Genomic DNA, 246061 nt, shown 5'->3' with positions numbered 1-246061 from the left:
TAAAAAAAAGCAGAAGTTGTGCAGGCTACTCCCCAGTGGGTCATGCATTCTCCAGACCCTGCAAGGCTACACTCAAGAGAGGGTAAGTTGCTGGGTTTAGGGATACATGTTTTCAAACACCTCAGCAAGGTTGCAAAGACTGAGGGTTACTGTAATCTCTTGTTACAAAAAGACATGGTCTTTATATTGCCACTTAATTGTTGAAGCTAACTTTGCTATGAGGAACTAACTTTTAAATGGCATTTTTTAAAGCTTATCTAAATTCAGAGTTTATTGTATTTCAATTGAAGATAAGTACACTTACCATTCCAATTTTATTGTTTTATATGCATAATCTGGGTATTTATTAGACTAGGGTTCTCACATAAGATGTGAGGTATGTAGCCAAATGTAAGTAGCAAGTTATCAGTTGTTCCAGAAGCGAGGCACTCAAAGGTCACAACATACAAAATACCTGAATACTGTACTTGAACTCAAACACATAATACCTGGCCTTAAATTCTTTATTCTCAACAGATCAGAGATACTAAGCAGCTCATGCATGATTTTAAGAGCAAAAATCTGCCTCAAATGTCACTCTTATATCTGGCTTTCCAATCTTCTGTGGAACTTTAGTATTCTTTGGTTTTTTCTAACATTCAGAGACTTAAAGCTGTAGCCAAGAGTTGCAACTTTTTTTCCCACAGGCAATGTGACAGTGCAGCACTGCCACCACCCAAACAGGAGATGCATGTAAATATTGATACTGCTCTAGTGAAATCCTGACTTCACTTCCATTGGAAATTTTTATAGTGATAGTTCATAACATGGTTGTAGATCTCAAGTTTGACACTCAGATTGTGCTGAACCCATGTTTTTCAAGGTTGTAATACAACTGTGCCAAATCAGTGCCACTGGAGCATCATGGTCACCTCAGCAGAAAGGCTCCTTGTTTGGTACAGCTCTCCTACAAATTATCTGCCACATCCTTTTCCTTGTCCTTCACTTGATATTTCATGAATAAAAAGCTTTCCATAAAAACAGAGAGGAAGAAATACCAGAGAATCGAGTTCTTTGGCCACATCCTACCCAGGTTGGGGTTTTGACTGTTCCAGCTGCATCCCAGTCTTTGTGACCTCTTCGGTACAAAGTGGATTGTCCCCACAGACTCTTGTATGCTGCTTAGGAAGCAATAAAGCCAACCTGGCCTAGACTGTATGTTAACTATTTGTACAAAATACTGGAAAACACAAACCCTTAATTTTCAGAATATCACACAGCCCTAAATGCCAGCATTCAATAATGAACCTATTAATAGATTAACCTGATTTCAGAAGCTTGCCTTTCTCATGAAACATTAACCCTCTGCACATTCAGCATATATGACTTGGAAAGGCTAAAGCCTATGGATACAAATTGTATTTTAAGTTACTGTACGGATTGTAAGCTGTCACTTATCAGGAGGAAGCTATTTAATAATACCTAATAAAATAATAGCTTAACAACTACCTTTTACAGGTGATTGGGTTTTTTAGGTGAAAGGTTGTACTTGGCAGATGAGAAAGAAATTAGGAGCTTCTGCTTACCATGTTTCTACGTCTTTATTTTTGACAGCAGGAACTATATGTACTTTTTTCCTGGTGTTACTGTAACAAAGAAGTACTCTGTTAAATAAACATGTACATGAATTAAGCACTCACATGCTTTGCTGCAGTTGTCTGTGCAAATCAGATTATTAGAATGATAAATCTCTTGGTTTATGCATTAAAGAATGCAAAGTAATAATCCTGAACTCCAGGCACACATCAAGTTGTCTGTTACCTTACACGTTATACCAAATCCTAGTCACATAAAGAGGTTAACTGCATGGACACAGGGGACTATCTGAATCCAAGACCTAGATCAGAAACCACTCATGTTCAAACCTTTCTTTATTTTCTTTATTTTACTCTCTCTTTAAAATACCTAACTAAATGTTTTAGATCCAGCTGACACCTCTAAATAGTAGTCTCCAGCACATCTTATAGCCTGCCTGTTCATATACTGTCCTTATTCAAATTATTCACCTATATAATACCGGATTCTGTCCTGGGTAGATACTCAAGTGTTTTGTCCCAACATGAAGCATTTCTCCTGCAGACAGTCTGTGTCATTTCAATTCTCATTTTCTCTCCTCTAAAATGCACAGGATAAGATATACACAGAGTTAAAATTAGTAAGAATAGAACAGTCAGTCCTCACTTTAAAAAACAAGGACTGCCAAACATGGAAGCTATCTCCTGATCCTCTGGAAGAAGTTTAAGTCAGCATGGAGATGTGCAGCCTCTAAGCAAAATTCAGCTTGAAAGCTGTTAAACTCTCTGGTGAGACTGTTCTCCTAGGAGGATCAACGCAGCTGAGCACACCTAAGGCTCCAATTGCCCACAAAACACACAATCCTTGTAGTTTGTCTGTGTTCACTTCATGGGAACAGGGAGCACAACAAACACTTGCCACTACAGCAATCAGCAGACTAGACTCTGTATTCAGCATTTTAGTACAGCAGCACAAGAATAACATGGGACTGTGTTGTTGAAATTGTCTGGTCTGCAGTGACATTTCTTCCCTGTGGAGGCTCTGGGACCTGTGAAACTGATTGCTGCACTTGGAAAATTCTATAGATAAAACTGGGATTTTTGTGTACAAAGTACAGAACTGTTCAGCCTAAGTGCCTTTGGTGAACTGAATTTTGCTGCCATCCTACTTCTGAAACTTGTTGCCAGCATGAAAGGGGCCTACCCCAAGTCCCTATCAGAGTTTGAAACAATCCTTCCAACTGTTCTAAACTCCATAGGAACACTCTGTGTGTGCTTCTGCCACTAAAATGGTCAAATCTGAAGATGACACTACTTCTCTTGAGACCAAGAAAAATATTTGAAGTCAGTGGAATAATAATGACACAACAGTTTGGCCAATAATCACATCGAATTTTATTGACTTTGAGAATATACAGTTTTGAGAAAAGCTTTAAATTATAACAGTCTCCAAGGCAGGATATCAAGAAGTAAATAAAAACAATAAAAACGCTCTTTGGCACATAAGTATTTAAGGTACAGTCACTGAAGTGTCCTGTCACCCAAAGCCTTGAACTCTAGCTGGCATTTGTCAACACAGGGATGGTCTGAGAGAATCACCATCGCCTGATTTCCCATTTCATTTTAACAAGGTGATCTGCAGGAACAGATGTATTCTTTGCCTAATGCCCTCAGTGAGCTGCTTTTACCACTGAGGTAAAAGTTATGCAGGAAGGAAAACACTGAGCAGATGGGTGTGTTTACAAGGGAGTTAAACTGTGTGCAGAAGCACCACTGCTTCTGGGAATCAGTGTAGTCAGGAAAGGATAAAAGCATCTCATAATTAATAAAGGCATCAGTCAGTTCAATCATACAGGAGTTTTTCAGGCTGTGATTGGGAAAAAAGTTTTTTTCCAATTTTTCCATAGTTAATGCTAATAAGCTGTATAGAAATACATTTTTTCACTTAAAAATATTTTGTATAACACTAGCTTTTACTGAGTATGTAAGAAGCACTAAGAATATGTAAGTGTAGAATTCAGACTGGGATTTGAATAGTAAAACCTCCAAGATACAATCCATTTACATACTATAAAGACAAGACATGGCAACTTAGATATATTTACAGCAGTTTAGATTTGTACTTTTGTAATGAAAGAAAATGTGTTCAGATTACACAGAAACTCCAAAATTTCAGTGGACACTGAAGAATAATCTTGAAAAATACAATTGGCATACAATAAGTACAATAAATTATTACGTGTTCTCAGATGAACTAAAAATAAAAAAGAAGAATTTTTCCAGTTACCTAACCTAAAACAGATAGTTGGATTCTTTCTGAGGTTTTCTTTTGTAGCATGGAGGGATGAACGCCAGCTCTGAAGAGAACATAAGTTTAAAGATTTCCCACTTGGAGATGACTGGGTTCAACAGATTGTGTCCAAAGTGCACAATTAACTTGATTGTCAGCCAGTGCAGAAAATGACACAATACTGGTTTGTAGAGACAGTCCATAATTAGCTGAAAAGCAAACCTCAGATCATAATTCTGTTGATTAAATTAGATCAAAACAGAGGGATTTGAAGTTGGCCATATTGATCAACCATTGTTAGTCCTGAGGCTGGTCCAGAGATGAGCCTTTATGCAAAATCCCTGGCAAGCTTTGTGCTCATATAGGTAAAGGCAACAAATAATGAAAGAGGGAAAACAATAGCTCTGCAACTGCAATGAGATTTTCAGGAGAAGGTGCTGGAGCAGAAAAGGGCCTGCTTAGATCTCTGTAGTTCCTTAACCCTGGCTAAAGAGGCTGCAATCAGTACCCTTCATTCAGCAAATCCTGGCCCTGGCTATCCCAGGTTGCTGAAGTCCTCTGTTACAGACAGGCCTTTACCAAAGGGAAACAACTCCTGTTTCAAACACCTGATGCAAAACTAACAAATAGAAATTCTTCTCCTTGGTGGGCACACACTTTGATTACCTACTGTACTAGATTTATGACTTCATAAAGTTGTGAACACACGATCTAATCTGAACTGTCCTTTTGCTTGGATTATAATATTGTTCATTTTAGTTTATAGTAGTTGAGTCTGTATGATGTCCTGTGATGCTAATATTTACTCATATCATTTAAAGTAATAAAATACAAAAATCACACAGAACTAGATTATGTCTTCATATTTAACAGCCCTCTGGAAGTTTGTCATGAAACACAAGTTAGGATTTCTAAAAACAAAGGCCTTCATTAGAGTAGGCCACCCCTTGTGAAAGAAGATGGATTCAAATGTATCCATTAGCATGACTGGAGGCCAGGTGAGCATATTGTACAGGAGAATAATAGAAGAGCTTGGCTAGCAAACTGAAGAGTGATTAGGATACAGCTTAGTTCTTATGGCTTCCTTTTTTGGGGGAAGTTAATTCTAAAACCAGAGCTTATGCTCTTCTCAATTTTTATGATTTGTATCCAATTTTTTCTTTTTTTGGAGGACGTTTCTTTACTTTAATAATGCTCCCATTCCTGTTTAGCCACACCACTTTCTTTGTGATTTAGTCTTTTGAAAACACAGATAGGGGTGCATACATCCAAGTCTTTGATAAGAGTTCTTTAAATCCTCTCTGCACAGCTTATATTAAATTTCCTTTTAGAAGCATCTTCATTTGTCTTCTTTTATGTATTACTTCTTTTATGTATTATTGTAGTAAATCATGTTTTTCCTCCTCCAGGGTTGGTATTTGGGTACATGATGGTCTCTACTGCAAATCACAACTCTTCATCCACTATTATGTATCTTGCATACTGGTTCAGGAGTATGTCAGGATTGATTTCTCATGCTGTGGGTCTCTGGCTACTTGATGAACCAAGCAATTACCCTGCCTTGTGTCCCAGCACAGCATTTACTCAATATGCCCAGGCAGCTTGAGTTTCTCAGTCTCACATCTGTTATAATTTCATGGTCACCATTTCAGTTTTATGACAGATGATTTTACTTCAACTGCTCTCACTTCAAGCACAGCATTTCAACTCATAGAATTTCAGTGCTGTCATATATTTAGCAAAGAAAATAAAAATTAAAAATAAATTACACACAGAAAAACAAACAAAAAAGCCCCAAAAAACAAACCACAAGAGTTGTCAATTTTTATAACATAAGACTAGAGTTTGAAATATTTGGCATAGACTTCTTGCATGCTCATCAATCCTTAGCAAGCTTGTAACATCCTTTGGTTGCCTTTTCTTCACTGTTAGCTCAAATTTGTCCCTAAACTGCAGTGCTTATCCATGAAAATTTTCTGTTCTCTCCTCCATCAGGAATGCTGGATGAGCACTTTCCTGGAAGATACTTATGAATAACTCTTTTCCTAAGGCAAAGAGGAACTGCGTGGTGCCAGGGTGGGTCTTTTAGATCCTGATAAATAGGGCTGTCTCAGTATTGTACAATTGAGAGAATTAACTCTTTTCTTCACTAATGATGCTCCAAAATGGTTTCCATGCAGTTTTACCTAGTCCAAGCTATGGGCTCTTAGCTGTGTGCCAGCACGGAGTGGGGGGTGTGTGTGCCAGATTTCCCAGACCAAGCAGCCTGCTCAGCACACAGTCACAGGTAGCAGAGTCCATGGCAGCATCTTCTGTTACCCTCCTCCTTTTGTTTCAGTCTGTAACCTGAGGCTCTGTTTTCAAGTCCAGAAGCATAATCCTCACTCAGACTTCCAAGAAAACCACCAAATTGTGAGCAAGAGCTGTGAGACCATGTGTCAGCTGGGGCTGGACAAAATGAGAAAGAACTTTACAAACAGAGGCAAGCTTGTTGAGATGGAGAATGTCACTTCCTGGAAAGGCATAAAGGCCTAAATCAAAAACAGGGATTCAAGGATGGCAACTCAGCAGCTCTGAGGGTGAGCCAGTACCAGGGAACAAGACAACACTGTTTTCCTCTGCTGCTGTCAGGTCCCTGCCAGCTCTCCTTGGCCTGAGGACCTGTCAGTCTCAGCTATGTGCATAAGGCAACAAATAATTGCTTTGTAGCTTAAAGGCGTGTGTATCCTGCTTGCACCACATCTTTCTACACACTCAGTTGCCAAAGGCAAATGACAGAAAAGAAAGGAGGACACCTCCACTATGGCACAGCTGCCAGCAGGGCCAGGATGCCTCACAAGATGTCTCCCTGAATGATGGTTCATATTCTGCACACAAGCAAGGAAAAAACCTATTGGTGCTTTGATACATGCAGGCTGCCACTAGATGGGAAAAGCAAAATCTGTTCACTTGTAGCAAATACTGGAGGGAAGAACAAAACCACAAAATTAATACAAACCACTAAAGAAACATCTGATCACCATTCACACCTACTTCTATCTGAGTATGAAGCTTTATGGCCTACCAGTTTATCAGGGCCACTGCCAAGGACACCTCCATGCCTCACAGCTGGCAGCACAGAACAGGGAAGCCCAGAGCAGGAATCCTGCTGATGCTCAGCAAATACAAGGGTACAATGAGAGCTGCTGTTTTGAAGTATGACACAGCTTTTCAAAGAGGATTACACTAATTTTCCTGCTTTATCTGTAAAGATCCTTATTTACTCATGTGACTGTGGAAAGTTTGTTGCATTTATCTACAAGCCAAAGGGAAGTAGAGATTAGTCTCTAATGTGGGACAGAATCAGTCTGTCTGCCTAAACCAACACAAACTAACCACTCTATAATCTCTCAGTAAATTAGTTTTTCTGGGATTGGAGGAAATGCCAATAAGCTTAAAAACAGGAAGCTGAAAATAAGGCACCAGCAAAATGATATCATTTAACAAATATAGGGAGAAAAATTCAAGAAATGTGGTGGCCATAAAGTGGCCATTTTTCCTTCTGTTTGTTCCATAATTTGGATTTGAGAAATTCTTCAATGAATGCATGTAACCTGCAGGCATTCATTGCTAACCAGCAGCATTCATCAGATTTCCTCTGACTCAAAGTGACTACCTGGGCTGCCTTCCCCCATCATCCCCTGCCCTTTGACCAACAATTTCCCACTCCCAATATCCTTAAGAAATAACTTGGGAAGCTTCTGCTGCAGCAAAGATCTGGATGCTTCCTGTGATAGTAGCAATCGTGTTAATGTTACGCCTTTCAAATAGGTTGTTTTAAAACAACTTTCAGAAAACACACACTAAAAAATAAGTTCTATTGACCTGGGATATTTTATCCTCAAGCCCAAAAAACTGGTTCTGCTGCTTGAGAAACTGCTGCTGTTGTTGATTTTCTTACCTTGACCAGTGCAGCTACAGTCCCTCCCAAATCTCCATTGCTTTACCTCTTCTGCTAGTTTGACTCTCTTCCCTCTTTTGTCTTCTCAGAGCCCCAGTTCTTTGAGCTGTTTTCCTGCTGAGTCCTTGGCCAGCTGGGCTGGTTCCCCCAGCCCCACTGTCTTCCCAGAGTCATTACCCACTCCTGCAGAGAGCTGCCATGTCCTGCCAGCTCCCTGAGGTGACCCCTCCCTCCTCTTGGTCTTCACTCCTCCTTCTTATCATGTATCCATTATGTTCTAGCACAGGATCAATGTAAGCACAGAAAATACAAGCTCTGTGCTGGGCCTAGAGCAGCTTTGATGGGCAAAGTCTGACTCTGTTTGCACGCATAGGCCAAACAGGCTTAATTGCTCTTTAGAGTTCATGTACACACAGCTTGATCAGGAACAAGAAATATTAAATAATTTTCTCACTAAAATACAGTCTGAGGTTGATATCCAAGCTAGAAAGCATGAGACCAAAAACTTGTGATTTGACAAAGTTACCAATGACTGAAATCCAGCTCCAATGACAAGAAATATCAAGCAACCTAAATAACCAGCTTTATGAGCTACAATTGTAATCAGCTTCCTAATGTTCCTGGTACCTGTTCATTACCTGTGCTTCTCTGGAGCCATTTTTCAAGAAAAGTTATAAAAATAATCTGGTTTCATAGGTTATTTTTACACAGCTGTTTGGAGCATGATATATTCACATGGTGAAAGGATGTTAAATCAGCTTCACAAATATTTAATCAAGCTACAGCACAACTTTGCTCCTCTGTTTTATAAAGGCAAAGAGCTGTGCCTCATGGTTGCTGTAGTTACATCTTACTGGAGGAGCATCCAGGTTCTTCTCCCTTTGGGTTTGAGACTTCCTTCCTAGAACTGTGGGTCAGCTAAAACACTAACTATTGCTTTTTAGAGAGAAAAATCTACCATTGCCAGGATATTTCACTGGATTTGTCAGACAGTGTGCATGGGTTTTCAGGGGTTTAAGGTGAAGTGTTGTTTGGGTTAGATTTTTGGGGAATTTGGGGGATTTTGGAGTTGTTTTTTTGGGGCGAGGGGGTTGGTTGTGGTGTGGGGTTTTGAGGGGTTTGTTTGGTTTTTACAGAATATTATCCAAGAGTGCTGAAATACTAACTCTGTAAAGTTCATTACTATTATAATATATTCACTGAAATGAAAGGTCAGAAACTTCTGTAATGAGATATATAGTTGTTCCTCTTCTTCATGAGGCGTAACTTTTATTAAAGCTAATAAAAAAAAAACAAATCAGAAGAGATTTAAGCCCTGCATGTTGTTCCTCAGAGAGCTTTCATGTTGTTCCTCAGAGTCTTTCCCAGAAATTCCGTGAGTTTTTTAATTCCAGCAATGAATTCCACTCAAAGAATGGTAATTATTTGTGGTTTAGGTTGCATGTATCAGTGCTCAGACTTAATTAGATTTTGAGTATGGCTGCCTGGGTATTTGCATGAGTGTGACTGCAAATGAGCTCTGCTCCAACAGATGGTGGAGTTCCAGCATGGGGCAGTTTCACTGCTGGGCAGTGCCAGCCCTGCAACACTGAACATGTGCCAGGCTTGGAAATAGAAGGGACCTTGTTCTGCTTCAACCTCAGCCTTGTCCAGCATCATGCAGTGACACTTGGAGGCCTTTCAAGAATGTGTGTCACAGGCCCTGCTAAAGCAGATAGGAAAAATAGCATAACTGCTGTACAGCTCTTTGCTGTGTGAAAGCTGCTCCCATGCATGTTTACAAAGCTGCTACTGAATAATGAAAGGACATTTCAAAACATCTCTTTCTAAAGACATGTACAAAAGGTGTGTTTTCTCACTACTAAATGAAAGTGAACAATATAGTAGAAGTAGTAAAGATGGAATTTGCTTTAGGAGAGTTCCAAGGAAGCAGGGAAAGGTAAGCAGTATCTAATAGACATTACATGCTTGTTTAAAATATTCCTGTTACTCTAATTCACTAAACCTAGCTGCTTCTGTGTCACTTCAGAAGCCACAGTCAACAACTCCTAAATGGATCACCAGGGGCTGGATACCCTCTTTGCTGAATTGCAGCCATACAAATCCAGCTTCAGGGCCAACACATTACCTGCTGGAGACAGGTGTTTGGAAATGACTGAGATAGGTGAGTAAATTACTGATGACTTAATATAGGAAAAAGTGATAAAAATAGCATAGAATGCCTCAGGCTGCAAAACTCAGCAGAGGATAGAATAGACTTGTAAAATCATTGGTGACAAGAGACAGTGAATAGGGAATAATTGTTCGGTGTTTCTTCCAGTGCAGATTGTCAAATGAAGATAATAGCTAGTTCAAAAGAAGGGGAGACACTTTTTCACATAGTGCACAGCTAAAGTATGAAGCACTTTGCTGCAGGAATGAATGTTTATGTAGATTCTAAAGACTGCAAAAAATTCTTACAGGAGAAACCTGTCTGGCACTTTTAAACACAGTGAAATGGGCTGCATATCAGAAAGCCCCAAAGCAGTCCCAGCTCTAGTCTGGGCTGTGTCACCTGGGCTTGCTCTCACACTCCTCTGCCTGTCACTATTGCAATATCCTGCCTCAACACAGCACTGCACTACAAGAGCTTTGGGTTTCACCAGGCATGTGGCCATTCCTATCTTCTTCATTTGCCTGCAGGACCATGAACCCAACAGCAGCATTTGTGGGCAGTGCAGTGGGCAGAGCACAGCACCACTATGGACTTGGGTTCCTTGTATGGGGAGTTCATTTGCCTGTGGTTTGAGCTCACCACATCTGTAGAGACAGAGAGACAAGTTTCTTCCTGCTGCTGTGTTTATTTCTAGCATATTTGCTCAAACATGGACTTTCACCATTGAAATGTAGCAGCATGAATATGCAAATAATAAATCCCCGTCAAAAAGTAATTTAGGAAGACGCCAGGTACCTTATCTGTCCTCTTCAGTTGCATCGTGACTTATCACAGTTGACATTTCAGTGAGGCTGTAGTAGCAGATCCAAAATTGAACATTCATAGGGAGAAGATGCAATACAGCAGCTCTTTGATGTCAATAGAATGTCAGTCTCTGTCGACTTCGTTCAGATTGAACTTAATTGCAGGAACTGCATTAATAGTCAACATAAGCCATCTGTTTAAACGTGTGTTTTGAAAAGAACTGCCATGTACAATAAACATGCTCGACTGTAATGACTCACATATCTGTTCATGTGAAATGAGGATTCGGCAATTTCCGTGACAAAAACATTCAATTACAGGTTAGAAGTATTTTTAAATCAAGTTAATTTGTTTTCATGGCAGGTCCAGTGATCTGACAGTTTTGAGGCAGTCTAGGAAGTATGTTCTTTGCAGAGCTGATGAACCAAACTGTTTGGCCAACCTTGCCTTAAGAACCTGTTTGCTAAGTCAAAGCTGCACCGAGAAACATCAGCAGCTCATGGCACTAATTGGCTGACAGGCACATAGTTACAGTTGCAAAAAGTTCTTCAAAACATTTGTCCAGGTGTACTTGGAGGCTGGTGCTGTGTCCCAGGTGTGAAGTAACTGCTAATTCCAAAACAAACCCAGTAAGCCTGGTGATACTTGCAGTCTGGCTGAGTACTGTGTGTACCCACCGTGGGCTCATGAAAGGGATAAGCACTCACCTTGATGATACATTATTCTGAGCCCTGATCATGCACAGGGGGGAACTGTTACCCTCTCCTTTGCATCTGACACACAACTGAGCAATTATATGGGAAAAGTCAGAAATGTCAACCTCCCATTTTGTCTGTCAGACAGACTAGAAAAAACAGACTTTCACTCCTTTGTTCTTTCTTAAAAGTAACAGCTAATATGCACTTACAAGAGTGAAACAACCTGTCATTAGCTATTGTGGTGTCATTTCTAAATGAGCTTTATTGCAATGCACTGGTACCTAGACTTATTCAGCAGCAGCATAAATTATGAATCTGCTTTCATACACACTGAGCAGGGATATAGATCTGGCTGTGTGCTTCTCTCTCACCTGCACAGAGTAGAATCCTGTTACATTTTTGGCAACACTTGGTGCCTGTATAGAGAGACTCAGAAACTGGAAGAAGTGGAGGAATAGGAGGGAGAAAAAAAACCATATGGTCAAGGCAAATCCAAAATCTTTATCCACCTGGACAGTTAGCTTGGCATCACCATGGCCTTGCTTTTTCGTTTTATTTTCACCCCTAGAACCATTTTAAACTATTGGGAGATATAAATAGGTCTCTTTTTTCCTAAACTATTCTGTTGCACAAACTGCTGGTTCCAATGAGGCACAATGCTTCATTAAATTAGGAGGTCAATAATTGTGTTTTATGATGTACTTTTATATCACCAGTTTCCTCATTAAATGTTTTCTGCTTCATATACCTGAGCAAGTCCTGCCCTGCCAATGGATTTTGTTAATGTTTATATTTCAGTGCTGTTGAAATGGACGTGGTGTAGAAGAAACCTGTAGAACTAGAGTTCTGTGAGGTGTACTGGACTGCTCCTTTCCCCTTACATGCTGTCTCCTTTTGTAGTTTCCAGAAAATCTGGTAGCACAGGCCTATGTTAGTTAAACCACTTGTCTGGCTAACAAGTCTCCTCTCACCTACCTACACAATTCAATGTGTAAGAGCACTACTAACAAGCCCAACTGCTTGTTTGTGTGCTGCCAGCTCTTTGCAAATCAGAGAACTGCATCCACATTTTCAAAATCAGCCACTGGGGCAGTGTGAGACAGGTAGGTGACAATTCAGTAGCTTTGTGAACCCAAAATGCTCATGTCATTAAATGTGAATTAAAGTGGGGGTGATCCCCAGCTTTTCTTATGATGTATCCAGTAGATAATGACATTTTTCTGATTATCTGATCTATAAAATTGTTGGCACTGTTTTACTTGGGGATATTTCATGTTTCGTTTCAGGATCCAGGCCTCCCTTCAATACAGCCACATTTCTGTTGTTGCTGTTATTATATGTGCATTTTTTTAGGGAGACCTATAGCACCTAAGTGCTACTTTCACTTTTTCTTATTCCTCATAATCTGTACAACATAGTAGATGAAAATAGCATAATTTCCAGGTTACTTAGCTGGATTTATCCTCTGAAGTCTAGATGCACAAATGGCAGTTTGAGACCACTCTGGTTTTCTCCAGAGAGCCCACCAGATCTGAGGTGTTCACCCGCTCACACAATCATCACACAGCAATGTAAGGATAAAGAGGAGGGCACAGTGAGGCAGATGGAGAAGGCTGCACAGTGTCAGAGGGACCAATGGAAAGCAGAAAGGGGTGAAGTTCCCCTTGCATTACACACAGAAATGCAGTTCTTACTGCCACTGCTGCTACCACTAACTCAGTCCTGTTTTTTTGGTTGTTTTTTTTTTGTTTGTTTGGGGTTTTTTTGTTGTTTGTTTTTTTGTTGTTGTTGTTGTTTTTTTTTTTTTTTTTGTTTGTTTGTTTGTTTGTTTTTTTTTTTAACTTGTTTTTTAATGTTGCATAGGTGGTAGCTATAGGCCTGGTATATTCAAGACCATGGTAAAAAGAATTTACTCTTCTGATGTATTCTGGGCGAAACTTCTCTTCACATTGCTGTATCTCATGTATGATAATACATGTTCATCTAGCATATCGTTTTGCAATCAGGGTTCAGGGTCACTCTTCAGAAAAGCATTAACTCCTGTCTTCACTTTTAAACTGCTGTCAGTCTGCTTGATGCATTTGGAATTACATACTGCAAACCTTTTCACCCTTTGATTTGACATGCTTTAGTCCTGCAGCCTGTGCAGTCAAAAATCTTGTTAATTTAGGTGTAATGAGCAGAGAAATGGTTCATGACTGAGTCCCAGTGTTGTGCACTGGTAATCTACTGAAGAAGCAAGACTTCAACCTTGCCAAATTATTTTTGTCAACATACTTTTCAGGTTTTATGTCTTGCTTAGTTTTGTAACACTTGTATTTTATACTGATGACAGTGCATCTCACATTGGTATTCAAAGTTTTTAACTTGGCACTTATGACATTCTGAGATTCCCTGTGCATGTAATATAAGCAGGGTCAGACCACAGATATTTGTAGGACTTTCTAAAAAAGCCAAGATGGGTGAGACCTCTTTTATTATTACATTTCTGCTATTAGCAAAACATATAAGCAATGCACAGAAAAATCCTCTCCTGTGTTTAGAAAGCAAAACTGAGTAAAAGGAACAATGGTAGTGTGATTTAAGGAAGCAAAGATGGAGCCAAATTCTTCTCAGTGCAACCAGAATGAACGAAAGGAAACAGGTGCAGACTGAAACATGGGAAATTCCATTTACACAAAAGATGACACAGGAGAAGGAAGAGGAGAAAAATCCCACTTTTTTTACTCTGGGGGTGGGGAAGCAGTAGGACAGGTTGCCCAGAGAGTAAGTCTCCATCCTTTGAAGATATTCACAATCCAATTGAACACGGTCCTGGGCAGAGTGCTGTAGCTGACCCTGCTGTCAGCAGGGGCATGGGCTCGGGGATCTCTGGGTCTCTGCCAGCATCAAACACACCAGGGTTCTGGAGCTGACAAAAAGTCATGGGCCAAAGCCATAACAAGGACTAGTTGTCTTTAGAAAAATGTTCTTATCAAGCAAAAGTGAAATGTGAGTGGTACTCAGTCCTCAAATAGTATTTCTTTACAACACAAACACTGAGTGGAAATATAAATAAATGGAGCAGATTAGTTCCATACTGGCAGATCTATCCTGCACTTTGGCTTTTGACTTTATCAGGGTTTTTTTCCAGTAACTTTCCTGAGATCATGCTGCATTTTGACCTTTTTAAAAGTCCCACAGATTAGATCTCCCTTTGTTTTTGTTCATATTTGTGCAATTCTCAAGTGTTCTGCTCATCTCCTGTGCCCATGTAGTAACTCCCAGGGGTGACAAAAAATTCCTGTCAGCTGGACATGTCTGTTGTCCCATAACTTCCACCCAGTCCCATTCCTGAAGCAACCTTAACTTGTTCATTCCTAGTAAGATATCTTCAAAACATATGGCTAAAAAAACAGTCACATGCTTTTTTAGAACAATAGAGAAGTATTCCAGCTGGTTCCCATACCTCTTTGTCTACATTTACTAGATGTGTCTGTTCTTTTCCAATAGATCTAGTTAAGACAAGTCTTAGGAAACACACTACTGTATTAGATTTGTGCTTAGGATTTATGCACACTTGGAAAACGTTCAATGTTCCCAGTGGGTTAAGAATAGCTCTGTTTCACCAGCGTTTTCATACTAACGGCCTTGTTTCAGATTCCTCTGGATTATACCAGAGGAAATAGCCCAGCAAAACATTCTGCTAAAAAAAACAGCTGGGTTAATAAGCAACAAAGCTGTGGGATAGGTTTTGTAATTTTTCCGAATGGAAATCAGAAGTTTTATCCTAAAAATGCAAAATTATTTCTCTGGTGCACTGCAGCCTCTGTCAGGGCACAGGGTTAATCACCCATCTGAGGAGAAGGGTGGATATTTTCATTTACAGAATCCCACTTGACAATGCCCTCTCTCCCAGCCCAGCCATCCTCCATCACTGGTGGGGCACACCTGGCAGACAACAATACTTAGGGCTCTGCACAACTTTTCCTATCCATTAGAAATCATCTGTGAAGCTTTGACTCTCCTTATTCCCCCACAGACCAGCTAATCCAGCACTGCACAGCTGAATTACTGCCTTGAATCAGCTTTGACAGCAGCTAATTAGGGGTGTGAAAGTCAGCGTTTACCACTACAGTCACTTTTTCACCATTTGTGACATTGCTTTTGCCAACACTCAGCATGAGCTATTTGCCTTTAACAAGCTTTACTGGGTGATCCTTCTTCTCCTCGACTTCAACCCCATCTTTATTGTCAGGTTCAGCACAGCAATCCCTGCAGGCTGGGCAGCAGGTCATGCTGAGCCTGTCTAACACCAGAGCTTTGTCATGCTGTTAAAGTGCATGCAGGAGCAGTGCTGGGGCCTCCAGCTCAGCTGAGCTGCTGGCATGCAGCACTGCAGAAGCCAGCTGTGCCCCATGCCCAATGCCTGCTGCAAAATGTGAGAGCTGGGATTTCAACAGAAAGCAATTCTGGCAGGTACAGCTCTGCTACGGGCACTGGGCTGTCAGAAAGGATCAAGAAACACATGCTTACAACTAGGGTATCTTCTAAAATCAAAATTTCACAAATAAAATAATCTGGTGAAGTCACACAAACCTCAGAGGTAAACTGAAGTTGGCTCTGGGATTTCAAGACAATATCTGTTACTGCTTTTTTATTTACTGGTATGGTAAATTCAGGCTTATTGCTCACTGGAAACAGTCAGTGGTTAGCATAGGAAGATCTGACAAAAAAAAAAAAACAAACCCACCCCACCACCAAAACCAGAACAAGGATTTGAGTTAAGGGGTTTCACCTTCTGAAACTGTTCACTTTCATTAGGAGCTTATAGAAACGATCCTGAATATTCATACAATGCCATTCTAAGCTACTTCACCTCTGCACATGAGCGAATGAGCACCTTTAGTATAATCCTCTTACCTGAGTGACATTTCTCAATGTCTTTCTCAGCTCATAAGAGAGGGAAGAGCTCTTCCTTAGAGGCAACTGAGGAACATGGTGAGACAGCCATGAAAACCACCGCACACAGGGCTGCAAGCCTCGGGAAACTAAACCTGTGTGACCTCCTCTAATGCACAGCAACAGTTTAAACAGGTTGTGACTTGCTTCCCTGCAAGTGCTTCTCCATCACAGCAATGTAATGAAGACACAGAACTTTCTCTGGTCCTCCTACTAAAAAGAAGCAACTATAAGGTTTTTCAGATCACCTTCTTTCACCTTGTGCTCCTTCAGATGTTTCCTGATTTTGCACTGAAGAGGCTGGGAAAGGTAAGTAGAAAAATCATTTAGATTTAACAGAACAGAGGCAAAGTGGAAAATCTTGCTCACTTCTTTCCTGTCTAGAACATGCAGTGCTTGACAAGGTCAGGTTCTCACTGTACCACTCAGGATAGCTAATTTTGCAGCATTAGAATATTTATAGCCAGAAAGAGAAAAGTAACAGAAGAAGGAATAACAAAACCAGAAGACAGAGAGAGCTGCCTGGTCACCTGTGGTGGTTATCTAAGCAAAAAGGGCTGTGAATTCTTTTCACTCCTGTTTGTTGGACCCTTCCTCTCATCCAATTGACTGTGGTCAATTCCCAGTACCTCACCTCCATTGCCACCTTTTACCAGGAACCTGGGCTACTTCTGTTCCTGACAGGAATAAAGAATTACTGGAAGCTCTTTTCCTCTCAAAAGGATACCCTAAATGCAAAGATGCAGCAGCACAAAACATAACATGCTTATCAATCCTAATGGAGGCACAAAATACTCAAAGAATGTAGAGACCCTTTCCCCACTCTGCAGGCAGCATAACACTGAGTACAGCCCAGGCTGAGATGTGCTTTGGGGCATCACTCCTGTGTTTTACACCAATCACCTCAGTGCAGAGTAGGTTAGTTCACAGACCCTCCATAACATTAAACTTCATTTTACCTCTGCTCCAATTACAGATTGTTCAGCATCAGCCTTTGCTTCTAAGGCACTATTAATAATATTAGAGTACATTTCAGTGACAGTCACCAGCATTAAGTCTGTACTGAAATGCCATTCATTTAAATATACAGATTAATCTTACATGCATTTTTTTGTTCAGGGCACACAATATATCAAAACAAATAGCATCTAATTATGCTATTCGTTTTGGGAATGTAAGGCTACTGTTTGTTTTGATCCTGGTGCAAAAAGCTATCAATAGATGGGGGTCGTGACCTTTCCTACCCTGGCCAAATATCATGGCCCACAATTCAGGCACCCATGCAAGATGGAACTCCAACCTAGACACAGGACAAGACATAGACCAGGGATGGGCCACTGAGCATGGGATGGGCTGGTGACCATGGGATGGCCTGGAGAGCATGGGATGGGCTGGAGAGCATGGGATGGCTCCATGAGCATGAGATGGCCCTGGTGACCATGGGATGGTCCTGGAGAGCACACAGCTTGTGGTATGACTTCCCTAGCATTCCTGCAAGAGAGATCCTCACGCTGAGCAATCCCATTGACACAGATTTCTCCAGGACAACTTCTCGAGCTTGTCAACTCACAGACAGGCTTTTCACGGATTTATACTTTTATTTAATTGTTCTTTCATCAGTTCTTCAAGGAAACTGAGAGTTATCCACAGCAACTACTACCTAGACTTAAAAAATAGAAGAATTTTTGCCTATTAGGCCCCATCATATGTTCAGTTTTCCACCACAGTCACTGTGGCTGACTGAAAAGCCAAACTCCAGGAGCAGAAGTACCACCCTCCCCAAAAAGCCCTCTCAGATGAAGCACTCAGAAGCAGTGTAGGTGCTGTGTTCAGCAGTCTGAGAAATGGGAGCAGCTTAGAAAAAGTGATGCAATAAGCAGAATTTGATACTGCAGATACTATGCTGCCTAATCCCCAGTCTACAGATCTGTCCTGTTAGGCTTTTTAGGTCACATGTATTTTCTTCCCTTGGTTTTATTTTTGAATTTTACCTGAAAAGGAGCTCAGTTACTGGAATTGCACTTTACTGTACCATATGTCAGTATATTGCAACTCAAATTGTATTTGAGATAACCTGAGTGGATTTCTGGAAAGAAAAACATAAGCCTTTGCAGTAACATTTCTCCTGAACTGAAGAGGCATGCTCGGAATACCTGCATTTGAAAAGGCCAGCAAAAGTATTACTTCCAGTGCAGCTGAAACAAATAATATTTGCTTAGTAGAACATGAGTCCAGGATCTTGGCACAAAGACCAAAAGACTTCTTTTCCTCAAACAATTCTCTGGGGTTTTTTTTAATTTAAATTGATGTGTGATCTTCCAACCAGTGAGCACCAGTGATCACAGCTGATCAGATGACCCAAATGATGAGTTTTGCTTGAAAGAGTCATTTATGCTCCCATATTTTCATGATATTTTAGAAGTTCCGAAAACATCTGAAGATAATATTTCTTAACTCTGAGTAGCTGTTTGCTAATGCAGGAGGTTGATTTTCTTCTTGCTGCTGACTCTAATACAAGCGTTGAGGCATCATGAGTTTTTCCAGGCTGAAGTATCCAGTTGCCTTTTTGTTTGCTTATGCAGGTGTTTTACGTAATTGCCCCAATAAGGCTGACGCTTACGGAAAGCAGCTGCAGCACAGGCAGCCCTGGAGGTGTTCACCACTTACAGCTTAGCTCGCCTCTAAGAGCACAGGAAAACAAGTCCTGTGCCCACTAACAGGCAAATTGAAGTGTGCAAATTGTATTATGGCTTTACATTGTTAACACTTGATAAGCAGCACCCCAAAACTTAAAATTAATCAAATACTCTAAAATATAAAGAGACACACTGAAATGGCAGGGACCCCACCAACACTGTTTTCCACCTAGTGTTACAGTCATGGCTAGTCTAGTCTAATGTATCTGAATAGGTTCTTAATTCAAAGTTCTTATATTAAAGAAGAAAATTATCAAGAAAAACCTGAAACTAAATTATTTACCAGAGAAACGTAGGCAAAGTCTCTCTGTCCTTCCCAGGCTTAAACTCTGCCCTTGAATTGGGTCTGCAGGTCTTCTACTGCTTTGCTTTGTTCCCCTGTAACTTGCAGGCCTATCATCCAACTTCCATGAGGAGGCTTTCTCAGAAATATATAATTTTTTAAAAAGTCTTAAAAACAGCTGAGTTTCCTTTCAACCAACCAAAGAGGTGGCCATCACCTCTTTAAACACTTGACCAGATGAGCCCAGCAGGAAACCTATCTTCCTCTGACAGGAAGGGAGAACTTTCTTAAGGACTTAACTCCTTCCCTGACTGATACAAGATGAGACTTCAGAAGCACATTTCTTTTTGTGGCAGTAACTGCAGTATGTCCTTTGGGCTGTAGAAGAGAAGGCTCAGGGAAGATCTCATTGCTATGTATGAATACAATGTATTCTATGTATGAATATCTGCTGGGAGACAGTGGAGAGGATGGTGCCAGGCTTTACTCAGCAGTATCCAGTGACAGGACAAGAGGCCATGAGAATAGATGGAAATACAGGAAATTTCACTTTTGCACAAAAAACTCCCAACCTTTTCTGCTGGTAAGATGGTAAAACACTGGACTGTGTTTCCCAAGATTTTGGAGTCTCCATCCCTGGAGACACTATAAACCCAATACAGGACATGGTCCTGGGCAACCTGCCAGAGCTGACTGTGCTTCCAGCAGGGATCAGGTGAAATAATCCCCAAAGGCCCCTTCCCCACCCCGACCCATCCCATCACTGTGTCCCTGCAGGAAGCACTGGCATGGCACAGGTCCCAGGGCAGAGGGATACCCAGCACAGTGTGACTGTACATGACCCTCTGAGGCCTGTAGCTGCTCTGTATTATCTCACACAATCTCTCCATGTGAGTATATCTGTGAGGAGACCCTAAAACCCTAAAAATGTCATGGTGGATGAGTGACAAGCCTGAAGAGGGAGCCTCTGCCTCCCTTCGGAAGGCCCCATGCAATTACTAATTAAATTGGCTCTTTTTTTTTTTTTTTTTTTTTTTTTTTTTTTTTTTTTTTTCTACATTAATGTGTCTTCCTTGAAGTCACATGTTTTAATTTCACTACTCCCCACTTCCTTTAAGTGGTCATTTTGCCCAGATTCAAGGATAAAAGTGATGGTGTATCACCTCCATCTGAGCACTGTGTCAGTACATTTAATTCCTTCCCTTAGCACAAAGGGAATATTATTCTATTTCATTTCAATTGGCTTCTGGGAAAACACCCAGCCATTCACCTGTGTGAGTTGTCCTTCCTACAAGGGTTCTGTTTTTAGAAACATCTCATGTGAGTTGGATTCAAGGATTAGCAGTAGGAATTTCTGAGCACTTTTGGTCACAGTTAACATCCTTTGGGCTTCTTCTGCTATCACAAGGAATTTTCTGCTATCTTTCCTGGAGTATTTCAGTCTGAAACTGAATCAAATTATTCATTGGCCAAGGAATGCCACAGTCTCCCTGTGAGCAGTCCCAGGATTTGCAGACAACTAGACTCTTGCCAGAATAGGCCAGAGAGAGATTCTGCTTAAATCTTTGTGAAATAGCTTTTAAGATGTGTATTTGGACACAAGCAAGGCCCTATTTCTACAATCTCAAAGGGAACACAGCAGCAAACCTTTGTTTTCTCTGCCCCTTGCCTGCATGGATTGCTCCTCCATTAAGGCTTATCTACCTTCACATAATGAAGCCTGCAACATAATCAGGGGAGGCAGCAACAGGCCTGGACTTTCAAGACACTTTTGCCTTCTCCCACTAATTTATCCATTTTACCCATCCCCCAGTAAGCCTCATTAAAAAGAGATGGTCTCAAGCGTGCAGGAGTTCCGCACCTTTGTGTTTTCCCTGGCACCGAAGCGAAGCGAGTGCTTCAGCCACTCACCGCGTGGTGACAGGACGGATTGATTACACTAATTGTATGACAATGGCTTGAGCAAGGCATGCATCAAGTCATTAGCTGAAGCAGGAATTCAATGCCGAGATCCCAAACTGTCCTTTGCCCTTGCTGCACTGATATCTTATCTGCTTCAGCTTCAGACAGGATTCAATAGCTGAACTGCTGAGGGCTGTAGCTCTCCGGTGCATTCCTGATCAAAACGCAATTACCTGGCAACTTGGTTCTGTGGGCTGTGAAACCGACCGTGGAAAGGGAAGGGAAAAGAGGATGCTGATCGTGCTGCAACCTCACCCAGGCTGGTTGGGTGTTTATACTGCAGGGCTGTGTAAAGACAGCCCTGCCTCCAGTGGCTTTTAGCTGCTGCTCAGAAGCTGATCTTGTTATCCTCAACACGAACTTACACCGGCTTGGGGAATCCAAAACCACCTGTTGTAAAAGGCCTCATTCTCCCTCTGAATACAGGGCTCATTAAAACATTAGTTTATGCAAATGTGAGTGCACAAAATGGTCCATTGAACAGATGTTGTACCAAGGAGCTGCAATAGAGTTCAGGGTGTACTGTGTGCACAGACTGTTACCCACTTAGGGACCAGGAAGAGTGAAAAACACTTCCACCTGAATCCACCTGAAGTTTATGACCTGAGCACCATAAACAACAGCCTTGACTTGGTAACAGCCTAATCCTTTATCCTAAAGGCAAACTAGCCCTGCTGTCCTACTCTGCAGGCAGAGGTCTGCTCCACAGCCACCTTTTGACACCTAATATCTCAATTTGAAGTGTTAAACAGCAAAACAAGGCACAAGATCATGACAGTAACACCAAGCAAGGCAGTGCTTTTAAGTATTCTTTAAAAAAAAAAAAAAAAAAAAAAAAAAAAAAAAAAAAAAAACCAACGTAAAAGTCAGCCCAAAACTTTATTTAGTAGAAAACTTCCAGAAGACAATTTGTTTGAATATTTGAAGCACTACACTGACAGCATACTCATTAAAGACAATTCCCGTTCTCCTAAGGTATAATCCCGTTTCATACTGCACCCTTTATTTGTTGCTTTCATCCTGACAGAGAGGCTGCACAGCTCCTCTTCTGCAATGCCATCGAAAAAGAAGTCCTCATTGAAGATGGGATTTCTGCTTCTCTTTATAACTGTGCTTCTCTGCTTCTGTGTTTTCCCGGGCACCAGGGAGAAGGAGATACAGCAGTTTATGTTTTTGGGCTCTACAGAATCATCATATAACCCCTCGGCACTGATGAGGCGGATCCGCAGCCGCTCGTTCTCGGAGCAGTACTCGGCTGACAGCCTGAGCACGCCTCCCTTGTCCATGAGCACGGTGCTCTCCCCCAGCAGCCTCTCCCGACTGCAGCTCAGGTCCACCGGGAACATGGGAGAGCAGGAGGCGCTAAAGCTCCGCATGCCGAGCAGCCCCTCGGAGGCTCTCCTGATGGCACAGGGGCTGTTATCGGTGGAGCTGCTCTCCTCTGTGGAGAGAGAATTGTTCCTGGGCATATTGTGTTTGCTCTTGTCTTTCAGTGCTCTGCAGGGCAACCCCTCCTGACTCTGTGCTTTGATCAGGGAGCAGGGTCTGGGAGGTGACCTGCTGAGAAGGGGGGAACTGAAAGGAGAGGAGTCGCTGGAAGAGGCCGTGTCACTGTCACAGGCACCCTGCCTTTGCAGAGAGAGATGCTTGGGCGGCAGTCTCACAGAGGCAAAGCTGATGGCAATGGGGTTGGACATACTCCCTTTGCCACTGAAGGTGTTAGCTCTGGATCGAGGCAGCTTCAGGCTGGGCAGAGCAGCACGGGGATCACCATGGAAGATGGACTCCTTTCTCCTGGTGTGGGGACTCTCCAGCAAAGTGCAGAAGCCATAGGAAGTGGGGGCTCTGGGAAAGTGGGGCAGGGAGAGTGCTGCTTGGGACTGGGGGTCTGCATTAGTGCTCTCTTCCTCCAGGGCTGCCATCTCCTCTTCAACACTTTCCACCTGAATGAGATGTGGGAAAGAGCTGGGGCTGTAATCAGAAGTAAGAGCTCCATCCACTGAACTGTGATCCTGCTGGAAGCCATTGCCCTTAATGGAGCCAGAGCTGGTCAGCCTGGGGGGAATGCAGAATTCAGGGATTCTGTCAGGAGTGATCACATTTGGAAAAGCAGCAGCCCTCAGTCGGGCTTTTTCTGGCAGATTTGGGCCTTGTGGCAGTCCCAGGAAGAAAGAGCTGGGGAGGTTTCCATTTTCATGTGATGCTCTGATCTTTTCCAAGAACCACATCACCGTAGCTGGGCAGGAGGTTCTCAAAGGGGAAAAGCCTGAAGGAGAAATCCACCTGCAGACACACAGAGAGGAAAAAGTACATGAACATCCTTCTTGGACACACTACAGCCAAGCAAGGCACCGAGGGTACCATTCAAGGCAGGACTAGCACAAGCCCATTCAATCCCCGTGTTCAAAACAGCCCCTGCCCAGCACACAACCTTTAAAGTCAAATGGTGCAAGAACGGAACTAAAATACTAAAGAAAGAAAACAGCATCGAGTTTCCTCACTAGAGGAAAACATCCCTCTCGCATAACCCCTACCGTGATTTTCCCTTAGTAGAGGACGTACCTTGCCAAGTGTAAGCCTTGCTCTTTCCCGCAGCCCCGGCTCGGTGTCGGCGGCTCCAGGCAGGATGGCACAGCCCGCCCCGGGCCGGCCCTTTTGTAGCCGTGCCCGGCGCCTCCCAGCGCGGGGAGGGGCGGGCAGGACAGGACAGGAGCTGCCCTGCAGGAGCTCTGCCGGGCACCGGGGAGGGACTTGCAGGAGGGGCCTCTCACGGGAAAGCGCTTTCCGGCCGTCTCCTCTCGCCCCCACAGAGCGGCAGATGCTCCCGGCGCTTGGCACTCGCCTGCGAGAGCGGGGGGAACGGGGCTGCCCGCGCCCGGCCTCTTGTCCTGCCCCTGCCTCCAGTTTCTTTTTGATTAATATCTACTTACAGGGGCGTCCCGAGGTGTTTTGAGATAACTAACAAACCCCGGACAAAAGCAACATTGTCTTGGGGATTATTCTGGAGATCCTGGCAGCTTTCCAGCGTTAGAGCAGTAGGAAGTGGGGATTGCGGTTTTCAAGCTCATTTGTAAAGAACTTTGCAGCCCTTCTACATTTGAATGTGTGTCCACCCCCTCGCTACTCACAAAGACCAGGAGACGACGGAACCCTGGCACGGTGTTCTATCACTGATACCGAGCAACAACAGAAGCGGGAACGCAGCTGGAGTGAGGAGAAAGACAAGGCACAAAATGCTTTAAAGGCGAGTCACCTTGAAAAGCAGCACGTCAAAAACCCAGGCACGGGTGACGCTCAACAGACCCTGCACAAAGCCAGGTGGGATCCATGAACTTCCTCACCAATGAGCGGACCTCTGCAAACTCTGTCATTATTCCGCAAGCTGCAAATAGGAATCTTTAACGCAAAGCCAGGAAGGGCTGCCAAACCTGTTGGCTGAATATTCATTTGAACCCTATAACACAGCGATAGTATACAAATGACAATCTTCTCGTTTCCGCTGAAAGCTAAAGTGCATGTTTACTGTGTGCTCGAAATAGGCGAGATGTGCTCAGAGAAAACAAATCCCGTGGGCAGCAGGGGCAGGGAACATTTTGAACCTGCTGAAAGATTTCATTGGGTACACACGTGTCCTGGGTGTAAGCCCTACCGCTCTCCCGTTTGTGTTATACCAGTTAAGCTTCATTTGCAGAACAATCTTCTAGTGATTAAAATCTGAGAAAATTCTTTCTGTCGTGCTTTGTAAAAAGGTTCGGGACACCCCAAATAGCCCAGTGACATTTCAATTGTGTGAGCTCGTGTAGTTCACTTAGATGAACTTACATGATGTGGGTGTGCTTCAAATAATCCCCAATCTAATTAAGAGGTTTCTGGAGAGGGTTTGTGCTTCCTCCAGCCAATGAGACTTTACAGCAGCATGGTAAGAGGAGTTACTGAGAGGCTGGGATTTTCTTTTGGGAAGCAATAGCTGTTATAGCTGAACCTTAGAGCTGTTATCCATTCAGACCAGACAACGCCACACCATGTATCATGCATTACATACCATGTAGTTTCCAAAGAGTAACAGAGCTTGTTCCAATATATGCACCTCTGCCTTTAATACCGAAGTAAAAATTAACTCTAAACATGGATAAAAATTAAGGAAATTGTGCTTTTTAGTGGAAACCTTATTGCCTTCAGAAACAGATCACAGAAATTGTTCATACACAGCAGTCATGGCTACCAGCCTCAGGTGTACTAAGTTCACAGCTAGCACCAGGCAGTGATGAAATAAAATAACGACCCTGATATAGGCACATGATTTCTCTTCAGTCTCTTTATCTTCCTCTACCATCAGGGAAAAGTGTTAGGGCTTTTCCAGAGGTGATCAGAGTCTCCTGATCACAGTTGCCTGTCTCCCTCCAGTGACTGTAAAGAGGAAGCAGGTGCTTTACATGGGTGGTGGATCCTCCCCTTCCTATGAAAGCCTGCACGTTATAGACATTTAACAGATTGTTCGTGTGCTGGGAGTTCAGTAACACTTAAGCACATGTACCTGCCCCGTGGAAATAGGCACTCAAATGTGTATATGTAGCTTCCTGTGTTCAGAACAGATTCTCCTTCCTTGATTAGCTTCAGAGCATAATTAAAATATGCTGCCAACAAGGCTTCCTGTTGCTATAAAAGATGTGCCTACAATAACCCACTTTTAAACCGGATATAATTCACGGCAAGTCTTTATTACAACCCCTGTACCAACAACAGGTGAAACGCTGGGATCTGGGCAGAGGCTGTAAAAAAATGCAATCTCCTAGCAACACAGGAGTCACCCGAGAGTTTTCCTTCGTGTGTTACTGATATTATTTATCTCCTGCCGTTCGGACTTCACCGGCACAGCAGCTCAGGAAAGGTCGGTCCGTACCTCGTCCCCCTCCCTGCGGGTCCCGGACAGCCCCTGCCAAGCCCCGCCTCTGCGGGAGGGAAGATACATCAGGGATACATCAGAATCCAAACCATGGTCCAAAGGCCTGGAACTGCCAGGAGAACCCTTTGGGTGGTTTACAGGGGACAGAGAGGTGGCAGGAACTGACAGCCCGTGGAGGATGTGCACCAGGGGAGGGGAAAACACTCCCTGTCCAGCCAAAATGACTGGAAAGATAAAAACAAAACAACTTCTGGTTCTGCTGTGAAAGGGGCAGATGTGAATGACAGTCCTGGATGAGGCAGCACAAACAGCGCACCATTCTTAAGGCAACAGCAATAGCTGCTCCTCAGCTGCATTCAAATCAGATTTCCTGCTTAGACACACACAAACACACACACACACACACAAAAAAACAAACAAACAAAAAAAAAAAAACCAAAACAAACAAAAAAACCCCACACCACTTCATGTTCATGCAACCATCTCTATTCTAGTGGACTCAGTAGAAGAATATTTTCTGCAGTTTGGTCCCATGCCTAATGTAGTCTAATTTGATGGACATTCTCATTCATTCCATATAAAGTAACATTGACACCTGCAAGGTGAATCTCACACAGAGAAAAACTGTTCTCTCCATCTTCTTTGTGCTCAAAGTAAATTTAAATATGAAAGAGAGAAGCTAAAAATAATTTTTGTTTTCAAATAAAAGTGAGCCTCTGTAAAAAGCAACAAACCAAAAAAGTCTCCACAAACCTTAGAATCATAAGGATCACTTCTATCAAGGTTAAAGAGAAAAAGAAGAAAACAGTGCCAGGACTGTGTATTAGGAAACTAAATCTATGTCTGTCCATGCAAAGAATGTATTTTTTACATCCATTTCAAAAACTCAAATTAGAGAAAAGCTATGGACCTATGTGCTGATTTTTTATCATTTTAGACATAATTTCATGCCTCAAAGAAAGACTATATGAGTCAGCAAATGTATAATTATCTACTACTAGCACCTTAACCAGGTATTACAATACCAGAAGTTACTCTTTGGAAGAATAACTCTGAGGATTTCCCGCTTGCCTCTTCCTTCAACACAAAAGGCTAAAACTGTCAAGTTAGACACCACATGCTGTGCTCTGTGATTTACACAAATAATAATGAGAGTTTCCTCTACAACTGTGCCATATAATACTCCTGTAGTCATGCAGAAACTTGCAAAAGGTGATAGTGATTTCCAAAAATATAGCAGGGTTGATGTATGCACTGCAAAACCCTGGCAGGTTTTATTAAACAAGCAGTTCTTAACCTTCCTCCCACAGCTCCAGTCACACCCACAGGTGTCCTTCTCCAAAGAGCACAGCTCCAAAGCAACCTTAAACTGAAGAACAGAGGAAGGATCTCTCTGTGATGCCCCTGAAATCCACATTCTCCCTGGCTGGCTGCAGTGTGTCCTGCACAGACAGTTTGTATGAAGCTTAAAAGCACCAATGACGTGTCTGTGTTGAAGCAGCAGCAACCTGCTGGTACACACAAGGCTCAGGAGAAGGAACACGGCAACAAGCCAAGGACATTTCAAAAAGGATAATTCACCTCCTCAAAACATGCTGGATCTTGACTGGGAGTGTTTAACACTTCAAAAACAGGTGAGTTGGCAAACATCACTTCCCACCATTTTCCATGCCCTGAGCTACAGAGACTGAGATGTCACTGCAGGAGGAGTTTCTAAGCTCTGCACTAACAAGTGCAGCTGCCTGCAGGCCCTGCAGTCACACTGTGAGGGGCTGGGAGAGCCCACAAGCACAGCCCAGCTCTAAGGAATTGTGTGGAGACTCCTGTTCCTCCCTTGGCCACTGCTCCATTCCCAGAGGGAGGCAGATGGAGAACTGGGTTGGGGAATTCTGCTGCAGGAGCTGCCTCATAGAGGGATCCTAATGCTGCTTGTGGAAGGGTGTGTAAAGTACATAAAGAACAGCAGCCTCCAGATGACTTCCTCCTCTCCACACAACACACAGTGAATCTCTAGTTGTTTACAACAGCTTTCATCTACACTTTGACTGGGAAATGTTCCTGCTTAGCAGCAAGACAAGACCACAAGCTACTCCAGGCAGCTTTACCTAGTCATTGCAAATTAAATATTAAAAAAGAAAACTCACCAGTAATTGAAGAGTCATATTTTCCTATGGAGAGTAAAATTTAGTTGAACATTTCTTCTACCTGAAGGTGGCACAGCACACTGGTGGAATTGGCCACAATGTCTCGATGGACAGGACATGTAATCATGAGAGTTATACCTTTAAATGGAATATATTTCAGAGTAGTTTCACTAACCAGCAGCATCTCATGAAGAAACAGATGTTGCTTTTGGTACACTGAAGTTCCACCTTCAAAGCAGAGCTCAAAGCTAGACTTTTCACCCTTAGATTGCCCTCAGCATTTCTGTGTACAAAAGGACAGTACTTTTTCTAAAATTTCCACATTTCTAGATTGTAGCTTTCTGTCCCCTAGGTTGTGTTTCTGCAGGAGTGTTTTCAGAAATGAGACAGCATTCTACTTTTACTTTCCATTTACAAAACAGGGCCTGCTATGGCCCTGACCCTGCAAAGCTTCGTACAGATAATTTATGATTTTCTCCCTTATCTCAGACCTCCTAATGCCCTAAAAAGTATTTGGAGAACAGCAATGCCTTGGACTGGCAGTGGTGGGAGGAAAAAAATCTGTTAATTAACCTGATACTGGTAAGAGGAATCTAATTCCAGGAATCAGTGTAAAGAGCCCTGCAGACTTCAGGCAGCTCTGGGAAAAGGCTCAGGATTTTGTGGAGGTACTGGGTTTGGTCTTTGGGAGCAGAAAGGGTGAAAACAGACAGTGACAGTTTTGTTACCATGAGGAAATGGACTGAAATTTCATTTAAAGGAAAATCAGAAGAAAAGTCACAGGATACTATAATTATTTCCTGGGATAAAGCAGCAGCTCTGGGGCATGTTGTGGAGCACACCCCAGAACTCCCACGTTAAACATCTGCTATTAATGGTTTACAACCAGAGATGTGTAGCAAATTAGGTTAAAAGTGCTTGGAGAACAACACTAGTTCACAGCAGCAAGCAAGAAGAGTGGTAGAAATCCAAGGATTTTCCAACTCAGAAATCCATAAGCACGAGAAAAACTGTTTAACTGCTGCTACCAAACACAGAGTTTAAACATATGGCCAGATATTACTGCATAAAGAAAAATAATTAGCAGTTATTGCTGTCACACATATTCCCACTGGAAAAGCAGAAATAGGCTCATGTGGCTATAACAGATTCTCTAGCACTTGGTAAAAATTGTTTCATGGTGAGGAGCTTTGCTTAAGTGGGGAGGACAAAATTAAACCCTTTATTGTTTGGCTTCCTCATCCTTTCATTCCCTCAGGCCAGCCTGAAGTCTGAATCCTGCCTCAGCCTCTCCCTCTCATCCCCCAGGGCCAGCAAACTCCTGCTGAAACAGGAAATGTGGACACATGGCACTTGTGTTCTGGGAACCTCCTCCACCCCAAATGCTTCAAACAGGCTGCAACTTACCTGTAGTGCATGTTTCACTTGAGGCTTCACACGCCCCAAAGCAGAACCCAACACTTCAGCTGTTAAGACACTTGTGGGGTTTTCTGCTTCCTAAGTGTGTTAGGTAGAAGATGCTTTGCTCTGTTTCCGGGCACTTACAAGTATCTTTGTCTTTACTTTGTTTCAATTAAAACAACAAATACAATGAAAACTTTGGGAAATGCTTCTTGTAGCACCAGTCTCACAAGGAGCTGCACAGGCAGGTCATTGAGAAGAAAGGAGGGACATGAGGGGACCTTTTCCAGCTGTACCTGTGGGAATCAAAGCTCTTCCTTCATGATGGGCAGCACCATCCTCAGAGCTGAGTGTGAAACCAGCCAGGTGATCCAGCAGCTCCTGTATTTTCCTCCTACATTAAAATAAATGACAAACTTCCTGGGCAGCAGGAAGGCATTCCTGCTATCCCTGACATTAATTTATTATGCAGATGATCAGCTGAGGGCAGGGACCAGCCCCTCTCATGTGTCTCTGGGCCAAAACTCACCTGAAAGCTGCTGTTTCACAGAGAAAATCCCATCTCTGGCCTCCAGGCAGAGACTGCTCTTCCACTCTGTGCCACAGCAGTGTCTGCCTCATCAGCACTCTCAGACAGTAGGGCCAGGATCACAAAGTCATCAACTTGTCCCTGCTGCTTTTCATTAAGCAGAACTCTTCAGCAAACTGCAGGCCAGCAAATGGCCCAGGCACTAATAAGCCCAGAACTCTGGCTTTGATTATTCCTAATACTGAGCTCCAGGGCAGCAGCACCCTCACTCTGTGCTGTTTGCTCTTAATTGCTATTTACTGTGATCAGTGGAAATTGGGAAGAACAACCAATCTTAGCTAATTAAAATATTATACTTGGCAATTTACTGCTGAGCAACTTTCCAAAAGCAATGAAGATTGGGATTCATTCAATGACAAACGATTTTGATGGAAAAGACCTTTAAGATCATTAAGTCCAAAATCAGTTCAAGTGGAAATAAGGCCAGAGGAGCTTCAGGCCCCCAGATATTTAGTCCACATTGTCCATGAAAAGATCAGCTCTTTCAGGCAGACTAAAAGTCATCAACAACAGCCCAACTTCACCTGTCAACAATTTGCTTTCCTCTAAGAATATAATTCAAATCCCTTCTGCTTGTGGTTAGATCTAAGTCAAAACCCCTTAGAAGTTGTGAGGAACCTTAGTAACCCTGGGCTTAATTAAGTTTTCTAAAGGAAACTTGCAAAATAAGCTACAGGTTTGTAGATCTTTCTTTTCATTTTTGAAGTATTGCCCTGGCAACAGGGAGCTGCTATGGCACATTGACAGAAGCCCTCCAAGGATGGTTTCAGAGATACATGATCTTAGTGGTACTATGCAGGAGTACATTTCACCCACTGAATGGAGTGCCAGACAAGGGAAAAAAGCACTCTTGGGCTTGTGTTGTTAGACAATGCTTTAATTTTAAATATTTTTTCAAACTGCTTTCAGTGTGCTGCCCAGTGAAATTCTGGAAAAGCATTTCCTAAATCAGTTTAAGTCAGTAGCACATGTCCTCCAGGCAAAGAAATCCTTTATGGTTTATCTGTACAGTGAGATAGCATTAAAAGAAATAATTAACTGGGGATTACTATCAGTGGATGGCTGACAATAAGATGGAAGATTGATCTGATCACAGAAAATGCAACCAAATTGTACCTTTGGGGGGCGTCAGTGAAAAACAGCATTAAAATAAATCACCATCAGACCTCTGGACAGAAAGCAGCTGGGAATGGGCTCATGCTCCCTCCTCTCAGCCAGGCTGGCTTCACCTCTGTGTAATCCTGCTGACTTCAGACTTTCACTGCACAGCTGAGAAGAGAATCATGGGCCAAACACATGCCACGTTCCCTTTGACCCAGCTTAGCAATTGTGACTGCAGAGTTACCCACATCAGAACATGATTTTCGCTGAGGCACTTGAGATCCACACCATAAAACCCCAGTGCTGCAGGAAAGCTTTTTTATGAGGAAATAACTGAAAAGGGCTGTTCACATATCTGATCCTTCAAGGCACAGGTGTGGGCAGACACACATAGAGGATGTGAGGGGAGGCCCAGAGGCTCCACGTGAGCCTCAGAACCGTGAGCTGCATCTCACCTGACAAAGTCCGTCAGGGTCACTCACACTGACCACGAACCAGACATGCCATCACCTCCCCACGATTTCTGGCACCTACAGCCAGTTTCTCTAGACAGCAATGAGTCAAGAGGACAACATTCCAAAAACAAAAGGATATCACAACTCACTGCTCTTAGTTACACTTATTTCTCTCCTCTATAAAGATATTAATTTCCTGAGCCAAAACTTTTCTCTCACTTTCCTATTGTCTTCGCTCCCCTTCTCTGCCCAAATTATGATCTCACCCCTCCCTATTTGGTAGCTGGCTTGCAGACTGTTAGATTGCAATTAGATGTACATGCATGGCACCACCTGCTACATGCTTTTTATTTCTTTTTGGCTCTGAAACAGCTGTTGGTTTCCATTTTTGCAAATTCAGAGTAAAAGATAAGAGGGATTTTTTTTTTCTCCAGATGTTTTAATTTTCTGCAGGATATCAGGACATGTAACAAACTCAGAAGAAAATTTAAGATCATAGGCAATCAATGTTTTACATAAGTTTTGTCAGTTAAACAGTAGACATGTAATGAGTTTACTTAGAGTCCCCAAAAAAATTCAGACCCACGACCATATCTGTTTCCAGGTGGTTTTTTGAACCTTCTTCTGATTTTAACAATATTCACAAAGCAAACTGAGGGACTGGAAATTTTATAAACCAATAAATAGAATAAGAAATTATTAAGCGATCAATACATCAAAAATCTGCCAAAAGGCAAGATGGTATGATCTCACTGCTCTGTCTGGAATTTAAAAGTGAGGAAAATAAAGATATACACTGCATCATCTGCATGATTTTTCAACTCACTGACTCAGTCAATCCTTGACTTCATCAATAATGGCGCATAATTTTCTCAAAAGCATTGATGTGTGTGAGCTTAATTGTAACATCTTTTGACAAGTCAGCTTTAGAAATACAGATAAAAATTGCAGCTTTCTACTACCTGATGATGTGAAAAGCCCAGTTCTGAGTTATCACAGGGGAAATGAACCTGCTATTGCAGAAGCACAGAGCTGGCCATGCTCCCTGAAATAATGGCTCCTTCCTCTTGGGGAAACACTCCCCAGTACACAGGTTTGCTTGAGGTGTTGAACAGGGCTCTAGGAGCACAACATAGTTTGTGTCCCGGCATTAAAGTCCCCACAAAAACTTCAGAGCCATTGACCACTGACATGATTCCAACTAGTGAGTATAAACAAAAAGCATCTTACCTAACAGGTTTTTTTTGGGATTATTTTCCCAAAAAAATTCTACATGAAAACCCCCAGAACTGATGATTAGCACAGCTCCCCTCTTGGAAGGGCTGCACATCAATATTGGACAGGAGGATCCTATTCCCTCATTGAATTACTTAGCAGAAACAATGTCTAAGCACACAAGAAACATCTGCAAAACCTGTCCAAGAGCCAAAAAGGGATTTTGAGTCGTGAGATTGGTAGATCCCATTGCCCTGTGGCCAAGTTTTCTGAAGCAGCATAAATTCCCTTGCAAAACTATAAAGTTGTAAATGACTCCTTGCACAGTCAAAAATGCAAAGAAAATCTAATGTTATGCTCTCCTTTTTCGTCCCCCACTGCTTGTCTGTTTGCTGTTTCAAACTGTAACCAGTTTATAGCTGTTTTCCCAGCACTCACAGCTGTTGTACACCTCCAGGCTCATGCAACTGGGAAGCATCTTGTGATGGGCTGGACTGTCCCTGTGCTAAAATTCTGGAGCTCTCCCTGCAGTGGGACAGGCTGGCTGCCACAGGGGAGAAGTTTGGACACCTGGTGGGCTCTCAGCTGACTGGGATTTCTGCTGTCCTTCAATAAGACCTAAGCAAAGCAGCCCAATGAAACAAAGTGCTTGTGGTTGTTTACAGGAAGGCAAAGCACAAAGGACCTAAGTGTGCAGTGAGAGAACTGAAAGTGTACTTTCACACTCAGTGATGGGAATAAACACTCAGTAGGGTCTCTTAAAAAAGATTTTAAATAGCATCTGAATTATGTGACTTGCACTTACAGCTGAGGTGCTTTCACAGTCTGCACTGCTGAAGTCTATCTACACAGGCAATTCCTGAATTCAGCCCCTAGGCTGTTCAGCTCTCACTAAAATACATAGCAAAACATGTACTGATTTCAGGCACACAGCATTTCCCCAGCTACATCAGTCAATCAGCCAATTCTCTCCAACCCCTTCCCCAACTTTTAGTCAGGACACACCTCACCCAACCTCCCCCCTCTGAGTGCTGCAATGTGAACATCAGCACTTAATGAAAAGACACCAAAACATCCCTCACAAGGTACTGTCAATTCCAACCACTGATCAGGGTGTGCAGGAAGCCACCAAACCTGCAGCCCCTAAGCTTGCCCTCCCTGCTTTCTGAGCAGCAAAGCCTGTGAGACCTAAGGAGTCAGCTGAAGGTCTGCATGGATGGGGCTCTGGTAACTGGAGATTCTAAGGGACCAGCCCTGTCAAAGCCTTTTCTTTACTCCTAAAATGACAAGTGTTATAGGGTTAGTCCTTTCCTTAAATTCAAAGCCAGTTACTAACATGGAATATCATAAACCTGAGCTGAAATTAAACTCTGGGGTGAAATTAAAGATTATTTTATTGATTATGACTAAACAATTTATGTTCATCACTTCATTTTCCTTTAATTTTGGTGCAATACAACAGGATGCTATCTTGAAATTCAATTTCCCCACTAACATTAGTCCTTCATGTACTCAGAAGTACCTTCATTTTGTTCAAGCACTTAGTCACTACAACATTTTCATTTTGCCCTCATTTCCCCTTTTCCACTGGAAGAACCATTTTTCCCCATTGGGATTTAGCTTGAAATCTGACTTACGGCTTTCTCAGAGAAGTGAAAAGTGAGTCCCAGTGGAGGTCTGATAGATCCTGGGTGTGTAGGATGGGGAATGAAGCAATCAGCATTGAAGATGGCTGCACTGAGGACACACTACCTATCTTACCAACAGGAAAGCAATAGTGAGCCCAGCCAGCAGCAGGCTGCATCCTGGATTGACCCCTTGTTACATGTCACCGTTAATTTTCTGACACCCCTTGAAACACTCACTTAAGACCTGTGCATATGCCCCCCTGTCTGAGGGTGGCATTATCTCAGTACCTGGTAATCATTTTCCCTGTACCCTGCAGTGCCTCAACACAAAAGCACTATGGTAATGCAAGACCCTGGTTGCTCTTATTAGCTCACAACAGATTGCAAAAGCCCAGCTTTGGAGACCTTTCAGCTGAGCAAATGGAAATCTGCCTTACCAAAGTGCAAAGCATAAAAAGAAAGGAATGAAAGGGTGAACATCAAGTCTCAGATTATTTTATACTGTAAATCTTAACACAAAAAGGCTGCTCCTACTTACAGCTAACAGGCTGTATTACTTGAGGAGACTGAGTTCTCAAAGACAGCTGTATCAGCTTTCTTCTGTAGTTACAAAGTGATGAAGCAAGTACCAACCTCTATTTTCTGGGGAGTTTTCTTGGCCAATCCTACATGAGGCCAGTATCTGCCCCACAGAAAGGAGATATAACCATTGCAAGCATATTCAAGAGATGCTGCCCAACCACATCCAATTCCCAGGGTGTGAGTGACATCCCTTTTCCTCTCTCCAAGGCAAAGGAGCAGCTGTCCCTTGCTGTGTGTTTGGGGCATGCACATCTCTTGTTACCACTGTGGCACAGATGATTCCACATTGCAGCTGCAGCACTGCACAGCCTTCCCCCTCTCTTCCTGTGTTCAAGTAGAAATGCACAAACCTGCATTAACTTCACAGACCTTGGAAGATAAGAGTACCATAACATTTACAAAATGGATTCCAGGTTCCTAAACCTGTACATGAAGTGCAGTTATAAATCCTTTTCTCAACTGTTACTCCTGAGCTGCAATCAACAATGAAAAAGTTCTCTTTAGGCAGGCAAGAAGCAGAAAAATCTCTCACATTTTTCCTGAGTCATTACCTAAGTCTCTCATCAAAAAGAGACTTAGGAAAAAAAAAATAAAAATCCTTTCTACTTCCTTCCTACCCCTAAACATGCATGATACTCAAAAAGTTCTTTGCAAAGGAAAGCTTGAGATATCTGCAAGGCTTGCATGCCAGCTCCTGAGGGCAAGGGCTGGCACTGACAGGGGAAAGCACAGCTAGGAGAGCCTGTTCTGTTGCTGCAGGAGAGATATTCTTCCTCTCTAGGTGGCTAAGAAATATTTAAATAATTTAAATTCCAATTCTGTAAGCATAAAGTAATACTTTAAGTAAAATTCAACTAGAACTGCTAGAGTAGATTTGTATTAGGATACAATTGAATTAAACACTTGAGGGATAAAAAACATTTCTGTGCGAGCTGTGTTTCTAATTTGTGTGGTATCTCTAATTGGCACTGTTACATATTATTGAAGGAATGCCAAAATCATTCCTAAGGCAGGATGCTTACACTCAGCAGCAGTGTCTAGTACTGCTTGCTGCAGTAATGCACCTGCCCAACTATAAGGTTATCCTGGCAAGCTCAGGAGCAGTGAAAGGAAAAAGCCCAGCTCACTGTGTCATGAGGGTTACAGCTCCCAGGTCTCTAAAAATCACCTGATAAAACAGGACAATTCATCCTGTGATGTAGCTGTTGCTTCAGCACCATGCCAGCCATTTTTAGGATTCCCTAAATACTTGCACAGAGATAGACCTGATGCCTGGCAGGCCAAGGTTCAGATACTACCTCATCCTATGGCCTGAACTCAGCACCACCATAAGTGCCTGTTGGCCCCAAAATAGGGCTCGGCCTCATCACTTCATTGTGTACTTTCTCCCTGTCAGCAATAGTGCCAGTGCTCACTAGCAGGCCGTGGGAATGCCTAATCCTGCCTCACAGATTCCAGCAGGATTTGTGCCATCAGCTTCAAGAGGTGCAGGATCAACCAGTTAAAAATTAGCTTTTTCACAGATAGGACACAGGCTAACAGGACTTGAGCTATTTCAAAATTGCAGCAGGGTCCTGCTGGCCTTTTTAGGTGATGGGCTCCTTTAGAAAACTAATCCTTGCCCACTGAACTGTTTTTCCTCCAAGAAAATGGATGCCACTATAAACCTAACCAGTTTTTCATTTTCACTGCTGCCACAGTCCCAACTCCGACTGTGCTGCTATTGCTGAGACATTCAATCCTGATGCTGGCTGCTGAATCAGGGCCTAGAAAAACAATCTGACACACAGAGCTTTGTTAGAGTGGTAGAAAGAGGCAATGCAAAGAAATCCTGACAAATACTAAGGGGATCTAAAGGTGCCAATAGTTACTGAAGCTCTGTGAAAAATACATTTTACAGAGTAGGGGGTTCTGAGTATTGTAATGTGCAGATCAATTGAAATTTAATTGCATGGATTAGTTACCCCCAGATATTGAGTGCTGTGCATTGTGACACTTCAGCATCATTCCTCAAAGCACAATAGTGAGAAGAAACTCATTTTTGCCCCTGGTGTGGCAGCATTCCTGCTAAATCCAATAGTATTTGTCTCACAGAGACATTATTAAATTAGCTGCACCTAATACAGTGTAAGTAAGCCTCTACTGTATTTATTTACATATTTGGGAGAATCTGCAGTCGAGACTCCTACATGGAAATCCAGTTTAGTGGCCACAAAAGAGATGACACTTCTGGGCAAGGGAAGAATATTCCATCTCAGAAAGCTCAGTAGACAAAAACAGTTGGAAGTGTGCCACTGGAGAAAGTTACTCATTGGACTCAGCAACAATTGGAGACATTATTACAATTTCTTCTGGATAGAATTGTGGAAAAGTAAAAGTAACACTTATTAATGACTGATTATTCACAGGTAGATTCTCTATCCCATAGACTTATTCTCTATGCCTCAATTCCTCCACCAATTCAGAACAGGCTGCTTCCAGGTCCCTTCACAAAGGCTCACAGCCCAAGAGCAGTCCCTGCAACTCTGACACCTGGAGCACTCTCCTGCATTTCTCCATCTTGCCACTTCTGTTTGCACACCACGTAGGAGCCCACAACTTGCTGCTCTGCTGGAACAGATGAGTTTCTCCTCAGTCGTTCTGCTAATCTTTCACACTTCATTTCACGTGGGTCTAAGTGTTTCATCTGTCTGTAAATATCCAGGGGTGTCTGCCACTATTCATCAATAATTTTCCCTGGCAGCTGTTTTTAAAGCAGGATCTGATTTGTGAAGTGGCTAATGAGTAGTTGAATGCATTCTGTTTGGAAGACACAGAGAATGCAAGCCAACCACCAGAGCTGGCTCAAAGCTTCTTACCAGCATAAGCAAACTACACTGTGCTGCCCTGAGGATGGAGTACACATATTCCATGCAGAGCTGGCATTTTCTGCCACAGAGAAGTGAACAGGATCCAGCAAAGGCTCACACGACCCAATTTTCCTGAAGTAGCTGCTGTTTCATATATTCTCATCCCCTTTTCTGGCAGCAGCAGGTGCCAGGCTGGTTTTCAGGGCTCTGCCAGAGCCCACTTTGCCTCCTTTGCCTGTGCCTGGATCAGGCCCTGCCAAGCACCAAGAGATGAGCCTCATTCAAAAGTAAAGAAAAAAATCCCCAAATCAACTCTGTCTGAGTTCTACCTATGCATTATTTTCACCTCACTAGAAATGATTTAACTATCAACCTTGTATGCAAAGTTGAAACAAAATTATGTGCAGTATGCATCAGTTCCTACCTTGTCTTGAATTTAATTCTTACTGAAATCTGCTGCATTCTGTTAAAAGGAAAAAAAAAAATCACCTCTGCCCAAATTGCCAAGGTCACTACTAATTGCAACTCTTTGGTAAATGAGGTAGGCATGTACATGCACACACATGTTCACAGACACCTACTGCATTCAAAAGACAAAGAACTTGTTTTGTGCTTTATTTGAACGATCAAATTTTTGCAAGGGTACTTAAAAAACCACAAACTCTAAAGCCAGCTCTGCCCAATGCATGGTGCAGAATGACACACAAATCCCAAGAACAGCATCAAGTTTCCATTAGGATACACCCCCCCAGTGAAGTCTCAGCTCATGCTTCATAATTAAAAAAGATGGACTACACTTGAGAAATCCCTCAATACACTTCATGAGCACAAGGCTAGAGTGATATAAGAGAACTTGTACTGCTCCCTTGCTTTGGGATACATTTTTTCTTAGCAATTGACCACAAAATGTGTAATAATTGCATGTTCGTATGCAATACATTCCAGCAAGTAAAGCATCAGGGACTTATCCACACAAAAGTTGCAGATCTCATTCCCCCTTCCTGCAAGATAAGGAGGAGGAGCATACAGCACAATGCAGACTAACCCATTCTGGAAGGAATGTAGGTCTGCACTGAAATAGTGAATTTTGCTCTTGAGGTCATAAGTACAACCCAAAAACAGCAAATAATTTTCTAGAATCCATTACTTCAGTGGGAAGAAATCCATGGGTCCATTTTCCAGAGCTGGGACAAGCTCAGGTCAAGCCTTGCAAAACATTCAGCTGTGGGAAGGAAGGGGTGGCTTGGCAGAAAGAGTAAAGCTGGTCAGGGAGTAAGGGAAAACTGCCAAATACACAAGCCCTGATTACAATTAGTAGATTTAAAGACTCTTCTGTTATGAGATGTCTGAAATGAAAAAGAAAAGGCTGGGGAATGTTTAGCCCTGTTCTAGTGGTCTAGCTGGGTACAGGAGCTGCTCCAGGGCACCCCGGTTCATTTGCATTACAAGCAGCAGGAAAGCAATGGCCGTGGCCCCTCTCAGGGAACAATGTCTGAGAAGGGGCTGATGGCAGCACAGGGCTGGCAGTGTGGCTGCCCAGAGAAATACCAGGGACCTGTGCTTGAAGCAGAGTGGGAGAAGGAGCAGTGCCAGCCATCCTTGACTTCCCACCACCCAGCAGGAGACAGGGCAACTGAACATAAACCAGGCCAACCCTGAAAGCTAAAATGTCCCCAAAACCAGAACTCCAAAGCTCCACAGCTGAGCATAAATTCCAGAGTTGTGGCTGTTGCATTTATGTTCCCTCAGACTTCAGGCATGCCAGAAGTAGTACAGTTCTCATTAGTAACTGCTGTTATAATTTTTAAAAGGCTGTTCAATCATTATTGACTTAATACATCAACAAAAGACCATAACAACCAAAAGATTTATCAATGAAGTCACAGAAAAGGCAGCTTACTTTCATAACAGTCCAAGGATTCATAGAACAAAGGATGCACTGATCTATTTTTATAGAAATATAAATTACATGGAATATTATATTAATTATGTGCTGTCCATTATTTCATAGGAAGATTATGAATTTTTCATTTTACTGAGGGAAAATCTAATTTGCTATTCCCATGGCTAAAAAGCTGATTATATATGAATTTGACAATCATAATCAGAAATGATTAATTACTTGGTTGAGACTGTTGTTCTTATAAACCTGGTTTCATATGCATGAACAAAATGATGTGCTCTGATTAGAGCAGGAAGCAGAAATAACACAGCAGTAGCACAAATGTCTATAAAATGCCTCTGCAAACAAGAATACCAGAAGATCCAGACATCACTTCAGTTAAATACAGGCCATCCTGATGAGCACAAAGAACATGCACACAGGTAGAAGCTGCTTGCTCAGCACTGCCAGACAAGGACTCCACTTGCACACTTACCCTTTAGACACATTATGCAGAATTATGAATTATGTATAATTACAGTCTCCCACTTAATGGCAGAAGTGGCTCTTTGCTTCCCACACAGACCTTGTAAAAGCTGATCTACTTCACCAGGTTTTTATAGTGTGGCATTCTTCACCCATTTAGAGAGCATTGGATAGGCTGACCTAAGACTCTACTGTAGAAGACAGATTCTCAAAAACCTACTGCCCTCTTTATGGTAACTCCTTTTATCCTCCAAGTTATTGACTGTCTAGTTCTATGTAATCACTTTGTTTACGAAGCAAAATCCTACCCACATACTGCAATCCCTTTTAGAGCTTAAGACTATTCAAAGCATTGCTACCAGCTGTGAGGAAGTTTCCTTATATTTTGCCCCCTGTCCTTTTTTTCCCCCCCCCTCAGATTTTAGTATTTGTCAGCAACACAGTAAAATACCATTGAGCAAAAGCACTGGTATATTTCTACCACACAAAACTTATGTTTTTATGTACATATACTGCTTAACAAAAAGGAAAAATATATTTTTCTACTACTGTTGGAGCACATTTGAGGATGTGGTTTACTAAAAAAAAAAAAAACAAAAAAAACCCCAAAAAAACCAAAAAACCAAAACCAACAAGACACCCAAGAGGAATACAAATATCTAGAGAGACACCCAACCAGAATTTCAGGTGTGTGAAAAGTTAAACTAAGGCCAGTAAGTGCTCCAGCAAAAGCCCTTGGCAGGCTTCCCTCTTGCTGTGGAAAAGGCCAGAATCATGAGCCTGTGCAGTACATATGAGCCCACCTGCCCCTGCTGACAGCTCAATGCTCACCTTACACCTGACTGCAGTACCCACTCCAGTTAAGCATCAAGGCACAAGGACAAGGGAAAGCACCAGAAACAGTCAGGAAGAAACAGACTGAGGAATCAACATAAGCAGCTTCCTGACAGCACAGATGACAAATGTCTTCCTGTACTCTGGCCTACCACGTGCCTTATCTTAGAAGTAACCATCCCAAAACACAGCTCCATTTTCCTGTGACTTCATTCCTTGGCTCTCCAGAGGAGATCAATGATCACAGCAGTGCTGGCTGCCTGCAGAAGCCTGGGGCCATGCCATGGAAATCCCAGTGAGGCCATAAAGAGAACACAGCAACTAAATGGGAAGCAGAGGAAGGAACAAAGCTTATCTAATACTTCAGCTCCTCAAAGCCCAAGTGTTACCAATAACCAAAACTTTACAAAAGGAAAAAATTAGGGCTCAGGCCTGTTATTTCAGCTAAGTAGAAAAGGACTGTGGGCAAGAGACTCAGCTGAATTACGGGTAGAAAAACAAGTCACAGAACCATTGCATGTTCACACTGTGGTGTATGGTGGCTGGTTGAATTATGTTTGTTCTGCTTTAAAACTGTGTAACTGATAATGGGCTAACTGCTCAAAAAGGCCTGGTTTATGCAGTAAGGCAGCTCTCCTTTGCACCTGCCTGGGGACTCTGCATCACTACAGACCCTCACCCACACCCAAGTAGTGCTAAAGTAGCCCTAAAGTAGCACCTGGCCCCAAAGCAGATACTTCAGGATGGCTTTGCTTGAGTGGAAAGTTTGCAAATAAAAATTGATTTGGAAGAGTTACACTGCTGGTACAGAAGGAGTTTATCCAATGGGTGCAGATGTTCACATTTTATTAAACACACACATTACAGGAGACTTGCAATAAAGAACAGTGCAAATGATGCCAATTTTTCTTTGGCAAAACTCCAGCAGGAAATAATTCTGTGTCAACTACAGTTCTGTCCTCTGGTACCACACGGACTCAGACAATGCACATGTTGGATTCCTTTAAATATGTCCAAGTCTGTGTTTCATTGTTTTTAAAGACTTTTTTGTTAAAAATCATAGATAATAATTCTGAACAATAGAACTTGATAAAAATGAGGCACAGCTCTTACCAGCCATTGAAGGAGATTATAGAAGGAAAAGGAAACAGAGTTAATATGTCTTCAAACAAATAATTTAGATAACATGCAGTATTAGGTAAGGTGCTAACAACATTTCTCATTTTAAAGATAAAGATTGTTGTCTAACACTGAATCACTCTAGTTAAGAAAATACAATAAAATGATTCTTTATTCCAGAAAAAGAGTTAATGTACTGTAACATCTGGTGACCCAGGGAAACAGCAATGCATTTCCTAAAATACCTGGCATTGTTCCAGTGCTTTATCAGCATCCTGAAAATACAGGCAATTGAAAAAATACCCATTATTGCTGCATGATATGAATTTCAGACAAAGCAAAAAGTTCAGCATAATTCCATACAAGTCACAGCCAATTTGGATAACACCACATAATAGTCAAGCAGTTTAGAAGGTTGAATTCTATTTTCAAAACAATAGTATTTTCACGTATAATTTGTACAGCAAACTATGTTCTAGATATGGACAAGAAAACAAGAGAGGGTCAGACTTCCAAAAATCAACACTAATTTAGTAGGTGTTTTTGAAAACAAACCTGACAAAGCATGTATATTGCTACTCAGGAATACCTGGAACCCAATAATAAAGATTCTGTGTTACTTACTGTCCATACCGAGAATTATCACCTAGATGGATGCGGGTTTGTGGACAACAGTCCTCATGTTCATTTTCTGATCCTTCTTGCAGCACTCTAGAAAACCTGGAAGTGTTCCTCAGACCAGAATGTAACTGAGCTGCAAACAGAAGTGTTAATATGTTTATCAAAAGCCACAGAGAACTTGGGTTGCCTTCTGAGGGACAACACTACAGAAAACACTGCTGTTGGGGAGTCAGAATGATACAAACCATCAGAAAATCTGGCTGCCCTTGAGCAGCCAGACACATGGACTACAGGATCAATTTCTGACCCTGCCACTGTGGGCGCTGTGTCAGACACAACTGTGAGGGGAGATGCTACTTAGGGATGTTCTTAGTCTCCTGACCTCCCACACCACCAAACCTGTGTCCATTAACTTTGATAGGACTGACATTTTCTGTGGTAACTACATATGAATCAAAATCCTATCCTTCCTGTTCCCTTGAAGTTTAGGTACCAAAATATCCTCTTTGTTTTCTGCAGTCTTGCTCTTGAGTGTTCCTTACCAATAATGTCAACCCTGTAAATTTATTTTCTCATTTAGAAATAGCTGATTGATTTTTTTGCAGATATAACTCTCATAAAAGAGAAATACAATTTCTTTTCCATATTGTATTTCATAAACACAAAGCTAAAAAATGAATTTTGTAAGACCAGCTGATCCTGCTTTGACAGACAGTGCATTGTCCTTTCAGCATAACTACAATTAGTAGAGCTAGGAAAATTCGTTAGATCGTGACAAGACTTCTACACTGCTGTGCATTCCCTAGAATATTGCAACCCTCTACCATAGGATGAAAGGAACATGATCCCTTCAGTCCTTTAACATCTGTTTTAAGGACTGACATTATAAGAACTGTCTTCTAATAAAATAATTCCTGAAAGGAATCTGAAGAGTAAGACTCAGCCATGCTGTAATCCCTCTTACTAATGACCTACTTCCTTACAGAACTGGATCTTTAGCAGGGCCAGTGAAAAGTTTACAGAAAGGTCCAATTATTACAAGAATAAAGAAGCCCATGTAAATGAAGAAGCTGGTTGCTGTAGCACAGTAATGCTGTGATTTTTGTATAGTGCAATAGTATGGAATAAAGTGGATGCTGCCAAAAATGAAGACACTATTTATACCAAGTGAGCAGCAAAATTGTCACCCACAAATTCACTTCCTTCACACACATGCAAGACCTTCACTGAGTGTCTTGGACACAAAATGTGGTACATGCTTTTTTACACCCACTGGTGGATACCTGGCAGCTACCAGTGGGGGTGAGCAATGAGGAAGAAAATCAGCACCATCCTTCTTCCCTATGCCCTGTCCACCTGTAGCACAGGGGGGTTTTGCTGCCACTGCCCCTCAGCTCAGGAAGGTCTTGGGATGCTGCCCAAGGAGGGTAGGGAGGAGACTGTTGTGACTCTGATGGAGTCAGAGGACAGCAATAAGACTCAAGAGAGCAGAGATAATTTAGTCTTCATAAAGCCCATGAAGTGCTCACAATACCAGGCACCATAGTATGAAAAAGACACCAAATCAGCAGAAGCAAGCACTGCAGTTTAAAATACCTGTGAGGACTGAGGAAGAGTCTAAAGAATCCAGAATGATGGGAATAATCTGAAGATACGCTCCATTGTTAATAAAATCAGCTAGCAAAGAGGGGCTCAAAGAGAAAATTAAAAGCCTAAGTACAAATGCCAATTAGAAATTAATCAGCCCAGTATCAGAATAGCAGGAATCAGCTAGAGAGCTAATTGGATTCACAAATTAAAGCTAAAAAGACACTGGAGAGGGCTGCACTGGATTTTGAAAAGCATAAAGTTATAATGATCCAGAGGGGAGTACAAAAACCCCAAAGAAACTAGTAATCTTTCTATGAACACCCAAATAGGTGTCAAGCAGAACAATGAAAAAAAATTCAAAATATGAAGTTACAACTTTGATAATATAAAGTCTAGATTACAATCCACTTGTTTATTGTAACTAAAGAGAGCAGAACAAAAAGAACCCATCTGAATTAACACCACAAACCTGGACTGGGTCCCCATAGAAACTTTCTAGTAAGCCTGGTAGAATACCAGAACCAAGATACTGAAATATTCCCCTAGTCCAGGGACTTTAACATAGGAAAAACAAAAACCACTCCCAACAACAACAAACAAACAAAAAACCCAAACCAAACAAACACAAAACCAAAAGCCATACCACAGCATGCAAACAAAAGTAACAGAGGCAGGTAATAAGGTAGCAGACAAGCTCAACAACAAACCCAAATCTCTAGAGAAATTTGCATCCATAATGCAGAGCCATAAAAAGCCCAGCCCAGGACTAATCTTATATTGAGCTCCTGGGCCACACGGGCAGGGGGGTGTGGGTAAAGGCCCCAGATGAGGTTGGTCAGGGACATTAAGGGCTGTGAGAGCACTCAGAACCTTTCCAACCTGCAATGCTGAAGTCATACTGGCAGTGCTGGGCTTTGTTTACTATTGCTTACCAAGGATAAGTTTGACTCATTATAAAGGTCACTTTTATAAATGTCTTCAGTATATCTTCCTAAGCTATCCAATGTAATTATTAAAATAGTCTTGTCACACACACAGAATCTGGTTTACAGGCTTGGGTATTATTTAGGCTGCATTTTAATGGACTTGTTCTGAGACAGTGATTTGAAATGATAGATGGGAAAATTGTTTATAATGTACTTCATTGAAGGTCCCTGCACACAGACTGGTTCACCCAAAACATCAGTAAATATGCCAGTGCTGCTCTCATCCACAGGATATTTTGAGGGCCAGAATGCTAAAGTGGTTGCAATACAAGGATTAACAGAGGGCTCTGAACAAGTATGACAAGTATGACAGCATTTAGGGATAGTTTATGAGAGTGTTTCATGACTATTTTGGGAGATCATTTAATGTCTGTCTCCTGACCTGTGGGACAGGCAAACCACCAGAGAACATCCCTGATGTTCACACACCAGACCCACTTCACTTTGAAGAAGGACATTAGATTGTTGTGATGCTTTCTCTGATAAAACACGCCCTTAAAGTTCTGGGGTTTGGTAATGGGAGGATGGAAAGATAAAGTGTCAGAACAGCTGAGATGGCAGGGAAAGACAACCTTAGAAGTGAAGTCAGGTGTCTAACAGAATGCCTTAATTTCAAAATGTTCTCTGAATACAAATAAAGCCTAGAATTATTACTAAAATAGCAAAAGCTGAATTCTCACATGACAGATTGACAGAATATGTCATTTATTATTCATTTTATCAAGGATTCTGACTGTAGAAGGCAGGTATGTGCTCAGGCCACCTTGTATTTGATCTGATGCAAACATAGGGAGAAAAAAAACAAAACAAAACAAAACAAAACTGGTTTGTCACTAGCTGGGCACAAAGGGAGACAGTGAATGTGTCCAGACACACAGAGGAATTGGGAGGAGCAAGAGACAGAAATGGCACAGGGGAATCTGGTGTTGACACTGCACTCACATTGTAGTGAAATCTTGTTCTTTGGGAATGGGGGACACTTTTATTGACACTTTGCTGAAATCTCTTTGCAGATATTTCAGAGGAGCTATTTGGAGGTCAATGCAGCACAGAGATTTAAACAGCCTCCCTGTGAGCTGAGAGGAAACAGAAGAACACAAAAATGACAAGGGAACAGAGACTGGAATTGTGGCCTTGCATGTTACTATGTGAGAGAACACACAGGTTCTTAGGAAAGGTTTAAAAGTGAAGGCAGAAAAGGATAATGCAATCAAGTACAGTCATGGAATACAGGAAGTTTCTCTTGAGGCAGTATTACAGCCAGGAAATGGGATAACACTGCATGAAGGGAAGAATGAAATGTATCATTACGTATTCTTTAGAGGGAAGTTTAAGTTGGATATCACACAGGGAAATCCACATTGTTGGAAGCTTATCATCATGGTAGTAAAAGGCCAGCAAAAAACCCAAGCTAAACAAAAAAGCCAAAAAAACAATGCAAACTGTTATTAATGTCAATGTTATGGCTGTTCTCAGGTAACTTACGTGTACCTCTGAACTACAAAAAAATACTTGAGTTATCACTTCTTTTAATAATAGATTGGATAGTATCTCTTTAGTAACAGATGATAACAATAATTCATTTGTAAAACTCATATATTGGCAAGTATTGGCAAGTTACAGGGCAAATCCTGTGTAGCCTCTGTTCTAGTTAACAGAGCAGACACTTCTTGTTTGATAAAGCTGGCACAGCTCAGGCTAACTCTCAGGGATGTTAAAATTGTGATGCTTTTAATTCTGTATGGTGGTTATATAAAATAATCTGGTTGGGTTTTATATCTACAGCCAGCCTCAAACATGCCCACCAAGTGTATGGATACAAGCTGTGTAATTGTGTTGGACTGTGTCACCATGCATTGTGGGTTTAGTTAAGGGTAATTTGTTGGAGCAAGATTACTCTAAAAGGCAAAACCAGTTGTATACTGATATAGCTCTTTTAGGCTGGTTACAAGTAAAAATATTTACTAATTACTGTACTTCAGCTGAATCAGGTGAAATTATTGTAACTGCATGATATTCAACTGTTGCAGTTTTACAGAGGCCCCAGTTTATATGGCACTAATTCATGTAAGGGACCTAAGCTGGAGTAGGTATTTATTTTCTCATATTTGTACTAATATATTGGTGTGAAAAGCATTTACACAACTCTAACAGTGTTAGAACTGTTCAAATGATACAAACTGTGTAAGGGAAGCCCTGAGCCTCCTTTGCTGCTCCAGCAGTTCATTTGTGGCTGGTGTTGGACCCTGGTCTGAGCCAGGAATGGTGTGGAAGGACAAGGGGTGTGATTCTCCCCCTGTGCTCTGCACTGGTGGGGCACACATGGAGATTGAGGGTCTGGGCCCCTCAGTTCAGAGAGGACACTGAGGACTGGGCCGAGAGAAGGGTCACGCTGGGGAAAGGTCTGGGGCTGTGAGGTGCTGTGGGGAACAGTCGAGGGAGGAGGCTCAGTTCTGACTTTATCACTCTGCCCAATTCCCTGAGAGGAGGCTGTAGCCAGATGGGGGTCGGGTTCTTGTCCCGGGTAATCAATAACAGGACAAGAGGACAGTCTTAAACTATGCCAGGGGAGGTTTTGGTTGGACATCAGGAGGAATCTCCCCACAGAGACGGTGGTTAAAGACGGGCTCGCCCAGGGAGGCGGTGGAGTCACCGTCTCTAGAGACGCTCAAGAAACGTCCGGCACCACTCAGTGCCACGGTCTGTGTGTCAAGGCGGTGTTGGGTCCTCAGCTGGAACTCGGTTACCTCAGTGGCCTTTTCCAGCCCAATGGATCCCGGGACTGTGAGCGCTCGGCAGGACGGGCCGGGCGGGCGGAGCGGGTCTCTCCTCACCCGCTGACCGTGCCCGCCTGGCCCGTCCCGTCCCTGCCCCTCAGGGCCCCGCCGGTGCTGCTGCTGCTGCTGCCCCGCGGGGTCTTTTCCCCTCCCCGTGGGGCCGCTCTGGCTTTCCTCCTCCTCCTCCTCCTTCCCCCGCGGAGCTGCGGTGCCGGGTGGGCAGAGCGAGGACGGCGCTCCCTCCCGCCTGTGTGAGGGCTGCGGGCGGCGGCGGCGCCCGTCCCTCGGGCCGGGTAAGGGGCTCTGAGCCTTCAGCCGGGGTGGGCCCTGCAGCCCCCGGTGCCGGGTAAGGGGCTCCGAGCCCTCAGCCGGGGCGGGCCCTGCAGCCCCCGGTGCCGGGCGCGGGGCGGGAGCCGCGGGTCCCTCAGCGCGGGCCGGGCCGGGCCGGGCCGGGCCGGGCCGGGCCGGGCCGGGCCGGGCCGGGCGGGCGGGCGGAGGGCGGCGGAGCGGCCCGGAGTGATGACGCGCTTCCTGCCCTCCCCGGCGGGGGTCTGCGCCTGGAGTCCGCTGCGGCGGCGGCTGCGGGCGGCGGGGCCGGCGGGAGCGGGCGGGAGCGAGCGGGGCGGAGGAAGGAGGCGAGAGAGCGGCGGGGCTCGGGCGCTCCGCAATGCCGCAGTAACAGCGTTCCCGGTAGGAGCCCGCGAGGACCCCCGAGCGCCCCGCCGGCTGCACGTTGCAGGGAGCGGGCGGCGTGTGCGGAGCCGCCGGGAGGGGGAAGGCTCTGCGCGGGCGAGCGGCGGCGGCGGGAGCCGTGGGGTGCCCGGGCTCCGGGCGGGCTGGCTCCGAGTGAGGGCAGCGCCGGTCCCCGGTGCCGCTTCGCCCGGCAGGTCCGCCCGGGGCAGCGCTGTCCGCCCAACAAGTTGCCGGTTCCAGGGGGGACAGCACCAGCCCGGCCCGGTGCCGTGCGGGCTGAGCCCGGCCAGGGGAGAGCGGCCTCGGCTCACCCATCGCTGGCCAGAGCCGGGCCGGGGTGAGAGGGGAACAGCGCTGTTTGGGGTTCCCCGGGCCGGATGGGGCTGGAATAGCAGGCAGGTGCTGGGGCAGCGCGGCGGGGCCGGCCGGGGTGGCTCTGCCCGGGGAGCGGAGCTGTTCGCTGCCGGGCGCTGTGGGCGAGCGGGAGGGAGAAAAAACCTTTTCGCGATACGTGGTGAAGTGACGACCTCCCAAGGACGCTCCTGCCGCGTCTGCATACGCGTGAATCTGTATCTATCTGTATCTGTCTCCGTGTCCGCATCTCCCCACGGCAGCGGTGGGACGGCAGCGGCGGCGGGGGGAAGGACCGGGGTGGGTGGGCGGCTGCTCCTCCCGAAAACATCCTTCCTTTACAGCCTGGCTGTGCTCCGGGGCGTGCAGGGACCCCGCGGCTCCGGGATCCTGCCCCGGTGATCCTGCGTGTCCGGGGCTGAGCGAAGAGCGGAGCTCCCGTAGTGCGGGCGGTGTGTGCCCGCGGCGGGGCTGTCCCTGTCCCGGGCTGTGTGTCCCCATGGCTCTGTCTGTCCCCATGGCTCTGTCTGTCCCCATGGCTCTGTCTGTCCCGTGTCCCCCCAGCAGAGCTGTCTCCGCAGGCAGACCTGCCCTCTGGAGAGCCCCGGTGCGGTGTCACCGCGTGGGAACACCTTACTGAGAGCTGACTGCGGCCTCTGCCGCCTTTATGCTCACCTTCTATAGCGCTTTTGTTCTGCTGGCCAGTCATTTCAGGGTTTTTAGGCTTTACTTTTGGTGTGTTGAAATGCTGCTATGACATCTAGTTAGAAAGATTGTGGGAATGTTCATTGATTGAAAAAAAAACCCTGTTGTCAAGGAATTGTCCACTTCCCTCCAAATATTTTTAAAGTTTGTTTTGTAGACCTATATTTTGGAGCAAAGCTTGAGCCATATTAGATTTCAGGGCAGTTCTGGGTTTGGAAGTATGTTACTTAGAGGCGTTGAGGAGTTCTGCATTCTCAAAAGAGCCCCATGGCTGTGGAACAATGTCCCTATGATTTAAAAACAAAGAAGCAACACATTTCTGAGATTGCTCTTGCTTATGTAAAACATGACTTATTTGTATGTTTATGGCAGTGTGTTTTAAGTAGGAATGCAAGCTGCCAGTGTTGATTTAAAATACCTTACAGATTGTAGTGTATGAAAGGCTTTTGTATCTATACGGTGTAATGGTCAGCCATTCTTCCAACAGAACAGCTGTTAGACAAGTAAACTGTGAGATAAGTTGGCTGAACTACCATTCCTGCTTTAATTTTCATAATGTGACGTTTTCAGGGGAGATTCAAGGTTACCACACAGCTGAGGAGGGAGGGGGAGTGTCTCTTGCCTATTGGAAGTGCATTTCATCTGAGTTTCCTAATGCCTCATTTAACTCACTGGTCACTGCACAGCTAAAGGGTTAAGTGGAATTCTGGCTTATCTATTCATGACAAAATTATTGAGCTTATGTAAGATAAGAATACTTCTTGTTTCTGGTTGCCAATCTAAGTAGCTTAACTACGGCAGACTTGGATAATATTCAAGATCTGAATCTCAGTATCGAGCTAGATAAAGTCTCCAGCCATTTCATGTGGGATACCCATTCATTTTACCATTCAGATTGCAGGAGTTTATCCTGAATAATTGTCCTCTGTGTTTTTAGAGTAACATCTGTTGCATGATATCATGTACTGGAATGTAGTGCAGCCTAATTTAAGTTGATTTGAAACATTGCCATTGCACTGTAGTAGTGCCTGGGAGGGCGAGAGGTTTTGTGGTGTGTGTGATGGATAGATTGGTTACTACTAGACAATATTGAGAAAGATGAACTTGCATTTGAAGTGCAAAGGATTAAGTAATTTTACTCTGAATTTGGTTTGTTTCACAGTTTTACTTAGACTTCTTTCATCATTTGCCAGCTAATGCAATGACCGAATTCTACTTATATTAGGAAATCCATCTACAGTTATAAATATAACTGCATGAAAGTTAAAAGATACAGCAGCATGAAACACCACTACAGTAGAATCAAGTCTTATTTTGGAGTGGGAGGAGTGGGCTTGAAAGAACTGTCTAGCTGTGGCATAGCTTCAACTGCATGATGACTTAGAGGTTTTCCTGTGAAAACTTTCTCTTTTTTGGCATTGTTTCTACAAAGATTTGGCTCCACATAGCAAGGATATTCTGAGGCGTTAATATTTGGATTGTCACTTTATATGCTTACCTATATGATCTGTATCTATTAAACCTGTGCAAATGCAGCCTAGATGGCTTGCAAAAATGGCAGTGCCTAATTAGTCACCACATCTAGACATCAGTTCAAACATCTCACCTCCATTCCTTGTTGTGGCATTCTGGTGTCAAATAACTGTTGGCATATCAGTAATGCATGTTCATGAAATATGAGCAATACCATTTGTTGAAGTATCCTTCCAATCCACAATTTTAGCGTTATGGTATTGAAAACACCATTTGAATTGATTCTCAGCTGCCAGTCCTATCTGACCTTTGGAGATTTTGGTAAGCTGCCAAATATGTAGACATCTTGATATTATTTATTTTAATATGCAGAGTTTCTTGCTAAGCAGTGTTTTCCAGATGCTGCCTTTGCACCAGGCCCTAATTAGGTAAGAAGTGTGAATGTCTTTACAGACCACTGTACCAGCATTTAGAAATCCTTTTCTCCTCCCTGCTTTTGAATCTTTAAAATTTTTGGCAAGTCTGCCTATGCGTGTTTCTACAGACAATAGAATGCTGATGCAAATTGAGAACAGCAAGCAAAATGTTGGGTGTTGTTGCAAATGGGGGGAGGCTGTCTTAATAAAGCAGTGTTATGTTTCTTTTGTTTACTTTTGGAGTTTAGTGTTTTAGTTGGGACAAATGGAGGTGGAAATTGCAGTTTCAGGTAGTCCTGAAGGAGAACGCAGGTTTTTGCTTCCAGGGTTCTGCTTTTGACCACATATGGTTATAAAAATACACAGTAAATTGAACTGCAAGAGTTTTGGGGCAAAGGAGATGCAAATGATAAAGCAGAGGGTTTTTTCATAGTAGGTTATCTTACAATTTCCAGGGGTTATGTTAAGCAAAATAATCTAGGGTTTTGCAACTCTGTGGATGAGATTATGATTATGGACATCACGCTGTGTCTTAAGCTCTTTTATACTTTATTTTTATTGTTGTGATTAAACAGTCTATTCCTTTTACACAAAGAATGTCTTGAAGGTAGCCTGAGCTCCTTAGATGTGTAAGTGCTGATCCACAGCATGTGGTGCAGACCTGGGTCTGATCAGTGTTTAGAGAATTGTGCTTTTTGTCTCTGGGGGCAGGGAAGTTCCACCTTTGGAGTGAGGCTGGTATGCTTGAGGATGAGAAAGTGGTAAGGAGCCCTGTGCTTAGTTTTAACACCAGACTTTTAACTGTGTACAATGAATTTTGTAGCTTTCTGTCCCTGCTAATGCTGCTGAAAATCCATTTCACAGTAGTCAGAGAACCATTTCCCTGGGTGTGCTATGTGCACACATGCTTATCTTGGAATTGAGTTTGAATTAGCCTGCATACTTGAAGCAATTGTGATAACATTTTGATATTTTCCACTTCCAGTTGCAAGCTGGAATTTCATCCCCAGAGATCCACCCCCTCAATTCTCAAAGCTCCAGCACCTTTTTACTCAAGCATCTCCATAAAGCTAGAAAATGCACTGACTTCACAAGGTGAGGGTGACTATACAACAGTAAGTCTTGTCTTAAAATATCTTTACAGTATTACAGTGCTGACTTACTTGTAGTCCCTTTACTTGGCAGCTACTGGTTGATTTCCTGCCAAGATGGGCCAGGCTGGCACTTGAAACTGCCTTCCTTTCATTCTCAGTAGGTAGCTCATCTTTCTGTGTTTGGGCAGCAGGAAGAAAGTATGGGCTGAAGTGAATTGTAAATGAACCTTGTGCCTTTTTCTATGGCAACTTTTGTAAGGCTGAGATTTCTTATTTTCATGGAAGAGTGACATATAACCCAGGAACAAGCAGGAGATTCAGTCTTCTAAATCACAGCAAATAACAATTGAGGTGATAAAGAATCAATGGTACTACATGGACTGATTACTTTCTTGAGTTGAATAACAATTTACGTTTGCCAGCTGTGGTAGATTTGTTGCTGTGATATATTGAAGAGTTTAGTGTTTTGCTGAAGTATTTGGTGTAGTGGTGTGAGAACCTCTTAGACAATGGCATTGTCTTCCACTTAAAGTCTTTGTTGTGTAATCCTTTTCTTATTACATATTGTTTATTTTCATACAATCTCTCTTTACCTTTCTTGAGAGTTGATATCTGTAATGTGGTGAGTAACCCTTTGTCTCAATGACCTCAAGTCCAGCTTGTCCTGTGGTTTGGTTTCAGTCGTGTTCTGTCCTAGCAGGAAAGTTCTGATTTTTCTGGAATGTGAGATTTAAACTTTGTGTATAGTTGACATAAATATAAGCATAAAACAGTTCCAAAAAATGCAGGCTTGAATTTGTACAGCTGGAGACGTTAATTAGGCTTAAAGTAATTTACAGTGAGTACCATTTACCTTTGTTCAATTTACATGTGCCAAGTGCTGTGTAGCAGGAAATGGTAAAGTGGCACTTGGCAGACAGAACAGCAGCAGGAAAAACAGATTATCAATGTCTGACAGAAGTGATGGTGCCTCTTTAAGAAAAGACGTATAGGAGGATGATGTCAGGAATGTGATGGTGGTGTAGGACTGATGGGCATAATCCTTAGGCACAATAAATGTGTTTAGATACCATGACAGAATCAAATTTTAGCAATAGGCCAATAAATGAATATCTGAATAAATGAAATCAGGAAGCCCAGCTTGAATGTTTCACTTCACTGCAGCTTGCAATTCATGTAAACCTTGTAATTCTTTATCATTTGTGACTGAAGGATTTTCTTAGATGATTTTTTGTTGTGGTATAAGGACACATCTGTTGACAAGGGCGTGTCTAAGCTCCCCGGGGAAGGTTGAGTGGGAATCATTGCTGCACAGCCAGCACACAGGGTCAGGCAAAAGAAACAGTGGTGTCTCCTGGGTCAGGGTATCACTAAAGGCACTGGTGCAGGGAGGAAGAGATAAATGCCCAGTTTCAGCTGAAAAAAGCAAAGGCTGTGGGAAATGAGATCACTCTCTTGTGATGTTTAAAGTACTCTTTGGAGATGTTGTGTGCAACAGCTCAGGATGTACAGACCCCAGGCAAGAACCCAAGATGTTGTAGTATGCACCAACTCTGAGGAATATTTGAGGTTTTTTTAATAAAAAAAAAAAAAATACATAAAATCAGTGTCTATGTTTGCAGATATGAGGAAGGTCCAGATGAGCCTGGTTGTTTGCTGCATTGTCTGTACAGCTGCACTGTGGTACTAATGAGACTTTAAACCAGCTGATTAGTGTAGGTGTGTGTACAGAAGACTAAAACCTGTGAAGAAATGGTAGTTAACTTTGCCTGAGCTTGGGCAGGGCAGACTACAGATTAAGTACAGAACAAATCTAGACTTTGAAGAGGGGTTGCAGAGGATCTAATGAGTTTTTTCTGAGGCCTTTGTATGTGGTGGACCAGGATATGTAAGGGGTCAGTTCAAATGGATCACAAGTGGTGTATGTGTGCATGAAAATCTGTTGTCTCTGTCCTAGGCAGGGAATGTATTTTTAGAGTTTTCATGTCAGGGCTTTAGCTGACTCTGTAATACCACTCCCAAGGGAGTGTCAGGGCTTCAGTGCTGAAGAGATGAGGCAGAAAACCACCTTGATTGTAGTACAAGTGTGTGGCTAAGGTGGGCTACTTCTGCAACTCACTGCAGTTGTGAAGTTGGAGGATATTGAACACACACAAAGGTTGCAAGCAGGAGGGAAGGTTGATGTGCCTGAGGAACCAAACAGACCAGCACAGGAGCAACTGTAAGGCCAGACTATGAAAGTGGCTCAGTAATGAGTGTGAATATCTGTGTGGGAACTATGTGTTCCTGCCTCAATGCAATTATCATTCCTTTTCAGGGATAAATTGCAGTTTGAAGCATTACAAATGCCATCTGCATATGAGGGTAAAAGTCCTCTAGGACTTTATATTGAAAACTAAAACCAAAGCACTGTTTTCCATGTGGATCTCAGTATAATCAGCCATTGCCTTGACTTCCCTGGGCTAATATTGTCAGCCTACCAGGGTCATTTGAGGCAATGGATTTGAAAGATTGTTATCTCACACCCTTATCAGTAAAAGATTTGTGAACACACACACCAAAAATATATGTATTATTTGTAGATTCGCACACATACTGCTCTACTATTATTAAACACATTACAGAACATAGACAAAAATTAGAAATTAATAAAGAAGACAAATAGTTAGAAAATTTGTTTTATTTTTTAACAAAACCCTTTTTTGCTTTCATTAAGGAATAATTTAGTGAAAATACAGCCATTTTAAGGGCTGTATACAAGTGATAAACCAACATTTTAAAAAAATTTAATGAGGCACGTTCAATCACCTAGCTCTCACTAAATTATTCCTTAATGAAAGGTTCTAGGTTCAGTTTATTTAAATACTTGGTTTTAATGACTTTCTTAGCCAAATCAGACACCTCACAAAGACAGGTCCAAGTGGAAGAAGTGCTTTGTTGATTGTGCTTACTAAATAATGATACTAATTTTCCACTCCCATGCACTAACTATGCAGAGATTCTTCTTGGGATTCATCTGTTAGTTTTCCACCTTCCCTGATGTCAATCAGTTTTCTTTTTGCAGACTAATGGGAGGGAAGATGTTGCATTTTTCTCTTTTCCTAAAGCACTTCTTTTGGAAGACTTTTAAACAGTGTTGGGGTTTTTAAAAAGATTTTAAAGTTTAGGAAATTATGTAGAGCTTTTGGAGGTTTTTGTAGGAGTTTTTTTCAGTGGAACATTTCTAAACATCTATTTTCAAAACAGTCTCTGTATAGTGAGTTTCTTCTGGAAAACAGTTACTCTCTTGCTCCCTGTTAAAATGTCAGCTTCACCTTGAAGGGACACCTTAGGCGTGTATTTATTTGAAAATATCTGGTATGTAGGATATTGCTGACAGCCCCTTGTCATCACAGAAAAGATCAGCCAGTTTTGAACAGTTGCCTTTGTAGGAAAAAACACACGGTGTGTCATTAAGTTTGACAACCCTTTTAAGTCCTTTGCCACAAAGTAACTATAGGAAAACTTACTGTGGGAATTTCACGGTCACTCACCATCTTGTTACAAAGTATTCTACTGCTTGAAGATCTTCTTTTTATAAAATTACATAATCAATCACGTCCTGTAGCACTTGGTGCACTTCTGCCTCCAGCGTTGCTGTGTTAGTTTATTTATCTATGAATGATGCAGTGCAAGAATTTCACGTGTGGTTATGGAGTGACTGCTTTAAATGGAATAAAAATTAGAAGGATTCCAGTGTAAAGGTTACAGATAAAATCATGTAAGTGTGAACACGTGCACAGTTTTCTCATAAAACATTGTTGCTATTAAAGGAATAATTGACTGTTGAGTCTACTCAACATTGTTCTTGGAGTGACTGGCAAAAGAGAAGTTCCCAGTGTGTTTTGCTGTTGAAACAATCCAGTATATACCCTAAGATGAGGCATGTCAGAAACATCTCTAAGGTCAGCCAACAGTGTTCCACACCTCCCACACTGCATAATTTGTTCTAATACTTATTTCCTCAGATCTTCAGCTGTTTTCTGTGAGTCTTCAAGCAGCATTTGCTGACAAAGGAATGCCATATTGTCTTCCATGTATTATTTCAGCCTTTTTTTTACTGCAGTAGGAAGACCAAATGCTTCCCCAGTTCTATATGCCTTTGTGTTTTCTGCAGTAAAGCAAGACACCTTAAAAAAGGCTTTTGAAGATTTGCCATTGAGTTCAGGTAGTTGGGGGTTTTTTTCAGTGAAGTACTATATAAAGTATTACATGACTTGAAGAAATTGTAAAGATTTGTCCTCACCTCACTAGGTACTTAATATTTAAATATCTTGTTAATCATGATGGCTTCATATTATCATTATCTAGTGTCTTGAGGTAAAATGTGTGTTTAGAGTGAGGTCCATCGTTATTGATGGTAGATGTGAATCCATATCTCAAATAGTTATCATCATAATTCCAGCTTTTTTGGCCCACTTTTTGCCAGATCTGATTAGATGGTTGATTTTACATCATAATGTGTGTGGCAAGTAGCTTTCACTGAGAATAGGAAGTCAGTTGTTGTATATGGATTTTGAAGCAAAAAGAAGATCTGTCTTGGCATCTGTATATCTGACATAATAACACTTCAGAGTCTTCAGGATCAGAGGTGATTTTAGCAAGATTTGCAGCTGTAGAAGGCCCTAAAGGCACTAAAACATTTGTACATTTCCCTGGTTACAATTCCTTGCCTTCATTTATCTCATGTTACCATACATGAAAATAGAGTATTTAGTTATGTGGTCCACATATGTTTTGACAGCATGCAAATTTCTATAAGCACATCTTTGTGAATTGTGATCTTAGGCTGTGCCACTTAAACGTCTAGAAATAAGCATTCCTATATAATGGAAGTTGTGTTTTGGTGAGTTTTGTTGGGATGGTTTTCTTTGCATCTGGGACTTGTAAGAAGGGACAGCAATTCTTATAACAGCCAACATAGTGTAGTTCCCATCCTGCCTGAGGCTACAGCAGATAAATTCCAAGTACCTGCAAAACATCTGCTATCAAGCACCAGTACTGGCTTGGTACTCACCCAAAAAGTGTATCTTTTCATGTACAGCTCATCTTTCTGTAGCTGCCAAGGAATGAAATGAAATTTTAGCCCCTGAAGAAGATGCAAAAGCAAGGTGGGATTGCAGATAATTTTGTTTTGGGTGAAAAAAGAAGATAAAGCAGGGAGTTGCTTTTTAAAAGTTGTTTACAAGACACTTAAAACCAAAGGAAGAAATGTAGAACGAAGACAGAAAATAATAGAATAGAAAGAAAAATGAGAAAAGTATTTAAAAAACCCTGCAAACTATAATTACAGTTTTGTAAAGACTTAAAATTTCTAGTAGTATGTATTGACTAATTGTTTTGGGGTGGTTTTTTTGGACTATATACTCATGCCAAATTTCTTACTTCATGTTTATCTCTCATTATTTTAACCAGAATTATATTACTGCTTGTCAAATACTCTTTGTGTTATTATGACCAGATACAGAAAGCAACCATGTCATCACAGAAACAGACCATATAGAACAGCTGTATTTTGTGTCAATGCTTCTTCTGATGTCTTCAACAGTTTTGCTGTTTCCTTCTAAATTTGAGTTGTTCTGCAAGAACTCCCTAATATTTTTTCTTTACATATATTCTGAGATCTAACTCTCCCATGATGTGATGAGTGAATCAGGGTGCTGGAGACTTGTGCAAATGAAATTTGTCTTCCTTCTGGGCCTCTAAACCGTGTTTAGTAAGAGTTTTATTTCTTCCTGGTCAGTCTACAGATGCTTGAAATACTTGTTCTTGCTAGGAGTTGCCGTTTGAATCTAAGCAATTCATAATTTAGATATCTCCAAGTAGCTTAGAATTAGAAAAGCTTTTTCCTGGCAATGTTTGTGGGATATTCAACTAAGCAATAGGAAAATGCTTCTTTATAAGTAATAAGCTAATGAAAGCCTAGTATTTGTATAATCAGGCCTGCCTGAGGAGTGTGAGTGTCTTGTTGGTAGCTGTTGGGATGCTTTTGCCAGCATTGGAGACAATCTTATGTATTGGTTGGTGTAAATGACCATTGGGTAGTGAAACAGCTCCACGTGGGGTGGAGGAGTTGGGACAAGTTGGGCAAGCCAGTCTGGGTCCTCTCTTAGACTTCTTGTTAGGGAGTGCTGTAGTGAAACCAGCTCTTCCTCTGCAGTGCATCTGATGCAGACTAGGGTTAAACTGAGCTATTTCCATGGAAAAAAAAAGTTATAAGTCTTGTAAAGAATGTAAACGGGTGGATCTGGGTCATTGTTAGGCATGCTCTGGTTCCATAGTGGATGTCTTGGGAACAATGAAATTAAACTCAAGTGGGGTGCAGATCTTGGTGCAAGTCCCCCAGTCCAGAAGTGCAAGGGGTTGTTAACATGGAACCTGTGTTCAGCAAAAACACTCAATTAATATGTGGAAGGCAGAAATCCTGATGAATAGTTAACTGATGAGGGGATTTAGAGAAGACCTTGTGCAGTTCCAGCATCCTTTTGTTACCTGCCTTGTCAAAATAATACTTCTCTATCATAAAAAGCTTTCAATGACCTGTTCAGAGTAGCCACTGGCTGATATCTCACTGAAGGGAAATGAAGACTGAGTGTGCTTAAGGTTCTCTAACATAGGTGTTATACTGCAAATGAATAATACAGTGCTGTATCTTCCTAGGAGAATGGGTAAGGAACTAAAGCCCTCAAAGCAAGTATTTCTTTTAGAAGAATTTGATTCTTTGAGCTGGAAGAAATAAGTCAGTATGTTTAACTGTTCTGAGATTCTATGGCAAAGTCTGCAGGATGCTGCAACCTAATTTGTTTGTTTATACTGGTGGTTTTAAAATGTCTGTTCTTGGCTCGTTTGGTGTGCAAGTCTTGCAGTTTCTTGTTTCCTGAAACTGAACAAAGGAGCTGTGTTGAGTATTTGTGAGAAAATAACGTAGGCAAAAGACAGTGCTTAGCAGGTAGTTGAGAAAAGGTACTTCCAATAAATCAGCTTTGAAATCCTTGAACTGAAAAAAAAGCACTTGTTTTCTCACATATGTTCTCCTTTTCCCATGCATGCTCCGTTTGTTGTCCTGCATTGGCGTCTGCTGTTTAATGTTTCCAAATAAATAGGAGCTTAGGTTTAGTCCTACATAAAGCAATGTGTAGGCAGGAAGAGGTTTGTCCTCCTCTAGATCTCTGTGCGGTGTGTGTTAATGTTGAATACTTCTCACATTGAACCAGCTGATGGCATTTTCTGAGCTGTTGTTTCAAATTTCGTGTCCTGCTGAGATACCTATGTGACTGCTTTGTTTTTTTAGGGTGCTCCTAGCAGACATACAAGCTGGAAATGCAAAATTGAGCTAGTAAGAGTTTAGGTCTCCATGGTGACCATGGGATCTTGGAAACTAAGGAGATCATATTTGACTTCCTAGGGCTCTAGGTTACTCCTAGGCCCTATGGGTTTAGGCTTACAGTGGCAAAAAGACTTTCTTCAGATAGTTTATAAAACTATATACAATATAGAACATAAACACCAGGTTTGTAATTACAAGAGAGACACTGTGGTAGTATTCAAGTAAAAAAACCAATAGGAAAGCTTTGAGGAGGACTGCAGAGATGAATTATTACACTTTACAAATTACTTCAGAAGAATCTTATAAATAGCACTCTGGGCTGCCTCCATAGAGTGTCAAAAGAATAAGCTTGCTGTATGACAGTTACTACACTTGAAGACAATGTAAGTTATTAATGAGATAGTGAAATTGTGCTTTCTGTTGCATATATTTGATGTCTTCTAATCTACTGAACCCAGATTTTCGGTTATTTCTACACAGAGGCATGAGTCAAAGTCATTGAAGCCCTATTGAAATCTGAGGATGAGGAGGAACAGCTCTGAGGGAATGTGTCTGTAAAATAAGCACACATATGATGTGTCACATCTGTGTAAATGAGTACAAATACAGCCTGTGGCAGTTGATTACTTTCTGTAATTCAACCCTCACATCAAAATAAATTCACTTATTTAGTGCTGATGCTCAGAAAGAATAAATATACATTTATTTTGAAAAGTGGAGATAATATAACTTCAAGATGGTTTGTTTGACTTTGCAAGGATAAATAGATCCAGGAGTACATGGAGTTGATTTTGAGTGGTTTAGCATAGTTATTGTGAGTCAGAGACAAGGACCAGCCTTTATACTTCAGTGACAAAGTGTCCAGACATTGAATTGAAATCTGAAATATTGTTGTAGAGTTCTCTTACGTAGGACAATGGAGTAACATACCCAGTATCAATAAATGACTGGTATCCATTTGTTGTTTCTGCATTTTCTTTTGGAGAAGAATGGGTTTGATAGTTGAAGGCCAAGTTCTCCTGTCATCTGATACTTTCCCACAGCACGGAGCCCCTCTGTGGAGTCTGTGGCTTTTGGCTGTCAGAGCTGGGCAGCCACATGGGCTCTGGGTTTACATATTACAGCACAAGGCAATTCACAGACAGAGCCTGGGGGAATGGTTTTTTCCTTACATTGCATATGCAGGCAAGGCTGAATAATCAGGATTTTATCCTTCTCAGAAGCATTACAGGCATTTAATTGCTCTGTCAAAGGTAAAGGCAGAAACCTTGATGGGCAAGGGGAAAGTAACTTTGTGTGTCACAGCAAATTGAGTTCCTGAAATGTCAAGTTTGGATTTGAAAATTTAATTTGAAATACTGACTTTGAAAGCACATTCTGACCTACAGCTTGAGCTTAAAGCTTTATTAAACTTGCATCCCTCTACCCTTTCTTTCTCATGCCATTCTCCAACAATGTTTCATATACTCACTGAGCATGATATAACAAATATAACAATAACAAATCTAAATTGCTATATTCTGATGATACTTGAGAAACTCAGGGAATGGATGTTGCACACCAGTATTAGTAGTGTGAAAAGTATTTTCTCAATTTGCAAAACTATAAAATTTTTCAGGGACAAAAAGACTAATATATTTCAATTATTGCACTATTAAAAAATAAAAGCCAAAAAATTGGCAGCAATTCAGGAAAAGTTAAAAATGCTCCAGTTCCCCAGGGATATATTTCTCTTTTTGTACTCAGTGTTGTAACTGACCCTAACTTGCAGTGACATCTAACTTAAGTTTATTCCAGCATTAATGACATTTCAGCTTGAAGAACTTGTAAATAGGTTTTTAGATTGTGCCTTGCTCTCTGCTTGTACCTTGTTTAGGATTTGATAAGCTATAAGTTTCATTAAAATTAAAACCAAGATGAACTGTTAAGTGCATGAATTTAAGTTACTTGTTTGTTTCTAATGGCCAAATAGAGAAAGTGGAAAGGTCTTGCTCAGCAGCTTGCACCTGGAATGTGAGCAGCCCATTTGAGTGTGCTGTAAATATTATACATTCTTAAAGTTAAAATGGATCCAATCTCAGTTTTGTTCTGTTACACTTTATCCTAAAACTCAAAACTAAGCTTCTTCAAACCTGGTTATTTGACTTGGTTCTTGAATTTGTGCTGTCTCACTCCCCTCCATACTCTAGCTTTTTGGGCACTTTTCCCCCCAAACTGCTGCTGTGGGAAGCATTACTGAAATACTTACCAGCTGCATGTTGGTGTACAGCCTGTGGCAATAAAGGTCATTCCTTGGAAGGTGTCTGCCTGCATAGGAAACCCTCAGTGTTCTACACATTGCTAGAATTAGTATCCTATCTTTCTGGGTTTTAAAGAGATAATCCTATTTTATTAAAATTAAGACTTTGGAAAAAATGTGTCCCTCTAGCAAGGTTTGGGTTTCAACACTTGGGATGAATACCATAAAAATAATTTCCTGTGTCCGGCTACCACTTGCCCTCTGTAAGAAGCAGTTCTTTGTTTGGAGCTTGTCAGGCTACAGGACAGACACTTGCTTTTCTTTGGCTCCTCCTCAGCTGCTCTTAATAGGGAACATCTTTTCCAGTTGCCTGCTGCTAACACTAAAGAGAACCCTTGTTTTTAAGCGTGGGATATGTTTGGCAACAAATACTCAATTCCAAATCTTGCAAGAAATGTTCGTTACCAAGTAACTTTATTTTATTCCAGCCTCACAAAGTGCATCATCCATATTGAGCAGTTGTCATTAATGCTGTTTTCTTCTCAGATTATTTATTCTGTGTAAAAATAGAGATCTTATTCATTCACTGGTGTTTATTGAATCTTGCATAAATACTGCAGTCACAGCACATTAAGGGGTGGGATTTAGACACACAGCAGTTGTTTGCAAACCAGTGAGGAATCTGCCCTTGCTGTGGGTGTGACACACTGTGTGTGCTGGGACACACAGAAAATACTGTGAGGCTGGAGATGCTGATGTTGGGTGACTTGTCATCTTTTTCTTAAATACAGTTTTTGAAAGGATTAGGGCAGGTTAACTCCACACAAGAGGATGTTAATTTGACTAGTGTCAAACTTCCTGGCCCCTAATCTGGGTTCCACTTTTGAGCTATGTTTGAAAGAGGATCTCATCAACAGTTAGTATAATTTCCTGTGTATTTTGCTCTGGAAACCCTTTTGTTTCATTTCAAGGAAAGTTGTATTGAAATGCTGTTAGTTTATGACAGCCTTTCATCAGGAGTGAAACTTTTGGTGCCAAACAGAGTTCTCATCAGTTTTCTGTATTGAGTACTCTGGTAAACATGGTTTCAAGCATGTTTCCTGCTTCAGGTGATCAAAGAGAATGCAGAGCTCTCCACTGATTGTTGTGGTTGTGATGAATTCCTGGCCCATCCACCAGTGCAATAGACTGTTCTGCAGTCTCTTGTGTGCAGAAACATCTACAAATGAGCTTCCTGATGAGATTAACTACACTGCTGACCACTCTTCAGTTTTTCCTGAAATCAGGAGCTGAAGTGGATTGTAGTACAGTATCTATCTGCTTGATGGAGATGGGTCAGAAAACTATTTGGGCAGTTTATTAGTGGAAGACTTAGTTGATTTCCAGTGTTCTCCTCAACCTTCAAAATTTGAAAGCATTCTTATGTCCATTATTTTAAATTTAAATGAGTTAGAGAGTGTTAGGAGAGATTCTGCCTAACACTAGGACAGAAGTTTTAATCAACTGTGTTTTGATACTTTTGTTGTGTGAAAGCAAATAATGAAGTATATCAGTTTGCACACTTTTTCTGGCTTGAGCTAGAAACTGGAAATTCCTTTTGAAAGAAATTCTTTCTGAGGAGTGAAGTCTGCTTGATGGAGCAGACTTGCAGCCAAACTAAATTGTCAAATGAGCCCAACCAATGCAAAATCTAGTCTTTGTTACAGCTGAAAAGCTGTGAGAAAGCTGGTATTAGTTTTCCTTGTTTATCCCTTATTTCAGTGCCAGGTACTTCCAAGTTCACTGCATTTGGCATTAAAATAAATGTTCTACACAGAAGACTAAATGTTGACTTTTATTAATTTGTGTTGTAGAAATGGTCAGTGTGTCTTGCTGGCAGATGAAGCCTAAGAATGTTGTACTTGGAATACTTGAACCTTTCATTTTATTCCCTTCCCTGCAGAAAAAGTTGCTTTAAGAACTGCCTGTTAAATTGGAAATGACCTTACTTGCTTTCAGCTATAAATAGCAGTAAAAGGGAAGGGGATTCCCCTGCTGACAAGCCCCATTCATGGCTTTCTATTTTGGTTAAAGCCATGTCTTACACTGAGTGCACTGTGACTTCCACCCCTCAGCATGCTGCAACAAATGTAGTTGCATTCCAAAAACTGTATACTCGAGGTCATAGGGAGGTAATGTTGCTCTGGTAGAACTCCTTTTGCTTTGGGTTTGTTTGTTTGTTTGTTTTTGAGTTAATGGAGTTAGAGATGCCACAGTATGTACTGAAACAGTGCCCGTGTGGTAATGTGTGTGCCTCATGTGTTCCTTTGGGCTCTGTTGAATCATGAGAAGCTTTTAATGGTGAAACACTACTGTGCCTGAAATTTGAAGAAGAGAAATCTTGTGTATATGACAGCTTGAGAGGGCAAGCCTTTTTTTTTTGTTCGTATTGCTTTCTCTTAGAAGGCTGTGGTTCTGCTACTGTTGTGGAAGCAAAGCACTTGAAATAAGAGACAAAACACCTTAGTCATGTTTTGATGTGTGCTCTTTCTTTAAGACCACATTTAAACATAGTTTTAAAGAGCTGTTATATAAAGCTGTTAGTTTAGCTGTTTTATCTGATAGTAAAAATATACCCCAATTTAATACTAGAAGTACTAACTTCTAATGTTCTCAGCCATTTAATTACATATATTGTGTATCTCACTAGCTAATCAGTTATCTTATTAAAATACATATTTGTCCATATGCAGGTTGGTACTAGTGTCCAGTTTACACCTCACCTTCAAGTCATACTGTTTATATCTTCAACCCTGCAATTCAGTAAGTGGGAATGTATTGGGAGGAAGCATTTGATCTCTTAAAATGTGATGGTATGATTGATACTTGATCTTGCAAGTAGTGCCAAAGGACAATAGGATTCCTAATGAATGGTGGATTGTATGAGAAACCTGTAATGCAATGTGAAAAGCTCTGTGTCTGTTAGGTGCATGGCAGGGCATAATTAGTGATATTCCATTTTTTTGTACATCACTATAACCTAGTTTTGAAGGGAGAATGAAGGCAGGCTTGGCTCTGATTTCAAGTGCTAGTTAAATTGATTTGACATAAGTAGTAGTTTTATGTCATTTCCCAAAACAAGACAACAAGACTGTGGGCAAAGGTAGAATTAGTTTGAAAAACATCATCTGTCATAGGCTCCTGTCAATCCTTTTCCATCCTTTTGCTCATGTCAGACAAAATAAAACCAGATTTGTCTGGTTCAGCTTCTCTGTGATTGACACAAGTAGGTTATGAGTGGTGATTGTACTTTCAGTTGTTGAGATTAAGAAACAGCTACAGTTGTGGGGTTTTCATTGTTCCCCTTCAGTACATGAAGGAAGCTGCTCATCTTCATCTGCTTCTCTTAGCAAAGCTATTCTGTTGCAGCCAGGCCATTGTTTACGTGTGCCATGCATGAATTGAGTGTTTTGTCCTGTATGAAATTAAAGAAGATTGTGGAATATGGACTCGTTAGTAAGGTGTAATTGTTGTGACAGAACATTAACTATCTCCTGAGACAGGGATAATTTTGAGGTGATACAGATCATCAGATTTAGAAGTATTAACCACCATCAGCTATTTCTTACATTTTTGTTTTTGAAAGAAGCAGCAAAAGACCAGAATATTTGTACGAGTGTCAGTCTGGGAAGATATATGAAATGTAATTACATAAACTGAGCTGCATGGAAATGAAATCAGTTTTGTGTGCTCCATCTGGGATGGCTCTAATGATTTTAGAGTGACCAGCTTATCAGTATTCAGTACCTTGGCAATATATTCTTTCTCTGACTATGTAACCATTTGATAGCTGGGTTTGAGCAGTAGTTTTTACTCAACACTGCAAGGACTTTGACATGCACAAACTGAAGCATCTTTTAATTCAACCCAGATACCATAGAAAGGAATCTGAATTCTGCACCGCTTACAGTGTGCTGCTAGTAGTTAAGTGCAGATTGACTACAAGTCCTTACTGATCCCTGATCTGCAATGGGCACTGCATACACAGGAGAAGGCATCTCTGAGTATTCATTGTGGAATTTTGTAGCATAATACTACATTCTGTATCTTGAAAATACAGGGATTGTAATTTCCCATTTTGGGAATGGCTGGTCTTGTAAAAATTCCCCAAGAGTGCAGCAAGTTCATACAATGCTATAACAGTGCTGGCTGTGCTGTGTTCTCCAAAGTTCCCATCCAGTGGATTGCTGAACTCTTACAGTTCCAGTGCTGAGAGCTCAGAATTAAACCTGGCATTTGATGTTTGAGGTACTATTTCAGTAATATCTCTGACAGGTCAGCAATACTTAAATAAAATGAGGTTGCTGGTGGCAGCAGGCGCAGGATCATTCCACTAAGGATTTTGGGTAAGATAGATATCTAACAATAGATTACAGTGTAGGTTTGTTTTGAATCCCCAGTTATTTCTGGCATGGCTTCAGTTTTCTTGAATAAGATTAGCATTGCCCTTATCTGTAAACTCTGGAGATGAAATTACTTAAAATAACTTGTGCATGGTTGTGAAGCACTTTTTTCTACTGAGCCTTAAAACTGAAGGAAAGCTATTGATGCACTTTATTTTCTTTTAATCAAAGGGGAAAAAACCTGCTATTTTACATTAAATTTTGTACATTACCCTCAGTAGGTGTAGAATAGTGAATTGAAGGGCAGGTGCTCATGCTGGGAATATCTGATGTCTTTTGAAACATCCAGCTGAACTGCCTCGAAGAGCAGCAGCACTGAAGTGAATGGCAATGACGGCTGCTGTACTTTGAAGACCAACAAATGACTTCATTTCCTAGATTTTTTTTTTTTAATGAAAATTTAAGCACTTGCAAATTAATGTTTGCAATCTCTAACAACATGTTGTACTGGCGTGTTCATTGCTGAGGTTGGGAGTAATGAAACCAGTCAGGAGTAAAGGGAACGCTGTGTATCTTGTGTGTCTGCGTGCATATGTAGGGTTGCTTTTGTATTTGGATCGCTGGATAACACCATCAGCAGCTTCTAAAGCTGCTAAGTCCTGTTTAAACATTGTAATTCTCTTTACTTTGTAGGCATGTTGAAAGTTTCAAGGGTGAGTATTAAAGTAAGAAACATTTGTTAGACTTGCCTAATGTGAATTTTAGTGATTTGAAAGGGAGATGAGGTCTACGAAGAGGCACTTGAGTTGTAGATACATTTCTTCTCAAATTAACATTTTAGCATCAATGTTTTAACACTCATGAAGACTGAAAATCTTTTTTGGATTGCAATATTTATTCCTTTACTGGCTCTAGTGTCATTTCTTTGCTTAGTTTGCTGTGTGAAGTTTAGCCTAAATATGTCAGTGCTGAATTGATGAGTCGCATGAGAATAAAATACGGGATTTTTAGAAATATGTAAAACTTGGCATTTCTTAAAGGTACTCTGTTACAATTTGGCAAAAATACTGTAGTTGTTGACAGCCTCAGCCTGTGGCCTTCAGGTTCATAGATGTCAGTGAGGACAAATGACTTTGGCATTTAGGAGAAACTGGATTCAGAAACAATTAGAGTCACTGCTTGAAGCGTCACTGATTCACTGTAGTGTTTAATCACAGATATCTTGAAAATTAAGACACCTTGTCTACAAGCAACTATTGGGTGATATAAATAGTGACACTGCAAATCTTAAAATTGTCTATCAAGAGTTTCTTGTCCACCTATCTCTAATATGAACATTCTTGGAAGCATTGATCAAACAGTGTAGGTTTGCTATAGCTCATGTGTATTTGGACAGCAGTTGCTGCTGTCAGGTCATTCCAGCTCAGTTCTGCAATTTGAGCTGCCCTAGTTTGTTATTAACTTTACTCTGAAGGACTGAAACGTGGTTGCTTTGCTGCCACGAGTCAAGTTGTTCAGGTTTTTTCCTTATTTGCCTTGGTGTGTCTGTCATTTTGGAAAGCAGTGTCATAACATGCTGTTTCTTCCATGAACCTCTTAGCTTAGGTAAAGTATTTGAAGTGTTTTTCTCCTCACATGTCTCCCCACAGCAGTACTCTGATGTGAGTTAACATCTAAGTCTTGCTTGCTGCTAGGCTGTCCTGTAGACCTGTTACACTATTAGAGATCCCAGATTGGCAGGAAGGAACCAGCAAGCACAGTGGTATGGGGGAATATTTTACTGGCATTTAATGCCCAAAGCCAGGTAGCACCAGTCAGAGCGATATTGTGTGTGCTTTAAGAAACCTGGCAAAAAAAGTGGCCAGTGCCAGCATTTATTTTATACTTAGCCTTTAGTGGTTAGTATATGTAGCTGATCAGTAATCAGAGTTTAGGCACTCTACCTTAGAACTGAATTTTACATCGGGATCCCTTAAAGTATTAAATATAAAAAAGAACAGAAAATTCTCTTAATGTATCTATCTTCTTTAGAGTCTTACCATCTTAGGGAAAATATTTGACTACATAACCTAAAAACTCGTATCAACAGGAGGAAGAGCACTATAAAGTATCCAAAATAACAATATGATCAAATTTAATTTGACAACCTGGAGTTTGCTAGGAAGGAACTTTTCTCTTTGACAGGACATTGGGCGTATGTGTTGTTTCACCTCATCTCAGTGTTCCTGGCATGTGAATTATTCACAGGAGTTATTTGTATGTTGGTACATGGTAAATACATAGGAAGATTTGTGTTTGTAGTACATTTTGTTACAGTCACTTAATTTGGAAACAAGTCTTGTCATCTGAGCACCATTCTTTCTAAATGCCCAGGGAGTGTCTTAGGTGGCATTTCTGACCAGGGACTGGTATTCCTGCCCAGATGTCTGAGCTGGCTTCAGGAACTGAGGCTCTGTAGCTGTAGCAGCTGACTTGATTTCCCCACTGATCTCATACTTAGAGCCTTCTTTTGCCTTTTTCTTTTCTTTCCCCTCTTGGCCACCTTTGTAGCTGGAGCTTTAGCAGCTGTGCTAAAAGGCCTTTCTGGTTTAGGCACATGCAAACTGTGTCATCACCAAAGTGTATTTTCTGTGATGAACAGCTCAATGTATCAGTCCATCTCTTATTTCAGATCACTGAGGCTGGGTCCCTGATCAACAGCCTCAAGGATTGGGAGCCTTTGCTGCTTTGTGCTTTGGTTTTTTGTTGCAAAGTTGTGGATAAGACCAGGAATATCATATTTGAACAACTGCTCTGGAGGAAATGGTATTATCTGTAAAGGAATGGAAAATGAATAGTTACTGAAATAATTGTTACAGCAAAAACAATGAAAAGGAAAAAAGTTTGGGGTTTTTTTGGGCAATTAAATTCTCCTTACTGGGAGTGCCATCATAAACACTGCACAGTATTCCAGACATCTGTCATGCTGCAATAATTGGGTTCTAGAGAAACACCTGAACTGATAAAAACCTCTGAGTTTTGTTGCCAGGATTTCCTACTGGCATATTTCAGAAATGGGAAATGCTAGATTTTTTTTTTTTTTTTATCATTGCCTCAATTTACTGTGAGAGGAGGCAGAAACATGAAAACACTTCAGTTCAAATGTGATGAGAAACCGCATATATCCCTTTGAGAGAATCTATTGATGTCTTCATCAGTCGTCTTGCTCTGAAAATTAAGGTTTTTTCATCATGTGACAAATGTTTTGACTTTTTAATTTTTGTTCTTTTTTCCCCTCTTTTAATGAAGATTGCCATGGTAACTTAGCTTCCCCAATATTTTGTTTGAGGCCATTTTTGGGCACAAGAACATTCAAGTGTAAATAATATTCAATTTCTTCTCCCACTGCCATTCCTGTCTCCACTGGCATGGTTTCTTCTGTCAATACAGTTGATTCTTAGTATTAGTTATATTTAACTGTCTGAATACTAACTTGAGTTTCATACTGAGTTGATTTTGAAGTGCAAACACTCAGACTTATCTGGAATTTTCTAAAGATTGCTTCAGCTGCTTACTGCCCTGCTGATATTTATCTCTGGTATTTGGGGCTGTTACTATGTATACATCAATGGCCACAGCTACTGCCATCAAGTTTTGCTGCTACTGTTCCAGATTTGAAAACAACAAAGAAAAAAAAGTATCATTTACACTCCTTCCTTATCTGACTATGTATATATGTAGAGTAACTCTTAAAAGCTCTGAGATTATTTAAATAGGCTTAATTATATACTAGCTTTTAAGGAGGAGGACAGAGTATAATAAATTGGCCTCTCCTACAGGGGGGGAATATTGAACCTGACAGACCCAAACATGGCCAATCTCCACTTTGTTGTCAGCCCAACAATAAAGTTACTGTTCAGGCAGAGCTTCCCAACTCAGTTGGCTTTTTGGCTTGTGAGGGCTGATCTTAGGCAACATTGAGGCAGCAACCAAAACATTCTTTGTTATAGCTGGGGCTGGTGCTGTGTCACCCCACAGTGTTGCCCAAGTGTCCTTGACTTCTGTTCAGATGGAGTTCCAGGACATTTGCCAGGATGTTGTTGTTCAGCTTCTTTGAAAACCTCCTACAGCCTCAGGAGATGTGTTTGTGTCCTGCTGCCAAGCAGAGTTTGTTGCAGGTGGGGTTGGTGACTGGATGTTAACAACTACAAAAGGTGCAACTTTTTGGTTAATATTTTTGTGCTGATGGGGCCCGTAGTTCAAAGATGATTCTAAAGGTTCTTTCTGTAAGAAAGAACTTTTCACAAAATAATGTAATCTAAGATGCAGAGCTTGCTTAAGCAGCCTAATAAAGAAAATTTCAATACTGTGAGTTTTAGAAAGTTATGTGAGTTCATATTTGAAGAAATGTAAAGCTTGTAAGAAATTGGTGCTGACTGTAAAGGTAAAAGGGTGTTTGTTCCAAGGGAACTTTCCCTATTGCCATTTCTAACAGTAGGAAAGACCCTTTGGAATAGGCCTTGAAATATTTGTCCTGAAGTTAAAGCTAAGGCATTATTCTTGTTTAACTACTGAAAAAGTTACAGTTAAATCAGGTATAAAATGGTGTGCATTTTAGCCAAACTCTGTGCACACTTGTTCATGCTCTCTGAACCTTCTATATAGTAGGAGGGCCTTTTGCAGCTGTCCACGTTTTAGCAGAATTCTTCTTCCTGTTCCTGTTTCTCTGTTATTCCAGAGTTGTCCACCTCTCCTTTTTCTCCCTTATTTGTGTATTATTCTCAAACTAAAACAGTCCAATTTATGACTTTGAATATGATATTGAACTTAAGTGATACTTGGTGTTCAGGGCATATCTTATCAGTCAGCTATATATATCTGGAGAGTTTTCTGATGTTTTCTGAGATCTGGCTTAGAGAGAAAGCCTGTTTCCTGAGAGCTGGATAAGAGTGAGAGAGAATTTCAGTTTAAATATTCTACCAAATATTTTTTTCCTTGTATATGCTTTCCATACTTCAAATAAACAGATAAGCAGTTCTAGCCAGTTAATTTCAGGATGTGTCAGAAGCTGTTATCTTCATACATAAATGGATGAGAAGTTAAATATCTTTTGAAAATGTAAAAAGAAATATTGAGCAAAAAATATCTGCTTTGACCAAATTAAATAAATGGACAAGATACATTTAATAACTACAGGGAGACAGAAGGAGAGCTTGAACATTTTAGGGGCTATAAAATAAAAGAACCCAAAAGTCTGAGGAGCTGCCAAGTATGCTGAGAGTTTAATACCAAATCATGATATATAGTGTAGAGTGAAGAGTTTAGTTTTATATTATCAGTGCTTATACTATCATTACAACATAGTTCTTTTCCTGGAATTTGAGGTATATAGGAATTAGAAATGCAGCTAACAGAAGGAAAGTTAGAACAGCTTCCAGTACTCATATGGTCATTGACTGATATTTGAAATAGTTGAAAGGAATAACTCCCACACATCTATGATTTTCATCAAGGGTCCTTTAAAGAAAAATCTTATTTAGATAAGAGATGGGAACAGAGTTAAAGTTGTTCTTTCTTGAGTTGAAGTGCTCAACATCATAGAAAAAAGCTTCTGTGTGAAATTATGTAAGATAAAGAACATATTAGTGGAGTTTAATACTTGAGACTTCAAAGATTTTCAAGAAATGGGAGTGCCTCATGCATATTCCCCTTTAGCTTACAGAACAAACTTTGCCATGTGTAAAAGAGCTCTGGAGTAGGAGCTGTTTGCCCTCTTTGTCAGCAGCTTTGATTGCTGCCCCAGAACTGGGTTCTCAGCCTTCTGCAAGGTCAGGGACGTGCTGCTTTCTGTGTGAGGCAGCAGCTCAAGAGGGCAAAAGCTGTGGAAACTTGCTCTGCAGCTGAGGATTTTTTCCATATTTCTACAACTCTTCTTTGATGGGTGGGGACTTAATAAACAGCTGCCATGATCAGATCCTTAAAAAGTCTTTGGAAACTTTTAGAAAACTCTAAACCTAGGACAGACTCTGTATCATAACCATGGGTTTGTTGGTCATCAAAAAATGCTTTCCCTGCCTGGGTAAACAAGATAATATATACTTCTGTAAGGTTCTTGCAAGAAAGCTCAGTGTAAATTGAGGAATAGATTGCTTTTCTTTACTTGGAATCTTAATTTTATTTTGGAATTGGGATTTAAAAATGTCACCACCTCAAAAATCCAGTAGGCAGCTTATTAAAGTATTATGCAAAACAAAGCAAGCTTCCTGTTTAGCAATTATATGTGCAGGTGTTGTGTGATGAGTTTATTTGAATTATTTTGCTTTCACTAAAGGATTAGATATCTCTAATTTTGAAGTGGATTATAAAATACCAGACTGAATTTTACATGCATATCTAGACTTAAGAGGGGCTACTTTCAGAAGGTTCTTTCATCACTGGGATGTACATTGGTGTCCTATTTGTCTTTCTTCTGTAATACTCTTGCCAGAAAATCTGAAACAAAATTCCTTCTGCCCTACTTTTGCTTGAGATCTGAGGAGATCTATTCTAGGTGACAAGAACAGAAAAAGAAGTGTTTGTTTACTAGGGAAAGTTAAATAGGTGACACAGTAATGATGTTATGATTCACTCAGAGTGCGAGACCAAAAAATCTGTGGAGAAATAGGTCACAAAGCCTGTTGTTGAATTACAGGTTGAAGGGAAGTAAATAGTTACTACTGTAAACTCAGTTCCTCTGGAAAATATCCTTCAGTAGAGAACACAGTGAGGAGTTTGCTGTAACTTCCATGTGGCCACACATTTCCTTGCTCCATGTGCCACACAGCCTGTCTTCAGTGTTTCTATTGCATGGCTGTTAGCACACATCTCCATCCATGGGGCAGCATAAAGGCATCTTAGAACTTCAGCAGAGTGAGTTCAATTGTCTATGGATTCCATGGGAAATGGCAGCGCAGGCCAGGGTACTCTCTTGGGCATTGAGGTGTTTTTTCTGTGAAGTAAAAGTGCTTCAAATTATACCACTGTTGTCTTCAAGTGGGTCAAATGATTTGAAGTTCCTGTGAGTGGTGTCAGCAGGGTAACACATGCTCATTTAGAAGGTGGTCAGGGGAGTAAATTTAAAAAAAAAAAAATCAAAGATGCATTAGTGCCATGGAAAACCAATATATGCAATTTCTGACAAGTTAATTTTACATTGATCATAAAATTAATTAATTGTAAGTTAATTAAAATTAATTGATTGTAAAAATTCTTTAATCAAATTTCACTGACTGTAGCACTGCTCCCAGTGTTTCTGTGACTTGAGCTTTGGTGATATACTTGAGTTACTTTCAGAATAACTAATGTAGTGATGTCAGTCTATGAAGTTAAAACTGTAAAGGTCTGTTGATCTAAAAGTTAACACTGGTGTTTGACTGTCAGTGGTTGAGCTGAACGAGGAAAAGGAGGAAGAAATAAGTGGCTGCTGCTTTTCTTCCTTATTATAAGCACTAAGGGATCAGATTCAGGCTTCACCAGACAGAAAACTCAGTAGGATTTACATTCACTCAGTTTACATTCAGTGAGAGGTGGCCCCTTGGTTTTTAGCTGTTCACTTTGACTCTTTCAAACCACCTGGGGATTTTACTCAGACTCTCTCTTCCTCCAGGGAATGTGGTTAAAAGAAAGGTGTCTGCAAACTTGTCAGTGCAGATTTGTCACTGTCAGGTTACATCTGAATCTTGATCTCATTATTGTGGGCTTCTGTTTAGTTTAACAAGAGTTCAGCCATCCTTCCTTTACACAGGGGAAAAAAAGCCAAACAAAGCCTGTATTTTCATTGTAATTGTTGCTCTAATGTAAATTTTTTAATTGCTGAAGTCCATACTTGGATCATCTTTAAACAAAAATTTTGTTTGCAGTAAATTGAGTTAAATGAAAGGAGAGATGTTGGGGTGTTTCAGTCTTTATTTGATGCATTAATTCTTCTAATGCTGCAGCTGCCTCGGCAACCTCTTTTTCTACAAACCACTCCAACTGTTGTGGTCCTGGCTGTTGTCTTCATTGTGCACTATTGCTTCCATGTTTAGCACACTTAACTTGTTCATCACCTGCATGCTGTCAGCTTTCTCTTTTTTGCAGCCTGAATTTCCTGACTTGGCTTTTTGCCTGTTTGCTGCAGAAGGCTCCTCCTAAGGGAAGGATGTCAGAAAGGTCAAGCTTCTTTAATATGACAACTCTGTCATTTTTTGTTACTCTAAGTAATTCTTTTCTCTTTCCCATTTTCAAATATTGTAAATTATTTACAATACAATGCAGTGTAAGTTTTTTGGTTGTTTACTTAGAGTTGGTAGTAATTAAGGGTTCCATGCATGTGGTTAAAGTCAGACTTTGGTTAGGAATTAAACACAGTTAGGATCTGCTTAATACTGCTAATATTCCTTCAGGTACAAGTGAGGGGCTGTATTTCTTCCCATTGCATCCAAGTGGAGTTGGTTCAACTGAACATCTGAGCCCTGAGCATGGGTCAGAAAAGGGGTGACTTTTCCCTAATACTAAAGGACAGGGACTCTGGTGATGAGACAGCAAAAGCAGCAGTTCTGCAGGGACTGACTTCCATAAGGCAGTTGTTTGGGAGAGCCACAAGTGGTGGTTTCCCAGGTGTTCAGCCTCCCCTGGTTGTGTGTCTGGAGCTTCTTATCATCAAATGTGAATGCCACAGACAGTTTCTTCATAAGCACTCCATGGAAAGAGGAATTGCTGCCAAACCCTTCTCTTTATCTTCCTCTCCAGCCTGCTGTTTCCTACCCTCTGGTCTTCAGGTTGCACAGTCATTACTGGTCTTTTGAAAGCTGTATTTGTATTTGTATTTGTATTTGTATTTGTATTTGTATTTGTATTTGTATTTGCTTTGGAAAGGGCACTCTAACTCCTCTCCATATCCAGAGAAGGGAGGCAGCTGAAGCAATCTCAAGCCATCAGGTGCCTGTGCAAGGCTGTGAAAGATTTCCTAGCATGGGGATACAAAAGAAAGACTCAGTTCTTTCCACTTCCTTTTTGTGGTTTGTGTGGTTGGTTACCCTTTCAAGGGTAAAGGGCTTGGAGCCACAAGACTTAGCTTTTTTCTGGGCCTCATTGAGAGTGTGGTGGCCCTATTTTATGTCTCAGCCTGGTGGGGAAAGGGTCTGCTCCACTAATAGGGAAAGCAATTAATCTCTTCCCATCTTGAACTCGGGAATTAGTACAGGCACCTTTGAAGGATAAAAAGTGTGACAAACAAAAGGTGTCCAAGTTCTCCCTTGTAATGCCTGATTTTATATCTCTAAAAGGCTTAACCCAGTCCCCAGGAACTTTCCATCAGGACTTTCATGTTTACTCTTAACAGTTCTCTTGAACACGTGCATTGCCTTTTAGATTTAAATAGTGTAATCTGAGATGAGAGTAGTATATCAGCACTAAATATATCCTTACAGCAGAGCCCAGAAGTCCAGCATTTGGAATCTAGATTTTGAAAATGTGAAGGACTTTGATATTTTTTATAACAATACCATGTAAGCAGTTATTTTTCATGTGGTAATGTAATTTAATTTTAATTTATTTCTACATTCTCCTGAGCTACTATAAGGGATGTAGGAGCTGGTGTGATGAAGTTAATGCAAAGCAAATCAATTTAGGCTAATTAGTAGTGCTTAGTTTGTGGGGACTATGGGTTTGCTTAAGTAACAAGGTGTCAGAGTGTAAGTTGTAGGCTGTCATAATTGTTGTGTAATGCATATTCTATTCCATTTGATGGCAGAAATGGTTGAAATTACACTGAAGCATCCATAGTGGAATCTGTTAATTGAATGCTAATGGAAAAACACATGGTTGGTGAAGATTCCTATATAATTGTTGCATGGAATTTTGCATACTAATTAAGCAGTTAAATTTTGTCTTGTCATAAGAAATGTAGCATAGAGTAGAAATAATGACATAGGAAAGCCTGAGTGGCTGCAATTGAATTATATTGCATTTTGTAGCATGTAAGTGCTGAAATGAAAGACACTGGTGTTTGGCCTCTGTTCTTTGTTCAAGTTTTAACTATTAACTTTCTATAGTTGAACCAGTGTTGCATTCCAGGGATAAGAAAATTACCTAATGTAGCTGGATTTTGCTTGGTTTTTAAACCACAGCAGTTTTCATGGAGGATTCTCCTGACTGAGCACAGAGTGAGCAGAGACACAGCCAGAAAAGCCAGAAAGAGGCAGCTTTGCAAACTGCATTTTCCAGATGAAACCTGTGGGAGCACGTCAGGAGCATAAATGACCTTCAGTGGTGGGACAGCAAGTTCTGCACTTGATTGGATTTTTCTGCATTGCAGATGCTCTCAGATACATTGGTTGCAGACTAATGTTCCAAAAATGGACTTGGCTGTCAGGCCTTTTTCTGGATAGTTCTAATGAAGTTATGGATGTTTATGAGGAATTGTGGGCAGACATGAGAAATGATGTCAGCTCTGTGAGGCAGCAAACAGGAAGGGAATGGGATGGCAGCTTCCTCTTACAACACCTGTAAGTTGGTTTTGATCTTCCACTTAATAAATAAATATTTTTGACTAAAGCTATTTGTAGTCAAGGTTGTTTATCAGGTAGGCTAGAAATGATGAAGATACACAGCTGAATATTGCTAAGAGCATTTAAAGCTTAGATTTCCTTGACTGAGGACAATTACGAGCAGTAACAGGTTTCAGATTTGGAAATCTCCCCATATGGAGAGCCTGATGTAAATTGGTTGCCTTTTTTGCTTACTGATTGTTAATATTGTTTGAAAGGATAGTGTTTTTTCTTTGAGAATGCTAGGAAATATTCAGTGAGCTTTGCTTCACTGACTGTAAGCTCCTCCACTTTTGTCTTTACAGAAACTATGCATATAACTAAGGTGGTATTTCATGGCTTAGATTCCAGTGTTGCATTTTTGTCACAATTGTATGTGAAACTCCAGGATCTGAATCTGTTTTACTTTTCCTTCCACTTGTCTAGGCTGTCATTTAGCATACCCAAAGTGCTCTCTAGGGTAGTCGTGCTAAAAATGTACATATTCACCTTTGTCTGGGGCATTTTGTAAATTCCTTTTCTTTGGCTCATCTTAGACTGGTTCAAACAAGACAGTGGAAAGCCTTGTATGAAACAAACCATGCCAGAGTCAGAAGTGATTAAACTGTGGCTTTAAACAGCATAGCTGTCAAAGTACCTGAAATTATCTAAAAATGCTCTGACAAAGCATGCATAGCATATTAAAAGGTACAAAAGGTATTCATCTTGGCTAGAGCATGCCAGTGATTTTTTCCCCCCATCTCTAAATGAAAACATTACCAGAAACATTTGCAGTTAAGTAGAAAATTGAGCCAACAGTGCAGGGCTGTGTTGCACAGTTGGGGTGGAGTGCTGATGCCCCTTTCGTGCACAATGTGGGCCAGGCTAAATCAGCTGATTGACCAGTTAACTCTGAGCATGCACATGGTCTGCCACACCTTGCACTGTGCAGAATTAAGCTGCTAAGTGAAGAACACTGTACAAACTGGTCCAAAATACCCAATTTTATCAGAAGTATTTTTGTAGGAAAGGATTCACTTTCACCACAGTTTGATTTAAGAAAAAGAAATGCCCCACCCCGACTTTGAACTAACAGCAAAACAACCCTTGCAAACAGTTTTCCAACAGAGAACTCCTTAAGGCAGTCTTTATTCTAATCTAACACTAGACATTCCTTAGAAATAAATTTAAGAGCAATACCAGGATGGCTGGTTGCCTAGAAAAAGAATTCAGATTTCCAGGTATCAAATAGCAGAGTAACTAACTGTCTTGGAATCACTGCTTCTGTTTTTAAAGTTTTGTTTTGTTTGGAAATTTGGCCACTTGTTGATGAACATTCTGACATTAGTGTCTACAAATCTTAGTTGCAGAAAAGATAGAAAAACAACTATTCTGAGTATCATTCAAATTTACAGCTTGTGTGGGAAGGCAAATTCCTTGGGAGAATGAATCATATAGTCCCCTGAACTTTTCTGGAAACTGTCTCATTATTGGAAGTTCCTTTTTGTGTGAATATTTAATTTGGAGCCGGGACCTTTGAAAATTTAGATTTTATAGTTCATAACTACAGAAACATGGATTCTTTTCCTCTGGGGTAAATTCAAGTCTTGTTAGCTCATATCACCCCACTGCAGTGTGTTGGAATCGGCTCACAACTGGAATTTGACCATGTGGCTGAAACGTGCTTTGCTTGTTGACAACGTCTTCTCATTCTCCAGCTCATATTGCTGTGCACAATGCCTTCTGTGAAATAAAGCCCTGGAATGACAGTGGAAGTTTGTTCTGGACCACTGGATTAAAGCAGGGCTTTTGCAGCCACAAAGGAAGAGATGGAAGTACAATGTCACTTCAGTAAGTTTTTACTGGTGTATCTTTTAGCATTCAGCTGTATTGTAGGGAGAATTGTGTGGTTGCACATACAGTGTCTTCTTCTGAGGGTAGTTTGGGGCCTTGGCATCTCTGCTGTAATTGTCACTGAAAGGCTGACAGTTTACTCCAGTCCTCAGAGGGGTGACTGCATTGATGAACATAGTGAAAATGGACCACGTGGCAAAACAACTGCGTGTTTTCTGGACCACTGGGAAAGCTGGGAGTGCTTCTAAATCCCTGTGGAGAATGAGAGATGCCTTGGAACGTGTCCTAAAACTTGGTTGTTTCAAAGGAGTGCCTGGTAGGGGGAACTGGAAAGCTTCTGTGGAGCAATTGCTGCCGGAAATCAAAGTTAAAGGGGAAAAAAAACTCCTTTGCAACTTGAAGATGAAAACTTCAGAGAAACTGGGCTTCAAGTAGAGAGCACAGAGGTTTCTGGGAGAATTATAAACTACCCCATCACCTTGAAGAAAGCTATTGTGGTTTTGTGAGGGTACATTTGGCTCCCTTGTGGTGAAAACCCCCGAGGTTGCCAAGGTCCTGGTTGTTTTTATGCTGGCCGTCTTTGCAGCCACTTCCATCTCTGAAATTCTTAAGAATATCTTCCATTGTCTTAGAATTGCAACCATTGGGCAGGTGAGCATGGCTAGGTGTCCCTTTCTTCCCTGAAGCCTGATTTCTGTGAAGGTTTTTTGCAGCAATGACCTGTCAGTTCAACTGAAGCACAGATGTCAAGGCAGAAGGTTCTGCAGATACAGCTATTAATTTTTACAGCTTTTTCTGTTACTTCCATTTTGTTGTATAATTTGATTTTAGTGTTTTAAAGTCTACTCTGTGGTAGTTGTGTAGCACCCTTATACACACTTCCTTTGTACAGAGACATTTCATCTCAACTCTTTTGTTTCATGTGTCAGTATTACTTATCAGATGACTTTTTTGTCTTACCATTTTTTGAATGTTCTCTCTGCTGCCTGTGTTACAAACAGGTTAGGATTGTTAACATTTTACATACCCATATGTCTAGGGAAAATAAGGGAAGAAAGAAATTAAAAACCCTTCACCTCTGTTTTTTCCACATTTTTTTTTTCTCTACCTGCTTCCTCTGTGACTAGAATTTCAGTATCCTATTCTAACTGAAGTAACTCAGTCACTCCAGGCATGTGTGTCCTTTGGACAGAAGCTCAGAGACATAGACTGTCTGTCAAGGGTTTTTTTACTTCAGCCATCTGGTTGTTGTGAAAAAGTCTTTTCTGTCACCTGATTTTTTTTTTAAGCTTTGATTTCTGGGTCCATGCCCCTGTGGACTTTTGCAATCAGAGGCTAATACTCTCCACCTTCATAAATTTTTGTGCAGTTGCAAAGATACAAGGAGGTAGAAGAAGTGCCAGAATAGCACTTTCTCAAAAACACTGGCTGAGTTCTAGGCAATCAGATTTTAGATACTGATCTTTGGTCTTTTCCCTGAGAGGGAACCTCTCCCCTCCGGCAATTCAGAAATATTTCAGAAGAGTTGCATATTGTGGAATTGATTATTTTACATTGTTAGAACTTTGCTCCTGTGTCTATTGTGTGTGTTTCTTGAAGCTCCACTAATGCCATGTGACATTTAGTCTTTGTTTGATCCTACAGTGGTGTTGATCTGTCATCTTCCGTGCCCTCAGACTGATGTGTCCCCTGTCACTTTCTAACTAAGAAAAAAGTTTCCTCTGTAAATATTTGCCAATTCAGGGAAACATTCCAAGTGGCCAACATGTCAACCAGAAGTGTGGTACTTCCCACATGCTGGTCCTCAAGCCAGTCCAAAAAGAGCATTTGGCTCAGACATTCTTGGCAGAATTACTTCCAAAAGCTTGTTGTCCATCTGCTCGTAGAGCTAAGTGCAGTCCAAGGAGCCAGGAACACAGTTGTAGAAGACCTGAGTGTTAATCATTCATGAGAACAGCTGGAGTGGAAATAAATCAACACAGCTCTGAATTGGATTGCTCTGAATTTTCGGACAAGTTAGGAGCTTTGCTTCCAGAGTGCACTGTGACAGAAGTGGAATCTATCACTTAAAGCATAATGAGGAGCATTTAAAAGTTGCTATGATAAAACCCATTTAATATCTAAACCACAGATTTAGAAACAGGGCAATAAAGATGCAAGTTGAATTCAGATATTGCCACTTGGCCTGTTGACCTGTTAAATGTTACCTACCAAAGTACAGTTGCATTGTTTCACCAGGTTTCATGGACGTGCCCATTTGCTCTGTTCATCTAAAATGACTTACGTATAATGTTGTGCTAATCATTTACCTAATGTTGGTTCATGCATTCCTGTAATCTGTGACCAGAATGAGAGTTACTGAGCAGGTGTTTTAGTTGTTACATTCAACAGTCAGTTGCATTCTTGGTAGACTCTTTTATTTTAATTTTAAGATCTGTACCCTTTCACAAGTATACCCAGCTCTCTGGGCAGAAGTTTCAGACTTTTTTGCATCTCTGATTAGTTCCTGTTCTCTGGTTGCTGGGTTCAATCTGTAGCTGAGCTGTTGCATTACTGGACCTCCAGGTGTGAATGTTACACATCAGCTTCATTTCTCATTAACTGGAGTCTGCCTGGATTGGCTGTTGCTCTTCTCATGTGACATAATTCGTGTGTCTGTAACACTGAGGTCAGTTGTCACCTATGTGCTAACTTGATCCAATAAAGCCATTAAATGCAGAATTGGACACAGGTTATGGTTATCAAATTTTGCTTTTAGTGCAAATTCTGAATGTAGTGTTTTGGCTTTATGGCAGAGAATGGGAAGAAGGTTGGGGAGTGTTGTGTGCAGTAACTCAAGGTCCCAAAACTTTGCTACATTTCAAGTTGCCTGCACTTTAAGTGTTGGGTTGCATTCATCTTCCTTGTTAAATGTCGTTTTCTGCCTAAATGTTGGTTATGGGCTTTGTATGCTTGGAGAATTAATAGACAGGAAACATGTCTTTTCTGAAGTGAGACTTTGGGATGAAAACCAGTGAGATTTTAGCAGAGCTGTTAAGACGACTCAGCTGAGTTATAACAGTAATTTCTCCTTTCAAAATCTGGAAGCAATAAACACTTCAGGATGTGCTTTTCGAATGCAGTGGAATCAGTCCCTTGGGCAGACATTGTACGAAAAACCTTTTGGAATTAACTTTGGATATCAGCTGTATGTTACTGTGAAAATACTGAAATACTACAATATACCTACTGGAGCTAAGAGTGCTATGTTTTACCTCTTCCTTTCTAAAGCCTTCATTCTGTGCACACTGATGTTACAGGGTTTCAGAAAGACCAGATAGGAAAATTGCTTGATGTAGTTGGGTTTTTTTGGCTTCAACTCCAGGACAATGAATGGAAAATCAGTGAAAATATATCTTTCTGGGACCTCTATTATTCAAAGTGTTAGAAGTCTGTTCATTCTTCCATATAAACAGTTGGATGTGTTGCTGACATGCTGACAATGCAGAGTAGTTCTGTTTTAATTTATTTTGCATTTGGTGGTTTTGTTTGGGGTGGGGGTGTTTTGGTTGAGGTTTCTTTTGGGTTTTTTTAGGCTAGAAATCCTGCAGCTGTACAGGGCAATGATGTAGGTAAAGGGATTGTCTCCATCTGCAGCTGCAGTGTTGCAGTTGTCTTAAACAACTGAAACCAGCTCTGAGTGACTGAGATTGTTGAGTACTTGGAAGTTTTTTGCAGCGCTTAGGTAGCTTAGTTGACATGAAGGCAAACAATGCTTTCTCTTTAGCAAATTGCCTCGGGGTGACCTGATTTAAATTTTTTCTCAGCAAGATTATGGGAGTCTGTGCTGGTGTGTGGAGGAAGTTTACAGGGGGTAACTTCAAGGTGAGCCATAGTGAGGCAGGAGATTTGCAATGGAAGCAGCTCCAGTATGGGGGTGACTGGAAAGGACATTACTTGGGATTTGACAATCTGTGTACAGAACTGGGGATCTGACTTGGTTCAAGACCATATCAGTGCAAAAGTGTGATGGAGATTTGCTTGCTCCTTACCCTTATGAATAAATATAAGATATTTATATAAACCCCCCTTGATCTAAGACCACCACAATCTAAAAGTAGGGGAAGCAACTTGAAAAGGGTTATTTTGTGTTCTCCAACCTAACTCAGGTGCTGTCTCATTCCAGAAACATGTGCTTGAAAAGCTCAGTCTGTCAAGAGAAGGCATCTCTCCTCTATTCACTGGGAGGGGGGAGTGAGGAGGAGATTGAGCTTCTCATGTTTTCAATTTGAATTGAGTATTAGCAGTATGTATTTCTTAGGTATGTGTTTTCCAGCATTGCATCTCCTTCTTCCCCCACTTAAATAGCCCTTCCTGACAGTGTTCTCCCCTAGGACACAGTAAGTGCTGTTCATCCTGTCTGTGAACACTGCAAAGCATCATTTTTGTTCTTTAGGGGACTTGAAGGGAAGTAATTAAAATGACAGGAAGTGCTTGGGACTGAAAGATTTATTGCTGTGGAAAGATCTTATGAAATTCAAAGCATATTTGAATCAGAAAGAATTGATTTGGCAGCTGCATAGTTAAAGAAGTGCTGTTTCTTTCTGAAATGTTAACTTAATGTCCTCTAAGGCAAATCAGGCAGAAAGGGAACTGCTTTATGCATTTCTGGTGTAGTGCACAGCAGTAATGTGTACAGTCTGTAAACATACTAAATTCTCAGTCACTGAGGAACGCTAATAAGGAGTAGTGATTAAAGCTGCCTTTTAAATTCCCCTTCCCCCAGTCACATCAAAAGACATGTACCTCCTTCAAGAAGTAAGTGCAGGAGGCAGACACTCAGCTTCTTCATCTGTTTGATGTGTCTTCACTCACTTGCATAAATGGCTGATATTTGGAGAGGGAAATGTACTGAAAGTAGTTTAGAAATCATGGTTAATGTTGAAATTTTGTATAGGAGGCTTGATACCAACTCATGGTACTGGGAGATTGTGAGCTTCAAGTATACAAGAAAATCAACAAGTTGTGCCTTGGCCTTTACTTCCTCCAGAAATGGTTTGATGGATGTTCTCCACATTTTCTTATGTTCTGAAGTTGTGTCTTTTCCCAAGTGCTGATGGAATTTTCAGTTTGGAGTGTATCTATGCAATAGACTTCCTCCTGTTGGAAACTTCTCACCGTGACTGTGTTGAAGATGCAGAGTGTGCTGGTATGGTGGAGTGTGGAGGACACCTAGCTCAGGTCATGTGTGCTTTCCTGTCTAAAGTAACAACATATATGTACATACATGTATGTGTATAGAGTTGGCCCAGAATCACTTCCCCCCACATCTCAGTGCAGTTGCATTTTGTTTGGTAACCAGGTTTCATTCCCAGGAGGTCTGGGGCTGGTGCTGTTTGTTTGTTTGGAGATTCCCTGTAATGCAGACTGGCCTGGTTCATCAAAGGGTTGTTGGTATGCTAATAAAGAATTTAAATTTGTTTTGTATCATTCTGCTTTGAATTCAAAACACTTTCTCACTCCATACATCATAAATTTATATGCTAACATGAACTTTGAATATTTAGTGTATTTGTGATTCAGTGTGTTTCCTTGTGGGACTGTTAATGTGTTGCCTAAATTAAGTGTTCAAAAACTTGGTGTCAAGATACAGAAATTTTACAAACCACTGTTCTTTAAAAGAAAGATCTCTTCAGTCTACTAAACTCATGAGGACAGTATAAAAATGGAATATCCCAGTTTTATGTCTGTTGAAGCTGGATTTCCAACACTTTGAACTCTCTGAACTATTACTATACTAACCCTTTGGATGCAAACATGAGAGCAGCCCGGCTTTCGAGGAGTATGTTTGGAAACTTGGCAAACTTCCTATTAGTCATGCCAAAGAAGTAAATTGTATCTTTTGTCTGCTACAGTGTGAGTAGGCCATAGTACTGCTGTGAACAGATTGAGCTGGCAAACTTTAACTGCAGACAGCTTGAGCATTACACCATTGGAAGGGCAGGTGCCCTGTCTTGGTAACAGCTCTGAAGAAATTGTACCAACAGCAAAAACCTGCTGCTGTTTTCTTGTGGGGTTGGTTTCTTTTCTTCTCTCTCTCTTTTACCTGCCCACTGAAAAATCCCTTTTGTTATTTTATTGCCTCTTCAGCTCATGCCCCAACCCTGGACATGAAATCTCGAACAGCCATATCACCAATGATGTTATTTGTGGGTATTTAGGCAGAAGCGGATGATGAATTGCACGTCATCATTGAAGGTGGAAGTGTTCACATTACAATCTCATTGGGGATTGGGAAGAAAGCCTGTTATATCTTAGATTAATGTGGCTTTTGGAATAAGTAGTTTGAAGGGAAGTGTGAACCCACTGTAGAATATTGAGGAGAAAGGTTTGAGGCCTGAGTAATTCATGACTTTAAAACAAAGGAAAAGTGCAAGTTCCCATATTGTTTTTATGGTAGTTGCTTATGACAGCTGAATTCCCACTTTTTCATAAAGGTCATGCAAAATGTACTATTTTTTATTTATATTGCCATAGGAGGGCAGAGACTTAACAGGTGCCACTGAACCAGTGAATCTTTGCCTTAGACTGCTGAGTAACTGATTCTGTAATGTTTAGCACCATAAATGGATGAGAAATCTGATTCATTTTGACTTGAGTGCAAGTACATATTTGGATATTCAGAGTGTACAGCATCACAGCACAGGAAGAAAATAGTCCCTGTGCTGAGAAATTTCTGATCTGTGGGGTTGTGTTCACTGCTCAGGTGTTGGTATCCAGCAGGGCACTGCAATTGTTCTCAGGCAAGCTGCACTTGCTGTTCTTAGGAGAGCTAGGCGTAGTACCTTGTTTATATTTGTTAAACTGCTTGCAGACTGGCTGTTATGAAATAAAGGACAGCATTAACATAGATTCCAAATTGTAAAAAGTCAGAAACTACAGTTAGTATGAATGGTGCATTGATGAGGAAAGTGCCATATACTAATTTTTGAGGACATTTTTACCTGTCATTTAAAATTACTATACATTGTATTATACAACTGTAAATAGTGTATTTTGCTCTGCTTTTAAAAGACTATATTCTAAGCTCAAACCTACAGCCAGAGATTTTAGAATAAATGAAGAACGATTGCTGATGGCTGTAGTAAACTCCTGGCATATATTGCAAGTCTGGCATATGTAATAGTGGTTGATACTTGTCATTGTGTGGCCACCTCTGCACTGCTGTTGGGAGGGTGAGGGTCACTCCCGTGGTGACAGGACAGGGGTGAGTTTGACATGTGGCATCTCCCAATGAGTGACTCTGAGAAGGGCTGCAAGGCCTGGCTGCAGTCAAGTCAAACTTGCTGCCTCTATCACAGGAGAGCCTTTGCCATCTGATGCCAACAAGACAAATCTTCTGTTCTGGGGAAACAGTTTTAAAGAGCTTACCGGGGTGACTGTGAATATTTGCTGTAGGTTTTTTCTGTAGTTGTAGCCGTAATAAAAATCACAGTAATGAAAACATTGAAAGTTACCATTTAACTTTGACCATAATAGGAGTACAACTTACTTTAATCAGGATTGTCTTTCTTCTAGACAACAAAATTGGAACATGTTTTTTTTAATTAGATAGGAAGCTGGAGTTCAATCAAGAATAAACTTTGAATAATAACTGCTCCTTTATGAAAAACTATTGATTGCTCTTGAAGAGCCTGGAACAGAAGGCAAGTAATATTTGCCTGACAAAAAGTCCATCTTCTTGAAAACTGATGAACATTAATCACAGAAAGTTGAGTCACAGCATAATGTAAGAGAAGAAATCTACATGATTTTGAAAATTAGTCAGTGTATAGTTGACTTTAAATGATCACAACAGATACTTTTTTCCAGCTATACACAGACATGAAGCCTTGAGAAGAAAATAATGCCATACTTTGCTCTTGTGTTGCAGAATTTACTTGTTCTACCTTGTCAGATTTCCTCAAAACTATTATCCCAGATGAGCAGGTTGTTGTAAGGATTGATATCTGAAAAACAGTAGTTAAGATCTGATAAGAGTGTAGCAATAATAGGTCCTGAGGAGCTGAAAGCTGAGTTTTGGCAGACCAGTGCAGGGATGAGCTGCCACCATCTGTGAGGCTTCCAGAAAGTCTGGCTTAAACTATCACTCTAAAAAGCTTCACAGTTTTTAAGGAATAACATTTTATTCCAAGTAGGGAAGAATTGCATTTGAAAGTATAGTTTCATAAGGGGGGTAGTGAAATTTTCTAAGTGCTGAAAACCTTCTAATAGGTGAATTGTGATCATTTGTGAAATAGCCTTAAAGCAAGTAACAGAGACAGGTAAGAAGGAACAAGGATTTAAAGAAGTCACACACTACAGAGCATCTGAATTAGTATCAGCCTGAAACAGCCATTCAATATCTTTATTATGTGCAAGGAACATAGTTTGGAGCTTGATCATAGAACTAAGCTTCACAATGTTCCAGATGTCCTAAACTAAACTTCCCAATATCCCAAAGTAACTATTCCCCTGTCTGTAGCTTTAACATATTAAGCTATTAGCAGATGCATTTAGCAGAGATGATACAGTAAAGGGGTGGTGAATGCCAACAGGATTAAAACATACCCTGTGTAATGGACCATAGATTTGGATTTGGTTATGGTGAAAAAAACCCCAAACCCACACAATCAAAGAAGCACGAACAAAAAGAGCAGCCCACAAAACACAGCATAGGAAACACACATCATAAACCCAAAGGAAATACATGGGCAGAAATGTCTTCCACATTCAGAAAATGTAGCATGAGATGATGCTGGAATTTATGTTTAATCTCAGTGAGCCTGAAATCCAAATGCTACTGAATTCAACTGTTACCACCAGGAATGTAAAGAATAACTTGGAAATATCTATAAAGGCAAAACTGTAATTTACTTCTAATTCACAGTGTAGGAATCTGCAGTTGAGTTGAGCAAGTACATTCTACTTCAGTGCTTTTCTTTATTCAGTTTTCTTGTTCGGTAAATAACATCACTAGCATTTGAACCAAAAGCATTTCATAGAAATGTAGCTGCAGCTAAGGACAAAGAAGGGGAGGAGGGAGCCAGGGGGCTCAGAAATACTCCAAATACTCAGAAATATTCCAAATACTCAGAAAGCCCTGAGTAAACTTCTGAATTAGGTGCTTTATACACACATTGCTCCCATCCTCCAACAGATTGTAAACAAATCCTGGGTTCAGGGCAGCTGCTTTGCTGACTGGACTTCTGGGCAGTCTAGTTCCATCTCTGACTACATTCCAGGAAGTGAGGACAATAGAGTGAAAAAACAGTGATTGATAGGTTTTTTTTAGGGTCTCTTTATCTCCCTGTTGATAAGTAAAAAAATATATGGCTGCTTCAGCAGTAATTAATGCATTTGAAAAATTAATGTTGTTTCCACAGTCACATTTGTTCCAGCTAGTCCTAAATATGTCATAGTACAAGCAACTTTTGTTTTCCTCAGACTCCACAAGATATATTCATATTTCTACTCTTAAGTATTCTGATGACTTAAAATCTACTATTTAAAATTAAGTTGTCATTTTGAAACATGGGATTCTATTCATTGAATTACTCTGATAATGTGTGCAAATGAATTGTATTGTTTCATCCCTTGATGTAAAATGTTAAGACAGCAGTTGCCTTACTTCCTTCCTTCCTAGTCTCATTAACACTTAAGTAAGTAGATAGACCCTCCTGATGAACTACAGAAAAATAAATTCCTACTTAGCCATGTTTGGTGTACAGCTTGGAAAAAAAACAAGTATTGAGGGGGGAGTGTTTGCTTGATTTTATTTTTTTCTTTTTTAGCAATGATTCTGTTTTGGAATTGCATTTGGAAAGGGCAGATTTCAAAGCAGTTTCACACCTATTTAAATCATCACGGTGGTAGCAACATGTATTGAATTGGGACATTTACCTGGGGACTTTTGTGCAGTGCAACTAGAAAGAAGCAATATTAGGAAGGTCACTTCATTCTCTGCTACATCTGGTTTCGTTCTTTCCTAGATGTGGTAGGTTCCACAGGCATTCAGTTTCTGATACAGGTCCAGAAAGTTTCAGCCTTCACTGATGGTGGCTCTGGGCAGAGGTGGAGCTGCTGCTTTGTGCTTACAGAACAGGGGGACTTGAAAGGGTTTCTGGTGTCTTTGTTAACAAAGGACTGAGAACAAGGACAGGTAGCATTTGCAAGTGACTGAACTACTTCACAACTGCACTGAATACATATTTTAGAACTTTAAATATATGCAAGTATGGAGAAGGACATAGTGATATCCAGGAAATGGGGTGGCTGGTGAGTTTATGGGCTGTACTGAACAGGAATTTGGCGTGTTACTGGAATGCAGATATTACCTTGCAGATCAATCCCTCATGCACTGATACAGGCACCTAAAGGAATGCATCAGATACAGATGTTCCGTGTGCTGAACTTGCATTTATCCTGACCTTGTATTTTAGTGGGAGCCCACAAGGTGCAGGCTGCTGGCATACCGTTAATTGTATGTAATTGTACATTATTTGAGCATTACTGGAGACTTGGCAGGCATTGAAAAGTTGGGTGAGTGTGATCAGGGATCTAAATTTCAAAGTAGCAAACTACTGCATTGCCAATTTTAATGCAGGTGCAGGTGATCAGTTGGGTGCTGAAAGAATTGTCTTAAGTATATTGCTTTTACTCTGGCCTGCATTAAATCTGTTAACCTGTAGTTAATAGGTGTGTGGCATAGAGCTGATGTTGCCTAAAAGTCCACTGAAAGCAAAAAATCACTTTTCTAACCAGCCAAGACAAGAAAAACATTCAGTGATGAATTTGTTTTATCAGAAATGTTTTTGCCAGCTTTGGTTGGTTAAAATTTGCAAGAATTCTTTTGTTGCTGTGGGCTTTTTTCAGCTAAAAGGCATTCCCTGCTGTGTGGCTGTATGAAAGTATAACTTTATTCTTTAACATCCTGGCCTTTCTAAATTGGTGCATAAACTGGTTTCAAATTTGGAGAGCTGCTGTGGATCAGAATTTCATTTGAATTTTTAGGTTGTCCAGGAGATATAAAAATGGGGTGAAAGCCTTTCATGACTGAACACATGGAACACAAACCTTTGCTAGCAGCAAACCTAGGCCAGGATCATACTGTGCCTGGAGGTGTTTGGAGATCCTGGGAGAGAAGCTGGTGTTTATTTCAGAGCACTGTGGGGGGCCAGAATTGCTAAATGCCTTGTGTACAAGCTGATTTGCCCATCCTCGTCATTATTAAACCACTATGATGTATTAGCTTTTGTTTGGAGTAAAAACTGACAAGTGATCCTAAGAAACCTGGGGTGGGAAAAAAAAAGAAAACAAAATCTAATAAACAAAGGCTGAAAATATCCAAACAAGAAAACCCACCTCCTCAAAACAGCCAAAGCCTTGAAACAGAGTTTGTCATCTTTTAAAAACAAAACAAAACTCCATTTTTACCTTTTCTTTGCAATCATACTTTCAGAAGGGAGATTGCCCAGAGAGGGCTGAGCTGTGGTGCTTTAGACTGTTATTCCACACAAGGACAGTTAACCATGGAAAAGCACAGTTAATGCAAAATAAATGGTTTTGAGAGGTCAGTGTGATAGTTTAATTTATATTATCACTCAGACTTTTGCTACAAGTGTTTTCATAATTGACTCGGCAGTTTCAAAGTGTTTACCTGTAAAAACTCATGAATTCATTTATTATGAGCTCTTATGTGTGAGTAATTTAGAAGCCTGGACTGAAATTTATTTTCTTGAGCACGAAGACATTTTGGCAATGCAAATTCTGACTCCTGAAGGGAAAAGGAAACTTACAACTTCCTGAGTTGTTTTCTTTCCAGTGTGTTGACAGAGAAGGTACTTAAAAAACAGAAATTATTGAACTGGGGATAAGAAAGTAACTTGTTTGTATTTTGTGTTACAGGCTTGGTGGCTGGAAGCCTTTCATGTGATCAAACAGTACTTTCAGACAAAGTTATTGTCTATTAAATGAAGTTAAATTTTGAGGTAAGGTCCTGTTTAATTTTCTTTGTTATGCATTTAATGACATAAACCCTACAGTGATTTCAAAGCTTGTAGATATTAGTATAAAATTTTCTTTAGAGAGTATGTGAAATATATACTTCTGTGGCTGTGTTTATGAAGAGAGAAATTGAGCTGAAAAATAAATGTGATGTATGATTGTTGAAGTGCCAAGTAAATATTGTAATTAACAGCCTGGAGATTAACCTATGACAGACATTGACTGTTTTGAAACAGTTGCCAGGGAGACTGGAGAATATGATCGTGTAATAAGTGATTTCTCTAAGCCTTAGGAAAAAGGGCCATGCCTTTCATTGGTATGAAACAAACAGCTCAGAAGATGACTTAAGTATTTCATCTGAATATGTGTGAGAGGTGGCAGAAAGGACAAGGAGAAACCATTGCTAGATGAACTTCACAGATACATTACCATTTCTGTACTGTAATGCTCTCAGAAGAGAATGTCACTAAGTGGGAAAATTGGCTTTGAGCAAAATGTTGATAAATCTCACCCCATGTTCTTAATCTGTTGGATTTACTTTGACCTTGTCCACATTACTGTTCTAAATGTGTCTCTGGCTTCGACTGCTCATCTGGAAATGGTGCTTGAAATACTGAAAGGTCGCTAATGGAATTTTGTGCTGCAATTCTCCATGTTTGAAAAATGTCTTCAGTGAACTTTCAAAGCAGCCTATAATTAAAGCAACGTGTCATTTTGTGTCAAATATTTCTAAGGACAGGATTAAATGAAGGTGTTTTAGGTACATCTTGAAATAGGCTTTGCTAAGAACAATAAAAAAATATATGAATTCAGTTCAAGCATTTCAGGTCTGCCAAGCTGACATTGAGCTCATTGGTAGGATGTGCTCTTTCTGAGCACATTTGGTGGAGGAGGAGGTTTGACCTCAGGTTTTAGCACAGTTTGCAGTGTACTAGACTAAGTATAACCTAATGGTCATATAATGTTTGCACACACTGTTATACCCTGATGGAAGTTCAGCCATGTTTCATGATTTCTTTGTTCCTTTGTCTCTGTTGTAGAAGCAGTGGATGTTTTGGGATTCAATCCTGGTCCCTTCTGAAATCTGAGTTTTTCTCTGAACCCTGTTCATAAATTTTTATAAGGGTTACACTGGCTTCTGATTTCTATCCTTCCTTATCCAGTAGTTGTGAGCATACCTTGAGGGTATGGAGTGCTCTTAAAGCTGGAGCTCAGTCTCTGTGTTGTCCTGTTTTGTGGCTGTGACAGAGATATTGATTTGATGGGTGCTAACACACTCTTCTTACTCAGCTTTTCTGTTTTCATTAGTGTTGCTGCTTCTGGTAGTAACTGAACTTTCTGCAGTCTAAAGCTATAGGTCTTTTTCCTTCCCTCAGCTACTCTTTTTTTTCTTTTTTCCTCTTTATCCCTCTGTTAGTTGTTCAAAGCTCTTTTGGCTAGCCATTCCTTGTTTGTCTCTTTTTTTTGGAAGAAATGGGTTTTTTTAATAAAAAATAATTTAGTAATCAAAAAGCAGAGTCTGACATCTCTGCCCAAACCTGAGGTTAAAAAAAAAAAAAAAATGTTTAGAGCTGGCACTCAGCCTTTGAGATGGTGTGAAATGGTTACATTTTGAGACACCTTGTTGTCCCTTCCCTTCCCTCTCTGTTCAGGTGCTGGCATCAGAAAATGAAGGGAGCATGACTAAGGTGCAACCTTGCTGCAGTAGCATCAGCCAAAGCATTAGTGTTCCAAAAATTGTAAACTATGGCTGGGAATGTGTGTGTGGTAAACTGTATGTTTGTGTGGCAAATCTCAAGCAGGTGATTGAGATTGGAAGAGCAAGAAAAGGTTTTTTAGTAGTTATTTAAACCCATTGGAAGGAGATTGCATGATCTGCTGTTTTTCTCTTTGGCACCATCTGAGTTGTAGACTGTGTGAACTGTTCCCTGTAGTTTTCCAGCCTTGCCAGGGTGTGATGACAGTTCCATGTAACCACCTTTCTAATGAGGGGTGTATGTTGGATTACAATTGCTTTCTTCACTGACATGCAGCTTTTATTATTTTTATTGTTTTTCTGTAAACCCTTTTCTATCTCCATGACATGAAAATTGCTAAAGAATGCTAATTTGTAAAAAAATTGTGTTAATCTCATGTTGATACCAAATTGTGATAGCATGTGAGAAAAAATTGTCTGGATAGTACTATGGTAGATGGGATAGAGACCTGAGTGTTTAAGGGGTAGAAACAACTTAATTAATTATAATTTAGGTTTAAGTAGTGCTTGGCTTTGTTTTGAATTCTCCAATAAGTATTATTTGGCAAAATGTGTGCCCAAGTAGTGAACTTACATGCTGAGGGAGAAAAAAACCCAACCTGTTGAGCTGTTTGAGTTTATATGGGCTGCTCCTCTTATTTCTTTTGTGTACTTAGGTTTTTTTAAACTGGATTAGTCTGCTTACTGTAGGAGAATAAAGCAGGAATAGTTCAAGTTTTAAAAAACACTTCACATCCACAGGTATTCTTACTTACCTTAGGCAGTTTCCAGTGTCTTGGCTTCTGACTTGCTGATCCAGCTCAGCTGCCTGTGGAGTAGCTCAGTGCCTATAACCATGTAAAGCAAAGGTTGAAGAAACGCCATTAAGTGAATTGTTTTGTTGGACTTGATTCCTCATCTGACCCTGGACAATCTTCCTCTTCATGGAACTTCCAACAAGCAATATTGAAAAATTCAGAGAGGAATTGCATATAATAGTTAACATGGTTCACTTGATGGCTTTTCAAGATTGTTACTGCGAGTGTCTCTTTGGCCAATCATTTCTAGTAGTTGTCATTTACCTTTTTTGCTGAAGAGCTCCATGCTGTGATTCCTGTCTGAGGCCTTTTCAATAACATTTTGTGCAGAAACAAAGTTCAGTTGGGTTGAATCAGTAGGATCACTGTTCTTTTTCAGTTGTTTTTGCAAGGAAAAATTTATGTTCAATTTCAACACTGGTAACACTCTGCATAAGTGACAACAAAAATACATCTTCAAGTCTGAAAAATATCTGTATGAAGCACTCACAGTTGGTTTTTTTTTTCATTTTGACTCCAGGCCCATAACCACGTGTTCTGTGGTTCATATTAGGATTCCAACAGGGAATCATTTTGCTTGCAACAAATTCTGTCAAAAGTACTGCTGCCAGTTTGAGTGTTAGGTTGATGTTGACTCTTCCAGATTTAACCTCTGGGCTTTTTTTGTCTTAGCCTAGTTTGGGCTTAGTGTCAGCTGGGTAGTTTTACTCATATTTCTTTGTTCTGTGCTTCATTCTGTTTTGAAGAGAGATGTCCATGATGGCAGCAGAGTTCTGTTTGCACGAGTTTACACAGCTGGAAATGACTGGCCAAAATGTCTGTTGTTGAAAAAACTGCAGTAATACTTGATGTTAGTCACAGTAAGAGATGCCTAAGCAAAGAAATGACTATAAAATATTATCTGTACAGATCAGAGACTCAAATACCTTAAGTATTAGAAACTTTAGTAATCCTTTTAGAGTTGATTGTACTGTAAGGCTTCTTTATATGCTTTCTGATTCTTAATTGTGTCTGATGAATAGTGTCTGATTCTTAATTATGATTTTCTTTAATCCTGTATTAGAATGTAGTAGCTTCCTAAATGACCATTTTTTTTACCTCAGAGTAAGTTCCAAGATTTTGTCTTTACTGCACATACTTACCCTTTCTTCAGTTCTTACTGACTTTTCACAGTGGTTTATCATCAAAATATGTTTTCCTTTACCTTTTTACCAGTATTTTATTATTGTAACTGTAGTATGTTATCTGACCCGTATAAACAGCATGTAGTGGTGGGGTTTAATGAGAAAACCAGAATCATCAGTATCTAATGCTGTTTTATATTTATGCATAGCGTATTATGAAAGTCAGCTTTAGGCTGCATGCTGAGCACATAGGATGGTGGGGGTTTGTATTGTTATGACAAGTTCTGGATTTATATTCTGGTGGGAAAGAGAGTATTCACTGTTCCCTTAGCTGCCTTTTTATTTGATTTATTTGTTTAAATCGCTGTCCTGGGACAAAAAACACTATGTAAATGAGTGGTTTTTTTGTCAGTGATTTTGCTAGAATTTGTATTCCTGACCAACTCAGATCCTGAAGTTTTACTTACTTATTTTATTTATCATAAATAAAAATGGTAGCTCAAGCTACCATTTGGATTTGTCTTGACCTATGTGATTTTCAAGTGCACTTCAGTTTTTCTGTAGACGGCTGTTTTAACATGGAAAGGATTTCAGTGCATTCTGTCTGCTTGAACAGAGAAAACGTGGGTTAGCTTGCCTCAAGAGTACCTGTGGCTTTGACTGGGACCCACTTTGCCATGCTTTCCCTGATATAAATGACAGTCAGTCTCTAAGCTGTCAGCCTGAATTTTCACTAAATGAGTGAGCTCTTTACCAAGCCTCCTGCTTTTCAAATGGGCCTGCAAGAAATAACAGTTTTCCAAGTCAGAAATCCCTTTTCCAGGTGAAGAGATGAGGCTTATTGTGGAGATCATGGTTTGGTTGCCAGCATGACTATCAGCTGTGTGAGTTCCTCCATGTTCTTCTAGGTTTACTTAAATAAGTGGAATGCTGACTTAGTGCTAGATTACTATTACATCCATTCAAATAACGTTTTATAATGTTTAAATTTTTTTCTGCCTCACTTCCTATTTAAGTGATCTGTTTTACATAATTGTATTAATTGATTTTTGGGACAAATGGATCAAAACCTACTGAGAGCAATTTCATTGCCTGTTAAATCCACCATTTCAGATGGAATCAATGAGAGCAGAGAACGATTCCATATTAACCCCATCACAGGACTGGAAAAATGTTACTGATTGCCTTTTGTGTGGCAAAGCTGTTTCTGAAGACTTCTCAACCCCATCTGATTCTGGATGGTGATGCTGATCAAAATTAGCAGTGTGGATTTACTTCAGTGATTTCAGTAGCTAAGTGGATTTCATGTTATTCAATAGTTCAGCTTCTGTAGCAAACAAGGAAGATTGGTTATAAAAGCCTGTAAGAAACTCGAGCAGCCTATTAGTTGCCTTTGTATTCCCTAAGGTAGATAATCAAGTAGATTTGTATGAGGTAACTGTTGATTGCTGTCCTTAAAGAAAATGATAAAAAAGTCCCTGGGCAGCATCAGATGATGTTCAGGAGGGTGGAAGGAAAGCAGAAGAATCCATGTATGATTTACTGTGACAGTTTATCTGGGACTTTGCAATACTGTTTCTCTGCCAAAACACATCACTGAAAGAAAGAAGTAAAATAGAAAATGCAGAGTAAGAGTTAGACCACAACAGGTGAACTCCTGAGGTCATATCCTGGCAGTGTCATTAGATGACTCAAGTAAAAACTCCAAGTGGTTTATTACACCCAACTTTGTGGTGCTTCCCAAGAATGGCAGGTAGAGCTCAGAAGTTTGAGTGATGGCTTCAATTAATTCAGTGGTGGAGGGGAAAAAAGCATTGACTTGCGTGTGCTCAGAGGTTGTCGACCTAGACATAAAAGCTTTCAAATTGTCCTTCAAAACATTACAGTAGTTGAAAGTAGTGTGAATATAGAGAACTGCACTAGCCTGGATTTAACAGCCCACTTCTTAGTTCAAACTGTAACTATTCTTAATGTGATTTAGAATCTCTGTGAAATGTTTCAAATCATCACATCTGCTGCTTTGGAAAATCAGTTTTCTATCAGCCAAACCTTTCCACAGAAGAGGAACTATTTTCAATCGTTGTTTATTTTTCTTATCCTAGAATTTACCTAGGTACTAGAGATCAGAAGGTATATTTGAAGCTGTATAAACATACAAGAATATATTGCTCGGTAAGCAAGTTGCAGTGCTTGACATGACCTAGATTAGCCTTACAGAAGTTGGGTTTAAAAAAATAAAAGCACCCCTCCAAAACCCAACAACAAACCCTTTAAAAAGAGGGGAAAAAAACCCAAAACCTCAACCAAACCCACACCAAATAAAAATGCCTTCTATACATCAGATACCATTTTAGTAATAGTCTGTGCATACATATATTTATTACTGTCCTCCCAAGGACTCTGGGAGAGCAACCTAGCCAAAGGATGTGATTCTCTTCTGATTTCTACAGAAACTCATGTGTCTGGTTTTGGTTTTCTCTTGCAGTGTTCTTGCAAAATAGTAAAAAAGTCTGGAAAGCCTCTTCAAAGACATGTCATTGACTGCCATAGTGAAGGCTCTTGCTCCTGAGGCTTGTGATTTCTCTGTTACAACCAGCTCCAGTCAAGCCCTTTGCTTATCTTATCTGAAAGCTGTTTCAGCTCTGCTTGGGACAGTGACATTTCTGCTGTAGTTCCTTGTAATTCATACTTCCTTTTGAAGAGACATAGAAGCAAGTTAGTTTGCAAATTTGCCTTTTGACTTTAAAAAGCAAGCTGAAGTTCAGTTGCTAATAAGCTGACTGTCCTATAAACAACTCTTAATTAGACCCAAATATTTTGGTCTCTTACATAATTCTGCTTGAGGGAACTTCCTTGCTGGGTTCTTAGCAAGAGAGATGCTGTTGCTATAGGACTATAAAGCGTGAACTGAGAATGGTATCTATTCATGCTTAGTAATAATTACAGCCTGCTCTCATTGTAATCTTTCAAAGCTTGTCCTGGTTCATCTTTGTTTTGCTGTGGGGATTTTTTTTTTCCCAAATAGTTTGTAAAATGTAGTACTGCATGCTACAGATAAATGCAGTGAGTTTTTCCTGTGATTCTTGAAGGTTTTTAAGGTACACTTATCAGCATGTGTGGTGTGTTGTGTACAGCCATAGTGGTTGAGCAGGGATTTTCTTAGGGCAGGGGGGCATGTGAGAGTTCTTGCATTTTGATTGCTTGTGCAGACTTCCAAACAGAATAACAATGTTTAGTGCTGTACAGTGTTAAATTCATTGTATTTAACCACTGAAAGGAAGGGTTATGCTGTTTTGGTTGCTTGTTCAAGCTTCCAGAGGTCTGATGAGCCACCCCAGACAGTGTGTGATGTCTGAGATTGTCAAGCTACTTCTGGACCCTCCAAATTGATATCTTTGTACTGACTGCCCATTTAGAACATCAACTTTTACTCTGTTGGTTTACTGCTCTTGCCTTCATCTTTCAGCTAATTAGAGGGACACTGAGAGATATTGTTTTGTTTCCTTTCTGACCAGAAGACATTCTAACCTTACTGACAAGAGAACTTCCAGTCCAGTGTTTACAGGTGTGATATTTGTGCATGAGTGAGTTATCCCTGAAAGCACCTCAGTACACAGTTCCCAGTGGAGTGGCAACAACCACTGATGATATCTTCACAGTGTCTTGTCCAGCAAGGAGTTGATGGTGGCTGTGCTGTGACATGTGGATATACATTTAAGGCATACAACCCACAGATGATAGTTTAGTTCCTATACCGTGCGCTGGTGGAGAATCAGCTTAGTCTTCTAAGCAAGTCTATTAATGGCAGCCCTGAAGCCCTGTTGAGAGCATTGTGGTATAAATGAGTCACAAACTGACAGCCAGGGAGCACTGAAGACAGGGCTCTTTGAAAGGTGCAGTGTCACCTCTTCTATGATCAGATGCTGACAAAGCTGCCTTGGTGAGTTTAGAGTAAAATGGGTGTTGTTACTCTCTATGCCTGTGCAATCAGCCACCTGTCTGTCTGCCTTGTGGCTCCATTATGCTCCATTTTTGAAGGATGATGCTTTCATTTCAATTCATAATTTTGGAAGTATACAGTGCTGTCAATTCAGCTGGGTTTGTGCTTCAGAGTGCATTTTGCTTATGGAGGTCTTAGCAGGCACCAGTCCACTAAACAAGTATTTGATATGTAGAATAGAATTAGATACTCAACCTCTGTGAACAACAGAAAATGTCATGTGTCCTGTATTGCTGGTGCCCAGTGCCAGCAGGTAGTTGGTGGGAATACTGAAAAGAATAGAGGACTTCTGTTCCATTGGATTTTGTTACTGAGTCAGTCTAGTATAAAACACATAGCTTTGCCTCGACTAGCATGTACACACACAGGCTTCTAGGCTGTGACAGCCTCATGACCTAGATTTGTGTTTGCTCAAGCTTCAATGAACCAGTTAAGAAATATCTCCAGGGAGACAGACCTTTACTAAACCATGGCAGAGCTTTGCTTTTAACCATAGCACTGGCAGTGACAACTTTCCTTTGGCTGGATGGGCGTTGGTCAGTGGTGGCTGTTCCACGTTTGCTTGGTTTTGAAATGCAGGTGGTTTTGGGGTTTTGTGTTTCCTCAACACTCGGTTGAGGAAGTGAAATGCACATACCCTCATAGCACTGAGCTGACATTTTGCATTCTCTGTTTGCTTAGCATTGCAGTTCAGAATATACAGATAAAATCATGGCCTCATCAGCTCAGACACCACAGGTATGAGGGTAGGAATGGTACAAATTAAGCCAAGTAAGTAGGTAAATTATCAGGGAGGTCAGTGTGCACTAACTGGTCTCCCCTCTAAAGTCCCCTTTTTCTCATGCATCTTTATTCTGCTGTTTTCTTTTACTTTATGCTTTTGGCTAGATGATAGTCGATTCTTGCTGAAGTTATGTGATGCAAACTTCTGTCCTTGTCAGTATTGGGAGAAACAGACATTTACCTTGTGTTAAATGTCTCTTGAGAGGCCTTGAAAAATGCTTGTTGAGATAACTTTGCTGCCCCTTGCCTTGGTCTGTGTCTGTGTCCAAGCAGCTGATGTCAGTGCCACCTTCCCGGTCTAGCAGAGCTGGACTCTCAGGTACAAATTAGTTTCTTGGGAAATATTTCCTGGAATTTCCGTGGTTGTGGTTTAATCACGGTTATCTCAGCCAGGTATTGTGGACTGGAGATCTGGTTTGTACATTACCTGAGGCTTACATTCAGAGTATTGATTTGACTTGTGAAATTTTCAGTAGTGTTGAGTTGGATCCTACACTGATTTAGTCCTCACTTATTGAGCCTGACAAAAAGTCATGGAAGCTCTCTAACTAGGGCAAATCTAGTTAGACACCATCTTAACATAGATGCATTCAGCAATATTTTAACATGGATGCATAAAGAGCAAACCACTCAATTTTGCATCCTGTTTCAGAAGGCTTTTTAAGGAGCTGGTTGAGAGAGCCATTTGTTGGTGAAGCAGAAGTGGGACAAGAAAGTTTGAGAGTAAATCCATGCAAAAGTTGTTTATTTACTTTGGTAGCACAGTGTGTAGAAATTACTGTTTAGTTAGAAAAAACTTTTCTGGTAATTAATTTTGAGACTGATGGAAGAAGAGGTGCAGTAGGATATGAATGAATTCATTTGTTACTCAGCTTTGGCAGTCTTGCTTAGGTCTTGGTTAGTTCCGTTTTGCTCCTCTTGAATGACACCAGGAGGAAAAGCAGTTTTAAATTAATTTCCAGTGGACATTAAGGGTGGGGGTGTTTTGGCATCAACTTTCTTCCTGTTAATTTGGGAACATTTCTCAAACAAATATGTTGGAGCTTTTGTTGACATTATTGGTTTGTGTCTTGCAATAGGCAATTTACAGATTTATTTCATTTCAGAGAAAATATACTTAATATTTTTTAATATGTATAAGTGTTTTGTCAAAGAACATTTTTTTGTATTTAATGTTCAAATTGTTTCACTGAAAATACCTACATTACAAGATATCAAGAAATGTTTAGTTTTGTAAATATTGGTCTGTAGCTTTTCAGAAAGCTTTTTTTAATGGAGAGAAATCATTAAAGAAAAATATTTTAACTGCTCAAGGAGTATGTATTTGCTTCTAAGCCCACGCCTTTTGTAATTTAGTAGTGACAGCATCCTAGCTCTAGTGAGAATGTATCCAGGCAGAGAGCTTTGGGGAAGGATGGGGTAACTCAGCTGAGACTTGCAGGAGGGCTGTGCAAATGGAGTGGAAGTGTCTGCTCAAGCTTTGTCCTGCCAAGGTGCAGGGACCATGGTGACCCAGCTGGGACAGTGTTTCCCTCCTGCTCCTGCCATAGATGTTCTGGCTAATCTTGTATAATAATCACTCCTTAACCCAGAGGCACACATTCCTCCTGCTTGAAGTTACTTTAAGGAACCTTATTGCTGCCTCATTCTTGTTTTGCTTTTTAGTCCTTGATAACATCTTGGGATAATATCTTATTACTTTACCTGATATCTTATTATCTTGGATAATATGTGTTTGAAGTATTTGTGCTTGGTTGGCAAGGAATCCCTGTGAGCACACCAAGGCTGCTCATCTGAATTTAAGCCCTGGTTGGAATTTTGTTTTGTTCAGATTTTCCAGAACGTGAGCCTGTGATGGTTCAGCTCCAGGCCTTGACATACACACTCTGATATGTATCTGCAGGCACTGGGTTCTCTGTTCTGCTCTGTGGCTTTTTTAACAGCTTGAAGCTGCTGCTGTCTTTCCCAAAGATGTCAGATTCATAATTTATTATTCCAGTCTCCCACCTTACATGCACAGATCAGTCACAGCCAGATTTAGAAATTTCCTACTTTATTACTCACACAGAATTAGACAGTACAAGGCAAACAGTTTCATGTAGAATTTTCTTAATTTCCAGAATCCTTTTAACTTTTGGTCAGCCATTCCACAGCCTGACTGATTTTGGGTGAAGCACAGAGTCCATTACTTGCACAGAGAAATATTTAAATGTGGTGTGAATCAATGTATAGAAGATAAAGAGAATGTGGAAGATATTTTCCCCTTGTTTTTCTCTGTGATCTCAGCCCTTTTTCTTGACAAAGTTCTTAGTTCTTTTGAGAAAAAACAGCTGTCCTGTTCTGGCTGTTACCCAGGAGATGGAAACTGCCTGTCCCATTTATTACTGAAAGCCAAGTGGGGAGATTTAGAGCCTGAGGATAATCTGGAGGAGGCAAATGAAAACCTTTCTCTTGAGTTTGAGAACACAGTGTTGGAGGAAGCTGATAAGTCATGAGCTCTTTTCCAGATGAAGCATCCTTTGGTGTGTCTGAAACCAAGAGCACTGAACTGAAGGAAACCAGATCACTGACATATTTAGGTCCTTCCTTCTTTGGGTTAAATTTGACTCTGGGAAAAAAAAAAGAGGAGTGGTGGTGGGGGAGGACACAGTAACAGGTTCCCTACTTGTAAAAGTGCATTAAAGATATCAGGGATAAATTTGCAAGTCTGTTTATGTAGGGAAGGAAAAAAGTATTCTTTTGCAGAATAAGTTGAAAACTTGTGTGAAGAGAGAACCATCCAAATGTAGAAATAGTAAAAAGAAAAATAAAAATGGAGCAGCTTAGTTGTGGATGTCTTGGACTCCATTTGAAAGGAGCTTAGTCAGAATGGAATAATGAGCATCTGGCAGGGACAGCATAGGCAAGGCACTGTGCTCAGATTTTGCAATGCAAGGCACTGTGCTAGGCTGCCTTCTGATGTTCTCTGTGACACATGTTTATGGTTTATGGTACATGATCACAAAGTGAAAATATTAAAAAGCTGGAGACCTAAACAATATACTTTTGGAAGAACATTCTCTAAGAAACAGGACCCCTGCTTGCTTTTAAATTAGCCAGCAGAGCATTGTGTCACACGAACAAGGGTACACCTTGCTTATAGAAAGCTGTGGCCTGGTTGGCTTTACTGAAACCTGGTGAGATGAATCCCATGGCTGGGGTGTGGCTCTCAATGGCCACCAGCACTTCAGAAGGGACAGGGGAGATGTTACCCCCTCTACATCAGGAGAGGGTGCCAAGGGCTGGATCTGATGAACAGCTGTGAGCAGGTTGAAAGCCTGTGAATAAGAATCCGAGTCTGAGGAAACAAAGGAAAACCTCTGCTGCAGGCCACTGAGCCAGGGGAAACTCCTATTTAAAAACACACACATAAATTTATGTAGAAATTATTTGGGGATTCTAGTGCATTCTCTATTTATGGAGAAAGGATTTAAGTTCTGAAGAGTTCTTGGAGATCATTGTGGAAAGTCTAGTGATGGAAGAGTGGTTTGGACTGCTAAAACAGCAAGGGAAGACACTGGAGACAAAACTCAGACTATCTACAAAATAAAACAATACAAAAAGCATCTGTAGCTTCCTGTTTCTGTAAAAAATGCTGTTGGATTTGGTGTAGTTTCTGAAATATAACTGAAATGAAAAATAACTCATTCTTGAAGTTCTCTGTAGCTGTGCAACAGGCTAAAAACACCCAGCAGGTCTGTGTGGAGACTTGAGAAAAGCCATAACACTATATTGCACACTTCAGAATCTTCAGGAAAGAGTAGTTATGTGCTAAGAAAATCCGACTTTGATGAAGTAGTTATTTTAAGCTGTTGGTTACCAGCTAGTCTGAAGGATGTAATAAAAATATGTGGTGAGAGAAAAATAATTTTCTGTCAGCAGTAAATATGTTGCCAATATACCCAATAAGTGTGTTGGTTTTTTATGCACCATTTCAACCTACCTCAAAGAAAGTATGAACATCTAGTATGTGTACACGAGTTTTGAAAAATGAATTTCCATTATACCAAGAAAAATACATGTTTTGTCTAGTTTCTATCTTGATGATACCAAATGAGACTTTATATAGAAGTGCATTTGAATAAATGTAATTCTACTGAACTAGTTTCATTTGTTTAATGAAAAACTGAGTATATTAAAGCATTAAATGGAAAACTGTAACAGCAATGCCATTACTGCTTTTTCAGGTACTTTAGTAGGAACTTGGAAGTGACTTGGCACCATGGTGGCCCTTTCCCTGAAGATCTGTGTCCGTCAGTGCAATGTGGTGAAGACGATGCAGTTCGAGCCCTCCACGGCCGTGTACGACGCCTGCCGGGTTATTCGTGAGCGAGTGCCAGAGGCTCAAACAGGGCAAGGTGAGCTCCTCCATTTGTCCTTACTCGGGTCACTGGACATAAACTCATGACACTGGCCTGTTTCTTCAGTTATTTTTTGTGTTGGAAGGTTTGGTAAGTTGTTGTGGTTTTATGATTATTTATTTAAGCTGTAGAGCTCTGGAGAGAAAGGAAACAAGCGATAACAGATTTTTAAGCGACAGAAAGGAGCTGAGTTGTTTTTCTTCCTTTGGTCCTGACAAAGCCCTACAAAGGTTTTCCCACAATGGATGTTTTTAGTAACTTTGACTTGATGTTTAGAAACTTTGACTTCTTAAATAAATATCTTGTTTGCCTAAAAGATGAGAAATTGCTCTCCTGCTTGGAGAGCTTTATTTTTTTGGTATTACCTACTTAAAGCAGTGTTTCTGGCAATGTTTTGTAAGAAAATCTGCACAGACCTATTTTGTGCCTCAGCAAAGGAAGGGACAACACGAATTACAAAAGAATGGCTGGATACCTCCAAAATGCAAAGAGAAATGTTTGAAACTGGTTAATAACTAAAATCATCACCATGCTGTGCATACCATAGGTTCTGTGGTGTTACACGTTAATCGAATGTAACTATCTCTGTACCTATTGAGCCAATTAGGTGAATCCAGACTGGGAAACACCATGGACAAAAGATCTGGTTTTATTACAGCCAAAGTTGTCAAAAAATCCAGATACTTGAAAGCCCTTTGGTGCTGCATTGTATACAATGCTACCAGAATGTAATTCTTAAAGCAGGTTGTTTATTGAAGTTTATTTAAGCTCTCAACTTTTGCAGCCATTTCAAAAAATCTTGTCTGAATTGTTAGAAAAACTTACTAGTAATGGACTTTATTACTATTACTGAGAATTGCTTCTCCTTGCAGGAATCTTTTGGAAATCTAGTTACAGAGCTTCAGTTTTCAGATAAAATTTGTGCATTTTTACTATGCTGGTGTCTCAAGGCAGTGGTTGTAGACAGCTGTTGAATTTGGAGAAGTTGAGTGATAAATATCCTTGAACATTATGAACCTCAAAGAAAAGCCAAGGAGTTCTCAGACTTTATAGTGGGGCTTTTCCTTTATTTGTGATTGCAGTGCAATTACAAACTTCAAAAAATGAAGTTGAGTGATGAACAGAAATGTTTCCACCATATCCTTGCCCTTTTTGGTGACTGTTACAATGGCTGTGTTTGCCTGTTAGTTCAGAAGACTCACAGTGGTGCAGCACAGTTGATAAATTGGTTGTACACAACAGAAAATGTACTTATGGCTGTCAGCTGTGCACATTTCACTTCTGCCACAAGCCTGGTCCCAGCACATAATCTTCATGTGCAAGTTGCTCAGCTCCTGCTGTTTCATTACCGGGTGGATGCACCACAAATGTGTATCAGAGTAGTCTGTGCTTCCTTGGGACTTCTGTGCTCTGTGCATGGCACTTTGCTTCTAAAGGTCACAACCTATTTATAGGCACAAATTCTAAAATCTTACAGAAGTGATTCTGTATTGAATCTGTATGATAAACATCTCTATATGTACAGGGATAATAATTTTTTTATTAAGGTCAGCAGGGAAAGTTTTTCATCTGGCTTAGTTGTTTTTTGAAGGGTTCTTCCTTTTAAATTGGATATCTTTAAGTCAGTTGCACTTCTATCATTTAAGTGTAAGGTCTTTTATATAATTGCATAAGTAATCATGTGTTTAAGGTAAATGCTGTTAAATGGAAATTATTGCTGTGCATGGCATTTAAGGATGAAATATTATTAGAAAATTGTAGGTATTTTTACCTGGCTTTCTGACCAAAGGCTTAAAGTAACCAAGGTGGGGCCCAGAGCTGCTGTAGCAGCCTCTGCACTGCTGGCCATGAGAAGGGGCATCAGCTTAACCTGCAGGACTGCAAACAGAGCAGGCTCAGCTGCTGAATAATTGTTTGTTGTTTGTGAAGTACAATCTGTATTGATTCTTCATGCATATGGATAGGCCTTAAATTAGCAGTCATGACACTTCATTTTGTGGATCTGGAGTTTAGTCTTTGACACCTAAGCCTGGGTTTGTTTTTGTGTGGCAATGAAAATTTTATCATTTACTTCTGAAAGAATCAATTGACATTGTTTAGCCTTCAAAAGATACAAATTTTTTGCTGCGTTTGCTATGGATATATTTCTAGAAGCCTTGTATATTTTTAAATACCTAAACCTGAATCATCTACCAGAAAGATTCCCAAGTTTATAATACACTCATTTTGTGGAGGGTTGAAAGCAAGCTGTGTTTTGAAAATAGAACAGCTGCTTGAAATAGTACACTATGGTTAAGGCCAAACTTGCTTGTATTTTTGGTTAGTCAATTCCAAAACAGGACCTGTGAGCATTTAAAAAAGGTCTCAAAGAAAAGTAGTTACAAATATAATACACAGTAGATGTGACATGTGAAGATGTGATGGCATAGTGAAGATTTGTTCAAGTTTTCTGTAAAACCTGATGTAGTCTGCTATCTGCTGCTAAACTAAATATTTCATGAAGCACAGCAAAAAAATTCTATCCAAGTTTATTAAGAACAGAAGGTAAGTGAGACTTAACCCCGAAGCTGAATAGCCCTGAATAAAACCATGTTGGCTTTATTAGGTTTGATATTTTTCAATGTGTGTCTGTCTATTCTGTTCCACAGCCTCTGACTATGGATTGTTCCTGTCAGATGATGATCCCCGGAAAGGTATCTGGCTGGAGGCTGGAAGAACACTGGATTATTACATGCTCAGAAATGGGGTATGCTGCAAGTCTGTTGCTTCCTTCATCACCATGTTCTTAGAAGACTTGTTTCCTAAATAGCAAGAGGAATGTTTAGCATTTCGAGGGGTAGGAGGGTCCTGAGTGTGTTCCTGAACTTGACCCAGTCCTTGCTATGCCTGAGATGTCAGTTTTTTCCTGCATTCAGGTTGTGGCTGTGAGCTACTGTGGGCAGTAGTTTCTTCACAGAATGATTAACAGGAAGTTGAAAAGCAGCTTTTATTATATGCTTTTTATTTGCTGTGACCTTGTGTTGGAGTTGGTTTCTTGTATACTTGAGGTGGGGAGGTCAGACTGGCTCATGTCAGGGCACCTTGCTGCAGCCACAGCACTGCAGTCCTTTTGAAATGCCTCTCTAGATTTCACAGCACAAAGGTGCTTTGGTCTGTCCTACCCTGACTAGGGCTTGCCACTTAGGACAATTCTTGAAAAAAAAGGACATTGGCAGATCTAAAAGTAGTCACTTCTCAAGTTTATTAAATGAGTATGTTTGTCTATACTGTAACAAAGGAAAAATCCAGCTTGGAGGGCAAGAAAGGAATCCTGGTTTAGGCATCTAAGGTCGTGGGTTGGCTTGTGGTTGCTTCCAAAAGCATTTAGAAACAGTTGTGTTTACTTCCTAGGATATATTGGAGTACAAAAAGAAACAGAGACCTCAGAAAATACGTATGTTGGATGGTTCAGTGAAGACAGTCATGGTGGATGATTCTAAAACAGTGGGTGAATTGCTGGTTACCATTTGCAGCAGGATAGGTAAGGTTTTGCGACCCACATGTTTAAGAATTTGTTTTTCTGCTGTGCTTAAATTTTGATTGTTAGGATGTTATGTGGCTAGAAAGTGGCATATGTGTGAAAAATTTAAATTTGTTTTAAGTTACTACTTACCAAACACTTTCTTGGAACCTGTTGTCCAGGTTTTATCAAAGTCTGTAGAGAGTCAGCTGTATCCTTAAACTTCAGGATTTAGCAGTTGAAGGCACAAAGTTATCCAACAGTACAGGTACCAATTTTTTATTGTACATTACATTTAAGTACTCTTTCCTGGTATGAGGTAGAGGTTTAGAACTGAATTTATACTTGGTGTTAATTGGAGAAAAGAGGAACATTGCTGATCTTGAAATATACCCAAACTTAGGACTTTGTGTTGTTATGATTAAGAGTTGATCACAAAATTGTATCATCTGTAAAATAACATACAGAAACCAACCAGAGCAGCTGGTCAAAAATGGATCATATTGCTTACAGTGTGTCTCAATACTTAGCTAAATAGACATTTTTGAAAACAAACTAGTATTTAATATATGCACTACAAGTATGCATCCAACATGGATTGATTAAGGTCTTAAAACAGTGCTTAAATCTCATTTAGAATTCAAGCAGCCTTAGTTTGATTTATATTACTTTACTTGGAAAGTGAATCATCTATTTCAGTTTCGAGGTGTTTTATGTTGGATTCTAATGTGCTGTAACTACCTCAAAAAATAGTTTGACTTATTTTCATGAATGTGGTCATGTAGGTGAGTGTCTAATTTGTTGTCTGGTATAACATAAACATGTTTTCCCAAACAGAACAAAGAAATGGGAACAACTGAGCACATATGCAAAATATTTTGAACTGATTTTTGATTCAGTTTCATGTAAAATTCACAGGAAGAGTTGAGTCATAACACTTTACACAAAAAAATCATAAATTTCACATGGTTTCTGTTCCTCACTTGGCTCTGCCACATTTCTTTTTGCCTCATGGGCAAGCTGAAATTACTCAGTCCTCAGGAAGCAGTTTTAGGCATCCATGAATGGAAATTCACTATAGCCCATCTCCATTTTGGAATTTACAGTTATTTTACATTCCATCATGTTTTTAAACTGGCAGTTTCTCTTGGTAGGCAGCAGAAAAAACAAATACCTTATACTTTATACCTTTCTGAAAGTGGCAAATGCAGCATTTGACAAAGAAATGATGTATTGAAAAGATGAGGTCAGAGACTGGATTTATTTATAATTCCAGGAATAACAAATTATGAGGAATATTCATTAATCCAGGAGAGCATCGAAGAGAAGAAAGAGGAGAGTACAGGAACACTTAAGAAAGATAGGACACTGTTACGTGATGAAAGAAAAATGGAAAAACTGAAGGCAAAGCTTCACACAGATGATGACTGTGAGTAATCTGTTCCAGGGTCATTCTTTGATTACTATCTTTCCACAGTATAATGCAAAGAAGCCATGCAGGAATGCATTTTTAGACTACTCAGTGTGTTTCACTTGGTTCCTGGCTGTATTTTGCATCCCTTTTTTATAGATAGTGCTGTCTGCAATTGAGTATTTTTAAAATTAAGGGAATGGGCAAGTTAATGCCTGTGAGAGTTAGCAGGTGGTTTGGAATGCTTTTTGGTACATGTTTGGTAGGGGTATTCCAACTTAAGTGTGAAGGGTTGTTTCTGTCCCTTCATTAAAATTGGATATTTAATGATTGATGCCTACTGAAAGCCATCAAAAGCTAGTTTTGTGTTTGAAGGTGTAAGTTTTAACTCTACATGAAGTTTGCCAAAGAGCTAAGACAGTATTTGATTTGTTTTGTGTGCTAAGTCATGATAACCATTTTTTCTGTTTTACTGTAAGACACTGAGGTTAACTGTCAGTGGCAGGAAGATGTTTTAAAACTGTGTTCAGTGATAAGAAAGGTAAGCAAAATAATATGTTTTAGAGGTAAAATGTGGTAAGTTTATTTTGTTGTGAAGCTGTGAAGATCTAAAGTTAGTGATAAAACATTACTATAGTTGTTTCTTCAATATTAAGGATGTTCATGCTGTAGAATATCCTTGTTTCTCAGCAGTGCTGTTTTTCAGTTCTCATTTGTAGCAAACCTTCAGCACTGATGACTAGAAACAGAAATGAAAGTAACATTTCTTGTGGCATTTCCCCCCACAGTGGAAATGCCAATTATCCCATGAGTTTCACAACAGAGAGGATTTAGCAGTGTGTGTGTCTGTGGCTCTGTTGCAGTAAATTGGCTGGATCACAGCCGGACCTTCAGAGAGCAAGGAGTGGATGAAAATGAAACGCTGCTCTTGAGACGAAAGTTCTTTTATTCAGACCAGAATGTAGATTCAAGAGATCCTGTTCAGCTCAATTTGCTTTATGTTCAGGTACAGTGCTTTCCACCTTGTCTGAGGAAACCTGTGTAGGTTTGTTAGAAAAAATTTGCTGCTCAAATACTCCATCCTCTAGAATTCCAGTTCTGGATGTGCTTTAGTTTTATTCTTTCTACTCCAAAACACATGATAGTACATGATAGAGGCTTTGCTATTTTTTTTTTTTAATAATTAAATACTTTGAACCCAGTAATGGGCACTGAGCCAAAAATCCACTGGCTTTCACATCCTGACATCCTGCTTCCTTAAAATCGGTACCTGTCTTTAGTTCCATGTTGCTCTTTTTAGTTCTTCTCCCTCTTCTCTGGATGGTGCTCTCTATGTAATGTGGAATCCCAGGTTAATCTTGTGAAGAGCATTCTGTTTCTCATGCCTTTCTTTTTTGCCTAATCAGTGAGAGAGCTTTTTCTGCACTCCTTTTCGGTCTCCAACCCAGACAGCACACAAGGCAGGCAGGCTTTCTGTCCAAAGGGACCATGTCATGTAACACAAGAGTCCATCTAGACAGGTTTCCTGAACTGTCAGAGGGACTGTGCATACCTTACCAAAGCCAGGAGCCTTATGCAGAAGACAGTATTTAACTGAAGGTGCCATTGCAGTTGTCTGCAATCAGTCTGAAAAGAAGTAGGCTTTTAAACTATTTCTTAAAGTTTTAGGGTTTTTTCCAATGTAAAAAATAATTGAAAGTTTAATGGAATGTACTGTTGTTATACTTGATGTTGCTATAAATTATATTTTTAAAATCTGAGGCAAAAGGTAGGGCTGTTCTATTGCTTGTAGAACAGTGGTACCTTTTTGAAGTATTTTAGAAGACTGTAACACTGAGCTGTTCTCCTGCCACTAAAATATTTCATTCAGGTTGGTGTGACAGTGTGTGTTGATAGTGCTTTGTCATTGCTTTGTCTGTGGGTGGGTGAGCCTTCTACTGCCAGAGCCATAAAATCTGTCATCTTCAATGACCACTGAATTTACACAGAAAGAAGAAAAATGTTGTGTGCTTGTGTCTGTTGCCATATCCGTCACAGTAATTCTGTTTTTACCTACTCATTATGGAGATCTTTTTCTCTTCTATAAGGCAGTGGGATGAAAGCTTTTGCACACACATGCATTTGTATATTTGTATATACACAGAAGTGTCTGTGCATGTTGTATTTTATTTACACATGCATCAGGAAAGGGCTGTCAAGTTCTCTTTTTGATCAAAGCTGATACAATCAAAGCTTCAATAGCTCTCCATAGATACTCACATTGAAATAATCCAGCCCTTTGTTTTATTAGTTACATACACATCCAGAATGGAATAATAAAGACATTCAGGAGGAAAAGACTGTGTTGCTGGTTGTATTCAAGATTTCAAGGAATTTGGGATGGAATAGTTGTTTTGAGTGTCTCTGACACATCTTTGTTTATCTCCTCTAGGCTCGTGATGACATTCTGAATGGTTCCCATCCCGTCTCCTTTGAGAAGGCCTGTGAATTTGGAGGCTTTCAAGTACAGATCCAGTTTGGACCTCATGTAGAACACAAACATAAACCTGGATTTTTAGAGTAAACACTTCTAACTTCTAAATTTGGGTGACCTCAAGTGTAACTAATGTTGAGTTGTCACAGATTAAGCACATTTTATTACTCCAAGCAGAGGTAATCAGATTCAGTGTATTTTCAATAGCAAATCTGCCAGTGAAAGGAGCTTTATTGCACAAATCAGCAACCTCAGCTGAGGAGGGGACCTTTGGCAGTGGCTTATTAACAACACAGGGCACTGGCTCCTCCTGGAGTGCCAGTTAAGTACACACTTAGTACCAGGAAAGCGCAGGAGTGGAAAGAAGTTTTGTCATTTGAATAAAGTGAATACTCCCGTGTGTAGAAATTAAATTTTCCAAACTTTTTAGTGGCAATATTCACTTGGTCAGATTCACCCTCTCATGATGTTGTATGAATGGAATTCTAGAATTCCATTCTCTTTGTTTCAGGCAGGGACAGAAGTCCTGCTTACAAGTGGCTCATCCTTTACTCTTTATTGTGATACTTAATTTACTGCTATCAGGAGGGCAAGTTAAGTTTGACTGCAATTTAGATGTCCCATTTTTCTACTGATTTTGATTTTCTGATTGGTTTACCTGCAGTAGAATTAACCGAGGGCCGAAGTCTGAGGAAAGCAATGTAGGAAGGTAAAAGAGAGCTATTTACTGCACAGTCCAGCAAGCCTTGCCTACATATGAGGCTCATAAATACCTTAATTGGAGGCACAAAACAATGGGTGCGTATTTGGTTTCTGTCCTGTTCCACTGGCAGAGTGCTCAGTGCTGCCTCAGGCTCCCTTTGTGAGCCCCTTTGGGGTTCACAGTGTCTCAGGGAATCCCTTTGCAGTGGTGTCTTGCTGTGGAACCTGCAGTGGTTGTTTGAAACACTTCACTTCTGAAGGCTATTCCTGAATTAGTAGTTCAGTTATGCAAATAAACATCTTTCAGCTCCAATTAATAATCAGCTTTTCTTTTTACTGTCTGTCTGCTCCTGATTGGCCCATGAGTCTTTCCTATTAGAGCTACTGATGTCTAAGATTTACAGAGGCCCAGTGTAACAGCTTCAGTGTAACTCTGGTTTTTATTTCCTAGAACTGTGAGTAGTTACACAACAATCTTTCTCTGGGATTTGTCCATTGTTTGCTTATTCTTCCCCTCTCACTCCACTCACTGAAGAGTATTCCAACAGCAAACCATTGGGGTATCATTTCATGATAAGCTACTGTTGTGTCATGGCAATGATTTCAAGAGTTAAATGTTCCCAGAAATAGTTGCTTTTAATTTTTGAAGCAGTAATTTCCCACAAGCTTAACCAGTGGCTTTTTCCAACTGCTGAACAGCATTCTGTTGTTTAAGTTTTTTAGGATTTTCTAATGTATTGCTTGTTTTTTTCAGTGGGAAGTTTCTTTCTCTTTTCTTTTCTTTGAGCTCCCATAATAGTGAGTGTGTTTTATGGTTCACTGAAGCTGCTGGCTGGGCTGCACTTGTACTTTGTATGCAGTGCTGGATAGTTTGGAGTCCATCATGAAACAGTCATCACTCATATAATGTGCATTATCTTTTTTTAATCCTAATAGAGAAGAAAGGTATTAATAACTGAAGGGTCTGGTAGAAAAAGGATGTTACTCCAGTGGAAACCATTTTGAACCAGAAGTCCAAAATTCAGAACCTTCTTATATTCTGTAGGGCATTTTTCTCTGCTGTTGTTTTATTTTCATTTAGGGCTTTGATTGTATTGGAACCAAACTTGGCAGGTAACCAAGTATAATTGCTCTCTGTCCTGGTGTTTAATCAGTTTCATAGAATTAAGCATTTCTCATTTGGAGGTAATTCAGTTTTTTCCTCTGTAGATGAACCTGCTCCAGAACTGTAAGTTCCTGGTCATTGTCTCCTAATTTGAAGTGTACATGTTTATGAGTTAGTGGTGATACATTTATTTTACACAGCCATGACAGCCTTGTTATGAAAAGAAACCTCATGCTTTTGTTTTGTGAGTCTAAGTGAGCCAAGTGATCCTGGCTCACTGTGAACAATCTACAGAAATATTGTAGTTAGATGTTCATTTTTTTTTTCTGAAGATGCATCTCTCATCCTTTCAGAAAAAAACGCAAAAACACTTAGTAGTTTTTTTATCCCCTTGAAAAAGAGTGAGCTTTTTTTAAAGTTTCATCCAACTATTTTCTACTGTTTGGTGCATAAACACGGATTCTTTTCAAGTAACAAAGTAGTTTACAGTAACAAACTGTATGCTGCAGCCCAATATGTGAAATACATTTGAGGGGTATCCAGTCACTCACTACTGAAACTTAAGATACTACAGGTTCCCTTAAGGAGACTCTGTCAGCTCCTACAAAACAGAACAAAATAACACTAGTATTTAATGAAATTGTTTGGAAACAGCTTAGTTTAGTTTATCATGTCTACAATATGTTTGTGTAGAGAGACCTTTTGTATCCTTTTTTGTCGTTGCTAAAATATTCTTGGCACAGATGAAGAGTATAGCCTGCATCTTGCTAAGACCTTGGTATTGGTTGTTGGAATTCCCTTGAAGCTCTTGCCAAAGTAAATTGTGAAAGCATTAAACCATCAACTTAAAAGTAGCCCTTCTTCGTGCCCTTCATGGCACAAATGTAGTTTTGCATGGCAGCTACAGAGAGTACCCTGGGGCTGAATTTGCTGAGAGAACATCTAATAAAGAGCTCAAACTGTTCATCTGCAGATGGGAAAGGAGCACCTCAGACTGCACACCTCCACTTCTTTGAAAGCACACTGGCAAACACAAAAGCTGCAAGTGATAAGTGAGCTTGATGCTGAGCTCAGTTCTTGAATCTAGCCTGGTTTGCTGAATTAAGCTGTATTTTTCAAGAACACGTTTATGCTCATGAAAAACAATCAAAGTGTTGGCACTTGTGTAATTTTTTTAAGGAACTGGAAGATGAAACTCAGTGTAAACCAAGTTAAATCAACACTGCTTGCTATTAGCTGAATTTTGGACTAAGTTCAATGTCCATTCTAATATGTGTAATTTAAGGGATTAAAGAAGGCTAAATTATATTTCCATTCTTTTTGCTAGCTCCATTAAAAAGATGTAAAATAAAGTGAAACTGTGTCTATAAAGAAAATATCTGATTATAGGTAGAATTAAAATAATTTCAGTCTTTTCGCAATTGGCATTTCACCCTTTCAGCTGAGGTAATCACTTGCCTCTTGATTTAAAAATAGTGGAAAGTGATAGAAGGAAAAAACTTCCAATCCCACTGCCAGCCACATGTGCAGGGTATTGCAATTGCTGCTTGGTGGACAAAGCCCAAAGTTGTTTTCTCAACTCTTCCTGCTTATGAAACTCCAAGTAATGTTTGCTTAGCAATGGTTTTTAAAGTGCTATATTAATTAAAAAGTAAATAGACAAGCTTTAAAATGTAATGGTTTTGATAGTTTATCTGCATACAGATAGCTGAGAAAATTAACTCTAGCTAATAAAAGATGAGAATTTAAAGTGTGTTGATAGCTATAATTTGTTTATATAAATTGATTTTCAGAATGAAACTTTGTTTAATTCAGGTTTAGGTTTGCTGTTTTCTTAATTTGCCTTGGAATTTGATTTAACTAAGCTGTGAAATTCTATCTAAAACCACCAGTTGTTTCATAATAGATACACCAGCTTTTTAAGAAAATAAGCTCTGTTCAGACCTTATCTACAGTTTTAATTTGGCTCTTCAGCTTTCCCTACCCTGTGATGTGTCTCTGTAAATAAGTCCCCAGGAAGAAATTTCTTTATCATAGATAAGTGAGATGTAGCTATGAGAACATCAGAAGAAAGATTAGCAAGGACAGTTGTTCTTACTTTGTTTTATAATGCTAGAGCTTTATGGAAAAGACAAAATGTGTGATCTCAGTACTGAGTAATATTTTTGAAGTACAAAATCCTAATTTAGTCATTTGAGCTATTTTTTGATTGTCTGCAATGGCAGACTTTTGTTTTTAAAAACACAAGCAAACAAAAAAAGCACGGTAATATAAACAAAAAACCCAACACAAACACCCTCAAGATATAAAACCAAAGCAACTCCCACAGAACAGTTGAGCAGTTTTTTGCCAATCTTGTTTAAAATAATCATCCTTCTCAAAACTTCTAACTTTGCATCCTAGTAGATAGTCCAGCCTTCAGTGTTGAGTGTTGCTTGTTTACTGAATAAATCGAAATAAGGAGAACATTCTCCAGTCATATTTTTTCTATGATTGTTAATAGCCCAAAGTAGGGGGAATCCTTAGAGACTAATTATTTTAACTGTGCAAATTTCTTCAGATGGAAAATGACCTGCTGAATTCATGACATGATTTAATCAGAGTAGAATATTCCAGATGGGAAGGTACAAACCAGAACAGTTATTTGTTAAAGCATGATGCTGATACACTCTCGGGTTAGGGTGAAATTTGGCTGAGATAAAGGTTATTTTATTATACAGCAAGGAGGGACAGATGAGGTGTTGAAGGATTCCTTCTGACTGAACTCTATCACAGAGGCTGAACTTGTTTAATTTAATCTGTGTTCTGAGAACCTTAGAATCTGAGTGCTGCGGAAATTAAAACTGCTTCTTGTTTCACTTTGAAACAACACAGTGGTATGAAGTGTCCACTTAGATTACTTTCTAGTTTTTCAGTACAATATTAGTGTTCTAACACTTCTTGGATGACACAGAGGAAGAACTCAGTCCCACACATCAGTAAATCAAAGTGTCTGAACTCACACAGGGCTGGCTCAATGTCCCCTTCTCCCATGTTACACTGAGGGTAGCTGCATTTAGATGTGAAACCCTCTGATACATCCTGTAATTTAAGAGTGCAAAGTGTCCCAGCTATTGTTTATTTTTGATGAATTTTCAAAACATGAAAAGGTACTACATGGGGCAGCAGCTCATGTGCTAAGGTAACCACCTGCTCTTGCTCTCCTTAGTTTTGTTTTGTTGTGGAGGTATTTAACAGCCATAATAGGAAGCCTGGGGTGCCTAGTGCCAGTAAAGATGTATGGACAGCATCCCTCCTCAAGAAGGAACCATTAACTTTGGAATTTCTTCTTTCTTTTTTCCCTAGCCTGAAAGAATTCCTGCCTAAAGAATATACCAAACAAAGAGGGGCTGAAAAGAGAGTGTTCCAGGTAAATGTGAGACTGAAGAAACTACTAGAGTTTCACTACCTTTATAAGAAAAATCTTAGTTTTCCCAGGCAAAGTATATATACAAATATATACTTTGTATATATTTGAACTACATAGCTTTTATTTTATTTCTTCAGCAGATTTATTGTCCTGATCCTTTTTTATTCACTGATGATTATCCAGTGCGCTTTGTTAAATGGATAGAGTGAAAATTCAGTATTTTTAAGATCTTTTTGTCATATGATACGTATTTGTACTAAAATAGACACATGTTTAGGAAAACCAGTTTTAATTTCATGCCTCATTCAAACATGAGCTTCATTCTGCTTGTTAATGCTTGAATTCAGTGGTGTGTATGGGAATCATCCCATTGTAAAAGACTGGAGCACTTGAGTATAAATGGTAAAATGTACTGATATTGTTAGAAGTGCTGTCAGAATTTGAGTACTATAGAGGCACCAGGCATCTCTGCCCACTGAAATACATGTTTGGCAATACAATGGAAGTTGGAAAATTCTGAGGTCAATAGGTGAGATAAAGTCATGTGGCTTCTGGAAGGACCCACCAGAGATCTGTGGTCTCAGCCAGGGAGACAAGTCCAGGGGCAGGAACAGGTCACATCCTTTCTTTGGTCTGCTACACTCCCAGCTGAAAAATCCTAGAACTTAATGAGTCTGTTCTACCTGGAGTTTTCTGTACTTCCTTGTGGATGAGTATGTCTGACACTTCCCTGTGCACCTTTGGGTGGTTCAGTGACGTTGCAAAAAACAGATTCATTCACTTCAAAGTATTGTGGCCACGCTGTTCACAGCATGGGAATTTTGCCCATGTTAGCTATGACTTGTAGGTAGTTTCAGTCACTATGTGCTTTAGTGCATGGACCAGAAGCTCATCAGTGAGGGCACTCATCTGGGCAAAGATTCAACAACAAGCTACAATATGTGAGCTGTCTTTTTGAAAAAAACCCAGGTGTTTCCCAAGTCATTGAAGTTCTGGAGCTTGGCAGGTGCTCCATTTGTGCTCTTGTTCTTTTGGGATCCTGGTTGTGTTCTCCATGCTGAAGTTGACAGATGGGAGCAGCCTCTGTTCTTGGGATGCAAGAGGGTTTTGTAGTTGCAGTTGCTCCTCCCAGCGCTTCCCCTTTGCAGCTCCCACGCTGTTGAGGTGGGAACAAGTGGAAGAGCAGGAATTTCCCACGTTCCTGGTGCTCCCCCTGCTGCCATCAGTGGGCACGAGAGAGGTGGCGACCAGAAGTTCAGAAGCACCTGAGGGGAAGATGGGGTGGGATAGGGAATCCCACAAAAGGATTTCAATAGTGAGACATTTGGATGTGGTTTTCAGCACAGTGGTCTGGATGGGAGAGCAGATGCTGGGGTGAAATTTACATAAATAAAATTTACAAAGAATACAAAGACCTGTCATTACTTACATGTAATCCTCAAGATCTACTAATGACAAAATTGTTTAAACAATAAATAGAGACTGAGTTACAAGACACACTTAGATGAGTATTTCAGGACAAACTATTCAGAAAAATCATTGTTTCTTCCTCAGCTGTAGAATTATTTTCATATAATGGAAAAAACTTCTGAATAATGCTGCAGCTGGCAAAAAAGGCCCATTGGAAGTACCTACAAGACATGAGAAATGGTCAAGTACAAGGTGTGAAGCTGTCATGAATCAGAAGTTTTGGGCACAAAACAGGAATAAATAATCTGTTTCTAGGAGGAAGAAAAAGGGTGCTGGTACACTTAAATGACTTTTAAAAGCTGAGTGAAGAGGCATTAATTACATGAAACCTGATGGTGTCAAATAGCAGGAATACCTAGAATTTTAAACTGTCAGAAGGGGTTTAATATGCATGGTCTGAAGCATGGATTGAATGGTTGATGGTCAGAGGAGTGTTCTGTTTGCCCAGGTTAGTTATTTTCTCTGATGTGAGGCATTATATGATAGTTTTCCTAACATTTCTACCAAATATTTTTTCAAATATTCTAATTGTAATGATTAGTAACTAAACATCCTGAAACAGATAATAGCTGTACCCTTTTTTGTTTATTTCTAGAAAGCTTTGGCTCTGCCTAATTGATACTGAACTCTCTTACAGGAGCACAAAAACTGTGGTGAGATGAGTGAAATCGAAGCCAAAGTGAAGTACGTGAAGCTGGCGCGGTCCCTGCGCACCTACGGGGTGTCCTTTTTTCTTGTCAAGGTAACTCAGCTCTTGCTGTGACCATCCTGATAATCCTTGGTTATGGATTAGCTCAGCTCCCTCACTGAGCAAAGGCTTGACCATTAAGATATTTCAGTTTCCTGGAGCAGTGAGAAGAGGGGTTGTTTTTTGAACTGAATAGTAAAGATGTACTAAAGACCAGAGCTTCTTAATACGTTGCCTGAAAATCATTGTCTGTAAACAAACAAACTAAGCCTGGAGTTTTAAATTGTCACTGTCTGCATGCCAGCTGCTTCCCTTTGTCAGGATTTCTATCTTGCTTTTCCTTTGTCCTGTGGAAAGCTGCATTTGTATGGAAAACAATCTTCCACACCTTGTTCTAGGAAAAAATGAAAGGCAAAAACAAGCTGGTTCCTCGTTTGCTGGGGGTCACCAAAGACTCAGTGATGCGTGTGGATGAGAAGACCAAGGAAGTGCTGCAGGAATGGCCCCTGACAACTGTGAAACGCTGGGCTGCCTCACCTAAAAGCTTCACTCTGGTAATCTTTCTGTGTGAATTCAGAGGGCAAGGAGACTTAGAACAGTTTCTGTACTGTAACTTGTTCTATCTCTAATTTTCTACCCTTAGAGAGTCACTGAGTCAAGTAATAAATTGGCACATACTGTAGTCCAGGTTCAATCTGTGGTTTGGTGCTTGTAGACAGGCCTGTTCCTCAGAAGTAAATCTTCTAAAAAAGTTTAAAAAAAGAAGTTTAAATCTTTCAACAAACTACTGTTTAAATCCAGTTTGTGCCTAGCTAATGAAACAGTTAAGAAAGCATTGTTGTTCATTCTTGTGTAAATAGTTATAGTGCTTGTCATTCATAGTGTAGTTTGTGACTTGCAAGATATGAACATAAATTCAGCTGGCTCATTCATGTTTTTGATAATTATGAATTTAGAGAAGCTTCATGAATGTGATATTTTGCTAATTATTTGGTCCATAGGAGATCACTGCAACATACATTTTATATATGAAAACGTTGTTTAAAGTGATGGAGCAAGAGGCAGAGGCTAGAAAACTGCATTCACTCGATTCATGTGCATGTAATTTCCAATTGCCATGGATGATTATGCTCTAGGATTAAATTCTTAAAAAACTCTTCTCCATCCTCAAGTGACTGAATCTGATAAAGTTAGATGAAATATCTCTTGGGCATTCAATTTATGAACCATCTGTGATTAAACGGAAATAAAAAGCATTCTTCTCCCTTCAGTTTCACATACAGACTGGTTTAGAATCTTGGAGAAGTTTAACTTGCTATTGGATATAATTAAATGTCTATACAATTTCAGAATTTGAATTTTCTCACTCATGTTTGGTACTGTTTCTTCATTTAGTTACTTCACATTTTCAAATAAGTTTTGGGGTTTTTTCCCCTTTTTCTTCAGGATTTTGGTGAATATCAGGAAAGCTATTACTCAGTACAGACCACTGAAGGAGAACAGATCTCTCAATTAATTGCAGGTTACATTGATATCATCCTAAAGAAGGTACAGTATTAACATCTTGGCATGTAGCAAAAAAGCCAATAGAAAGACTCAAATATGTTCAAACTGCAGTTTTTCTCTCATGGAGTCAGTGTTGTGTCCTGTGTTTTGACATTTATATATTTTTACCTGCAAGTAAGGCATTGCTTCTGGAAAAATCAAGGCTATTTATTACATCTCTAGCATGTTTCAGGCTCAGTACAGCACTCCTGGGCTTTGCTTTTCTGTCTGGAAGGTGACCTGGTGACTGTGAGTTTATATCCAGCGAAGAGTCTAAAGTTTCAGCTATGGATTTTTAAACTATAGTCCAAACGATGAATCAGGTGGGAAGAAACTACCCCAAAAGCAGTATGTAAAACTACAGCCAGGACTACACAATAGTTGTCCAGGTGCTCTTGTATATAATGTACCAAAGCTGAGAAAGTTTTTTGGCCAGAAAAACAAACCAAAAAGCCCCAACAGTACATTGCTTTAAAAACACTGTGATCAGTAAAGCAAAGAATTAGACCTCAATTGTGCAGAGGGATAAAATCAAGTTTGTGAATAGGTCAGACTGCCTTGAAACTTGTTTTTATAGAATGTGCCTGGCAGGGCAGAGGAAGGGCTGATACGAATTTCCAGTATTTAAAAGTGTGTATTCCCAAGCAAGCAAGTGCAACAGCAAAAAATTACAAGTTTGCCAACAAACGTGGGCCTTAATTCTCCCATTCTAAGCATGTTGTATAAAAAAGTGAGGTGTTCCAAACAGCACTGATTGCTTCTTGTCAAATTTTCACTTGATTGACATTCCAGACTACATCATTCTTTACTGTAATAGGTTTCAGTAGTAAGAAATCATGAAGTTAAGTAGCCCAGAAGAATTTATTGCCTTTTTTCATGTGAGCAGTGTAGGATGTAACATTAAGTGTTACATAATAAGAGGTTCAGGAGGATTGCCAGAATTCATCACAGAATTCATCACATGCCTTTTTCTCTGAGGCTGTCAGGCTCAGGTTTAATGAACATCAAATAAATTGCAGGTTTCTGTAGATGGTTTAAAACTTGATTCAAAAGTAGCATTGCTTTGTGATGCCAAATGAAAACAGCCTTCTGTCCTGATAGAATACAAATGTGAGAATTTCCTCTCCCAGTCCTGATGTTTTTCTTCTTTACCATCTGCTGACACAGCCTGTTTAGAATGAATGAATTAGGAACAGGTTAAATCATAAACACCCATGATTCATATGAGAAGCTGCAGTTCACAGTTGTTGAGCCCACGTTATGTCTGTGATGGATAACCCCCTCAAAGTGGGGTTTATTGCTTTCAGTTGCTTTTTGTTAATTCTTGGTGTTTTGGACTGATCCAACTCATTTTCTCCAGTGTGCATTGATAAGTACATTATTTTCTGCTCAAGTGTTATTAGGATAGTGTCCCACCCAACTCCTCCTGTCCTGCAGTTTTAGTGACAAGGCATTCATCAGATGATAGAGAACCCAGAACTTAAGTAACATATATCTAAATTAAAAGCAGTATATTGTTTTTACTTCACATTATTAGAGAAGTAAAGCACAATCTTGACTAGAAATAGGGAGTTTCAGTTCATGCATAAAATTAAACTCTAATAGTAAGAACTTCTTTCTCCAAAGTTGTGCATTCGTATAGATGTGCATGAGGAGTTCCTCTTTAATGGAGGTGGGTAGTAGATAGTGGATGCTCCTCTATTTATATTCATCTCTGTGGACTCAGACTACAAATCATGGAGCAAGAGGGAATGCAGACAGTTTCTCTGCACTAGGCAACAAATAAAAAGAGACTCTTTTTCTAAGGCACTATTTCTATGATTTGTAGTTTCCTGTTGTTTCTAGTGGTTTAGATTTACTGCCCTTATGTGTATTTACAAATCTCTCTTAGCACTAAAAAACCCCTGCCTCAATCTTCAGCCTGAAGTCAGACTGTCCTGAACTTTAAAGTGCCTATGATAAAATGACTTGGAGACAGTATTCAATTTATTGTCTTTATTTATGGGTATGTATTTCCTACTGGTAGTGATGCCTTTTTCAGGCTTACCTAGAAACAAGGCCAGACAAAGTTAAAAGAATAAAGTTGATATATTTAATAAAGGGCCTTCAGATACATTAAGGGCAGACAAAGCCTCCCCAAGGGTCTACACCCAAAATGGATGATGGGCATGAGTTTTTCAGACAGATCTAAGTTTGGTCTATTTACATGTCAAGGGTTAATCCTCCAATTACAACTTCAGGTAATAAAGTCATGTACCTCCAGTTTGCTCCCCCACCACCCGAATTCACTTTTGTTCATACTTTTCAAGACCTGAGGCTGTAGAGTGTCCTTGGATCTCAGGCCTAGAGGGGTTGTTTTGTCTGACCAAAATGTGAAGACACTTAACTAACACTTTATATGGAGTTTAGAGTTATGCACTCATGCAGAACAGGATTTGAAAAATATGAGGCTAAAACCTTAAGGGAATAGAAGGTAGCACCACACAGTAACATTTCAGCACTTCCCTTATACCTTTGTTCAAAAAGGCACCAGCAGGCTTTTTCCTTTATGAAGTATCACCTGCCAGGGCTTAGAACCTGGGCTGTTAAATACTGAAAAGCCCCTCTTCTCTGGGGGAGGTTGTATTGTCACTCAGTGTCCAACAGTGGTGTTCAGCACTAGACAAGGCTCTGCAGGTCATTTGTCTAGGTTTGTGATAAATTGCAAGGAAATGGTGGAGAGAAAGCAAGAAACAACAGACATTGTTTAACTTTTCTTTTTTTCCCTCCTCCAGAAACAAAGTAAAGATAGATTTGGGCTTGAAGGTGATGAGGAATCAACCATGTTGGAAGAATCTGTTTCACCTAAGAAGTGAGTGCATGCAACAGGAGGAAATGGTCTGTTTTTAAGAGCATCACATGTAGCTGTGGCAGCTTTTTCAAATGAAGTAGTACAGTTATTACTGTTAAAGAATGGTTTTCTACAGAGTATTTCAATAGAAGGAAGTACTGTCCCCAGGCAATTCAGCAGGCTCCTAGCTTCATTCAAGGATTGAAGAGCAGCTATTTGTCACATAATTGCTGGTTAGGCCAACCAGCAATGGCACCAGTTTGTGCTAACTCGACCCTTGAACAAAGGCACTCAGACTGTAATTCAGTTTAAAATGCTGGGCCAGAGAGGGGGATAATGAAGCAGAGCTGAATGGTTGTAGTATTTTTTCATCTCCATGTATTATTTACAAGGTGTTAGTTGCTTGTGTCTGCCAGTTCCATGGTTTCCAGTAGATTTGACACCTGTCAGTTTAGTCATACGCAGTGTTACGAGCAGTATATTTCATCAGATGTGTGGTGTGGGTAGAGGAAAGGGTTTGGTACAAGTAGGTCAGGTTATGGATTATATGGGAGTGTAACTGAATCTAGTAAAACACAGAACATAGAGCTGGCCACACTCTTGGAAAGGAATGTCAAATCTTTGTGTGCAGTGAGACAATAGAAACAGATTTGTGACATTATAAGCTGTAATGAGCCACTCAAGTCTTTTCTTGGAACTCTTGAGGGTGGCAGTGTCAGCAGTGTGTATGTGAAAAGTCCATTTGATTTATTGTTAAGCATATGGTTTATATGAGATAGATTTGTTAGGTATTTCATGTGGCCTTATGGGAAATTTCATCTTTTGATGGATCACACATGTTCAGATGTGCTTATTTTGACATGGCCCTTTCCAAATCACTTCCAGAATATACTGTTAGTTAAGTGCTGTGCAGAGAAGCTGAAAGCTTGTAGTAGATAAATACAAGATTTTTTCATAGTTGAAATCACGTTTTTCCCCTCAGCAGAGTGTTGTTGTTACAGCCTGAATTTCTGTCGACGCTTCTAGCTATTAAAGGTTGAATCACGTTTAAATATGAGCAGTATATCTGGCAAGCCAGTTCATGACCATGGATGGCAGTAACTTTATTTATTATTCTCCAACCCAGTATCTGGTAGACTGCCAGATTATTTGCAAGTACTGTGTGTGCTTGTTTGTATAAAGGGGAAAGAAAGAAAGTTTTTATCCCAGTTCTAGGGAGCAAAAGATCTCCACAAGGTTCATGCTTCTATTTTCTATTGATGAGCCTGAGATACAACTGAAACAAAGCAGCTGTTATGCCATAAACCTTGTTCTGGTCCTGTCTGCCATGTGTCTAAAAGGGGTAAAGCTATTGTATCATGTTTAACGGAACTGCACATTGCCATCTTTCCTTGGTGCCTGCTCATTAGTGCTGTTAATAACTGATCTGCCAGAAGGCCCAGATTATCTTTTCTCCTATGTTAGAAAACGGTTAGAAAGAAAAACCAAGTTTTCTAGCTTCTCCAAATGTTGCAAAGTGCAATTTAAAACCCTAGAGGAAGAAGAGCTGAGGGAGCAGGATTTGCAGTGACGTTGTGTTGGGTGTGTTTTCTCAGGCCCACCATCCTGCAGCAGCAGTTTAACCGGACCGGGAAGGTGGAGCACGGCTCCGTGGCGCTGCCGGCTGTGATGCGCTCCGGCTCCAGCGGCCCCGAGACCTTCAACGTTGGCATCATGCCTTCCCCTCAGCAGCAAGTCACAACTGGCCAGATGCACAGAGGACACATGCCCCCACTTGTGAGGAACCTCCTTGTTTTGTGTGTGAAACCTGTCCGTGCAGCAGAGTAGTCAGAAGGAGAATTTCTGAGGCCAGGAGTCCTGGCTGTAATGTCCTGACTGTTCTGCCAAACACAAGTTTTGAGTATCCCTTAAATGTTTAGGATGCCAAGTTTTGACACATTTCCTCATTTTCTTTAAAGCAGGCTCTTCCAGGCTTTTCTTTACTTCTAAGTAGTTAAAACTAGTATTCAAAGGAGAAAAAAAAATGGTTTAAAGACTGGCAAAAGTAAGCAATTTTAAGGATAAAGGTTAGTTCTAGCTTATCACTAGCAGACCAATTAGAAATTTTTGAATTTTAGCTTTTAGCAGGCCTAAAGCTGATAGTGTTTTGTTTTTTTCATTTAAATTGAAAGACTTTCACAAGCCCTAAACAGCATTTAGAGAATATAATCAATGTTTAAAATCATGACATACTGCTAGAAGTGTAGTCTGTGTAGTGAATTGACCTTGGCTGTTTGCCAGATGCCTGCTCAGCAGGCACTCCTACTCCTCTACCAAAGAAGTGTGTATGGAAGATATGTAAGATTTAAAAAAGCTTTATATCAATATAGGTGAAGATAAAGATAGGGAGATCATCAATTGTGTTCATGGGGAAAACAGAATCAGCTTGGAGAAAATGAATTTAATTTATTGTCAATTAAAATACAGTTGGTTGGTGAGAAACAGATGAAAACTAAAAATCCTTCTCACCCACCCTTTTTTTATATAGACTTAACTTCACTCTTGACTAGTCATCTCTTTGCTCACAAGTGGTCAACTTGTAACAGCCTCTCTTTGCTTCTCCTTGCTCCTCACACTTTTCACCAGCTCCAGCATGTCCTTCCTGTGGGCTGCAGCCATTCAGGATAAACTGGCTCCAGGGGATTCCCTGTGAACTGCAGTTCCCTTCAGGAGAATCTGCTCCAGGTCTGGGCTCCATCCTGGCAAGGCCCTGCTCCAGCACAGGCTCTCCATGGGCTGCAGTTCCTTTCAGGGAAATACCCACCTGCAATTCTGCAGTGTGGGGTCCTCTGCGCTCTGCAGGGATATGGGGTGTCTGCTTCAACACACCCTCTCCACAGACTGCAGAGAAATACCTGCTGCACTTGGCTCTCGCCCACAGGCTAAGGAAACTCAGCTCTGCTGTCCTGAGCATCCCCTCCACATCCCTGTCAGGCACTGGCATTTGCAAGGCTGTTTCTTGAACTCCTGTTTCCCCTCACTGCCCTTTCTCACCAGTGTTTTGCCCTTTGTCACCAATGTTTTCCCGGAGTTTCCATCATTGTGGCTGCTGCACTCAGCTGTGTGCTGTGCTGGGTCTGTTGGAGCTGCCCAGAACCAGCTGTGCCCAGCATGGGGCAGCCCCTGGCTAATTCTCCCAGTGGCCACCCCTGCAGCCAAAACTTTGCCACAGACACCCAATACAGAGAGCATCCTGCTCTGCCTAAACCCCTTCAGTTTTCTGATAGCTTATGCCTGTTGATGACGATTTAGTTTTAGAATCATCCTTGCTTGCACTGGGAGGCTGTCCCAGGAAATCAGTTATGGTCAGTAATGAAGCAAATTGAGTTTTCCTGTTGCTCAAATGCTGGTCAGTCAGACAGCTCAGTGGGTTTGTGTGTGTCTGTTGGCCATTGTTTGAGCTGAGGAAGTTGAGCACTTTATATGTGTGTAAAAGTACAGCAAAGTGTGAAATGGCATGAGCAGAATCAAGACTGTGAGAAGAGTTTGAGGCTCTTCTTGCCCGACTGGGAGGAGGCAGCTCTCTGAAGTGGCCTGGTGTGGCTGGTGCACTGCTGGCACTCAGAGTCTCCTCATGCACATGTGACATGCATGAAGTGCCCTCTGGAGCACAGCACAGCCACTGCCTTGCTCTGCCTTGCAGACCTCAGCTCAGCAGGCCCTGATGGGGACCATCAACACCAGCATGCACGCGGTGCAGCAGGCACAGGCCGACCTCAGTGAAGTGGATAACCTGCCACCCCTGGGGCAGGACATGGTGAGTTCTTTTGGGTTGTTTACAGACCACTTTAGTCGTTGTCCCCAGACCTAAAGTGATACTGACAAAGCTTTTAAGATGGGGTAAAACTTCTGTGCTTTCTTTAAAGAATTCATGTACAGTGGTGCCCCTCACTCTAATCAGTCCCCTGAGATGAGATGTAGCAGATTTCCTTGCATAAACCTGCCTGGAGTGCTGTTGTTTTGTGGGCATATGCACAGTTAAACACAAACTATGGGCAATATTAATGGTGGCACTTACTGCCTCACAGTGACATGGAGAATAAGAACAAAATATAATTTTGTTGTTTGTCATCCAGGTTAGGGCAGGAGGATGGAACCAGAGGGTTATTGTTTATGGGGGACTGTCATTCAGGAGTGTTTAGCCTTTCTTATGGCATTTACCTTAATAGGGCAGCTGTTGAAATGTGAGAACAAATCTGTTATGAATTAATCAGGAGAAGAAGATGCTTGCTTTCATATTTCACTTTAAGGGCCTTCTGCTTGTCTTCTGTTTCACTTCTAAAAGTTCACAAAGAAATGGGATATGTACATAGTATCTTGCCTCACTGTAGTCCTTAATTCTTCTTTTCCTTATTGCTCCTCAGGCATCAAGAGTATGGGTTCAGAACAAGGTTGATGAATCAAAACATGAAATACACTCTCAGGTTGATGCAATCACTGCAGGAACTGCATCAGTTGTTAACCTTACAGCAGGTAAATTCCAATGGGAAGGATTTCCTTGCAGTCTCCTGACTATTTGTCAATCTAAATCAAGTAACATATGAACTGAGTATGGGGTAGCTGCAGAAAATTTTATTTAAAGCACACCAAAAGCCAAGTGCATTGATGTGTGGAACAAAGTTGGTGTCTCTCCTAACACAATTTTTTCTATCTTCAGTTTCTCTAAAGGTGTAACAGTCAGTGAAGTTAAAATGTAACTTGCTTATCCAACAGAGTAGAGGGTGTTTGCAAGGTTACTACAAGAAAGCATCATTGATCTGGCAGTTGTTAGGGAGAGATTGTTTTTATTGATAGTGGGATTTTCTTCAGCAAATTACAAGTTGAGGGAACTCTAAGTGGCTTAAAGGAGACAAGACTGTATTACCTTAGGTTCTTTTAATATTGAAAGAGCCTGAAACTGTGGACTTCTCACCAAATTGCATTGAATGAAGAAACATCCTATTAGAGGATTGATTATTACAAAAGAAATGTAGAAATCAGAAAATTTATAGCAATCTAATGTTTTTTAAGTGACACATTATTTAGTAGGCATTGCTTGGCTCTCTTGAAATGTCTCTTTTATCTCTCACCAGAATGTATCTTCTTGTAGCTGCCCCTGTTTCCCTTTTAGCCACTAAAGCTAATTCCATTCTGATGGTTGAAAAACGTTTGCTCTGCAGGGGACCCAGTTGACACTGATTACACTGCTGTGGGATGTGCAATTACAACCATCTCCTCCAACCTCACTGAGATGTCCAAAGGTGTGAAACTGCTTGCTGCTCTCATGGATGATGAAGTTGGGAGTGGAGAAGACCTCCTGAAAGCTGCTCGAACCTTGGCCAGTGCTGTCTCAGACTTGCTGAAGGCTGTGCAGCCTACTTCAGGAGAGGTGAGTACAGAAAAACTTCTCAGGTTCCCTCTCTTTTTGGCCATATTGCTTGCACACTAATGCAGAAGTTCCTTGAGGAAATCTGAGATGCAAGTAAAGCTCATTTTCTTTGAATGAATGCGTTTCACTGTTACCTGTTCCCAGCCTCGCCAGACAGTTCTGACTGCAGCTGGAAGCATCGGACAGGCAAGCGGGGAGCTGCTGAGACAGATTGGAGAGAATGAGACAGATGAAAGGTTCCAGGTAATGAGGGGGTTGCTTGTCACTGTCAGAGCTGTGCAGTTCTCTAATGAGGAGCATAAAACCAGGCTGCTCAAAGTGTGCTTAGAAAATGCTGGAGTTTCTCTATGCTAATTGCATCCTTTTTGAAGTTGGTTTTAATTACACAATCACAGAGTGTGTCCTGTTTCATAGGAACCCCTTCTTCATTCTGTGCGTCATACAGGTGCTGTCATGCTTCATGGAGAGCTTTTTGCAATGTATTTCTTCTCATTAAATATAGTGGGTTTTATGTAAGTGTTTGCTCTGTCTGTATGTATACACATAAACTAGAAGCTAATAAAATCTTTTGGTAAAGTGAGTAGAAAAAAAACCATTATATTGCAAACAAAAATTTCTTTAAGATGAATAGTAGCATCAATTACAAATCACAATGCCTTATGATTTAACACTGTTTGCTGTTAGCAGTTTAAGACCAGTGCTCTTAAATCCTCTGTAAAATACATGTGTGGATTTTTTCACTGAATGCCAAGGACATGTTTGCACCATAAGCAAGGGAAGGGACTTTTCAGCAGCAGATAAACCTCTGGAGTGCACTGTGTGCAAGGTGTCTGCTAGTACAACTTACATTTTTACCACTTCATGCAGCAGTGAATCTGTGACCTTCATCAGAGTTCTCATTTGTATTCCTAGTGGAATATGTGTATTACAGCTCTTGGCTAAGAGAAAGAATTTAAGCCTTCTTATCTGTGTTGTGGAGTGTTGGAGAAAGTGGGTAAGGGAAGGGGTGGTTTATCATATCTAAAAGCAAAACAAAAGTAGTGGGTTTGATTTTTGAAATGCAGGATTTTCTGCCTGCTGTGACATTGAAGTTATAAATAAGTGTATTAGAAATATTTTCTTTACTGGAAAACCAGGTCATTTTAACAGTAGAGGCATTAAGAAGACTCCATCCTACTAAAAACCTGAAGTATATGGATGGGATTTTAAATGGGGAAATGGGAAGAAATTACTTGAATTTCATGACTGCAGGAAGTAACACCTGAGTGTGTGTTTTAATGTCGCAGACTCAGTTTTCCCTTTACTTTACCAGGATGTTCTGATGAGTTTGGCCAAAGCTGTTGCCAACGCTGCTGCCATGTTGGTGCTGAAGGCCAAGAATGTGGCGCAGGTGGCTGAGGACACAGTCCTGCAGAACAGGGTCATTGCTGCTGCTACCCAGTGTGCACTCTCCACTTCCCAGCTCGTGGCCTGTGCTAAGGTGAGGCAGTGGTGTTTGTGAAGGGACAGAGCATCATGTCCAGGGAGTGTGGACCCGATATTTTCTGAGCCTGAGAATTGCTGAGCTCTTCCCAAGGGAAACTTTTCAACAGTTTTCTTTTTCCCAAAACAACCTTGTGTAAACAATATTCCTTTCCCATAACAACAGGTGTTGTTTGCTATTTCTGTTACTCAGCCAATGGGAGACGTGTCAGCCCTATGGACCAATAATGTGCCTTTTAGCGCAGCATGTTATAAAAAGGCTGAATGAATTGTAAATAAAGACTCTTCTGACTAGAGTCGAGCATCTTTATTTCGTGTCCGCTTAGGACACAGGGAGTGGTGCTGTGTGTTCCCAGTGGCTTTGAGAACGGACTGCTCCATAAACCTTTCCTGAAAGCTCTGGGTGCTCTCTCTGTGCAGGTGGTGAGTCCCACCATCAGCTCCCCAGTGTGCCAGGAGCAGCTGATCGAGGCGGGGAAGCTGGTGGACCGCTCTGTGGAGAACTGCGTGCGGGCCTGCCAGGCAGCCACGGACGACACGGAGCTGCTGAAGCAGGTCAGCGCCGCCGCCGGCATCGTCAGCCAGGCCCTCAGCGACCTCCTGCAGCACGTGCGGCAGTTTGCCAGCCGCGGGGAGCCCATCGGCCGCTACGACCAGGCCACCGACACCATCATGTGCGTCACCGAGAGCATCTTCAGCTCCATGGGGGATGCTGGTAAGGCACTGCGAGCACCAGCAGCTTGGCAACTTTCACATGTGCACCTTCCGAGTCAAGGAAGTAAAAAATCCTCCTTCTCTGTTTCTCTTCTGGTAGTAGTCCAGTCTATAATATAACTCAGCAACTGTGAGCCTGAGAGATTTTTAGCCTGCTAGCAGCTGCTGACTTTTTCCCAAGGAAAAATTTCTCAAGAAAGCTTTTTTTCCAAAACAATCTTGGTAAACAACTATCCTTTCCTCAAAACCGCCTTTTCCTAGTGGTCTAATAGTTAAAATTCAGAGCTCTCACTGCTGGAACCCGGGTTCAATTCCTGAACAAAAAACCAGTAAAACACCACCAGAGAGAGACTGTTTTGAGAAAGGATAGTTGTTTACCAAGATTATTTTGAGAAAAAGGTTTCTTGAGAAATTTCTTCTTGGGAAAAAGCAGCTGCAAGCAGGCTAAAAATCTCTCATGCCCACAAGCAACATGCACATAGCTGTGTGCTAGATGGAGTAAATATTCAGTGAGAACAATCAATACCATGCTAAAGGAACACTGTAATATTTTGTTTGTTTTCTGCCACTGCTTCACTTCATAGAATTGTGTAGCAATTTCTCATCTCCAAATAAGAAGACAGGCACCTGGGCAAATCCTTCACAGTGATTGGTGTTCCTATGCATAGATTTTGTTGTAGGTTTTTAAACTTAGATCTGCCTTTTCTTCTGAGATGTTTCTAAAATACGCAGCTTCTAAAACGAGCAACAAAATGATTTTGGCTAAAACCATCTTAATGGTTCTAAGTGTTTTCTGACAAAGTTCCCAGTTTATATTAGACAAAAGGTCATTCCCCAGAAACACAGGAAGAAGATGGGTAATTTTTATTGAAGGAGTGAAATCTTGGCTGTGATTTGAATGCAAAATTATTAGTCTTTGCTGGGACAGGAATTTCCTTGAACTATAGATTCAAAATTACCCAAAAATACTGATTGTGTGTTTTTGTCTTACTATCTAGCCTGCAAATACTACACTTCTTTCTTAATCTGCACTGTAGTGGTTTCTATCATTTATATTGGGATCCAAGATCTGTTTATGAAACTTTCAAGTTATAAGTGTATATATGCATGTATTATTTTGAAGTGAAAAACTACTTCAGCAAATGTAACTTCATTTTTGCCTTGTGAAATGCTGAGTTTTGAAAGCAAGGCTGAGAAGCAGAGAGGAGAAGGTAAAAATGCAGCTGTGAAATGCCTCCCCAGGTGAAATGGTGCGGCAGGCCAGGGTGCTGGCTCAGGCCACCTCCGATCTCGTCAACGCCATGAGGTCTGATGCAGAGGCAGAGATTGACATGGAGAACTCTAAGAAGCTTCTGGCTGCTGCAAAGCTCCTGGCAGATTCCACAGCCCGCATGGTTGAAGCTGCAAAGGTACCAGGAAAATGAATTAGCTTAAAATTGTGAGGCCGTACACAATGAAGAGAGGGTAGGTGGGATTTATAAATAGGATTTGGCTGATGGTAAAGATGGTTTCTCTTATCCTGGAAAAGTTTGGCATTTAATGACTTTCCCTAGGTACATTCCAAAAACCAGTTTATTAGCTACCTGGATTTTTTGGTTTTAAAAGATGTTCTTGCACTGCTTTTGCTTTCCTGTGTGCACAGTGGTCATGACTCAAGCCATGCAGGGCAGTTACCACCAGCCCTGAGCCCTGCTCTGGTGCAAATGGAACAACAGAAGCACAGCAATCTGTTTCTAGAGTCATTGCAAAGCAACTCCCCTCTGTCTAAGAAACAGTTTCCTCCAGCTGAGGAATCTTGCTTATGTTGTTCCCTTCCACATCCTTCCCTTCTCATTCTCACAAGAGGCAGATATCACAACTTTTCATCCCTTTCTGTGCTGGAAACCTGTTTCAGTCTGTTGAGGAGGAATATGTCCTTTCAATTGTTTCCCAGATCCTGCACTGAAATGATTTTTACAGCAGCAGAACCAGCCATTCTGCTGGGACTGCAGAAGGCCTGTATGCCTGGCTGCCTATCCTTGATTTTCCAGTATTTTCTGACTTCAAATGGAGAAAATCAACAATGTTAAGCTTTAGATTTTGGGCTGCAGTTACTGAAAGACATATTGAATTGGGAATTTTAAAAACTGCTTTTTTCAAAAAGCTTATACAAGTGCCTTATTTCAGATCATTCAGTTAAAGGCTTTTTTCCCAAGCACCTGAAGTGGTATTTGGGGCAAATGTTCAGCTTTCTTCCTCTAAGTCCCAGACAGAGACAATAACAGCCTTCTACTAGAAACAGACTTTCTGATTTGCAGTTTTGTAATACTTCAGTGTTCTTCTAACTTTCCTTATGATAATTTAAGGAAAATGAATGCTGATGTAGCAGATGCTACCTGAACTTAAGTCTTGATATTCATCCACATTTTCTCTAATCGCTTTCACTCAGACTTAATGGTTTTTGCTTGGAAATTTTGTGCAGGGAGCTGCAGCCAATCCTGAGAATGAGGATCAACAGCAGCGTCTGAGAGAAGCAGCAGAGGGACTGCGGGTTGCTACCAATGCTGCTGCACAGAATGCCATCAAGAAGAAAATTGTCAACAGATTAGAGGTTGGAAACCATAGAGTGAAAGTGCTAAGCAGAGAATGGCAGTGCTGTAAGCTCAGTTCCAGAGTACAAGGGTTAGAATTAGACATGGCAGTATATCACAACATAGCCCTCAGAACACTGAGAAACTCGTTTCACGGATGCGGTAAAGTGGTGTAAAGATTTGACTCAGAAGGCTTTTGATGGTGGCTCAGTCCTAAAATTAAACAGCTGAGCTGAAACAGCTTCATTGCTGTGTTAATTTATCTCCATGGTGTGCCATTTACACACCATCTCTGGGAGGCTTTACTAGGATATAGAGTTCCATATGAATTTCTGTACAAAGTTAGTTGAATTGCAGCAAATCCAGTTAAACTGGGAAATTACTCAGAGTCAAGAAGCAGAAATAGAAGTAAAAAGATACATCCTGTCTAGTGGCTCAGCCAAGAAAGACAATTTAGTAAGGATAAAATACCATGGAAATTTGTTTAGTAGGCAAAGTTTGACCTTCACGTTCTTAACTAAAATAATGAAAAGACAGATTTTAAAAAGGAACTTTTCACAATTCTTAGTTTGCAACTGATTTTTGCACTAGTCTGATTCAAATGCAGTACAGTGACCATTAATAAATGGAAATACATTAAGTTCCTGTATCTGTCTAGAACTAAAAATCAAGAGTACTTAAGGAAATAAAAGCTGATGTCTGTAATTTTCTAACTGCATTCAAGAAGGTTTTATAGAAAGAGTATTTTATCTGTTTTGCTGTTATAATATATACTACCTTATAAAGGAGTAAAATCTGTAATAAGCTTCATGCTTGCTTCTGTTTAGTGGTCCAGTTAGTGTTGTACAATGTGTTGAAGTACCTTGGATAAATTGTTGATTTTTTTTTTTTTTTTTGTAATAGGGAGATGCTGATAATAGCATTCATAGATATTTGAAGAAGGTCTTCACAATGTTTTTAGACTCAGAAATACCAGTGTTTTGTACCTCTGTGTCATTTTAGGATCTTTGCTTTTGCCATAGAGCAATCTCAGTAGAAATTGGCTCGTGTCCTGGGTCAGAGGTATCAATGTTAGAGTGTGAAGCACAGTGTGTATTTTGCCTGTTTCCTCTGGCCTTCATAAGGAGCTCATTTAGAACATTTCTGCTATTTCTGACCATTTAGTTCACTTATCTTCCTCCTGTTAAAACCTATGAAAGAGTAAGGGCATTGAATGCTTCTAATTCTGTCTTTTTCTTTATTGGCAAATTAGAGATGGGTAACAGCATTCAAATCATTTTCACCTTGAGAGAAGAGCAATGATGGTCTGTTGAGATTTCCTTAAGGCAAATCAAATTAAGGGATAAAATGTATTAATTTGTTGATGTTGTTACTGTCAAAGTTTTCTATAGTAATGTGTGTTTCATCCTTTGAATTACTCAGTTTTAGCACTGATTTAACTTTCTTTTTTCTCCAAAGATTGCAGCTAAACAAGCTGCAGCTGCTGCTACTCAGACTATTGCAGCTTCTCAGAATGCAGCTGTTTCCAATAAGAACACAGCAGCCCACCAGCAGCTTGTGCAGAGCTGCAAGGTAAGCACAGCACAGCCCATGACAACTCTTGAACTCTGCTTTAGGGGGAACTGATGAGGATCACCTTCTATAATACTGTTGCAATCTCAAAAGGAGCTTTAAAAATAACCAAACGACCACTATGTGTGCTCATGTGTGTGGATTCTGGAGAACCCTCATTTACTGCATTATCTGTGCATTGCTGTTTGTAGAGCTTTGCAAAGCTGAGCTCCTGTTAGTGCCATGTCACACACACCTTAGAAAAGGATGCACAGGTCTGTAGCTGTTCGCTAACAACCATTTCACCTGTACTTTTACTGCAAGTCTTGGTACAGATCAGCCAGTGATGGAACATAGGCAGAGCTGTGCTGGAAGCACAGAGGGATCCAATTGCTCAGGAATTAGTGATTCTGAGCCTTGGCCATGCATTCAGTGTATGAGTGTGGCCTTCAGGAGGGGAGTAGCTTCATAGTCACCAAAACAGGCTGTTGAATGATACATGCAGTGAAATGGGACTGAGATCTGTTGTGGGATGAAGGTAGCCTTTGGATTTTCCTAATGAAGGATGGAGTAGCAATAGTGATTTACACTGTAAAAGTGTGGAATTCTTATTTAACATATCAGTTATATAATTGGTTACATAACTAACAGCTACTCCTGCTATTCTGATGTTCTGCCTCCAAGCAACTGGGACCTTAAATGTCACCATAAAAACATAAGTGACAGACCTTAGATGGGGTTACCATATTCCTAGCTTGAAGTTAAAGCTGTAAGATCACAGATTTCAAGGTATGCCCAAAGCCAAGCACATTTTTATAGTTCCAAGCTAGAATTCAGAGTCTGAGGAGAAGATACATCCTTTTGTGTTTAAGCCATATTTGCAAAAGACAGAAGAAAGCAGAAGGATTTTCTTCTGTATCAAAGGGCAGTTATGTGGGGAACAAGAACAAAGCCATTAAAGACATTATTGTTAAAAACCACATCAACATTCTGCAATTTCTTCTTGTCATGGTGCAATCCTAAGAAATGTTGGAATTAAACAAGAGCTCAAGTACATTTCAGAACTGAGTTGTAGAAAGCTGCTGTTTCAGTATGATTTTTTAAAAAATGCAACCGATAACTATTGTTTACTGTTCAGTCTAATTTTGTCTTGATGCTCATTTATTAGAAAACAGAGAGGATTCAGTATCTCCTTTTTTTACATTTTTCTGGTGGTGGTAATTTAGTATTGCACTGCTCAAGTGTTACTGTGAAATGGGTGGACGAGGACCATGAATGTGGACAGTCCAGGAATAAAGTTTTAGCAATATATACTTGCAAATGCTCCAGCCATGCTATGAAGTTTGTGTTGCTGAAAGCCAAGGAAAAGTAGGCTGAGGTGCTTGTGTGTAAAAGATAATGTTTTTCTGAAGGCAGGACATTCTCTGGAAAAAATCTATCACCTTCCCTACTGGCATTTGAATATGCAAAGGAAATAATTAATACTTGATGTACACAATTCTGCATAAAAATCTTGGATTGTCTTGTAGGAGCCTTGAACTAATAAGTAGATTGAATAATGATTTCTTAAGTACAACATCTCTAAAAAAATCCTACTGTATACTAATTTGGTTCCATGCATCCTAAATGAATTCTCTGACAGCACAGGGGTATTTTACTTAGGAATACTGCAGTTGTTTTTAAGGGGAGTGGGAAGCCTGCTTGTTTTATTTTCAGAGGTTTTTGAGGTTTTATTTATTTACTGAAAATATTTTCCCTTTGTCCATTTTAGAATGTTGCAGACCACATTCCTCAGCTGGTGCAGGGTGTAAGAGGAAGTCAAGCTCAGGCAGAAGACCTCAGTGCCCAGCTTGCTTTAATAAATTCCAGCCAGAATTTCCTTCAGGTGAAGTGAACTAATCATTCCAGTAGATGCAAAAGGCTTTTTTTTAGTGCTATATGTTTTCATTTGTGATAAATAACCAGTAAACTGTTAAGAGCCATGTAAAGAAGTTCACTGCTCACTCTGAGCCATAGATAGAGAGAATTCAGTTCTTCAGGTTAGGTGGCTAAAATATATTGGATCTGTGGGAGTGAAAACTGCTGACATTGAGGTTAAAATTAACTAGAAAAAATGTAAGTTTGTGGAGAAGAAACATTCATTTCTATACACTTGCCTTCTGGGAAAGAGTTTAGAGAAGAAAATGGAGAGAATTTAGCATCTCTCTAAGAAGAGGCCTGAGTCTGAATATGTGACAGGCTGTTGTAACCTTTTTAAGCAAGGCAAACTTAGTGTTTCAGAATTTTTCAGAAATAAAAAGGAATGCTAACATGGCTTTTTAGATATTAGCCTGCATAATAGATCTAGATTGGTGGTTTGGGAAAAACATAAGATTTGACTGTGTGCTTTTTCTAAAACATCTTAAAATAGAAAGATAGAATATTGAGTATTGATAACAAACTATTGGCTTATTGTTAACATTACAAGAAACAGCACCAGAAACCAATTCTGTGTGTAATGGCATGGTCATGACTTGGCATCAGTTAGTCTTGCCTTAAATGTGTTTGCTGTTAGTAGGTTTTTATGGCCCTGTGGAGGCAGAGGGATCACAAACCATGTTCTCCCTCTGTTTAAGTATTTGCTCTATGATTCCCTCTGGAGTCATTGACATGATTGATCCATCTCCCCTGTGGCTGTATGTGTGTACAGTGGTGATGATGAGAATCAGCAAAGGTTTTTAGTTGTATTAGCAGTAATCTCTGTCTAGAGGCATTGCTTGAATTACAATTTTAATTTCATACAATTTTGGCAGAGGTTAATATTTAGAAACATAGAAATTTGCTGTCTCTGCCACCTCGACCTGATTGTACCACATGAATGCTGGATGGCAAAATTTCACATTTCCGTTTCAAAGACCTCAGGCAAACACTGGAACCAATGAAATAGTCATTGTCCCAGTCAAGCACAGATGAGTCCTGCTGCAGAGGACTTGCAAATATGACAGAGTTATGACAGAGTGCTCCAGTTTAAGGAGCAGGAATGTGGTAGTCATTAAAGAAAAACCTAGAAACCTCATGAGTGTGTGAATGGAGGAAGTAGTTTGTTTATTGAATCCTAAGCTTTCTTTAAAGAAAATGAGCTGGTAAAACCAATTGTGTTCACTGTTGTTCTTTGAACAGCCTGGAAGTAAAATGGTGGCATCTGCCAAAGCTGCTGTGCCCACAGTGACTGATCAAGCAGCAGCAATGCAGCTCAGTCAGTGTGCAAAGAATCTTGCTACCAGCTTAGCTGAGCTACGAACTGCCTCCCAGAAGGTAGGTAAATACTGCTTTTAATCAGCTAAAACAAGAGGATTTGTCTCTCCCCTGAGGGAATGGCTCATGCTCAGGCAGTGCTCACCTCTCTCTGCTGTATTTTGTGCACACCTTGCTCAGACTCCCAAATGGCCTCTGTGTCATGATAGAAAGGGGAAGGAGGAGTGACAAGAAAACTGAAGAAGTTTGTGCTCCCCTTTCCATCCCAGACAAATGTGAGCAGAATACACAGAGCAGCACTTCAAGACACTGAGCTGCTGTTACACTCAGAGGGAGAGCAGGGAAAAGGGAATACATCTCATGCCCCACCAAACCATTGAGTGCCCAGATACAGCTCTGCTGTGTTACTGCTGTAATTGTGAACTGGAATCAGTATCTCTAAAATTCAGGAAAGCAGAGGCTCTCTGCATTTCACACGCAGATTTCTAAGCTATGTGGGGCTTTAAAAAAATGCAGGTGGAAAGTCTGATCTTTTTTGTGTGTATGTGTGTGTGTGCACTGAGGCCTGAAACCAGGACTGCAGCATTGAGGTGGCTACACCTGAGCTGATGCTGAAATCTCCACATCATATGGGGGCTGCCACATCAGGGGGTCAGTGTGATTTTGGTCATGATGCACAGTGAGGTCAAAGGGGAAGTCTAGAGTTCCGGAGTGCAGCAGTTACTCTTTCAGTCTCTGAGCTGCCTGCTGTGGAGTACACAAGCCAAGTGCACCTCATTCCCCTGGTGCCTCTAAAAGTGTTATTCCCTTCACAGACTGAAAATATTGTTCAGGAGTTTGCAATCCATGATGTGTAACACTTAGAGGGCTCACAATGGCCTCTGAAGTAGGAAGAGAAATAATCTGGGAGGGGAGATTTGATCTGAAGCATTTACTGTTTCTGAAGGTTGCATACAGCTGCTAACAGTGGTACTGATCTGCTTTCTGAATAGGCTCATGAAGCTTGTGGCCCAATGGAAATTGATTCTGCCTTGAATACAGTCCAGACACTCAAAAATGAACTGCAGGATGCGAAGATGGCAGCTGTGGATGGACAGTTAAAACCTCTCCCAGGAGAAACTGTAATTGAGGAAGGATGTTCTTCATTTAAAAACAAACAAAGTTAGCTGTTAAAAAACTTAAATATTAGAGGCAAAACAAGTCATGAGGCTTTGGATAATGATGATGCTGATAGGATTTTGCACTGATTCTCTTAAAAACAGTGTATTTTATTATATTTTATTACTGCACCAACAGTATGTTCTGTAGTAGAGTTACTCATAGGACTGGAGAGCCTCCTTCTCTATTGTACAAATTACAATTCGGTAACAGTAATGTTTTGGTCTTGTCAAAAAGAATTTCTTTTCAGTAATGATCAGGACAGCCAGCTCTGGTAGGCTTAGAAAGTGAAATGGTTTCTTTGGGGGGGAAAAAAAACTCTTCCTTAGATGAACGTATTTACTTCCATTGCTAATTATGAAATGGTTTTATTGTTTGCACTACCTTATATGCTAATTTATTTCATCCTGAACAGGGAAAACTTGTACTAGTCAGTTTTCAGAGAAATTGTGTGAATATTCAGTAGCTGAGGTGAAAGTTTAGGTTTTTGTGGAATCAGGAAATTTTCAGTACTATTTATATGAAGTGTATTTTCACTGAGCTTAAACTAATTGGCCTTTGCAATTTTTTACAGCTTGAGAAATGCACTCAGGACCTGGGAAGCACCTCCAAAGCAGTGGGTTCTTCAATGGCCCAGCTGTTAACTTGTGCTGCTCAGGGCAACGAGCACTACACAGGTACTGCTTTATTCATAATGGCTCTGTGAAACCTCTGCTTCCCATCAAATACTTGATGACAGGTTTTCTTGTCACAGACTACTTAAATCAAGGAATTATTCAATTTTTTTTTTTTTTAGTGCTGATAGTGAATTGTGGTATGTTACAAAGGATTGTGAGAGTGACTCGTGCTTCATAAAAGAACAGTGGTGCAATCTGCTCTGTCTTTAATCAGAATAGATTGGGACATCTGTTGTTTTTGTAAATAATGTGCCACTGAAACTCTGTGAAGGGCTGAAATAAAATGTATTGCACTTTAAAGGTCAGTGCCACTGGAAATGTTGCTACATCCTGACAGAAGGTTTAAAGGGTGCCTTGGATATGTTTTGAAGCAACAGGATAAAAACAGAGTGGGGGCAGCTTGGTGACATTGAGAACTGCATCTTTTCCTAAGTGTCACCAGTTCATGTGTGTAATGCAGCTGCTCTGGCTAATCCATTGAGCACATTTGCATATTTGGAGGTAAAGCCAACAGGGAACCTGGGCACACAGTTTCTACAGTTTATTTTTATACCTGCACTTTTAGTTTAGAAACAAAAAACACCTTAATAAGAAAAAACCTCTACAGGAAGGACAAAAGTTTACTTATAGATGTTAAAATGTTCTGTGTGTCCTTTTTTCTGTTAGAAATGAAAGCTGTTGTTGTAAATGCTCCCATAAGGCTTTTTGTCTAATGTTACTGATAAAATGGATTATGGAAATTACCACTTCATTGTTTATAATTGTGTCTGGGCTCTAGAACTCACTGTTGCTTTCATTTGAAGCAGATGGAATTTCATCAAGATGGCTCATGTTTCTATCACATAGTTGTGCAAAAGTAGGCACTGGGTATCAGGCAAGGGAGTAGATACTTGCAGCTGATAATAAATAGCTAAATTGAGTAGCTCCCTTATCATCAGATTGTAGGAAACCCTACAAAGCAATGAGTTCCTTTTCAATAATTTCATAAATAGGAGACCATTGTTCACATAGTCTTCTGCCTTAGCACTGGAGTTGATAGATGTCCTTTAACATCGGCCAGACAGATCACAGAAGGTGATTTTATTACATCCTTTCTGTGACTTCATTCAGTTATTTTTATATGTTTTTACTCACAGTTATGTTAGACTATAGCAAGTTGTATCATTCCTAATAATCTCTTTTTTGATTGCTTGAAGTTAAACTATTTTTCTGCTGTGGCTCTGAACTCTGTACACCATTCTTGCAGGCAATCACTTCCCCCATAGCTTGGAGTATGAGTTTTTCCTCATCTACAGGTTTTAGCTTTTCTCCTTTTTCAGTGCTTCACTAAGATGTAGTCAGTGGTGTAGAGAGCTGTGTCCAGAATGTTGTTTTCGGGCTATATTGACTTTATGGCTTCACTACAGGCATTTCTCTAAGCAAATGATACTGTGTATTTCAAATGTGTTCCTGTTTGAACATTTTCTTTTAAATTGGATTTGCAGTGTTATTTTGCAATAGGATCATGTCATGAAATGCAAAGATTGTCTTTAAAGGTACTAACAGAATCCTTGGTGACATGTGACCATAGGAGTTGCTGCCAGAGAAACTGCTCAGGCCTTGAAGACTTTGGCTCAGGCAGCACGAGGGGTTGCAGCATCCACCAGTGACCCTGTGGCGGCCCATGCCATGCTGGATTCAGCCAGGGATGTCATGGAAGGCTCTGCAATGCTGATCCAGGAGGCCAAGCAGGCCCTGGCTGCCCCGGGGGATGCAGACAGTCAGCAGAGATTAGCTCAGGTAAGCTGGGACTTGAGCAGCTGCAGGAGTTGTCAAACACCCAGAGAATTTACTCCAAATCAGCATTCAGTAAGGAGAGAAAAGGACAGAAAATAAGGCTGCTGGGTATGTTCAGCTTTCTATTCCTTTCAACAGCTCTCAGACAGTTACAGCGTGCCTATGTTAAACAATGCAGATGGTACAAAGGATGGTATTTTAGTCATCTCTTAGAAAAATATACAAAGATGCAGCTCTGTGCTTTTACCACAACATATGTGAGGAGACATAAATCTCAGCAAAAGTGAGATAGCCAGTAAACTGATCACTTTCAAATAAAATATCTATATCCATGTTATAATCAAAAGGTGAATGCATGTTTTCTTCATGTGTGGCACCACTATGTTTGTTTAGGAGTGACAGGTTCTTTGTTTTACTGATTTGAAAAGTTCTAGAATCGGCCTGCATTGTAAATAATTTCTTATGAAGATACCTTTGTTTTAATCAGAACTTTGTAAAAAGTAACATGCAATGAATTTCTGTGATTCGTACATAGATAACTTAAGGGCCATGCCCTTATCTGCAGTGCTGCAGCCTTTATCCCAGGTGCCAGGAGCACTTGTGGAGCTGCCCTGCCAACACTGTCCTGTCCCATGGATGAGCCTCAATAAAGACTGCAGGTCAGCAAACTGAGGCAGTTGCAGGCCTGAAAATGTTCCTGTAAGGATCAGAATGTAGGAATTGCTGAGTATGGAGTAGAGACTGTGCCTCCTGTAAATGAGCACTTGAGCCCCTCTCAGTGTGAATGAATGTGTTCATTTGTGTGTTGTAGGTGGCAAAAGCAGTGTCTCACTCCTTGAATAACTGTGTGAATTGTCTGCCTGGACAAAAGGATGTGGATGTGGCCTTAAAGAGTATTGGGGAATCCAGCAAGAAGCTCCTTGTTGATTCGGTAAGATGGCTTTTAATGTGGAAATGTATCTTAGAAAACTGAACAGCAGATCTGGGTTCCCCATGTGTCAAATCATTATTTAGTAAATGTGCCTAAGTATACTTCATGTAAGCTGTGCTTAAGTTTATGCACCTTTAGGCAGCTGCTACTTAGACTGAAATACCATTTTTGTAGTTTTATGGACAAGGTGAAATGTGCCTGTGACTTGTGAAGCCAATATTCAAATTGTCATAGATTGGTATTAACTTCTTGGTTTTGAAAATGGCGACTATGACTTAACATTCTGAAGAATATGAAAATTAGAAAATTACAGTTCATCTCTCACCTAGAAGTGATCAGTGTACTTGAAGGAGCATTGTGATTTGTCAAAAAATGCTTGGTCATTTTGTGTAAAGAGTAGAACTGTTACTTTGTTTAACTGCATTCTTGTCAAAAAAAAACCCCTTTTTGCACTGGTAATTTGCCAGAGGGTTATACTATTTGAACAGCTTTTTTTCCTGTGTCCATCACTGACCATGGTATCCTGTGAATGAAGGAGGAATTGTATTTTGATATGTTTATGCAATGCCTTTTGATAAAACCAAGGGGCTTTTTTACCCAACTGGTTTACTAGAGAGCATTTAGAGCAATTCTGAAGGGCTGCCAATATTTGTGTCTCTCAAAAAGTTTACAGATTTGTGTGTCCCTTGAAAGAAACAGCAGGACACAAGTTGCTGGACAGATTTCTGGTTGACAGCTGTCCCATAGCTCCAGCTCACTACTCCTTGCATTTGGTATTCTCAGCATGTATTGAACTCTCCAGTCATAAAAGGCTGGTGTGGTGTGACAAAGAATAAAATACTGAACTTTGTCTCTTACAGCTACCTCCAAGTTCCAAGTCCTTTCAAGAAGCTCAGAGTGAACTGAACCAGGCAGCAGCAGACCTGAATCAGTCAGCTGGGGAAGTTGTCCACGCCACAAGGGGCCAAAGTGGGGAGCTGGCTGCAGCCTCTGGGAAATTCAGTGATGACTTTGATGAATTTCTTGATGCTGGTATTGAAATGGCTGGCCAAGCCCAAGTAAGTTCTTGATCATGCTGATTGAGGAGTCATCCTGGCCATCACCTCTGGCAGTGCAGTATATTGTTTATGTTGTAGCACAATATATTGTTTGCAGCACAGCATGCTGTGTGTGAGGAGATGTTTGTTGTGAGGGAGTCATCTGGAGCTGGTTATCTGTTAAGAATAGAAATCAGCATTTTGCTGTGAAGATGAAATGCTTTTCTGTAACTGTATTTAAGTACAGGTTTCCCTTTTCAAGCAATGGCTTAAAATAAGTAATAGAACATCCAAGTCAGAATGTTGACTGAAGTAGGCTTATAGGAACTTATTTTCTTGGGAAAAATTACTTTCTGGAGGATATTTTTGTGTGAGCCATCCCAGTTAGATGCTAGAGGGCTGCAGGCTGTACAAAGGATGTCAGAATACAGAATGTACACTGACTGGATAATGCGAAGCAATTGTGCCAGGCAGAGACACATAAGAGTCTTGACAACAAAAGCATTGTTCAACAAGTAGTGAAGTTTCTCCTTTGCTCATTTGTGAATAGTACCATTGTTAGAAGCCAAGCTATTTGTTGTAAGGGTCTTTTTCTGTTCTGTAAGTGAAGCTTAGAGGCACCTGTCTGGGAGAACAGAGGCTTAGGCCATCTGAGCTCACATATGTCAGTGGTTTCAGGTGAATAAACAAACCAGGTTTCCATGTGTGATTTTAGCACACTCTTGATTGCTCATTTTGTTCTTAATGTTATGCTGCTGTGGCTTTGCAGACTAAAGAGGACCAGATTCAAGTCATAGGTAACCTCAAGAGCATCTCTATGGCTTCCAGCAAGCTGTTACTGGCTGCCAAGTCTCTGTCTGTTGATCCTGGAGCTCCTAATGCCAAGAACCTCTTAGCAGCAGCAGCAAGGTAAGGATGTGTTGCTTGCTTTGTTTTCCTGGGATATTTGCTTTTCTCTGTGGTATTTATATTGTGCTTATATATTGTTTGGCTATTGACAGTTAACTGAGGGCTTGGAACCTGTAGTTCTGTTTAAATGGAAGTAGGCCAGAGGAGAGTTGCTTATGTTGGAGTAGTTCCTCAGCTGGTATAACTTGTTACCCTTGGTGGAAATAGGAATCAGTATTTGAAGACTTGGCTTGGTTTTTGAAAGGAATCAGTGTATTTTACATTCTGTTTTCTCACCATCTGTCTTCTGACAAGGCAATGGCTAGCATTAAGCCTTTCAATCCCTGAATGAAAAGAAATTGAATAATATTCTTTGATAAAATGTGCTTGAAAATCATAGCTACCTATCACTAACAGTGTCCATGTGTGCATCAGGAATGCTTGAAAGGGTTAAATGCTACGTTTCTTCAGTGGAGCATACCCTGACTTTAGGGATTATAAATCCACTCCCTCACTAAAGGTCTTCCTTAAGAACTTATGCTACTTTACTTCATTGTATTTTGTTTAAAAAAATTTTTATCTCTCTTGTCTCCCTGGAAATAAATAGCATCTATGAAAATTATAGATAACCAAAGACAAGCTGCTTAAAGGTGTGAGAGGCACATGAGATTTTGTTACTGTTGCAGCATCAAACTACTCCAGATTTCTGCTTTAGGCTTGGACCATTTCTGATTGGAGTGTAGAGGAATTTCAACCCAGTGAAATCCAGGTCGTTGTAAGTTCCTGCCAGGTTGGAATTCCCTCTGTGGAAGCATGTAATAGAAAAAGGGAGGAGAGGCAGCTGTTCTGTGTGTGTGCATGTGGGAGACCTTACAGAAACACCACACATCTGTGTGCAGTAAATACTACTGCACTTTTACTGTGTGCTGTAAATACTGCAGCAGTTTGGTTAAGGTGCTAAGGAGACACTGCAGTTCCCTTCTCAGATCCCCTGTTCTGGCTTGTCACAAGCTTGCCATGGCTCTCTTCTCTTTGCCTGCTGTGACACAATCGGTGTCAAATGTTTTTATTTTCTCTCTTCTCATGAAAATGAAAAAAGAGACACAGCTTCCTTATTATAAAATAGCTTTTCTTCTCATTTTTGTCACATCATCTGTGGTACTATGATTAGTCTGGAAGTTTTCTTGGGTTTGTTTTGCCTTCTTCCCCATTTGCACCAGCTGTAGGAGACACTTGAGCTTTTTCAGCACCTTTGTCTTCCTTGTGGAGGCATTTTCCTTGGCCACCTCTGATAGGACTGCAACACTGGCTGAGTTCCCTGCAGGGTCCAAGTATGTGTGTGTTGTATTTGATGAAAACAGATGTGGCCTTTAGAGTCCTTGCAGTCATCTTCCACTCTGGGATTGGTGTTTGAGGGGCCACCTTCCTGGTTCTACTGTGGCCAAATGGTTTTCAGAGTAATGTTTGTACACTGGATGGATTCCTGGGAGAGGTACTTGGGGTGTAATAATGATGTTTGTGAGACCATGTGGCCTCCTCTACAAAGGTGATAATTCTCTCTCTTCAACTGCTGATATTCTCTGAGTCAGTAGGAATTGTGTCTCAGATTAAAATCAACAGCAGACAAGATATTTTTGTGTGAAGTTTCCCTGGGAGTGAACAGAACTTTCAATTTTTGTCACTTATTTCTGTGTCTGTATGCAATGATATTTTTCTGATAGTAATCACTGAGGTTCAGCAGGTGAACACCAAAGCTGCTGACAAGGGTTAGGAGTCTCAGTTAAACTAATATGTCTATTAGTTTCCATTCTTTTTGCCCTGGAATTTAACATGAACGTGTTAAATGTAATAAGCACATCCTGTTTCCTTTTGTAACAGTGGGATACCAACCACGAAGGTAATCATGTTATTGATGTATTATCAAGTGCCTGTTTTCTGAAAGGGAAAGTAATGCAAATGCCATTCAGTTACCAAGGCCAGAGGAACGCATATTCTCCATGCACTCCAATTTCACTGATTTTCTCTTCTTCTAGATGCCACTTTCCTGGGCTGTTAGTCATGAGTCTATAATGAATGTAGTTACAATGAATTTTGCCTATTATCAGGGCATTCATCAGAAAGACAGGTAGTGACTGTCAGGTTCAGCCTCTGTCCAAGAGCTGTGAACTCCCACAGGAACATAATGCCTTTGCATAACTTGTTCTCTGTGGATATAAACCATGGGGAAAATACCAGTTAAAGAGAAAAAAAAAGCCATTTGCTAAGAGTCTATAGAGATGTATAGCAGGATTGTGCATGTGTGCATTACAGTATGTCAGACAAGACACAAGATTTTGCTAGAGAAAGGTAAATAACATTTACTTTATATTTAACAATTGTTTTCCATGCCAGACACTTGCTTCTGTATCCTTTAGGGCTCCTGGGATGGTAGTTGGGAAACGATTGAGTTACTGTCAGATCTGGAGAGGTGCTGAAATAGCTTTCAGCAGCTCCACTATGTCACTGTAATATGTTGTCCTTGGCCTGCTGCCAGATGCTGTTCTGTCCTTTGTCACCAGTGTTTTCCCAGAGGTGCCACCAGTTTGGCTACTGGACTCAGCCATGTAGAAGATGCAAGTTTTATTTCCTTATGCAGTATACAGTTAATGGCAAAAGTTTTATGGAGAAAAATAGTTCGACTTCAAATTTCACTTTTTTTTTTCCTCCTCTCCCCAGAGCTGTGACTGAGAGCATAAACCAGCTCATCACACTGTGCACCCAGCAAGCTCCCGGGCAGAAGGAATGTGATAATGCACTCAGAGAACTGGAGGTATTACTACATTTCAAAAGTTCTTATAAATAAAAGTGGGCCCCAAATGTTTGTTTCCCTTGTAGTCTTTGAACAGCTCCGTTACTGGCTTCTCACTTGGTAATTAAGTGTTTAAAATCATGCCTCGATTTCCTTTAGGTGGAAAGCAAATGTCAGATACAGCTGCCAGTATCTTTCTCTGCTTAATTGATTTCACTTTCATGAGAAGGATTAAAATTCTTTCCTGTATGATATTTGGCAGTAAAATAGTGTTCCTTTAAACTTGAAAAAAGGTGTGCTATAGATATTTTCGTGTAAAAAGAATTAGCCTCCTGCATTTTGCAGCTTTTTACAAGTTTTGTTATCTAATTTCATTCATTTTTCTCAATGAATATGTGACTGATTGTCACATTGTTATTTTCAGGACTCAGAATCACCTCAGAAAAAGAAATTAAACCCAACTATATGTAGTTTCCTGACAGAGTTTTTCCTATGGTAGGAAACCTGTTGACACTGTAAGAGGCAGGCAGGTGGTGGTGTGTACTCAGTTCATTTGTGTTTCCAGACAGTGCTCAACACATGGCAGCTGTTTTTCTTATGACCCCTTCAAGTTCATTTATGAAATTTAAAATAGTACTGAAAAAACATGTGTTACACTGTTGACACCTGACAGAAAACCAGATTTCCTCATGTCAAGTTGAGGAACAGCATCTCTGACCATATATCACTCATCTCAACCACAAGATAATCCTGAACTTCCAGGGGGTTGGAGGTGCACAAATATGAAGTTCCCACAGCTCAGTTCCTGTTAGGTGTGGTTCCCTGCATGGCACAGCCTCAGGGAGTGTGGGGCTTTGGCTGCTTGCTGGAGACAAACATGTGAGATTACACTGGGATAAGCAGGATAGGTGTGGTGGTCTGTGTTCTCAGCTCAGTGTTTCAGACTGTCAATAACCAGTTTCTTCCATTATTTCAGACAGTTAAGGGAATGCTGGACAACCCAAATGAACCTGTGAGCGATCTCTCATATTTTGATTGCATTGAGGGCGTAATGGAAAACTCAAAGGTAATTTCTTTTTCCCATCTCTGTGTCAGTAATAAAGTGTGTTTGGATTTTCAGAAGTTTCCACATGCATATTGAACATTAGAGCTGCAGTCAGTGTTTATAGCTAAAATGTCTGCTACACTCCTTGATAAACTCTGCCTGAGATAGGTCTCTTACAGATGATTTCACGTTTGGGTCACTAAGAAGGTGTATTGCCTCAGTAAGAAATTTTTAATTAAGTGACTGGTACACAATGCTCTGAAAGCTTCTCCTCTCTCCCTTCCTCTCCTGTGCACTAAGACAGCATGCCATACTTTGGGGTGCTGTATTTTGACTGCAGCTCTTGTTAGAACAGCCCAAAGCATGAATGGGGGTCCTTGGCAATGAAATCCCATTGTATTGTTCTGTGCAGAACAGTTTTGCCAAATGTGTGAGCAGTCCAGACACCCCAGCACATCAGAAAACCTGTGGGGAACCTCTTCAGTTATTTTTAATCAAACTGTGCTGTTCATCTACCTTTGAAGCTGGATTTTGGTGTCCTTACTATTTGATGTGTTGGAAATGTCTCATCTTCCTTCTTCTCTAAAAGAGAAAGCACCTAGTGGATGTGTGTGTCATCTTGCATCTAATGCTCTACTGCAGTCAGAGCTCATTTTGAATTTCAAAGCCAAGTGAACTGAATTCAGTGGGACATAATGTGGGAATTCATGTGCATTCTGACACTGAGATGGTTCCAGAAGTCCAGGTGCAGTTTCATTTTCAGTGAGCTTCAGTGAGTTTGGTTACAAAGATGATCCTGGATGTGTCAACAGCATCTGCAGTACTGGCTGTCACGTTCTGCAGTCTAAAATGCACCCAGTGCCAGGTTAGCTGTGATGGGTAATGGATGAGAGCAAAATTAATGAGGGTTAATTCTGTCCCCTCATAGCCATTTGAGCTGTAGTAGTGCTTATGTTCCCTGTCAGTCCAGGCTTGCTGTGCACGCCTGATCCCTCAACCACATAGTGTGCCCAGATCAGTGAAGTCTGAAAATTCTGGAAGCCAAGTCCAAGGGGTTTGTGGCCAAAATTGGTTTCAGGACAGCAATTGCTTGCCTCTAAGTGGTAGAGATGCATATATGGAAGATAACTTTGTTTTTTAATTTCCAAGGTTCTTGGAGAATCAATGGCAGGCATTTCCCAGAATGCAAAAACTGGGGATCTTTTAGTCTTTGGAGAATGTGTTGGAGTTGCATCCAAGGCTCTTTGTGGCCTCACAGAGGCAGCAGCTCAGGTAAGAGACTGAAGGCTGTAAAGCAATTAAGTTTTTATTTTTTATCCAGTTCATGTTCTGGGTTTGTAAATCTGAAATTCACTTCCCTCTGGTCAAGCAAGTGATGATGATGTATTGCACGGTGTGTTCTGTGTAGAGCCACAGAAACTGCACAAACTGCAGGAGGAGCAGAGTGCAATTATGTGTATTTTCTAAGGACAGGAAATGACATCTATCCTTTGCTGAGGATAAAGCAAAGCTGCAGCATATGGAATTCATGTTTGCAGCTCAAGCTCATCACTATTGTATCATAGAGAAAGCCACAGTTAAAAGTAATGCATCAAGTTCTAGTTTGTAAAAGTTCTTAAGGAGCACTACAAATTTCTGACATTGGAACTAAGAAGAAACCTGATTCAGTTGTTCGGGTACTTTTGGAATAACCAAAATTCTTAAGTTGCTACAACAAATGTGGTTTCACTGATTTGATAACTGAGTGAACAATCAAGAGCTGATACACTCACTTTGGTGAAGGATTTGGCTGTGGGGGATCGTGCTCTGCATCTGAAAACCTCTTCTTGCTTTCCCCAATTGTGTAATGCCTTGGTATGGACTAAATCTCCTTCACATCTGACTCTGAGTTGCCTTACTGTCATATTAAGGTGACAGATAATGGTATCTGTAATAGATATGAGGAATCTTCATATATAGTTGTGAGAGTTCAGGTAAGTTGTGGTTGTTGAGAGGCATAAAACTTATAACTGAGAGGGAAGGTGAGGTTGGCCATCAGACACCTTGAGCTGCAGTGAGGCCAGCAGCTGCAGGCCTGATGGGACCTGCACTCTGCAGAAGTGCCTTTGCTGGATTGCTTTTGTAGTCTTGATAAAAAACCCCACTGCCTCCAACCATGGCCACAGTAAATAACCACAGTAATTTACAGTAAATACAGTAAATAACTTACCAGTACCTCTAACCATTAAAGCTCTCTACTGGCTGTGCAAGTGACAAGCAATGTTTTCAAGGACAGCAGCTGTCTAAACAGTGGGCTATTAATTTTGTTTCAGCTAATTAAATTTCTCAAGTGTAAGGGTATGTTTTCTTGGTTTCAGTAGATTCTGGAGATGTATTGCTAAAAATAAATCGTAATTGTATTTCACAGTATGATTTCTGAATAAGCTCTGACCACCATGTGCTATGACATATGGCAAGTTTACCAGAGATCCTAGATATATTCAGCATGATTTATTAGGATTGTTTTCTTCTCTTCCCCATTTCTAGGCTGCTTACCTGGTCGGTATCTCAGACCCCAACAGCCAGGCTGGTCAGCAGGGCCTGGTGGACCCAATCCAGTTTGCCCGTGCCAACCAAGCAATCCAGATGGCTTGTCAGAACCTGGTGGATCCAGCCAGCAGCCCCTCACAGGTGACTGCAGAGGATGGCAGGGGCCCCATCCCTGTCAGCACACGGGGCTTTGCTCTGTTTGTGTCCAGTCAGAGGCAGCTTGGCTTGACTCTGGTGCCTGGCTTTGGATGCTGACGTTGCAGAGCTGCAGTGTGGTCACTGTCCCACCCCTCTGACACTGTCCTTGTCCTGTGCTGGTTTTTCCAGGTCTTATCAGCTGCCACCATCGTGGCCAAACACACGTCTGCTCTGTGCAACGCCTGTCGCATCGCCTCGTCAAAAACTGCAAATCCTGTTGCCAAGAGACACTTTGTGCAGTCAGCCAAGGAAGTTGCAAACAGCACTGCCAACCTGGTTAAAACTATCAAGGTACAGATGCTGCTTAATTGTGCTTCCTTCTTCCTGTGTGATTTTAGGGGGTTTTCTTGTTTGGGTTTTCCCCCTCTGTTGAGACAGAATCAGAACAGTTAGAAATATCTTTTTACCTCCTTGGATATGCATAGTTTAAAAAATCACTAATTAAATTTTTGAAGAGCTGAATTGGAAAACTTGTTTAATGGTGTAACTGCTGAGTTCAAGATGAAAAAAATTGAGCAGTTTTAATATTAGAGGAGGCAGCTGGCCCATCCATTATGAGTCCCCTCAGGATTGATGTATTTCATGAGCTTGCAGCATAAAAATAATGTGCAAGCAACTGAATGTGAAAGTTCTTAATGGTGTTAACTTCCCCAGTATATGGAGATTTTTGGAGCTATTTCTGACAGCTTTACCTTATCTATAGGAGGGAAAAAGAAGGAAATAAATATTAGTGGGAACCAAATAGAAGCCATTTGTGTTGCTGATAGTCTCCTGTATATAGTAACCTTTTATTTTCCAGATTCCTGCCAGCAGTTTGGTAGGGAGTAGGTTTTTTCGTGCAAGCAGAGTTGGTACTTGTGAAGCCGTGGAAAATTCACAATTCTGAAGCCTTCTGGAAGCCATTAACTTATCTAATCTGATTTCATTACTTGAAATGTTTATTGAGAGATTGGTTGACTTGGGTGAAAATGAGAGCAATACATTACTGGTTTGCTTAAAACAGAAATAACAAAAAAATTCAAAATCAGTCTGTAGGAAACAATCACCTTCACGAACCACAAAGGGTGGGAGTTACTCCCTTCCACCCTTTGGAGTGTGAGGTGCTGGGACACTTGAGAGACTTGACTCTCATCAGAGAGAGACTTGAGAGACTCATCAGAGTGCAATAACAGAAAAGCTTAAAGTTTAGGGTCAGTAACCAGTTGAGGAAAGAAATACACACCTTAAAGATTATATTCTTGGCATCAACCTTGTTTGTGGAGGAGCTTTCAAATATCATAAACATGCAGGGGTTTAAAACTAGGAAGACTTAAACCATTTTCCTTCATTTTTGCTAAAGAAAGCCATTCAGACAGAGCTCAATCCTGATTTCATTTCCAGGCACTGGATGGGGATTTCTCTGACGAGAACCGCAACAAGTGCAGAATTGCCACTGCACCTTTAATAGAGGCTGTGGAAAATTTGACAGCGTTTGCTTCAAACCCAGAATTTGTCAGCATCCCAGCACAGATCAGCACTGAGGTAAGGCAGGATACTGCTTTTCTCAGCTGGAAAAAAGGATTTTTTTAACATTCCTTAATTTGAGACATGTTTCTGAGGTATGTTTCAGAGAAAGCTGTTGGACTGATTACTTTTGTTCTGTTTCTGTGTTGACTGTGAATACAATAGGACAATGGAGGAAATTATAATTCTATTTTAATGCTGTTAATTAAATAGAATTTTAGGAGCAGAAAGTGTGGATGCACTCAAATAATAATTAAAATGTTCTTTCTGTTCTTATACCTTCCTGACCACAGGGATCACGAGCACAGGAGCCAATTCTGGTTTCAGCTAAGACAATGTTGGAGAGTTCATCTTTATTGATCAAAACTGCCCGTTCTCTGGCTATCAATCCCAAAGACCCTCCTACATGGTCTGTACTAGCAGGGCATTCCCATACAGTCTCAGATTCTATCAAGAGTCTTATTACCTCTATCAGGTATGTCCTTTGTAGTAATTGAGCAAGTGTTCATAAAGAAAAATGCGATATGGCCATTACCACTGTGTAATTTTTCACTGATAGAAATTACTCTGTGATGCACAATATCTCCCCAGTTACACTGAGTGTTTAATCACAGTTAATGACTGGAGCACCCTGCAGCACAGGGCTGTTCTGTGTCTGTGTTCTGTTCTCCGGCTCTGGTTCCACCCTCAATTCACTCTGAGGTAAATGTAGTAAAGAATGCTGTAGAAAATGAACACTAGCTAATATTACCTCCACATAATGCAATATATGGGAAACAGCTTTATTTACTTTTTTTAGAGTGGGCCTATGTGTATTTATGAAAGACCCTGCTCCTTGCCACCTTGCTCAGTGCAGTGTGTCTGTTTTGCAGGGACAAGGCCCCGGGGCAGCGAGAATGTGATTTCTCCATCGATGGGATCAACAGGTGCATCAGGGACATTGAGCAGGCCTCGCTCGCTGCTGTCAGCCAGAGCCTGGCCACCAGGGATGACATCTCTGTGGAGGTGAGGCACAGAGCAGTGTGGACACCCTGCTGCTCAATCACAGCACAATCCACTGCCACTGAGGGGAGAACTGTCCTTACTGGGGTCTTTTCAGGCAAAGTCACACACAGACCCAAGTGTATCACTTCTCAAAAGATCCCAGAATCACCAGGGAATAGTAGGGGTGAAAGTAGTTATTTTTTACTGCCACCCACATATTACTCTGATTTCCTAAGCTGATATGACAGACTGATAGAGCTTTTGTGGTGCCTTGCCATGTGAAAGCCGGATTAGTTTCTGAAGATTCGTAATATATTTGTCTCTGCAGCTACTCTATTACTAGAAGTCCAATGACATAAATGTCAATGTTCTTTTTTCTTAATGTCTAGTTTGTCCTCTAATAAGTGAAATTTGAAGGTGATGTTGATATGTTCACTTTAAGAAAGCTTCATTCTCTGCCCTCTTCCTTGTCTCAACTCACACTGAGATTCTCATTTTGGTATTTATGTCTTCTCATACTGTTGCCTCTTGAAATTATGCATTTGTTGGAGTGATTTCTTCAGACTGTACCACTGCATCCTAGAAACATGTCACACCAAATTAAGCTGTACAAAAGAAGTCATTGCAGGAAATATGTCATAATTCATTTTCATTGAAATAATGAAGCTATTGTGTTCACCATGTTGAACTGAAGTAAATGTTACCAAAAATGGCAGTTATTTATAAAGTTGTCAAGAAATGTAACAAAGGGCAAAAATAATATTTTTTTCCCTTGCCTATCATGAGAGTGACCTTAATCCTGATGGCTGCCAAGATATCAAGTGCCTCTGAATTAAAAGCCAGTATTTATGTCTTGACCAGGCCATTAATATGCTTTTAATATATTTACTCCTATTCTGCAGATTGTGTTCAGGAGGTCACTTCTCATGTCTGTCCTTCAGAGATGTGACAGTTTTCTTTTGCCAGTGGATTTCTCTCACTCGCTTAAAAATGTGTGGCAGAGTTTTTTGTCCTTGCACTGTATTTTCTGCTTTGAAAAATGTTTCTTCACGCTTAAATCAGTGCTCCTGATAGTTTTCTGATTGGTGCAGTGATACTAAATCTTTGTCAGGGCAAAAAATAGCTTGGGAGATGTCAGGGGGGCCTTGATCACATTGCAGTGAGAAAGGACACCTTAGCTGAGTTTGCTACTGTCAGCATTCTCTCCCCAGATATAAACCCAAGAGGAGCAGGCCCATCTCAGGGTTGCTGTTGTTGAAAGAGGGTAAAGGGAAAAGCAATGAGCCAGTATGTGAGGAAAACCAGCAGTGTGGATTTCTGCATTCTGCCATAGCAGGTCACTTGAACAGCTTTGAGAATGTTGGCTGGTCTGAGAGTGATTGTCCAGTGTGGTACAACTGGGTAAGAGAGCAACTGTGATAGCAACTGACAATTTCTCTTTTTTTAGGCTCTACAGGAGCAGCTGACATCAGTTGTACAGGAAATTGGCCACCTCATTGATCCCATAGCCACGGCAGCTCGGGGAGAGGCAGCTCAGCTGGGGCACAAGGTACTGTCCTGCCATGACAAAGGCATTGGAAATCCTGGATAGCTGAATCTTAGGGAAGACCCCAATTTCATAGCAGTTTCTCTTCCTGTGGGACAGCAGAAGAACACATTTGTAAGGAGAAAAAAAATATAAAATTTTCAAATACTTGGAGCCAAGACCAAATGAACCTTTTTACATTTTGGGCCAGAAAAAAGATATGAATGGAGGATTTTGGCTAGGGGCTTTCTGTAAATTTCTTCCTGTTATATGGAGTGTAAGTAGAGTCAAACTCATAAGATGTCTGTCCAAAAAACCAAATGTTAGAATGCATATTTACCAAAAGCATATTTAGCAAGGTTATTGCAAGATTTAGAAGTTTCTCACGTAGCAAGTTCTCATCCTGTAATATATTCTTGAGAGTGAAAACTGTAGAGGCAACAAAGATTGAGAGGTTCCTCCCTTGCCCAGAGGAGATGCTTTTCAGGGATACTCTTGGATAGCACGTGGCTCCCGTGACAGTCTTGAACAGTTACATATAACCTCAAGCTTCTGGAGGAGGAGATGTGGCTTTGCAAAGGAGTTGGACAGTGAGGGGAGACACAATCCCTGGGCACACGATCCAAACCCAGTGCTGTACAGTGCAGAAGGACTGCTCCTTGAGCTGACCCACATCCCAACGGTGAACAGGGGATGTGTTTTCTCAGTTTCACCTGAGAAGTGTGGTTAATGCCTCTCTGGGGTTGTTCTGGCTTCCTTAGGTAACACAGCTGGCAAGTTACTTCGAACCCCTTGTTTTAGCTGCAGTTGGTGTGGCATCCAAGACACTGAATCATCAGCAACAGATGACTGTGTTGGACCAGAGCAAGACTCTAGCAGAATCTGCCTTACAGATGTTGTATGCTGCCAAAGAAGGGGGAGGAAACCCCAAGGTAGGTGGTTGTGTGGCATTAAGGGGGAGAGAGGAAGGCAAGTATGGCAGAAAACCCAGCAGATACTTGCTGTACCGTGAAGGGATATGTTTGCAGCCAAAGTGCTAGTAACAGCTCTCCTGATGTGTCCTGAGAGTGGAAACATTTCTCCAAGACAGGATCCCAGTCTTCTCACAGCATCCTCTCTGGGGACACAAAGTCAGGGTGTGACAGCAGCTATCTAGGCTCTCATAGGGCAAGCAAATAGTTAAAATCCAGGGCTTGTCTGGTGCATGGCCCAGTGGGATGGGGACGTTTGTCAGGAAAAAGCAGCAGCACACAACTGTTCATAACTCAGGTGCGATTGTGCCTTATGGAGAGCTGCCATCTTTAGAGGACATTTAAAAAGACTGAGGCACATGAGGCTGAACGTGTTGTGTGCCATGGCTCCTTGGAGGAGTTAACAAGTTCTGTTCTGTCCACTTTGCCACAGTGTTTTACTTGTCATCTTTGCCCAGCAGTGTTATTTTCAGTGCCTTTACTGTTTTTATTTCTTACAGTTCTGATTCACACATTGTTTTGCAGAGAGAACATCCTCTGACTATCTCTCTTTTCTCATTCTGTGTCCACCAGGCATCTCATACTCATGATGCCATCACTGAGGCTGCCCAGCTGATGAAGGAGGCTGTGGATGACATCATGGTCACTTTAAATGAAGCTGCAAGTGAAGTTGGCATGGTTGGAGGTATGGTAGACTCGATTGCAGAGGCAATGACCAAGGTGAGCATAGAAATCAACCCCTTTCTCACTTTGTGTTTGAAAGCTGATCCACACTGCAGTGCTTTGGACAAACTGGTGCTGATTCAGTGGTCAGTCATGAAATGTCACAGGGAACCTGATGATTATTTGATTTTGCATATTGTAAAATAAAACTGATGTGAGCCATGGTGCTCATGTTTACAATCTACATGCTACCTGTCAGTAGCATTCCTACAAAACAGTTTGTTCAGCAATATTCTGGTATTTAAATATCATCTTAGGTCAAGTGACCTCTTATTTTTGCTTCCTTTTATTCCCCCTACCTTTCATGCTAGTCTCTTAAATGAACAGCAGGCCAACCTTGAAGCAAGTTACTTTCAGAGAAGATGATGTCCAAGCCTGAAATGTTCTGCTATGCTTAGTAATGCATTCTACTGAAGATGTATAGTTGCAAAGTGTACATGAATTCAAACCAAATATTTGGCTCTTCCTATCCTGATTTAAAAGATTGAAGACTTTAGCGCATAAAGACATTTTACATTATCTTCTGGCATGAACATTTTGGTTTGTAGCTGTTGCACCTTCCTTTCTCTATTAGCTGAGAAGAGCAGATTGTTTGACCTTGCATGAGCAGCAAACCTCATGCTCAAAAACTTTGCACTTTAAATTCTCTGCATCTTCCATGCTCATAACCTGGGCTCAAGTATTTGCTGAGCTTCTCTGTACATCCCGGTGCACTATTTTAACTTGCATATCTTGAGAGAGAGGAGATCATAGAATTGAATATATAATACAATTTTCCTATTGCCTGTAAAGCATGCTGTTTATTGTGACTTTTTAATGCTGTGTTTTTCCCTGTGTCTTGCAGCTGGATGAAGGTACACCTCCAGATCCAAAAGGAACTTTTGTTGATTATCAGACCACTGTGGTGAAATATTCCAAAGCCATTGCTGTTACAGCACAGGAAATGGTAAGAAATTACCTTTACAGGATCCAAACTCCACGTAAGGAACGTGGAATTATTTGCGTAGTGTTGAGACACTCTTGATCATCAAATTTTCCATCATCTTATCTCTTTTGGAGTAATGGAGCAAAAGGAGTGATGATTTTGTCAATTTAACTCTTGCATCTTAGTGGTGTGATCATAGAGGGGTCCTCTACAGGAGAAGCACTGAATTGTACTGTGGCTCTTCTGCACAAAAGCTCTTTATTTGGCTCATTTTTGAGGAGAAATAAAAATAAAACCACATGCTTTTTCATCAGCCCATTTAACTGGGCTGAAATGTCACCTTTTGTTTATCAGTGACTTCAGGATACTCTTTCACAAAAATAGTTTCATGTAGCCAGTGAAATAACATCAGTGTTTTCAGAGCTCTATAATGCTTAATGAATGAATACAGATCAACACCCCACGCTGTCTTTTTCTTTCATTTCTATGACTCACCTGGGTTTAAAAAAAGAAAAAAGTGACACTTGTTGAATCGAGATTTTTCTTTATTTGTGTTTCACAGTAATGCATAATGTGGTTTTCCTTGGAACAGTACTGTGATTGCTAATTCATTGTTGAGAGAGTTGAGGTGGCTGTTCATGAGAGCTACAGGCAGGATTTTTCACAAATTGCTCTTGCAGTCAAGACAGCTCCATGATTCTGCTATCTATGACAGTAGAAATTTGTCTAAAATTAGTTTTGTCCCAGGGATGGACCTCTGTTGTTTTTACTTATATTAATTTGAGACAGAAGATCTATCTCTGTTAAAAGGTAGGATTTTTCTAAAGATTCAGTTATTTATACTGACATTCTACTGAGACATTCTGTGTCATCCTCCCTATTTCTTCTCCAACCTGTTCCTTCATCTGAGATGTGTTTTGCATTGGTCCTCAGATATTTTCCATTTCCATGCTTCCACGTCTCAGCTGAGGCTGATGGGGATTAGCTCACCTTTGACAAAATAAGGTGGCTGTGACACACAAACCCCACTTTCCTTCCCAGTGTGAATAACTGTCCCTGGCCAATGGCCCCTGTGTGTCAAAGAGTGAAGTATTGGCTCTAACTGCTGCTCTTTGATTCCTCCATATGTGCAGCAACTGCCCAGTTGCCATGACTCTAATAAAGCATGTTTGCTTGAGTTTCCTCTGGAATTCTTGCTGGAGGACACGTCCCTTCCGTGGCAAGCAGATTTCCCCATTTTATCAGCGTGGCCAAACAGATGAGCGTGCTTCTAATCTGGGGTGTATTAACAAGTTATTCTCATGCCTGTCAATTGTCTTTTTCTCTTGCCTGTGTTCTTTTTTCAGATGACTAAGTCGGTTACTAACCCGGAGGAGCTGGGAGGACTTGCGTCGCAAATGACCAATGACTATGGGCATTTGGCCCTCCAGGGCCGAATGGCTGCAGCTACAGCAGAACCAGAGGAGGTCTGCAGCTTTTAGACCTCTTTATTCTCTGCACACCGTGGTGTTGGCAAGGGTGTTCTTTTACTGTGAGCAACACAGTAAAGGTGACAAACCTTGTTGTAAGAATTGCCCAATCAAAGAACAGAAACCCTTTCTCAAAACCTCTGTCTGGCTTTAGAAAGAAACAGCTCAGGATAAAAGTGGATAATTCCATAGACCACAACAGAACCTCCTAAATTACTTGGGGCTTTCACTTACAGGCAATTTGCAAATACAAAGAAAACTTAAACTCTTAACTTGTTACTACGTGGCTTTCCTTCAATCTTGTATGTTTTGACAAGTTATAAATATGTATATGCTTTTTTTATCTTGCCTGTAAGTGATTTTAAGTATAGCTTCCTATCTTGAAAGTGAGATTCATGCAAGCACTTGGAGCACAAGTCTTTTCTGAAGGACATCCTCCATAGCTCAGAGGTGGAATGTGATGTGGGAGAAGCATCTTACTTGCCTCATGCTAAGTGGGGAGGACGGGCTGTTCACCTCAGTTGCATTAACCTGTTGTGGGAATTGCTGCATCTTCTCTGAGCACAACTGCACCAACTGCCCTTTAACCCTTCTCTTCTTACTGGAACATAAACAAACTTTGACAAGATGGGGTAAGAGGGTATCTCACCTTCTCCAGATGTATCAGATTATCTACATAAAAATCCTTTAAAGAGTTTTTGACTTTGTGCTCACACATCCTGCTGATACACTTAAATGTTTTGTGCTCAGTAGCTACATGAAGAGCAGTGGCTTGCACTTGGCTCAGTATTGTTAAGTTGAATCACTACTTCTGCATGTTACTTTGTGCCTGAGGTTAAAATAATTCCATTTGTGATACTAATGGATGTGATTCCTGCTCATGTATTAATCCCAAATCACACCAGAATGACAACATACATGCAGGGACTACAACTATCATGTTTCAAAATAGGGACCACACATCTTAGGATGTAGGATTATTAATAAATCAGAAGTGGTAATAGCAGGATTTTCCCCATTTCAGTGCTCCACATGGACATGGTTGATTCTGGAGAGTGAAGGCTGTGTGAGGTTCAAAACCAAGCAAAGAGAATCACATACTGGCATACTTTTTGGCCCAGTTTCAGCCATGTACAGCACCATGTGCTTTTTACCTGTTGCACATACCTTGAGTAGAGCTCATGCTGACAGGGCAGTTCTGGATGATGAAGTCACATTGTTTAAATGTGAAGTTGTATGTGCTTCATTTATGTCCAGTTGACTCAGGTGCTTGTCTTACCCCTTCTCTTCCCTGGCCTCTGGGTCATTCCTGCCCTGTTGCATCAGGGAGCCTTTTATAGGGCTGCGTTTCATGTGTAGATGGAATTACAGCTGTGGGTTTTTTCTGATTTTTCCAGAGGATGTAGTGGTGGGCAGAATACTGGTGTACAAGAGACACTGTTTCCATATCTGTTGACACAGTGTACCAGCATGACATCTCTTTATTTGCTTTCTTCCTTTTTCCCTGTGCCTTCTTTACCACCTAGATCGGGTTCCAAATCAGGACTCGGGTGCAGGAACTTGGCCATGGGTGTATCTTTCTTGTGCAAAAAGCTGGAGCTCTCCAGATTTGCCCTACAGACAGCTACACCAAAAGGGAGTTGATAGAATGTGCTCGTGCTGTCACAGAAAAGGTAAGACAGCTTTCTTTGTTACCCCATGGTGTTTGTCTACCAGGCTTCCACTGAGAGTAAACCAGTCAAACTGGATTCAGGAAACTCTTTCTTTAAACTTTGCATTTTAGTATAGTACAGTCTGAATTAGCCAAAGGTTTTCCTTTAAGCATTCAGTGTTCATGTGCTGGATTAGCCCATGATTAGTCCTTCCTCAGGCCATGCCATAAAACTTCAACCTCCTATCAGAGGGAGATTGGTCCAAAGGAATATCCTAAGATGTGAGATGGCTCTTGTGCCTTAGGAGGTGCTCCCTGGCCACAGTTACTGTGAGGTTGGTCAGTGACATGGCTTCATGTAGCAATGTCCTCCTTTTAGGACAGGGCCAAACTGCCTGGAACTGCATCTTCAAACCCTGTGGGGCTTCTTGTTTCTTGGAAACATCCCCTTCAAATAAATGGCCTGGGTAGTTTTGTTGAACCTTTTTGATGGGATCTCTCTCCTTTTGTTGGACATGAACATTTAGAGTTGGTGTCAGTGGCTTTCAGATTTCACCAAATGCCATTGGTTCAGCCTGTGTTAATGTGCTCTCAGCTGTACCAGTTTCATGATGTATCCCAGGAGTAGTGACAATTCCAAATTTAGGCACAGCTAGACAGTACCTTGTAAGTAAAGTTAAAGCTGGCAGAGTAGTAATGATTCACAGGACCAGCTTTCTTTCAATGACCACCTTGTTACCTTGTGTTGTTTCTAGGTCTCCCTGGTTTTATCTGCCCTCCAGGCAGGGAACAAAGGCACACAGGCCTGTATTACTGCAGCCAGTGCTGTGTCTGGGATAATTGCAGATCTGGACACCACTATCATGTTTGCTACTGCTGGAACCCTTAATGCTGAGAACAATGAATCATTTGCAGATCACAGGTCAGTGTTGCCAAAAAAGATGGAAGAGTGCATGCCCAGGGGAATGGCGGAACTGGCAGAAGAGTCTGGGACATGGAGATAAAATTTTACCTTTTTGGATTCCTATGAATGAAATTCAAAGAGGCAGGGGAGTGAGAAGAGAAATAGGAAACCTGGGACTTGACTTGTTTGTGAACTGCATACTCAAAATGATTTCTTTTACCCAGATGTTGCTTTGGATTTGTTGTCCTGACATGGCTATGGGTGGGAAGGGGTGGGGAACCCTGATGAGGACACACTCTCTGTTCCTGTTGCCATTCTTTCTTCTACCTTCCTCATCCATGATTGCTTTAATTTTTCTTACAATATGCTGATTAATATGGATGTTTAGCACCTGGTACTTTTCTCACAGCATGGCCAGATTTTCTTTTAGTATTCAAATACAATGCTCTCTGATGCTACTGCCCAATCTATTTCTTTTCAAGATGGCCTCATTTTATTACACTGCCCTGCATTTGCCCCAGGTGTTCTGCTGCTGTTTTAATAGTTGGTTTGCATTTTTTTTAACTTACACCCTTGACCTGTGTTATGTTATGAATGGACACTGAGACAATGATTTAGATCAGCTCTTTTGTGTAGCTGTTAGTCACCATAACACTAGAAAACACATTTTTCCCTTCTCCTTTTCCACTCCTTCCCTGCTTCCTCTTCTTTTGCTACAGGGAAAATATCCTGAAAACAGCAAAAGCTTTAGTTGAAGACACAAAATTGTTGGTTTCTGGCGCTGCCTCAAGTCAGGACAAACTGGCCCAAGCAGCTCAGTCATCAGCCAACACCATCACTCAACTTGCTGAGGTAGTAAAATTGGGAGCAGCTAGCTTGGGATCTGATGATCCTGAAACACAGGTGAGATGTTTTAAGATTTCCTGATACTCTTACACAGAACAGTTTTCATTTGGTAGAACTTGGTGTGACTTATGCTTTTTAAGCAACACAATATGGTTCATCTCCTCTGGGAGTTTTCTGGGTTTACTCAGATATCACTTGTTTAGAATACAGTCAGGAGGATCAAGCATTGAGTGGAACTAGTCAGGCCTTTGTGTAACCCTTCTGCTTTTATTTCACTGCTGTGTTCCAGCTGGGATGCTTCTGGCAGAGTATTTGGCTCATTTTTACTAACTTGTGATTGGAACTCTGGCTCATCCCATTTTTGTTCTGAAGAGCTTGCAGCTCATTAAAGCTGCTTATCCAGCTTATGTCTGGGCTGTGTCATTTTTGTAAACTGACAAACTCTTGCCATTCTCCAGCTATATCTGTCTTGTTTTTCAATTAACTCTACAACTTTTCCATGTGGATTATCCCTAATATTTCTTCAGTTGTTTGTTTGGATCTCAGTGAAATGGAAGCAGGCAGGCATATTACAGATGTTTGAAAAAAGATAGATTTTTTTTTTTAGCTGTGTTCTAAAAATCACACCCTCATGCAGTCCCCCTTTATTGCCTGATCCTTATAGGTATTTCTTATTCCATAGGTTGTTCTGATCAATGCTATCAAGGATGTTGCAAAGGCCCTTTCTGATCTCATTGGTGCTACCAAAGGAGCTGCCAGCAAACCAGCAGATGATCCATCCATGTACCAGCTGAAAGGTGCTGCCAAGGTAAAACCTTATTCTTAAATTTTATTTGAAAGTGTTTGTGCAACCACATTTGATAAATATGTGGAACTTTGACTTCAGCAATTTCTGATTGCGTCATTTCTTTATTTAATTAATTATCATGGTATCATGGCCAACACAAGGGTTTAGTCCTGTAACAAGTAGAATTCATGAAGTCTCTTAGGTCCTATTAGAAATAACAATGGTTCCCAGCTTAATTTGCCTTGCTTCATACCCTGCCACCTCTGAAAACAGGAGGAAGGATTCACATGTTATTGCTTTCACTTCTCTCTTCTTCAGGTGATGGTAACAAATGTCACATCCCTCTTGAAGACTGTTAAAGCAGTAGAAGATGAAGCTACTCGAGGGACAAGAGCCCTTGAGGCCACAATTGAGTACATCAAACAGGAGCTCACGGTACAGAACTAAATTATTGTAGTGGCTTTTGCAAGTATGTCCTTAGACAAAGCTGGCAGCAACTGCTTCCTTTTCCTTTAGACCTTAAGATTTCAGTACAGATATTATTTTCTGATCTGATGCTGTTCACTTTTTTTTGATCCTGGCTTTGGTAGTGTCTCCTCAGCATCACTCTCATACTGTGTCTGCAGTTTAAACTTGTTTCTGTTTTTCCCCTATTATGAAATTATTCTACCTGTGATACATGGCCTGCTATTGATATTCTGTGTAAGCAGGAATTAATGATAGTGTGAAATTTTCTCCCAGATTAGGTGTTTACACCATGACAATTGTTTTCCTTCCTCTTTAAGACGTGAAGTATAGTTAGGGTGATTTTTTACTAGCATAATAGTGAGTGACAAAAATTAATATCTGCATGTTTATGAAGAAGTCTGATTTTTTCCTTCCTTTACTTACAGTCCATTTTTGTAATAAAGACAAAGTCTTCAGCAGGAAATGCTTTGTTGTATAGGCTGTGGATTAGCAATTCTTACACCATAACTGCACTGTGGCACCAATTTGTCTTGTGAAATGCTCTTCATCAAACATCCAGTTTCCACTGTGTGAGCAAAGCTGTTGTAGTGAGGAAATTTATTTTAAATTATTTTCTTTTTAAATATCTGTGTATAGTCATTGGGAATACATATGGCAATCAGAAAACCTCCTCATCTGGTACCTGATGAGGCATCTTCTCTACAATATCTCACAAGTTACTGTTGTGTATCCTCATGAAAGCCTGGCTGTTCCATCCCATCCCGTAACTCTGAGCTAAAACCTGTTCAGATCTGTCACTGGAGAATTGTGCATTAGCACATTCTTCTCAGTTTGGTTGGTATCTGTTTGAAATGTTCCTCTTGCTTTTGTCAGCATTGCTAAGGGACACGTGGTTGTGGTGTTGTCATCTCGTTCATGGGGAGAACAGAGGGTGGCAAATAGGTGCCCAAGTTCTGTCAGGCTTGATCTGGAATTCCAGGGGCTGACTCTGAGCAACACTGAGGGATGTCTTCATATGTATAACCAGAATTCATTTTTGAACTTCACTTCTATTTCTGGAGAGAGGAAGTGAAAAACTGATTAACTGGGAGCACAGGATAGACCAGGGTCATTTTTGTCCTGACATTTGCATTCTGAAACCACTGGCCTGCTTAAGTTGCACTGTGTGTGGTCAAGAAACCTCCTGATTAATTATGCACTCCAAATTGCCCCTGCACAGTAAAAGAATGGCAAGCAAATACAGACTAAAGCTCAGGAAAAGAAGATACGTGATCATAGTAAGATTGCGCAGTTCTCGTTACCTACATCTTCCCACAGTTCTTGTATTCCAGAATTCGTGTAATTCTCAGGTAATTTGAACTATTTTCACATGACTCACCCTGCAAAATTATATCTTTAGGTTTCTAAGGGAGACTAAATATAGCCTAAGAGACAACGCTCCACCTCTGCTTTTTTAAGACACATTTGAATATTTTAGTTGGTGATGCTCTCAGTCTCTGCTGCTCTGTGCTATCAACAAGCACTTGGTAGCGTCCAGCCTTTGCAGGGGAAGGATCTCCTCATGTCAGCAGACCAGCCTAAACAACAGTCAGGATGAGAAAATAATGCAATGAAAGGAACAGTAATTCTTTTAATCTGGTAAGGCTCTGAACAGCTGCCTGTAACTGTCATGTGGGTAGTTAAATGCAGATGAGATGAATGGGTTAACCCTTTTTATTGTCTCCTTCCCTCTGCTTATCATTTCTTTCTGGTATCTGTAGGTGAGCAGGCTTATCACATCCAGGCCCATGACGAGCAGCAGTGATACCCAAGTACTCCAGATGTGTTTCTAATTTCCTGCTGTTCAAAGGCTGCTTCCGTTCGCTGTCACTTTCTCACGGTTGTTCTGCTTTGACTGGACTTCCCTTCTGCTTTCACTTTTAGGTGTTTCAGTCGAGCGAGGTTCCAGAGAAGACATCATCACCTGAAGAATCAATCCGGATGACGAAAGGGATCACCATGGCAACTGCCAAAGCTGTGGCGGCCGGGAACTCGTGCCGGCAGGAGGATGTGATTGCCACAGCAAATCTGAGCCGCAAAGCAGTGTCTGACATGCTGACAGCTTGTAAGGTAAAGATCCCCTTCCTTGCCTAAGATTGAGCTTTTTGTGTTTGTGTGCCTCTAAATCCATAGGACGTTGTAGATTTTGTTCAGTTTTCTGCTTTTCATATGAGAAAGTTAATGGGTGAGGTAATTTTAAGGGAACCTCTCTCAGGATTTTTTTGTGCCATGCACACAAAAAAAAAGAAAAAAAAAACAGTACTAATTTTTACTGTTTTCTTTTTGTGAAAATGAGGAATTTTATTTGAGCTGAAATTTCCTGGTTTTCAGTCAGAAGAAAAACAATCTGTACAAGTTGTAGAATATGCAAATATTCCTGTGGTCATAAATATAATTTCAATATTCCTAGAACAGTGAAAGAAATCACTCTGATCTATCTTTAGTAGTTCTTTTCCCCCTGACTAAACCTGTTGGTTTGCTCAATTTCTTTTTTGCTTCTCAAAAATGTATGCAATTTTTGTTGCAATTTTTAAATTAAAATAACTGTAGCCCTATAAAAATAGCGTAGCTGTATTTTCTATACTGTGTGCTCCATAAATGACTGTTAAGCCATTTGGCTTTGTTCTGATGATAAAAAAAATCTAGGGATAAATAAATGATTAAAAAATGAGATTATGAGGATCTCATTCCTTTTGATTTTCAGTAGTGACTGTAGTAAACTGCCTTTGCCTGTAAATCTTAGTTATTTATTTTTCCATGTCTTTCCATGTATGGAAGGTGACAGTGGAATAATGGTGCTCTCTGTGTGGTGTCTGATTTTCAGTATTTGGTCAAATCCTAACTGCCTCCATCAGTCCCAGATTGATTTTTAGCCTAATACCGCCCAGACACAAAGGTTATGTTTCTTTTAAAAATTATCCTCTTTCAAAAGTGCAAATTCTAATTTAGAACTGCCCTTATCCAAAACCACTGAATGAAACTTTCTATATTGACTTAGTTTTGTAGCAGGTTTTTTAGTGTCTGACAATTCTTGACCATTTTGCATGCTTCAGATTTTGATTTGTCTTTCCAAACAGACAGCAGATTCTCAGGAACAGAATCCTCTGGTTCTAGTAACGTTATAAAACCCTTCCATGCATGCACAGCCCAGTACATACTATTGAACATCTATTTATGAACATTGCTTTTTAATGGTTTTATGTTTACATTTGCTCTCAGTTAATTTAATGATTTTGAGTGGTTTGTGCATTGTCAGTAGCTGACAGGATGAAACTTCCTGCAAATGGAACAGTGGAGGTCTGGGATGTGCTGGAAAAGCCTTTGTGATCTCCCAGGGAATTGCTTTTACAAAGAAAGGAGCCTTCAGAAGGAAAAGGGGCTGGGAATCATTTAGTGCCAAGGCCTAAGATCTAGTCTGTTTTCTTAAGACCAAGAGCATTTATTGGACAAACAGGAATAAAAGTCTCCAAGAATACTAATTTTATGCATTATCTAAAATGTATGAGAAAACAGCTGTATCATTTAATGAAGATCTTAAATACACAGTTTGAACCAGACTTGATTTAGAAAATCTTGTTTCTACAAATTTTGCTCAGAGTCTTAGAAATCTTATGCCATTAATCCTACAAATCGATAACTGGACATGGCATTTCCATGATAAACCACATTCCTCGAATTTTAGAGATAGGAACCAGCAGTCTTAGCCCTACTATCCTGTAAAAGCTGTGTGATGCAATCTCACTTGGGTTTTGTGATATTTGATAACCATTGGAGGGATTTTATGGTGATATTAAGGTACTCTGTAGAAATAGCACTGATAAATTATCAGATTTTTATGTTCTTTGGGCCAAGACACAAGTGCATGTGTATGATATGTGGTAGGAATGTACAGAACAGCTCTGACTTCCCTAGTGTTAGGATTTGAATGGAAGTTCTATTTAACTGCCTGTTGCCTAAGGCAAGTAGAATAAGGCGTTTGAATTAACAGTTATATAGATGCCTGTGCTTGGTCTGCTATAGATGAATTTACAGTGCTCATTACTAATTCAGTTCTTATAAGCAGATGTTACTTCAAAGGATAATAAGATGCTTATTGTGGGATGTAGTGAGACAACTCTCATTAAAGTCAGTGGAAATGCTGTAATTACATTTATTGAATGTTAAAGCAGGCCCTAAGATAACAATTCCTTTTTTTAATTATGTATTTATATAAAATAATGCAGTAATTAAGCTGTGCATAGTATCACTCTTTGTGGTGATTGCTGTTGGAAAGGAAACAGATCTGAAAGGCCTGTCAAATCCATAGGAACCCTGCCTTACTGCTGTGGAAAGTATGTAGAGAGAAAATGAGGGCTGATAGTGAAGGAAGCCTCAGCATGAGGAAACAAAAGTGTGTTCTGGCTCCTCAGACACATTTCAGTTTGAGATGTTTAGGCAGACCTTCTGCCCAAGGCTGGGAGAGAAGGCATTTCTGTTGCATGTCCCCAGTAGTGTAGTGAAATGTGTATTTGGATGTTTCTTGGTTACAAAAATGATTTCCTACAATGGCTTCTGTCACCTCTTTAGGCTGCTGTGAAGTATTTGGAATTTATACTGAACCTTAAAAATGCTCCCAAAAATACTCTTGACCAGTCTTGGCTATGTATGTAAAACATAGAAGGAACTTTGTATTTCCCTCCTACAGATGCTTGCTCTAATTCCTTGTGTTACAGTAATATTTAAGTGCAAAAGAGACATTTTAGGGTGCTTTACAATGTATGTATAAGAAACACCCAGGGGCCCTTTGCCCTGTTTGAAAATTAAAAAATCCCCCAAACAACAGAACGGTTCTGAACTTTTTGGGCTTTGGCAGCTCATTTGAAGTACGCTGAAGATGAGGAAAATCAGTCCTGTTTCTCCCATGTCCCTTCCCCTCAGCCAGGGTGTTGGTGGGATGAGGAGGGGCCGTGCCCTGCTCCTCCCGAGCTTCCCTGCAGAGGGAGCCCAGAGACCAGCGCCCGCCCTGGCTCGGGATGTCGCGGTTGCGGGAAGGGCCGAAATAAGTGAGCCGTGAGCTAATCCCCCATCCCAACGGGAGAGGAGAGGCTGCAGGAGCTGCTCTGTGAGAGGAAATGCTGTGAATATTGAGAACTTTCACTTGGCAACAAGTGGTGCTTCTGCACAATAAAAAAAGTTCCCTAGAAGTTTATTGTAGAAAGTACAAGGCTTTGAAGAGGCTGCACGTTTCACTTTTTATTAAAAATAAAATGGTTGAATTGGTGGGCGTATGTCCGATTGCCAGACATTACACTTATTGGAACTCCTTACAAAGACCTGACTCTGCTGCAGCTTCTCTCTGTGTTTAAACAGAAGGTTCCAGCACTGCTGCTGCTGTGTTAAATCTCTCCATCAAGCTATCACCATTAATGAGCCTTTACAGAACTGGAGCTCCGCTGCTCTTCCAGCACCATTTGCTTACAACAGAAATGGCTGGCCCTGAAGCTCAAATGTCATTTGCACACTATAAAAAATCTCCTCCCTTCCCTTTCCCCCATCTCTCTGTGCTGATCTTCTCTTGTGGGAGCTGTTTTGGATACTAATGTTGTTTTGCCTCCTCAGCAAGCATCATATCACCCAGATGTGAGTGAAGAAGTTCGGGAGAGAGCCCTGCGCTTTGGCACTGAATGTACCCTGGGATACCTGGAACTCCTGGAGCACGTTCTCCTGGTAAGGAGCCATCTACATGTATATACCGGGTTGCTTCCAAGGAAAGTAATCTCCCTGCCCTCTTTCTATAGTGACTGATAGTGACTCATTTTTATCAGTTCGTCACAAGATTATGAAGTTTTGTTGTTAGAGCAAGCTAAAGGAACCTCAATATTTCAGCTCAATCTGTAAGACAGAAGGAATATTGGAGTATTCCAATGGAATAATAATAATGGAGCTGCATTCTGGGTCAGATCTGGAGGCAATACAAATCTGAACCTAAAAAAGGTCCTTGACAAAGAAATTAAAATAAGGCATTTCAGTATTATTTTAAGCCTAGAGTAAATAGTAGACATACTAGGCACAAGCCTATCCCCCAGACTGAAGAGGTTACATAATCTGTATGAAGGCACTGTTACATGCCTCTCACAGCCACACCTGTTCCAAGCCATCCCAAAATCCCCAGCCAGCACTGCCTCAAAAAGAACTCTCCAAGGCACCCCCAAAGCTCTGCATAAAACTTCTGCATTCAAATCCAAACTCATGAATCCTGCTGTCAGTGGGCTTTGCTTGACCATACATAACTATCACATAATATAATAATTATCCCATAATATTTATTCTTCTGCTGCTATTACTTTTGTAGGAAGCAATAAAATGTGTTTGAACTAACATTTATGAGATATTGAAGTTTCTGGAGAAGACTTAAATCAGCAATCAGGTTCATGGATGACCAGCAGTTTCTTTTAGGTGGCTCTCAGCTGACATATTAAAGTCCCTGAAACTGAAATTTGCAGCCACTAAGTGCTAATTAGCAAACCCAGATCAGTTTTTCTGCTGAGAACAGAGCATGTGTAATTATTTGCATCAACTCGCTGAAATTTATAAATAAAATAAAAGTACAGTCACAGTTGTGCTTGCCACTAGCAGGTAAAATAATTCAAGAAAGTTGGAACTTACTAATGGAATTCTTAGAGCTGTATTGCAGTAAGTGATTTAGCATTAGTTGTCTGATTCATTTTTAGTTTAGAGGACTGTGGGGAATTTTTCAGATTTGACCCCTAGAACACTGGCAGTATGTGTTTCAAACTAAGTGCCAGAACAGACCAAGGACTTGAATCAATTTTTGCTCATTTTATTTCACTCTCTGCATAAGTCAAGAGGCTTGTGGTAAGAAAGGCATGTTCCATTTTGCTGAAGTAACAGGCCTTTCTTACCTTAAGAAAGGTAAGTGTGCTCATGGTTTTAGTGCCCTAAAACCATGAGCAGTTCTGCCCCTTTGTACCACACCCTTCCCCTTCCCCAGCATTGGCTGCCTTAGCAGACTCTGGTGGTTTAGAACCCCTAGGTCTGCAATCTGATTTATAACCTCCAGAAACACTAGATTATGTGGCATTAGGAATCTCTAATGGGTCCATCTGGCAGCCTGTGATACAGTTGTACCCTCAGTGGTCAGGCTAGGGATGCTTACAGGGGTGCCAAGTGGTATTCAACAGCCATATTTCAACGATATTGTCAGTTCCTGTAGCTGTGCAAGGCAGTGCCACTTTCCTGGTGTGCATCCAACATTGTAGTGTCAGCCTCTGCTCCTGGTGCTTCACTGACAGTTACAGTGGGCTCTCAATTGCTATACAAAATAAATCTTTCACTAGAGGGCCTTGGGAATCTTCCAGCATTCTGGAATCCTTACTAACACACATTCTGTTTCTCTAGATTCTTCAAAAAGCAACTCCAGAGCTAAAGCATCAGCTGGCCTCTTTCTCCAAGCGGGTTGCAGGTGCTGTCACAGAGCTCATCCAGTCAGCAGAAGCAATGAAGGGTGAGTTGGAAAGGCAGGCTACCAGTGTGGTGTGCTCATTACTCCAGAGATGATGATCTGATATTCTGTGTAATATTCACTGCAGGCTCTCCTCAGTTATTTCCTGCTGTTACCAGTACATGATCCTTGGAAATGAAGCTGAACTACAAGCAATTTTCATATATGGGAATCTATTTTTTCTTTCCTCCTTATCTCTTAATATAGTTACTCTTTTTTTCATAGAACAGTGATCTACATTATGCTATTCCCCTGTTCAAGTAGCTTCATCGAATTCTTCAGCTTTTTCTGCATTCTCTTTTATATTTCAAAATTTCAGTTTCCATTTGCTAACAAGGCAAGCCAATATCAGACTTCTTCTATTCCCTAAGTGCTTTTTAAAAATCTTTATAGTATTCTCATATTTGGTGACATTTATTAATTTCTGGGTATTATTGCATTTTAATTCATATTCATTAAAATTTAAAAAACACTTTTTATTTCTTTTTTCGCTTGGTGCCTGTAGAGGATGTTTTTATCCACTTTAGAAGCTTTTTTTGTGGGAAGCAAAATGTTTTTTAACCATTCACAATTTTCTTTCATCATTTTCATTTATAGAGACACAATAAAATTGTCTCTTAACAAATTTAACATATAAATGTTTTAACCTTTATGAAATGCCTTTTTTGAAGAGGAACTGCTACATTTTACAAATTTAGGGTTGGCTATATTTATACTTGATGCCTTCTCTTTTTTTCCCTGTTTATCTACCAGTATTAGGGTTTAATATATAATGTCTTCATCTTGTACAGCATTTGAGCTGAGAAATAGTTTTGAGACCATGCCCTTAGAGGTTATGAACTTCTTTTGGCTGTTTTGTTGTTTCCCTCAATTCAGCAAATGGATGCTTTCTGAATCTTGTAATTCAGAGAATGGTGTTAGGAAATCAAAAATAACAATACACTGACAAACTTCCAAAAATCTGAAACCACTTCCAGCCAAGTATTCATTTTGTGGATCTATAAAATTTCTTTGAAAAAATAGAAATCCCAAAAAGTCAACAGAAAAAAAAAAATAAAAGCTGCCCTTCAGATGTGACACAGAAACTGCTTTGGCCTTTTCTACATCACTGTTAGACACACACTGACAAAAGTGTGCCTCCTTCAGTCAGTGCTAACTTCATCCCCAACCACAGCCAGCAAACAGACTGCCAGGTCTGTGCTGGGGGGACTGCAGAGTGTGCAGGGGGTGACTGTGTTGGCTGTAGCCTGTTTTCTCTACCATAAGGTCTGACTTCTCAATGTACTCTATGGCTTGGTCAAGTTAGGAACCATCTGAGTAAGACCTCTGATAAACACAAGTTGAGTGACAGCTGGTTTTGTTCCCAGTATGGACAGTATCCCTTTTTGAAGCTTCTTTGCTTACATAATTATTAAATAAGTTACTTTCCCAAGAGAAGAATCCTGCTAAATACTTCTTTCTCCTCTGCTTTATGTTTTTTTCTGTGATATAAGCCACTGTTTTCATGCCATTATGGCACTAAAATCAGCTTTCTGGGATGTACATTTTATACTGGACACTTGAGGTGTGATTGCAGTTCCCCCTGTTTGAGTGGCAGCTCACAGTGACACTGAAGGTATTGTCTCCGTCTCCATTAATTTCAGGGACAGAGTGGGTGGATCCAGAAGACCCAACAGTCATTGCAGAGACAGAGCTCTTAGGGGCTGCAGCATCAATTGAGGCTGCAGCAAAGAAGTTGGAGCAGCTGAAACCAAGAGCCAAGCCTAAGGTGAGTGTCCATCCCCATTGTTTGTTTGAGGTTAACAAGGCAGAGGATGCACGTTGCCCATAGTTTGGTGTGTACTTTGCTACTGGCCAAGATCATGGTGTAAACAATCAAACCTTGCCTGAGTCTCAGTGCCACAAAATGCTGCTCTGGATGGCACTTACCCCTGAGGGTAGAGGGTGAAAAGGTGCTTTTCAGAGAGTGAGTCAAGCACCAGCCATAAGCAAGACTAAAACCAGCATTTTATGCCATTCTTAGAGAGCAGCTGTTTCACTATAGAATCGGATATGTTGAATGATCATTTCTATGTTATTTTCCTAAAGGAAATTAAATTACAGTTCATTATATCAAGTAGTGTTGCATGTTGCCAGGTCATTTCAAATGTGTCTCTGAAGATATAATAATTAGGCGAACTATTTTCACGGCAGTACAGAGGGAATATATGAAACTGGTGGATCCCAGAGAATTGCTACCTTTAGCCTTGTCTTAACAGGCAGGTTTTAGTAGAAATTACAATGTTGCATCTCTTTAAAATGAAAAACATGTTTTGGCTGTATAATTGACTTCAGGAAAGGACTATGTATATATTTTCCTCTTTATGCTGCTTTGTAGGGGCAAAACTGTTTTCAAAGTAAAGCCTAATGAGAAATCTTTCTAAAAAGCAGAGGCTCAAGAGCATTCAGTGTTGGATGATTGTATTGGTGCAGGGTAGTATTTTGTTATGTAGGAGCATCAGATGAAATAGTTCTTGGAAGCTTCAGCCTTTGAGGACTTCCCACCCCCCCACTCCCTGCTTAGTGATAAGAATAAATTAGCTCATGAAAAAGACATGCTCTTTGTCTGCATTTTTGAACAAGTACATCCATTTTGTTTATAAAGAAAAATGGTCCTTTATAATGAGATTCCACAGGCTGAGTCTGAGGAGTGGAAAAGTCCTCCATCACCTTTTCTATACAATCAGTGCACAATAGCACATGTGTGTTGCCTGGTAACCATGGAGCAGTTTCCTTCCAACATCTAAGCCCCTCCAGGGTCATTGTAATTTCCCAGTGAATACAGTTCTCACACCTGCTCATCATTTAACGTGTTAATTTGAGTATCCAGTCTGCTTGTGACTTGTTGGTTTGTTTGTCGTTTTCTGAAACTAAAATTTATATCCAGCTGTTTGATTTGGGATTTCAGGAGCCTTTGCATCCTTTTCAGATGTTTAATCTCTTTCACAATAGGGATTATAATCCACATCAAAAGGTGTTAGGAAGATCACAGAGTGGCTCAAATAGCCACTTTTTCTGCTGCAGACTTGTAGCTTGTATCCTCCCCGAGTAGGATTTCCTGTGGTGAACAGGCTGTGTCTTTCTAATGCCCATCTTTGACAACACAGAGTGTTGCAGTAGGAATGCTTAGACTAGGTAAGGGTTGCTTTGTCTTGTGCTCAGTCTATGAAATGCAGGAATAGGAGTTATTTTCTACAATGGAACAGACTAGACAATATCCTGCTCTGGTTAACAGCAGTAACCATCAAGTGAACTCGCAGAGAAGTCCTCAGTTGGTAATTTTAGGATGTCTACCTGCAGGAATTCCTTCTTCTTCATCATTACTAGTTGGTGGCTGATTCTCTGTTTTTTGGTAAAGTTTTTTTTATTGGTGGGAGTAATTTGATTTAAGCTTGAAATTTTGATTGTTGTGTTCCAGTTTGTCTTTTACCTCTAAAAAAACCCTCAATATTTAAAGGTAGGGTTTCTTCACAATTGTTCTACTATCCTAATTTTTTTTTTTAGCTTTTGGATAATTTTATTTCTTCTTGTCCTTGTTTCCTCTTCATATTTTTGCACCTATCATACCCCCTTGATGTCTTAAACTGACACAAATAGCATGAGACATCTTTGTTTTCTGTTACTGGGAATCATCTTATCCCAGAGAACAATTTCTATTGAGACACAGTCCTGCTAACTGCTGCCTGTGCTTTATTGTACAATGCGCGCGCTTTTTTTTTTTCTTTTTTTTTTTTTTTTTTTTTTTAAATCCTGATTGTTTGGCTGCAGGTGAATGTGCTCCCAAAATAATTTGTCCACTAGTCCACAGCCCCACTGACACTCTGTAAAATACCTGTATGTCTTCTGAGCTCATATCTTGGAAGAATTTTGAGGACTCTCCTGAGCAGGTGTTACTACTGTCTGTAACACAAAACCTGTTCAGTATTCTCCTTGCAGTGTTCAAGGTGGGAAATTATCTGAGAAGCAATGAGATATTTATGGTTTATTAAGCAAGATTCGGCTGTCATGTTTCCTTTAAGTACAATTATTTTTCTTGAATGTGGACTCTTACTTTTTTCAGTTTTCCATTTGAAGAGACAGGTGTATTGCAATGCAGACACACATTCCTTCTGTTATGCAAATCTGCTGTTTCTTGTAAAATAACAACCCCCAAAAATAGCAATTTTCTGAAGAAGAAAACTATTTGGCTGATAAAGTCTTCCTGCTAATACTGGGCAAAACAACACTTTTAAGTTAAAAGGTATGGTAGAGGAGGTACAACAGGAGAGAGTATTGCTGTCCCTACCCTGTTCTGTCTGCTCCTCATGCTTCTGTGCAGGCCTCCAGACACAAGTGTCTTGTAGTCAGTAAGAGTTCCCTGCTGGTAGCTTTCAGCAGCTGGTCCTTGGTTTTTTTTAACCCAAGATGAATCAAACCTGGATGCCTTTTTCTGCAGGACTCTGTGTGATATGTTTGATATATTAGGTTGTTATTTAATCCAACTATATATCAAACATATTCCTACAGTGTCCTGCCCTGTCTCCGGGGGTTTTAACATAGTAGAAGGCAATATGAAGGAGTACAGTCACTCACAAGCAGGTTTACAAGACTTCCTGTAGACTCCTAATCTAATCTGCCGTAAAATATATACATGGAGAGCTCCTTTATCAGTAGAGTTGCTCTTGAAGAGACTTCTAAGTTGTGTAGGGCTCTTTGTGACAATGAGCAGCAGCTGTGCCAAGAACTGACTTTCACTGGAATGGTTATTGTGCTTTCTATGGCTCAGTGCAGTAACTTACTCATATTGGTTTGCTCATTTTAAAGTAGATGATGAGAGGTGCTTGAAAATAAAACGGTTTCTCCTTTGTCATTTTTGCTACTGTTTTGCAATGAGATTGGGAGCTCATTTGTTTTCCTATTAACCCTGATTTTATGGTACCCCTAATAATGGAGATGTTATAGAAAAATGGTTAAAATATACAACAAAAACATATCTTTTTTGTTTTGTTTTCAATGGCATAATCAACATTTTTAGGATATTCCCGTCTAAAGACTTTGTAGTGAGCCTAATGTTTTTCTGTTCTGGTGACTTCATTTTCCAATCTATTTATAGCTGTACATGGTTAGTAACAGTATATTAGTTTAGGCTTGAGGAAAATGAGATGCTGCTCTTCATGGGGGCTGCTTGAGGAAGGAGAAAGTCATCACTTGTGTCACAGATCTGGTTTTCTAAAGAAACCTGCTCTAAAATCTTACAATGTGATATTTTCTGCCATCTATCACATCACTGCTCTCAACTTTATTCATGAAGGCTGTGAACTGACATGTGAGGGTACTGTTTATGAGTGTGAACTTAAGACAGTCCAGGAAACATTCTTCTAATAATGGGAATGGTGGAATAATTACTTTTGTTGTCGGGCATTTTGCTGTGCTCAGTCTTGTGCTGCTTCCTTTCATTGCTAAGGAATGCTCTTGGGAGAGCCCTGGCAGGAAACACACCCATAGTGCTGACTGTGCCTCCCCTACTGAGTATCCAGCCCTTAGATGTGTCTCACACCTGAGAATGGTGAAGAGAAAACCCCAGAGAAGGACTAGAGAAGAAGGATTTGTTAGAAAAGATGAAAAGCCAACAAGCATTTAACAGTTTGAGTGCTCTGTGAGGCTGCTACAAAAATAAATTCTTCACATAAGGGATCAACTGTCAAGAGAATTATTTTTCCAAAAGTAAAAGAAATTGTGAGATGTCAGAGAATGCAAGACTTGGAAGTACAGAAACTTGAGGTATGGCTTGTTCTCCCAAACCTCGTATTTCAATATAATTGGAAAGAAACTGACTTGGTAAACAGGGGAGAAAAAATCTGTTACCAGATGAGATATTAAGGTTTAGCTGTCTGTTTTCCTGTTGAGCTTCACCTGCTGCTCCATGGTGGAAGTAAATCCAACCACTGTACAATGGCACTCTTGATAATGCAAGCTTTGATTTCTTGGTGTTCTCTTTGAAAAGCAGTAGTTTTGCTTAGGACTTCTGTGCAATATTTAGTCCACTCCCAACCCTGAACTGAGTTCAAACAACTGCTTTTGTTCAGCGTATTTTTGGTGGCTGTTCTTTCACAAATTGAATTCCATCTGGACACATACACAGCTGTCCAATAGATCAGACTATGGCCATGAGCATTTTTTTAAATGTCAATAAAGATTCACATCTCCTTTGTAATAAATAAGCAGATATTGAAGTTCTCACTTAAGTCTGAATTCCTGACAGTGCTGACATATAGAGTAATGCACATAATAAATTTTATGTTGGAAATGAGAATTTAAAAACTTGATAGCGAGAAGTCTTGGACAAAAGTAAAAGTGCAGTAACAGTCTGCTAAATTTACTGTCAGTCAGTGGTATTTTTGTTGATATTTCAGTTTCAGTCTTTGTCAAATCAAAGTCAATAATGCATCTGTTTTAATAAGGACAATCATTCTGGTAGAGACTCTACTGGATTCCATTTAATCACTCTGGTAATGTTCTGATTGAAATAAGAGTTTCATAAATAAGACTTGAGACCTGTAGAGGGCCAATGTGATTGCACTTTGGTATAATAATGGTCATTATTGCAATCACTGCCAAAATTTTATGTGGAACATGACTTGGTCACTTTCCAAAGCAGTTTCTTTTATTACAAAGACATGTACTTTAGTTGATGAGAATAGCCCAATAGCAAGGCAAATATTTTTCAGTGGATTAGGTGGCTTTTTCTAAAAAAAGAAAAACTTTCGGTACCAAATATCTCTATCTATACATCAGTTTTGATTTTCAGATGATTCAGTTTTTCTGGTGTCTGTGGAGGCTATTGTTTCATCTCCTGGACTTTAAATGATGTGATAGTTATGTGAAGTGCTATAAGACTCAGTGCTGCTTGATGCACCATTTTGTAATTACTTATCATTATCCTTTATTATTTTATAATTGACTATTCCATCACACTGCAGCAACAGACCTAATCCTGACTTAATTTCAGATGGGTGTGCTTAGACTTGCAAATGAAGTGCCCAATTTTTTAACTCAGGGCCCACCCGGCTGGTGTTTCTAAAGTTAGTTGTGTGATGCAAGAATGTTGCAGTTGCCGTAGTTAGAATAAACCTGAGTTTCAAAACCTGTATCTCTCACAAAGTAGGATGTCCTGATACTGTAGCCACTAGCCCTACTTGTCATAGGGCCTTGGATTCCAGTAGGCTTGTGATTGGATCACAAACAAAGTACATTCTCTTGGATTATTTTATATAAAAAACTATCAGAATACATGGCCCAGGCCTGGTTCTGTTTAAAATAACAATAACTGTTCATCTCTCTTTTGTTAACTGTTCAAAAGCTAGTAAGCATGCTTAGATGGACAAGTGTTTGTTTAAATGATTTGAAAGTCAGGAAAGTTTTTATAGAGCAATGAATTTGGATTTTAAATAGTAAGAAACCTCATTAGGAGGTTTTGCACATGCTTGTTGAAAGACATAGTTGGATGACTGAAGTGTTCCAGATAGACCTTTGGAACTTCCTATCTCCAAGATCACTAAACTGGACTGCTGCACAAAGCTGCTTTCTGTGCAGTGACAGCTCTTACCAGAAGCTGATAAATCTATGCTCTTGCTTATCTGCTTTACATTCCTTAGTACAGGTGAATGAGACAACACACATTTATCGTTGTTCTTTTCCAATGCCTTAAGTCTTTAAGTATTTAGAAAATGCTTTCTCTAGTTTAGCAATCTTGGAAGCCACTATTTTGGCACTACAGAGATAATCTTGATAGGAAAAACAAGAATTTCTTTTCAGACTTGCACTTTTCTGAAGTAGTTTAGAGTGGCTCTAGTGGAGGTAATGCATTAGAAAGTTCATGGCTTTGTTTAAGTATCTTGTGTGATATTCTGTTTTAGTGTAAACAGGCACAAGGGCAAGCTAATACTTACTTTATGTTGACTCCCAACTTTAGCCCACACAAAACTTCTTTGCAGAAAATGATGTTATAAGTCTTACTGACTTTACTGATGTGTGCCAGAATCTTCTTGTCTTTGTATATGTCCTCATTCTTGACAGTATAATTGCTTTCAGGTGAATGTGTAACATTGTTTTTTCTTGGTTATAGCAAGCAGATGAGACTCTGGATTTTGAAGAACAGATCCTGGAAGCAGCTAAATCGATTGCAGCTGCTACCAGTGCCCTCGTGAAGTCAGCTTCAGCAGCCCAGAGGGAACTGGTGGCTCAAGGAAAGGTGGGTAAACAGGACATGTAGCAACAGTAGCAGAGGGAAAGCATTGATATTGAATCTAGTCTCCTAATGGTTCTGTTAAAAACAGTAGGAAAGAAGCTTGGGAATGACTAATGAAAATGTGAATTGTTCACTGCTCATCACAATACATGGTCCAGACCTGGTTCTATTTTAAAAAATCCCAGAGTTACGTTCATTAAAACCTCACAAATGTAATCAAGTGCTTGGTTCTTCAAATAATTCAGTTGTGAGGAGTTTTACTGTGGGGGTTTTTCACTTCATGAAGATCTATGATTCAAGTGGGACTAGTAATGTATAGTCCCATACAAAAGTTTGGGGATCCAAACCTAAATGTCACAATGTACAATACTGTTTTGGACCAGAACAGCAAAAGGCCTCAGTAATTGTACCCTCAGTGTCTTGTGGCTCAATGGGGACACAGGCCTGCATTTAAATTGATTACATTTAAGTGGCCATGCTTGTAGTTATTGGTGGAACCAATGGAAGGAGTGTTTACAACATGTGGCATCCTTTTATGATCAGAATTGAGATTTTGTAAATCATTTCATATCCATCACTATTTTTCACAGTTAGTATACTCTGAAACATAAAACCTAAACATCAACCAAGTATGTTGCCTGTGAGAACAATTTATTTTAGGACCATTGTTGTTGTGTAGTTGTGGTTTCCATTTTCACCTGATTCTTGACTTGGAGCAGGCTGTACCATGGATCCCACAGTCAGGCTGTGCTGCCTGCTGCAGCCAGGATTCTGGGAACCTTGTGCTTTTTGGTTCAAACAAGACAAACAAGCACTTCATCTGGGGTCTACTTAAAAACACCTGTTCAGGGGATGGTGAGGCAAAAAACCCTTGAAACCAAAATACTTCAGGGATCTAGTGGGGGGTTTTTTTGTATAACTGATTTATTTTTTATTTTTTTTTAGTTACATAAAAGTGTCTCCATAGCTATGAGACAACATATCTTCTGTTTATGTTGATGCTGCACTTAATGATTTGTTTTCATTCCCTGGAATTCTCATTATGCACAAATGCCTGTTTCTATTTCTTTTAAAACACAAGTTTCTGGACCATGTTTACATTTCACATCTTTCAGCTTCCCTCTCAAAACCACTCAGACCCAGGCAGCTGGGGGTGTGGGTCTGGCAACCAACTGTAGAGTTTAGTTTCATTGCTTCCATCTAATATGGGAAGAAAACTGTCTCCAAATTGTTGCTGTTACTGCTGATGCCATCACCACTTCAGTGGAAAAGCCATGCAGAAAAATGGGCTGCTCTCCTAAAGTGCCATTATTAGGCATGAAGGCACTTAGGGGGTTTCCCTGTGGAGCTTTCTGATCTATACCTTTCCGTGGTGCTCAAATCAGAAGAGATGAAAGAATAATGTAAATTCAAATATATTATGGAGAGAGAGTAAGTTATTTTAAAGCCTGGGACTTAAGGAACTGCTGTTTCAGCTGTTGCATCAGCTGTGGCTTCAACCACTAGCAGTCTTCTAATTACTGGTTATTCTGGTAATTACTTCTGTGTGTTCCAAGAATGGGTCAGCTGAAGCAGTATAATAAGTTGGACACTTCCTGAGCAGGCAGATGTGTGCTGGAAGCACAGTCACTCTGACAACCGACTTCCAGTTGGATTTTCTGCTCTTGAATATGCTAGGTACAGGTGTTCCTTTATTCATGATTACTTCTTGTCTAATTCTGAGACAAAGCAATTGCATTTTCTGTTTTCTTGTAAGCCATCTCTGAACTGTTTTTTCAGGTTGGAGCAATCCCTGCAAATGCAGCTGATGATGGACAGTGGTCTCAGGGACTTATTTCTGCTGTGAGTAACTACTTCTCTTGAGAAAACTGGCACTCTCTCTGAAGAAATAATATTGTGTGAGAATACACAGTGACTTTCTTTTACTGCCTTCCAGGCCCGAATGGTGGCAGCTGCAACCAGCAATCTCTGTGAAGCAGCGAATGCCTCAGTTCAAGGCCATGCCAGTGAGGAGAAACTCATCTCATCTGCCAAACAAGTCGCAGCTTCTACAGCACAGTTGCTTGTGGCTTGCAAAGTGAAGGCTGATCATGACTCTGAAGCCATGAGGAGGCTACAGGTACTTGTGTTAATTGCTGAAAACCCATGGTAGTGCTATGTAAACACTGTTTCAGCACTCCAAGATTGTGCTTGTGTTCAACAAGGTATTTCTCTAAGTGCTGGCCTGGATTGTGGTCAGTCTTCCTTTGTTTCTAGGAGTCAAGAGACAGCCGTTGTAGATAGAGCATTTCTAAAATGGAGAATCATTGTTAGACAAAAATAAGAAGAGAATCTCATGCAAAATCTCAACTGAAGTCTGAGAGAGCTTCTTTACATGAAACTGGTTCCCTTTTATGCTATACATCCATTTCATGTGGAGCTTCTCTGAACTGCTGCTGAATTAACACTGTGTTTTGATGAGTAAAATCTAAAGTCTCTAGAAGTTTTGTTTGAGGGTGGTAATTATTAAAATGACTACAGCCTTCTCTGACATCATGCCCTGCAGGCTCAGCCTGGAATGTAAGAACTATTTCAGCTGCTTTTTTATACCACCTTTGGTAAACAGTGAAGATTCCCCTTTTTCTTGTACAGCTGCTACTAGTGGACACTCAGTGCAACAGTTCATGTATGGACAGGCAGAATCAAATTCAGCAGAAATATATGTGACTAATATCTGTCTGAGCATGAGGAACTGATGTCATCATTTTTTTTTTTCAAAGAAGAAAAATGGTTTAAATATTTAGGAGGAAAAAATAAATATATGAATGTGTGAAAAATCTGTTTCTACAAAAAACAGTGGTATGTCATAGGGCAGTTATAGGCTGAGATGGCTTTAGTGCTTTATAGTGGATCCATGTCTATTGACATTGCCAAAGGTGCGTGGGGAAGGTGTCAGTAAGTGGTTCTGTCCATTAGTGCAATCTGCTGTGTAATATCCTGGTGCCAAGATGAGTCTGAAGGAATTTTAAATGCAGAACAAACAATAGAAACAGGAAAAATCAACTTCTAGAGACTTCCCTCAGTTCTGACAGGAAATTTGGGGTTCTCAGTCATTGTGGGCAAATATTAAATAGACATTGAATGTGAGAAATTGGAAGGGAATGTGAAAAGGAAACAAGCCTAAGCATGCAGTGAAATTGAACTTTGCCATTTTACCAAGCTTCATTTTAGTCCCAAAATGAATAATGAAAGGAAGAGCAGTTTGCACTTGGAAATCATGTCTTTTATCATAGCAAAAACAGTGAGTTGATGTCTACTAAATATTTTTACTGGTGGACTTGCCAAAACTACTGAGACTTTTCAGCTGGCTTTGCCCCCAGCAAAAATGTTTTCACATGGCTTCAATCAATAGGTTGGATTCAGGACTTTGAATGTCTTGGTTTTTTTCCTTCATACCCCAATTTGAACTGCGTTTCCCATGAACATAAATTTGGAATGCACGTTACAGAATCTTCCAAAACTTAATGAAACAATTGGAAATGTTTCCATTCTTTCTGGATGAGCTCCAGACTGAGCAGAGCAAATTTCAAATAATTTATCCTTGGGTCATTTCATTGAGGAAGACTTGAAAGTGAGATGCAACTGGAAATATGGGATAGGATTTGGGAGAGGTGGGGGACAGGTTCAGAGCTGGTCCTTCCTAGGAAGGTTGGAAGCTGTGGCTTCCCTTCCTCATGCCAGTGTGTCTCTTGCATGTGGGAGCAGCCTGTTTTGACCTGCTGACAGTATCCAGTTCAGGCAACAAAAGATGTATTACAAATGTTGGACCGTTTCTCTCTAGAAATCTGAAAATTTTTAGGAAATAAAGGTTTAAATGTGAGATGGCCATGGCTGTGTAAGTTGTTAACTTGCCATGGTTAAAGTCCATTAATTAAAAAATGTAATTGTTTTATAATATCTTTATAGAGTAGCTTTTAGTTTCTGTTCTTCTTTCTCAAAAAATGTCTGATCAGCATAATATAACTTGTAATTTCATCCACTGCTTTATTTCAAACTGTAGGGAAAAAAAAATCTTGTGTGGCTTCTTAAACAAAGGAATTTTGTTTTCTCTGTACCACTGATTTTCAAAGATTAATTTGCTTTTCACTGGAGAAAAAAAAAAAACAAACATACATTTCCTGTGCAGTCAAGAAAAGATGGGTTTTTTTGATGTTCAGACAAACCCATGTTAGTTATGTATTTTCCTTATTACTAAGTTTCTTTTCTTTCTCAAAGGCTGCAGGAAATGCTGTCAAGCGTGCATCAGACAATCTTGTCAGGGCAGCCCAGAAAGCAGCGTTTGGGAAAGCAGAGGATGATGATGTTGTGGTCAAAACCAAGTTTGTGGGTGGCATCGCTCAGGTTGGTACAATCACTACAGAAATAAAGCAGGGAAAAACCATCACAGACATGAGTGGTGTTACAATGTCCACCTGCTGCACTGCAGGCTGGACAAATCTAGTTAGAAATCTGTGATAAATTACTTGATGCCTCATTATCATGGAACCCCTGACATAAGTGATGTGTTATGTGGTATTTGCACTTCCTTACTGAGCATTTGCTGTAATAGTTACCATTGTCCAACAGCTTTTAGTTTTGTTCTGATTAAACGAGTGGATCTTTTCAGAATTCTCTTATGTATTTTAAATGTTCCCAATTCTTAATGAAACAATGATGTTGCATATATTTAGGCAAAGAAATAGAGAGTAAGAGATAAAAACCAATGATGTTTTGTTTCTGTGACCATAATAATTATTGGGAAATAATAATAGTATTCAAAAGTAGATTTCAAGGCTCTGAGGTACCAACTTCTAGATTCCTTTTAATGAATGAGGTACATCATATACTGTACTCGTTACTTAAAAGATGCAGGACTTGATTATTTCTGCATGTCTGTACTACTGTCATTTTTTCTTTGGCATTCTGAGATACAGGAAAATACTGTGGATACCTGCAGTAAAGAATGTTCAATTTTACTGTCAGACATTATGTTATGACATGGTGCTTATTCTACAAGTTCTAAACCCCCACCCTGCTGAATGTTGGAAGACTGCAGAGCTGTGAAATTAATCATAGATGCATGGTGAAACTACAGTGGTAGATTCTTTTTATCTTTTTTTAGTGCTCTTTAAGAAACAAGTGGGAATACAATACTTTTCTTGATGGCCTAGTCCTGGAATCTGGAAAAATTTGAGCAATTCCTGATGAAGTCATTGAAATTTGGTGCTTCTCTGGAGAATGCTCACAAGGGCCAGCTGTGACTGTGGTGTCATAGAGAAAGAAATATTATTTTACAGACAGTATTCCTTGCTGCTTCTGTTTTCTAGATTATTGCAGCCCAAGAAGAAATGCTGAAGAAGGAAAGAGAACTGGAAGAGGCAAGGAAAAAACTGGCTCAGATCCGCCAACAGCAATACAAATTTCTACCCACAGAGCTGAGAGAAGATGAGGGTTAACCATAAACCTGCTGAGATTTTTCTTCCTTTTGGTTCTTTTGTTTTCTTTTTTTTTTTTCTTTCTTTTTTTTTTTTTTTTTCTTTTAAAGAAATAAGCTAAAGGGGGACAGCACATTGAGAACTGCTCTGACAGCATACTGGTATGCCAAGCACTTAGCTAAATAAACTGCCTGTCATAGCTTTGGATGAGCAGAGGGCAATAAACACTTGTTCTTTCCCATCTGCTCAGCTGAGGTGCATGATGATCAAATAATGGTACAGTGTTAGGTTCATCATTCCTGTTCCTCCCTTGATTTATATCTCAGGAGAGAATGTTTCACTTTTTACTAAAGATACTAAGTCAGTATTATTGTCACTTTCCTGATGCTTGAGATATTTATCATTCCTTGACTTGTTCTAAAACATTGATAATATTAAGTAGGAAAAGAGTCAAGGAATTTTTCACATGATAAATATCCCATGAGCTGGTGGTTCTCCCTCCCCCAAGTACCCTTGTAAAAAGAAGACCAAGATGGAGAAGGATGTATGGCTGAGTGGAGAAACACGCACGAGTGTGGGTTTGAAGAAGAAGCCTGTCCTCTTTCAGTGTTATATAGCTGGTTCACCCCAAAACTGGAGGAATTGTCTCTGCAGCTGTTTGCACTACTAGTATTATTCCTTACCTGATACCAACAAGCTTCTGCTTGTACAGTATTTAGGTTTACAAAATGTGGCAATAGCCATTCTTTAAAGAGCTCAAAAAACAAAGAAATGGAAACCTTGTCACTGCCTCAATAATAGCAGGTTCATGTAAGAAAATGCTGTTTCAATTATATACCTCTAATGTGTGACTACTTTTACAGTATTATACACACATACACATGCTCTAACATTGGACTGAATAGTTTGCATTTTGTTTTTTAATTGAAATTATCTGGTTCGTACTGTGGTATTTCTGTTAGAATGTATCTCAGTTTAAAAAGGGAAATGCCCAGTACAACAAAAGACTATCACATCTCTTGTTATTATTTTAATAATTACATTTATAATTATTATGTTTTGAAACCTGTGGGAATTGTAGGAGAAAAAAATAAGTGATTTACAAGTAGATTTTCAATTTTTCCTGTAATATATTTTTTAAAAATCTGGACTCTAGAGAATTTGTTTTCATAGTTGCTATTGATGAAAAAGTATTCACCAAGGAATTGCAGAGAAGAAATAGCAGCAATCTAGCAGCTGCAGAAAGGTACAGTATGCTCTCAGTATCTCTGTTGTGACCTAAACAATAGGAAGTTGGGTAGAGTAACATATTTGACTGTGTCAAAGAGAGAACACAAATCACAGCAACTTTGAGTAGCAAAAGCTAAAACTATTTGACTACAGAAACACCATCTCTCCTAACGTTAGCTTGCAACATGTCACCAACTCCACTCAAGCCCTCCTAAACAATACTGGCAAATCTGTTTAGGTCAAAGGATGTTGCCCCTCCAGTCCTTCTGAAGGCTGTGCTGTCCTTAGATCCTGCCAGGTACGTTCAGCTGAGCCTGTTGTGTTCTGTGCATACTCACCTGGTCGTTGCTGCAGAAAATACTTGTCCTGTAGACTCCCCAGTAACCCCCTAGTGGTAGGTTCATCAGTTTAGATAGTGCTAACTCCTCATTTAAGTTACCTGCATGAGACAATTATCAGGAATTTTGTCACACTAGTACTAAATATATAGCAAAAAAAATTGCTAGAGAATTAATAAATATTGAAGTGTAAAAAGGTTTTTATTGTCTCTTCTCTGATAGTGACATATTTCAGACTCAGTAGAGTTGCTGGAGAATCCACAATCATGAGAGGAAAAAACCTGGTGTATCCCAAATGGAATCCCTGGCATTGACAGGTGTGCTGTAATGTGTAGGCTTGTGTGTAAAAGCAAACCCTGTACTATCAGAGATGTGCAATTCTGAGTTCTTTGATTTGCCACATCAACACAATCAATTTGGTTTTTTGTTGAACTCCCTGTGAACAGTGTCACAGTCTGGAATCCTACACCAAGTAAAAGGCTTCCTGTAAGTCTTTGGGCAGAAGGCTACACTGGTATTTATGGCTGTAAGGCCTAAATAAAGACTGCTCTAGTGACGGGGATTTTCTGCTGCTGTTTGTAGGTTCTACTCCTTTGCAGCTTGTCTTACCTGGATAGCCTCACTTTCTGATCTCTTTTTCAGAAAGATCTGCAAGACAGATTTGTTACTACTTCCCTTTCAACCTACCTTTAATTGTTATTTGATCTCATTAAAGCATGAAGAAAGATGATGCTGTCTTTAACACCATGCCACTATTTTATTGTAGGTATAATACTGATGTAATATACTTTGGTCAGGATGGTATTTGCCAGTTTGATATAAGCCAAAAAAACCTTGTCAAATGCAAATATGTATGGAAATTATATTGCTAAAAAACTTTATCAGTATGTAGAAGGTAAGAGCATGTTCAAATTGTGCTCCAGAGAAAAGTGTTTGGGAAGTCCATTTTAGCACAGCTATTTTGAGACTTCTCTGTTTCTGATTTAGTGCCCCCTCTTACATGACAGAAAGTATTTTTTCCTTAGCTGTGTGCTCCATAGAGGAACCACAGTCAGGTGAATAGCTGAGCTGGACAACTGAAGTATTTTTTTACTCGGAATTTTGGGTCTTCATTTGTGAACCATTAAGAGAATATAAGGTCATCCAAAGTCTTACAATCTTTTTCTTGCTGTTATAATTTGCAGTATTGCTGAAGTTCACATGTGAACATCTGTGGAGTTTGGAACTAGTCCATCCATTTCTTTGGCATGGGAACTTGCAGCAGGAAGTGACAAGTTGGAGTAAGGGGTAGATGCTAATTAATAAGAAGGACAGATGTTTACTTTGTTCTGTTAACTTGTGAAATGATGAATGAGCTCTGTTGTATCTCACCCTTCTTCATGTGGAATTCACTGAAAATTGTATGCAAATTAAAAACAAAATGCCTCAAAGTTCTTTGTGTACAAATAGTATAGTGTCATTTCCCCAATTATTCAAAAAAATGAATATTTTGTCATTTGTCTAAACTTTTAGACATCAGAAGCCTCAAAAGTTAGAAAAGTTTTGAAACAAAAATTGAATTACAGACTTTTTTTCATCTTTCCCTTTAATTTTCTGCATGTTCATTACATCATTCCTAATGAAGGGAGAAGTACATAAATCTAGAAACCACCTCGACCTAAATATGTTCAGATCATGAGTGCCTTTTCGTTTTCATCAGTCCTTATCAAATTGATAAGATACTCAGCCCAGGAGTATGGCATTTATCATCCCTACATATTTTGTAACTTCTTGAGTTTTGGGATTTTTCCCCTTTGGGAGTGGGCTTGGTTTAGGGGCAAGTAGCTTACACTGTAAATGTTTCCTCCTTATGTTATTGCATCATGGTTAACAAAGAGAGTTATCTGCAATAATTGTCATGATTTCTGAAACCTGCTTTTCCATATTCATGCTATTTACATGAAATGCATTGTGGTTGGTCATGTTAATGGAACAACTCATTTCTGTGGCTCAGTTCATGATGCCAAATACAAAAACTTTACTCATGTGAGTCACAACTCTGTTACAAATTGCCCTTATTAATTAAGCTATAAATAAGTTCCATTTTGTCACTTTTTAAAAAACATTTTAAAAATAAAAAAGCAGTACAAACCCTTGTTTTTTCTCAAATTAGTGCACTTTCTTGCAGTGGAAGAGCCTTCTGTTCAAGAAGTTTAGAAATTTTATGCTGGAGTTTCTAGGGGTTTGAGCTCTCACTTTAATGTCTTCCCTTCCTTTTAAAGTTTTAACCCCAAGAGAGACACAATGAAGTTTGTAGTCATGCTGCCACAGCATTATGTATAGTATTTATCTGGCCATAAAAATAAATAAGTAAATAAATATTTTAGTTTGGTCTTCACCAACAGAAGCCCCTTAAAAGTTTGAGGGTTTTTTTCCTGCAGGTGTTTGTGTCTTGTGTTGCACTGGTGGTCATGCAGAGGATTATTTTACTCCTTATGCAAAATAAGGCTGAAATTGCATGTAAGTGGTTAAAATTGCCAGGTGACAGAGGAGAATGTTCCATTTCAAGTTCTTCTGCACAGACAAAACTAGGAGTGCTTACTTTATGATATGTCAGGATCTTTGTATCAGGTGTACTTTGTGACTATTCAAAATCCTTAAAGTAGAGTACATGTTAACCACACTAATATATAGAAAAATCAAAGACCAATTATTCAAGGGTGGTGGATACTTGGTATTGTTCAGGTTTTTTGGGGGGAAGGCAAGTTTTGCTTTTATATTTTTATGATTTACATTTCATTCAACATTTTTTCCGTGTCAAATATAACTCTGTGTGTGTAGGTACTCCAATTTTCCATAGGAAAACTGTGCCAGAAATTTTGCCACTGCTCAGCTGCTTTACAAGTCCTTTAATGTTGTTACCAGAAGGGGCTGGTTCTGGCCTAATTACACTCATGTCAGAGTGGGATCTTTTGGGCATTCTGTGTGCTCATCAAATGGTTCACCAGATGTGTACATTATGTCTCTGATGATGTGATAGCTTTTTCCACTCATTCTTCATGACAGAAACAAGACTGAAGAAGCTCCTTTTTTAGTGATGGTCAGCTGAATAATGAGTTGGGGAGCTATAAAGGCCCTAGGCATGTTTTAGGCTAAAATATTTTAAATAATATCTGTGAAAACAGATACTTTAAAGTACTAGAAAATGGATATTTAGCACGTTTGCTGCATGTTTGCATTTTCTGTGTAGCTCGATTTTAATTTGTGTTCAAAACACTCCAGGCACTACTTTAGAGGCTCGAGGAAAATTAATCCCTTTTGCTTGCACAGTATTGCCTAAAGACTTGAAAACTAAACCACAGTGTTTGACATGCTTGGATCCCTTTTGACCTTACCTTTCTTTACAAGTTTGTTTGCATTTACCTTTCTCTTATGAAAGTTGGATTCTTTCCTCCTGGAACATCTTTTATCAATATATACACTTCAGTTTTCCACCTGGGCAAGTCAGTTGTGTTTAGTGTGGCAGGAAAAATACTACTATGTCTGGTTTACCCACTTACTGCCTAATGTGGATGATGCTTATCTTACAAACGTGATTTTATTTCCATCCTGGTTATTTTCTTGAAGTATGTTTATTTATTTTTAAATGGATAAGGGCTGCTGACTTTGAACCATTCAAAAATATCCACTGTGAGGGTTTATCCAGGTGAAGGAGGTTTCTTTTGGCATGGTTATATGTAACAGCTTTTGCTATAAAGTTAAACATCTCTTTATTAAAAAATTACATGGAGCATTAAGTTTATAATGCCAGAACTTTTGATGATGAAAATTCGCTCATGGTACTGAATCAGATGTTAATTTAACAGTCAGAGGCATTTTCAAGTTGCAAAAAAAAGGCTGCAGTAGGACAGTGAGAAAATGTCACTGGCTATTTTCTAAATACAATTCTTGCTCTTAAAGTGCTGAACTTAATAAAACTAATTGGAATCTTCAATGGCACACAGGTCAATATTCAGCACTGCCTAGGCTGTTAGTGTAACCCTTTTGTTATAGAATAATTGCCTGTGCTATGCTACATCTTCTCTGAATGTGGTGCAAAATCAGATCTTTGTGGCTGCTTTTTGTAAGTGGCAACTGACCAATTACAAGGTTAATAGGGAGGCTTCTTCCATCATTAGAGTTGATGATCTTTGCATTCAAATTGCATTGCATATTCTAAGTTATTGATTAAACTATTTAATTGAACGTAAGTCACCAAACTGTTGGCCTGATTAAGTCTTGGAAAGAATGGTCAGATTCTGGGGCAGTGGGTATGTTATAAATATGTTTGCGCTATATTGTACATTTTCCAGTTTGCCCATAAGTACATTACATGTATTAAGATGTACTGCTATACAGTAGTTTATCAGCCTTGGTTCCAAACCAGAAAAAGTATTTATGTCCCAGTTCACCAAATGCTGTAGCACATATTTACATTATTTTAAAAAAATTCCTTCATGTTCTGCAATATGGTTGCCTCAATTTGGGATTAAGCCTGTGCTTCAGAAATTTCCAAAAGACAGTTTCAGACCTCAAAGAGACAATGCTTGGCCCATGGGCTTTACTGCCATGCTATTAGAAACCACCTTCTCCATCATACCCATTCCAAAATCTCCATAGTAGATTTCAAGCAATAAAAAAAATAATCTCTTAGAAACCATTTCTTATTTATCCTCTATAGAGCACTACAAATGAGTCACTCCTCTTTTACAGATGGCAAAATTATGTTGCAGGAAGGGAGATAGTTTGTTCAAATCCATAGAGCAGGTTACCCTGAATGCAATAGCCAGTTCAGTTTGTATGATCTACATAGAAATAGACCAGTAGTAGCCATGTTCAGGAAAGGGTTAATACTTATATTCCCATCTAGTTCACATATACATTATTTTTTTGCATTAATATTTCTGCACTCTGTCAGTTCCAGATAAATCAAATGCATTCTTTATTGGTAACTGTATAGCAGAGGGACTTAAACAGTGATTGTGATTAGAGCCAAGAACAACCATCTTTGACTGCCAAGGTTTTAGACAAACATCCTGTCTTCCAGAGCTGAATTTAATCTGCAAGAATCTTTGCTCAGTTCCTTGCCTTTGCCTTATGTTGTAACCACTTCTGATAAGTCACCAACCTCAGTTCCCTTCCATTTAGGACTTAACTACGCTCTTTTTCTCTTACTTTTTCTACAAGAGAAGTGACAGCTTTAATAATTTGGACAAAAGCTCTGCAGCTTATTTAAATCAGCCTCCTGCTTTCCCAAAGCTTCCTGGAAGATACAGTGAAAATCCTGAGGCACTGAAGCCTTTAGTGTGACACTTTTAGCCACAGAACCTGTTCTGAAGTTTACTCAGAGATGCCTTTAGTCAGCTGCAGTGATTCTGGTCTGTCTGCAATTACTTACTCTTTGCCTTCAGCTATATAAGCATGAGTATTTTCTGTCTTCTAAATATTCATCTACTGTTTGCATTTTTAATGGTAAATGAGTTGAAATGACACTGTATTTCTAAAAGGCTCACAGAGTTTCTCGAGATCCAGTCTGATGATTATGGTTTTAACCATAATTTTTTTTAAGACTGAACTTTTACTTTATGAAGTCAGTAGTGATTTTAGCTAAATGTTTGTGTGTGAGTGTAACTTTGAGAATGTTTCTTCTTGCCTTAGAAAAATGAAAGTGATTAAGAACTTTAATGACATATTGCTGATCGCATATATATTGCTGATCTTTTCTGATCTGGGACTTTGTGTTACTGAGATTTCACATGTGAAAACTGTGGGAGAAAAAAAAAACAAGAGTTCAAAAAGATGACCTCAGAAAAAGAGCTTCATTGGTCATTCCATTGTGTTTAGCTTGCATTCCAGTTGCCATACTCTATCATTTAGTGGTGATAATAAGGCTATTTAGGGTAATTCTCAAACTAAACCACTGCTGTGACATGCCTCTGATGCTTCCAGATGCTGTAGCTCAGCAATTCAAGCCACAGAGAAAAATTTCTGGTTAGTTTCTTGACTGCTCAGGAGTCATCTCAGATCTCCTCCAAATCAAAGGAGTGGCTCATTATTACATGACCAGATCCCTCATATTTTCATTTGCCCAAGGTCTTTTTATTTGAAAATAGGCTAGATGCAAAAAATTATCTTCAAAGAATGTTCTACTTCTCTTCTGGAACTGGAAAAACTAAATATGCCGAGTATTTTGTAGACTGAATGTTTTGTAAAATGAAACAGGCTGCCATTGTACCCATCTCAGAAGAGGTCAGAGCCTATTCAGATGATCTTCCCTGTCCTAAGGATAACCCCCATTAAAAGAGAACCTTCCAGCTTGTCATTTTTCAAAAGTATTTGCTTGCAACAGAGTTGAAACAGCTTGATCCCTGTGTAGATTCATGATGAGTAGATTGATGATGTCAGTTGATGAAGACAACAGATATTCCCCTTTATTTTGTTGTTTCATACCTTTCCTCCTCCCTGCCGAACATGCCGTGTGATTCCTGGTGTCCTGGTTGCCTCCGAGTGGAGGGAGAGCTGCTGGATACAGAACAGAAAGTTGCCTGTAGGGCAGGCACAGGTTAGGGAGTGGCTTTGTGATTTGCAGAGATCTCTCTCTGGTGGGTCACGTTACTGCAGTGGAACTGAGAAGCCAGGACAGCTTTGGATATGTGTGAATGTGTCCTAGAAATGGGGCTGGCCAAACACTGCAGCACAGGCAAGTCTAAATCCTGTGCTGGGGACAAAAAAAATAATCCCTGTGACAAAGGGCAGGGGGTCAAAACATGAGGTAACAGCTTTCCATCCTTTAATAGACATAATGAAAGACATTGCTGCATCTTTACTGTGTTGCAAAAGGGAAACAGGATAAGGATTGGATGAACTTTACTTGGATTTTCTTAGGAGGTAAATGCTGTGTTACTTTCAAGTTCATAGAATGATTTAGCAAAACTTCAAAAATGCATAAATTGAGACAGCAAGCAGGCCATTTGAGGCTTGTTTCAGATATTTGCTTCCAGACAAGGATTATACCATCTCTAGTTGCTCCCTGCCAGTAAAAATGGCAGTCTTGAAAGGGTAAGTCAGACTTGCAGTGACATTACATAGGATGAATTACAGAATTATGTTTAAAATCAGGTGAACTCAAATGTTGTTTTAGTCCCTTTTGATCTTGCAGAAAAGTAAACAGTGGCTTTTGAGACATCTGTGCATTTCTGAGAGTCCAAGCCACCTTAGAGTTCAAACAGAAATACATACAATAACTGGGGCATGTTAAAAGCCATGACTTCATTTCTTAGACCTTTAACAGCTGTATAGCTCAAAGACAAATAACTCATCCCTGGCTGTTCCCTGTAATAACACAGACATCCAGAAAATGCCTGGCATTTTTTTGTTGGCTACTTGGGATCAAATTCATCTGATTTGGTTTCCCTCTGGACTAAGAACAGACTATTCTTTATGTTGCAGCCCTAAGGAGAATTTTTGCATCCTGCTGTAGCTTTGTTTCTACACGTTATATGGTCCCTGGAACATTCTATTGTGTTAGCAGTAATTGTCCCCTCTCACACCCAGCCCCTTCCATCAACAGTGAGTTCTTGTTGCTTCGTTCAGATTTCCAAAGAAAAAACGCATCTCTTTGGTCAAAAACCACTTGGCAGCTCTTCAGACTAACTGCTCCAGAGCCCCAGGGAGCTCTGTAAAGAGCTGCTTCCTGCAGGACTCATTCTAGGTACCACTTTTGAATGCTCTGACAATTTTTTTTCCCCTACAGAAGCTTTCCATGGTCAGAAATCCTGAGCTTCTAAGCACAGCATTTCAAAGGGCAGAAATTCTGAAATCAAAAGGAAATCAGAGTCTGTTCTGAGAGCCAAAGGGAGAAGTGTTTAAGCGTAAGAGACCGGCGGCTCCTCTGCATAAAAATAGCAAGGTCAGTGCAGATTTGGGAGATAGGATGCCATTTAAATTCACAGTAGTGTTGGCACAAGAGGAATTGATAGGTATTGGTCCTGAATTAGATTAGGCAGGAAGAAAATTCTGGACTAGTCTTTAAGAGAAGTCAACCTGGTTTTGGCATCAAGAATAAGAAACAGACTTTTAACAGTCACTGTAAGAGTTTGGCCTCAGGGCCTTTGTGTCTCTGTTTACTCTGTGATGGGAACCCAGTGTTGGGGTTCCAGGATTATCATCCTCAATAATTGAATCTAAACAGTTGCCCAGATTACTGCAGGCCCTGCAGTCAAGCCAGTGCATGTACAAGTGTGTTAGAGCATCCACAAGTGTGTTAGTGCCTCCAGTTCATTTCTGTTATTGCAGATACTACTATAGAGAATGTTTTCTGGTGCTTTCACCCAGTCTATCAGTTTTAATACATTTTTTAATGCTTTGCTGGACATCCTTGTAGACTGCACTTAAAGTGTTTCCTTGTCAAGAATCCTGGCTTTTTATAACCTGGCCTTCACCAGGCAGGTTTATGTTGAAATCCTTACACTTCTCTCACAGCCTGGCCAACTCTTCAAAGCTCTATTCTTTTATTCCTTCATTCATGGTTTTCACTGCCCCAAATCAAATATAGTCTTGAAGCTGAGACTGAGTAGAAAGGAGAAATTTGTGTGACAGAGTCTGCTGCTTCTAAATTCCTTTCCTTCTGCAGCCCACTGCTTCTTGCAGGGGCCACTTTGCAGCAGAGCCTGAACTGCTGTTGAAAACTGCATTTCCTGCTACACAGAGCTCTCAACCAAAGCAGAAATCAAAATAAGAGCAAACCCAGTGCAGACTCTGGCAAAAATCACCCTCTCTTCATGTATAAAAGGGAAGCATTTAGCCTGACCTCATAAAAGACAGAACTTGAAGGACCATTCTGCACTTTGAAATTCTACCCTCAGTGGCATGGAAACAAAACGCTGACTTGGGAATTTCAGCAGCTCATTTCACGTTCTGCTCAGCCCTCTCTATTTCCTGAGCATGAAGTAGCTATTGCATCATCCCAGGAAAATGAAGGTTATTGGGTCACTGCCTGTCCTTATAATCTGCTCAGTAAGGAATTTCATAAGGGTATAGACTAGTGCCCAGAAAAACATTTAATAAGATCTGGAAAATTATGCCTGCTACAAGCAGAGGCCTCTTAAGAGTTTGCAGGAGGCCTACTGTTTGGATGAGCTAGCAGCACACCCTGCTCTATAAATATCACTTAAAACTGCTGCTTCCAGGAGCCAAGAAGAGAAGGGACAGAGTCCACATGAGTTAGCTAGAAGCTTAGTAACTTTCTTAACATACAGGCCTGTGTTAAATGGAGTAAAGTCACTATCAAGATCCTACTTGCCTCCAGAATGTGTCAGGCAAACTCCACCCTGGAGTGCAGGTATGGCTGAAACTTCATGGAAAACAGAACTGTGTCTTCCCTTGGAAGTGTTGGATATTCTCTGTATGTGAATTTTGAATTTCTTTCATTTGAGGGACAGAACAGTATCTGGATTTGTGTACCAAACCAAAAAGGACAATTACATTACTTTGTTCTTCAATTGGATTGCACTTTTTCACCAGGGAATAAATCCTAGGACTTAAGGAAACCTCCCACCTACTGGATAATTGCCACAACAGATGAGATTAAATTTATTAATAGCAGAAAAGAGCTGTCACTGTAGAAACTCAAATACATTGTGCTTTGCAATCTCAAACTCTCTCTCCTCTTGCTCTGGTGATGATTTGACTGTTGAGCTTTGAGCTTTCCCCCAGCTCTTCTTCACTCAGCCTGCTGGTGCTGACAGTTCCTGTGTGCCTGAGTGGATGACCCACTTCTGCTGTCTTTGCACTTGATCACTGGGAGGGTTTGGCTGGAAAAGCATTTCCTCTTCACGTTTGTCTGCTCACTCTTTTTACCCACCAAACAGAGGTGAGTTGATGAGAAAGTGATTGTTTCAGGAAGTGATTTTGGATGAAGCTTCAGTTTTTCATTTTCCATTTGTTCCTTGCTTGTGAAACAAAGAACATAAGAGAAAAGCTCTGTCAAACCTAACTGGTGTTTCTGGCATACAGCTGCTTGGGAGCTCTCAACTTGGCTTTGCTTGAGAGGAGCAGAGAGACTGAAGGGAAGAAGGAAGGAAGGAAGTAGGAAAGCTTCATCATCCTACAATGGACTCTCTGGAGGATTTTTCTTTCAGCAGCAACTCACAGTTGATCTCATCCTACCAAAAAAATTAGCTTTGTTAATGTTGCACCAGACTTACCTCACTCAAAGCTGCTTTGATCTGTTCGCACCTCTGTGGCATGAAGGTGGTCTGGAACCTGCAGAGTCTTCAAGGCAGGGTTTGAGCTAAAGCAGAGCCTCAAGCCACATCCTACAGGGGTGGTAGAAATGAGCAATGTCCCTGCATCACTCTCCCACAGCCACTGCTGCTGTTTGCACTACCCAGCTCAGGGATGTGCAGTGGAAAGCAGGAGGAGTGATATCCCTAGGAAGTGTTTCTGATCTCTCCCGTTTGTGTCAGCTGGTTCTATGCCTAGAAAAGCTGCTGCTTGTGCTCCACCACCTGATCCCAAACCACAACTACAGTTCAAGCAAGCAATGCTGAAGTGCATCACAGCTTTTCTTCAGGTGAAGTGTGAAACTGCGAATGTGCTACTGAGCACAATTCCACACAGCATTCCTGTACTACAGAGATAGATGAAATGTCTACCAACAGACAGAATGGTCAAAGCTTGAAAATATTAGTGGAATAATTTCTAGTTAGAAAGTCCATTTCTATTATGGGTAACATGAGAACAAAAGGCACAGGGGAATAGAGGCTTTGGAAAATTGAGCTTAATACTAAATTATGTATTTTATACTGTTTTAAAAAAACCCAACATAAGCAGTGCCTAACTGTGATTAGATGAAATCTAAAACATCTGCAAGAGTTCCTAAATAAACCATGGAAAGTGGAAAGAATTCAACAAATGTTGGGAAACAAAGGAACAAGGAGCTGGGTGGAATTTGTGTGTCTGCTTTAACATGCCAAGCTTTCCCCCATATTGTTGTCACTACTGCTATGCAGAAATTGTACTTTCACTCTTTCACTGTGTAAAACTCCCATTAACATTGAGGATTTACAGCCCTCAAGCCTGAGAGCTGAATTTCTTCTACCATTGAACTATCTGGCTCTTGGCAATTTTCCTCTCTTTTCATAGTGAATACAGATAATGGAATTGATTTTTCTCTTTAAGAGAAAGGTAATTAAGGTTTAACTTGGGGCAAAAGGTTAATTTGGCATAACCTCTAAACTATTTTAAATGAAAAGGATAACATAACAATTTTAAAAAATGGGATAACCTTCAATGCTAATTTTGCTTCTCGTCAGATTATTTTTTAACCTATTTTGCTTCCTCTATATTTGTATCTCCAAAGAGAGTTGGGTGAGGCAGACCAAGCAGTGAACATTACCTGCTTTAAACATACCTTGGAATAGCCACAATTCAGACCCAGCACAACACTTACCCGAAATTACCAGCAGCACAGTCAGATACCATTCCTGTCCCCCTCTCATGGAAAGAGTTCTACCCACACCTCTAAAATCCACAGAAGAACAAGAAGTGGAACCAGTGCTCATCAGGCGTGGGGGACATAGGAAAATTAATTATCTCACATACCTGTGGACAACTCTTCCTATAACCTGGGGAAAGGTTTGTATTATTATGGGTCTTTAAAAATTAGAGATCAGTGAAGCATCCTTCTTCAGGAGTCTAACACATATAGGATTTGGGGTGGAAAGCACTTGGTATAATCCTTTTTGGTATAAAACACTGAACTGCATTGCAGGAATGGTCAAGAAGATATTTTCTCTTCCTTTAGTTCTCAAACTGTTGCAGACAGCTGTATTTGAACTGTTTTAAAAATAAAATTCAATCAGAACAGTGCTGCACATAGGCAAGAAACCTAGGAAGTACAGTGATAGAAAGCTTCTTCCCTTTTTTTCCTCCTCAAACTAAACTGTTATAGTTTTTCTCATTTTTGCTATGTTTGGCTCAGAATCAACTTCTCTGGACAGAAAAATGAAACAAAATGGGGAAAATGTCTCAGTATTATCATTAAGGAGAAGGGAGGGATTTCCTCAGAAGTTTTTTTTTTTTTCATATGACTTCTTCTGGTGTCCAATTTCTCATTTAGGACTAGTTTGAGTACCTCTCTGCTATATTTCTGTGAGAAATCCAGATCTATAAGTGGAAGAAGCTGACACCAAGTCTTTGTATTCCTTCTTGTCAGGATAATTCTTCTTTGAGGTACAAGTCATCATTGTGATAAGGCAGACAAAGGTCCATTTTGTATACAAAAATGCAATTGTTAACCACTTCCTCAACTGTCAGCATGATCAGGGACTGCAATCCCACACACTACACCTCCTCTGTCCTTATTTAACTTAGCTGCTGTGCCCACAGTGAAGCAGTGGCCACTCCAAAATGCCTCCAGTGTTAACTTGGATGCCAACAATTGTCCCCAGGGAGCTCTTAAACCCTTCCTAAAGCAAGGCTGTGTAGATTGACTCCTTCATATTTGCCAACAGACACAGCCTCTGGCAAGGGCTCAGCTGCACTGGTGCAGAAGGAGCCTCCTTTAGCCATCACCCTGGCACTCCTCAAGGCACTACCTTATATTAAAAATAAAAATAAGAGGGTTGTGTGTGATTACTTGTAGATTTTTTGGCAGTAAAAATACAACATTGCAAATTTACTCTGTTGTAATCCACTTCTTGTGTGTGGAGATGAAAACTTGCTGCTGCTCAGACTCATGCATCTGCAAAGGCATTTTGGAATGCTTGAAGCAGGACCATATTTGGCCACTTCTCTTCATAGTCCCTGTCTGGCTGTAGAGGAGGCTTTTGCATCCTGTCAACATTCCCCGACTGCTGTTAAACACGCATTAGAAAGCTCTACTTTCCATTTTCAGAGCTGTCAAACAGCTTTAAAGAGATGCTGACCATTTTGAAAAAGAAATAGAAAATCAGACTTTCAAAACAACTGAAGTTAATCTCCATCACTTCTCTCCCACCCAGATTATGTTTTCTCAGTTTTCAGCATTGTATTTGATTGTATCACACTTGCTTGCAGATGTAACATTTTTAGGGCCCACTCCAAGTGCCTTGTAATCTCTGAAATACCTGAGCCCTGAGATGCTTTGCAGTTTGTGCAGCTAAACTCTTCTTATGTGCTGTAAATTCTCGCAGCATTGATTTGAATGTTTAGACTTCCTTCCCAAATAAGTTTGGTGTGAGAAGAGGGAGTCATTCAGCAAGAGCATCTTGTCATACAGGAAGGCCTGAAGCAGCAGTATGTCATGTTGAATTGGTTGGGAGGAATCATTTTTAGCAGCTCACTGGGATCACCACATCCCTAAGGAAATTAGGGTGTATGCTAGGAAGTAGAGCATCATATGATGGTGCTTGATAAAACAAGGGGAAAATTTAGAATTCAACCACGGCAGTCTTGAAGCTTTTCATGCTGAAAAGGCTAAGTGATGGATAGGACAGAGAAGAGCAAGTAGCAAGTACATAAAACTTTTCATCTGCCCCTAAAACAGGGGAAAACAAAGGGTGGAGACCAATAAATCTCTATAGACTCTTTGTGCTTAACAGACCAAGTAATTTCCCTCAGTAATTTCATGAGATGTGTCTTTTTAAAAGTCATGTTCAGCTTCAGAAATAAATGTCTGTTTGGCAGTATTCACACCAGCCACATTTCTAGTAGCTGTTTGTTATGTATTGTTGCCGTAGTTCTCCAGGGTCCCAGTGAGAGACTTTGGCTGTGAAGTTATGTCTCAATTCACTTGCTTCAGGGTGCAGCAGTGGGGAAGCAGTCCCTGCCTGTGACTACTCTCCCATTAGGATGCAAACCCTTCTCAGTCCTGTGGAACTGCACACCTCAGTCCAGCCTGGAGCCTCCTCAGTGTCATACCTCAGCCAGCAGCCAATTCCATGATTAAGAGGAAGGACAAAGAAATCTTTTAGTGATTTTAACATGAGCTAAACATGATGAAACATGTCTAGCACACTTGACTCCCTTCCTTCTGTTGGAGTGGGTTCTGTGCTTTCATCTGATTCACAAGGAAGGAGTGTTCTCATCTGCACTGCTAATCTTATGCAAAATTAGTTCCCTTGGCTCAGTTAAAGCTACAGGGTGGCACTGGCAGCTTCAGTGTTACACCTGAATAATTTTGGTCCTCATTAGAACCATAAAGTTGAAAAGTCTAATGGCTGTCTTTGCCCTTCTACCCCAGAGCAGGTGTGAAAGCCACCTGTTTCTAGGAGGAGATGGTGTAGTCTGATGTGCTGGATTCTGCACACTTAAAGACCACACTGGGTCTATAAAGCAGTGTTTGAAAGTCTGAGGTTTATCATTTGGTTGATTTGGTTTCCTTTAAACTAAACAAAAACTACACAGTGATCTTTTCAGGCATAGGAAAGGCTGGCTGTAGAAACAGGAACTGTTATTTTACAATAGGAAAGACAGTGCATGTTACCCTGCCAGCTCAAAGCAACATTCAGTTTTGTGGCCATCTGCAAGTTTTAACCTGACACACCAATGAAACAGACATTTGTAAGATTGCCTTATTATTTAGATTGATACATAGGTAGATCTGCAAGCAGGTTATGCTTCCTTACGTAGACATTCCCCCAGAGTTGGGCAATTTCCACTAACATGGTGCAGGAGTGCAGAATTCTTCAATTTGCAACACTCAGTTCCCAGGCTGAAGACAGAGCTGAGAGCTGTCTGGTCTGGCCCTGCACTATCCAGTGTGATACAGACACTCCAGGATGTGGTCTACAGCTCCATGTAGCTCTGCCAAGAGACTGACATGCCCACAGGCCTTGGAAGAAAATAGAAGCAGAGTCTGTCACATATAAGACTCTGCTGTTCATCTGCCTTTCAAGAGACAAAGCGGTGCTGCCTCTGAGGGAGATGCTGCATCTTGGCCTAGAGGTGTCATAGGGTAGCAGTTCTGAAAGTACCATGATAAACTTGAATGAGTCTTGATAAAAGCATTCTGAGAAAGTTCCCAGTCCTTGCCTTGAAGCATAGGAAAAGCTTATAGTCTTAGGGTCTGTCAATCTTTCCATATTTTATAACTGAATATCTCACTAGATTTTTTTTAAAGAAGCTGGGTGTTTCTGGCTAAATTCCAAGCTGAATCATTGCATTCTTAATTCTTGCCACATTTCCTTCCCTCAGCATCAGTGGTGTGGGACCAAAACAACATTTGGCTCTTCATGGAGCTCTTCAAGTGTCAGTATGTCAGAAATATCCCATCCAGCACAGCAAGTCTAGTGTGCAGAGGGTGTTATGATCAAAGGCATTGAAAAAGCATCAGCTATTATTTTACACTAATTAATATCCTACAGCTTGAACCAAAATTCTCATCCCAAGCGTTTTCAGAGCCTACCATGGCAGGGAGAGGAGCTACATTCTTTCTAGGTTTCCCAAGGAGACTTGCTTTTCTCTGTTAACATCACAGTACCATAAACAAATGGATCAAAGCTGTAAACCCTTTACATAGAATTCCCTTCATTCCTTCCCTTTATGCGTTCACATGGATGCATTCACTGTCAGCAGGGACTCCCCTTGTTTTCTTTCAGACTCTGCTGCAGTGATAAAGGCAAACCTGCAGTGCCCCACTGGAGACAGTGTCTCACCCAGGAGATGACAATAGCCAGTTCAATACCTCATCCTCCCACAGACTTCCTGTATGACCTCACTCGTGTCTTTTAGCCTCTGCCTCATCTGTAAAGTCGGATAATTGCATGTAAACCTCACAGAGATATTTGGCAAGATTAAATGCACCAGAGACTGAGAGGTGCTTTGATCTTACACTTTTCTAGCTCCTAGGGAGCTTTGCAGGGATGTGAATATGCATCTAACTTGGAATGACATGAACCAATTTTCCTGGAGAAGAGGAATTCCCATAGCCCGTGCTGGACAGTTGACCTGCCTTTTTGTTTAATATTTGTATTTTCTGAAGGAGTTCAAAGCGATCTCTAATTTGTACTCATGTTTTTATCACCACAAAAAATTTCAGGTAAACAAGATTAAAGAGAACATCCCAACCCAGGGCCATCCTACTTAAGCAACTCTCCTGGAATCCTTTCTGCAGCACACTAGATGTCTACCAGGTCAGTGTGAGGGAACAGTGCTGTGCAGTATTATTCAGGAGTGTCCCCACTTCTGTTGCCAAGATTTAAAAACGTAACGTGAAGGGCAGCGACAAGCTGAGGCTTGCTGCTTACCAGACAAAGCCATTAAGTATATCATTGTAGAGAGAAGATACAATGTTGGTAGGATGGTGATAATGCTAAGTTATCTGAACTAAGCCCTTGTCAAATTCCCTAGATCCTTCAGGCAGTGTGTGTGCAGTTAAAATGTCAATTGGTATGGGAATGAGCTGGGTGAGTTACAGTAGTTGTTGCTGTTGGAGATAGGCTTATCATACACAGCTCAGTAACACACTTTGTCTGGCACTCGCTGGTGTCAAACACTTCAATCTGCTGCTGGAAATGTTACAGCCAGGGCTCCTCTGGTGAGCTACAGTCTGCCAGCACTGGGGAATGTACAGAGTCTGGGACCAACATGTCAGATATGACTATGATATACAACTATGACATCCCTGATTCCCTGCTTTTTCACTTTTGGTTGATATGTTCTGGACCACAAAGGTAAGAATTCAAGGCAAGGAAAAGTCCCTGCCCTCGCAAGTTCCCTTGAGTTTGTGAACACAAATAAGTTAGTAACATCTAGTTTTGAATGCAAATATCCAGATGGTTTTTCTCTTCCCTGTTTTCTCACACCAATACCAGTCATTTGATGAAACACAGAAGTGGAAATGTGCCAAAATGAAATAATGGCCATCTTGGGTAAGATTTTTCATGAGACTTTCAACCAGTGTAAACTGAAATGGCTTCATTAGAATTACCTTAACACAGGCCATGATAGTTTATGCAGCCCTGGAGATCTGACCCACTGAATCAATCCTTTAGTATCTGTTCTTGAAAGACAAAAGGAAAATGTAAACCAGATTTTGAAAAACATAAAGATAAAATATGCTCAAGCTCCCATTTCATTCATTACTGTTGTTCAGAGGAGAAGCAGAGGGCCAATTTGGTAACTCCCGCTTCTTTGACAGGCAGAAGAAGGAATTTCAAAATCAGAGAAAATATGTCCATGCAAACTTGTGGTACATGACATTTAAGGTTTGGGCTCTCTTGCCTGGCCAAATACTTAAGTAAATCACCCTCCCTTAGTACAGCTAATGCCTTCAGAAATGCATTGAAAGCTACAGAGTTTCCTCCCAAGCAGCTGTTTTGCTCTGACGTGTTGTTAACAGTTATGTTTATCACCATCTTCTTCCAGTTGCCCTGCTCCTTCTCGTTTGCCAGGTTGGGGTTCTTTCTTTGCTGTTAGCAACAACTTTGACATTGTAAGGTTACAATTTAATGATTCAGTCAACAGGACTGCATTTGGTTCAGACGTGGGAGACATTTCAAATTCCTGACTAATTCCAATAGTGCAGGGACTGAAGTCTGAGTTTCCAATGTCAGAGGTCAGTGGGTAGTCCTGGGTAAGTTGGGAAGTCTGGTGTCAGGAAAGGGCATGTAAATATAAACCATGAGCTCAACAACACAATGTTATCTCACAAGAAATGTCAAATAAATTGCACAACCTTCTTTTTCCTTCCTCACATCTGTAAGCCAGACAGAGCATGGGGCTACTTAATTAACCAATGTACACCACCATCTTTTGCTGTACAAGTTCCTAAAACATTTGGATTCTATCCTGCAAGGCAATCCAATACACTTTAACTCTACTGTTGCCAGGTGAGTTGCAAAGGCAGCTTTAAAATAGCCCCAGTCTAGTGGATTTTGATTAAAGCTCCATTCTCTAACTCGTTCCAGTGGCCAGAAAGAAGCACTCCAAAATTTACATAATCTTGCTCTCTGCCAGATCCTGCTTACTGCTGCCACTTGCCTCTTGAACAGCCAAACCCCACTCTTAAATAACTAGTGGTAGCCACCAAATGAAAAAGTGGGGAGCTGGGAAAGAGGCATTTGAAAAAACAGCTACTTGGATTGCACAGAAATTCTCTGCCTGACCTTGGAAATCTGTCAGTGAAGATCTTGCCTGTGTTGTGCTTAAGATGCTTGGAAAATTCAGTTTAAAGCACAGCCTCTGTTTATTTGCATCTGAAGCAGAGTGGTGATAGAAGGATGGAAAAGTGTCTGGCAAATGTTGATTCTGAGTGGCAACATACAACAGGACTAATCTGTTCTTGAATGTGTATCTTTAGCCAAAAGGTAATTTAATCAGGGGGGTTTTTTTGTTTGGTTGGTTGGTTGGTTGGTTGGTTGGTTTTTTTAAGTATTCTGAGGAACTATTACAATGATAAGCAGGGCTTTGTGGCATTCAGGCATGTCCCAAATATCCTGGTGTGTGGTTCCCTAAGTGCCTGTCATTAGGATGCTCAGTAGCAACGCTGACATGATTAAGCTGTTGCATTTGTAGCCTCCTGAGCTTAGAGGGTGAGGAACTCCCGTGATCCCTCTTATCCCACTTCTGACTGCTGTGGATTCTGACTGTTGCAGCATTCAAAGGCAGTTTTGAGATCTGGGATTTCACTGATCTTTTCTAAGTCATCAGGCAAGACCTGGGTATCAGAATTTATCCTCCTGTCCTTGGCATTGATGGAGCAAAGTATTTGCTCTGATGGCTCAGAAATGTCTACATACATGTGCTGTCTCTTTGAAGGATGCAGAGCATCTCTAGTCACAGGTAATATGTCATTTTTCAGTTGATTCCTTCATGACAGCCTGCCTGTGATGAAAAAACTCTTAAGGGGAAATGCTTAAACACAGGGGGGTTTTTTTAATTAAAATTAACTGAGGCTGTGATTCCAAAGGCCCACAAACAGTGTGTGTAATTAAACTTTGGCAAAGGCAGATTATACAACTTTGGCAAAGAGAAGCTTGCATCTATAAAAGGCAAGATCTGCCCTTTGTTTATTCCCTGCTAAATCAGTGAGGTATGTAATGGCATTTTAGCATCAACTTAGCATATTTTACTTTCCCTTCCACTTTATAAGCCAGTGGAAAATAGAGATTGACCAAGCTGACTAATGACTTAGAGACTGTTCATAAAAAAACACTGGAAAGCCAACAGTTTCTCAGCTCTACAGACAATGGGCACTATAGTGTATTTATGCTGTGGCATTTCAAGCTTCAGGTGCCACAAGAAAGCTAAACATAATTTAAAACTCTGCTAGCCAGCAATGAATTTGAAATGGCATTTAAACACAGAGAAAGGCCAGGCTGCATGTATGTAACAAAAATTACTGGTACAGTCACACTATCATGGACATCTAAACATACTGAGGGTTTCTCTGCAAATGGTTATCAGAAGGATGGTACAGCACTGACTACATCCCCCATTTGCACTGCCAGTGGGATGTAACATCCATCTCCATTAGCATTTGAAATTAGATTCCGGACTTTAGTTTTGATGTGAATCTCTGTTAATCTTATTTCCTGTGCTGTGTTGCATTGCTGGGTGGCCTTGAGGCACACAGACTAAGTATCTTTTAGGTAAGACCAGAAGATGTGGTTAGACCCCCAAAGCAGCATTTAGTCCAGACAAGACTGGAGTGAGTCTGAAAAAAAACTCCCTAAAGTGTATGTAGGGCCAATTTAGGTCCTTAGAACCAAATGATTTGCTCCAAAACTGTTACTTTTCCACCACTCTACTCTCTAATGCAGATATTATTGCACTGGACTATCATTACATGCACACACATGTATCTTTAAGTATATAAATAGCTTCCTTGGATCACACTTTTAGATTTATTGGGTTGGATATTTAGCTATTTAACTGAAACCTGCCAATATCAGCAAGTAACATTTCCTAAATATTACAGTATCTTTATAGTCAGCTAAGTTTGGCAGCTCCTCCCCCGTGTTCTTTACAATATGAGTTGCAGCAAGCCCAAGGATGGACAGCTGGAGCTGTTCTAAGTAGGGGGATTCACAAGCCCAGAGCTGATGAAACCTAAATTCAAATATTGTACTTGGCAGAGAAATGTGTCCTGAGTCCTTCTTTGAACTCCAGTTTGACATGACCAACAGACTGTGTAACGTCCACCTCTTTGTGTGGACTGAAGTGGGTAGTTCACTATAATGTTTCTTCAGTCTCTCATTAAAATACCCATTAAGTGGATTAATTGCATACAAAAATGAATGCCAGGATTAAACCCTGTCACAGGAATACCAGATAAACATCCAGAAGGAGTAAAAGTATTTCCATATTAAGGGATATGTTAAAAATCAAGCTCACAAAATGGGACGTTGGAAATAGATGAGTTAATATTTGTCATTAGTAACAATGAACAAGAGAACTTTCACTGTCCTTTAAAAGGCAAGTTAACATTGAATAAGGAAATGTGGGAGGGTGTGAGACTCAATTTATAAATGGGGTTAACGATGAAAGATCACAGTCTTGTTTCCCCTGAAGTTTTCCAGAACAGCAGGGTTTGAGGGTAGTTTTTCAATTTCAGACATAGTCTATATTTCTGTGTTATTTACAGTTATTCTGTTCTGATTGATATGGAGAAATATCTTCAAAAACTTATTTTTTGGTATCAAAAATTTCAGACAGGGAGAGAAAGAAAGTCCCTAATGAAAATTGCTATAATAGTATTTTGCTAGTTTTGACTTGTTTTGTTATTGTCTAAGATGAGATTTCAAATAATCCCAATATAAGAAGGCCAACGTGAGGCAGTGTTCACTCTCACTTCCTTATTCAGCGCAGAAAGCAGCCAGAAGTTGGACCTAGCGAGAAATCCCAAGTATGGCTATGAAATTGTATCTGCCAGGGCTGACTGCAGCTGCGAGCTCCCTCTGATGCTTTTGCCTCTCTTCAGAAGCTGTCTGCCAAGACCTCACACTCACACTGCTATCCTAAAGGAGATGGAGGGCTGTGCAACTCTTGGCTCCCTCCTAAAGACTGAATTCCACCAGAGGATTCTCTCCCGTATGCGCGTTTGCCATTCCTTCACTTTGATGATCGTGTGCACTGCCATTTGTGGTAGCTCTTTCACTTACGTTAAAATAAACACTGAATTTTGTATACAGCCAGCAGCAGCTTTAATACAGGCAGGCAGCCTTGTAGCATTCACAGAGGGCAGAACATACAGGTGCAATGAACCGCGGCTGTTTGTAAACTCTTTTTACCACAGTGATGGTTTTGAAGCACCAGTGATCTCCAGAAATGTTCCAGCTTCTGCACAGGCTGGTGTCAGCTATAAAAACATCCATCTTCGGGATCCTGGAGAAGTGTAAAGTCATGGACATCCTGGGCACAATTCTCAAGTCCCAAATACAAGTCATACTGGCACGAAATGACTTGTGAGATCAAAATCAGGACTTTCACATTGTTACCAAGGCATTTTAACTGGAGCTACTTCTCAACAGAAGTGGAGTAAAATGCAAAACAAGGACAAAATGCTGCCTCAAGCAAACATTCTGAAAGACTTGGGTTTCTTTTTCTACCTTAGGAAAGAATGAGCTTATTTCAAATGTAGACAGTGGAGAGTCAGCTTCTGATTCAAGTGTTGGATCCCCCACAATGAGTTCCAGTTAACTACCATTTGCCTTAGGTGGCATTTTGGCTAAAGGTCTGAAGATCAATCCACAGACTAGTAATTGTTGACATGCAAAGAATTTGCTTTTGGGAAAACATGCATCCTGTTCTCTTGCAGGTTTTCTTTCCTGCCAGTGCAGAACTTGCATCCTATTTCTATGTATCATTCCTTTTCTACAAAATCCAATATGATTCATAAAACCTTTTTCTCTTTTTTCAGCAAACTGTTGCTAAACTTCTATATCCTTTCTCAGAATGGTACTTTTATTCCTTTAGTAGCAACATCCACAGCTGTTACACATTCTGAGAGAGGGTCAGAAAGCCTCTCAGGTGCAGCATCCAGTCCCCTCTGCTTGCTTTCTATTGCTGCAGCTTTATTCTCCATGCCTCTTAATAGGCCTAATTGGTCTCTCTAGTTGTGCTGGTTGTATTGGTTGTATCTCACACCATCCCTTTTTATCTGGTCCTTGATCAGACCTGAAGTGTTTATCTTCAACCCTAACCTGATCTGCTTTTGATTGTTCAGAACAGATCAACCTACTGCCTCTGCTTCAACCAAACCTCTCATTTTAAGTGAAGAATTAGGTTAGAATTGCAAAAGTATCAGAGACAAAACTAACTGAACATTACAGAGGCCCCAAACTTTCTTCTGAATATCTCTGTTCAACGCTGGATCAGAACTGGTGTCAGCATTCCAGTGGTCCTAGAGGCCCCACAGAGGTCAGCGCTTCTGGACAGAGGATGTTTTAATCTGGCTGTAAGGGCCTTGGAGCTGTACATCATGGGCCATAATGCACAAAACAAACATACGATGCACAAACCAAGCAAGAGCTTAAAAGCTTCTTTAATACCCCTAGTAAATCTGTTTGACTTAACCAGAATTACCAGCCAAAAATGAAGATGGGGGAAAGAGAACTCGGAACACCAGGACTTGCTAGAAGTCAGAAGGTAAGCAGAATGTTGTATTTAGAGCTGATATCAGTGCACATGTTTCCAGGCCACTATCTTATCCATTACCCTAAGTATAATCAAAGGTGTGTCATTCTCAACCGTGTATTTTTGTTTTCTGTTAATTAATTAAATCCCTTTTATTGAACAACTGTTCCCTCAGTCAGGACAGCTGCACAGTTTGGATGAAAAGCGAGCCACAAGTGTATCTCAGTTAGAACTGTGGTAATTAAATCCAAATAATTAAGACATTCACGAGTGGGATGTGAAATCTCTGGAAACTGGTGATGAATTTTTTTGTGCAGGTTCATGTCACAGTGGGGTGGACATGAGAGCTGCTGTGTGTTTCTGTGTGTGTGAACTGACTTCTGTGACTTTCTTATGGAGGAATGGATCAGTATGCAAATGCCAGCTTCCTAATTAAGCCCTATTTTCATGGGTTATTAAACAAATACCTTCACTCCCCCCAAATAAACCTCAAAAATATTTTGAAATGGTTTTACCAACCATTTTTTGAGACCAAAAGAAAAATACTTTCATGTTAACTTGTATACACATCTTTCACCAGACACAATTTAAATGCCAAGTTATTACACCATACTAGAGTATTTATCCTAGAAATCACAGATGACCTTTTTAAAGAGCTTCAGATGCATTCCACACTCAGCCCCACGGTGCTATGGATACACTTGAAACTGCAGAAATGTTTAATTCTTCAATTTAGCTTATGAAACTTCTGTAGATTCAGTGTGCTGGACTTTAGCCCAGTCTCTAATATTCAGTCTGAAGCCTTACAGGGAGCGTTCTGGAAAATGCTTTTGGCATTGACAGACTTTTTTCTTACCTGCCCATATTAGACCAGAGAAACACTGGCAAAAAGTATGACTCAGTCACTCTGAAGACTCCAGAGTATAAGAATGTTGGACACAATCAACCCAGTTGTGCTGTAAAAAGGAAGGGGGAAGAACAAACCCTTCATTCTCTGGAGTCCAGGTATAAATCATAGAAGCTCTTGTCAGCAAACTGAGAGGCTGATTTCATGAATTACAGAGTAACAAGACTCCCTTAAAGTCTCTGTTCTAAGGCTAAGGACATCCACATTAATGAAGGTTAGGTGGTAGCTGAGGAGGGTTAATCTCAGCCACATAAATAGGCAGCACCTGATTTTTCCTTCCAAGTACTTACTAGACTCCAATACTAATATTCTAGAGGACAGAGCCTATCTAGTGTTGTTAATTAAAATCAAGATATAGAGGATGATTGACCTGTTTCCTAAAACCAGCAGGATTAACCTACTGCGGTGATCTTAGCTCTTCCTAAGGTAGTCAGTTAGGTGATTATAAACTTGTGGGTCATCATATTGCTCTAAGCAGGTGATTTAAGAACAACGTTTAGAGCTGCCATGCTTGATCAAAAGTCCCTGAATGTTCAGGACCCTTGAAGTGAGGTTTATCTTACAGGAAACAGACAAAATCAAGTAAGTTATTCCAAAGCAGAGAAACATAAGAAATATAGGCTGACAGCCACTGTCTCAAGTTTATACAAAACAAAGTAATTTCTAGGCTGATATTCAACATCTTACCTCAGCTGTTACCCTGCAGGCAAGTGTCTCAGAGGTGACTTCAGGTGAGTGGGATTCTGGGCTCTGCTTTTTGCAAGGCCTGGCATGTTTTACTTGACTGGAGGCTCGGCCAGGCAAGCATTGATTCATCTCACTGAATCAAGGGAATGACACACCTCGCTAAAGCCTCGTAAGCCATGACTGTCCTGCTGTCCACTCTGACCATCTGCCAAAGCTGGATGCCCTCATGGCAGAGACACCACAAAGGAAGAGGCTGTCCTTGAGCCCTTGACTTGCACAGGTTTGTATCTTTTCTCCATCAATGCCAGCATGGAAGGCCCTTGGATGAGGCTGGTATTTCAGACTGCTGTGGTGAGGATCTCTGGAGTGAAGTGGAAGTTTGGGGGCCATTTCATAACCTCCATTTGCCACTGAGCTCCGATCTTTTTATCAGCACAATAGTCTGCTCTATCCCTACACGTTATAAAGGTCGTGTGGCTGATAGTGTATATAGTCCAACCCACATGTCGCTGAGCAAAATGGCGCTTTCACTGCCCTTTCCTCTGTGGGTTTTGGCACGGTGGTGTCTCTGTGTAGATGTGCCATTCCCCGCTGTCAGACAGGCATGTGGACGCCGTGGCGGATGCTCACGGAGCCCGAGTGTGCCCAGGGCTGTCCCTGGCAGGTTCTCAGCGGTGTGGCCTGGCCGGGCTCAGCACGGCACCCTCAGCCCCCCGGGCACCTCAGGCAAAGGGCGGCTATTTCTGCCGGAGAGAGGGCGGGATTTGGCAGCAGCGTTATTACCTTCTCATGACGTCTTTTCAAGCCTTAGTCAAAACAAATCTGACACCTTCTCTCCTCACAAACCTTTTCACCCTTCTTTGAAATGCAAAACAGACATTTGTGGCCGTGATTCCCGCCCGCCTGTTGCGGTGTTCCCCTCGCTTTTGGGCGAGGAGGAGGAAAAGTGACGGGGGAAAATGGCGGGTGCGCTGTGAGGGGAGCGGGGGTGCCCCAGGGCAGGGACCCGACACGGCTGCCAGGGATCCCAGGAGAGGATCTGTCCTGGTCTTGAGGGAGTCCCTCGAGCTGGCAGACCTGTCCCCTCGCTCTCCATCCCGCGTTATCTGTTATATCTCTGTGAAGAAATGGAAGAAAAGTCCTAGCAGCCCGGTTCAAGGAGGGTGTGCACCTACCATGGCCATCGAACAGCGCTGGGTTTGGCCCAACAGCTCACATACATCAGCCTGGCAGGGTCAAGGGAGGCTTCTGGTTTATCAAATGCTGTACAGAGAATTTTGTCCATGGTGGCAGGTGTTGCTAGCCGTGTCCTGAGCTCAGAGCTGACTTCTGAAGAGACTGCATGCTAAGAGTTTTTCCTAAGCCCTGACCCACCTGTAGGCACAACTAGGTGAACTTGTGAAGGGATCCCATACATGACATCCTTTATTTTTTTAACGTAGTAACTGAGTAAAGAATATGAAGAAAGAGTAACACGCTGCTCAGAAAAGTTACTTCAGGAGGGAAAAGCTGCTGCTCTCCTGTCTGGCTGAGTCCCACAGCAGAGGAAATGTAAACCCCTAAGGACGGAGCACAACAGACACCGAACTGGCAGCAAAATACAGAAGTTGAGAATAAAAGGAAAAGAATGAGAGAGTGAGATCATCTCTCAGATGCACAGCTGTATAATTTCCCCCTGTACTGGCCCAAGCTAGACAGGAATGAGTTACCAGAGTGGGCTGGTGTGTTGTGATCTTGGGAGTTTATTTGTTGAGGAAGGGCAGCCTGGAGTCGGGATCTGCTGTCAGGCAAGCCACTTTTTATTTTCTTGTAGGAAGGAAGCCCTTCTTTGAGTTCTAACATGAAATTCAAAGAGAATGATAACAAAATACCCTTTTGTCTCCATTGTCAGTGGTTGAGATTTGATGCTGTGAGCAGCACACTGGTACATACTGTTCCATGGTAAGCAACATCTTCAAAAATTGCCAGCAGGGAGTAGTGATTCAGAGTCTGTTTTCCTTAGCCTGTGGCGAGTGTGGTTTATTTCTCCAAGCAATGCCAGATGATAAACATGACAAGGAAAGAGGAGTGGATAGTATTGGCATAAGGTTACCAGCTGGAGGCAGAGAAATTAGCAAGCTAAACAGCATTGTTGCTGATCGGGAATTGAGCCACTCTACAGAAGTGAGAGGGCTGGTGAAAAAGGCATAGCTCTGCAGTGGGGTGTGAGCAGTGGTGGTGTCCCTTCTCTGTGTGGTGACCTGGCTGCTGTACATGCACATCACCAGCCTCAGGGGTCTCACCAAGGAAAGAAGGGAACCTAGAAGGTCATACCTAACATCTGTGAGACATCTCAAAAGTAAGACATGGACAGAGATGGATCTGAAATGGATCCACATTTCCCAAGTGTTTATTTTCTACAGGTAGAAGACCAATAGTTAACAATTTATTAAAATGCTAAACAGGTGAAGAAAGACAAGGCAAATTTGCTGAACACAGTGATGTTTTTAAATCAAACATATGCTTCTGTTTGCTCTGTTCACTTGTCCAATTACTCCTTGCATAGATCAAAATCCAATAAATAAAATGGATGAATAAAAATGCAGTTATTTGGCTTAGAGAAATTAGAAGATGTCTTTCAGATATAATATGCAAGATATTCTCTGCATCAAAGAGAATTTTAAATGCTTTCAGGAAAATCTACTTCATGCCGTATCAATTCTGTATTGTGGAATTTGAGAATGATAAACAGGCAAGATTTTGGAAATCAAGTAAGCAACTTGACTTGCTGCTGCTTAAAGAGGAGGTATGGTATCTGTATTCACATTTCCTGGGAAAAAGAATCTAAACTAAAAACTGTTGAGTGAAACTGCACAATGAAAAATTATTAGCCCCCTTGCTGCCAATTCTTCATGCTTGGTGAGCCTCTTCTAGGTCTTCCTTGGACTGATATTTTCCCATCCTTCAGATCCTGGGATAAGATACTTGAGTTATTTTAATGTCTGTGCAAAGTACTGCTCTTTTCATGTATCTGTTCCAATTGATTTCCTCAGATAAGCAAGACAAAATTCTTGTAAATCCTAGAAAGCCTGTCATAGACAGAACATCATTTGTAAGAGCCTGTTCTTGGGCCCTCAGGCTGTTCCAATACTGCCATTATAAACCACGGTGAATCAAAAGAATAACAGTGGAACAAGAAACAAGATTTACTTTTTGTGTAGGGCACCTGAGACTCCCATTATCAATTGGGAGCAGAGCAGTAAAGGTTGCATCATAGTTCATCTGTGAATCACAGAAGAGATTTTTCTGAGGGTGTGTCAGTGTTGGATGAGCTGCTTCTGTTTGTGCATAGTTCATGACAAGTCTCTATTTGAATGATTACTAATCTGCTGTCCTTCTAAATCCTCTCACTTGGGGTGTAACAGGTCTCTCCTCTTTTCAGGAGGCATATGCAACAATTCTTACCATGGCAATAGACTCATAAATTAAACCTCAAATTCCAGAGACACCTCTGTACTTTTGCTGTAAGAAGTTCAGTTGTTTTCAAGGTCTTTTGCTAGTAATACATTTTGTTTGTGAATTCCTGGTTTGTTTTGGATCCTATATTGAGATAATCTTTAAATTAAGCTAGTAATGATACCGGAATTTCTTCACAGCCATGTAAAAAAATAAATGTATTCTTTCATCCTTTTGTTTCACTAAGCAGTTCTCTCACTTCTTTTTTTTTTTTTTTTTTTTTTTTTTTTTTTTTTTTTTTTTTTTTCCACCAGGCACAGTTTCATTTTCATCTCAAATGCATTATTGTATATGAAATGTCAATAAAGCAGGAGGCATGCTAGCCCTCTGAAACTGGAGCCAACAGAGCAGGTCTCCCAAGTTCTCTTCCAGGGATTTCTTGTTTAGTTTGTACATAATGAATCAAATTGAGCTGCTTCAATCAAGCTGCTTCTTCTGTCCTGGAGGGATCTCTCTTTTGATCTAGCTTTTGCTTTGAAAGACATTCTTAAATTATATTTCACATTTTTCCTAGCTTTATATGGATTAGGTTTCCTTTCAAAACTCCAGCTTGACCACACAAATTCATTCAAAAAATAAAAATTACTATATTAAATTCCAGTTTCAGACAAGAATGAGAGGAAACATCTCTAATTGTGTTTTTTAGAAAAGAGTATTAAGTATTCTCTTTCTTCTCTGTCCAGCATGGTTTGCTTGTGAGGATCCTGTATCTGCATAGCTGAATGATTAAGCAAAAACTCCTAGGTGGTGTTCATGTGTTCTTTTTCATGCTCAGGATGTGAGCCAGGCTCTGTACAGTGAATAGTTGGCATGCTCTGGGTCACATTACAGCCAAGTTAAAGGTGTTGGGCAAACAAGCAGCCTCTGGGGCTGAGGTTATCAAAAAAAGGGTGTTCCCCTTTCCTTCCTGCTCCTTAGGCAGGAAGGGCAGATGAGGGAATTTGGTGCTTTGCTCTCTAAATTGCCATATCTTATATTTGAATATGGGATTTGGAAGTAGACCCTGAGGAAAGGGTTGGGAAATGGTTTGTTAGGAGTTTTCTTTTTCCTGCCCTGGGTGGGGAACATTTTGATTGGCCTCCTCAGTATATCTTTCAAGGTTGTGGCTGAACGTGCAAGTAAGAGAGGGTTCCCTGAGCTCAGCTGTGAGGGAACAGAGCTGAGCTTTGCTACACCTCTACCACAGAATATGGTAGAGAATAGAATATTCTGTGCTGAGTACTAAAATAGACTAGAATTCTGATTTCCATGACTGAACTGTAAGTTCAGCCAGATGATGGTAAGTACTATTCTGCTTTTTCTTTACTTCTGTGATAGGAACCATTGGTACAGCAAAACAGGTTAGGATAGCATGTAACCCACAGGATAATATGGATCAACTTCCAGCCTCACAGTCAGTGTTGACTCTTACAGGTTTTTTCAGTGACTCTGTACATTTCTGAAGTGTGGCATAACATTGTTACTGTGTCCACTATGGGTCATCAGAGAGGAACCTCCTGTAATTTATCAGCATAAACAGCATCAAGACAGTGACCTCTATAATATGCAGACAGTAAACAATAATAGGAAGGAAACATGGGAAAGCAGGACATGTTACTTAAATAAAGACAAAGTCCAGTAACATTGTCTGTAACTAGTATCAGAATAAAAATGTTTAGTTCTTACATATTTCTTTTCTTATTCTCCATTGTGGGTACATACTGAGCTGTTTTCTCTGGACCATTACAGATTAAAGACATTCTCAGTTCACGCCTGTTCCTGGCCATTCTTGGAGTGCACAAGTTGCTTTTGGGTTTGGGCTTTTGAGTTCAGAATAGCATGAGAGTGCATGCTACCATCATGAAACCTCTGCTTGATTCTTTTGTTTTGAACTAAGCCAGTGTGTGGAGCAGAAACTCACTAGCATATGCTGAGGCAGTACCAGCCATAATGCAGGATTTGGATTTCTGAACTGGCATTTGTAGGCACGACTGTGCAACAAGCAGTGGAGTATAATTATGACATAAAAACTCTTCAGAAGCCATAACTAAGCCTCACGTCATCCACATTCAATTTAACTTTCATCTTTCAGGACCTTTTGCTTCTGTGTTCTCTCAACTTCTGACTAGAAGGTACAGATCCATCATCAGGGTAAAGGAAAACAGGAAATGTGAGGAAGGAGCTCAAGGCTTCCTCTTGAAGTTTCAGCCTTTATATTGACTTTATATGAACTTTCTGCTACTGCTCCTCTGCTTGGGAGTTTGTTTCAGTAGGACATCAAGCAGAGGGTGACTATGCCAGCTCTCAAGGAAGAAAACAAACATCTGAACATGAATAGGGAGGTAGCATTCTTCTTTTAAAAGGATGTGACTCTTCTGTATCCTCCAAGGAAGGCAAGTCACAAGAGGAAGTCCTACTCGGTGATGTCATCAAATTGCCAGAATTTTCAGTTCTCTCAGCTCACTGTGACTTCAGGTGGGGTGAGAGAGCTGGGATTCCAGACAGAATTGTTGCCCTTACCTCACTTTGAGAAATTGCACGTGTTAGCTTTTCCTTACAAGACATTGTCCAGTCTTTCCTACATGGAGGGTCTCTCATGCTTCATTTAAGCTGATTGTGCTGCCTCCCTTTCCTGCTCTCATGAATTAATACCACTGTGCCTGACTCTGTCTATCCACTCTGAAAATAGCTATTGATACAGCTCACGGCTATTTATATCTGCTGGTGTCAACATGGCACAGGCACATGTTCCCAGAAGAAATGATGCCATTTTACAGCTTCTCCATCAATGCAGTTAAAAAGGCTTAAAATACAGAGATAAATTGAACAAAACTTGTTCTCCATTCTTGCCTTTCTCCTGAAGAAGATGCAGAAAGTTGCATGTTATGATAGATTGTGAAGTTTTATTTTAAACCTACCAGAATTTGCCCCTGCATTTTTTCAGCTTTAAAACTGGACTTTTTCAAGTCATGTTGTGTTTAATGTATCCCCAGTGTTCAGCAGCAGATTAGCTTCATGTCCAGGAATGCAAGCAGAAATGGTTACCATTCTGGTCTAGTAACTTCCTTCCCTAGAAGTAAATCTTCCATATGCTTTGACATTTTGGTTCCTGAACTGCTGTCATAATCCTGCTAAGAAAACTTGGTCAGGATTGAGTAACTCAGAGGCAATTTGTGCTCCAGACTAGTTCAAGATTTAGACATCAGAGCAATCTAATGAAGCAAAGAAACTTACTCATGGACCAGTTGATAAACAAGTGTGATGTTGCAAGGAGGATGTCTGAAACACTGATGAATTGAAAATTGACATTGTATGCCTGCATCTGCTGACAGGTAGTTGAAGTGGCAATGTATTTTTTTTCATATGTGATTTTTATAATTTGAAGTATGAAGATGCACTTATATCTATGTATCTGGGACAGACACAGATGAGGAATATTTGTAAATATATTGATATACTTCTTTCATTCTCCATTTTGGTGCAGAATGCTAGTTCTGAAATAAGAAATATCTATGCAATTAATTTCAATATTTCAATATTATTCATATTTCATGCAATATACTTCAGTGCTCTTTATTTTGCAGTGTGCATTGAATTTTGACAGAATTTTTCACTCTCATGGAACATGACTCACATAATTGTATTGTAGTGTCATGCAAAAGCAACTCATCAGTTTTTATCTATCTGCAAAAGAGTAATTTCCAGGGCTGATGGAACAAGGTAAAGAGTGAGAGAATCAATTTTTCTAACTGGCAGCTTCAGAAAAGCATGAAAGTCAGTGGGAGCAGAATCCTCCACAGGGTCCTCCAGCGGCCAAATGTAAGACACCGTGTGGAGTAGGGGCATTAGAGCAGAGCCATATGAACAAGCTCTCTGAGATGGGTAACATGAGAAGGGATACATTAGGCTCTTCCTGGGCTTAAGTGTGAATTTATGGGAAAGTCCCTCTCCGAAAGTTTAAGGAGCGAATTTCAATGCCTAGGGGCAGGATAGAAGCAAGAGGATTTGGCATTTGTGCATTGCAGAGAGTGACAATCCTTAAACAAACAATGACAAAGGGAGTAAATATTTCTAAACCTCACAGTCGGGTGAACTAAAAACCAGCACAGCTGCAGATTAAAAGTGACGACCAGCATGTTAAAGACTAAATAGCTGTAGCATCACTTGCACTTTATTGGTTTTTGTCAGCATGCAGGCAGCTCTCTGACTAATCAGAAAGAAGAGAGTTGCATTCTGTGTTGTTCTGAACAGGAAACCAAGTTTATGCATGCCTGAAAACAAGACAGAAAGCAGCCAGACAGGAATTTCTGAGTAGATGAGGTCAAAGGTGGGAGCCACTTATGGTAAATTTGATGATCCCACAATATCAGAGATAGTTTTAAGATTCCTTTTTCTAACAGCAGATGAGCTGTGACTATGAAGTTTCTGTCATTTTGGTCTATTGTGGTACAAACACTTCTCATAGAGCTTTAAAGACCAGCAAAATAAAACTATATTAAATGTTCTTTTCAGGCTGGAAGCCAGATCCAGGAAAAGAATTTAAGGAGCTTAGTGTGAGTTTCCTTCTCACCTCATAGCATCTTCTAGTAAAAAAAAAAAAAAAAAAAAAAAAAAAAAAAAAAAAAAATTGAATAAGAAATTAAAACAATAAATATAGCAAACTGAAAGATCCCTATCATATCTCTGGCCAAGAAATTTTAAAAGGTTTAATGTTTTACCTGCAATGTTCAGGACAGTTAAGAACTGCAATATGTGATTCTGACATAATAAAGCAACTTGTATTTCTGAGCTCATTCAGTTGATTACTTTAATATCTTTCATGCCTGCAATGACAAGCAGCAGAATTCCCATGACAGAAAACTCCCAAACAGTGCAGGAAATAACTTGAGATGTTGAATAAGGCACTTGCATGCCATGAATCTTTCAAAGTCCCCCTCTCTGGCATGGAAATAAAATAATCTGCTTGTTTCTGGGCTGCCAATTTTGTGTCCAGGTTTCATTCAGTGGAAATTAGCAGTACAACATTCCTGTTTCTTCAGTATGTGATAAACCTGTGTTGAGAGATTCACAGTCTGTTGTGCCTGGTAAGCAATAAAAACCAGAACTGAAACATAGACTGCCTCCCCCTATTGTACCAGCTCTGCCAGTCTGCTCAGTGAGAGTGTGGGCCATGCAGTACAGGATGATTTTCAGTGGGACACAATTTCTACACCAATGCACAGCCTGGCTCCTGCAGTAGTGCATAAGAATCTCAGATTAGGCAAAGGTAGGCTGAGGCAACTGTTTGTTTAGGTTACTACGTATGGCAAAAAAAATCCAGTAAGGGTCATGTAAATTCAAATTCTGGAAAGAAACTCGACTTCAATTTATTATTACTATAAAATCATAGAAAATAGGGTGTTATATTGTTCATTTCTGTGAGAGTTTGACTTATGATTTAGGAGGATCAGCAATATCCCTGCAATCTCATGCAACTATATCTCCTTATATCCAGCCAACTCTTAGTTAGTAGCCACATAGCATAGGTTCACACAAATGGTTTCTATATTTTGAATTGTCTGGGTTTTTAAGCCAAACAAATCTGTCATGAGAATAATAGAGAAAGGAGGATGTACTTAGCTAGTCCAAAATCTAGAAAATCAGAACTGACTTCCATTCTTCAGAAAGCCTTAGAATGGATGTCCACCACTGGATCTGGCCTTCAGGTATGTGAAGTCATTCAAAAACAGATGAGAAGAAGAACCACACCCTCCAAGTCTGGGCTTGGTTTCTTTCATCGAGATCTCTGTGTTAATTTTGTTGCAGTTATCTGCAGAGGAATCAGTTACAAAGGAGAGAACCCTTCAGGGCTGTGGAAGTACTGAATAGAGAGGCTCTGCTTAAGAAACTTACTCAAACACCAATACACTTAAGTTATAGTCAAAAGAACTGATGTGAGCATGCAGTCAAGTAAGGAAAGGAGTCCAGGTCTTCAGTTCAGTGCCAGATAACAATAGATGCTGGATGATAAACCATCTTCCCCCATGTACAGACAGGCTGAGGAGCTAACTGTGCTTTCTGACATCATCACAAATAACCATTTGTTAAAAAACATGTCACAGTGTTATGGTAGCCTTCACTCAAAATTTTTGAATGACAAACCTTTTAGATATTGAGGACCATTAAACTATATGGCACTTGTTAGTGGGGGCACACTTACTACAAAGCAGATTGGATTCATAATTCAAAAATTAGCTGTCTAGCACCTGAATTTTCATTAATTGCTTCCATTGAAACAAGTACTTGCCTTTACAGATATTTATTTTATTTACAGCTTTTTATGAGAAACAGGTAATGTTTGGATGAAGGTGACATAACCCTTACAGTTGGTTTTGACAGATGAGTTTTAGGTTTTGTGGAAGCAAGCTAAGGAGTTGGCAAATAATGTGGCAAATAATGTCCACATTCCAGTTCACAGGCCTGTGTGAATGGTGTTTGCTGTTGCTTAATTGTAGTGGTTTCATGTTGCACATCCCCTTTTTCCTATCTCGATTCAGGCTGGCTCTGGGTTTTGAGGTTTAAATAAGTACAGGTGCTTTGCAGAGCAAAATTTATTGCTCTCAACAAAGGAGTGCTCTGGGATCCTCTCAATCTCTAACATCTGCATTCTTTCAAGCTTGGTAATGTATTTAGTGATAATGAAAGTAAGTAGGTCATTGTGTTGGTATGAGCCAGGTGTAACTGTAAATAGGTATTGTGCAAACATATCCAGACTACCAAGGCAAATTATTTTGGGTTGATCCTGGCCTCCTGTAAACACAGGTGGCTAACTGAGGGGAAAGTCTTTGTCTGAAAGCTTACCACTGTTATCTGTGCCTCTGACACTTGGAGATCTTCCCAAGGAGTAAAATGCATGACTGCTTCCAGAGCAGGATCCCTGCCATACTCCCTTGACAGAGCAAATACTGATCAGTTGATTAAACCCTTGAAAACAATTGTGTTTACAACTAAGCTGAAGATCCAGTAAACCATTAGAAGAGAGCAGCTTCCAAATGATGCCCATATAGCGTCCCCTTCCTTAACCTGGAGTTCTCCAGTAATATGGAAAAAGAGCATCAGAGGAGATCAAAATGCTGCCACAAATCCATTTCATGAATTTGTGACCAGCAGGCAGATTGTAGAAGAGCTTTCTGGAGGGGAATCACGAGCCTGCTGGTACCTATGTGTTAGTTAGCTGAAAGCTATAGTGTTTAAAAATGTGATTGATACCAAGCCTTTAGAATTAACATTAGCCCCAGGCAGAGAAGCATGTTGGAACATTGGCTTCTACTTCCCTTTGGACTCATCAACCCATCCTCTTGTTATCAGGGCCTGGATGTGAGGAATACCTGAAGCTGTAATAATGAAGACCTGATGAGCATGTAAAACTGGGTGAAGGGGAATTACTGGAAATCTGAGAGCCCTCCCTGCATTTACACAGCAAACACCTTTATAATTGATGTGTGTATTTATGTAGTTTTACTTGTTACAAATCTGTAGTAAATAATGCCTTGGCAGGTCAAACATTTAAGGTACAATGAGTCATTCTCAGTATTAAATGAGATGCCTTGATCCCAGAATTTTTTATTGAGGCAAATCAGTGTTTTAAATGCATATTTCAAAGTGCTTGTTAAAGTAAATGCCTGTGGTATGACTGGGCTGGAAGGATGAAAGCGAAAATTCACTCTGCTTTCAAACTGGAGCATACATTGCCTGCTCCAACTTCAGGTTTTATTGTAAGTGCTCTGGTTTTACCCAAGTGGACAGCAGCTTGGCAGAAATTTTCCACGGCACCTTCTTTATATGTATATTTACCAGCAGTAAACTCAAAAACTACTGAAATAAAACCTGTCAGTGAGACGTGGTGTAAATCTTTCTCTTTGCCCAACCCACAAAATGCTATTAGTCAGCTGTTGCCCTAGCCAGAAAGTGTTAGCTGCTGAGTTTGGGTTGTGGTAGCTCATGTGTTCAGCTTGGGAGACTCCAAGTTCCATATGTGGAGTGCCGGCCAACATGACTGTTCTGTCAGAAACAAAACATTCATTCTCAGTCACCCCCTACCTCTGAAGAAAAGGTCAGCGTGTCCAGGGAGAGAAGAACACAATAAACTTACACCTTTTAGCCATTATGTCTTCTCTCCAGCTTTTATCAAGAAAATGTGGATACCACCTCAGCAAAGAACCTGTCAAGTACTTCCTTGAATTCGTTCTATGTCTGCTGCCACAAAATTTTCAGCTCCATGTTTTCAGCATAGAGTTATTGAATAGTTTGGTTTGCAAGGAACTTTTCAAGGTCATCTAGTCCAACCCTCCTGCAATGAGCAGGGACATACTCAATTAGATGTAGTTTCTCAGAGCCCTATCTAACCTGACCTTGAATGTTTCCAGGGATGGAGCACCTACAACCTCTTTGGGTGACCCATTCCAGTGTTTCGTCACCCTCATTGTAAACATTTCTATCTTACGTCTTGTCTAAATTGACCTTTTTTTAGTTTAAAACCATTATCTGTTGTCTTATCACAGAAGGCCTTGCTCAAAATAACCCCCCTTTACTACTGTACTGAAAGGCAGCAATAAGATCTTCTTGGAGCCTTTTCTTCTCCAGGCTGAACAACCTCAACTTACTCACAGGAAAGGTGTTTCAGTCCTCAGGTAATTTTTGTGGCTCTCCTTTGGACCGGCTCCAACAAGTCCATGTCCTTCCTGTGCTGGCATGTCCCTAAGAAATTAAGTCCACTTTTTGGAATGATCAGTATGGGAAATTTAGAAGGTTGCTTTACACTAAAGACTTCTTTACAGCCATTTGCTTACACTTTTGCAGAGACTGGAAAGATGATAGTATTATATCCAGTCAGAGAAGCAGAAGCAGTAGAATGTTATTACATGGGCATTTTCTCTTATGTAGGTATTGTTCTTTAGATCTGCAATAACCAGAAGTCCTTGGAATGATAAGGAAGTGGTAGAAACAGCTTTCATCAGCATCACCTGTATTGCTGGTGTGTCCAGAAATTCTAAAATTTATTGACATATGCTATCAAATCCTGTAATTCCCCTTGCCATTTGCTGGTATTTGTCTTTATTGCCTCTCTAACCAGAATGATGTACAGCCAAAAACCTATAAATTATTTCACCTGTTAATAAGAAGATAACAATACAGATGTGACTAAGTTGTCTGTGTCTTTTCCTTTCAAATTAATTAGTGTGAAATTCACAGCTCCATTTCCAGATGCTTAACTTTTATTCTTGTGGCCTATATCAGAGAGCCTAAGTAGGGTGAATGTAGATAATGCCAACAAACACAACCAGTTTGGTTCTCTGTCTTTGACACCTCCAAGTACCATGTGCTAACTTGTTTGTGGGAAGACTGAGTCAGATGTGTTGATGAAAAAGCAGCAGATTTCATCTAGAAAGAGAAACGTGATAATGTTGGAAGAGGTAAACACCAACCGCCACCAAACATTGTGGCTTTGATCCCCAAGTGCCAAGGTAAGTTTGCAGAGTTCAGTACAACTGTCAGAGTTCAGCTGTCAAAAGACATCAGAAGTCACAATGTATTTCCACAGTTGTTTATTCGAGATCCAAAATATATTTTCAGCTATATTGCACTGCAGAGAACTGCTTTGTTGTTGTAGAACAGATTCAGGAATGGGTTGGATGTGACAGAATCTTCAGCTGGGTTTTTTTTTTTCATTATTATTAACGGGGCAAACATATAAATGTTTGTATTATTGTTGATCAAATGTTAGAGCTTGGGGAACAAACATCAGTTTAGCTGATAGTTAGCTCAATATGATTCTTTCTTTCTTGGGTTTATGAAGAGAACTACAAGTAAATGTAGTTCAAAGCCACTCCCAGCCTAGGAAGTAGCCCTGTGTAAAAGGGGTTGGGTAGGAAGTAAAGTGATAGTGGATTATAAACAGTGGTGGTTTGGGGCTCTTTTTTGTTGTGCTTATTTTAATCAACATGGTAAAAAAAAAAAAAAAAAAAAAAAAAAAAAAAAAAAAGTGAAAATATTTAATAATTTAAACAAAAGAAAATCAATATGTTTTAAGAAACATTGCCCTAACACAAGAGTGTGTGGCAATTCAGAGCAGAAATGCCCTGGGCCACAGAAGTCTGTTTTCTTGTTTTAGCTACAGGAAATAAAAAAAGAAAGCACAGTTGCCACTCCAGATTTGAAAGCCTTCCTGTTGAGAAATACTCCTTTCATAAGTGGGAAAGTGGGCTCTTCATAATTACAATCAATCTTCCACCTAATTATTTCTTAATAAAGTTTATAAAATCTAGCAACCTTCTACAGAAATGATAATATCAGATACTGTTGTTTTGTATGCTATGGAAGTGTAACATGAGCTGGTTTTCCATTTTTTGAAAATCAGTCTTCACAACTTCTGTACAATTCCCACGGATTCTCTCAAGCTAAAGAATATATACAGATGCTCATGTATCCAGTCCTTCTGCTCTGCAAGCTGTGCAGTTTTAATGCATCTATTAGTGTAGAATCCAAAAATAATATTTTGCTAAGCCAACTCCTGTTCTTTTTTTTTTTAATATATATTTTTTCTCTTTCTGTTCTTTTTTTTCCTCCTCCCCTTCTCTGCTCCAAACAGTGTGCCATTCAGCATGGAATTTCCTGGAGGCAGAGCAGCCTTGTAGCCCATTGCAAGTCTTCCACATGTTTCATAGTACATGAAAAAGTTGTGTCAAAACCAGGTTCCCACCTGTTGCCTTTGGAAATGCTGTGTTGTTTTTGTCTGGGAAGAGAGATGGGGGCCCTACTTGATGCTTCTTAGGGAAATAGCAATTTGCACTGTGTGTACAGCTCATGCCTCTGAATTCCCATGTTTGTGGACTTCAGAGTTTCACATTGTAACTGTTGGCACTCAGCTTTAAAGTGATGAAAGACTGAGGAAGCACACAGAGGTGTGATAGAAATGGGAACAGAGAGCTTGCCAAACCCTGAAGCGTTTTGCACAGTTAAAAAGCCAATAGTGTCCTTTTGGTCTTGGCTCTTGTACTTAGCTTCAGCTGCCTAAGAGATGTAAGAATAAGCTTGTTTTCATTGAAAACATATTTGAATTGAACTAAGAGTCTTCTCTGCTCTTTCTGTTGTAACAATCCTTACAGTATGTATTACAGGGATCACAGCATGTCCTCAGCATGAACTTCAAGAGAAATTTGAGTGTAAGACACACATGTACAGCAAGACAGATATGCTTGTACTGCTTTTAGACCTGGATTTCAGAAGAGTCAGGTTAAAATTTCCTGCGATCCCTTGAAGAAGGAGTGTTTAAAATGTGTCTCTTTCTCTCCTGTTTGAATGGGAGCAATATGCTTGCTTTGATGTGAAGATGAGCAGGTAGTGTGTTTCCTGCCATGTGTCCTCCTGCACTGTCTGAACACTGAAACATGTCCTTCATCTATGAATTCCCTTATGCTGTTATTTGTGATCACAGTGTGGTTTTGACTCTGCTAGTCAGATCATGAGATTTGGACTTGAGAGGCTGAAGTGGTTGGAGTGGTGCCATCTCTCCCTGAGTTCTAGAGGACACCTGTCACTAGGTGTAGTAGCAGTGCCCTTCTGTTATGTGTATTTTGAAAATCAATGTCTGGAGAAAAGTTGAAAAAGTTGAGCGTGAGGAACTACTCAGTGTAAAGTGGCTAAGATCACTCAGTACTACTGATACCATATATATGCATAATTTCTGCTCTTGCTGATCCTAAGTACTTTTCAGTCTGTTGAGAAGCAGTTTTTTGCATGTGCTTGATCATATGTACAATATCATGAAGCCCCTATGTTCACACCAGTTGTAAGGTTACATCTGTACTTCACCATTGATTACAGGGTTAGGAATATTTCAACAGCCCCAGTAAAGACCAGAGCAAGCACATTTTTCCTGAGGGAGTAGACATCTGAAAGCAGCAGTTAGATTCTTCAGGACATAGCTTCTACCACAGAAGAGATATTGACTCCTTTCCTGCCTCTAATACCAGACCTAATTATGCACTGCTGCACTTAATGATGCATTACTGTGTTGGGTAGGGCACTCCCTGTCGTGGAGCTTGACAGGGTTTATGTTGACTAGTATTACTATTATTTTCAGCCAAGTAAGGCAGTACTTATTTCCAGACTGATGCAGTGGTATCTGAAATCAGGTTCTGAATCTCTTTTCTTAATCACATAATGTTCTAATTTCTTTTTGTTTGTTGATACAGCTTTAAGTGAGTGCTTTGGTTTTTAGTTGAAGCCCAGGTAGTGCTTGAAGCAATATAGGACTGATTTCCTGTTCCACCTTCTTTTCTTGAAACAAAGATTAATCCATGGCTGAAGCATTAGTTTGAGGGGAAGACAAAATGTAACACAGGATTGTTTATGCTGTGGAGTGCATATTGTTGCCAACTATGTGTTATGTAGGGCAGAACAATCATGTGAAGATGGAATTCAGGCCTCAATTAGAGCCTGTGTGGGCCAGTGGGTGATGCTCAAGGTTCTTTGCTGTGCACAGGTGGAATCAGGTGCAGACGGAGGAGCTCAGCACAGGAAAGGGACAGTTTGGAGAGAGTCCTGCAGGCTGCCAGCTGGAACACCTTCACCTGTGGGAAACTCTTCAGTGCTCCTTCTCTTTTACATTATCATGGCTCTAGTCAGGCTTAAAATACCAAAGATTGATTGTCCAAAATTTCTACCAATAACATCATAGTAACAAAAAAAAAAAATGCAGAACAAATTGCTGTTTCTCTGATAGCTCTCACTGTGAGTCTCTGAGTTGTGTCCAAGATGTAGATGTCTTTTACTGAGAATTGAAGGACCAATTTTAGTATTGTAACTGTGTCCAAGAAGCTCCTCCAGCAATATCTGAAAGTGCAGGAGTGAATGACAGAACTAACTAAACAACTTACTAATGCTGCCCATTGACTGTTATGCCCTCCACTACACAGTGGCAAAGAGCTTTTCTCCTACCATCTTTTAGCAGTCAGCAATCTTCAGCCACATAGATTTTATTTCTCTTCAAAGCCAGACTTAGCAATAGCAAGATGGCCCTCCTGGTTTTTAAAATCAGTGGGGCATGCATGAAAGGAATCCTGTGTCTGTAGAGACTTTGCTATCATAGTAGTGGTTCTTAACTTCCTGAAGTTGCCTGCTTTCAGCTAAGGAGGCCTCTTGTGAAAATATCTCAGGTCTGAAACCATATTCATAGGCAAAGCATCATGTGTGTCAGGAACTACAGATTTTTTTTTTTAAATATATGAATATGTTGGAATCTGGGACTTTTGCAACATCTGTGACAAAATATAGGTTGAAATATAATTTATGCTTGCTTTACAATCTACGAGTTTCTCAGTCTTGATTTTTTTGGTGCTGTTCAAACCAGAAATCTCCCAGCACCTGATTACAAATGTTCAAGAAGAGGTCCATGTTATATTACTGACAGTAAATAGTGACAGGCCAAAGTGATGTCTGTTATCCTCCTGCACCAACTGTGAGTCTAACCCACAGTCAAGCAGTTTTCTTACTCAGTATAAAAAGAAGATACTTTAGTCTCATGTTCCTTGTGCTCACTTGAAGCTGTCAAATTTATCTTTCCAGTGAAGTGTGACAACATAGCTTAAAAGTGTCAAAGGTTGTAGCTTTTTTTAAGAGTATCTGTTTTCATCTCTCAAGAGGTTATTAAAAAAACTAATAACAACCTTGAGAATAGATAGAAAGGGAGCACCTGTACAAAAGCAATCTCTGTAAAAAGATAACAAGACCCACCAACATTTGTGTGATCCAGGATAAGGTGAGAGGGGAAGTGAAAAGATGTGAATTCTGCCTCTTAAGTGTTTTTTTCCTATATTTTTTAAAGTGAGAGGTTTCTGTAGCTGCGGCCGTGGCTCCAAAGGGAAAAAATGGATTAGAGTGAGATATCACATTGCAGAAAATTAGTGTTGCAGTTGTCTCTGTACACAGACAGAACCTTGGGCCTGAGTCATGCCAAGTCTGGCTTCTCACCCAGGGGATTGTATGTCACTGCACATGTCCATGCCAGTCTTTAATGCATTTGGCAGGCAGTGAAATCTAGGGATTGGATTCTCACACATTACCAAGGAGCTTAAACCCATGCCATTCATGACTAGAAATATATTTAGGAACTTTTTGCAGTCAGGAATACTTGAGGAGAATTATCTGTCTGGTTGACTGTTGGGCTTTACAATGATTCTGCTAATACTGGGTACTCCTGTTATTTGGCTTCAAGCAGTGAACTGAAAGCATGCCCTATAATGAATAAAACTTAGCTGGAAAGAATTCTTTTGTTCTTACATGGGTTTGCTGTCATCTCCTGAAATTTTATTCATTTCCTTTTAGAAATGTCTACAACAATCAAAGCTTGATATGGTTGCCAGCCATTTGGTTTAAATAAACAGCTGTATTGATTTACAGAGATGCTGGGCCCTGTGCCAGCTTTTTTCTTTGCGTTACTAGAGAGTCCGAAAGGTCCCTAATAAAGTGTGTCCTTGGCTAAGCTCTCTCTTGTCTGCTACATCCTACTGTATTCAGTTTCTTTCTAGATGTGAAAGAGGACTGGACATTAAGAATGTAACAATTTATGGTGTGGAAACTGGAAGTAGCCAGCTAGCTCTTGGCTTGTTCTTTTCATCCCAAGCCCACATGTTTCTCAGCCCCTCTGGGAATCCCAGCATTTCCTTTTAAGCTGCTTTAAACATGATTCTGTTTCTCCATCTCTGCTTTTTATATTTTGGAAAGAAATTCCCTGGAAAATGGCTTTCTTGGAGACATTTCCTTTCAGAGACTATACTAGAGCAGAAAATAGAAGTAGAATGAAAGGCACTGACTAAAGGTTTTATACATTTGTCCTTTAACAGGCTACTTTAACACTGGGAGTAGTATAGCTAAGGCAAAATAGGCTGTAAAATCAATTTTAAAAGCTGGCTAAATAAAAAGCTAAGCTGTGGTTTTAGAGTTAACCTTGTACCACCATGGCAACGGTGCTGCCAAGCCAGCTCAGACGTGTTTGTGGGAATGATGGCAGCATAGCCCGGAGTCTTTCTCTCTGCCAAGGAGGCAGTGTCCTTTCTGTGCAGCAAACATGTCATCCCAGGAAATGACCTGATAATCTCTGAGGTCCCTTAGCTCTTTAAAGCATGGTCAGTGGGGAATAAACCATCTGGTTTTAAACTTAGATGGCCATCAAAAAGGTTTGGCACATGAGAGCCGCTATATAAGATCTAGATTATAATTTCTTGTGTTTGTTGAGAGTCAGAATGACTAAAGGCAGAAAGTACCAGGTGTTCAATTTAGTGGCAACTGCCTCTTTAGGAAACCAATAATGTCACTTGTGATAAATGCTGAGATACAAATGTGATCATAATTTAGAACTTCTAGTAAATTCAGACTAACATATAACCAGGTAGGAAAAAGAAATATAAGAATCTTTATTCCAGTGGCTTGTGAATTCTGTCTTCCAGCAGACAGAAGCCCTCTCAGATTGCTGAGTTCTGTGAGTAGTTGATGTGGTGCTTAGAACTTTTTTCACCTCACTCTTTTGGACTTTGATCTTGTCAAACTCTTCAAGTCTGCAGGCCTGGGCAGTCTGCAGGACCTTGCAGCATCTCCAGAAGCAACAGTGGTTAAAGCAGCAGCTCCCTTTGGGGTTCTGTCAGCTCGTCCAGAAGTTGATTTTTGGAGGTAGACTGTGCTATTTGCTACTCTGCCAATGGAAACCCTAAGTCAAATAGACATGGTGACCTGTTTTCAAATTTCTGACACCAAACTGTGATTATTGAAAAAAGAAGGGAGTTGCTCTGCTAGCCTTGAAAGTTTTCCAGGGTCTAGATTAGCATTCCCTGGCTTCTTGTTCTTGAGTCACTGCAAATTTATCCATACTTGGAAGAGAGCAGGATGTGTCAGAGCAGTGGTCTTGTCCTTTGCAGTTGTGTTCTGTCCCTTATTTCATGTCTGTTCCGCTTAAAAATGTGGAGCAATACATTAAATCAGTCTGTTGATGCTGCAACCTTGAGGTGTTTTGTTTTTTTCAGCTCTGGATTTGTACAGATTTTGTTTCAGTGTCTTGGTTGTAAATTTGGCCTTCTGCTTTGCACGTAGATCTCATGAGGAAGATGGCCAGTAGGCCTCATGTATATGTTACATATTTCTAAAGGAGCTTTCTGGCTGATCTGATAAACATTCCTTAGAGAACAGCAAGGGCCTGCAGGAAACTCTTTGACATCTCTGACCTTTGGTGAGGTGTTACAGAGCAAGCTAAGGTCATTCCAGAGGTTATGTTTTGATCTTCTGTTTCTTTAGGTCAGCATTAAGCAGAGGGGATTAAGGGATTTTTAGTAGTCTATGTAGGGGCTCCACTGCTGGCAATAGCCTCGAAAAGAATGTTTGTCATTCTCACTGCCTGCTGTGGGAAACTCATAGGATCACTGCATCAGATGCTAGGATTTCTAGAGAGTCCTGAGCAAGAAAGAGCCTGAGGCAAGATACATCTTTCTTACCTACCATTTCTACAGCAGATGCTGTTTTACAGCTTCTTGGTTGATTTCTCCAACAATCTTAACTCTAGATTTAGGCAGAGGGAGGAGGGTGGGAAGAAAGTAAGCATTTTGTTCAAAGTTGTTCTCTTGTTTTTGCTTATGTTAAATGTAATTTATAGCTGTTTAGATCACAATACTTAGAGGGAAAGTTGCTTGCCTTATAATTTGTTATTTGTCCCAAACCCTGTGTTAATTAACTAGCTTGTGCGTTCATATGCTTAAGTTATTTTACTCAACCTACTGGTGTTAAAAAGTGATGTCAAAGCCTAGGTTTGGCTTGAGGGAAATCAATGCAGTGAAAACAGGGGATTCCCTTGGGGCAAGCTGCAAGTCCCAGCTCTGGCACTGTTCACTTTGTGCTGTCATCTGGGTGCAAAACCTCCTGCTCCCTCTTTCATAATTCAGCCTGTGTTGTGCAAAGGATGCACCCACACAGAGTGAGGCAATGTGGCCACAGGAAGGCTGCACTCCTCCACCAACATTAGTGGTGCTGAGAAACAAAGTTTATTAGCTGGTATGGCTCAGGACAATGCTGGTTTTTCCACTTCCAACATTTGAACTGGCTTTTGTTTTCATAAAACAGTGTATCACACAGTCCATAGCCAAAAGGCACTAGAGGTTGAACCTTTTAACAATTAGGTCAGGATTTTTAATGTATACATTTTTGTAGCTTCTACTTTGAATATAGTATCTGGTTATTTTATAGAGATATCCATGCCTGGAGGTCTCCAAGTGCTTTCAGATTATTAGCAAAATTCTCCATTATTGTATCCTTTATCTGTCATCTTCCTTCTGCTTGACGTGTAATGTCTCCCAGTGGGTGACAGTACTGCAGTCAACATCAAAGCAAAAAACTCTTCATTGTCTTTGCTCTGCACTATACTTACATATCCCAAGTATGATCAGAAATCTTCTGAATTAATTCTGCCTACCCAAGTCTGTCATTAAAGATAACAACAGTATGGCATAAAAATCTCTGAATCCCAAAAGAGAATTTTGCATGTGAGTATTTGGTGAAGAGAAAGGTTCTGATTAGGTTTTTAACATATTGTGACTTCCTCATTTTGTATCTTGTATTACTCAAACCATCAGTTACTAAGAGCTGTTTGTCACAAAATTCCAGTGATACTTCAAGAAATGAATTGTATTGCTTGAAAACATGGTACACCCTCAGAACAACCAAAAGGAAACAGGTTTGTATTGCAAGACACAGACAGTGGAACCCGTCTGGTTCACAGATGGGAGGGTCATTCTTGTCTTTTCATTGCTAATTGGATTACAGTACTGGTTTCTTCCATCATGAACTTAAAATAAGATAATCTAATTATGAATAATTCTGTTCACCAGACAGTTTTCCTTTGGGAATAATCTAATCAAAGTTTCTCAAAAATTTATCACCTCAAATATATCCTATACCTGATCTCCTAGGACTTCTGCATTACTGCTTCTTTCCTGGGTTTCTCTCTCTTACCCTTGATGATTGTTGCAGAAGGATAATCTTTCACTGTCCTCCCATTGTGAAGACATATCACTTTTAAGAAATAATTATTTTATTCTTATGCTTTCCAGGAGCACAAGTATTTGAAAGAATACCATTTTTTAAAAATGTTAGTAAGAATGAAGGCTAGAAGGTGTTATTAGAGGCTTATGCTGCTCCCCATCACTGCAGAATGTGAACATATTCCATGTAAAATAGCAAGGCCATTGTGGAGTATCTGTGACCTTCAGAATGTGTTTTATCTCATCTTTTCACATAATTATAAATGGGAAATAAAATTAATGTAATAAATTTCTGGCTTTTGCAGATGAATGCTTATTGAGTTCTTGCCTTTTAAAAAACAGCATTGCATCTACTGGCATGATGTGATCCAAGAACACTCTTGTATAACTGTTGTTTCTTTCCACATCTCCAAGGAAATTTGCAGGTTGTTATTGCAGAAAGCAGCCCTTACTGCTGACCATTGCTACATCTGTTCCAGCATTGCAGCAATGAAAATGTGAAGTGTGGGATCAGGTCACTCTGTGTTCTCAGATGGATGGATGGCACCACCTTCACAGGCTTGCCCTCCTATTTTCTATTTCTTTTATTTTTAAATTTCCCTCTCTCTCATTATTTCAAAATTAAGCCACATGAAACCCGCCCCCAAAAATCCGTCTGCTGACCAGAGCTGTTAAATGCTGGTGCCAGAGAAATGAGTCTGGCCTGACTGGACTAATTACGTTGGCCAAGGCACTTGAGACAAGCTCAAAGAGTCACAGTGGGAAAGGGAGAGAGAAACACCAATTTCTTATATGCCAGTATTAAAGGAAACCAGCTTCTCCAAAACACCCTTGGTTAGTGAATGTCTCCACAGGCAGTCTGCTAAGAGAGCGGTATCTGGAGCTTAGTAAAGCTGACGTTTTATAAAGCAGTACTTGAAAAGCAGAAGGATCCTTTTTTTTTTTTTTTTTTTTTTTTTTTTTTTTAATCCGCTCCCCCTTTGTAGTCATTTGCTTTCACCCTAGTTTGTAACAAATTATACTTTTGGCTTCTGCGATCTTTTTTGCAAGACTGTTAAAGGGTGTATGGGACCATCCTAGCAGGTGGGCCCTACCCAAGTTACTTTACCCTCAGTGCTAAAGCCCTCTTCTGTTTTCGAGCAATTGAAGCAGCATTGGACTGCTTCAGCCTCAGAGATTTTACTGTTGCTGCTGATTCTGAATCCTTTGTGATTATGTTGCATCACTTCCACCTCTAATGTTTTTCTGGTTTTTTTAGACAAAAAGACAGAAATAACAATGGTTTGAAAATTGAACCAATAGTAAATGTGAGGCCAAAAGTCCCATGTCTTCCTTGGCATGTCATTACTGAAGGATCCAAGAGACATGTTTCATGTCTTGTCCAGTAACTCTTATAGCATAAGTTAGCTATTAATTTTTGTAAGTGCAGGTAAATCATATCTCCTAGCTGAAGGCCAATGTGAGTAACTCTATGCTACCTAAAATTGCTCTGCAGTTTCATTTGAACCTGTTCTTGAGTTCCCACGTTAAATTGTGTGGCACATGAACTGCCAAATGGGAAGTGCCAACTCTCAGCTCTGTTTCAGATGTGCAAACTCTGAAAGAGGAGAGGGAGGGTTTGTCTCTACAAAATTAGTTGTCAGTGACATTCCCTATGGCTCTTCATAGAGTCCAATACACATCTTCATTGCAATGAGAAAGGAATACAGTGGGGAGTATTCAGCTGAGACCTGTTATGTGATCAGTTGTAATGAGGAAACAAAGCTGGTGGACTCACAGTCTTACCAGAATTCATCCTACAGCTGATCTTTTCAAGATCAGTATTGTCAAGTCTTCACAAAGAAAAATGGCTTCTCACCTTTTTCCTTTTACTTTGGTATTTTCTTGCTACTGTATCAAAAAAAGGTAAAAATGAAAAAGGAATGATTAGTGTTTCATTATTACATTATGTTTTTTTCTGTATCTAGGTAAAGTCTTCAACTAAATAAGAATCATGAATGCAAGGTAAGGAGTGAACAGGACTTCCATAAGAGGTGTTCCAGCAACTGCTTCACTGTTTTCTTATTTAGGAGACCTGAGTGTAAGTCCCTGAGTGTAAGTAAAATCTCTCAAGAGATTTTCTACAGTAGGTAAGTGGCTCTACTTTTCTGCATCTCAGCTCCTTAGTTGTACAGTAAGGCTGAGAGCATTGCCTTGTTAGAGCTTGCTGCAGTGAATACCAGCTCACCCTGTTTTCAGGGGGATATTCACTGGCTGGGAATCCCTGCACCACTGCTGCTCCTCTTTTTTTCTGCTGAGAATGTTGGACTGTGGCTCTAGCAAATGCTATTCCAGATTTTACTCCTTTCTTACTTCTCTAGTCAGACACTGTAAGAAAAAGAGAGACCCAAGCCAGTGCGGGGGTTCTTTTTCAAAAGATTGGTGCAAGAGTTAGCATTTTGGGCAAAGTGTGAGGGTGTTTGGGCTTTTGCTTTTTGCTATTTCTCTTTTTCCACGCAAAATGCTGCAGATTCTTTGTATCTGTGTTCACAGCGGGAGAACATGCCCAGCTGAGATCCAAACATAAATGAAACAGAACTCCAAAGTTCAAAGTTGACACAATCCAAGTTCTTGCTACTAGGGAAAAAAAAAAAAAGCTCCTCTACTTTTCCTTTATTAAAACAAACAAACAAACAAACAAAAATCCCAAACAAATAATAAAAAACCAAAACAACTCCCACCCCACTCATCTTCCTTTTAAAATGCATGCATTTAAATCAGCACACTGCTCTTGGAGATGGAAGAAAGAGAGAATTCTATTCCCAAAGCCTGTTTTTAATCATCAGATGATTTTTGAGAAAACCTCTGAACATTCAGCACTTGTGGTCAGTTTTCCCTGCCCAAAAAAAGAGTGGTTTTTGCAGACATTCCATAAACACAGGAAGCTTTGACTGTGTCTCTAACAGATAGGGAAACAGAAAAGTAACATACACACAATATAAAGGCAAAAGCAAAACTTGCCCTGATAGCTCAGACAAATGTAGTCCTGAAGTCTGACTCTATAGCCAGAGCCAGATGTTCCAAACAGAACATCCAAAATCTGTAAAGTACAATTCTGACATAACCTGCATATATTTTATTTCTTTTTAATTATTGATTTTCCTTCCTGAAGCATGGCACTGTATTCACTTTGAGTCTCTAGTTTGATTTTGTTTCTTTGGATGGGGAAAAAGGGGCTAACAAACTGCTGTGGAGAATTCCCACAGTGTTTAGCTTCCTGATTATCTCATAACTGGTTTTAATTTTTATCTGAAAAAAAATTAGCCTCAAATTTATCTGCTGCAGGAAGTTTCATGGGTTCATGTTTTATCCAAGTTTTCATCCGTTTTAATTTTTTTTTGTTTTCTAGCTCCTTACTGAGTATTTCATTTTTCTCCTAAAGAGTAGCTAAAAAGAAATTCCTGATAATCTTTCCCTGCACCATTTATTATTTTTATGTAGCCCAATTGTTAGTTTCCTTTATAAGTGAAACATTTAAGTTCCTTTCATCCATGGCATTTTTTTAAAGAGAAGTCTTTACTTTTTCTAATTCCCTCACCAGCCTTTCTCCTCAGCTTTGCTTTTGCCCAGTTGCTCTGGGCAATTCTTGCCAGAACTGGAGGCACAAATACAGATGAAGGTATCCCCTTCCATTTCAAATAGCCTTTTAATATTGTAATTATTTTCTTTTCCACATGAGTGTTAACCTTTCTAACCTGATCACCCCAAAGAACAGATTTTAACAGAACTGTCAGCAATTAGCCGCTGAGCAGTTGGTTATTAACAAGTGAAATTCAGAACATTTTTCCCGAAGTACATTACTTCTCTCTGAAAAGTAAAGAATTTGCCTGAGGTTAGTCTGTCCAGTTTTTCCATTTTTACCCAGTTAAAACTACAGGAGAGAACTTTTAACTGAAACATCCCTAACACTTTCTTATGATTTCTCTGAATAAATTGTCGTTGGTGGAATAGCTGAATCCAAGGGCTTTTAATAATTCTGAATTTAGGATTATGAATCAGAATAATGTCATTTTTTTTAGAATCAGTATTCTTTGACAACCTTCCTAATTTTTAATTGGTTTTCTAAAATTCTATGTAAATACGCTTTTCCCCTGTTTGTCAACAGAAACCCTGTGCCAGAAGTTTGTGTTCGGTGGAAATGTATGATACTAAAAAAATTAATCAAATGAGACGAAACAACCTCATAAGATTTTGAAATCTTGCATAGTGAAAAAAAAATACTAAGTATCTTTCATTTTATTGTATAATATTAGTGGTATTAAAATAACAATGGAAAAGAAGAAAAAAAAAACAGTTTTACTTTTAGTAATGTGTATTCCTCCAGATGTTTCAGATTTCCATTGCACTCTTCTGTGGTAAATTCCTCTGTGGAAAGTTTAGTTACCATTTCATCAAGAGAAGGTTCCTTAATTTTTGGTGTGGTTTTGTTTCACCCCAACTGCTCTGTGTTAACAAAGACAAGTTAAAATATTGTATGTTCTATTGCACTCTACAATTAAGAATTATAACATCTAAAATATTGTGTTCAGAAAAAATCCCCAATAACATATCATTATTGGGTTTATGCTGAAAGCTGTTTCGTTTGGTTTGGTGAAACTCTCTATTAGCATCTCAGCTGGTTTCCAGTTAAAATCTGCTTTTGATGTATCTCTGCTCCATCCTTCTGCTTTCTCAAATCAACTCAATCTGAAACCTGGAAATTCCTGTCCCATGACTAATGGACACTGATGCAGTTCCTTCCTGCAAGCTCCAGTCCCTGATGCTTTGGGTGTGCTTTGAAAATGGTGAATAATAAGGAATAAAAGACTCCTGGCCCTCCACATTGTTTTATTAAAGTTGTTGGCATGATAGCTTTAGCACTCCCCATTTCTAACTGTAAGCCAGATATGATAAGAAATACTGTATTTTACAGTAGTGTAAAATTACTGTATTTTACACTACAGGCAGTGTAGTTGCTGATGTTTAAGTGGTTCAAGTGATGCAAATGTTTAAGAGGTTCAAGTACACCAAAACCTCATCTAAAAGGGAACTCTGAATCAGCTGTTTCTAAGAAAACTGCCAGGAACCTTGGAGAATTCCCTGCTGGTAATCAAATGTCATCTGACCCCACCAGGTAAAGGCTAAAAGTGATTTCCTTTGGGTTTTTTAAACTGAAAGCATGAGTTTGCATCCTTTATTCTGCTGAACTATTTTTTTAGCAGTTTTTGGCTGGTTCATCCATCACAAGCTTCTCTGAGAGATGTAGGCAAGCCCTGGAAAGGCAGGGTGCAGATAAGATCACATGCAGATTTTCAAAGGCAGAAATGCAGCAGTGAGACCCCCATATCACTGGGAGCAGCTTCTGCCCAGTGTAACAATTAGATCTGTGCCACCAGTGCCTCTGAATCCAAAAGGTTTTCACCCAGTCCTGTGGTAACATATGAGGAGCTTGGGATTCTAAGGACAAAGAGTGCCCATGTTGGTGTTACAGACAGATACTGGATCTTTTTCTTGAAAATCGATGCGGTTTTGTTTAGCCGGTCGATATTAATTCAGTTTTGTTCAGTGGTCAGTTGGTCAGTGGGATTTTTTTTTTCTCTGTGATAATTAGGCAGGGATAATTAAATACAAAATTCTAGCAACTTTGTGGAAGCAAAGGACTAAAGGACTATTATGAATAACTGTTGCAGTTGTCAACATTTTTATGCTGTCTTGAGGGGATTAATATGCAACCACAAAAATTTGTTCCAGGCAGACACTTGGCATTAAAAGATGCACTCCAGGATTTTTTTTTTCCTTATGTTTGAATTTAATCCATCAGGCCATTTTTAAGTAGGAAAAAAACTTTGTTTTTGAAAGTTGAGATTCCTGACATAGTTCTGGTTTCAGAGGGAATATTTAGGGAATGAACGAGGGCCACAAGACTCTGCCTCCTATTTTACCCCTGTTCTGCCTCTCTTCATCAAACCTGTTTCGTGTTGTTAAGTTCTTGTGCTCTATCACAGCCTGTGATAGGGACAAATAAAAGTGTAGTTCTAGGTTTGTTCTTCCTCATTTTTCTCTTCTACTCAATAAAAGCCTGTGACTGGTTATGCCTATTGACTCTCAATAGCAGCTGAGGGCTTCTTTGGGAACTTCTGGAAAATCTCATTTTGGTTATGTATTCTGTACTCACTGACTGCTTCCTATGCCCACATGTAAAATAAATTAAGCACCCCATAATGTCCTGAAAGTTGTCATCCTTCCCCAGTCATCATAACTGTCTTCCAACAGACAGGTTTTCAGCTATTTCTGGAATAAATGATTTATTGTGAAGACAGGAGAGCAGAAATTGATCTAGAAATGAAAAAATTTCTAGACCAGAATATGGTCTTGCAACCATGTTTCTACTGCAAAATTTCTGCTATTCTGGGGGGAAAAAAATAGCATTAACATAGTCAATGTTTCATCTTATTTTAAAATAATAAGGGAAGTCAAGAGAGGGAGAATGTTTAGAATGCTAAAAAAATACCTTTAAATTAAAGAGAGATTAAGAAAAAGAGATTTAGGAAATTTCCTTATTTATAAATTAAGAACTCCTGAATGGAGGGTTCTCTCAAAATTTTGTGAGTTGTGAAATGTTCAGCTGGTGGGGAAAATCACTCAGTGACTTGTTCATTTTTCTTTTAATCTTATGTCTAGTTTTGCTTTAAAAATAAGCAGTGTGGGTTCTATGTTGAATTCCAGTACTGAGTAACATAAACCCTGAGAGTTTTTTGTAAGTTCAAACAAAAAATGTGCCATGAGGTAACAAAGAATCCACTATTCTGGGTCTGAGTTTTGCTTCATACATTGTGTGTGAACTTAAGACTGTTACTTGTTACTGTTACACTGTCTGTGGTGTAAAATGGGCTTCTGCCGCCCTAAGATCTGAGAAGAAAATTTCACTGAGGGCTGAGTGCTCGTATTTGAAACATAAGAGAGGAAGAGCAGGAATCCCTGTTTTCCTCAGACCCAGCATGTGCATGTTGGTTTTGTCAGAGATTGCTCAGGTTGGCCATGGCAAAGCTGACCAGAGGCTCAGGTAGTCTCATGCCTTGTTAGTCCAAGCTTCTGGTCACCAGCTGCATTCTCTCAAAGACAAGGCTTTCTTAAAAGGAGATTTGGTTGATTCTATATGATTTCTAGTTCCAGTGATTTTAATGGTACTTAATGTAATTATTTTTAAATTTTAGTAACATTTTTACCCACTTCCCTTGATACTGATGCTAAGATGTGCTGTAAAGATGCCTAGAAATGAGTAGGATTTATCCTTGTTAACAGCAATGTAGTGGAAGATAGCAGCATTCTTAATTGTGTACAGTTCTCACAGTGCTTCATAAATAGCAGTTTTTCAACCTGTCTTAATTTTTTTTCACAGACTCAGAATCAGAGACACAAAGCAGGTAAGTTACATGGCAAAGGCACTAACTGGGAATCAGGGATAAACCCTCATGTAGAAAAGGATTCCTTCCTTTCATTTAATCTCTGCAATGTTACATGAGCTTTTATAAAACTTCTCTTTTAATTAAAAAAATAATGTAATGTTTGTAGAAATCCAATCTATTGAAACAATTTAGTTTGTCCTTTGTTTACTGTATTTAAATTTAAAGAACATGTTTCAAAGCTGATATAAAATTTGGCACTGTCATTTGTTGAATAAATTATTTATTTGAGAGGAAGAAATCAAAAACGTTATCCCCCAACTATTTTGTTAGAATTCTTGAGAGCTTAAGATCTTCATGCTCTGAAAGCAATTATTAAACAAAATAAAATACATGCAGGAAGTAGTGAAATTTAATGTCATACAAAGTTCAGAAAGGATAAAATCAGACTTAAAGAGCTTACTCTCAACACCAAGCTCCTGTATTAATACTGAGAATTGATTCACTTCAGGTAGGAGGTGGAAGAATCCCATTGTTTTTGGTTTTAAATTGTTCACTAATATTAAGTACTCCATACATAACATTTCAGACCAAGTTTTTTATTATATAGTTTTTTAACTTACGGTGCAGGAGTATATTATTTTCCCTATATGTAGAGCACTCAACAGCCAGAACTAGATGTTTTATCTAGGCATCCATCCTGAGGCTGCATGCAGAGGTAGTAAGCAGAATTTGGTCCTGGCAGGGCTGAAAGTGCTAATTAGAGTTTATACCTTTGGGTAGTGAGGCAGCTAAACATCCTTCAGTTCTGACACTGACTTGTCTGACACTTGCTTGGGGATTTTTACAGGGTGCTCATTATGTGATACATACATGCCCAAAGGATCTGTAAAGTGAACTGGGTAATAAGTGATGCTGTGTGAAGAAAATACAAATAGTAACCATACCAGGAAGTTCTGAATATATCATTGTCATAAGTACAGGAGAGGTAATTATACCCTGGAGAATTGTACAATCAGGCATCTGTATCTTGCTTTACACCAAAGTAACGTGGGGAGTGTTTAGAGTTCAGGTGAAGCATGCAATATCCTTTAGTGACTTGAGTAGTTATAGACAACAGAATGAAACCAGTGCTCTGCTTTTGCAAGGAAAATAACATGCAAAACAATCCTGTTTTGTACAACAGCCCTGACAAAAATATGATGTATTGCTTTTCTAATCCAAGGTAAGGTTTAACTGCTCAGCATGTACCCCACCTTCTGACCCAGGATTTATTTCAGCAAACCAACAGATCTTAAAATGTGATTTACCTATTAAACACTCAATTTGAAATACATTACAAAATGCTTTAAAAGTATCACTTTTTTCCTTGTTATTCACTTGTCATCAGGGTGCACTTGTTATCTATCTGCTGACTGTTACTGTATTTGTTAATAAAAGCAGGAGCAATGAGCAAACACTGCCAGACCTTGCCTTAAAAATCCTTCAGGCTGTTGTGGTAGTAGCCAAAAACTGAAAGCTGCACATAGAGAAGCTGAGCTGGCAATCTGTCAAGGATCCAAAAACTGCCTCTGTTTTAGACTTGTAGTAGTTGTCAGTTTTAACAAAGTCTTCAGAAGGAATAGCTGTTGGCTATTTCATCAGTGTCTCATCGGTGATGAAATGAGTCAGAATGTCCCACTCATGAGTCCTACTCATCTCTGTAGCTTAGATGAATGAGTCCAGAATATCTAAATCTCACTAACTCTCAGCAGTTGTAAGTTTTGAAGTCTTGGCTCTAGAGCTGTGTACTAAAGAAGATTTGTGTATGATGTGCTGGTGTTAGAAGTAGAATATGTAGCTTTTGTGTTAGAAATCATCATCTTTCCCCATCAACTGCTGAACTGAAATTGCAATCCACAAAGTAAAACTTCTGCAAAAAGGCCACTGGGGAATTGTGGCTCTGGTTAAGCTCTCTGCTGCCCTGGGAAGGTGTGTGGGTGATTCTTTGTAAAACCTTAACTTCAGCCACGAGCTTCCTCGAGTCTGGCAGAGGGCTCTGGTAACAGTCCAGTTGTTTCCTAAGCTTGTTGTTCCTGTAGACAAATGAATGTTAAAATAGCTCCTAATGAAACTTTAGCTCCTGGCTGGCTCCTAGACTATTATCCAGCTGTAGCAGCTATGCCATTTGAGTGCCAGTTTTCAATTCTGCTTGATTAACAATTCCTGCAGACCATAGGATGGTTGAGATGGATGTTAAACACTCTGACAGGCGGAGGATTACCACTTCTGCGGGTTTATTGTTGACAAGTGCAAACTGCTGCTTTGCCACCCACTGTTACTCTGCCAGTGAGGAACTGGGAGAGGTGTGACACCAGGTTCTAGACAGATTGCAAACTAATGTGTTGCTCAGTAAAGCTGATTAAAAATTTGAAATAAAGAGGCCATTTTACCTGCAAAACAAAATGGAGCTGTGAGCTCTAATTATCTGCAATGATCTTAATGCTTGAAACTGGCACCTGCGTGCTGAAATATATGAAATATATGCTGAAATACACTAATGCTGTGATACACTGCATTAACTACAATGGTACCTTTGTGATGTGTGTGCAGAGACTGTTCTCTGCTGTTGCCCAAGGGCTGTTGTGGGGCAAGCCCATGGCAGTTTTGTGTCCAGCATCTGTGAGTAGCTTTCCCACACGAATGGAAAGCAATTAATTTTGGCATCACATGGTACGTGGGATAATTTATAACTAATTCAAAGATAGTTTTTCTCTGAAGAAAAATAGTATTCTTCACTGAATTTGTCCACTTGCTATTTCAGATACTCCCTTTGTGTCTGGTAATTTGGATCTTATGCTGGAACATAAAAAATACGTCTTCTGAGGTTTGATGAATTTACATTCTTACATTCAAATCAGGATTGATTCCAGGAAAATGATCTGGGAATTTATTTTTTTCTATATCACTGGGGCAGGGAGCAGTATGTAAATTATACAGACCCATGAGTTCTGCCCAAATAGCTTTCCATAGTAAAAAATAGCTTGAAGGTTAATGAGAACATCAAGTAATTTCGTTAACAATAAAAAACATTAACTGCCAAGTAATTAGTGAAATGTTTCAGAGAAAGAAAAAGGAGCTAATGAGAGGACAGATTAGTATCTATTTGTTATTCCTGTGGATTGGATTTCTTGTGTTTACTATTGCTGAATCTCATCTGTCATGCTAATAACATATCAAGTGGCAAAGATCTCAATGATACCAAATGCATGTTTATCATCAGGGACAATAGGAAAGACCAAGATAAGGTTCTGGGACACATGGAGATAGATGTCAGGAGAGAATTTGCACCTGGGCTGCACTCTTATTTCCTGAGCTGGGACTGAACATTTTCACAGCTCTCTTGCTGTGGCAGCAGGTCTCAGGCTGTACAAATAAAAGGTCTGAAGTGAAGGGGATAAAGAATTACTTGTTCTGCTACATGATGAATGGTTGTTTATAAGATAAGGCCGCATGCATCTTTCTTCCCTTTCTCTCCTCTCAGAGAAAAGACTCAGATCAGAGAAAAAAAACAAAAACAAACAACTTCTCTGGGTTTCAGTAGACAATGTTTTATATTATTTTAAAATGTTTGTTTGTTTGTTTGTTTGTTTGTTTGTTTGTTTGTTTTGTTGCTCCCCAGTGGGTCTAGTTTCAATGGCAAAAAATCTTTGGCCAGACCTAGGCTGTTGACAAAAATTTACACATTTTGAAGGCAGTTAGTTTGGTTCTCAGGATCTTCTCACTAGAAAGGTAAATATTCAGATCAAATAAAAACTCTCCTATCTTCCAGAAATAACTTTTTTACCTCCTAGGCTTACATAATGAATTTTCACAGCTTAATTACTTATTTTCTTGAAGTATACACAGAGTTTGATTGAAACAGAATAACTCCTGAAGGTTAAGTGTAATATTAAACTTTTCTGCTATCAGAAAATTTGCTTTTCCCAGAGCCAAAATCATGCAGTAGAAATTTCCCACTCTGCTATTTCTTCTTGGTAGAAATCTCTTAAGGCTTCTGTCTAAATTCCTCGGTCATCAGTCATAGGCAGATAGGTTAATTTAGGTTGTAGGAATGTGGACATATTTTCCTACATCCTGTCCAAAATCAGCTCAATGCCTTGATGTGTGATAGTTGAGAACCTCCACAAGACAAAACTAAATCCTGTCAGGAGAGGAGCACTCACATATACAGCCCAACAACTTCTGCTCATTCACTTACTGCAGCAGCTTTTCTTTTTTCCTTCTGTGCTGCAGGAGTTGCTCCTGCTGCATGAACTGCTGTGAACTCTGATATATGATTTCAGGACATTCCTAAAACACTTGAACTGAACAGTTGCAGCCAAGAGAAGGGGAATAGCTGTCTGCCTTGATACTTCTCTACAGCATCTCTCTACTGTTATATCAAGGGGTAGACATCAGAAATATAATCAGGCTTCTTGTTTCCTGTTTTTCATTCCTGCTCTGTTCTGCTATCATCTGTAACTGTAGCAATAAGATCAGTAACACAAATCTGGTAGAGGTATGCAATGGTAATTGCTCTTCATTCTGCCAAGGAAAAACCCCCAACAAATCTGCAAAGCTAAATGTGAGGACACCTTGTAGTCTTGTAGATATGGCAGCAGATGTTACAATGATAGTGTATTTATCTATATATAGCTCAAAGCACTGGCAAATGAACTGCTTCACAAGGATGGGACTCTGCCTTTGAAGGTATTGGCCTTCTTGTTGTCCACAACTTCTTCTCAATTGCATTCACTAGAACTGGGTCTGATATCATTTGGCATAGTGTAAGTCAGAGGAGATCACAAAATAATGCAATTTCTGCACCACTGTAAGGTCATAAGCGGGCTCTCACCAGAAGAGTTGCTTCTTTTTGGATTTGTTGATTCACAGTTCTTTTCAGTTTGGTGTTTGGGTAGAATTGATTTTAGTATTTCTTTTTTTTTCCCTCATTGCATATTAATTGCCCTCTTCTGTTACTCAGCATCTTCTTCTTTTCTATTGTGCAATACCATACTCTAAATCAAAATTGACTGAGTATTTTTTTCTCAAGACTATAAACACAGTTGTTTTTTTAAAAAAAAATTAGAAGATAAATCCAACAATATCTAAATACAGATAAACAGTTTTAAATGATCTATTAATCTTTATTTGGACTGAAAAGCTCTGAAGATATAATGAGAAGGATGTAGAAGACATCTTACCAAGAGTGAACTTTGGGGTTTGTCTTTCTGTTACTTGTTTTTTTTTTGTAGATTTTTTTTCAAACAATGACATCAGTAATCCCTAACTACTAGCTAAAGCAAATCTGATTTTAAAAGGAAGCAAAATACAAAAACTTGGGAGACATGTTTGCTCAGCTGAGATCTAGTGAATAACAGTAGTGCAATTAGAGTGAAAGGAGTCTTAGGGAAAAAAAATTAAAAAGACCTTCTCAGAGTTATTTTAAGATCTTAAGTCATGAGTTAGGTCATGAGCTTCTTAGCATTTGGTGTGGTATCTGAGTAGACCCTCGGATTACAGATCAGGGCAGGTGCAGAAGACTATGCTATAAATACTTTTATACTTAAGGAGTTCACTTATTTCTTGAATGACAAACCAAACAAACATTAGCTCTGAAGAGGAAAATCATAAAAATAATTTAAAGCTTGATTTTCCAACAAATCATCCCATAGTTCTTAATTACAAAAGCTAAACTGCTCTCCGCCATTATGTAGGAAATGTTACAGAAAACGTTTTAGAGAGTT

The 246061-nt window shown here is 40.2% G+C and overlaps 2 protein-coding genes across 8 annotated transcripts; one reads left to right on the top strand and one right to left on the bottom strand.

The window, feature by feature from the left end:
* Window positions 1-22138: 22138 nt before the first annotated feature.
* Window positions 22139-41474, bottom strand: LOC310914856 (C2 calcium-dependent domain-containing protein 4C-like). Of its 2 annotated transcripts, none has more exons than XM_083871315.1 (2): window positions 41389-41474; window positions 22139-23605 (listed from the first exon to the last, which is right to left on the bottom strand). In XM_083871315.1, exon 2 carries the CDS (start codon window positions 23548-23550, stop codon window positions 22252-22254), a length of 1299 nt encoding a protein of 432 aa, XP_083727441.1. In that variant the 5' UTR covers window positions 23551-23605; window positions 41389-41474; the 3' UTR covers window positions 22139-22251. The 2 variants fall into 2 exon arrangements, with proteins under 2 accessions (XP_083727441.1, XP_083727440.1); XM_083871314.1 differs by lacking the exon at window positions 41389-41474 and adding an exon at window positions 23885-23941.
* A 7288-nt stretch (window positions 41475-48762) lies between these two features.
* Window positions 48763-185715, top strand: TLN2 (talin 2). 6 transcript variants are annotated; one of them, XM_083870743.1, is made up of 58 exons: window positions 48763-48777; window positions 91509-91591; window positions 104294-104464; window positions 107116-107213; window positions 107858-107987; window positions 109243-109395; window positions 110241-110383; window positions 111809-111936; window positions 117003-117066; window positions 119174-119278; window positions 119623-119778; window positions 120671-120772; window positions 123544-123620; window positions 125195-125375; window positions 127282-127395; window positions 128003-128111; window positions 128798-129006; window positions 129151-129249; window positions 130319-130486; window positions 130909-131203; window positions 132445-132611; window positions 133664-133792; window positions 135231-135344; window positions 137095-137208; window positions 138483-138617; window positions 139550-139678; window positions 140290-140392; window positions 141963-142171; window positions 142980-143099; window positions 143960-144157; window positions 144906-145045; window positions 147740-147833; window positions 148789-148878; window positions 150007-150129; window positions 151384-151527; window positions 151714-151875; window positions 152965-153105; window positions 153381-153562; window positions 153960-154092; window positions 155519-155620; window positions 156358-156528; window positions 157141-157287; window positions 158135-158236; window positions 159562-159681; window positions 161211-161357; window positions 162091-162257; window positions 162959-163142; window positions 163768-163893; window positions 164191-164307; window positions 166264-166449; window positions 169978-170085; window positions 171778-171883; window positions 173524-173648; window positions 180024-180149; window positions 181926-181988; window positions 182083-182265; window positions 184401-184526; window positions 185492-185715. In XM_083870743.1, the coding sequence occupies exons 3-58, from the start codon at window positions 104329-104331 to the stop codon at window positions 185618-185620; spliced, it is 7629 nt and encodes a 2542-aa protein (XP_083726869.1). In that variant the 5' UTR covers window positions 48763-48777; window positions 91509-91591; window positions 104294-104328; the 3' UTR covers window positions 185621-185715. The 6 variants fall into 6 exon arrangements, with proteins under 6 accessions (XP_083726869.1, XP_083726866.1, XP_083726868.1 ...); XM_083870740.1 differs by lacking the exon at window positions 48763-48777 and adding an exon at window positions 49104-49174; XM_083870742.1 differs by lacking the exon at window positions 48763-48777 and adding an exon at window positions 77639-77708.
* Window positions 185716-246061: the final 60346 nt, after the last annotated feature.

The sequence above is a fragment of the Zosterops lateralis genome (genome assembly GCF_965231275.1).
Source record: "Zosterops lateralis genome assembly, chromosome: 13".
Taxonomy (NCBI): domain Eukaryota; kingdom Metazoa; phylum Chordata; class Aves; order Passeriformes; family Zosteropidae; genus Zosterops; species Zosterops lateralis.
The sequence above is the reverse complement of the archived record's forward strand: the minus strand, read 5'-3'. Positions and strand labels throughout refer to the sequence as shown.

Coding starts and splice junctions, on each gene's coding strand:
- LOC310914856 (XM_083871315.1), bottom strand. CDS start 23,550: ATGTGGTTCTTGGAAAAGATCAGAGCATCACATGAAAATGGAAACCTC.
- TLN2 (XM_083870743.1), top strand. CDS start 104,329: ATGGTGGCCCTTTCCCTGAAGATCTGTGTCCGTCAGTGCAATGTGGTG. Junction 135,345..137,094: donor AGCTTGTGCAGAGCTGCAAG/GTAAGCACAGCA, acceptor TGTCCATTTTAG/AATGTTGCAGACCACATTCC. Junction 180,150..181,925: donor AACTGGTGGCTCAAGGAAAG/GTGGGTAAACAG, acceptor CTGTTTTTTCAG/GTTGGAGCAATCCCTGCAAA.